This window comes from Mchenga conophoros, linkage group LG13, assembly GCF_057382185.1.
Source record: "Mchenga conophoros isolate Kocher_MC1m ecotype Shallow Benthic linkage group LG13, M_conophoros_male_GT1.1, whole genome shotgun sequence".
NCBI classification, from domain to species: Eukaryota; Metazoa; Chordata; class Actinopteri; order Cichliformes; family Cichlidae; genus Mchenga; species Mchenga conophoros.
In genome coordinates this window covers 16,886,279-17,116,992 of record NC_140538.1, presented here as the reverse complement: position 1 = coordinate 17,116,992, position 230,714 = coordinate 16,886,279, and the positions used below count along the sequence as shown (strand labels likewise).

The window sequence follows — 230,714 nt, the reverse complement described above, 5'->3', positions numbered from 1 at the left end:
AACCTTCCAACTGTGAGGCGACAGTGTGTTTGAGCACACCTTTGCTGCATGTAATGACAGCAGAACCAGATCCAAACTACAAATGTTCAAACGATTATTAAGCTTGATTTCCATCTACTCTATTAGTTTCTTACTGAACGACATAAATCTTTAATCCCACACATAATCTTTGCTCATTTGCTCTTCTAGCCTCCGACTTCACTCAACTCGGTTTCACTGACAGACTGCATATAATTCATCCTGTGCTGGCTGAGGCGATGTATTCTTTTCATGTACAGAGGAAGTGTAATATCCTGTTCCTGCATGAGCTCTAATACCACACTGAGGCAGAGTGGCCCCCGGCCTTTCAGGGGCCTGAATGCTCCTGAAAACTAAACTACAAGCCTTTTGAGACTGTGATATATGAGGTGGCTCTCTGTCTTAGAGCTTCAGTAAAAGTTGAGCCTAATGGGGTCCCTTTTTTTTTTAGAGCACGGGAGGGGATGGTTCTCATTTCAGTGGCAAATGTACCCTGCAGCGGAGGCTCACGCATTTTAATCGGAGTCATTGTTGTGAAACTCCGCTTTCAGTGAGAGCCACAGATTGTCTGCCAGTGTGCTCTGGGATCAGCGTCAGAGCTGTCTGTGTCACCAACTTGCAGTGAAGATGAAATTAAAGTAATGTAATACCAATAAGTAAGAAATCACACGGGATTTATCAAAACGCGTTCAAATTGTTTGCAAGTTTGTGAGCAGGAGACGACTCGGGCTTTCCGGGGAGGCTTTGTGCTTGTTTTAAAGATACATTTAAAAAAAAAAATCTTGGTTGTTTAGGAATCACCAACTTTAACAATGAAAAACCAGAAAGTCAAATGGAAAGGTGAGGATAGAAAAAAACGCAAAGGTACAATGTAAAATAGCCCACGGGGTGCCTCTGAGACCCTGAGCTTCTTTCTCGTTGTAGGACTGCAGGTAAATCTTCCTCCTGCATAAATCATGGGAGCACTCTGACGTATTATTTTGGTAAACTCTGTTTGGCAAGCAAAACACACGCACACACCTGCGAACAATCGGTGGGAGGTCCACCTGTAGGTCCCAGCAGCGGCGGAGGCAGGCTGGTGAGTCCTCCTTCTGCCACCGTCACCATAGCCGAGAGAAACCAGTCGGACGTCCTCTGCGCCTCCGGTTCACACATTGCAGGATTCAGACGCGCAACGGGAGGAATGCGAGGCAAAAATCGGTGTTTATTTGGACTTTTGGATGAGAGAACTTCCTTTTAACGCGTGCGTTTTGATTTCGAGAGTCTCCGGAGCCCATAAAAAGGCTTTAAAATGTCTCACCAGCAGCGACTTGTTCAGCTCTCAGCAGCTTCGCTGGCTGTAGTTTTCGGCACGGACGAGGAGAGTGTGCGCGCCGGCGGAGGGAAACTCGGCGGCACCGGTGCGAACGGTCAGGAGATTTTCGATGACTTTAAAGCGCAAAACTCGCGAAGTTTCTGGAATAAGAGACTGGTCAAGGCTATAGCTGAGGTGTACTTTCAGGGATGGATGGAAAACTTCGTGCTTTTCATTCAAGGCAACGCCAGCAACTTGGAGGTGCTGAGGGAAGCGTGGATGCGCAGGGCTTTGAGGTCACCGAAGGGATTTATCATTAAAGCTGTCGGTATGTGAGCGAAATGTCCACAAAACACACTTGAAAGAAGAAGCAGCAGAACGTGTGTATACGCCACTGTCCCGTTTGCAATGCAAATAAGGTGATAGGACTCATTCAGCGCAGTAAACAGCTTCTATTCATGTAATGGCACAAGGTGTTTTTTCTTTAAAGGGGCTCTTTATTGTAATCACACCACCAACAACACGTTTACCACCCTGAGACAGATGTGTGAAAGCTGTAAAGTGTGACTGACACAGAGCTGGCGCAGTGGAACTCCACAAGTTGTAGAAGTTGTAGCAGTAAAAGTGGAGTTTACATTATTTTAGGTTTATTATTGTAGGTAGGATCTCTAAAGAGACAACGTGTTGCCTGCTTCATCACTTTGATCTGTTCAGTTTGCTTGGAAGACTATGTTTCTAACTAGACCCCCACCCCACCCATCAAACCCCTCAAATGTCTGGTGTGTTTGGGAGAACTGCATCCCAAATCCGTCTGTTACTGACACAGTCATATGTTTACCCCAGCTTGTTAACAAACCTCCCTGTAATTGCTCCTAATTGCCCCCCTCTTCTCTGGCTGTGCTTTAAAGCAGCATATAGCGACACAGAAACAATGGAAATGGGGCAGAAACCTTTATGCAGCCTCCTATAGCATGATCTCACAGGCTGTAAATGTCTGACAGCACTGACCCCTGGAGAAAACGACAACCTTGTGTGGATTTTAGAGCTAATGACCTTATTCTTAACTGATACGTCCTTTTTTCCCTCCTTACTTTAATCTGTAGGTTTTTACAAATAAATGTGTGGGGACTAATACTTGACCACTTTTAAAATTACACAATTATGACATGAAAGTTAAAATCTCCAAAGGGTGTAGAAGGTGTTTTTCCAAATCTTGGCTGTTCGGGCAGTGTCCCAGTGTTGCAGCTGCCTTCCAACAGCTTCCCGGCTGCTTGCGGTACTGACGTTTCCCGGTCTGTCTCCAGAGTAGTGCCTTTTGTCTGGATGTGTGCCTTCTGCTGTCTTACCTGCTGACTTTGCGTCAGCTCTGCGAGACTGAGCAGTTCACAGACAAGCAAATGAAGGAATGTGAAGGGGAGGAAGAGACCACACAGAGGGAGACCCTGGGAGGGCGTGGACTGACTGAGAGAGGGAGAGGGTGGAGGCTGACATGCCATCCCACTGAGCAACCCCTCCTGGCCCTGACAAACAAACACCACATGGGCCAAAGGTGATGTTGCACCTATTGTTATGCACGGTCCAAAAGGTGTGCACGTTCATGCGTGAGCTCGTGTTCGAATGTGTTCTCCACAGCAGATGCAAACACGTCTGCGTGTGGAAATACCACCTCCTTCTCATCCTTAACAAATCCTTCTCCTCACACCGCAGAAATTTGTATGGAAATAAGCTCTGGCAGGTTGTCAGAGCCTGGTTTACAGTCTTCTCGCTGAGAGCTGGTCAGCAGTGAATCACTGAGCAACTGCCTGCCGACCGCAGCCGCTTTTCTGTTACCCAGGATTAATGTCCCTCCGTTTCATGGCCAGTGTGGGACTGTGGAAGTCAGACTCCTAGATTGATATCAGGCATGGACTTAAGGCCTTGACATTGTCCTGATATAAATATGTCAGCTCGAAAACACAAAATGTTATAAGTTATGGGCTACAGTGAATTTCAAATAGCCCTATTTCCTTTCTCAGGTCAGAGGAAGGTTCAGACTTTACTGCAGTGTGGAAGTTTTTTGTGTGTAAGGAACACCTAATTTAAGAGATGCTCAGCTGAAGCTAACCAGATGTAGGCAAAGTTAGTTAAGATTGTCTAAAAAGAGACAAAGAAAGAGAGACGCAGGTGACATAGATGGTCCTGCCTGGTTATCTGTGCTGATAGTCTCAGTGTAGAGAGATTGGCTTGTGGTCCCATCACACACTCACCCACTCCCACTGAGGTAAACAATCAGTGTGAGAAGTTGGTATGGAGTGTTATTAACGTGGGCAATGGACCCAGTGGAACTGAGGATCTCTGATTAAACTAACTCTTGTCTGCAGGGCATTCTCTCATCCAGTGTCCTTCTGCAGGATAATAGCACTGTGGGGTTAGAGGTGGGGATAGCTCAGTAGGTAGAGTGGTGGCCCCATGATCGGAAGGTCGGGGGTTCGACTCCACTGAACGGTTACCCTGAGGTACCCCTGAGCAAGGTACCGTCCCTACACACTGCTCCCTGGGCGCTGCACTGGTGGCTGCCCACTGCTTCACTGGGTGAATGGGTTAAATGCAGAGGAACTATTTCCCTATGGGGACTAACACGCACACTTATTTATACTGTAAAACCAGCTCACTTATGACTAGTGTGAGCATTTAGTTTACTGGAAATGCAGCGCAGTTACAGTACCTCAATTATCACCCATTTATGACATGTGCTATATTTACTACAATTTGTGTGGATAACATCTATTGAAATGGCCGCAGGTATTATGATGCTTAATATGTGGAGCTGGATAAAGCACCACAGCTGTAGTTTTTAAAGACTATTCCAGTAAAGGGTGATCTGGAACTACATCAAAATGGAGTTGTAATCAAGAGGGAAAAAAACAAGACTGTGGGATCTGGAGATTTTTTACACCACCTTAACAGCTTGTTTTTTGTTAAAGGGACGGTTTATTTTCAATCAGTGAGTTGCCTTAACAGAAAATGCCTGTTGTGGGTTAAACGTGCTTGAGCAAAGCATTCGATAATTAGCTCTATACCTTGACTGTGGAGCTAGAGTGGTTTATCTAGACTTGCATAAGATTAGATTAGATTAGATTAGATAGAACTTTATTAATCCCTCGGGTGGGTTCCTCTGGGAAATTCGATTTCCAAAAAAGCACAGCACCGACAGAAGTTACAGAGTTACAGAATAGTATATATATATATATATATATAATACACACACACACACACACACACACATATATATATATATACGTACAGAGACAATATAAATAAAATATACGAAGGGGATAAATAGAATAAATAGGAATAACAATAAAAATACAAGTGAATTGCACATTTCAAGTATTGAGTCTATTGCACCGTTGACTATTTACAAAAGTATTGCACAAAAGGTATTGCACAGTGAGGTGAAGAGGCACTACAGCTTAGTTGTTCCCCCCTCCTTTGTCCTCCTGTTTCCCCTCCCTCTCCCCTCCAGGGAGGAGTTAAACAGTCTGATGGCGTGTGCATAAAGACAAAGCCTAAAACAGTCCAGATGAAACAAACAAGCACATCAGTTTGTGGGTACTTTTAAGAATCTTTTCAAACTTCAGGATGAGCAGGCTTGCTTCTCCTTACTCTTTCTCCGTAATTAAAAGGAAGTCAGTGTCATGAAATTCTCAGTAAGAGGGTAAAAAAGTTTTTTTTACTCCCCCAAAAAGTACAACTCTTAATTTAATCCAATTGTAGCTTCTTATTGCTCATTAAAATGCTCAAAGCACGTTGTTGGCTTTGTTTAAATTTAATTCTTTAATTCTCAGCGGTAAACCACTCCAGCTGTCCCTTTGAAACCAGAGGCTCGGTAATGACTTTTAGCTGGTTCTGCATTATTTAGCGTGCCACTATTGTCCCCCGCAGCAGGATGAGCATGGAGACACAGGCTTAAACATTTATATGGAGTAAGCCACCGGTGTAATGAGGTGTTCTGTATCCTTTCTACTGTCAGTCTCTGCAAACCTTCTTTCCTTTGAACGCAGGCGTAAACAAGTCTTCTCACCTTTGTCGGTGAAATCGCTACTTTTCAGCACATCTGTGTCATTCTTTGAGCACTGTAAGGCATGACTAAGCTGCTCTTTTTAAGCCAAGTTTCTTTTTTTAAATGGTATGTTTCATTTAACTTGCCATACCATGAGGTGGTGATGCATTCCTGAAATGCTTCATTTACTCTTGAGATCATTTCCTGAGCTTGCAGCTATGCAAGTCTCATTTCTGCCCTTTACTTTTCACTTGAAAGTGTTGTATTTTCACACCAGGGGTTTCTCCTTTCATGGGGGTATTTTGTCAGAGTCTCAAAGCGCTCCGCTAATAGTCATAACTCTTCCAGATGTTAGCTTATTAACCATGACACCCCCTTGCCCGCCCCTAAATGGCCCACCCTGTCCTAACTAAGCAGCACAGGTCAAAGGTTACAGCCTTCTTGCTAACAAGGTACCTCGGGGTTATTTAGTTTCAGAGGGTTTTATAGAAAGAAACATACATTTAAACAGTATCCAGGTGTTCTTTGCTCACTGCGTTTCTGCTTACGTCTCAGTATTTTACTCACCGGGTTACAAATGTGCACTTGTAAATGGACATGTCAGGCCTGCATTGATCAATATTACTGGTAACATTATTGCTATTCATTCACTATATATATATACTATAACGGTCTACTTTTAGATAACAATTTCAACCTCTTATTTAAGTTTATTCTTTTTTTTTTTTAAATTAAAACTATTACTTTAAGCTTGCTATTTCAGTGTCAGGTGATCATTATTACTTCTATCCAGCTATTTAGTTTTTTATCCTTTCCTGCAACAGTGTCAATCATTGCCATAAGTTAACCATTAGTGTTGGCTAAAGCAAACTTCCTTTTGACCACCTATTGAAATTTGATCAGCTTATAACGAATAATCACATTTATCTTTGTTTTTCACACTCAGTTTTATGACAGTGGCCGTGGTTTCAAAGAGGTCCTAAGGTATGAATTTAAAACTATTTGTATACCAATCAGCTGTGTGAATGTTTTAACATCTGCCATAAATGTTGCTTTGTTGGTCAGAAAACATCTCATTGCACTGCCAAGATGAGAGATGAGGCATGTTGTAGATGCAGTTTGCAGGATCTGTAACAAGTGCTGAATTGGAGTGTTAAGAAAGGAAAATTCCATTAAATTCTAGTGTTAAACTGAATCTTTTTCCCTAAAATTGCAAAATAGGGCAACGGTTTAGGTAGTATTTGCATGTTTGAAGTGCCTTCTTGCCTCGTTCATATCTATAAATAACCAGTTTAAAGGGAAATTAATTAAATTGTAACTTGAAAGGAGTCTCTGTGATTTTTGTGCATATTATTTAAGTTTCAAATTGCTTTTCAAATTGCATTATTAGTGTAAGATGATTAGGATGCAGCCTTTTACAATCACTTTTACTGATTTTGCTTTTGGCGAGATATTTTTCTACATTTATCTACAACATTTTTTTTAGTTCCTGTGGCTGCAAAAATAGCTTAGCAAATAATTCAAAAACCTTGACCTGTATTCTCAGATGTGACCCTCCGTGTGTGTGTATGAAGGACTCTGCATGTGCATGCAGTCCTGCCACATCATTTGTTTGCCACATCCTTTCCCATTAAGCAGGAAGCTAACCCCGGTGCGAATCAGGCATGTCGGCCTCTGCATCGACCCAAACACTGGGCTCATCTGCAGCGGCTGAGTGGACCAATGCCAACAATAACAGTTAAGGAGTTTCCTCTTCATCCCTGAGCTTATGCACCCTGTCAGTAACAGCTTAGGTTTCCCTTGGTGGAGTTATCTTTATTCAGTCTCCGGTCAGACAAATGGGTCAGACTACATTGCATTAAACTCTGCATCACTATTAATGTTCAGTTTCCTGACAGGATGTTTTCTTTGCTTCATGTAGCAGTAATACATGCAAAGGTATGCTAACATTGGTTCAGTAATAGCAAGGTGCTGTGTTATTGAATTTCAAGAGTGGAAGATACTTCCAAGAAACTACGACAGAGCTGATGATTTTAAGGGCATTGTGGAGTGATGGATCACATGGTGGATAGCGGATGGGAGCTGTGCTCCAAACGCTGGGATAATAAACACTGGAATCTGCTGCACCTTCAGCTCAGTTTAAAGGAGAGGAAATGGGTTTCATCTGCAACCAATGACTACTATCACTCATGATTAATGTGTGGATCTGCTGAAAATATTCCTCGATGCTGGGTGTATATGTTTTTGTGGTGGGGTGTCAGTGGGGAAATGTCACATGTATGGAGTAGGAGTGAAAATACCCAGATCTTTCAGGAAGACAAGCTGGAGATTTAGGGCCTCCTGTCTTTGTCTGAGCTCCAAGCTTGGCAAAGTGTCAGAAAAATGCAAAGCAATATACTGTACAGGTCTTTAAAATGGGCCATTAAGAGTAAATGCTGAATATAGAGGAATCCTAAGAAAGAACCTTGGGGTACACCGTTTGTTAAACACACAAAAGACCTCATGTGGGACACTTCTTTTCACAGTGATAGTTGTATTCAAAATAGTTGCGAAACCATCCCCACACAGCTGGATCACAGTCTGAAAGTCTTGAAAACATCTGTGAATCAGTGACTGAATCAGTTGCTAGTTAAGTATCCGGAAACATCACAGCAGTGTCTTTGATTTTTTCCAGCAGAGGTCCAACATAAGGTAATGGCTGAGCTGGTGCTATGTTTGTCTTGATCCGAAGCCAGACTGATACACAAAGAGGATAGGATTTCCTTTCTGGATGCATGCCCTCGAATGCTGAACAAAAAATGTTAAATGATGTTATAAAATTTTGGAAATTGAACTGCCTCTTAGTTACATTACTACTTTAGGGTTAAACACGAGGTATTATTTAAACGTATCCTTATGCATTCCTCACTGAGTGCATTTACTTTGAGGCCAAACATCTGGCTAAACCGTGACTTTTTGTCTTATCTTGAAGAAATAAGCTCTTTCATTGAAATATATGCATATATTTATCTTTTTTATCAGTCTCAGAATTAAATTACAAAGCGATGCAATATTTTTTTCTTCCTTTTTGCACAAAGGCGTATTCAGTCAAGTGTTTTACATTTTCTTTAACAGCAGAAGCTTTTCAGACCCAATGATTTTTTTCAGTAGTATTGTTTTGTGTTAGTCCTTATGGGTAACCTAATAACCATCAGGCTTAACAGGTTCATACTGAATACCAGGAGCACCAAGAGAATCAGTTGGGTACTTGATGCTAATCTTTTAATATAAAGAAGTTAAAGCCTTTAAGGCTTTCGTGCCAAAAAATAGATCATAAATAAAAAACTAGAAAAAGTTGCATTAACTGCAAAAATGCCGGGTGAATGCCATGTAGCGGAAATATGTGCTGAAAACAGCTGAAAAAGCGTAATTATCTGCTGAAAAAAGAAAACTGTCTGCTGAAGATGGCTTTATTTGGAAGGGTACACTAAAGAGTGTCAAGAAAGCAAAGGCAGCACGAGCGGGGAAGACATGCAGTAACAGCCATAGGTAGGATTCGAACCTTGCTCATCTCAGTGAGGCAAACGGGCAGTCTTCCCAGAGAGAGACATAACGAGAGAAAAAACGGCTTCAATTCCAGGGTTTGAAATCTGAGAGAAGGACAGATTTCTGAAACAAACATAATTAATGGGAAAATGGTAAACTTAAAAAAAAAATTCTTTCACCATGAGCATCAGGAGTGTCTGAAGATATATTGGCACAAGACTCATGTGTCTGGAGTCCACGGTTTAGGAGATATGACCAGTTGAAATGTTAAAAAGCATAATATTTTAAAAAGTATAAATGTTATGAGCACCAAAGGATATAGCTGGCATAAGCAGAAATAGCAGAGCAGTTTAAGACTTGAGTGGTGAAAATAGCACCAAAACTGTGGCCATAGTTAAGCAGCAAAGAATAAAGAAACAAACTCAATAGGTTGAATGCCTTCAGCATTCACCCAATAAAATTTGCAACAAGATGCAGTATAGGTATTTTTCTTTTTAAGTAAAATGGCTCTGCTCTAGTTCTTCAACTCTGGTGGTGTCATTTGCACCAGCGAGTATGTTAGCTTATGTATAAATAATTGTAACCCTTCTTTTGAAATGGAAAAAAGTCCCCCTGAAAGTGCAACAATAATCTCTGGTATGCGTCTTTAACTGTGCATTTTCTGTAAAGAGGAAATATAATAGTTTTGCCTTGAACACTTCAGATGTGGGCTGGAACAAAGCCGAGATGAATAGTTTCTCAGGGTAATGGGACCAATTTGGCCAGAGACACTGCAGAGGACTAGTTTTTATACATTAAAGAACAAAGGAAAGGTACTGTGGCACAGAAATGGATCCGGCAGACTTGGAGGTAATGTTCAAGTTCATCAAAGCAGATGAGAACCAGAAACGTGGCGGTGTGGTCCACTTAGTCTGAAGAGGTATGAAGTGAAAGATTGAGAAAATAAATTGTCGGTAAAGCTGTGCTTTAACTCTGTCTGATGGCATTGGCATAAATTGAAATCATGCTACACTTAAGATGTTTTTGGTATAAAATACAGCCCTGTTTACCTGAGGTCTGCTGTTAAACACCTGGTCAGGTGTGTTTCCTATTTCACCAGGACGTGATGACGGGGTTCCTGCTCACTAGCTTAGTGCCAGGTCACTTTTATGAGCAGGATTGCTTTTCCAATTGTTCTTCTTGTGAATCGGACGGTAAAAGCATTATTTTATGCCATTACAGCTGCAGGGATTTGCAAGCAAGATTTGCGGTGACCCACTATAAACCACTAGATCTTTTGAGCTCGGTGAATGACAGTTTGAGAAGCTTAGTCACAGGCTCTTTGTGCTTACTTGCCAACATACATTAAATATCAAAGGCCCGCTTTGGCAAACTTTGTCTCGAGACTGTGGCTGTTACAGAAACGACACTTTTGCTGCTGTTTCTTCTTTTTCTTTGTTTTCGTATTGGACGTGGCAGGTCGCTGCCACAGTAAAGGTTTCTATGGTGATGTGGGACAACACAAACCCAGCCTGGGTTTTTCTTCGTTGCTCATGGTTTTAGCTCATGAATTTTCTTTAGTCGAGATGTTTTGACTTTTATCAGCTTTTATTCAGCTGTTTATTTTAAGATGTTGCAGTGCTTGTATGCCAATGAAGGGGCTAAATTGCCATTTTAATGTACCAACCCCCCCTCCCAAAGAAAACAAGCAAACACAGTCCATATTTGACCTTTTTTCTCCCACCTTGATTCCTCTCTTGCACTGCACTCTCTGATTCTGAACCATGAATAGGTCAGATTAAATATTTACCTAATGCAGCTAAATGTTTGGGCTAAAATGCAGGTTTTATTGGGAGGAATCAATCAATAAAGCTGTAAAATGCCCAGTGGCTCAGCATTTATAGCTTGATGTGTTAGACACAGGAAGCTCATGGATGGTAATTTTACGGCAAATTCTATAATAGATATTTATTTCATTGACGTTTTTGCTTAATGCTAGGCTTTTGGGGTGAAAGCGCAGTGTCGCCACACTGGGAGAGGTTTCATTGCTGGGATATTTGCTCTGTGATTGCTTTCTGAAGGGATCTTTTCACTCAGTTTATTGGGCCATTTAACTGCAACGCCCACGTCTGTGTTCTTATGTGAGTTAAAGACACAAACTCATAAAGCACTTTTAAAAAGTGCAGCACACACACATGTATAGGAAGGAAGGCAAGGGCGGGGTCACGGAGCCCTGCTTGTCCAAAATACCAAGGACAAAGGGACGGGTGGGAATTTAGCACATAAATTAGAAATCTGACAAAATGTTTGACATTGTGTCACCAAGGTTGACTGAATCTTGCATGTACAGTTAGCGGATTTACTGTAGCACATAGTTAAACTGACTTAGTGAGGAAGAGATAAGGAATGACTTTAGTCTGTTGGGGCAGGCTTTGAGATCTCGCTGAATGCCATGCTGTGTGTCTTTAATGAGGGAGAGAGAAGATTATCCTGTTTGCCTCCTGGAGCCTACAAGATTAGACGATAGCAGGATGAGATAAGACGGTGGGCGTCTTTGAGTAGTTTGTGTTCCTAGAGGGCTACTGAATGAGGGACTGTCTAAATCATACCTAAAATTTGAGTTAAATTTTACCTGCAGCAGTGCAAAGATGAAAGGTCAATAGTAGATTGCATACAACACAGCTCTGAATCAGGTGCTTCTCGGCTCAAGGACAGAAAACATTCAGGAAGCAAGGGACTCATGCACACTGAGCAGCCTTCAATGATCCAAACTATGGGGTCATTCATTAAAGGCTGTATATAAAAGATTCATGTAGTAACTGTTATGTAACTCATTGGTGTGAATTGGTCAATTTGACATTTTTGGCTTTTGAAATCTTGATTTTTGAGCCAAAAGTTACCATATTTAATTAAGAGGTTGGAGTGCTAAGTTAAGAGCTAATGCTTTCGAGCCTGGTTATAGGAAAACGGTAGTTGCGGTGCAACCAAAATGATTGCAAGTTCACTGCACACATTTACAGTCTTGTTGCCTTCGAAATGGTTGCATCCACAGGGGATAGGAATCAGGTGTGTGACCTCTCGTACTCAGTTGCCATCTTCAAAGTGACTTTGTGATAGCGATAGGACTGAGTTGGTCTGTTATCAGTTTGCAGTTGAGTCAACCTGGTAATTACACATGCTCTGTTGTGTCATGACAGAGTGATTGACTTTGATAAATCGCTAAAATCACAAATCTGTTGTCTTCTGTTCCATCTACATTCAAAGAAATTCACATTCATTACATACAATCAAAGTCCAACCAGAATCTCTGATGGAGAAATTCACAAATTCCTCCACAAACGTGCTCAGTAACCTTGCTTTCACGTAGGAATATAACCAGAGTACAGACAGTTAAGTCCAGTCCTCTAATGGGAAGAGATGCTTTGCAGATGAGTAGCACTCATCTGCACTAACTCAAATTGATTGCAATGTACTGGCCAGCTGTTTGTGATTGTTAAATAGATGTGGCAACTAATTGAAACAGAAAATTCAATTAGCAAGCTATAACTGTATGGCATATGATAGCATTGCGCAGAAACAGATAACAGTTTATTTACTATTTAAGTGGCAATGAAATTCAGACTAATTTTATTGTTTCAATTAAAGGTCAAATATATTTCTTTTACAAGGTTGTAAACACATTTAATTTCAGTGAAAATAATTGACATGCTAGGCTCTGAATACAGCTTTAAGTGGCCATTCAAGGGTTTACAGTTTTAGTGAATTTCAGGTTGTCTTATTTTATTTTTGTGTTTGAGGTTAAACAAAGACCCTATGAGCCAGCTCTGTGAGGCAGAGCTAAATATTATCAGTAGAAGTAGTACAGTAGAAAACAAAGCTAACGTGTTAATGTTAGCTAGCTGTTAGCTAGTTTAACTTACATGCTAACAACTACACATTAGCAGAAAACATAAAAATACCTGAGGGTGATTGGACTGCGGTTAGTTTTCGGGTATTTGGGCAAATAAAGACATGGACAAGCTAAAGTTTTAGTTAAAAAATTGTTGCTGTGACATTGTGTAACAAACCATCCGGTTGTTATTCAGACATTTGCTAAATGATGACACTAGAGAAAAATTCTCATGCACTTTTAGCCTCAAATGTCATGGCAATCCATACAAATATTTTTAAGATATTTCATATATTTATTGGTAGTCCAATAAACATTTCCATCACTACAACAGTGTGACTAATGGGCATACAGGATAATAACCAATATTTCACATTAATGCGCAGTCTGTTTATATTTACAGGAATCTTGTACTGTTCCAAGGCATAACTTAAAGCCAGTACATCACATGTTTTTTGTTATCGAGGGCTGGTGATGATCAGGAACGGAAGACTTTGCTAGAGTTTCACTTCTTGGCAAAATATCATTAAATATTAAAATGTCAGCTAAACGGTTGAAATGTTAAATGATATACAAGCTGTTGTGAGACTTTTTTTTTTAATTAATCGTTTTAATTTTTGCTCTGTGTTTCTGAAAATGTATGGGCTCTATTGTCTGTGCATACTTGTGATGTTTTCTTTCTGCATTGTGCAGAAACCAACATGTTTGATCATATTAGTGAGTTTCATAAAGTTAGGTGCTTCTAGTCTTTGAATATTGCTATTAATTTATGGCACGTCCACTGATTGAGAAGTCCATAAACAGAAGATTTTTGCCTTCTCTGCATTGAGTAAAGATATTTAGAGATACTTTGACAGTGGTGCAATTTATGGCAGGTCTGCAGCATGTGCTTTACGGTGTGGTGCAGTATTTTACTCCAAGAGACTTAAGGTAATGCAATCACGTATGAAATGAGACTCAAGAGGCTCTAAGGTCTGCTAACACCATGTGAGCCATGTGAATACATGTGGTATTGATTAGTGTCAGCAGCCAAAAGTATCTCAGTGGGGATCGAGGAGAGAAGGTCTCTGTCAGTCATTGCTGCAATATGAACAGTCGGCTTTAGATATTTTTCATTTTGTTCCCCAGGCAGCAGTTTATTCTCACATGGAAAACTTATGACACTGGAAGAATGTTTTTTAGGTCTGCAAGGGGCAGAAATCATAGTGTGGACTTTGTCGCTTTATTTTAATATTTGGGGTAATGCTGTTCATGAAACAAAAATCAGGCTCGTTATATAAAATCACAATGATCTTTTCATTTCAAGTTATTTTAATACAAACCAGCATGTGATTTAAGCATTGCACCCCTGAGAAAGAAACTCATGCTCCTATTCCTGTAGGAACAAGATGGAAAGGATAACTATAACATTGCTTAAACTGTTTTTCTTTCTGCATATTTATTGTGTATCTGCATGAACAATCGTGTGAAAAAAGAGCTTTCTCAGGACTGTAAACATTCGAATAAATACATATTTTTTTCTGTACGACTTTATCAGGCTTACATTTTTATGGATGAATTTTAGCATACTCTTCTTTCAATTCATCAATGTTTGCAGGCATTTGTTTATGCAAAGCTCTCTTAAGGTGTCAATCAAGTTGAGCTCCAGAGTTTAACTGGACTTTGACGGGACCATTGTGATTCTTTGTTTTGTTGTTGTTGTTGATTTCCTGCTGTGCTTGGGATCATTGTCCTACTAAACAATCAACAGCTCAACTGCTCCCCAGTTTCTGCCAGGTCAGCTTGAGCTGTCAGACATTACTTTGATATCCACAGGAGTTTATGTTACATCAGATTCTCAGGTCCTGTGGCTGCAAAACAAACCCAAATAATCACACCGCCACCTCCGCACATGACAACTGGTATTACGTGTTTGTGTTGATATGCTGTGTTTGGATTTTCACCAGATGTGATCTAGTTCATTATGGCCAAACATCTCCACTTTGGTCTAATCTGTTTAAATGTCTGTCTAAAGTCTTGTGGTTTGTTCAGATGCAACTTTACAAGCCTAAGTCATGCTGCCATGTTAATTTTTAGAAAGAAGAGGCTGGCAAACTTCACAAACACACACCTGAATGCTGCAGATTAGCAAACTTTGAGGGCATTCGTATAGGTGCTCCATCCATAAATCAAGTGCATTTGATTAGTAGCACCTGGCTGCTACTTACCCTTTTAATGTATATGAAAACAGTGAGGGTGTTTTTCACAGGCATCTCTGCAGGTATTTGAAAACTTTCATTTTCACAGAAAAAGAATTAGCTCAGATTAGCTCAATTTAATTCATTCCCCAAAAAAAATGTTTTTAAACTTGAAGGTTGCAGAGAGCTGCACAAACCAATATTCCACATTTTATACAAGCTGAGAGCAGATAACCCTTTTACAAGGTTATATCGACCTGCTACTCCTTCTGTTAACTGGCATTAACACAATGCTCGTCCCCGTTTTGATTCTCAAGCTGCTATTTTCCCTGTCTCGCCCTTATGACACAGGGTTCGGTTGCCATGGTGCCCAGCCGGGTATTCATGCTGTGTATGACAAAGGGTTTAATGTCGGTGGCCCGGTCTTGGATTACAGCAACACAGAGATCCGCTCCCCCTGGAGAGGAGGCGGTTACAACGCTGAACCTTTTCGACAGTCACGCCTGCTAATGTTAGACTCAATAAACACGGATCCTCAGCCGGCCCCATCCTTCCATTACAGCAATATTTCCCACATCTGAACTCCTACAGGTGTTTTTTGTCATGTCTTGCACCAGCATTTCAATGTAGTTGGAATTCATTGCATGTAACAAACCTATTGCATGAATATATTTGCATTTAGCCTCTTTAGAAGAACAAATCGTAATAGCATGGGTCCTACAGGATATCATGCATTAAACCAGGACACGATCGAAGAGGATAACAATCAATCCACTGAAATTACCTCTGTGCAAAGAGAAGATTAGTTTGTTGATTCCCTCTGATTAGGATGTTAATTATTTGCCTCCCACTCTAACCTTGCTGACATTTTCACTGTTGACTGTGTTTGTATGTGGTTTCTATGCAGACAGCCTGCCAGACATTCCTATAGGAAGTTAACGACAATGAGGAGCTAAGTCAGCAGCACTAATTTACTGCCAGGGAGACCGCTGTTGAGATATCCGCTCTGAGGTTTAGACAGCTTAATGTCTTGTCTCAGCTGGGGGAAGGCAGCTTTTATTTTCTTTTACAATCCCTCATAGGATCAGTTTTGCAAAGAAAGACCTCTGCCTGTGAACCTTACGAGCATTAAGTGAACCCCATGTGCTGATAATTGTTTTGTTACTTTTTTAGGTTCACATATTCCTTCCATTTTTTTTTAATTAACTGAAATGCAGGACCATTTGTAGTGATTAAAATATTATGTTAACAGTGCTTTTAGGCTACTTATTATTCATTTGTGTGGCTAAAAGCTGTTATGCAGGGTCTTTTTCCAACTTCTTTCCCTTTTTGTAAAAAGTTTAAGTCTTAACCCGATCTTAACCTTAGTTTTCATGTTTATACATGCAAAGAAGCCAGAATGTTTTAATTGTACCAATATGTAATTTCATATCACATATTTTAACACTGGATTACATTTATGGTCGTGTGGTAGATTGTACACACTGATTAAGTCATTTTTTCCCATATAAAATCTGTCAAAACATTCTGTGGTCGTAATGCAAGCGCTGAGATGATGAAAAATAAGTGATTTTGACTAATGACACGTTGCTCTTGAAAGAATAGTTTTTTTTGTAAACTTGCCTGCATCTGTCATCATGTGTGTGATACGTATGCGTGTTCTCATTCTTTACTATAGCAGATATTTGATTAGCTGTATATTTTCCCTGCCTCAGACAAAAGTGGTTCAAGTGTGAGGGTTGTAAATGTTTAGCTTACATCACGTGGTGAGCTTGGCAGTGCTATTGAATGAATGCCCCAGGGCTGATGAGGAAATCACTCACAGTCATACAAGTGTGACATTTATACACAAAACACTGTTGTCAACACAAGCAGTCTCCAAAAGTTCCAAGTGGTCACGTAGCTGAATTTAATTAGTTGTGTGTGTGTGTGTGTTTGTGTGTGTTAACTTTACACTCAAGTTTTCATGTTAGGACTCAAGTAGCATTTTTGATGGATTGCATTTTCTTTTTTCCTGTTTATCATCTTTTGCACTCCTTTCTCTGGTGTGGTGTAGATGATTAACTAAAACCAATTTTCCACTCCGATGGGTAAGGTTCTGTCCATGACTTTGTAAGTCTAATCATTCATCAGCAGTGGGTTTGAGACCCTTGGTCAGCTGGCTGGTTGTAAGCTGTATGCTGGGATAACATTGTTGTTAGCATGTCAACATTGTAGATCATATTGCAAGCATTTCTTTCCCCCCTTTTATGTTAGTTTGCAAGACATAAGTTATCCACTGCAGCAAAACCCACATTCTCCTCGTACTCATTACCACATCAAATCCACCCACCACTACTGTTAACCTAACATATATATATGTGAACTCTACTCTGTAATTAATACTCAGCACCCTCTAAAAGTAAACATTGCTGATATTATGCTATGTCTTCTGGTTTTGGCTGGCCTTTGCACCCTCTTTGGAGAAATCTTCTAGAAATTTTGCTGCTTTCCTTCCTGGAACCCAGATCGAGCTGCAAATGTCTGTCCCTATGATGTTACCTCACTTTGTAGGAAAAAGAAGATTGCGTGTCGTGACACTGGTACTAGTAACTGCCTCTTGTCTCTGAACACAGTAACACATTAACCAAATGAGAAACTTTCATGTAACCAGTCTCCATTCATTTCCCCTTCATTCAGTCCACTCTTATAAATATGCTGTTAAAGAGTCCCCTCAATATGATCCCAACCCTCTAATCCCTGCTTCTCCGTGTGTGAAAGTTCATGTTGGTCTAAAGTTTCCTAAAATGCCTGGTTAGCTTCAGGTTTTATGATTGAAAGCTTTGTGGCTTTTTAATAGGCTCCCACAGTTTGTTTGCACGATAAACGAAGGTCTGTAAAGTTGTGCAGATTGCTGGGATATTGTGATATGAAGTGCACATTTAAAGAATCAATTTCATACTATTTTTGCAGAGACAAATGTTTCCAAGACCCCTTTTCATAGTGTCTCTCAGGTTTAGTAACATGTTTGTCTAGGGGCAGCTCCTAGATGTGTAGGTCTCTATGGTATGGGGGCAGGATATCTGATCTGCCCAGCAGGCAGAGCTGTGGTCATTTCTGTGGGAGTAATGGAATTCTGTGGTCAGTCCCAGTACCCATGGAATTCCAAAAGCAGTCAGGCATGGTTCATATAACTCACATAAATAGACCACCTTGGTCATGATTTAGGAGGTGGTTGGGACAGGAATGTCAACTTCAGTACTTTGAGTTGTTTTCACTGGCAGCGCAAGTCAGAGAGAGACCCTCTGTCCCAGGTGTGTTTATATCTCCTGCAGCAGGCCCACCTGTTCCACCCAGTAATCTGCTGGTGTGTGTGTGTGTTTTTCAGGTGACCTGTCCCCAGTGCAGATGTCGCCTGTTCCTCAGTCCCAGTTCATTCCCCTGGCTGAGGTGTTGTGCTCAGTCATCTCAGACATGAACTCTTCCCAGATCACCGTCAGTCAAGACTCACTTGTCAACTACATGAGCAAAGCTCATCCAGGTAATCCATGAAATACTGCCACAGCTTACTTGAGAAATGAATAGTTAGGCAAGAACATTGGACCTCGTTGTCTAACAGTGCACACACAAATCTGTGCGTATAAAAATTTCATGCACAAATGAGCGATTTATCAGTATTTTTGTAGCGGAGTTTGTTTGTACTCTATGAAAAAATTAGAAGTGCCTCTGACCGTGTGTAGAAATAACGAAGACTTTAGAAAATGCTTAGAAAATGTTAAAACACACCTTTAAACTCAATAGCAATACTACTACTACCAATAATAATAACAACAATAATAATAATAATGATAATGTTGCCTTTTGGTCATTAGTTGCAGTTTTCCAAAAACACTGTGTTACAAAATGCACAGAATCCCAATTAAATAAAAAATAGAATTTAAAAAAATACTATTTCAAGAAAACAAAAATTAAAAAATTATTAAGTAAATGGAAAAATCAAGGGTTTAACTTTTAATCATATTTCAGTATTTTCTTATCTCATAATTAAATGATCTTGTATTTCATTAAAGGGATTATATCATTGCTAGATGTCAACACTTATAGTCTTAATTTTTTTACCAGCTGAGTAGAAAGGCACTATATAAGTGCCAGTCCTTGAGCCACAGTGAGTGTCTAAGGGGAAATTATATTAAGAACCTCTGTTACTTCAGCTGCAGCATTACTTTATTTAGTTTTTCTCAAGAACGAAATAGGTCAGTGCGCATGTTTCATAAATCTCATATACTAATATGGGAGCAGTATTTTCTTTTCTTTACAAGCAGTTAATTTTTTCATTTTATCGAGCATTTTATGACATATGCTGCTTTTGGACAGCGAGGCCTTCATTTGTTTGTACGCATGGTCAGTGGCACTACTAAATGTATTTGTATTTGTGAATTAAAAAATAATAATAAACCACTGATTTATGCGTGAAACGTTCACATGCACAATTAGTGCACAGATCTGCGGGTATGCACTATTGATCATCAAGGTACTTTGGCCAGAGCAAAGAAAGCCATAGAACTGTTTTCAGCATTTGTTCTGGGCTAAGCTAAATGGCTGCTGGCTGTAGCTTCATAGTTTTCAGTTATGCATTAGAGATTTGGAATTATAAGCATTTCATCTCTTTTGGCCTTAATCGCATTCCCTTTTTGTGTCTCAGGGATAACCATCCCCACTCAGGACATCCTCTATAACGCTTTAGGCAATCTGATCAAGGAACGCAAGATTTACCACACAGGCGAGGGCTACTTCATCGTCACTCCACAGACTTATTTCATCACCAACAACATGGTCAGAGAGAAGAACTGGTGGACTTCTTCTTCGGCAGATGACGCTCCTTTACCTCCTCCCGTTACTTACCTGCTAAGTAACGACATCTGCGTCGAGAGCACACAAACGCCCCCAGTCGCCCACTGCAAGTCCTGCAGCTGTTTTAGCCCCCTCCAAATCTCCACTAATGCCACGACTGCTCCAGCAACTGTCCCTCCCTCCACCGTCCCAGATCAGCATTCCGTGTCCGTGTCCATAAGCGAATGCACGGGGAAAAGCTTAAAGTGGCTGCGACCTTTAGATCACAAACCCACCGTGCAACATCAGTCCACCTCCACTGCAGCAGATTGTCAGGCAAGTGAGATCAGCAAGACTACAGCCACTACTAACGCCACCAGCCGCAAAGAAAAAGATAAACCAGGGAGGAGGTTTGGGCTCAGTTTGTTCCGGAGGAATGGAGGAAAAAAGGAGAAACCGAAGAAGGAGTATGCATCTTTTTCAGGCCAGTTCCCTCCAGAAGAGTGGCCTGTAAGAGACGAGGATGACCTGAACAACTTACCCCGTGATCTGGAGCATGCAATCATCAAACGCATCAACCCTGAGCTAACTGTGGACAATCTGACACGCCATACCGTCCTCATGAAGAAGCTGGAGGAGAGAAGGGAGAGAGGGATAGAAAAAGTGCTGGACAAGGGTGTTGATAAAGATGATAAGGGAGTTGACAAGGGAATGTCTACTGAGGTATTGGCATCTTCAAAACTGAGGCATCATCACTCATCCAAGGCAGGAGCAGGCAAAAGATCTGCTCAGAAAGCCTCTTGCAGCAAGAGGAGGAGCCACTCGTCCAAAGAGAAGCACAGGGAAAAGGAGAAGGACAAGGTTAAGAACAAAGCTTCCATATGTGCGGACAATTATCCAGAGGGGGAGGATTTGATCCCTACGCGGCTCAGAGTGGAAATCGCTGTTGATGAACCAGTTCAAGTGGAAGAATGTGGAACTGCTGAGGGAAAGTCTCTTTATAAGAAACGCATTGAAAACCCTTTCCAGGCACATCCGCTGAAAGAAGCCGAGAACAGAATTCCCGCTGCCAGAGAGCACAGAAGACGAGAGGTGAAAGAGCACAAGACTTCGGGATCAGGGAGGAAGGACCGAACGAGTCATCGCTCCAAATCTTGGGACCCACACCGAGCCAGACTGATGGCAGCAGATGGAGAGAATGAAGGGAAATTCACTACATCTGAAGAACAATACAACTGCAACCCTGAGAGGGACTTTAGTGCTGATCTTCTTTTCCAGTCGGACACGAAGCCCAGCAGAGAGCTGCCACTAAACTACAGCTCAGTCTACCCACAGAGCAGTACGCTTCGCATAGATGACAAGGTCAGACAGAGAGAGGACAGAGAGAGCAAACATTTTCAGGATGCCCCAGAATATGACAGTATGCCAGATCGCAGCCAAAATATAGTTGGAAGTCTTCCTAACATCCAGCAGTATTCCAGTGCTAATGCCTCTCTCTCCACCCATCCCTATGAGCTTGCCATAATAAACAATGCATATGATCCAAATCTGCCATGGCCCAAGCCCTCTTTACAGCGGAAACATTCCCTCAGACTCTCCAACCCACAAAAAGACAGCACACAGAGGCCTAATGAGCTCTCTGAAACTACAGAGACCCAGAACCTGCAAGAGATCAGACCTGTCACTGTCAATAACAGAGAGCAAAGAGCCATGAGCCTGGGAGAAAGGCTGGAACTGACATCTAACAGCACTGCCTTGGTAACAGACACTGATGGCTTTACAGAGGACGACTGCAGACTCTATCAGAGAGCAGCCGATCAGGAGGATGATGATGCCTGCAGCTCATTGTGCCTGAATGACGATGAGGTTACAGAGGATGCAAGTAAGTACACAGCAGGTGGTGCGGACTATCAGGGTCACCAGCTGGTTTACCAAAACCGCGACTCTAATCTGAAGTATCAGGGACCACACAGTCGCCATTTTAAATCCAACTTTCACCAGCCAGAAATCACCTTAATGCAGGGGTCAGCAGATCAAATTTCTCTGGCAGTCCAGAGGGAAGATACCCTCAGCCCGTCCAGACCTGAAGACACCAGCTGGAGACTCCATCGTCAACACCAGAAGATCAGATCACCAAGAACCGAAAGCAAATCCAGCCCAAAATGGGATGCAGCGATCCAGGGAGAAAGACAGCACAAAGATGACCTTGATTTGGACTGTTCAGAAGCATGTGAAGTTGGAGACAGTAGCATCTTTGACTACTGCCAGACTAGCGAGATCGAATCGGACACAGAGACTGTGAGGAAGTCGGCTGATGAAGGTGACGGTGAGTCTGCTCACTGGGCAGCTGAGGTGGAGAAGAAGGAGGAGGAAGAGAAGCATGTACCTCAGGCCCACAGGGCTGCTCTGAGCATGCCCGATGGAGCTAGAGGGCCAGACGTTAGGGAAGCTGTGGAAACGGGAGAGAATCAGAGCATCACAGGAGACAGCGGTATAGATTCTCCAAGGTGAGTCTCTCTCTTTAAATCGCTTTTTATAAATAAGATAATGAGGTGATACTGAATCTTAACAAATCCACTGATCCCAACCCAGATGCACGATCTCTTGTGGTCAGAGTTTTGACTACTTTTCACACCTCTGACTCATGTCTTTCCTATTGTGAGCCCACATCAGACTGCATCCTCCACATATTTCTGGAGGGGTTTTGGGCAGAATAAACACCATACTGAGGTTAGTTAACCTCTGGGTTACATGTCTGCGGTTGGCCATGCTCTCAAGTTGATGTTTTTTCTTATAAAGTAAATTGCAATAAAGCTGAACAAACACCTTGTGGCCACTTATAGCATCCAGTATTTGAACAGAAGGGAGTCATTTATGATAATTATGTATAATTGCTGTGCGGTACTTAAACACTCATGTTATAATCAAAGAGGAAGAAAGGAGTTCTTTTTTTCTTTTTTTTTGCCATTGAACTCGCCGTGCACCCTGGTGTGTAGGTAGAGGCAGGGAGTGCACGACCACGTCACATACGTTACTGAAGTGGTGTATTTTTCCTCCACAGGACCCGGGTCAGCTTGGCGTCTAGCAACACTGTCATTCTTGAAGGCCTCAAGAGAAGAGGCTTTTTGCAGAACCTGGAGAAACTGCATTCGAAGAGCAGTGCCATTCGAGCACAGAGCTCACTGCTGCAGCTGACTCCTGTCATGAACGTGTAGCAGGCTTGAACTTCACGTTGGACCTTCACAGGCCTCATCTGGAAGAGGCCTCAAACCTCGTAGTTATATACGACTGTTAGTAATATATCCGATATCACAGTTTTATGCATATCTTCACATAATGATAGCCATTGCTAAAGAGGCATGTGTACAGGTGTACAGTATATATTTTGTGTTTTTGTAAATAACTTTGTGATATGCCATGGTGCATGGTGTATTAGCAGCACTGTGTCATTTAAATGTACAGTTTTCCTTCTCTACAGCTCTAGTGTTGCCCTTTTTCTTTCTCATCATGTAGAAATTACTACAAATAAAACTATATATAAACCCACATTGTCTTGAAATGGACGTCTCCATATGAAACATTTTACCAACACAATATGAGTGCCTGCAAGAATTATTTTACGCTATGCTATCAGTGTAACTGGCCCAGGTTCATCCATTCGTTTCTTCTGCCTTTCCAACTCAGGATCGTGGGGCAGCTGGAGATGGGTGAAACTGGGCTGGTTGCCAGTCTGTGGCAGGACTAACACAAAAGGAGAGACAAGCATTCACACACACGTTCACACATACGGCCAATTAACAACTAATTAGCCTAACATGCTTGTCCCTCAAATGTGGGAGGAAGCTGGAGAGACCGACGGCATGCATGTAAACTTCATACAGAAATACCCTGGGATTCAAACCCTGGGATCTTCTTGCTGTCAGGCAACGGCACTGAACAGCTCTGCTTTTATTAAACTGGTAGATATTTCTTAAAACAGACAGATTCTAATGTATTTTATTTTTGTGAATAAATGAATTAAAAAATATGTTGTTGGGTTTTAAGAAGCAAGTAAATTTTGGGGGTTCACTATCTTGTCTAAGGATGGTTCAACCTGCAGGTTGGAGGAGCCGATGATCAAACCACCAATCTTCATAACAGCGGATAACCTACTCTTGCTCTTGAACCACAGCCACCCCAGTGCAAATATCCATGTGTCTGCATAACCTCAGTATTTCTGAGGGTTACGTGACAATGAGTCCTCAGCCTTGAACGTCTGCCTCAGCAGACTTAGGTCACCCTGCAGTTGAGAATGAATATAAACCAGTGTAGTGGTGAGCGTGGGAGACATTACGTGGATGTTTTTACAGAGGTCACAGGAAATTCCCAAAAGCTTTCTTTGTATAGCTTCAAAAGGGCTGTTCCTAGCCTTGAAGGCCAAACAAGTTTAGGTGAGGTTTCAGTTAAAAATGTTCAGCTGCAGGAAGGATAAAACTACTATTTAAACAGATGTTAAACTGAAGACCAGGACCTGCTTCACAGCCAGAATCTCCCTGTTCTTGAAGATGTTTCAAGGAGAAAGAGTGACACCATGTGGAGACACTGTGGAAATGCAACCGCAACCTTGTCTTGAGGTAAACATGCCAACACATTAACCCACATAACCCACCAGTTGTGTGTCAGCAATACGGCATCCATCTAGAAAATAATGGACTTTGTCATAAATCTCTGTACTCCATTGACTGAACACCACAAGGTAGTCAACAACCTTTATTTATCCATATATGTGCCACTCAGAAACTGGGAAGAGGTGTTACAGGATTTGCCCTTAAGAGAAGTCTATATGGATCTTTTACATGTTTTCTCTCTACAGTGAGGCCATTGACAAAAATGAAGGGGCAAAAAAAATAGACAATATGGTAGTAACAGTGTAAACACATGGTAATATACACAAAAGCAAAAAAAGCAAAAAAATAGGTATCAGTGACATCAAATTAAAATGTAGGGTAAAGTTAGTATGAATAAGAACAAAAGACTCCTGGAACCCCTAACTTTTTTTTCTCAACAGCTCGGCATACATTTCTACATAGCATGCAATAAGGCACCTATCTAACACAAGGAAGAAACCTATGCTACAGTGAAGCACAACTGTTATTGAAATAAAAAGAATATTGCTCACCAAAATGTTCACTCTGATAAAAACTGTATCTCTCTCATTCCCTTTCATATAGCCCAAGCCGTATCTAAAAAAATACATCAGTTTGTAAAAGATATTTTACACAGAACAGTAAATAGAACGCTATCCGTTGGACATTGGAAAATCTTGTAAAAGTGAGATTTTCTCATGTAGTCTTTTAGTATACACAATCTTTTTTCTCTCTCCATTTAGATCAAATTGTGATAGTTCGCAGATCAACATGAGTAAGAGTTACCTATATGCTATACACAGGTAATTGAATTAGTCTCCAAAGGATTAAAGTGTGATGTTGCATTTAATGTACATTTGGTGCTTGGGTACAGAGGAAACCGCACGGTAAATAATTAGGACACGGCTCATGTTGGAATATGCTACCCATTAGGTTTTTATTTTCTATTATGCATTTCTTTATGGCTAAACCGCAGGTCATAATAGACAGTGTGTCAGCCAGCCAGTATTGCTCTCTGTACAGTCTATGCAGCAACGCCAACTCATCATAGACATACAAAATAACAACCTTATAAATATACAGGATGGCTCAAGTCTGGTGGAGCCCAATGTCAAGAACAAGCTGCAACTGAACACCTGCAACAATTTGATCTCCAGCACTTTAAAAAAAAAAAAAAAAAAAAAAAAAATGGAGACAAAGTGGAGCTTACTATCAAAAATGTAATCTTTTGAAACATCACACTAGTCACCTATACATATATATAAAAGAAAATCAATATTATTTACATTGGATTTCTGATATTTGCTTCACATGGGTTGTGTGAGAGAAAACGAAAGAGCTATTTAAATCGAAACAGTTCTCGTTCACCAATTGTGTCGGTAACCTTGGATAAAGTTGCAGCTGAAAAGCTTATTTGCCCACCTGAAGGTGCATGACTGAAAAACCATCCAGTGGGCGAAACACATTTCCCCCCCCAACGCTCCCCCAGGTAACAAATTTATCATGTAGATCTTCAAATCACATTGTTTTCTTTAAAAGTGTTCGAAAAGAGGTCCTGGAGCATGTGAAGCATAATCACAAACAAGAATAGAGACTTCTTCAAGAATCTATTATTATACCCTCTTTAAACTGAGCACAAAGCCCCGGGTTCAGCTCTGAATTATAGGTTGCAGTCTTTCAGGCCAAGCCGCGTCCTTTTGAAGACTTGTGTGTTACTGTCCATCCATTCTCAGCTGCTCCACTTCAGCATCATGTGCTTACCTGACCTCTCCTGTCTATAGAAGCTGGGTCTGGCATTTCCTGTCATGTGGTAATATCAATGAAGAGAACATTGGTAGAACATAAATGAGGATAGGATAAGGGAGGGTTTCTTGGGAGCGGGGGGAGCCGCGTTGCATGGGACCACATGTGAGGGTGGGAAAAGGGTGCTCACTGGTCTACGTGGATCCTATGATGTCTGGAGAGGGAAGAAGAATGGTTAAAGCCTTTTCCACATTGGGAGCATCTGTATGGCTTTTCAACCGTCAGGATGCGCTGCTTTGGGAAGGTATTGTTGGGGAATCCCTTCCCTGTGGGGATGGTGGTGTACTGCTGCTGTTGTGCCTGCGGTGGTTGCGGCTGCTGCTGTTGTTGCTTGTTCTCCAAGTGAACTCTCTGATGCCTTGCAAGCGAGGAAGAGTGATTGAATCTTTTGCCACAGTGAGCACAGGTGTAGCTCTTTCCCTCAGAGTGGACTCTTTGGTGCCGCGACAAGGAAGAGGAATGATTGAAGCCCTTATCACAGTGGTGACACATGTAGGGCTTCTCTCCCTGCTGGTGCACTCTCTGCTTTGGGGGAGTGCCGTAGGTCATGGGTTTCCCAGGCTGAGGTGGAGAAAACACTGGATTCTGCAGGTGTGTCTTGTGATGGCGGGAGAGTGAAGAGGAGTGATTAAAGCCCTTGTTGCAGTGTCTGCAGGTGTAGGGCTTGCCTCCGGCATGGACTTGCTGGTGCTTCTTCAGATGACGTTTGCGGACAAAACTCTTCCTGCACATGTTGCATTTGTACGGTTTCTCGCCCGAGTGGATCCTCTGGTGCTCTCTCAGAGTGGCGGCTGCAGCAAAACACTTCCCGCACTGTGCGCATCGGTGGGGTTTGTCTCCAAGAACGACCGCAGCATGGGTCTTCTGGTGCTGCTTCAGGTTTGAAGATGTAGCAAAGCCTTTGCCACACTGCCCACAGGTATATGGCTTCTCACGTGCGTGCACCTCCTGGTGTTTTTTCAGATGCCTTCTGCGGACAAAGCTCTTCCGACACTGAGTGCACTTGTAGGGTTTGTCCTCTGAATGCATCTTCATGTGTTCCCTTAGGGTGATTGCAGCTGCAAAGCTCTTACCACACTCTGAGCATCTGTGGGGCTTGTCTGGCAAATGAATCATCTGATGAGACTTAAGGCTGAAGGCATCAATAACATCTTTGCCCATCATCTCAACTCCTGGAGAGACATAGGGCTTCTCTTTCATGTGAATTTTCATATGCTGCTTGAGACTGGCCTCTACAGCAAAGCTCTCACCACAGTGGACACAGATGTAAGGGTTGAGGTCCTTGTGGATCTCAAAGTGCTGGTGAAGATCAGCTATGCTGCCAAAAATTTCCCCGCACTCGTTGCACTGCAGGCCATGGGCTTCATGTATGATTACACCGTTTTCAGACTCAACTGTCAGCTCCCCGCCATGGTCAGACTCCACTTTTACCACATGTTCACTTTCCGTCTTAAGCAGCACCTCTCCCAGCAGAGCCTCGTTTCCCGTCGTCTTGATTTCAGCTCCAGTGAAACAGTGCATGTCACCATGTTCCACTTTAATGTAATCATGGTCTGTCTCGGCTACAATTGCATCCACACACGCTACAGCTCCGAGCTCTGTCCCCAGTCCCTGGATCTTTAAGTCTGAACCGTGGATTTCCAGCTCTAATCCACGCTTTTCTTCTGTCATAATCTCAGTTTCTGCTCCATAGTGAAGGTCGACATGGCTGTGGGCTATGACACACTCCGACCCAAGTGTGTCAAGGCCGGGTGTGTCACATTCAGTCTCTGACTCGGCCATGAGAACACACTCCAACCCCACGACCTCCGTTTTCTTGCCGGATGATGACCTACTAAAGAATCGGGGGGATAGACCTTTGTCTTGTGTTGTGCCGCGCTGTTGCTCTTGTTGTCAAGCAGACCTGTGAGAGTAGAAAATAAACAATTTATTTTAGATAACTGTTCACAGCCAAAGGCATTTGGTAAAGAAAAACTTTTGCTTGACTGTCACTTATAAATGTAATGACATTTTAAGTAGGAGTAAGTCTGGGTGACAGATCATGGCAAAGTTTACTAACTTTGGTAAAATTGTAGATTTGCTGAACTTGAAAACGGAGTCCTTAAAATGGTGGGTTTTCTGGAAACTTTTGGGCTTTCAGGGAGCACCAAAAGTTGGACTGAAAGACAAAATTAGAGCAATATTATTAATCAAAACATGAAGTTTGACCTCGATTACCTCGTTTTCATAATAACAACTGAAATCCAAAACAGTAACTGACACTAAAATTCAGTTAATCACACAGCACCAGCCCAGTTTCAGCCAATAGTCGAGTCATTTCTGAAAAAACAGGATAATTGAATAAACAGAATATCAGCACTCACTAATAAGTATACTCTAAGTATTAATTGTTGAGCAAGACGTGTACACTATGAGCAGACATCAGATCTATTATTTAACAAATAAAACAAGAGTAAAGTGAATAGTTCATCCATTTAATACAAGCACATGGCAATCACATGGGAAGTGTGAAAGTATGACCACTGTTCAGTTCTGTCCCTTTTACAAAAACGTGTTTTCTGTTACAGTTGCACAGTTTACATTGGATAAGTGGAAGAAAATTGATGGATCCATCATTGGGAGGATTTAAAGCCATACCAAAAAAAAAAAAGATTTAATACTGAATCAAACATACACAGCCTCTCCAAATTATAAGTTAAATAAGACAGTTTTCACACCAACAGTCAGGTTTAATCTAGTTAGACAAGGTAAGCAAAAGCAAATGTTGGTGAACATAATTTTGCCACCTAGTCTCCAGGTAAAGATCACTGTATGTCCAGGATATACAGTCATGACCTCCACAAACACAAAAAGCAGCACAAACAAACGATGGTGACTCGTTTGTTTAACAGATGATCGGCAAGACAAGAGGGGCCACAATTGGATTTAAGTGTATTTGTATATTGTACTATACAACCACTGGCCTAAGGTAATGGGTTTTAAAACGGCTCAATCTTTAGCATTATGCTCAGAAACTGTGCATGAATAAAGTGGTGGGGCAGGAGTATTATAATGTTTTCATTCCTGCACTCCTCATCTCACATAACCTGATAATTTCAAATACTACTAAGAAAGGTTTACCGACAATTTGCTAGCCAAGTTAGCGTAGACTTCCTCAGCTAACAAATGTTAAAACCCAACTGAACATCATAATCAGACTCGCAATTCTATCTTAATCCGCAAGCAAAAAACTTGGCTGGCCTACACTTGTCGCTTATCTGCGCAGTTCATTGTGAGTCATAACTGAATACATCTCGAAATAAGAACGGGACATCTAAACAGCAGGGTTTTGTTATTAAACATTTAACTGCTGGTTGCTAGCCTTCCAAATAAGCTACAAATAGCCAATATAGCCGCTAGTTAGCTGGCTACGGTCGATGGGAGACTGGTTAACGATAAAACAGCATTGTGTTAGCTGCTAATGTGTTCACGATTTAGCCAGCTAACTAGCTTCAAGGAAAACCTCACCAGAGTAATTGTAGTGAGAAGTCCATAAACAGCGAAATACTTACACCAAACCAGCACTGAATTTTGCGCTCAAGTGCAATTTATGACAACGACCGACGCGGAAATTCTCCTTGTGCGAGTATTAACAGGCCATCTTGTTGTGCCACACCAGCACTTCCAGGCTAGCCAAGATTACACACTCGCCTAAGATGGCTGCCGCTTGCTAATGGTAGCTGCACTAGCTTCCGCCATTCTAAACATTAAAATTAGAGCGATCTCGACAGCGCTATGCTCACAAAGATTAACCAAGAGTGCTCAGGAAACCACAGAGACAACCATAAATCATAGTTTGAGCGCTAGTAACGTTATCGCACAACACCAACGCCGACGACGAGTTGGTTAGCACGCTAAGCGCCACACCGTGATTTCCAGTCAGGAGTGGGCTAGCTGAAACAAAGATGGCTAACCATGAAAGCCCGAAACGGTGTGCGAAAAGCCCGGGAAAGGACGTCTTTTACGCAGACAAGAACTTCTCGAAACACAAATCCGCCGCCATATGCAGCTTGAAATGAATTATACGGACAAAAACAACCAAGAAAAGCCGTTTAATCGCTACTTGAAAGGACACGATGAGTCTTGGCTACAAACCCGAAGCACTCCTTCACTGCGGCAGCAGTCGACAAACCGCACGCACGACTCCAATGGCGGCCTTGCTGATGTTAGCAGCTATCCAGCCGAGACATTATTAGCGTGCTGGCTAGATAGCCACGATGCCAAGCTAACCCCCAGCTAATCCAGTCTGCTAACACAGTTAGAGCCTACACTCCAGTTTAGTTATATAGCCTGTAGATAGTAAAACACTGGAGCGGAAGCTTTACTAAACCGCCCATCCGACCATGTTTAAGTGTGGTTTCGCATGCAAAGACAAACTGCAAGCAAATAGAAAGAAATACAGACGAGTTGAGTCTGCAGCAATCGCAAACAGCAATCAAAAAATAGCCTGGATAGGAATCGAACCTGAAATAGTCTTTTATACCAGTGTGTTGCTGTGCTTGCCTGCTGTTCTAGCAGCACATAATGTCACAAGCAGTGCCAGCCCGGGCCTGTATTTTTCCATCTCAAAGTTCAGAACCCGAGGCGCACAAGACACACCGCTGACTAAAATAACGATAAAAACTACGATGATATATTAAGCTGAACACAAACGACCCTCTATGCCTCTCTGCCGTTGCTGCTATTGATGCCAGAGTATGCTGAATTTAAACGATATAACACATCATTAGGAATAAAGGATCACGGCTGTTTAAACGTGTAAATTCTTGCAGGCCCGCACCCACCTTTCTGTCCGCTTACTTTGTGACTGCTGAAAAGAGAATTTTAAAAAGAGAGAAGCGTTGCAAACTGTATGTAGTAAGCCTGGGTAGACTGCTCAGTATCTTCCTCCCTCTCTAGCTCTCTCTCTCTCTCTTTCTCTATGCCTGTGTGTGTAGCTGGCGCCACAGCTCATCTGGCGCCAACGTTGGACAACCGACGCACTTTAGCGAAAGCAACCATTGTCCTTTCAACGCAGCACGGAAACCACAATCACCCCCTACAGGCTGGGAGTCGACAATGCACCACAGACACAAGCCTGGAGATTTCCTTTACGGTTTTTAGTTTGCAGTGTTTATCCATAACAGTGGCTCTGACGTTATTTTACTGTATTGTAACAAAGTTGAATATGAGGTTTATATCAGTTCACCTGCTAATGTTCCCGTTTCTTCCACCCCCCAAAAAAGGCAAGCTATGACAATACAGATCAATAAAATAAAATATGATGTGAAAAAAAATACTCTAACATGGCAAAAAAAAAAAAAGTGCAATAAATCTAAATTCAAAAAAGTTTTTTTAAGCCTAAATAAATAATTGAATATATAAAGCTGTATTTGTGTGGTCCTCAAGCTCAGGGCCTTTACCATTGGCCAAGTATATTAGCTGTTCCTAGCACTGCACTCCTTTGGACAGATGCCGGAATCTGCTGCAGCCACTTTTCCAGTTTCCAGCTCCTTCCATAAAATCCACATCTGCTCCAGTTGTTCCTTCAGTTCCTGGTCCCTGCTTTGTAACCATATTATGTGGATAGTGTAGTGGCAGCTTTACAGTCTCTGGAACAACAGGTTGGAGACCAAATACTGGTCAGGGCATGTATCCAGTAAAGGTCCCCAGAGTAGATCCTCAATTATCCTAAATTCCCTCAGGGCACAAGCAAGGGACACATAACTAACAAGGTCAGAAGAACCACTGCAAACTACTAAGAAAAAGGCTACTGTTACACTGATAATATAGCACTGATTGAATGCTACTATGCCAGTCAGCCGACCAAAATGAGGGCAGGTGTTGGACTGAAAGCAAGAAAATGCAGATACATCTGTGTCTGGACGATATCTGCTCATAATACTCGGTCTACCAGTTAGGGCTGTAATAGCTTCTTTGTAGGTGATCATATTCACTCAAAAACATAATCAGGACATAATACAGGGGGAAGAGTGGGCAGCTATGAAGAGAAAGAAGAGTTTAAAGGCAGTTGGTCCAGATGACTTACCTGTGGAGGTACGGAGGTGTACATGAGAGAGGGTGGTGGACTTTGTAAACAGACTGTTTTGCACAGTATTGGAGAGTAAGAGGATGTCTGAGGAATGGAGAAGAACTGTGGTGGCACTAATTTTCAATACAGGTGATGTGTAGAGCTGTATACTAAATTACTAATAACTAAATGAGTAAATTATTATTACTTTCTTATGGGTTTTATTAACATTTCATTGTAATTTTTTGCAGCCAATCATTGCAACAGACACAAAGTAGCAAGACTTCAGGCAGATATTTGATGCATAAAGTGACAAAGAAAAAAAACGAATCTACAGAGATGAGTCAGAACAAAATCCTTTTCCCCATAAAAATGTCTGAAAATAATAATTAATTAGAAAATCAAAGATAAAATCAATCAAACAAACAAAAATGAAATGGAGAAGTTTAAAAGGTTAATATAATATAAACATCATCATCAGGTCAGCAAGGTTCTTTAAGTCATCTGTATATAATAGTCACCAATGACCCCCTTTGGACTTTTACATAGAAATGATTGTATGTATTCTGTCACTGATTACAACTGTTATTGCCAACATATTCCTAAACGATTATAATTCTTATTTGAATGTTCAACTTGCTGACTTCTACATTTACAAATATTTGCTTAAAACATACTGAATTAGTTTGTCACAGTGAAAAGATGATGGGTGGGGGAGTTGTTAGGCAAATTTAGCCTGAATATTAGCGCAAAATTCTGTAGGGAAAATATCAAAGCGAACACCTTCTTGCAAACTGTAGGAGATGTGAGACTACACTGTATACCTGTCACTCAAAAAATGCAGAAAGATGACAAAGGGTTAAAAAAAATCAAAATGGCTTTTTGTTTTTTTGTATGACACTAGTCTTTTTTTTTTTAATGGAAATCCATCGGCTTTGGGGGGAATTATCAACTACTGGCACAGCAGTCTAGATGCTTCTATTATATTTTCACAATGCACACATGTAGATTTGGTGTAGTAAAGAAGGAATCCCACAAGATGATGCTGTTTTCCCCTTCACATTGTTGATGAATGTTCTGTTAGTGAGAGTGGCATTAAGTATGGTTACATATAGAGGTCTATAAAACACAACCATAACAAATGAATTCTTCAACAGTCTAGCTAGTAATTCTGACACTTTTATATTTAGTTATTAAGTTCATCAGTAAGGAGTCCTTTTTTTATTTCCTTTTCTCTGTCTCACTTGTCTTTATTTCAGGCACCACCCATTCTTTGATTATTTAAAGTCCAACTAGGAATACTGGTTTTACAAAGAGAGCGTATTACATAGCAGACATTCTGTTACTCACAGCTTTTGTCACGCAGTTTCAGTGTAGCGATCAACTTCAGGAGCTCCTTGTAGATTCCTTGCGCTGCTTACTTTCAGTCAAGTCTTTTCTTTAGCTGCTCATCTCATCAGATTTCCTAAAAACTTCACACAGCCGCTGAACTTTAATCACCTGTGGATTGTTTTCTTTTCTAAATATATTTTTTATCTCCTGGTAAGAAAATGTCACACAGCGGGAGCCTGGATTTGGACAGATACACCAGCTTGGATAAATCTCGTCGACCCAACAGTCGCAGCCAAGCCAGGACCCTGGCCAGGAGCGGGGACGTCCTGTGCGACTTCTGCACAACAAAGAAGCAGAAAGCTGAGAAGTCCTGCTTGGTGTGCCTGGCATCCTACTGTGAGACTCACGTCCAGTCTCACTACAACTACCCTACCCTGATGAAGCACAAGCTGGTCAAAGCTACGGGTCAGATGAGAGAGAAGCTCTGCGCACAGCATGACAAGCTGCTGGAGGCTTTCTGTCGCACTGATGAGACATCTGTGTGCGTTTTGTGCATGATGGATGAACACAAACACCATGACATCGTCCCGGCTGGCACTGAGAGGACTGAGAAACAAGTAAGTGGCGAAAGCAACACTGTGAACACAGCAAATAAGTTATCGACAATCCACTAATGACTAGTGATGGCTTCTTTCTTGTCTTTGCTGCTATAGAAACAACTTAGTGTTACGCTGCACAAATCCCAACAAAGGATTGATCAGAGGGTTAAAAAGTGGCAAGACCTCCGACAGGCTGTCGAATCACTTAAAGTAAGTCAGAAAGTTGCCTCGTGCAAGTCACACTAATCTAACTATAACAATTAAAATATTCTTTTTAAAAGTAACCGTTTTTAACTCATGATGTGAAAAAATCTTCCTCTCCTTTGTATCTCACCAGCATTCTGCTCAAACAGTCTTAGAGGAAAACGAGCGCATATTCACTGAGCTTCTGCTTTCCATCGAGAGAAAGTATATTGAAGTCAAGGAAATGATCCGCACCCACGAAAGGACCACCGTGACCCAGGCCGAAACACTGCTGGATCGTTTAGAAGAGGAGATTACTCTGCTGAAGAAGAAGCACAATGACCTGGAGTTGCTTTCACACACTGATGATCACATACACTTCCTACAGGTGAGGCTGGCGACCCCAACCAAGATAACATATGGTGCGAAAGTCAGGGGTCTTTGGAGAAAAGAGTAAAAATATTCACTGTCTAGTATGTCTCATGTGTCTTCTTCTTCTTCTTCTTCTTTTTCCCGCCAGAGTTGGCAGTCCCTGTCAGGCCCCTCGGGATATGAAGATCTCAACAAAATCAGAGTCGCACCCTATTACTCCTTTGATGCTACCAAGAGAGCCATCTCTGCACTGAAATTACAAGTGGAAGAAGTCAGCAAAGTTGAAATGAGCAAAATCTCAGGAGCAGGTGAACAGACTTGCCTTTTTTCATCTCAGATAGCGCAGATGATATGTGCTTTTTTCTGTTGTTTCTTAATCTGCTGTTGTGTATGTGCATTTTTAATTTGCCTTCACAGTGAAGGAAGTCCACATCACAGAAGAAAATGAAGAAAGAAAGTCAAGAAGAGAATCCGTGCTGAGGGAGGAACCAAAGATAAGAGAAGAACCAAGAGCAAGAGAAGATTTCTTGAGATGTGAGTTACCGGATTCATTTTTGTAACCTTCCTTCAGCCTATCTGTAAATCTTCAGCACCAGCATTGCATTTACAGAAAATCCTACTTACATACTGTCATGGGAAGCACATTTTGTATTTCATCTAATGTTAAATAGCTCCAGTTACTGTTTCATGCATGGATATGCAGCTCTGTGTGTGAAATGACCGAAACTTGCAGTGGGAGGTATGCTGGTGGCAGAACTGGTTTGGTGAAACATAAGGAAGCAAAGTTACTTAAGTAAATACAGGTGTTCCTGCTTTGATGGCACCTATAAAAACCTTTGAATGAGCTGATTCATGGGAGCTAGAAACCTTTTTTAAAGGTATAATCACAATTGTTACCATACTCAGGCACATATCTCTCATTGATATATAACAAAAAACAGGGACAAAGGACAGTATATCAACATATGTTACATACCTGATGAACTGGTGTGAATAGTGCTATGTGTGTGTGTGTCACCGCTCATAGGTCTTTGAAACTGTGCTTTGACGTGGCAAGGAGGAGTAAGATGGAGTCCAGGGAAAAAAGCTGTTCCTCAGTCAGTTACTGTGATGATGTATTGTCCTGAACTATTCACAGGGAGTGTCAAGGGTGTGGTAGGACTTTGAATATACTGCTGGCCCTCTTTGTCAGATAGCTAGCATAGATGTTATCCAGGCTCAGAGAAGAGAAGAGTGTTCCAGTTCATCAAGTATTTTTTCTTTGCAGAATAGAGTTTTGGACTTGTTTTTCTGCTGTGTTCAGATGCTGGTCAGCTGATTCTGGATGTCAACACTGTTCACCCCAACCTTCACTTGTCTGAGGGTAACAGAGCTGCCACGATGAAGAATGAACCCAAGAACTACCCTGACCACCCTGACCGATTTGACCACTGGCAGCAGGTGAGGTTTCACATTAAACAGGATGAAAGAGAGAGTTGATCAAATTATTAGGGGAAAAAAGTAATTTCTATAGTTTGTGAAATCATGCCTTTTAAGCTTTCATTTCATCCTTTCTCTTCCAGGTGTTGTGCAGGGATAGTGTGATTGGGACTCGTTGCTACTGGGAGGTGGACTGGAAGGGAACAGAGATAGATGTGGCTGTTACCTACAGAGGAATCCGTCGTAAAGGGAATGCCAATGAATGCAGCTTTGGCTGGAATGACAAGTCCTGGAGTCTGTACTGCTCTGACTCCAAATTCTCTTTTGTGCACAACAACAAAAGCACAGACATCACAGCTCCGGTGTCTTCTCGTATTGGCGTGTACCTGGACCATGCAGCAGGAACACTGGCATTTTACAGTGTCTCTGATGGCATGCGTCTTTTGCACAAGATCCAGACCACATTTAAAGAGCCACTCTACCCTGCATTCAGTGTGTGGGGCTTTGGTACGAGTATAAGACTGTAAGATATTCTTCAGACTTACATTCTCCTTAAATCTGTGACATCTAGCACGTGGCGTTTGAGTCATTTTTGCTGGTTTTATCTTCTTTTATTTAACTTTTTCCTGATAAGTCTTTTTATGAGTGTTTTGGTTACAGGTTGCTCTTTTAAGGGAAATTAAGATATAACGGGTGCCATTAGTAAGTAGAAAAACATTAAATCATTGATCAGGATGCTTTCTCACGTTTTCTTTCTTTCTCTTTATTATGTTAATGTATTATATATTTACATCACTGACATGTTGCACATGTCTGTAAAATACATTTTTTTAAAATATTGCTACTGATTAATTTGTCATTTTCTGTAATCTTATTAAAAACACAATAAATAGAAAGTGACTCACATTACTGGGAATGACATTGCTGTAAGGGCTGATGTTAATCAGTCTATTAATACGTTATTCCTTCAACAACTTAGATTCAACAGTTTCTTTTCTTGTTCAAGTAAGTGACTAAAAAAATGTAATATCATAATACCATGTCATATTGACTGATACTGACTATTTTAAGTAATACTGGCCACTTATTAAACACTTTTGAATTTCATCAGCAATAACCAGGAATTGATGGGTCATCTAATCAGCTGATAACAAAGACATTTCAAAGCAGCCAAAATGGAATAAAGTTTCTACCCAGTTGATTTTTTTTTAAATGTATAATAACTTTAGTATAAATTAAGTCCTTCATGGTATGCTTGGTATAAAAATGTAGGTAAACATGTGACCTTCTATATGCTAAAACCAGGGGCTAAGTGGAGTTTTGTAGTTAAATCAGGTGTTGCAGTGCAATGTGGGGATGTGAATTACTTAAAAACAAGTCACATATGAATTTCTTTTGTGAGCTGCAGTAGATTTTTTCTTAATGTACAGGCTGTGATCAGCTGATCCGTGTTGCTACTGTGTTTTCTGTTTTACTTGATGTAACTTAACACATCATGTACTGATCCAACATCTGACTGAAGAACTCTGATTAAAAATAAATTTGGACATTAATGCAAGATTTAAATTTCCAGTTTATAAAACTGGAAAATTTTTCTTATTTTCAATTTATTCTGTATCTTAACTTTTTTTGATTTATTTTTTACAGCATTTCATTTTGTCATTTATTTTACTCTAATTTGTGTAAAATGCTTTTTGAGCACATGAAAGGTGCTTTATAAATAAGCATCACTTACCTACTTTTGAAAAAACGCTCTCATCTTCCTCTCCTGTCCTCTTTCTTACATTTTTCACTACCTCTGTGTTGCACACCGATGTTTTTTCTCACCCTGGGAAATAAAGCAACTGTACATTAGCTATTAGATACATTTTGTGATGCACTGCTTGAGTTGTGTGTGTGATGATGTTTGTTGAACTTTGAAATTACCTGCAAAAAAAAATTACTCCATTTATGGTTGGTCCTCTTCTGTAACGTGAGCTAGATATTGAATATGCTCACATTTGCACCTTGAAGCCATCAAAGGGATGAGAAAAAAACAATGTGCTGAAAGGTGTAGTAAATGGACTGTGGGGCGACATTATTTTCTTATTACTGAGAAAGCATCACTGGAGGTAGCAAAATCAAAAGAAACTCATTTGACAGCAATATGCATTAATGTGCCAATCAGATTTCATTGCTCGTTGAAGGTACCAGGCGTTGTTCTGAGTTGTTCATCCCCAGTTGAAGCCGTTTCCAGGATTTTTTACATGGAGCCCAAAGGGGAATCAAGAATATAGCAGGAAAACCAAAACAATTAATAAAAAAACAAATCAATCAGAAATAGAAAAGTGATGTCAAAAACATAATTTCAGGTTTATGAAAATTGAGGCCTATTACACATTTTTTGTGAAATTATTAGGAACTGCCCAAGAATTTAAATATAGTCATCTATTGGACATTGGCAAAATGGAAGAAAGTATTTTGATTTTTAACTCACTTAAAACATATAATCCTACCTTAAATAACTTAACAGTGAAAAGGTTGAACAATCAAAATATAATTAAAGTACCTTAAGTAAACATATTCAGACATTTTTATGTCTATATGTTTTTGAACATATTTCATCGATAGTGTTCTGTGGCTTGATCTACAATAATAAGTAGCTAAAGCTGTCAAATAAATACTATAGCGCATTCAAAATATAGTTGAATAAAAAAGTAACATAGTATGAGAATACTAAAAAATATATACAGACAAAAATAAATATTACAAATACATTAAACCTAAGTAAAGTATATGAGTAAATGTTACATTCCTGGTGGTCCTATCCATGCTCTCACATGTTGCTCATGTGTTGTACACCTCTGATTGAACCACTGGCTGTGATAAAGTTTGACCAGCCATCTATTCCACGTGGTCATATAAGTCTGGAAAGCTCCAGTGAATTATAAGAAAACAGATAAAACATTTAGGGCACTGGTTCTCTTACTCTTTGTCATAGACATTATAATGGTGCAGTTTTTTTGCAATCTAAACTATGATATCACATTATATGAATATATTACATGATTGCTGTTTTAGATGGAAAGATACGTGGAGACGGTGTAAAAAGGATTTGTCTGCTGTTTTTAACGGCGCTTTTTGGCCCTGATAAATTCCACGCGTCTGTCTTTTGTACTAATGAAGTTATAGGAACTGATGAGAAAAGAATGGGGGGAAAAGTTTTGCATAGTTTATTAAATATGCTGATTCGTAATTGATTTTTTCACAGAAGGACCCAGCGCAGATTATGTATAGCTGACAAATGAAAATATTAATTCGTTAAAGCTGCAGAGGGCAGCAGAAACAAGTTTTGTTTAAGGGGCTCGGTGTCTCACGCTCATTCACACATGTTGTATATAAACAGAGAGTTACACGGTGCTGACGTAAAGACGAAGACGCGTGTCTTTACAATGAGATAAGAAAGCACGGGAGAAAAACACACACATGCACACAAAAAAGAAGAAAATGCGAAAGCTTCCAGGTTGTTACCGTTAACAGCGAAGGAAACGTACAGGTTCCAAGTGTAGTAGGCCTACTCTCAGGGTCTCACGGTGAAAGGAACTGATTTAAAACAGTAATATTCAAATTACAACATTGTGTGGATGTAACTGCTATTTTATAATTTAAAACTTTGTCCAAATACGGTAGGACAAACTTGTCTTCTTGAGCTTCCTCCGCGCTATCCCGCCCACACGTGCGTAACCAAATGTGGGCGGAGTCAAACAGCTGGATACTCGTGGCGGCTGAGATACAGAAGGACTGGCTGCTGTGAAGCCAGCCTTCCCCCCACTCATTTCAACGCGAACACGGCTAACCGAGGTCCCATCTGCTCTGGAAAAATCTACATACCCAAGTAAAATTAAAGCTAAGTCGTGATAGTTTTTGGGGGGGTTGGGGGTGCCAGAGTTGTGGAGGACACGCCGGCGTACTCAAAGTTTTCATTTTCCTAAAAAGAAAAAAAACAATCTGCATTTGCTAGCTTACAAGGAGGCAGAAGGTGAGTTGTCACAGATTTACCTTTGATGCTTGTTGTTGCTAGCTAGAAACAGGAAGGTGGACAAAAAACCGTCGCATTTGAAATGTAAGCGGTTAATGTGTCCACCCCGAACACCCCCAAACTTATAAAATGTTGTTGAACATTTAAGAAAAGCAGAAAACTAAAGCTTCACGAAAGCAGGATTATGTAAGGTAATGCACCCTGCTGATCGATGTAAATTAAATTGCTGTGGTCACTAATAGCTTGTTCTTGATAGTTTACTTAATCATTTAATGATGATGAGTAGGTGAATGCTCCTAATCAACCTCACGGAACAACCCTATCGATCCTCTCATTCACTAGCTGAAAAGAGACATCTGTCCTGCCGCTGTCCCATCAACCGTCCTCCATCTTCAGGAAAATGAATCGGTGCACATGTCAGTCACACTCAGATAAATGTTAATCCTACTTGAGAAGACATTGCTCAGCTGGCTGGAGAGGAAAAAGAAGAAAGGTGCTGGAAGATGTCTCTGTGGATGATACTACCTGTTAGCCTCCCTGTCCTGACCATCACTGGGATATGGGTTGTGTAAGTATTGTCTGTTTTTTCCCCTTTCTTTCTTTTTTTTTTTGACATCAGAAAAGTTTAAAATCTATGTAAATGTTCTAAGGTTTGACATCTGGATCTATACCCTGTCCATAACTTTAAAAATGACAAAATACAAATTAAGAATTGGAATCATGTTGTAATAAAAATACTCTTCGATACTCCAGCCTCCTCTCCTGCCTACAGGAGTGCAGCACTACATATTTACCCTGAATTCCTGGGAGTCATGGCAATTGCTTGTGGATTAACTCTTTCCAGTAATGATCCGGGATTATCACCATTATCCTAAAAATCAGACATGCAGGTTTGCAGTAAATCTTAATTATCTGTAGTACAGTGTCTGAGCAGATGTGCTGGAGAGAAACCCTCCTGGTTATACTTGGGCTGACAGCTCTTCTCTCTGTTCTATTATTTTGTTGGGACAAGGAATGCAAACCCCAGTGGGGAGAGAGACAGATGGCCCAATTCTAAATTGTTGTAGTTCTGAATCAAGGCTATGTGCTGCATCACTGATAAGTTGCATGGAGACTAAACAGCCTAATCAAGCACCAAACTTGAGACCATATGGCAATTAATGTTGTGATGTGCGTGGCTACTCAACAGTCCAATCAGTAGTGTGTATCCAGGTGTAGCGGCTTAATGTTTCCATGCTGATTTGAGAACATGAAGGTGTAAACCAGTCTGTCTAGTTTGGGCATTTTTTTCTGAGCAGAAAGCTGATCTGAGTTCAGATGCTGAGAGCTGCAGATTGCCAGCCCCTTTACACCCATTTCCTTCCTGTTACCTTGACAAGGGCGCCTTGTTTCTAAGAGCAGTCAAGGGTCTTTTTCAGACTTGGGGAATGTCACAGAATGTGGCATGTTGCATAACTCCTGCTTCCCAGTGTGGATGACTGGGTAGGAGTAAGGTAAATACTGGAAAGGGGTGGGAAAGAACGTAAGCAAAATTTTCACTCAGTATCTGGCGCCCATGCCAAGTGTTTTCTGTATCAAGTTGGACCACCAAGAAGTCTTGGCTTCTGTTTCTCAACTTTTATCAGTCAGTCAGTGTATTTGCATATGTGTCTTTTATGTTATCCAGCAACCATGCTGTAGAAGCAATGGGAGTTTAACTAGTACTTGCCAAATTTATCTATAGTTTATTGGCTCACACATTTTTCTGAGGTTATTTTTGTAGAGCTTTTGGGACTTTTCATTGTTAAAAAAACACACAAATCCCCAACAAAAAAAGATTTTTCCATCGAAGTCTTTCTTTATGTAGGACTTGGTCCTAAATAAAAAACAGGGTCTGTTCCACTTAAACATTGCTTAAAGGCACATGCAATTACAGCCATTGCTGAGCTTTGATAGGGGTCTAATTATATAAACAAACCTATTATTACTTAGCCTCTGCTGAGCACATAAAGCGCTGGTTTAGTTCCAGCTACATCTAAATAAGTTCACTTTATTTAGAAGCTCCCCAGAGCTGCAGATGCTGTTCTAGCTTTAGAAGCTGGCCAGATGTATAAAATACACCCCCAAAATCAGGGAAAAATGTAACAACCTAAGCTTTCTTTTTCCTGCATTTTTTTTTCTAGATTTTTGATTTTTGTTTTTGTCTTGTTGGTACCATTTGTAGTGTTCAGCACATATGGAAAGGAAGCAGACAAAAATGAAAGGTGTGTGTTTGTTACTGTGTTTCTCGAAAGGCTTAAATGTCTATCACCGTCATTTACGCCTGAAGGTACACATTGGCACATTTTCCTTTAAGGCTTATCACACACTCAATAGATAAAAGGGAGGACATGGTGCACTTTTGTTTCTGTTCCTTTATCATAATCAAAAGCTGGAAGTCTTCTTTCACTCACAGTGATGGATTTCCTCAGTGCTAGAGCAGCGCTCTTTACACGGTGATTGATGTGTCTTTAACCCTTTGTGGTCTCTCCTGTTCTGTGTACCTGGAGTACACCTAAATGAGTCATTTGTTTGTTAGCTGAAATCTCGGCCTGCAATTTTGAAAAAAACGGTCGGACCTACATAGTTTTTGTGTGTTGTAGCTTGCTGACTTTCATCTACAGTGAGAGATCCATGGGAACAGTAAGATGCAACCAATGGAAAAAATCCCAGAGGGTTATTGCCCCCATCTAACCAGCCAGCCAAGTGTTGACAGCCTTTACAGCAGTCAAAACCAGCTGTGCATTTCACTAAGCAAATGCAGTGTTAAAAAGCTGGTAGCAGGATTAATTTCACACTTGAAAGTTAACTAAAAATAGATTCTCCGGGCGTTTCTTTTCTAACACCAGCTGGTGCCCTCAGATTATTTTTTAATGTTGTAGAAATTAATAGACACATTGTTTTAATAGTAATGATAGCTATGCTCAGACTAATATTTTTGCCTGTTATCTTGACCTTTTGGACAGTCACACCTATCTTGCGTGTGATCATTGGATAGGAGGTGCTAGCTGGCGATTTCCAAGACAAAGATGTAAACAGACATTGGTGACAGAACTGCCATGTATGATACTGGGTTTCACTCCGTGTCCAAGTTCTATATAGCTGTGCACACCCTGCATAAGAAAAAACTGTCCACCTGCTCAGGTTGGACAGCCCGTGTTTTCTGAATCTGATATTGTGTCGACACATGAAATTGTAGCAGATACTGTGTAGTGGAAATAATTTAATACCGCTATTTTTAACGTTATGAAATATGTCTTGCTTTTGATTTCTTGCTTGTGTCTTTGGGAAATATCTCTGTCCTGTAAAGACTGGCCTGTGAGTAGGATATTATCAGCCATGGAAACATTCCTGATTGGTGCTTAACCTCTTGCTGAACTAGGACTGCATGCAAAAATGAGGAAAGATACTCTGTCTGTATGACTCGGTCTTCCTGTGGTTTTCTGGCTGTTACAAATAGTGTTTTTACTGTTGCATGTGAATAACAAGGTTATATGTGATTGTTGCATGTCCTTCCTGAAATGCCCACATAGAAATGTGGCTAAAACAAGTAAAAATAAAGATGATGTGGGATATGTAAACACCTCAGAAACCTGAGTTTCCCATGATTTCTTTCTGCATGTGCATATTCGTCCTATCTGCATATGCAGTTGTGTAGGACTTGAGCAACAGAGCAGACACAGTTGAGCTGCACATGTTCGTGTTGAGGACTTAATCACAGGACTCACAGTTAAATAGCATTTTCTTCAGCCATTCAAAACCACACGCTGGACATCTGGCCCTTTAATGTGGCCTCTGTATCATTAGCTGAAAATGGTTTGTTATGTAGAAAAATTTCCCAGGCAGGGTCACAATGTCAGGTATAATAATGCAAGTGGTCATTGCAGCCTGATTGAAGATGTTCCAGTTATAGAGTTTATCTGTAGCCTGTGCAAAAGGGGATTTTTGTGGCCAGCACTGGTCTCAATATTTCAAAATCTTAATTAGAAGATAATATAAAGTAAACGGTTAGCACTGTTGCCTCACATGAAGAAGGTCCTGGGTTCAAAGCAAGCTTTCTTTTTGGAGTTTGCAGATTCTCTTTGGGTACTTCTGACACCTCCTCCAACTTCCTCATACAGTCCAGAGGCATGCAGGTAGTGGAGTTGGGTTAATTGGTGATTCTAAATTGCCCACATGTGTGAATGTCAGTTCAAACGATTGTCTGTCTGTGTTGCCCCACAACAGACAGGCGGTCTGGCCAGGGTCTACCCTGCTTCTCCTTTCACATCTCCTCCTGCATCCCTGAATTGATGACAAGCGGAAGAAAATGGATGGATCAATATATTTAACATTGGTGTTTGTGTTTAGTGCTGACATATACAGATATTATGTTACTTATGTTAGATTGTTGACCTCTGTATGGCCGCGGCTGGTCAGTATCCTCACCATAGTCATACCACTTTGACAAAAATGAGCCATCTGAGGTAAATGGAGGTTCTTTAATAGTGCTTTTCTACTCTACATAAGCACCCAAAGTGCTTTATACAGCAGTTTCAGATAAAGGGTAAGAAATGGTGAAAAGTCAGCTCAACTGTTCCTGAAAGTTAAACAGGTGCAGGATTTTGGGTCACCCTAAAAGTTCAATAAATGAAAAGACCTGAAATCATATGTAGGTCATTTTCAGTCATATAAAATCATCACTGTAAATAAGCGACCACATGAGAAATGCTACTGCAAAGACATGACAGATATGCAAAAGGGTTTTAGTGAGCTTAACAGTTGATGGCTACGTGGGTTTTACATAAATCTGTTCAGGATTCATGTTCACTGTGATATTACGTTTCCTTGCCTTTATGGCCTGCTCACCTCCTGACAGTCTAGCGTCACAGTAGTGTCAGGTTATTATGTTAGCTGTGGCTTTTGCATTGAACTCCCCTCTGCTTTTCACTTGAATTCAATGACCTAAAAAAACTTCCTATTCTGAGGCTGCATGTGAGAAGTATCTTTTTTTCCTACCACTACCACTCTAATGGCTTTTGCCGTATGAATGCTCATTGAGTCAGTTTAAATTTACAGTGTATGCTAAAAATATAAAATAACTGTTCCCTTTGATTTTGGATAATCATTTCCTTTTCCTTTTTAGCTATGCCATGGCCCTTTACAACCAGCATGTCTGCCCTGTGGAAAACTGGTATGTTGACATCTATTCTGTATTTTGCTGATCCCTACAGTCAGTCTTGACCTTTGTAACCTTCCTTGCACCTCTTTTGCAACAAGAGCCAGTGAGAATAATTTCCTGCTCAGTCGGCTGAAAAACGTTTGAGAGACTCATTAAAATCCACTCACAGTTCAGTTCAGTTCAATGTTATTTACTTAGCGACAAATCACAACAACAGTTACTGCAAGGCACTTTATATTGTAAAGTAAAGACCACTACAATAATACAGAGAAAACCCCAACAATCAGACAAACCCCCATGAGCAAGCACTTGATGACCGTGGGAAGAAAAAACTCCCTTTTAATAAGAAGAAGCCTCCAGCATAACCAGGCTCAGGGAGGGGCAGGCACCTGCTGCAACCGGATGTGGTTGAGGGGAGGGAGGTAGGAGAAAGACACACTGTAAAGCAGAGCCAGAGATGAATATTAATCTAGAAAATCAGCACAAATCTAAAGCTGTGATGCTGAAAAATTTGTCGTTGCTGTCAGATCGTGTGCTTTGCTGCTCTGGATGCTGGGCTCGTTTCGGACAAGCTGAGGTTAATCTCCACGAGCAGAGCTAGCATTTGATGACACAGTGGTTTTCTGCCTCTTTGACACACCAACCCTAAAAACAAAAGAAATCCTGGGTGTGATCGCACAAAATGGTGCTTAATATACAGTTACTGTACTGTGGTTTAACAACATACTGTATTATACAGCTTCTCATATATTTTTACTAGACCCAGTGAAAAAAAATCAGGAATATGTCTTTGCTTTGTTAGCTATTTTCCACTGTGTGTCCACAGCCTAATATAAACGCAATTTTTCTCAAATTTTTTAACATTTGCTTTTGCACTGCCACACATGTTTGGTGTTTGTTTGGTTGTTTTTTCTTTCAGGTTGTATAACCAGTCATGTGAGGAGGAGCTGTATTTGCAGAGCGGGCCATCCTTGTGCTGCACACTAGACAATGTACCTCTCATCAGGTCAGTGAGATGGAGTCGTACCTCATGTCCGTCTCTTCTCTGCCCCTTTGCTTCTGCTGAGTCAGAACAGGAACACTGTCCCATTGTTTTGCGTGACCCCTGTCGGCACATTGTTGATTTAAAAAGAAAAAAAGCGAGTGAGGAGAATGAGACGTTTCTTCTGTGTGTGTGTGTGTGTGTGTGTGTGTGTGTGTGTGTGTGTGTGTGTGTGTGTGTGTGCATTCTGAAAATAACTTGTGGCAGAAATATCCTGCCTGCCACCGTGGCAGTTTGGAGGCAAAACACGGGCCTACGTTCAGCCATGTAAACACACATACGCACACGGAGGAGTCGGCTTACAGTCCAGAGGAAATCAAGACACTCCTGCTTCTTTGTTTGGGTTTTTGGCCCTCTCAGCTTTCAACATCAAAGACATGTTGTACCACATAGCCACAGTGGCTTTCATTTAACAAAAAAACAAAGCATAAAAAAAAGGAAAACCAGAAAAGATAATATGCAACGATAATGACCCCACCACCACCACCACCACCACCTCTACAAATCAAGTGTGCAGCTACAGTTTAACACAGAAAATTAATCTTTAATATAGCAGCGCTGTTGTTGCTAAGCAGTCGAAGCAGGGAAGGTGGAAGAAGCATTTTTCTTAATCTGTGTTAAATACCGCGCTGTTGGGTAAAAATAAAACGGACCTTCGAACAAGCCATAGATGAAAAAATTGTTTAAAATGTATTCATGTCAGCTTTAGTCTAATGAATGGTGCGTTTTGATCCATGTAGTGAAGAATGTGTGTATGACTTGAGTCAGCTGAGAGGACTTTGGCTTCAATGGGAGTCTGGGCACAGACAGCCAGTGTTGACTGTCTCTGAGTTTTCCCTCCTACAAACATTTCCCATTCGTAGAATAAAAGCAGCAAGCAGTAGGTGAAAAGTCAAACACTTGACTTCAGGATGTGAGGAACAGCCATAGAGTACCTCTGGATGTGTTGATGGTTGGAGGTGTAGGCAGTGGTGCATTGTTTTGCGGTATTGCTCTGATGGTTTTCTTGTAATTGTTTCTTGCAGTAAATGTGGGACTCTTCCTCCTGAGAGCTGCTTCTTCAGCCTTATCTGCAGCACGGGCTCATTCATGGGTAAGGCATCATAAGGCATGGCTCAGGACACATTAGACTGGCTTATATTAACTGTGTAAACCAGCAAGCTAAAATTTCAAGACACACCTGCAGGGCAGCCAGGTCAACAAATGAATGTACATAAGCATATTTATTGAAGTAGACACATTGTATTTCCCATTGTAGAAATAGAAAAAGGAAGGGGCTTGTTTGCCTAACAATGGTAAGATCCCCGGTTTGATTCCTGGAGATGACACAAATCCCTTTGGGTTTGTTTCAGGAAGGGTGTAAAAGTCAGTCAGATTAAACATGTGAAGCTGCCCAATGTGGCGACCCCCCCCCTGTGAATAAGAGAGAAGCTGAAAGCAAAAATTAGCTGTAATACAGAACAAGTCCGAACACAGATGCAAAGAAAACTCTTGTGTCTGAAAGAAAGAATGAGCTCTCAATTGCTGGTCTGCATGTTTTCTGGGAGTCTCTACATGTGCTGCTGCCCTCCGTTCACTGGTGGCTTCGACTGGCCCGATCTTGATAATGTTTTCCAGCTGTGGTTAATTTTCTAGCTGTGTGTAAAAAGTTACTGTGCTTTGTTTTTATCCAAGCCTCTAGCAGCTATTTTTCTGTCTGACTGTGAGACTCTGGACATTGTAAGCTGTCTTTTTGAGATGCAAATTGTAGCTCTGGTCTTTGCTTGTGACAAGAATGGAGGAACTTTGCAGCATTGTATACTGTATGTGTACACAATGCTGAAAAAGGAGGCAGATGGTTGCATTTCAGGAGCTGCCCTTGTGTACTTACAGGCTTTTTCCAGGCTCTTAACAGACCCATTAGGTGGTGAATACACACCTGAGTACAACTGCTGCACACATAGTCAAAGAAGTATTTCTATTATCTGATAAAGAAAAGTATATTGTTTGCTTGAGTAAATTAGACCCCACTTTTGAAAATCTTTTGCAACCTGATTTTCCTTTAGAGGGAGGTTATATGCATAAAAAACCAGTGAGAATCTTTAAAATCGGTACATAATATTATTGGTGTCAGAGAAACACACCTTGGCTAAACACTGGCCTTTGATTTTTGTGTTTTATTTCACGGGTAAATTATGTGGCAGTGAGAAAATGTTGCAACCACTGTTGCTTCATCACGATGATGGATTTTATCTGGCTTAGTTAAGATGTAGCTCTGTAACTTTTGTTTGAAACATGCTTACCTAGAATGACTCTTTCATAATATGTATGCAGTATAAGTGTGAAATAATGGTGTGTGGTGGAGGTAATCCTCCACTACTTCCGCGCACAGTGACTGTTAAACAGCTTTCATCTAAATTTCTTAGTTCCTCTTCCTTGTGAATGAAGTTTCTCTTGCGCTCATTGTTAGTCACCCACCAAACCATCAGTGACAGCAACCAAAAGAAAAGATGTCTTAGAAAGTACATAGTGAGTAAAAGAAACAAATCCCTTTTCATTGTGAAAGGATAAAAGCTTGTATCTCTGTCTTTGTCATAAATGTGTTTTGAGATATTAGAGACGCACATTTTCCTCCCAGTTACATAAAATGTCAGCTAATATTTTGTTTTCATTAGAACACATAACTTGAGCTGAATCACTTAAGGAAGTGGGAAAATGAGCATGTCAACATGTTTCAGATTTTGATATTTGCTGTTTTCTTTGTTTTCCATGACCGTAAGATGATTATATTTCTAATTAAGAGAATTTAATATGACCGCTCAATAAGTAATTTCAGTGAAACACTCCACCTTCATCCATTAAAGTGTTTTTTGGAGAGCTAATGACAGTTGGGAATTGAAATTCTGCATAATTCCTTCATAATTTCCTCTGCATTTCTATTCTTTTTTTAAAAACAACATAAAAAATTGAGATTTAAGGACCCTCAACCTTGATGTTATTGTAAGTGATGTATCGCTGCTGCATTTGATTAAAAATTATCCATCACATCCTTTTAACTGAGTTCAGTTGCACTTTCACCCACTCGGGTGAATCTGTGAGGTTTGGAAGGTTTAATTTTCTAATTTTTGGCTGCATTTTTTCCCCCTTTGCAATCCCATCAGTCTGTATGTTAATACTGTTTATAAAGCTACCTCTTTTGTCTATACATAAGTATGTAAAGCTGATGTGGTATGTAGCTATACAACACTATTTTAAATATTGCGTGCTTAGCTAGTAGCTCATTGATTTATGTTTTACTTGGAAGGCTGTGTCTGCTATAGTTGGCTGCAGGTGTCACTTCCAAAAGGAGTAACATGAACTTGGAGAATTTTATATCGCCCTGTAATTGTTTTTTCTCCTTTTCAGTTCAGTTCCCACTTTTCTGCCAGTGTACACACAAAACATTTGAAAGACAATACATGCATTCTCTGTCTGCATACCTTCTGTGGGAGACGGTGAAATGTTGTGTTTGGGTTGAAATATAGCCCCTTGTATGGGTGGCAAGGTTTTTTCTACTGTGAGGTGCGAGTGCCGCTGGGTAATAAGCACTTTATTAATGCCCATCAGTTTTAGTGTTAACTCAGCCCTGCGTATGTGAATGCAAAGGCACGTGCAGGGCTATGTATGCATGAGAGATTGTCCACCTTGTTGCAAGTATACATGCAAGATAGAAGTAGTGTGTGAGTCAGTGTCTGTGGGAGCACTTTACTTCCTGCACTGGGTTTCCTGACTTCAGAGCAAACAGCATGAACTTGTAAAGGGCTGCTCTGTGGAAGGTAACAAAGTATTGGAACAGTGTTAGGTGCTGTTGCATGGCATCCTTGGGTAAAATAAGCTGTCACACTGCAGCTTGTTGTGACCTTCGAGTCCAGGTGGCGCTGATGCATGGGATATGAAGCCCTTACACTGGAGGAGGCCATGACTTTACTAAACATGCATCATCTGACAAGGATACCAAAAAAAATGCCCACACAAATGTGCCCAGAATAGAAGAAGAAACACTGATTTCCTATAGAGAGAAGCTGCTTGTCCTTGTCTTTAACCTTCAGGCGTAGCTTTCATCATTCCAGGATGACTGCACAATGCCAACAAGTTTAAACACGCTCATTTGTTATGATGAAACACACATTTAGTTGAAACAGAAAAGAATCCACCAGCAGCCAGTCTGCAGCAGGGTGAACGAGGCGCTTTAATCTAATGAAAAAGCTGCAGTCGACTTTCCTTTCCCTTCAGCAATACAGCATGTTCTCCATTATAAAAAGGAGCCAATGAGCAGACTGTTTCCGTGCCCGGAGACACAGTTGTTTGTTTTTCCGTGATTGTAACTGAAATCACTTTTGCCGAGTTGATTTGGGTACAGAAGGATGAAACAGAAGAAAGCTCGCACAAACACAGATACACACAAGTTAGAGCTAGTGAATATAAAAACATAAATAAATCATTAATTAGTTTTTTTAATAGCATTACATAACCATGTCTTGGTCTTGCTTGTACCAATGTTTGCCTTTAAGGTTTAAACAAATGTTTTTATTATCAGATTTAATAGCAACATTTCAGTGAGCTCATAGTAAACTTTGCAGATCAGATGGACTTAAAATTAATTCTCCCTCCAAACATCACATTAAAACAGAATGGTTAACATAACGGTGGGAACTTTGCACTATTGTTCTAACAGGAAATTATGCAAGACATAATTTCTCAACATGTGATGCTGAACTCTCTCTATAAATCATATACATACCTAAGCTGTGTGGATGTGTAACTATGAAAAGATCGGCAAAAAAAAAAAAGCTGAAGGCCTTTTTTAAAATCTTTTTTTTCCCGTTTGGGCAGAACATTAATAAAATGTAGTATAACTATAATCATGAGTGACTTGGCTGTTGCATTAGTGTATTATTTTGTGTTTTTTTTAATGAAAAACATTCTTTTAATATCATCTTTTTATCTTTGCAGCTTGCTGGTGACTCATTTTTCACCCTAGTGTTGCGGCAATTGTGGTGTGGTGACTTCCCCTCAGTAATTTATCCTCAGCATGAGCCAAACAACTATCATCTGGAAGCTTTGCTGTTGTTGTCAAAATCAGAAAATGATGTGAAATATGCATGGCTGATTTTTTAACAGCTGCGAAGAAAAAGTCGCTTTAAAACAAAAGATCAGGCCTGGAATCAATAATTTCTACTGCTTCATCCTGAGGTTGTGGCCGGGCTATAAAATGTGTCCGCTCACTGAGACGCTACTTAAAGCCAGACACGTCACGGCATAGACAAACCCTGGAGACAAAGCTTCAGAGAGGAAGGAAAAATCTATCAATGTAAAGACTCTACGTGGAAATGTTTTTCTTTTCTAGCCATGACCACAGTCTCCATTTGTATTCCCTTTTGGCAGACACAGACCTTCTGAAAAGCTGCCTCTTACACAGACACAGTGACAGAGTTAACGTAACACTTTAGTCCCTGGAACAATATATAAGCGTCAGGTCAAGACATGAGGGGCTCCTTGTCCTCACTAATTCTCCCACCCTCCACTTTTCACTCTCCCCATATGCCCCGCTTTCTCCAAGCCCAGTCAGCCTTCATCAGGCACCAGCCGTGAGGAGCCAACAAAGAGAACCCAAATGGGGGTCAGCTCCTCAGTGCTCCAACAATGCACCCAGTCAGAGCTTGTTAGCACATCGGCACTCATCTGTCCCATATACTGTACTTCTTTCCCCTTCACCTTTTAATCGTATGTAGGTTTGGATCGACCCCCCCACCAAGATATCCTTCTCACTTTCCCGCCATTTTCTGCTTCTCATAGTTTTGAGTCAGAGAAGCTGCTTAACATCTCTGATTTCCTGTAATATAGCTTTCAGGGAGTTCATGTATTTCTTGGCTAAGTGACGTGTGAGAGTGTTTGCGTTAAATTGAAGCCAGGCACTTTTTTATGATAGTCGTCCAAAAAAAGCCAGATGATGCCTTTTCTCCATTTCTTGCATGCAGTGACTTTCATCTCCCTTCTTTTAGTGATGGTGATTGTGCTGCTTCGCTACGCCCACGTCATTGAGAAGCATCAAAACTGTGTCCTGAACACGGCGAGTCTTTGCACGGGCTGGATCTGTGGTGCTGGACTCATCATGGTGGGCAACTTCCAGGTACGGTCTTCTAGTTTTTTTAACAATAAAACACAGAGAGGTCGCTGTAAATGCTGATGAAGACAAAGATTTATGGATACCCAAAGAAATTGTATTCAGCATGGGAAATAGTGAAATTAAACACACAGAGACTGAGGAAAAATGTGTATTTCTTGACTGGTTGGTGATTGGATGCTGGGTACAGTTTCTCACAAAGAGTCTGCTGCACCAAAAGCGTCCTTGTAATTACTTGGGTCGCTAATGTAGCTGCAATTATTTATAGTTCGAAGAAAAGTTGCCAACTTGTTCTCAAACACTCACCAGCTATTAGTCAAGCTATAGTCAAAAATGTGTTGCACCTTTTCATGTGAAAAGTGGGGTTAGTGTCACACTTTTCATAGCTTCATTACCGGTCTTAGAGTAGTTGGCAGATATATGAGGACAAGTCGGCATCTTCCAAGCAGGTTGCGGGCAATAGCAGACGCAATCTCAAGGAGTTTTTTTTTGGTGCAGCAGACTCTTTGCTGGGTGAAATTGGTCACAACCTCCAGCAACTACATGCCAGCTGGTTGTAAAAAAGCTTTGATGTTCAGATAAAATGATAAAATGTCCAAAATATCTCTGGTTCCTGTTTCATTAATATAATGAGTAATTTCTTTTTGCTAAATGGTGTGGCATGGCTTCATCTCTAGTAAATTCTTATACACAGCCAAGAAAATAATCTGCTGTATAATCTTTAACATGTCTTTGTTTAACCTGGCTCTTTTTAGGAGTCTTTCTCTTTGCTTCTTTCCATCAATCCTTTTATTTGAGATTAAACACACCTCAATGTTTGTAATGTTAACTTCTTCCTTCATCAGCACAATACTGTTCACAATAATCCTCTTTCTTTGGTCCTAAAACTTCAAGTGAAGAAACTCAACGTGAATTTCTTCTTCTGTTCTCTGGGAAAGAATTTCTTGAAGTTTAAATATTTAGAGCTCTGGCTGGATGCCTAGACAGTGTGTGTGTGTGTGTATGTGTATGTGTATTAGTACTACCTTTGCTGCGTGGACAGAACTCTGTTTAGACAGTAACATTGTTACGACCGCTTCAAAGAAAGCGTGCATAATGTCAACTGTTGAGTTTTTGGTTAAAAGTCAGCGTACGTGTCAGATTCAGGAAGTGGTCACGGTTAGGGTAAGAAAAGTAAGATCATTTAACGTCCTCTGAGGGGAGGTTATTTTGGTGTTTGACGCTGGGCTGGATATCACTGCAAAATCTTGTTACCATGCTTTAAAAAGGCCGAGATAGTTCATGGGAAAATAAAGAGGGAGAGACAGCCACGGAGAAGGCATTTGATGCTATATTCAGAGTGAAGAGAGGAGCAAAAGTTTTGAAAGAAAATTTGGGTTGTGTTGAAGTAAAGTGAAGTTTCTTAGAGTGTAATATTTCTACAGATGTGACTATTTGGTTAAATTAGATTGTTTGACATGTTAGAGTCTCGGCTCTTTTTACATACTCCTCTTACAAGAGTTGTGTATGTGCGTATTGGAGCAGATTTGCAGATGTGGCAGTTCATGCGAGGGTGTAGTAACGGCAACCTCACCTTCTTCCCGCTTTTCCTATGAGGCTCGAGCTCTGCCGAACAGGGAGGAATTTTACGAGAAGAGCCAGGGGGAAGTGAGTCATCAAGTCTGGCCATGCATGGAGAGGAGCTAGGCAGACAGGGTGTGTGTAACAGATGCCCCATCTATAACCAATCACGAGCCTGATCCCTGCAGCCCGCCTCACACAGTGCCCTCTCATGAAGTTCAGGACATTACACAAACTCGCATTTTTAGCATCGAAAACACGTGTACTCAGGATCCACTGGCAAATGCCACAAACAAGTTTGACTCAGAGAAGAGGGAGCAGAGCAGGACTCTGACAGTCAAAATCGAAACAGATCAAAGAAAGCGCAAGAAACACAACACATGGCAGCGTAATCAGCCGCATCAACTGCTTGAGCGCATAGTTGTGCGTTACATAAGCCTTTGGCAGTACAGCTGTGGTGTGGTGGAGCCACGGGGACTTTTCCCGTCAAGCGATCTGATGATCTGGGAAGAGAAGTACATGAATTGTTGACGGAGAAGCACATTACTGCCACACAGAGGTGCCTGAGTGTGACACAGCTGCATGGAAAGCAGCTGTCAGGAAAACAAAGAGAAAAGAAAAAGGAGTAGAAAAGTTCGTTGGACTGCTAATCTGGATGAAAAAGACTGATACCACCTACAGTCTGAAGGTATTTCCAATCTTATTTGGCTGGAAGATGTCACGCAAATCAGGAACATTGTCTGAAGTCGCACACCAGTTCCTCACTTAAAACACGATGGTGTTTCATTCTTCTCTGTTTTTTTCTAAAAGCTCTGGTTTTCAGGTGATGTCGAAAGGGCCGTTGTAATCGGTGGTGGTGCCACTTTCAGTTACAGATTTTCACAGCCATTGTGTATGTCCCGCACAACGGAGGCGAGTCGGTAAAGTCGGTATGTTTCAGTTCATCTCATTTAGTTCTGTTTCCAGAAAATGAAAATAGAGAAAAAAAACAAAGTTAGGCTTGTTCCCACAGAAACATCGTCACAGCGTTTATCTACCTCACAAAGTAGCAGTACCTGACTGCTACTTTGTGAAATATCACAGGTGCAGCTCAATAGTGTGCTGAATTTAGCTGCGGAAAACTCACTAATGAAGGCAGGAGCTCAGAGTGGTTTCAGATAAATATGTGTAGCTATAATAAGAGCTGTTGCTCTTAAGTGCCGCCCAGTCTTCTCTTTATTCTCATTTCCTTCCTTATGCTTTCCCTGTTTGATGTTACACTGCTTTTCACTGCCACACTTTGCTCACTTCAGTGTGCTCACAATCTGCTAATATTGCACCTATATATATTAGCGGCATACATTACCTGGCTGTGATTAGCAGTGATCAGTTGATAGCGTAAACAAACAGGTATTAGTGATTGAATCTGGCACTCCTGGCTGCACACACTCACTCACACACATGCACACAATCAATAGAGCTCACTGTGCAGTGTATGAATTGAGTCTGCAGCCAACAATCGATCGACCTGCCAAATGATAAAAAAACGTGCCGTCACAAAGTCAAAGTGATTTTCTCATTAAATAACATAAACCATTATTTCACTTCACAATACATTGGATCAGAATCTTTATCAATACTGATTTACTGATTAAACTTTTGCAGCTCTAGCGTGGAAAATAGATTAGTCAGAAGAAAATGAAGTTGTTGATGTGTGTCCAGAGGTGGAGGTGCCACACTAGAGTAGAAGAAATTGGATTTATTTTACTGTGTGAGAGCTTTACAGCAGATCTCAACTGTTCAAAACTTTTCTTATGCAAGTCTTACATTGCCACTTCAAGGATCAGCCTACTACACAAGAATGTTCAGCATGTACTGACCAGGCCAATGGACAAATGGCTTAGATACCAAACTTTGAGGCTGTTGCTGTAATGATCTTGGAAAATGATAACAAATAGCAGAATTTATACATCTGGCATTAACCATGAAACTATTGTTTTTTATCTGAGCAAATCAGTCAAGTCGTTTAATGTGTCCCTAGCTCAAGTTAATGTACCACAAGATCTCTTATCTACTCAGTTCAGTGTGTGTGTGTGTGTGTGTGTGTGTGTGTGTGTGTGTGTGTGTGTGTGGACCCTTCAGTGGGAGCTGTAGTCACATGCTCCTGAGCGGCTCTTTTGTGTATTGTTTCTTGTTGTTCTTGTGACCAGCAGGGAAAAGGAGGCATTCTGTCGTGTTTCTTGCTGCTGTTGCCTCCTGTACGCTTGCCTTTTGTGTTTCTTTTTTTTCTTTTCCCTTTTTACTTAAAGAATCGTAAGAAGCTTCGACCAGAGTTTTAAATACCTCTGAAACTGGGCGATGGGACCACTTCCTGAATTTGCCCACGTCACATTCACTAGATGTTTTTATTTTGTGTTACATCTTTGCGTCAACCCTTTAAATGGCTCCCTTACCTTCTCTTCCTGTTTTCTGTCCTTATATCACAGGTGGATAATGCTAAAATTCTCCACTATGTTGGAGCAGGCATTGCCTTTCCCACCAGTATGCTGTTTGTGTGCCTGCAGTCAGCGCTGACGTACCGACTGGCCAAAACCCAAGGGGAGTACAACTTGGCCCACCTCCGGCTCTGCATGACCCTGCTGGCCTTCGTAGCCTTGGTGCTCAGTATCCTTTCCAGTCTCTACAGATGGCTGCCCTGAAGCTTAAGGGACTAAGCATCCCCTTTGACCTCTTTTCATCAGATATTTTTATTTATTATTTCATGCAGTTAGTCCCTGGCACCTCTTTAGCAATGACATAAAGCAGCAAGAGTTTTTAACTCTATAATTGCGCGATACAGTGACCTTTTTACCAGATATTAATGTAGTGCATTAACGCCAGTCTCGTGTCTGCTTCAGACAGTTTTGGAAGCACGCAGCAGGAAATCTTGGCGCACTCCAGCATATTTCATAGTAGGAGGTGGAAGATTAAAGACCGACTTAAGTCCGATCCAATATCTCTGTCAGCTGATATCCATCTAGAGAAGTTACAGTGCATGTGGGAAAAACATATTAGCCTGACCTACAGTACAGATATACAGTAGCTGTAGCCTGGGCCTGTCTCTTCATGGGTAACATAATCAACATGTGAGCACTTGTAAAGCTCGCTAATTAACTCATTGTGTCTTGTTTACTTAACCTGGACAAAAACTGAGTGTTTAATCTGCATCGTGCAGGTGAGTGGGGCCGTGTCCACGACTGCTTCCTGTTGGGGCGTTTCAGCTTTAGGTCCTCGCATTGCTTTGCTGCTGTTTTCCTTAACCGTGTGTTTCAGGTGGTGTTTTTTTCTGTCAGGAGAGCTTCGTCCTGCAACACGCCTCGGCCATCTTCGAATGGGTGTTCTGCATCATCATCATGCTTTTTTATGGGACTTTTGCCTTCGAGTTTTCCGGCATGTCAGGAGATACAATGGTGGTGCTGGCGAGAGGAGGCTCCCTGGGACCTGCTGGGAGAGAACACAAGATGGATGCGCTGGGAGGGCCCGGTTTGCACTCACAACCACATCCACACCAACCTGAAAGCATGTCCATGCTGTAGCCTCCTGGCACACGTTGATGCCACACAGTTGCCTCATTTTATTCCTTTCCAACTCTAGTCTGAATTATTCATTTCCAGCCGTGTTCGTCTGAAGGTTTGAAATGAACCAGGCCAGCGCAGCAGCCGTTCAGAGCGGGCGTAGCTCTGCTGCAGTTTATACTTACGTCAAACTTTGTGTCTCCGAAGAACTTGTTTGCATTTTGCACATTGCACAGGCGTGCAAAACCAAATTTTCTCCCTGCTCATGGCTGTGCTCCGTGACCATCAGAGGAGCGTTTTGGGAATCAGATCATGGAGTTCTTATGAATCCGATGGCCTCGGATTCAGATGACTGCCGCGATGCGTTCAGAGTGTGTAAGAAGTGAAGGCTGCTGGACAGCCCAGCTGACAGTATTACAGTGGGAAGGTGTCACAGTGTTTCAATCCTGGAAACAGAACAGGGCGGCAGTTTGCATTTTTCATCACGTAAACCTCTGTTAAGCAATATTTTTGATGTTAAGTCACGTCTTTGTAATTAACACCCTACACTGTATAGATCTTCTTTTGTTTTTTACTTTTTTGGTTATTCATTCTGCATACTCATCTGCACATTACCTCCCTTCCAAAGCCACGTGTAAAGCTAAAATATTTCTGTGGAGCTGGTTGACCAAAGCTAATCAGAAATAATATTATCTGGTGGACATCAGAGTAGTTCTGAGCTCTGCTGTGCATCTCATGAGCTTGCATTTAGATACGAGTGTCATTTTGTTTAAAATGCTTATTGCAGCATTAAAGTTTGTGCCATATATGCAAGCCTAATATTGCTGTTAAAGTATCAGACCGCATGGACTTATTGTTTCCGGACTATTCGGGTGACGTTTCATATGTCTTTATTTAAACTGTGTTAAAAAATTCAGTGAGCTCTGAGTCACATAAATCTTCTAATTAAGACTGAAAAAATACACCCTTCCCCATTCTTCTTGGGATCCATAGACTAGATCAATGCTCAGCTCTTAAATAATGCTGGATTGAACTCCTTCTCTGTAAAAGAATATGAGGGAGAGGTGACACAGTGTCGAGAGGCCAAATATGTACCAGCTAATTCAATCCAGAGCACTGGCTTTATTGAGTTTAGTGACGGGGCATTACACGTGTCTTCAGGTCCTGTAGGCAGAGGTCTGCATCTTATTATTCCCACATGCAGGAGGAGGAGAACATGTTCTTATTGCTTTAGCTGTTTCCTTTTTTTGTGAAGCTGGAAACTTCGCACAGGTGGAGATGTTTCAGCACGTCAAGCTGGTGTGGTGGGATAAAGGGAAAAGGATTTGTATAATGTAAGACATGGTGGAGATGGACTGTCCTGCTTCAGTGTTAACGTGTTATTTTTCAGTATGTGCCAAATACAAGTCTGCCTATGGCATTGGTGCTAATACACAAATAGGCCTTACCTTGTTGTTTTCCCTTACTTCAGTTGTGATTACGGCAAAGCAATAAGAAGAGACATGAGGTAAATCGGTGACTCTGAGAGTGAGAGCAGGGACAGAAGGTTAGCAACACCAGCACGTGGAGAAATGCTCCATGCTTGCTAACATCTGTGCATAATTTTCTCAAGCTTTGAGGAGGCAGAGGCTTTACAACAGTAGTAATTTAATTAATTGGCCATCAGCACATCTGGCCACATGTCGAGCTGAGATGTTGTTTGTGTAATTTGTCTGCAAATTCACAGTATGTTACTGAAAGTAGTTATTCACTATCAGGCTGAATGTATCAGACTAACTGAACTAGAGTGATGGGGAAGCCTGCGCACGCTGCTCTGAGGACGGAGCTGAAAGCGACACCAGCTGCAACACTGAGCACTTGCTTCTCTCTGCTGGTCACACTGCTTATTGCATGTGTTAAGCTCACATGAGGGGTTTTTTTCTACTTGAAAAATTGTCAGTTTTTTCTGCCCACAGTCAGAATACTAAGACCAACTAATGTTTTTATCCTTTTATTTCATAAAGGTGGAGGCTCAACTCCAGCCTGAGCTTCTGCCTGCGACAGTATGAGGTTCCTCTGAGAAACCACATTAAACATTCAATACATTTGAAACGTTCACTAAAATAATGGTGCTAATCATTTCACATTTACTTAAAGTACTTAATCCGACGTCATGGTTTGAATATTCCCTATTTCTAGCTGACCACTACAAAAAAAAGAAACATTACATTTCTTTTAAATCTTCACATTCGCCATCATTCTCTTCATTTCATACCTCATTCTTCCTCATTTATGGATCTATCTGATCTCTACACTCAGGAAAACATTACCACACCAGCTGTGTTCTTTGATTCAAGGCCTTTGGCTTTCTGCCGTCTTTGTTTAAATTGCATTTTTGTCAATGGGATTCCTTGTGTACATTTGTTTCTTTGTGTAGTATAGGTGCAGCTGTAAGACTGGTGATTAGCCATGATGTAATAGATTATTTTTGCTAATCAAGACTCTGTTAAATGTGCGAGAAAACCGAGCTCACTCGTGCAATCGAGATCATTGGTGAGAGCCTTCTGACTAACAAGAACCCAACACTCCTCACAGCACCCCACTCTCAGTTACACAGCTCCCTGTGCCTTATGTGCTGTTTTGATCATGGAAACCAAAGAGGTCACAGTTGTAAATTCTATTTTGATGAAGAGTCATATGATTGTATCCATTTATGCCTTAATATTCAACAAATAAAAAAAAACAAAAAAACAAAAAACAGCAAACGTTGAATCCCAGTGGCTTCATTACACAACATGAGCACAAAGAACCAGACAGCGGTTCTCTAATCTTTTTTTTTTTATTGTTTAATTATTTACATTATCCAGTTTCATTGACAGAAGGTGACACTCATAGATAAGACATTAAACAGAGGAAAACTCCTATAACAAAACAGTGTCAGCTGTAGGTGAACTTACAGGTTTGGTACACTCGCCACCAAAACGTCCTGAAGCTCTACAGACTGTTTTTTGTTTCTCTCTTAAGACTTTCTTAATCCCATCAGAAGTGCTTCTCAAGGATCTAATTACATACTCTGTCATTAATAAATGCCAAAAAGCTGGGCCAAAATGAAATATTCTTAAAGGTACTTTTTAAAGAAGTGTGATATATGCTAGCGTGTGCTTCTAAAGTTGTAAAACACAGCAAATTTAAGACATCGGTGGTCCGCTAAATGCTAACGGATTCAGACTAAGATTCAGACTTCTAATTATTTGCTAAGTTGAGCCACATTTACAGCAGAAAGCCCGCAGGTACTAAAGGAAAAAAAAAGAAAGGCTGAAATAGCCGCAAGGCTATTTTACATTTTGACTTATAATTTATGCCTCCAGAGATCCGAACTTGACCTGTTATCTCACACAGTGGGAATGGTAGTAGTGCAAACAGCTTCCTGTGGCACGTTTACAACAGTTTTTTATAGTCATGACAATACGGTTTCTTAAGCCACGTTTTTGGTTGAGCAGTAGCTACACCTCTTACAATAATATGGCAGCCACTGAGGGAATACACATTTTGTAATAGCACCTTTTAAGAATAAAGCACTGAACTTGTGTAAGTATACTGCCCCCCCCCCCAACAGCTTTGAGGTAAAACACTGCTGCTAGTGATGTGGAGGTATTTATATTTTACTATTGTACTGTCCCTTTACTTTACTGACTTTGACTAGTGATTGTATGTGTATTTTTAAAGCACCGATACCTGGAGGTTATTTGGCCTCGGAAAGGACAGTGAAAAAAGATTAGTTACTGAGATGCCATCTGCAATGTCCCTCTCCTCACTGGGAGGATGTCCCTTCATATGTCTGCTGGCTACAACTGCTCACACGTATAACTACCTTCTCACATCTTGAAAGCTGACTTATCCCTCCCTAACTGTGGTTTCAGTTGTTTTGTTTTGTTTTTCTGTTAAAAAAGTGTTCAATCAGTTGCATTGGAGCTGGAAGTTGTAGTCCATGAAGAGGAGTCTTGTTCAGCATCCAGGTGGAGATCAGGACAGGCTGGTGGAGTATTTACAAGACAAGCTTTTTGGGCACTTCCCAAGAAAACTCCGGTCGGCCAAAGTGGCCGTAAGAGGCTGTCTGCTGGTAAATCGGCCTCTTCAGGTTCAGATCCCTAAGAAGAACACACAAGGGATGAGACATCGCTGGTGAGAAAGGACTGTGAAGATTTTGATCAAAACCATTTGAAGCCATAAATTCTTATACAGAGCAGAAAAAAACCATAAAGGTGAAACATGTTGTGCAATGAGCTGTAAGCACTGATTGTTTGCATGTCCTCTTGTGAGCTTGGAGTTTTTTGTTTGTATTTGGCGTACATGGGTGGCAAAGTTTGTCTGTGTGTCAGAATGGCTTGTACTGCACTTTGGACCAACCTCCAACATTTATCGATTACAGAACTCTTAAACACTTGAACCAAAATGAAGTCATTGGTTATGCGGCTCTTAACAATTAAAGATTTTGGTAAATCAATTAAAAGTAGTTGTTATTGTTGAGTACTTTAAATTGGGTACTTTAAGTGCTTTAAGTTACTTAAAGTTACTGTGCTTTAAGTTACTTTCTGTTATATATATACTGTTACAATGATGAATGTTCATATTAGTAAAACATCTCAAAACACAACTTTCTTCTTGTTTTGCTCTGTACTATATCAGTTAGAGTGGATGCTGTGTTCCTGTTGGAGGGGCAGCCAATCAAAAGAAAGAGGATGAACTAAAGGGCTGCACCAAAGCTTATTATCAAATAAATCATTATTTTTATATGTGAATCATGCAACGCTACATTAGTAGAGTAAAGATGGATAAAATAAACAAACAGCATAATAGATCCACTTTAAAATGAAATGCTCACCTATAACGCTGCATCTCAACAAGAACATTATAATAGAAAAGGGAAATCTAGGGCTAGGTTTAAATAGAGGGAAATTATCCTAAAAGGATCAGCTAAAAGTGGAAGAATCTAAATGTAAAAGGACAGCAAAAAGGATATCATATCTTTGAAGCCACCCGGCGGGTTATGTGTCCACCACGATTCCCTCTCCAATGGATAGTATTGAAAAAAAAGAAAAGAAAAGAGGAAGAATTTTCTGTATCTAACTATACTTCAACAATTTCAACTTTGATTTTTGGTGTGATTCTCTCTTAGTTTGCTTCTCTTTCCCCTCTTCCCCTGCCCCTCCCTGAGCCTGGTTCTGCTGGAGGTTTCTTCCTGTTGAAAGGGAGTTCTTCCTTCACCCTGTCGCCAAATGCTTGGTCATTGTTAGGGGTCTTTCTAATATTGTATGGTCTTTAACTTACAGAATAAAGGACCTTGAGGCAACTGTTGTTGTGAATTGGAGCTATATAAATAAAGTTGAACTGAAGTTTGAACTTAAATATTTACTTATATATTAAATTCATGTAAATGTTGCTGAACTGTACAATCAAAACTGCTCCCAACAATCATAGATGTTTACATCTGCGCTGTAACTGCAATAATTTAATCAACCGATTCGCACTACAACCTGGGTTTTCCTCTTATCTGTAGTTTATTTTATTTTATTTAATAACTGTACAGTACTCGTGTTTATAGTAACCATTGTCCTTGATGTAAATATGTAAAGAAAAAAAATTGTGTATGTTTCTGTTCTGTGTCCTGTGTACTGTTTGTTTGTATATGTGTCTTTCTGGCTGCTGTTACAACCAAATTTCCCCTTGTGGGACAATTAAAGGATTATTCTATTCTATTCTATTCTAAATTCATCAAGATATATGATGAATCTGATTTTTGATCAGTTATTTAATCCTCAAAATGCCAAAAATAGTTCCTAATTTTTTTTAACTCATATTTAGAAAGCAAGCAGAACATCTTCATGTTTGAGTAAATATTCATATTTAATCTTATGCAAACGTCATGTTTATGTGTTTTTACCTGACAATGACTCCTGGCCTGAGATCAAAGTTCTTGTTGACAATCTTGAGCAATTCTGACTCTGACTTCTGAGAGGACCCGTATGTGAACAAGGAGATGGAAAGAGGTTGGGCCACTCCGATCGCATAAGACACCTGGAACACACACAGAGATGTGGTTTGCATATTTGTACTGTACTCCAGTCATCTGTCATCTATGCACAGCTTTGGAGGGTTAAGCTGTAACTTCACCTGAACCAGAACTCTCCTGCACAGTTTGGCTTTAACCAGAGACTTGGCCACCCAGCGAGCAGCATAGGCAGCAGAGCGATCAACCTTTGAGAAATCTTTGCCAGAGAAAGCTCCGCCACCGTGAGCCCCCCAGCCACCGTATGTGTCTACAATAATCTTCCTTCCTGTTACACCAGCATCACCCTGTTTGCAAAAAAGGAAGAAGATGAGCAAAAACCAGTGATGACTTTCTAGTTTGCTTTATTATTTTTCCCCCAGTGTGTGATGATTACCTGTGGTCCTCCAATGACGAAGCGACCACTTGGCTGGAGATGGTAGACGGTTTTGCTGTCCAAATATTTTGCAGGGACCACGGATTTGATCACCTGACAGAAACAAGCCAGCATTAAAACCAAACATGTGACTTTATTTCCCACACGACACATTACACAGAGCCCAGTCAGGTGTGTTCATGAGGATCTACCATTTCCATTAGGACTCTCTGTTGTTCCTCCAGAGTGACGCCGTCATCGTGCTGGACAGAGATCACAATGGTGTGAACTCTCTTGGGGATCACAGCTCCATTCTTCTGGTCATAATGCACGGTCACCTGTGGGATTAACAAGAATTGGTACACTCACTGAAGCTGTAGTTAGCTGTTTTATGGTGCCTGTGACAACACAGCTTCAGACAGGTTATCAGATTTTCTAATGAAATATATCCAAGCTTGAAAGAAAAAGTTCCCAAACTGCTGTGGTGTTGTGTTTTGGGTAAGTAAAAAATGTGCACATGTTGCACGACCTCACCTGTGTTTTAGAGTCGGCACGCAGCCAGGGAACGATGCCATTGCGTCTAAGTTCAGACATCTTTTCATTGAGTTTGTGAGCTAAGACGATGGTGAGCGGCATGCACTCCTCCGTCTCGTCTGTGGCATAGCCGAACATCAGACCCTACAGAACGAGTCAGAAAATCAGTGAAGGCAAAACAAAGAAGTAAACAAGGAATATCAAAATACTGATATTCAGCATGCTCTTTTATCAGTAATATCTTCAGCACTTTCTATTATCATATGACACAAAATACATAAAATATAAGCTATGAAAAGAACAATAATGGCTAATGGTCATACAGGCATTTATAGAAGACAAAATAGAAGTAGATGTTGAAATGATAAAAACAAATATCAGGTAGATTATACCGTGTACGGTTATGGGACTTTATATATAATATAGTCAAATTACTCCATATTTCATTGATTAGTCTTAAGCATGGGATAATTTTTTTCAGCCAGAAGTCTCTTATAGAAATAATGATCCTGAGCCGTGAGTTTGTCTCTTACTGAGGTATAATGCAGAGAAAGCATCAATTTAATCTAAACATGTTATTTCTTTATCTTTTGCCCAAACTATTAAGGATGATGATGGTGTTACTGATTAAACTACACTGATTCACTCAAGTACTGCACTCATATACAATTGTATAATTTAATAATTTCCTTTCTCTGCTGCATTATACTTCTACTCCACGACATACTGGACATATTTTTTATCATGCTTCAGATTACTTAAAGACTGTGAGCAATTTCATGAAAAGGAAGTTTCGCCTCTACACATCAAAGTTTTATCCTCAAATTTGTGACCCTTTAAAGAGCCACAAACACTTGGCTGGGGACCCTATTTACTATACTACAATACATTTATTTGCAAAAGTAACATAAACACTTATCGAATCTAATAATGATATATCAGTCACGAAGCACATTTTTCTGCCTTACAATCAGCTTGTAACATTTAGGATTTTAAATATTGGACTAGATAAAACTACTTTTTCCACCTCTACTGAACTGATAAACCTGAACACACCAACACTATTGCACCAGATCTCGTCTGTATTCTCTACTGTTGAAGTAAAGAGTCAAACAAACTGTGCTCGGTCAGGGTCACTCACTTGTCAAGCCAAAGTGACCCAGTGACACTGCTGTGGCCCTACCTGGTCTCCAGCTCCAATGTCTTCTTCTTTCCGGTCAACATGGACCCCCTGAGCAATGTCTGGACTCTGCTGCTCCAGGGCCACCAGCACATTACATGTCTTGTAGTCGAAACCTTCAGAAGGGAAGTGAATTGGATTGAGATGGTTAAGAGGGAAACGCTAAATACAGAGAACAGAAATAATGTCTATTTTTTTGCTTTCTCACCTTTCTCCGAGTTGTCGTAGCCGATGTGCTTGATGGTGTCCCTCACCACCCTCTGATAGTCCACGACGGCCCGAGATGTGATCTCTCCGCAGAGCAACACCATGCCAGTCTTACACACCGTCTCTGCCAATGCAAACTTTAATTACAAAGCTGTTTTGCCATCACCAGCAAGTTGTCCACACTGAAATACAATAAACAGTATCAACACTGCATACGACATAAAATCCAGGTGAAATTCAGACCAGTGGGTTAGTTGGCTTATACTCTGCCTTCATCATGTGGTCCCTTTTTTTGCTAAGACAAACTGATTCATTAGATTGTGCCTCTTCTTGGTTTTGCCATTTTTTTTAACGGAAAAAGAGACAAATTCTGGCTCACCACAGGCCACTTTGGCATCGGGATCCTGCTTCAGATGTGCATCCAGGACAGCATCACTGATCTGGTCACAAATCTTGTCTGTGGACACATAACAGGTAAAAACATCAGATTCCGAAGATTTTTTACAAATGCATTGAAAAAAACGACATATTGCATTTTAAATTGCACGCTTAGCCTAACACTAATAATAGAAGATGTCAATTTTGTAATTTATATGAAAGTATGAAAGGTTACATCCTAATATTTCACATAGCAGTAGTTGAATGTTTTACTTTAGCATGGCAGCAGGGCAATGCCTCACTATACATCCCATTCATCTGTCTGTGTCGTCCTGCTGAAGCAATGCAGGAGACCGGTTACATCAGAAAGCCCATCAGCATCTGACTACTCTGCTGGTGAAACAGGTGCATCTTAGGAAAAGCCACTAAAATAGCCACTATCTGTGGGAACAGCCCAGACTTTGAGTTGTGTTATCAAATTCAAAAGTGTGTACTGCAATGTTCTGCCAAGGCCACCCAACTCTGTTACTGAACAAACAGTAGAAGTAAAACTTCAAACCTGTGAAGTTTATCATTAAAATTGGCTTCAGGAGTGCTACGTGCTTCCAAAATGAAATTATTTTTTTTTAAAAGAACCTCCTTAAATGATAAATACAGGGACACCATGATGTGTGACACATGGATCTACATCACTTGCTGTTTCAGTGGACAGTTTGAAAGGGATTTTGAATTCAGGCGCATTGGTATTACCTTTTGTATGCTTCATCCTCTCATAAGCACTTTGTCAGATTAGCATACTTTTACTTCAGAACTACATTAATATAGATCCAGATTAAAAGAGCAGTTTTACTTTTTAATTATTTTATTTATTTAATTTTTTAACAGTCGGCATTTATGTGATACTGCCCCTGTCTGTGAAGCTGCACAACTCTTACTCATTATCGATTTAGCACATGGGACTTTGAAAGGTTACATATTTGTGAAAGGATTACAAAACACATTGACGGGGCACCGTGGGGTTTAAAGGCAACATGGAGGACAGAGTTCTTTACTTGTACTACTACAAGTTAAGCAAGGTTTGTGTGGAACATCTGGGAGTCATTTTACTGAGTATTTGATATAATTTAACTAGATTAAAGTATAACATAGTCAAACTAATTTTACCACATTGTCACTTCTTATCTTATTGTGTACTTGAGACATTGTTCTTGAAGAGCATTTTGCGTGTCTTTAGATCTCTTCTTTTGCACACTAAATTAAACGTGTGTGTCTGCCCTCTTCTTGGACATTTTTTAAGCATGTAACTGTGCACCAGTCAGACACACATTTGCTTCCAGCTGCCTACAAGTGAGAGTGAAGGCCACTAAACACATGTTGCTGTGAATGGAATACCATCCATGCCTGGCGGGTAAACACGCAGCACTGTGGAGTTACTTTGGACATAGTGTCCAGCTTGCATCAAGTTTATTTATATGCATGCTATTTCTGCAAGATAACACTGCATTTTCAATGGAAGTGTTGAGCTTATAATTGAATGCATTAAAATTTAATGTCACTGTAGCAGAGGTGGCTAGACTTTGTAAAAAGACTCACCTGGATGTCCCTCTCCAACGGACTCTGAAGTGAACATGAAAGAACCTTCTTCCAGATGATCACTCATTTTTTCTGTGGGGTAAGGTTATTCAATTTCCAGTGCAGAGAAATCCTAAGGTGGCTTTATATTCCTACTGGCGTTCTTTACCAGAAAGATAAAAGAAAGGGAGGCCAACAGCCCTGCAGCCAAAGCGTAATCTGTCCTGCAAACTTCACATCTGTGTCCACATGGCCCAATATATATGGCTAAGGGGACACACATGCATTCTGTAACTCATTTACACACACACACACACACACACACACACACACACACACACACACACACACACACACACACACACACACACACGAATCCATGGGACAGTCCATTCCAGGGGGAGTGGATGATGGGAGGGAATTTCAGCTCAAACTGCTTGTTAACCCTTTGTAAACATTGTAATGTTCAATAGTGTGTTTTCAGTCTCCACCTGCTCTGACTGCTCTGCTTCAGGGCGGGACGTTTCCGTGTCCAAGCAGAAACATCTTTGAGAAGGAGTTCCCCTACCCCCCACAACACACAGGTGGGACAGCCAAGTTAGGGTAGCCTATGGACAGAGAGAGAAAGGTAGCTGCTGTTAGCAGGAAAATGATGCAATTACTTGTGTTTACATCATTCAAGTAAATCAGTTTACACTGCTGTGGTGAAAAGACACAAAAAATTACTAGAAAGGACTTATGAATAAGAGAAACTTTAAAAGTTACACAGTAAAACTAAATCAACAAATAAAATAGAAAAAAATCAATCTGTGGTTTCAAAAATATGGAAATAAATTAAAAACAGAACACTGTACTACATTTTAATGTTTCCTTTTACAGTGTAGTTCATTATTTGGTGTACTGACCAAAATGATTTTCTATTCATTCATTTGAATTTGATACGTTTTCCTGATTTTACATTTTATTAAACTGCAGCTGGAAATTGACCAACATTTCTTCGAATACACTTGAGCTGCTTATGAATTTTATACTTCTTTTTTATACTTCTTTATACTCTACTCGGTGCTATTAAACATTGTTACTGCTCAAATATTTTCAAGCTTACGATTCATTTCATCATGTAGACATTTGCCAGTAGTTTAATAACTACAAATACCAACCACAAAAATGTACCATATAAAGGCACATTTGATTTAAAGGGCACAAAACAGTCACCTTCATCATAAGTGTCCTATTTATAACATCTGATTTTAATTATTAGTGCAATTCAAATAGAAATCAAATTAAAGGGAAAATTAAGGTTAAAAAATACTGCCTCAAAACTCCACTCCACTACATGAGCAAACATACCTGTTTTTTTATGACTGTATTCTCTAATTGAAATCTCCAAGTCCCAATAAAGTCACAACTTTAAAGAAAAAACACTCTAAAAGCAAAAGACATTTTAAAAAGAATAAATACGTGAAATTTGTACTTTGGTTCAGATCTATATAATTAGTTTATTTCATTGCCAATAATTAGGTTTAGAGAAGACAGTCACCTGTTGCCTGAATGCACTTTTCCATCCAAGTCCCAGCCTGGGGCTCTTGTCTTTGTATACAACTGCAGAAAATATCAAACCCTGTCCGGAGAGAAGATCAAATAAATGAAGATCTGTCTCTTAGATACCTAATGACCTTCTCGTGATTCACCGTGTCTGTGTTTTTGCAAAATATTAGGAGCTATAAAGGGATGCTTAGGAAAAGATCCTCACTATCATATAAATACAAACACAATACATGCTTGAAGAAACATTAACATACAGAAAAATGGCTCTGACTCAGTTTCTTGTCCCATTAAATGCAACAAGAGTGCAGTGGGCCAATCCTTTTTCTCTACGTCTTTCCATCATCTGGCTCTAATTTCACTCAGTGTTGAGTTGGCCTTGAGAAATGAGATGAGAATTTTAACTAGCTTCCTGTAGTGAATAAAATACCACTCTTCCTGACAGCTTTGGGACTTTTAAAGCAGATTTGATGTATGTATTATGCATTGTGGAACTTATTGCTGAAAACAAGAGCTTTGCAATAATAATCGGCTTGATGAAATTAGTGAAAACAACTGATAATCAGGAATGCACACAAGAGAGGAATTTGGAATTTTTAGGAAATACAGGAGGGTAGGCGAAAATGAGAAACAGCTGTGTTGACTTACAAATAAATACCACTCACATAAGTAGCATGCTCACTGAACCTGAAATCTGCACAGCTATCTAGCTAAGATATCTGAACTATCTATTATATAGTTTATAGTTAAAATATTTAAAGGTAATATAAATTAGCATAGTGCAGCTAGAAAATTTTACAAAGGGGGCAAAGGAGGGACAAGAGGTCTTGGCAGGGTGGCACATATGTCTTCAGCGAAGTATGTGAAAATCCCCTATATGTAAATAGAGTCAACAAAATATCTACGAAACATTTATTGTATCGTTATCATAGAGAAAAATATAAATAGTAGATTAACATAATGGACAAAGAGTTAATAGCTTAAGATTGTTAGCTAAGATATTAAAAGCGATAAAAGTACTGTTTTTAACTGATGTACTGTTAAATATTAAGCCAAAGGTAAAAGCAAAAACAAGAAATATAAAAAACAAACAGTCAAACAACCTCCCACTCCCACCCCTGGCTAATTAGAGATATTTAGCTAAAAGTAATGTTGTAATATAAATGTAAAGGAAAAAAAAATTAGTAGTGATAACAATAATTAGATGAAACCATTATCAGGCAATCTGAAATTATTAAAATACTTGATAGCCAAAGAAAACAGCTAACAGTTAACAACGATATCGTAACTGTTAAGAAACAGCTAAAAATTTAGACATTTAGCTAAAATCATAGATAGTAAAAAAACAAAACAAAAACAAAACCCTTTGTTTATGGCTAAATCATTTGTTTTTCAACTCTAATTCATCATATAAGCTGAAAACCTTAAACAGTTGACAAATGCATCAATAGCTGATCTTAAATAGTTAATTTGAAATAGTAGGCACGTGTTAATTATATATACTTAGCTGAAAGCAACAGTTAAAATGTCACTAGCAATGCACAGTTAGCTAATATTTAGCTAAAAAATCGCCTAATATTCAAACATAAATTAGCTTAGTGCTAACTGAAACATTTTTCAATTGTAGAAATTAGCCAGAAATAATTTATCTACCTGTGTTGTTTTAGTAATAATTACATGAAAAACAATGAAACCTAATTTGACATTACAAATAAAAAATGGATAACCTAAATTCCTAGTTGAAAGAGTGAACTGTATACATGAAATGCAAAATAACAGCAATCAAACTATTTTTATGGATTGATCTAAAATACCTAATTTCCTTTGTACATTGCTATCTCAGATTTTAAAGCATGACTTAGCAAACATGTTGGGCAATAACAACATAGTAGGAGATTGTTAGTAGACACGCCTTATTTAGTCATGTCTCCTGCTGTAAAAAATAAAACCAGTCAGAACCTGGTTAGATTTAGAGTGTACTGAGTGTCCTACCACAGGGACACTGCGCTACCTTCAAAATCTAATAATAAGCTATCTAATAGGAGACAGAGGTCAGAGGGGATTTAACATAACAAAACGTGAACTACATCAAACCAGAGAAGATGTGAAAGTCCTGTTTGATGCCAAAGAAAGTGGAGAACCACTCTGGTGTCATAACTGATTAACCTCTGGATCATACACCCCTGTATGTTTTGGTCTAAAAATGCTCAACACAAGCGCATGTTGCTGTGTGTACATGTGAACTCACAAAAAGAGAGTATTTGTTAATGATTGACTGAGAAAAATGGGTCAAAAGAAGGACTTGACAGGCTCAGAAAAGTCAAAAATAGTGAGATATCTTGCAGAGGGATGCAGCAGTCTCAACATTGCAAAGCTTCTGAAGCGTGATCATCGAACAATCAAGCGTTTCATTCAAAATAGTCAACAGGGTCGCAAGAAGCGTGTGGAAAAACCAAGGCGCAAAATAACTGCCCATGAACTGAGAAAAGTCAAGCGTGCAGCTGCCAAGATGCCACTTGCCACCAGTTTGGCCATATTTCAGAGCTGCAACATCACTGGAGTGCCCAAAAGCACAAGGTGTGCAATACTCAGAGACATGGCCAAGGTAAGAAAGGCTGAAAGACGACCACCACTGAACAAGACACACAAGCTGAAACGTCAAGACTGGGCCAAGAAATATCTCAAGACTGGTTTTTCTAAGGTTTTATGGACTGATGAAATGAGAGTGAGTCTTGATGGGCCAGATGGATGGGCCCGTGGCTGGATTGGTAAAGGGCAGAGAGCTCCAGTCCGACTCAGACGCCAGCAAGGTGGAGGTGGAGTACTGGTTTGGGCTGGTATCATCAAAGATGAGCTTGTGGGGCCTTTTCGGGTTGAGGATGGAGTCAAGCTCAACTCCCAGTCCTACTGCCAGTTTCTGGAAGACACCTTCAAGCAGTGGTACAGGAAGAAGTCTGCATCCTTCAAGAAAAACATGATTTTCATGCAGGACAATGCTCCATCACACGCGTCCAAGTACTCCACAGCGTGGCTGGCAAGAAAGGGTATAAAAGAAGAAAAACTAATGACATGGCCTCCTTGTTCACCTGATCTGAACCCCATTGAGAACCTGTGGTCCATCATCAAATGTGAGATTTACAAGGAGGGAAAACAGTACACCTCTCTGAACAGTGTCTGGGAGGCTGTGGTTGCTGCTGCACGCAATGTTGATGGTGAACAGATCAAAACACTGACAGAATCCATGGATGGCAGGCTTTTGAGTGTCCTTGCAAAGAAAGGTGGCTATATTGGTCGCTGATTTGTTTTTGTTTTGTTTTTGAATGTCAGAAATGTATATTTGTGAATGTGGAGATGTTATATTGGTTTCACTGGTAAAAATAAATAATTGAAATGGGTATATATTTGTTTTTGTTAAGTTGCCCAATAATTATGCACAGTAATAGTCACCTGCACACACAGATATCCCCCTAAAATAGCTAAAACTAAAAACAAACTAAAAACTACTTCCAAAAACATTCAGCTTTGATATTACTGAGTTTTTTGGGTTCATTGAGAACATGGTTGTTGTTCAATAATAAAATTATTCCTCAAAAATACAACTTGCCTAATAATTCTACAATCCCTGTAGTGGGGACCACTCTGAGTTCTTAAACTGATTATCATATTAATTCAAGCTAATTAGAAATTATTAGTATAAGCTCCATTCATTGAAGATTATCGTTACTATTTTGTTTCTATAAAGAAACTCCATGTAGAGCTGTCTTATTTATTTTTCTTCTATTTAATTGATGTGGAAGAACATTTGGGTATACACTAAAATGTGCCATGTAACCATGAATTGTTTGATATCTTCTAATTAGTCATTGTGTGTTTGAAATTTACCGAAGACACACACACTAGATAGGGTCTAAAGTTCAAATCCTCTTGAACTTTCAGCTACTAAGAGCCTGTCGGAAAATGAAAAGCACAAAAGATAGTAGACTTATGAACTTTGTATTTCTACAAGGGAGCTTTCCAGTGTATTTAAACCTTCACATATTTTGAACATTAATTACCAAGTTCCATTTCTTTTTAATCGTCATTTAAGCTGCAATATTTCCCAATGTTGCCCCTCCAATCCGAAAGCACTTTGACAAGATCAAGCCACGTGACAGTGTAACCTCCTCCTGTTTGATTGGCTACCTGAAAGTGTGTCTTTTAAAGCCGGGTCATGGTTTCTGGGTCACCTCGGGGCTTGAGGGTCAGTCAGACTCAAACTTGACAGAACAAGATATGTTAAGCGAACCCCGAGGGCCTCAGAGGGAGTGGGTGTTAACACCTGTTTGTCTTTCCTCAGGTTCAAGGACATGCAGTTTACCTCTGCAGCTCACCTCTCCACAACCTGAGCTCATCTAGTCACCAACCAGTTTCATCTGGATGGCAGTGAGAGCAGGCAGGAAAAGTCGGATTTCTCCTGGCTTGGACTTTTATTGCACAGTTGAGAGATTGCAGAGGGTTTAGTGTGTGCCCTACAACTTGTTATATAAGCAGCAGCAGTCAGTAAACAGCAGATAATGCACACAGTTTGTCACCAGATTTAATTTACTATATGCTCAGATACATAGTGATTTCTTATCAAAAGTTTGTGGTTTTGCAGACTTTTACTACCTACTGGCTTGTTGTTTGTAGTCATCTGAATTATTGGCTTGAAAATCCTTTCATATCAAAAATATGATTATTACAATTTGCTCACAATTTTAACAAATAAAGAAAGCAAATCTATCTCCACCATCAAGGTACCAGGCACAGATTACAATTGCTATCATTCTCACTCTCCTTCTTTAACTACAGATTTAGCTCGCTGATTGGCTTCACGAGTGCAATAAGAACGTAACATGTCAACCAATGCAAATGAGCAACAACACCACACAGGAGGTGGGGCGCAGTTCTTCAGCTTTGATTGGCTGTCTGTCCCACACACTCCCAGCAGCACTGGTCCCACACAACAGTGTTCTACATTTGTTTATATGTTTGCATTTGTGTGTTAGTGTGACGGGAGCACCAGCAGGGAAACAAAGCCAAGACGTCACTTGAACCTCACAGATGAGTTTTACACAATGGTTAAAGCACATTAAATCATCACAAATGGATGAGTTTTTTCTAATATAAACGAAAACAAAAACAGGTCATCTGTTACGTTACCAAGTAAACGACCTATAATCATTTACAGCAACAAAAAGACGCCTCTGGGCAGATTAACCCAGCACATGGCTGAGCCAGAGGGAGTGCAGCAGCTGGGTTGGTGGAGAGTCACCCTGCCCTATCTGTACTCCAGCCCATTTGGGACTCTCAGCACATTCCTCTGTGAAGCTGACACCAATGAGTGAAATATTACCCTCAATACCACTCTAGCAATCCACTTTCCACATAGAAATCATGGAGCAAGGCATGATATTCGTTTGACTTGCCTCTGTGTAATTAAATCTTTCCTCAGTATCTTCTATCTTCAGTCCTTTGGCTTGTTGAAAAAGAGTACTACCACCAGTTTTTCTAACATTAATAGCAATGCCCTCAATATCAGGAAATATCCACCTGCAAAACCACTACATTAAAACGATTATTTATTTACTGGCCCACTCTATTTTACTGCATTATTAGGTAATAAAGTAGTAAACTGCAATGTCATTGTAATGGGAATGCTGATTTTAAGCATATATCAGTTGTTTTATTGCTACAGATAGGGACAAGCAGAAAAGGATACAAGGTTAGAAATAAACTAATGGGCAGCATTTAGCTTTTCAAGAAAAATTAGTTTACAAAAAAATAAGTCAAAATCAAGGTCAAATGTGAGAATTTGACTGATTTTGCATTTCAAATAGATTAAAATTTGTAATTTCATTAATCTGATTTAGGGAAAACAACAACCATTATGCTCATGATACTCAAATATATCTGACACTGAAACCAGACACCAACTCCTTAACCTGTAGTTTATCTGAGGTTAAATCTGGGCTTTCACAAAATTTCCAATTTAACAAAAATAAAACAGAAATGTCAGCAGATCATTGCACTCAACGGCAGACAGTTACACTTTGCATTAGTCCTTCACAACAAATCTAAAAAGTACAAAAAAAAAAAAAAGCTGAACAAAAAAAAATCATCAAATCAGTTCTCAAAGAGAGTGTTTTTCAATAAAAACGTTTAAGTAAAGTTAAAACATTTCTTTTTAACAATGTTTTTCTAACACCCAGAATGAATTAATGAAATTCGTTATATGTGGAACTGAGCAAAACCTGAATATCACAACTGCAGATGGCTCAACATGTCTAATAGACTAATGTGTGGTACACAGAGGCATGTTTAATCAATTCTTGACTTGGCTATAACTGGAAAACTGATTAAAATGTGGGATTGATGAATGAGCAAAACAATAATAAACAATGCTATTTGTATCATGGAAGTCAGCTACTGCAGACTTTGTAATGTCGTTAACCTCCTGCAGGTGTCAGTGTTGGTCTCAGCCGATCACAAGAGATGTCCAGTTACTTTCAGCTTGTTTTGCTGGCAAGTAATGAAGAATCACAGAAAAGTGCAACATCCATAAGCAACCTCTGAGTTCATGTCTAGTTTTATTTATTAATGTTAGCAGCTTAATTGTAATTAGAACAACATAACTCATTAAATAAATATCCAAAAATGCTGTTGCACCACCGAGTCTGCATTGCTGCTTGATAAGCTGTCTGTGCTGCACCATGCTGAACCTGGTACTGAGAATTCAGCTCATCGTAATCCCTGTTTAACAGCAGATTTTGAGGAATTCCTTGCATGTTTTCTTCATATGAGTAAGGATTTGACTGTGATTGGGCTGATCTGAGGGTTGAGAGATTACCAGGCTGCTTGAAAACATAAGATTTCTCCACATTTCTCCGTGCAGCACAGCCTGGTAAGAGTTACTTTACAGATTCTAGTTCAGTTAAGTGCTTATACATTATTAATGACACTATTTTATGTTGTTTAGTTTGGTGACATTCAGAGGGACTGTCCCATGAAAAGACTTTGAGATCATCTTGATTCCCAGCTTGCATGAGCGTGCGATAAAGACGGAAACATATCTGAAAGTTAATCTTTGTGCTTGCTTTCTGTGCAGGTCTTCATAGAGCCAGTTTAGGACCATGGTGACTGTTACCACTGTCCTGAAGGCAGTGAGTCTGTTTGTTGCAGAGGTCATAAGCTCCATTACAGACTGGTTCCAGACCAAACCAGTCTGGGCCGACCTAAAAATATTGGAGGACACAGAGCTGAAGACAACTGGAGGGGGTAAGTCAAAGAACAGTATTAAAATTATAACAACTTAGAGATCTGAACATTTGAAATGCAAATTGTATTTTTTATTTGTGGTGGGAAAAAGTATATATATATATGTGTGTGTGTGTGTGTGTGTGTGTGTGTGTGTGTGTGTGTGTGTGTGTGTGTGTGTGTGTGTGTGTGTGTGTGTGTGTATTAACACAGGAACTTGTCTGCAAGACTGATAAACGGAGAGAGTAATTAAATTATGTGAAAAATTGTAAATTTGTAAAATTATCCAACACCATTCAAACTTTCATTAACATTTAGAGGAGAGAAGATTTTTAAGACACATAAATATGGTTCATTTTAAGGATGTGAGTTCTCTTTCTTTAAGGGAAACTCAGTGGCATTTAGATTCAGAAATGCTCTGCTGTCTCTTTTAGTCCATGAGAGACACAAGGCCAAAACCCTGTGGGAGAAGACTGGAGCTGTAGTCATGGTCGTACGCCGACCCGGATGATTACTGTGCAGAGAGGTATGAAGTGAGATACCCATGTGTGTAAAAAGAACTGCTTATCTTTCACTCATGCTTTTGATTCTTTCTTTCCTTGTCCCTCTAGGAGGCTGCTGAGCTGTCCTCTCTGAACTCCCAGCTGCAGGACCTTGAAGTTCCCCTCATTGCGGTGGTGAAAGAAAACCTCGGCAAGGAGCTGGACTGCTTCAAGAAATACTTTTTGGGGAAAGTCTACGTGGATCAGAAGGTCTTATGTTGCTCCTCTATGCAATGTTTTGGGATATTCAAAGAAAAAAGGAAGGTTTCATAATTAAAGCCAATAAGCTTTATATTCACTCTCACAGAAAAACTTCTATGGCCCACAAGTGAGGTGGATGTGTCTCTCCATGTTTCTGCGCATCGGTGTGTGGAGGAACATCTGGAGGGCCTACAGGAGGGGCTTCTGGGGAAACCTAAGAGGTGAAGGACTAGTGCTGGGAGGAGTCTTTGTCATTGGGCCAGGAGATCAGGTAGAGCACAAGTGAAGTTTGAAAAAATACCTTATCGCAAGTGTATCTGGATATTTTCATTGGTTATGATTGATTATATTTCTTCTCCCAGGGTATTCTACTGGAGCACCGGGAGAAGGAATTTGGGGATAAAGTGAATATGCTGGCAGTGCTCAGAGCAGCCCGCAAAATGCGAGAAGACATGAAAGGATAGATGCCAGAATTATTATTAGCTTGTGTGATAGTGATAGATAACATGTTCCTAAAAGCATGTCCTCTAGCAAATAAGAATGAACAAGCTGAGATGTCATGCGATGTGGTTAAAATGTGACACTTTAAATGTGTAATGACTCAATGTCTGGTTATATGAGCTCGACTGTGTAATGATGTTTTGTGTGTTTTTAATGATGGGTTGTTTCTAAACTAATAAAGACAGAACAGCTCTGATCCCAAAGCGCACAAAACCAACACCTTAATCTGGGCCTAATATGATGAAAATTTAATGTAAACTGCATCCCTAGTAGTTAACAATAAAACGATACATCAGCGATGCTCATAGAGAGCCCGCACATTTACCTGTTTCTCAGTCTTGCTTTGACTTTTCTCAATTACGTCAAACGATATTAAATCTTGCTCGATTAGTTTCCCCTGCGCTTAGAATCGGTTAGTACGCCTGCGCAAAAGTCCGAAGACAAGCCGTTTAGTGAGAGGCGTTACTGGTGGCTAAATTGATTTTGGTAAGTGTGTATTTTTTGAAAAACTACTTCATTATCTTTGTCACGGTGACATTTTCGGAGCAAGCACGGATGCATTGGCAGGCACGGCTGGCTCAGGTTGCAGACTCGGTATTCATTTTAGATGCTAATTTACGGGAGACGGTTTATCTATGAGGCGGCGACGCTGTGATAAACCACAGTAACTTCTCTGGACTTTGACAGTATCTTTCACGCAGTTGCAATCGTCCAGATAATCACACCTTTTCATTTACAGTTTTGAAGTTTGGTCTGCCTGGGCAGTTGTCATCGTAAACAAACATCTTACACAATTACCAGTATCAAGGTCATTATTTGTATCGTGTGATCTGTGGGCGGCTGTTAGTTAGTTTTTGCCATCTCATCATCTGATTCACATGTATGCTAAATGTCAAAGGTAGAGGAACTATTAATGCGTTGACACATGGGTTTTTGAGACCTCTACATCATCAGTGTAATGGTTTTATTTTTCTTTTCTACGGTGGCCCTGAGAGGCCAAACGTACTGCAACTTAAAAAAACCCACCAGCAATAAGAATTTTTTTTTTTTTATTGAAAGAGTAGACAATACTAATGCCATACATCTACTCATAGCTGCTTTATACAAATCAGCTCATAATTACATTGAGTTATCAATTGTGATAATGAGTGACACGCTAGTTCTCCAGGTAAAAGTCACAGATTGAGCCACGAAAAGCTTATGAATACTTTAACACAAGTAAAAATAAAATAAAAAAGTTATTTTAATGTCGTAGCAGGTTACTTTTTTACTGTAGCTGTCAAATATTTTATTCAAACGTCTACTTTAGAAAAAGTATAAAGTTGCACGGTATTCTCATCGACATGCACTTGAGGTGTAAATGAGTTAAAGGACTCACTCTACAGCAAGATGACAGATGAAAGAAGTGAAAAGCAAAGCAAAAAAACGTTCAAATAAAGTGTAGATAAATCAACTAATTTACTTTATACCACAGGGTTTGTTGCGCTATCACCAGTGAAGCATTTTATTTTTTAGGAAACTTGTAATTTACTGGTCGTGCTCATTGTTTACATGTTTTGTGGAAGACTAGATTCTGATCAGCAGTCAGTGTTGACAGCTTTTTTTTTCTTTTTTTCACTTCTGGCTCTGCAGATGTAGAAAGTCAGACTCTTGTGTGCGTTGCACAGATGATTGGCTGCTGCGGTTATATTTTTTTGGTTCTTCATTTTCTGAGTAATAAGGAGTCAGAACTCAAATGCTTTTGGGTGATTGAGTTTTAAACCGGATGGGCTGAACCACAGGAGGGGACGCATTCACTCATTCTTTGGCAATGGAGACAAGTTAGTATTTTCTGATCTTACTTTAAAGTTGACTATATAGAAAAGCCAGATTTGACTCCCTCTGTGTAGCATGCTGTAAACTGGCAACAGTGTTTTGGTTTTCAGTGTAATTTCTGTCTTTATTGCTACACAGAAGAGAACTTAAGGGGCAAAAGTAGGAACTTGAAAAATAGTTACACAGTAGACTTTGTAAGGAAGATCAAACATTTTGTACGTTATGCTTTTGTTACATTTGATTGCACCGTCTGCAGTGTGAGCGTAACTGAAGCCTGGCGAACTTGTTTAACAGGTGGTAAAACCTGATAATTGGATCACAATGAAAGCAAAAGTTTGAAATTCTTTTCCTTTAAACTTGTCAAGTCGATCCTTGACTTTAGCTTTTGATAAAGGTGGATTATGCTGTTGTTTGTTTATGGCATTGCACTGCACTATGCTTTAACCTGCTTAGAAACGACTTGTGTTTCTGTCTTCCAGCGAAATCTTAAGAGTGTGTGTAGTCAGATCATCAGACTTTATCCACCATGCTGGCTCTGTCCAGATGTTCCACAGCTTTGAGCTGGAGGCTTGCCCTCCGCTGTTCTGCCCTCTCCGTGAGGGGCTCTAACCCAGGCAGCCAGCCCTCCACCACAGCCAGGCCTCAGTTTCTAAGGACCCAGGCTGCCCCGTTTCACCAAAGTAAAGCCAAAGCCAGTCCAGACCCAAACAAGATCCTTTCAGGCAAGGACACATTTGACTGCTCCCTACACAGTTAGCCAATCTCTGTCACAGCCCAGACTTCAGGTTTGTTCACCTGTGCATGGCGACTCTTTTTTTCTTTTTTTTTTTCTTTCTTCCCACTTACCGTACACTGGAATGACTCCAGGTTGAAATGTTACAAAAACAAACAAGTTAAACGAGTCATTTAATAATTCAATTAACGTCAGATTGGAGTCCCATACGCACAGTTTACCAACCCTTCGGCAGTTAATCGATAAACCAGTTCTCAGAAAATAAAATTACAAAAAAAACCTAAAACAAACCATATTTAAAGATTTTCAGTTCTGGGAAATGGTGATAGATTATGTTTTAAATAATTAAAACAATAAAATAAGTAGTTGCAGCCTGATGTTATGCTGCGATATTTTCTAAAAGACACTGTCAACAAAAAACAAACTCTGCGGTTAGCTGTGCTTTATCGAGAAGCACATTTGCTCTAGTCGAAATTTGCCTGCAGATCTTTGTGTGTGAGGAATTTAATCGCATGGGTGAGTTTTAGATAAGAGTACAGTGGCAAAAACAAACGCACACTCACAGACTACAGTCTGCACCAGATTCAAATAAAATGGGCATGCTGAGCCTTGTTGAGATGCAATCTCAGTTGAGATGTGATGTCTGCACTAGCACTGTGAAATATTGTTCTAATAAAGAACAGTTAATGTCCCTTATGCTTCTTCTTCTCAACATGCTTTTGCTTTTTTGTGTTGCAGTTTTGTCCTCTGCTTCTGGGCTGGAGGGCGAGCTCTTTGGAATGGGGATGTGGGCTGTGGGTCTGGGTGCCGTCGGAGCTGCGCTAACTGGGATCTTCCTGGCTAACACGGATCTGTGTCTTACTAAAGCTGCCAATGCAACGCTGCAGTACCTTGAAGATGCTGATCTGCACTCCACCACGGGTGGTAAGAAAGCGTTCTGATACGGTACAATATTGGAATGTACCAGACTAACAGCAGATGTAGTTAAGGCTATTAAAAGGAAATATAAAGTTACATAAGCACTAGAATCAGCCACATGTGGTTTCCTTTCCTCGTGCGCGTTTCGACACATTACACATGCAGCGAATGAGGTTTTGTGTAGTATGTAAAGTGAAGCCACTTTCTAGAATTTTCTGGCAGATTAAATCATTGTAAACTTTGGTCAAATTCCTATGCTGAGTATTTAATGAACATCGTGAAAGAGATGCACCATGTGACCGTGAACATTTTGTTGTTTTCTCTATCTTGCAAACTCTGTTAGATTCTTTTAACTGTGGCATTCGTAATCTTTGCGACTTGCGTTTAATCGCTAACGCGTGAGGTCAAAGATTTGATAAGAAATAGTTCAATGTGGGTTTGTCTGCAGATGAGAAAGTCATCAAAGCAAAGAGCCTGTGGGAGACGAATGGGGCTGTGGTCATGGCTGTAAGAAGACCTGGATGATTTTTGTGCAGAGAGGTGACGCCAAAAGTCTCTGTGAATGAACATTGTCTGTTTCCACTCAACTATAAGTGCATGTGATGAGATTGATTTTCTCTTTTTGGTATTTTTGTCTTGCTGCAGGAGGCCTCTGCGCTGTCCTCTCTGAAGCCCCAGCTGGAAGAGCTCGGGGTCCCTCTGGTTGCTGTTGTGAAAGAGGACATCGGCACAGAGATCCGGGACTTCAGACCGCACTTCGCTGGGGACATCTATATTGATGAACAGGTTAGCAGCTGTAGATAACAAGTGGGCATGCTCAGAAAAATTGTGAGAATAATCTGAGAGTTCCTGGCTGAACTGAAAAACCTCTAGCATAGATTTCCGGTTTAGGCTTCAGCAGGAAATCACCATCGTAGCTACCTCGTAACTGAAACCGTATGGTGTACTGAAATGCATGTCGAGTCCTCCTGTGCATTTCAGGTGACTTTTTTGAATTTAATATATGAAAGAATAATAATAACTGCCATATCATCCAAAAAAAGTAATCATAGCATCAATATAAACACTCACAAATGTCACATTGCTGCAGGGTGATTGCTGAAATGATCGGAATTTAAATGAAGGAATGTACAAAGAAATGGGAAAACTTGAAGGACAAATATGTTTACCCCCGAGGAAAAAAAACAAATCAAAAAACCAACTGACCACAACAAAGAGTTAAGACGCAGGAGTGGAAAAAGTCGTCGCATCTTTTTGTTTTTATTGGCCGACACCGCATATGAAACAGGACACGGTCACACTGGCACGCAATGAACCAGAAAAAGCTTAAACGCTGGCAACAACGTTGGCCACTCACTTCACTTACATTGTAGGTTCTGCAGAGATTCACTGCAAACGTCTAAATCAACATGCTCATAGTCGTTATGATCACTTGGTTATGTTTATTTGCCATGATGGTAACATGAGTACTGTTATCTGTCAGTTATTAATGCTGATAAATTGTTTGGCTTTTAAATATTTACACCCACAACAGCAGGGGAGGCCTGTTTGAAAGGAAGGTAATCGTTCATGTGAAAGGCTGAATTCATCGCCGCTGAACTCTTTGGAGTTTTTTTTCTCAGCGATATCTTTTTCATTCTCGGCACGAGTGCGTCTCTAATGGTATCCACCACACACATTATCCACGCACGATCTAATCTGTCGCGTTTCATTAGCTCGCTGCTATTAAGCTTTTCAAGCATATATCTCCTCTTTGTCTTTCTGACATTGCCTCTGCTGCTTAAAAAGCTCTTAAATGCCCTCCTCCTTCCTCCTAATGGTTTTTCTAATGGGAGCTCTGTGAATAAATTAATCCTGACCAGCATCTTGTCTTAACTGCAAGGGGCCGTTTTACCGAATGTCCTGACAGAACCACAGTTACAAGTACCCCTGTCTTTTGTATGATCTTTAATCTCAAATCAAGCAGCAGTGCAGGGATTGCTTGTTGACAGTAAGAGTGTTGGGTCATGAGAACGCAGTGATAAATCAGTTTTAGAGTAGCAGTCAAATAATGCTACTGTAATTGCTGTACGCTGTGTATAAATGAGGCGGACTGAAACTAAAATGTGCATTGCAGAAACGTTTTTATGGCCCGGTGCAGAGAAGGATGGGAGGCCTGGGGTTCATTCGCCTGGGAGTGTGGCAGAACTTCAGGCGAGCCTGGAGGTCTGGGTACCAGGGCAACATGAATGGAGAGGGGTTTGTCCTCGGAGGGGTGTTTGTCATCGGACCAGCAGAACAGGTAGCTTCCACAGATTTGGCTCAGTGATGCTTCACAAAATTCGTCTCTATTTTTAAGCACATGTTTTGTTTTTTGGCAGGGCATCCTCCTGGAACACCGCGAGAAGGAGTTTGGCGATAAGGTGGACACGGCCGATGTTCTAGAGGCCGTTAAAAAAATTGTACCAGTGAAATAATTTTCGTAGCACGCTTTTATTAGATCACAACTTGAATAGCAAATTGAATATTTTTAACCTCATGCAGAGTTTCAGTCAAAATCGAATATAATTATTATTTCAGTAACGTTCTGGTATTTATGAAGTCCGTGTTGTTTAATATCATAAGATGCCGCTGACTTTTGCACATGTAATTTGCTGTTGGTTATGAAAATCAAGCCACCTACAAGCTAGATTCTTGACACGGGTATGAAAATGTTAGGGAATTAAAGGCATCACTTCCTTTTAGGTGCAGCAGCCATTTATTTAAGGTCACTTGAAAATGAAATGTTGACTCTGTGTAAAAGCTTAATTTGCTTCTACTGGTCAAGCTCTCAAACACTCCTTTGACATAACAAGAGCGTGCGGTCTGTGTGTGATAATGACAACTTCACTCTAAACTCTTGGTCGAGGGGAGCAAGTTTGATGCCTAAACACACACACACACACTGCTGCTGTCGTCATGTTGAGGACTGTTTGTGGTGCAGGCGTTGCTCGCTTTTGTATGACTGTGCGTATGAGAGAGAATTTTATGCATCTGCACATTTGCATACCAGCTGCAGAACAGTGAATAAAGAAGACCTCATCCAATATCTGTGCTTTTCTTTTTCTTTAAATGTAATTTGTATATTGGTTAAAACTTGGTCTAATAAAACAACTTACACAGCTCTTATGAGAGTTTTCAGAGAACTTTAGTATTTTTTTGAGTTTTGAACATTTAAAACTTTATCCTTGAAAGCACAACAACAAAAACAAACCAAAAGAATTCCTCTGCATGAGTCTGGTTTTATTATGTTCTATCATTTCACCTTTAGACACAAAAAATACTCTTGTCAGGAACCTTGGTATTATTACATCAGTAAGGTCACCAGAACGGCTCTCTCCCTCTTGCAAGTATATCAAAGGTTAGAAAATTCTTATCTCAAACTTGCACCGAGAAACTGGTCCATGCTTTATTATTAAGCAGGTTATATTGTAATGGTCCATTTGCGGGACTCTCCATCAGTATGATGACTTCAACTGTTTCAAAATGCAACATCCAAGATCTCTACAGGTACATGAAAATCTAACCATATTACCCCATTGAAGTGATAGCAGGATGAACCCATGTAATTTGGCAGGTTATTTTAACCATGTCTACATGATGAAATGCACTGAGCGATCAAAGATTTACATTAAACAGCAGTTGAATGGTGTACTTAATAAAGTGGCCAGTGTGTATAAATTCGAGGCAAAGTCCTTTACATATAGGAGCTACCACAAGGACAATTTACACACACACACACTTGTGTATCTATAGCTCTCTATATGAAGCAGTAGTAATGCAGAGGAGCTTTTTACCACTAGGTAAGGCAAGCAACTGCTTGGGCCCCCAGGTCAGTGGGGTGGGACCCAGAGGGCTGCCAAACTTTAAGTTACAGCAGTGGCAAAGTCAGCAGGGACACAGGGAGAGACGTGATCACATTTACTTTGTTTTCTCTTATATTCATCAGTTAACTCATCTAACAGCAGCCTAATTCGTCCTGCTCTGCTGACTGTGACGTGACCATGTCATAGAGTGTGAAATTTCTTTGTTTGACGGTGTCAGATTAAAGTTGTGAATGTTCCAACCACCAAAATTCAGTGGTTTTTAAGTTAGGTTAAATGTTTACGCTCATATCTGAACTGTTCTAATGAAATATTCACTTATATGGTGATAATAACCCGTGTTAAATATTACTGCATGAAACAAGCATGCTTGGGCATTGATGTTACACATTTTATTCTATTGCTCAGATTAAAATACATCTCACGTCCAGGAAATATACATTTCAAAACAATACAAACAGAGGGAGAAAACACAATACTTATAAGTCTACATGTATGTGAGTTGTATGTATATAAAATAACCAAAACATTCATGGAGTGTAGCATGACATGACTTTTCCATGCATGCCTTCAGTATGTAAAGTTGTAAAACACTGAAAGAACTCTGTGATCTAAAATGTTACTGTCAATAAAATCAATGGCAAAAAAATGAATTCCAAACATAAAGTGTGTGTTGGACTTTCTTTACATTTTCAAACTTGTAGCTTTGTATTCAAGACAATGGATTTGGTGGAGAGGACCACTTGTGTTAAAATACACAAAAAACAAACTGTTTTTGCACAAGTATGGCAAAAGGTCCATTTGCTAAAGCTGAAACAAAAACTTTTAAAAAGCTACACACTTCCTCAGTCCTTTACCCGTTTCATCTTTGGCTGGCTCTACAGGTGTGACATGATACGGTGGTAAAACACAGTCACAAGCTGGGACGATGAAAGTTTCCAAACGTGTCTGAATGCCGACTCAAACCCCTCAGTTTTGTTCTTAAACGTTTGTGCACCAAAACGCGAGTAGAAAAGGAGAAAGATGGGAACAAAGCAACTTGGTTACGAGCAACGAAAGCTAGCAGACCACAAATGATTAAAAATTAGCAGACGCGAAGCCACGATTCAATCAGCATTATCCAGCATGATGAAGACTCACAATCATCAATGCACACTTGTAAAAGCTCCTTTAAAACAGCAACACAAATCCAGTTAACTCCTACAGCAGCACAGCAAACACATCACACAGTAGCTGCTGTCAGCATCGTAGCAAAAATGTCTTCAGTGGGCACTGCAAACATTTCTACATATAGACTATAGTAGTGATGCTAAGTGTGAAACACTGTCCTGCAGTGCATGTGATCCCACGTTGGTGTCCAATTCAAGCAGGGGACTCAAACAGAAGCCTTCTGTTCACATGGATGAGATGAAAGGGAGTGAAGTGTTCATATGAAAACCCAATTTCTCTCCAAAACAACAGAGCCAATAGTTAAAAAACAAAACAAAACAAAAAAAACCCCAAAACACTACGTCCACTTTCATTTAAGTTTCAAGTAGCAACACTCTCCTAACGTTTGGTGAATAAAGCTACTGACTGTTGGAATCGCACATTAACACAATCACTGTGCATTTGTATCTGTACAAAAAGTCCATTCACAAAAATGCAAATGCTGTGCGGTTACTACAGTCCCTTAACGCCCAACATCTGTCCACAACTACATCGAAGTGTCTTAATGGAGATGAATTTTGGTGATCTATACAATCTTACTGTGGTCACATTTTTAACCAACATACACAAAACATCACTTTATACTAACACTGAATCCGAGCTGGTAATTTGCAACAGTGATAAATCAAACTATAGGAACACTCCTTTAATCTGAGAACTGATTGGTCTTGAAGCAGGAGAAGCTCCTAGTCATTTGCAATAAGTTACACTATGTACCAAGAGAAGACATTGTTTCCAAGTGCATATGTGGGGCCATCTGATGCATTCACTAACAGAGGCATACATTTTAATTAAAATCTCTAAAATCCCTCAAAAATGTGCTTCGTAGCTTCTACATTATATGTGCTTTGTACATAAATATATCCAAGAAAAATATAATTATTTTTACACCACTAAGACACCATCACCACTATCTAACCACACTGGAGACACTGCGTTTGGAGAGCTTGGTCAACAATGTGAATGACTGTTGATCAAAGATGCTCAAACTCGGCCGAGCTGTCCACATTAACAAAGCAGCTACAAACACTGTGCACACACAGCTACCATGACCTATAACCAGGAGTTTACTATTTTGACCTATTACACAACATTTATTACTGTCCTTTGGTTCAACAGGACATCAGTGGCTCTCGCGCTTTTGACAATCTGGCTGTTTTGATGTCTCCCAGCCCACTTCAGGTCAGGTGCAAACACTAAAAAAAACCCTCCTCCAAACTGTGAGTTAGTATTCACATAACAGCAGCAATACATTTAAGATAATTTAAGATCCTTATCAACGATATCAACAGCATTTCTACTTCCTCATGGACACACAACACACTATCCTCTTTCCACCAGATGCCACTATTTAAAAGCGCCATCACCTTTAAAAAGAAAAAAAAAACCCAGGCTGCCACAGTACATACTTATGCTGATGAGAACCACAGTTTGTAGTGTTGACTGATATAGGATGAGCAATTTGCTATATAAAGATCTTTGCCACAGGTACTGAGCACCTTATTACTTTGACTAAGAATATGAAGGGCATAAGTACACTTAGAGGAGAGTAGACGAGGGTAAGAAGCTGCACTGGGTAACAACAGGCATGGTACAACAAAACAGGAACTTCAACAGGAGTCGGGCTATTTAGAGCGACTTAACATACAGTTTTCTTGGGGCAACTGAGTTGGTGGCCTCAAGCTTTAACAAAACTGTCAGTGCGAAATATATGACACTGGAATATACACTGGAAAAAGTGGGAGCACAAGGCAGAAAAGACTGTTACATTCAGAAGAAGTTACACACATGAGTCTTCATTTTAACTGAATCAGAAATGAACCTGAATGCAACGCAAGATATTGGCGGGTTGAGGACAAATCAGTAACTTCATGAATAGCCATCCAAAAGTTCAGCTGTGACCAGCGGAAGACAAAAAGCACACCACAAAACAATAAACTGTAAATAGATGGTGCTCTTCTCTCAAGAGAAAAGAAAAAGAGCCTTAACAAAAAAAAAAAACAACAACCCCTGCAAATATATTTTATTTCACCCTTCCAACTGAATCCAGAGCACTGTGTGTGTGTGTCTCAACATATGCATGGAAATGTGCTTGCTGCTCCTACAGGCCTTTGTTGAAGTAGACTGTGGTGATGTGAGGACTGGTCTTTCGTATCCTTTCTTGCAGATCTTCTTCCAGCCCGCTAACACTCATAGAGCTACAAAGAGATGGTCCAGCATCATTAAAAGGCAGCTAAGTTAAACAACTCTAGATATAGACTGAATGAGTGAAAGTGGCTACTGGTACCTTTTCTGAGGGAATAGGGCGCAGCACAGAGGAGTTGCAAACACCAGGCTGAAATCATGAGATGAAAACAGGAATGTTTCAGATGTTGTTGCAGGTACTTTCTAGGTGAAGTTAAAAATATCATTTGATAAAAGGATACTCTCACTGATAACAAGTCTACTTTACTCACCACAAACCGACTAGTCCCACCTGGACTGGAGCGTTAAGAATTGGGAACCGCTGCAGAGAAAACAGATAAAAATCAGGGACACATACATATCAGATGAGTTTGTCTGTACAGAGCGTCCACAGACACAAGCATTCAATGTATGTGCAACATGTGGAATGCGGTGCGACTCTTTAACCTCATAAAATAACAGCATGTCTGGTAAATCCACTCAGTAGAAACAAAACAGTACAGCAAACACGGATGCAATTCGCTTACCTTCATGAAAGCTCTCTTCTCCAGAGCATTCATTATGACAGGAGGAATGGCTGTGAACAGAACAACAAGTCAGGTGGGGGTTTCTGCTTCAATAGCAAAACAGGAAACTGTTAGTAAGGCTCAGAATGTGTGAGGTGAAGATACATTTTCTAATATATTTTTGGTGAGTGACGATCATAAAGTCAACATATATTCTCTTAACTTTGTGTTTGCTGTCTAGCGGCTCTTGAGATAAATATCTGGGTCATAGGCTGTTAAATGATGAACACTATACAGAACAGGCAGAAAAACGGGGAACCTAACCAGCCAGAAAACTCCATAAAGCAGAGAGGAGCTGCAGTTTCAGCTGATACTTCTTTGCAGATTGTCACTAATGCATGCAAGGTAATGACCAAGCAGAGAAAATGTCGACGTTACCCATTGCAGGCATCGCCATCCCAATCCTCGACACCACCACCTGCACGATGGCTTGTCTGGCAGCATTTGGAGACTCTCCTAACCGGTTTCCATTCTCATCAGTTACAGGGATACCGTACTTTAACTCCCTGATAGTGGGGGAAAACAAACATCATGTAAAGCTGTCATACCAGCTGTTAAAATATTAATCAGTGGCCTATTATAGTTAATACTTTAGTGACCTCACCTCTGCCTCATAAAGGGAATGTTGATACAGTTAGCAGCAGCAACAGCAGCAAAAGGGACAAACCGGCTGATGATTGGAGGGAGACGCTGCAAAGACAACAAAATTAAGCAATCAGGATCACATCTCAGAGCAGGTCATGTGTGTTTGTTTTATCTTCGGTTTACTTCATGTTTGTTGCACTTGAAACAAACGTATTACCGTAGCTAGAGACTTGAGTCCCAGTGCAGTGACTACGGCTCCAGTTGTTGCACTGACGTAGGCTGCACCGAGCTGGCTGCAAGAACAAAATTATCACAGGTCACACACTGAGAACCCACATCCCCTTTCAGCATTTTCATAAGTGAAATAGAGCCAATTATGCATCACCACATGAAGACAGCAGCTCAGAGTCTACAAATTAAGCTAAGGTGAATCAATGCAAAGTTTAAGTGGACCAAGAAATGTGTGAAGTCATGTATGAATATTTAAGAATGAACGAGAACATCCTCGCAAATAATTGCAAAACAGAACATTACAATATGTGTTTCACTGACTGCATGCTTGATCCATAAATATGCATTCGCATGTTGCTGTTCTTCATAAATGCATGCATTCAATGCATTTTTGCAGCGTCTGGAAGGGGCAATTTATTGCAAATATGCTGACCTGTTGTCAACAAGGAGCACGTAATCTAAGTCAGCATGAGATCACTGTGACACTGCCGAACATGCTTAACAGTGGAACGTAATACCGCTGTGAGGGAGAGGACAGCCGCTCCCACAGCCTCCTCACAGAGACTAGTTTAGACGTGGGACAGGAATGATCAAGAGAGGAAGGGAAATGAGAAGTCCTCCATACTTCACGGTGATGGGTGCGTCTCCACTGCGGTTGGTGTAGTTGACGACGGCGTTAAAGGACTGGTTAACCCACTGCCAAAACACCACTGCTGGAGTAGTCCTGCAAAAAACATGAAGGAACAGCGACAGTGTGTTTGAGGAAGTGAGATTTCACGCTGCGTGTTCGGTGCCGTTTGCGCTGTGGCAAAGAAGTGACACTACTTGAGAAAGTAGCCGCTAGCGACAAACACTTAAAAAAAAATAAAAAAAAAGAGGATGCAAGCAAAACTACTAAGTAACCTACAGATGCATTTAGTCATAACTGCATACAGATAACTTTGTGTGGACCCTCATTTCACACTAGTGTTCCCAGCAGATAACATCTTCATATAAAATCAATCAGCCCATAGTCAAGTTTGAATAAAATTCACATGCAAAAGATACAGATCATCTTGATAGGGTATGTGTCACAATTTTATTCATGTGATCTAAAAACCAAATGGTCCTTTAGCACAGTTTACAGGCCTCCAGAAATATATGCTGAATTTCAACTTTAACTTAAATCACCTAAAATATTCATATTGGTATTAAGAAACCCCCCCAAAGCACTCGCTCTCTTCTTTACTATACCAATTTTACTATATAAAGCTATAATATATAGACTTTAAAATGTCACCATATGGTGCCCTCAAGTGGTAGGATGCAAAAACAACATTGTGGTTGATGGTAGTGCACGATACATCCAACCTGAACCTGAGTAATAAACATAAACATAATATGACAAAAATGATAGACTTAATTGTTAAATATTAAATTAACAAAAACGTGAAAAAATACTTAAAATAAAATGTGAACTATTAACATAAAATTTAAAAATAAATCAGTTTTTAAAACTATAGCCAATAATCTATTATTTCGTTTCACCATCTATTTCTGTAATTACAAAGAGTATTAAAAGTCATCTCAGCTTTACTTTTTAATCATACTGTGTATACTTTTATTGCAGATCAAACTGTTTCTCCACACCCATAAACATAAACTACACTCTACACTACACTACTGACACTTTATTCACTTTTAGTCACTTGCAGTTATTTATTCACCTTCGGTCACTTTAATTTTAAAACTGTGTAATTTTAAAACTGTATATACTGTGTATTTATTATTTCACTCCTACTGCCTGTTCCTATTGTCCTTATCTTCAACGTATGCTGCTCGGTTGTTTGTTAATTGCCCCTTGGGGATAAATAAAGTCTTCTGATTCTGAACATGAATTGATCTCAGCTTATTAAATGGTCACAGCATAGCGAGTTATCAGTAGAATTAAGAGCAACATTTTTTATTCTTTAAGAGGATTTTCCCTCTGCACAGGGATTAACATTTCTATTTTTGCTGCTGTATTAAGGCTGACTTTTGGTCACACAGAAACTGTATCAAATTCAGCCTTTCATTTATTAAATATTAGATTTTTCCATTTCTAGATTCTCTTTAGGGAATCATTTTAGAAGCAGATTATAGTGAATTGTGTGTTTAAACCTGAGCTGTACCTGTAGAAGGTGAGCATGCAGCCTGTGATGGACATGTTCATTGGCACCTGAGCAGACATCCGGCCAATCACAAACATCTTCTCCCCTGTGTCGGGGTGGAAGGCAGAGTCATAGATGTATTTGGCTCTCCAGAGCTCATCCTCCGTCAGACCAGGCTTCACGATCCCAGCTCTGAAAAAGTCATAACAGTACAGCGCTACAGTACAGTTTTTGTTACATGTAAAAAAAAAAATTTTAAAAACCCGGAGAAAACAAGTCAGCATATAATCTCGTTCAAAGCTCATTCCTATCCATGCCTTACTCAGATCAGACATACTACCCCGCTTCCCAAAAGGTTGGGACATTGTTGTAATATGCAAATAAAAACAGAATGCAATGATTAGCAAATCTCATAAATCGATATTCTATTTACAAAAAACAACATCAACAAAAGACATGTCAAATATTTAAACTGAGAAAATATACAACTATAAGAAAACTATTAGCTCATTTTGAATTTGATGGAAGTAGTGGGTCTCGTAAAAGTTGGAGTAGGGGCAACAAAAACACTGGAGGAGTTAGTTCTCCAGCTGTTTGGTGTTGCTATTTTTAACAAATTAGGTTAATTGGTAGCATTTTAGCAACGTGATTGGGTATAAAAAGAGCACCTTAAAGTGATGGGGTTTCTCTGTATCTTTGCCTCACACAGTGCAATATATCTCCATCGCATAGAGTTGATCATGTTGATCCAAGAACTGGGATGTTTTTATCTTCCAGGAGTTGTGTACAGATCCTTGCAATATGGGGGCGTGCATCATCATGCTGCAACATGAGGGGATGGTTTTGGATGAATGGCACAACAATGGGCCTTAGGATCTCGTCGTCTGACCTCGATGAGGACGACGAGCATTTGGATGAACTTCCCTGAGACAGTTTCTGACAATTTGTGCAGAAATTCTTTGGTTATGCAAACCGATTGTTGCTGCAGCTGTCCGGGTGGCTGGTCTCACACGATCATGGAGGATAACATGCTGGATGTGAAGGTCCTGGGCTGGTGTGGTTACACATGGTCTGCGGTTGTGTGGCGGGTTGGATGTACTGCCAAACTCTTTGGCGACAGCTTATAGAATAGAATAGAATAGAATTCAACTTTATTGTCATTGCACATGCACAGGTACAGGGCAACGAAATGCAGTTTGCATCCATCCAGAAGTGCTTTAGTGATATAGATATATTACAATATATATTAGCAATAATATAGATATGTGAGTATATTACAGAAATGGGTCTATTATGGTATGTTATAATGTACACGGTATGAAGTATGTTGTGAATATTCTATAACTATAAGTATGTACAGGCTGTAGTGAGTACAAGCTATGTACAGGATATGAACAGGATATAAATATGAAAAACTATACAGAATATGAAATAAATAACTTTACAGAATCTGGGATATACAGCTATACAGAAATGGGAACTATGCAAGTTGTAAACAGTTGTAGGATTAAAGATTATCGAATGTACAGAATGATTATTTACACAGAGCTATACAGTAGTGCAGTTAAGATAAGTGAGGGTGTAGATAGTTTCTACAGAGGCTATATAAAGTGCTAGTGGTTGTGAGTGGTGGTTCACTCCATGTTATTATTGTGTTTGAGGGTACAGTTGTCCATTGTGGGTGTGTGTATGTTCAGTCCATGAGTTTAACGTGGGTCAGATGTCAGGAGGCAGAGTTCAGGAGTCTGACAGCTGTGGGGAAGAAGCTGTTCCGGTACCTGGTGGTCTTAGTCCGGAGGCTCCTGTGGCGCCTCCCAGAGGGCAGGAGGGTGAAGAGTCCATGTGATGGGTGACTGGGGTCTTTGATGATTTTCCCAGCCCTTTTCAGACACCGCTTCCTGTAGATATCTTTTATGGCAGGAAGTGGTGCTCCGGCGATGCGCTGGGCAGTTTTCACGACCCTCTGCAACGCCTTCCGGTCCGAGGCAGAGCAGTTCCCGTACCAGACTGTTATACAGTTGGTCAGGATGCTCTCGATGGTGCAGCGATAGAAGTTCACCAGGATGTCTGAGGACAGGTGGTTCTTCCTCAGAGTCCTCAAGAAGAAGAGGCGCTGGTGAGCCTTCTTGACCAGCTTGGAGCAGTTGGTTGTCCAGATGAGATCCTCGGAGATGTGAACTCCCAGGAACTTGAAGCTGCTCACACGCTCCACAGCCGTCCCCTTAATGTGGATGGGTGGATGTGGGTCAGCATTCCTCCTGTAGTCCACGATGAGCTCCTTGGTCTTCTCGGTGTTAAGCAGCAGGTTGTTTCTGTCGCACCACTCAGCCAGACGATCCACCTCCTCCCTGTAGGCGGCCTCATTGTTGTCACTGATGAGGCCAATCACCGTGGTGTCATCTGCAAACTTAATGATGGTGTTGGAACCATCAGCAGGTCTGCAGTCGTGGGTGAAGAGGGAGTAGAGGAAAGGGCTCATCACGCAGCCTTGTGGTACACCGGTGTTCATTGTGATGGTAGATGAGCAGCGGTTATCCAGCCGGACATGTTGGGGGCGGTTGGTCAGGAAGTCCAGTAACCATTTGCAGATGAGGGAACTGATACCCAGGTCTGTCAGTTTCCTGATGAGTTGTGAGGGGTGGATTGTATTGAATGCTGAACTGAAGTCTATAAACAGCATTCTGGCGTAGGTGTTGTTGTTGTCCAGGTGTGAGAGGACAGAGTGCATTGCAATGGAGACTGCATCCTCTGTGCTCCTGTTCCGGCGGTATGCGAATTGGTGGGGGTCCAGGGTGGGGGGGAGACAGGATTTGAAGTGTGCTAGGACCAGTTGCTCTAAGCACTTAGTGATGATGGGGGTGAGTGCTACTGGGCGGTAATCATTGAGGCAAGATGGGTTGGAGTTTTTGGGTATCGGGACGATGGAGGTGGATTTGAAGCAGGCCGGTACCACAGCGTGGGCCAAGGACAGATTGAATATGTCTGTGAGCACTCCTGCAAGCTCCCCAGAACACGCTCTGAGAACACGCCCGGGGATGCCATCGGGACCTGCAGCCTTGTGGACATTGATCCTGCTCAGCACCGCTCCTACATCGGTGGGGGAGAGAGTCAGAGGTTGGTGGTCTGGCGTCATGTCTGCTTTGGTTGTGGTTGTGGGGTTCCCTCGCTCAAAACGAGCATAAAAGTTGTTGAGCTCGTTGAGGAAGGAGACATCAGAGGATGCGGGGGAGGGTTTGGTGGTCCTGTAGTCTGTGATGGTCTGGAGTCCTTGCCACATGCGTCGGGGGTTGGAGTTGGAGAAGTGTTCTTCTACCTTCTTTTTGTAATGGTGTTTGGCTTTTTTGATGCCCTTCTTTAGATTAGCCCTGGCTGTACTGTAGGCGTGTGCATCTCCTGACCTAAAGGCAGTGTTACGGGCCTTCAGGAGGAGACGAACATCCCGGTTCATCCAAGGCTTCTGGTTGGGGTACATGGTGATCCGTTTCTGGGTGGTGACACTGTCTGTGGTTTTGGAGATGTAATCCAGTACAGATGAGGCGTACTGGTCCAGGTCTGTGTGGGTGAACATATTCCAGTCTGTGTTTTTAAATCTGTCCTGGAGCACTGCGTCTGTCCCCTCTGGCCACACTTTAATTGTCCTCACAGCAGGTTCCAAGATGGCAGAGAAATGAACATTAATTTCACAAACAGCTTTGGTAGACATTCTTGCAGTCGGCATGCCAATTGCACACTCCCTCAATATTTATGCTGTCTAATCAGCAGCTTGATATGCCACACCTGTTAGGTGGGATGAATTATCTCGGCAAAGGAAGAAGTGCTCATGAACACAGATTTATGAACAACATTTGAGGAATGGGTCTTTTGTGTATCTAGAAAATGTTTCAGATCTTTGAATTCAGCTCATGGAAAATGGGAGCAAAAACAAAAGTGTTGCATTTATATTTTTGTTCAATGTCTGAAATTGCCAGGTAGCACACCTGGAAATCACCATAAAGATACATATGGGTTTAAGAGCAACGCATGCTCCCATCCACATGACTTCTTTTAACCCTAACCCTTGCATATTTCAGCAAGGCAATGCAAAACCACACACTGCGTATACATACTTAACCTTTCACCAACTGAAAACAGCACGAGATGAAAAATATGACAAATATGACCCCAAAATGTAGAGCAGTTCAAATCCTACGTGAGCCAAGAATAGGACAGCATTCCTCCCCCAAAATCCATAACTAGTCTCCTCAGTTCCCAGAAGAGAGGACTCAACACAATGGTAAACATGGCCCTTTTACAATGTTTTTGAGACATTTTGCTGCCAGTAAATTCAAAATGAGCTAATAATTTTCTTAAAATTGTACACTTTCTCAGTTTAAACATTTGATATGTTTTCTATATCCTATTGTAATTAAAATATGGGTTTTTACACAGTGTCTTTTGGAATAAGGGTTATACATTCCTATTCCCTTCTTTATATCTTGACCTTCTCTACCTGTAGTTCTCCACAGTCACTCTGGCCTCCTCCAGAGTCTCAGAGGACAGCAGGACGTTCCTGGGGTCCGTGACCATGAAGAAGTGCTTGGCGCGGCCCGTGAACGTGCCTTGGTCCCATCTTGGCTCCTTGATGTTTATGTTGCGGGACACCTCTTCTGACATTCTGGCTTCTTCACTCAGAAATTTTGATTAGTGCTCAGGCACAAACGTAAAACACTGCAGAAAACATCAAGTCAGAAGAAAAAAAGAACCGTATGAGTTGGATTAACTAATGCATTTCTCACAGAAAAGACTTGTCAAAACATTTTATAGGCAAGAAAAATAAACCCCAAAAAACAACAAACATGCCCTGAATGTTATTTTAAAATTTTATGCATGCTCAAATATCACAAACAGAGATCAAAGTTTGAAACAACATAAGTATGGCGACCTGATTCCTAGCCCTACAAGTGTAATTATTGTAATGAAAAACGCTGGTGGCAGAGATAAGCGCTCATCCGCGTTTCACTAAAAGCTGTGCTGCATTCCAGAGATACATTGTGCTAACGAAACCCTCCACCTTTACTGTACAGGACACCACCCTGTACAATCTTTGTGGAAACAACCCTTCGGGGCATTCGAGTTTTACTGCATTCTTCATCACTCAGTGCTTTCTGAAGCCTAAATAACACTTTCTGTTTGCTGTATTACATTAAAACCACAATAAACTGTTGTTTTGTCCATTTGTGGGTTCCTTATAAGCAGCTCTTCGCTTTCAGTGCAGTCCAAATTAAAATGTGAGCTGTGTCTGTGAGTATAGGATAAAGTAAAATTAAGATGATGTTTTTATCCATTTAATGCCCACACCACACCAAAAAGCCCACAGTCACTTAAAGATCCAAGTTGGACTGTACAATTTCAAATAAAACAATACCTCACTTGTAATACAACTATTGACCTCTTTCAGATCCAACTCTTTATCTCTGTGCTGTTCACATTATGGCTTTTCACCACAGTGTTAACTGGATAACTTCATCCAGCACTTGGGCCATAATTGAGTAAGAAACTGGGGGGCACAGCAGTGTGGAGACCTTGGTTTTTGTTCTTTCTGGCATGAAGGTCACAACTACCAAATTGATTTAAAAACAAAAAAAAAACACCTTAAAGAGCGAGATAACACCTGATAGCGTGGATAAATAGATAACAGAGGAGTTGGCTATTGGTTTGCTCCTTCAAACTATGTGTAAAGTACACGAGCCTCCAATCGCCTCACTAGCGAGACAACCACATGAATGATGTTTGTCATACCGAAATAGCTGATTAAAGAAAACCGCAACAGACACAGTGGCAGATGGGTTTGGGGTTGTCACGACAGGTGCCCCAGTTCCTGTCACCAAGCTGGCTGCTAAATGGCTAGCGAACACGCTAGCAAGGTAGCCGACAGCAGCACTGCAAATCACGAACTGGAGAACAGAAATACCCACTGTTGTTAATAAAACGGAGTTAAATGTAAAAAACACCCCCCCCCCCCCCAAAAAAAAAAAAAAAAACAATCAAATGTTCGGACAGATGGGAGAACAAACAGATTTCTAATGTCATCAAAATACCTGCTAACTAACGTCCCCTAACCAGCTAGTTTACAAGCTAGCAAGCACATTAGCACCTCAGTTAGCGTTGTAAAGACAAATATGGAAATAGAGCGAGCGCTAATTTAATCAGATATGATCATTATTGATCAGTGATGTGAATTCAGCAATCACGGAAACATACCTGCTCTTAACTCCCTGGTTTTTGAAAATGTATGACCTCTCAATATCACAGCACCACCGGGAAGACATATGCTGCCTTCGCGTACTTATTGAAATATAGTAACATAGCATTTTGAAAAAAAGGATGGGTCGGTAAATAATTCGTGGAGCAAGTAACAATCAATAATGTTCTGTCTATGTTCTGTGTTACTCATATGAGGATTCATTACAGATGTCTACAGTGATAAAATAATGGGAATTAAAATGCGTGCCAGACGGTATGTGGACGGTCAAAGACTTCTTCGATTTGTTTGCTCAGTTGCAGTATGATGAATATCTATTCTATTCTATTGTTTTTTATTAAATACAACAGTAGAAAATGTAAAATATAGAATAAATCATTTAAATGTAGTCAAACTGTTCGCATGAAGCTGAGGGTTAAAACAAAAACGAGTTTCTAAGCTGCCCGTTAAGGCAGCGCCGTGCGACGAAACAGGAGGGGCGGTGTTTATGGTGAAAAACTCCTGGGCGTGGGAGGAAGATCACGCAGGATTGGCTAAAAGCTGGCGGGACAGGGGAGGAGTCCACTTCCCAGAAGTCCTTAGTTTATTAAGTGATGGGATTTCCGACTCTTTTTAGAGAACCGGCTCTTTCAGCTCGACTCACTAAAAAGACCCGGGTCTTTCGGCTCTTCAGGTTGTTTTGTTGCTTTAATTTATTTATTATTAACAATAATATAAAATTATGCACAAAAGGAATTACTAATGTAAAAAAAAGTGGTTTTATTTATATATGTTTATATATAAATATATGCAGTGGCACCTAAAGACAAAACATGTACAAATTCCAAAAATGGTAAATGGCCTGCATTTGTATAGCGCTTTTCTAGTCCATAGGACCCCAAAGCGCTTTACACTACACTAAATTCCAAAACACATTTCTAGCATTAACTGAACTTCCAAAACAGAGCTACCTAGATCACTTAAATTACACAATTGAAAGCATATGTGTATTGTTTGTGTATTTATACACAAGCACACATATATATTCAAATAATTAAAAAAAAAAAAAGTAAATTTACCTGTTACTACCACACACCAAATCCAGTCGTTGGTACTTGCTAGCTTGTGTAGCCACTGGGTAACAAAAGCTCAGCACTGCGCCTAGCATTCTTGAGCACTTCTGTTGTGTTTTGTACGTGTTTTGGGGTTTTTACGTTCTTCTGAGTTTTTACGTGCTTCTGAGTTTTTACGTGTTTTGGACTTTTTACATGTTTTGGACTTTTGATGATTTATGTATTCATTTTAGTAACGGTATAAACAGTGGAAGGTGGTGGATTATCCAGATGCTGGTCGATGTGAAAAAATAACTCAGTTGTTTGGTGGTGGCGGAGCTCAAACAGAGAGCAGCCAGTGGATGAGGGAAACCGAAGGCAGAAGAAGCAGACCCAAGGCGGCTGCGGTCAGAGCATCAGGTGAACTGAATTGCAGGTAAGAAGGTATGAACTGCAGTCTATCTGGGATCAGATATAAACCAAGTTTAGGTGTAGTTTATTTTCGTTGTGCTGACTTACAATCAGTTACAATAACTGGTACTGCTAGCTAGCATGACGGAGTTTCTATACAGCTGGGTGGGTGCTTTGATGTTACTGATACCATAGTGAACTTTATTTTATTCATAAGGTTAGTTAGTAGAATTGCCAACCGTCCAGTAAAAACGCAATCGTCTGGCATTCAGAGAAAATATTAGCGTTTGGTATTGAGCTGAAAAAGAACACAGTTTGTCCTGTACTTCAGCTAGAATGTTTGTTTATCGCCCACTTTGCGCCAGAGCGGGGAAACTGGGGGATGTCGAGCAGCACATTTAAGCTTGATCAGCTGTTGTTAGAATTTATTTGATATAAATTTCTAGTATCAGGTGATGTTTGCTGGAGCCCCAGCTGTAAAAGCTGCTGGTCATTATATCGGTTTGGATATCTGGTGAGAGGGAAACATGAAGATGAAACCAGGAGATGTCCTTACTGAATCATCAGAGGTGATGGACAAACAGATTTACCTTTTAGGTTGACATGATTGAGTTGAAGGGAAGTTATGAACTGTTTCTGAGAGACAAGTGACACCAGAATCTTTTTCTGTGTAGCTGACAGCTGGTAACTGTGCAGGGGCGGATCTAGCAAAGTTTTTGCCAGGTGGGGCATTAACAGGGAAAGGGGGGCACAAAGAAATACTTTTCTTTCCTATTTTCTTCTTTCAGCTGATCATTGATCAGTTTCAGGATTGAAGTAGCAGCAGGAGAGGGAGGGAGAGAAAGGCAGTCGCTCCATATAGGTTGTTAAGCTTAATGCTGGAATGCTTAACAAACATTCAGAGATGAACTTACACACTTGCTTTACTTCTCTCTGGGATAACTTTGTCTGAGATGAAATGCCGGTTTGGTAGGAATGCTCAACCAGACAACAGGTCTTGCACGCCACAGCGCTCTATCATGTGAGCACACTGCTCTGACGTGCTATGGTTATGAGCTGAGCCATGTTGCAAGTTTTGTGAGGTGCTTTTTTGATATTTAATGAATCGATTACACTTTTTATTTCTCTCCGATATCCGATCCAGTAATTTGCGCCAGTATCGGACTGATACGTAATATCGGATCGGTCCATCTCTAGTTTTAATCACACTCATTTTGTGATTCTGATGTCACAGCATGCGGCAATGCAAGCATTTTATTTATTTATTTAAAAACGGCACAAGCGGGAATTTCTTCTATACGGGTAATTTCAGCCTTCATGACTGTTCACAAGTGTTAATCAAAGCGCTAGTTTTAATTTAACTAGTTTTTACGCATCCACTGGGGTTTCTTTCACGGGTTGATGCGATCATTTTATTTAAAAATCGGGATTTCGGAATGTTAATCCAAGAGGGAGACAGAGGCTGCTAGTTTTTAATGCAATAGGTGGTCACAAATAACATTCAGCCCCTTTAGAAATAAATGCTGCAGTGATACTTCTAAAACCAGTCTCGCAAGCCCCATCCGTCTTTCAGCAGCTGGTTAATTTTTTGAATTTGTTCAGGAACGCAAAAGCCCACCGTGGGTATCATTTAATTGTTGGGATTCCTTAGGAAAAGGTAAAAGCCGACAGGTGTAAAAGCGGGGACCGACCTATTGTTTAAGGTGGCCGGCATCGGCTCTTTAACCCTAACCCTCGACAAGGTAAAAGCCCTGCAGATGTACCAGTCGAGCAGGGTATCGCCTATTTTCTGAAGTCTGAAGTCCAGACCTATCTTGGCAAATTACACCGGAGCTCAGCAACTGCATGCCCCACCCTCATTGTTTTAAACTTGCACAGCAAGGTGATGCCCTGCAGGTGTATCGCCCCCAGACTTATTGGCCCACCATCTATTGTTTTTGGAAGCCCCCCGGTCCTATATGAAGCGTTACTCAAAGAGTGAGACCCTCGCCATTTCGCGTCAGGACCAGCGCCGGTGCAGACCATTTTCTACCCACACAGAGCGTTTCTGACTGGCTGGCGTTGCTTAAGAGAAAAGCAACAATACAACGCGGTTCTCTGCTCCAAGACATCCGCGGTCCTTTCACACGGTAAGCATGTGTGTTATAGCCGGCGCTTCATAAATGTCTGTCTGTCAGCGCAGATTATTCAAACTGTTTTTAAAATGTGACTAATTTGTTGTCCAAAAAACATTTCCTCTAAATTTGCAAAGTTACTGATTTAAAAATATATATTTTCGAATTTTTAGCTGGATGTCAAACATATGATAGAGTCTTGAGCATATTTATATAGCAAAATTCACAGTGGTATAACCATAAAAGATGCCCAACTGGACACCAATGCACTCTAATGCAAGCCTTTAAACTGTATGCTGATAAGTGCATAAGTATACCTCAATAGCTGAAAAGAGTCTGTATCCATAATTTGCGGATCTGCGGATTTGTTTTTAATGTGGCACTTTTTTCACGAACTGCAGATGAGGAAATCCTCTTTATTTGAGAAAGTGTCCCTAAGCTATTGCTGCTCATACTTACTGAGTTCCCTAGCTACGTCTTTACTGTGTCAGTAAACTTTTTGAACAAGAAAGGTATCGTAGCTTTAAAGACACACCTTAATTGAAGCAAAGGCAAAAAATTGGAATAAATTTTATGTGGCTGTTCATATTAAATCCATCAAAGACTGAAAATTCAAAAAGCTGGAATGCATTTCCAATCAGCTTTTTTTTCTCTTTTTTTTTTTTTTTACAAGAAGTGTAGCTCATACACTGCAATAAATGTATTCTGCTACATCTGCTAATGAGAGAACATGTTTTTTCATCATAAAGACTGTGATAAGAAGCATCGTTAAAGTGTCACTTCAGTAATGCTGCTGAGAGAAACAAGTGTTGATTCATTTTTTTTAAATAGATGACTTAAAAGACTAAACTCTAATTTCAAAGGTTTATTTTAAGTTTAAAGAATATAACAGCTGGTAAGACAATGGGTTTTGCTTCTCGCTGTCCGTGTTATGTTGTAGTATCCATTATCATGTATGCTACTTTGCTCTGTGGACTGTAAAATGTTTCATTGTATTCATGAAATAAACCAGACTTTCAATGTCTGAATCTTTTACCATTTTTCTGCTTTTGTTCACCCAAAGTTGACAAAACCCACAGACATCTGGAGTTATCTCACTAAAATATGGAGCAATCTCAGTGTCTATAGATGCTTTTACCTTAAACACAATCAGCTGACTGATCCTCACTTTGTCCTCACTTTGGTCATTATGAATGTTGAAGGAGATTTGTTCCATAGACACCTTATACTAGTGTTTCCTACACTTAATCCAACAGTACTATGTTATATTTAAATCCAGATTCCTTTTATAGTGTGCAGTGAAATTTGTTAAACCATTGCTTAATGGGACCGAAGTACAAGTTGCTCTTTACTAACACAAACTACACTCATTGGCAGCAGCATAGGCACGCTTAAAATTTCTTCTGAAATTTTCGTTTTCTAGTTTAATTTATTATACTCAGTTTTCACTAGTCTTGCTGTATCAGCTCCCTGGTGTCTGTGTAATTTAAACAGCATCCCAAACAATTTATGATCATTAAAATAACAAGAAGGCTAATTTATAGATAGAAGTACACAGCTAAAGAAAGACTCTCATTTTTGTGTGGTGTGACCGTATATTTTTCTGTGATTTTATGCACAGCTGAAAGGTCTACAACGTACACCATCCTTATAATTCTCCAAAAGGTGGCAGCATTTCTACCTCCTGAAAGCTAAATACTTATGTTTCTTTAACAGGTTTCAAGGGGAGTCACAGTCAGTCATATTTAACAAGTTTTATTACCTATTCATTAGTCTGTTTATCCACTGGTTTTTAGTTTATAGAGAAACAGGTTGTATAATTGTGCTTTCTCATAAAATGAAATGCTTATTTAGTTCTGATTTTGTTCAACTTTATTTTTTATTATGATACAGAGAAAACAGATCTTCACATAGAAAGACCTGTCGATGGACATGGCAAATGGAGGCTGCAGGGGTAGGGGGAGAAGGAGGGAAGAAGGGGGTAGAAGGAGGTGCAGGATATGGGTGGGGTGGAGATGTGAAGAGGGAGAAGGAGGGAAGAAGGGGGTAGACAAAGGGTAGAGGGAGGTGCAGGAAGGATCCGGGTGGAGATGTGAATAGTAATGAAATGGAGAACCTCCTACACTTGTCCAGACTCAGCAGCCTCTTCCACTCTCATCTCACCAGAACGTTTCTTACTCCTGAAAAACCAGCTCCAGCAGCCTGTCTTCTTCTTTCCTTTCGCTTTTTCTTCTACTTTGCCGTTTATCTTTTCTACCTTTTCTTCTTTCTCTACACTTTCCTGGTCTTGTTTTGGTTTTTCCTCTTTCTTGCTTGACTTCCTCTTGAAAAAGCTGGATCCTTTTTTCTTTTGCTTTTCTTGCACCTGCAACTCATCGTTTTTCATCTCCTGTGTGTTATTTTCTTTGAGGTTTTCATTGTCTGCTTGAATCTTCTCAAAATCTTCCTGCAGTTTGTCAAATTTTTCATCCTCTTCTTTGCCCTTTTGTTCAAGCTCCTCTTGTTTCTGCTTTTTCTGATCCTCCTGGATTTCACTGTTTCTGCTTTGCAGTTCTTTGTGAATCCTCTCAAGCTCTTCATATTTTTGCAGGTGTTGGATCTTCTCCTGAAGCATTTCTGTGCTCCTGTCCTGGACTTCTTTATGCTTCTGCTCAAGCGCTGTATATTTGTCTTCTACCTTTTCCTTCTCTTCCTCAAATTCTTTATTTCTGTCCTCCAGTTTTTTCTTCTCTTGCTCAATTTCTTTATTTTTGTTCTCCAGTTTTGTCTTCTCTTCCTCCAATTCTTTATTTTTGTTCTCCAGTTTTGTCTTCTCTTCCTCCAATTCTTTATTTTTGTTCTCCAGTTTTGTCTTCTCTTCCTCCAATTCTTTATTTTTGTCTTCTAGTTTTGTCTTCTCTTCCTCCAATTCTTTGTTTTTGTTCTCCAGTTTTGTCTTCTCTTCCTCCAATTCTTTATTTTTGTTCTCCAGTTTTGTCTTCTCTTCCTCCAATTCTTTATTTTTGTTCTCCAGTTTTGTCTTCTCTTCCTCCATGTCTTTATTTTTGTCCTCCAAGAGTGCCTGCTTCTGTTCCAGGTCTTGACATTTCTCCTTCAAATTTTGGACTTCTGAATGTTTCTCCCTTAGAAATTGCTGGTACTCATTTTCTGCTTTAATTCTTGAGTACATGTCTGACAGCTTTTCCTTCAAGTCATCCAAGTCTAGCTGCTTCCCTTCTAGTATTTTGTTTTCTTCTTCTAGCTTTTCATTTCTTTTCTCCAGTTGCTTGTATTTGGACTCCATTTCTTCTCTAAGAGCTACAAGCCCATCCTTATGACATAAATTGCTCCTCTCTACCAGAAGACCGTTTAGGCGACTTCGCAGTTGGTACTCGCTCTCTCGTAGACGAAGGTTTTCCCTCCTGCAGTTCTCAAAAGCTTTTCTGAGACCATTGTATTCACCGGGGGGACCGTACTGCCCACCGCAGCGAGGAGGAGGTCCTCTGAAACGCGGTTGATAGATGTTTTGAGACATTGCAAAACAAACCAACGCAAGTAGACTGATGTTCTTCTTGTTTTTTGAAGACGAGTGGAAAATCTTTGCAAAGACGAATTCAAAACTTGTTTAAATATGTTCAGAAATGTGGCGATGTCAACGTCTAACCGGCGAAAACACACTAAAGAAAAATACCGAACACTGTGTTTACTTGTTGCCCGTTACTGTGGTTACTTCACTGTAACAAACATTAACACGTTCTATAAGCAAATTACGCTGAGACATGGCGTTCGGCTAACGTCTATCACGTGACATCAAATAGGATTTTAAAGAAAACACGGGTGTATTTTGCCATTTTCAATAAAGTTTTAATTTCTTATTCTTCAACATATTTAGGATCCTTCTTACCGAGTGTTTATATCGCGGGTGTAAGTTAGAAGGGTACGGAGCCCCTCTGATGACATGGTCCAAAAATAAGTAAATTGTGGCCACAAAATACTACTTGTGCCCACGAAATGGGAATAACGTGCGCACGAAATGCTAATTTGTAGCCACGAAACACTTGACAGATAACCGTGATCCTTCCCAGGCCCTTGCAGCAATAAAATCTATCCCAGCTCCATGTCGTACTTAACGTCTGTAAAGCAACTGGGCTCTCAATATCCTGTCTCTCCGTAATGGTTCCTTGCATTGTCAGGCTTTTCAAAATGCATTTGTAGCTCATTCCCAGCCTAAAATAAAACGCAATCATACGGTCTCTGTCCATGGTTTATAGGTTTAGCCTACTCTTATGCTTGTGTCTCTACGCAGCTGTCCAGGAATTGTATCAATATGATGTGCTCACGTTATCTAATTGCCACAAATGCGTAATTCGTTGCCACGTTATACTCAATTCGTGCCCACAAATTAGCATTTCGTGGGCACGTTATACTACTTCGAGGGCACGAAGTAGTATTTTATGGCCACAATTTATTTATTTTTTGGACCATGACATCAGAGGGGCTCCGTAGAAGGGAACCCCTTCTATAACAGGGAAAGTAGCAGGGCGTGATCACGGAAACAGAAGACGTAATACCCAGTTAAAATAGTCAATAAAAATAAATGAACTTTATTTACAACACTAAAACTGCCCTGATCAGGGGAGAGAAAACCCCCCATAAACCTCGGCATACTAAAAATATGATGATGCTCAGTCCATGAGCTAAGTCCCCAAAGTTCCCGATCAGGCTATGCCACACTTCCTGGCTGTGAAGAATATGCTTATTCCACCAGTGGGAGCCAGGCCGACCGCGTCCTTCTTCTTGTGGCTGCGCCTGCCGCCACGCTACTCCATGGCTCTCCAGCTGCCACACACGTCTTTCTGACCTGCCAGAGCCTCTTATTGGCCGCTGCCAACATGGGAGGCCCGATTGATTTCTGTCCCCTGTGCCCTCCAGGTGTATCTAATTGGGGAAGTAAGGGGGGCGGAGTCTGTCGGGGAGAAGTCCCAATAAATGGAATAAAAGCATGCAACACTAAAATACACTCAACATTAAAACGCAAAGCATGCAACCACTCGATAATAAAAATCCTTCTTCATAGGATGGCATTTACATAAGGTGTCCAAGGTCGATATTTCAGAGAAAAACATAAATGAATCTTTGTATTGGCAGTAATAGTGCAGCACCGAAAAATGGCCCCTTGTGTGTTTGTTTCTTCTTTTGTTGTGGCCAAAAGTGGCAGTACATGGACAGTAAATATATCACATTAAATGCTGGCATTCAGTTAAAAACCAGACATGAATGAAAAAGATACACAAAGATTAAATGCAGAAAATAATATATTTATGATGAATATACAAAATAATAATTCTCCGAGAGCAGAAACAGGTTGCAGCTCTGATTTCAAAGTTTTAAAATGATTTTTACACATTTCGGTTTTTGAAGCAGAACATCATTTTGACATGAAACCTGGAAACATATTAAGCGTTACTAAGTCTTCTGTATCCGTTCTGGCATTTTTAATGAACCAAACTGAATCCAAATTGGTTCGAAAGTCAACGACTTATGATGATATTTAATTGAATATAGGTATCTGCCTCCATATGGCGCTTCGCTGACGCGTTGTTACAGCGCACAGCAGCAACCAGTGGGGCATGCACGTGTTTATGTAGGCCTATCTGTGTTGTGTAGATATAATAATGTCAGATTAATAATGACAAACCAGAAATAAAGATAAATATCTTTTGTAAAAGATAAATGACAACTTCTGTTTTCTGAAAGCCCTGTTAACCACACTCCTCCACAGTCTCCTACAAAACTGCTTTTGAGCTGGAGACCCACATGGATGTGACTAAACTAGCCACCGGGTGGGGTTGTTTACCCATCTTAACGGCGTGGCAGGAGGATCAGCTGCTCCGTTTTCCCCCGCCTTCATCTCTCTCCAGCTCTACCCAAGTCCAGTAGCACATTAATAAGAAAGTTTACTCGAGGACACGCTGGAGAAGTCTTGAGTGAGTGTTACTTTACTGTTTGAGTAATCAGTGTACTTACTCATCTCCAGCCCCAGCGCTAGTGGCTGCACAGCTGCGGGTGGGGGCTTATGTAAAAGGATTACACCTCTTAAGACAATAATGGTCACCGGGAGAACAAATGAGGTGGCATTAACGCTCCGGAGGTGTCTCTTAATGCGTCAGTGAGGCGGACCAGCTCAGTGCGAGCGCAGCCAGCGCAACATGGACACGGCAGGTAATGCTAAAATTCTTTACTTTATTTTAGACTCAGCAAGTCGAAGATATGAACAGAATTAAAGTCCACTTATAATTATGCCTCCCTGCAAACTGTCGCTCATATAACTTACTGTCAAATTAGACCTGTTGGTTATATGCATGCTGGCTGAGTTGCTGTCCATGGTGCTGATTAATAGACGGCCACGGGAGTTCAGTGAGTGTTTCTTATCCTCACAGGTCAATACTGTGTCAGAATTAAAGGATTTCATTGTCTATTCTTCAGCTCTGAGGCCACATTACTCATCACAACATATTCTTTTCACAACAGGCCGTTTAATTAAACATGACCAGAGGGGAATCACCCTGCACTGCTGACTTCTCTGCAGACAGCGGGCACCGGGTACCCTGGTTTCGGAAGGTACAGAGGACACTGTTGGATCACGCCAACATCTTTGACTTATAAGACCAGGATTATATCTGAGTGTGAGAAAATCCCTCTCTTCAGTCATGGAGCTTTTCTTTTAGCCAACTTTTGTGTTTTGTGACTTAGCTGTGTGGCTTCAGCTGAAGTCAGAGGTTTTTTTTTCAACCTGGTTCCTATTTTTAAGCTTTATCTACTGAATGAAACTGATGTCACTTGAGATTAGAGATGCTACCAGCAGCTTTTTTACTTGCCTCCTCCAGTGGGGTTCAGTTTGGACAAGCAGGTGCTAAAGTGTCCATTTTACAAGTTATTTGTCCCTCACTGCCTTTCCCCAAACACTTGGCTCCATCTCTGCCATCCTAAACTAGGACTCCACATATCCTCCCGCCTGGATGACTGAGGGAAGAGTTTTTGGACACTTACCATGGCTGACTCCTTTCAAACTCCAGCCTGGAGGGAGATGACAAATGGAGGGGGGCACCCCCACTTTAAAAACGGAGGTCCGAATGGGGGTTCCCACAGCACCACACGCTACATGGTGAAGAAGCAGCGCCACAGACGCAGGTCCTCCTCACCCATGGGCAGGGTCATCCTCATCAATGCACCTGTTGATGGTGAGGTCTGGTCCCAGTAACAGTCTTCTGCTACCATGGCAACACAGCAACTGGCTGCAAAGGTGTATTCAGGACAATCAGTGACACAGATATTTGTTTAAAATTAATTCAGAGCAAGCTGATATACATATGTAAAATACTGTGGACAGAGTTAATCTTATGTGTTTTTAAGCTAAAAGGCAATGAGAACTGAGTTACTAAAAACTTTTTTAGTCAACCTCTTTTCTATTTTTAAGCAGAAATGCAAACAATTCAAGTATCTGAAATGTAAAATTTTGGTAGTCTTCTTCATTTTCAGTGATCAGAAACTGAATGTCCGCAGTAGGCTTTGCTCATTTAAGACGAGACCAAAAAGTTGTGTGAAGATGTGAATTTTGGCTTTGGATATTTCTGACATTTGAAAGACTGATCGGCCAATATTTAATTGAGACAACATCAGAGTGATCAACACAAATGTTAATTAATGGTTAGTTGTATTCACAGTAGGCGCCACCCAAGTTGTGCAAAAATTCTGTCAGTTAAATAAAGTTGCTTTCAATGATGAGCCTATATAAATGCATTTCATTTGTCAGTTAACTTCATAGGAGTCTGTCGACCTGTGACCTGAAAAAGTTCATAAGGATGAAGTTTTTCATTTAAGGTTGATACATATGTTTTAGGTTTAACAGTCAATAGGTTTGTTATCAGTAACTTTTAAATGTTAGAATGTTTATTGTTTGTCATTTATTGTCTGTTCTTTGTAAATGAGTTTTTTTCCCATCAGCTTTGAATTTTCAAATCATATTTTGTTGGAAGTGTCCCAATCCTGGGAATACTTGTGGGTCACACTGTGCATATTTATGGTGGACTCATGTTGGTGTTTTGTGTGTTTGCAGGAGGGGATGACAGTGAAGACATTCACACAGTGACAGTAGATAAGAGTCCAGATGGGCGTCTGGGTTTCAGTGTCCGCGGGGGCTCTGAACATGGACTCGGCATATTTGTCAGTAAGGTGCAGGACAACAGCCCTGCAGGTTAGGAAGAAATGTGTGTGTTCATCAGACTGTCTATGTAAATGGTCACGACAAGCTTTTTTTCCCAGTGTGCTTACACGTGGGAATGTTGTCTTCTGGTTTTTCATGCTGAATTCTGCCTGTGTCTGCAGCGGAGGCTGGGCTGACTGTGGGTGACAAGCTGGTGGAGGTGAACGGGGTCAGCCTGGAGAGCATCACCATGAGCAGTGCTGTGAAGGTCCTGACAGGAAACAACAGGCTGAGGATGGTGGTGAGACGGGTGGGCAAGATCCCCGGCATCCGCTACTCTAAGGAGAAGACCACATGGTGAGGCCAGTCCACTCAGCAGGGCTGGAAACTACCAAGATATCAAACATTTACTGATGAAATACTTATTGCTGAATATGTAAGAGACTACAGCTTTGGAACTACTATCACTGACCTTTGTGTGGCTCTTGTTTTGTCAAGTCTTGTCACTTGACTGTAGCTCACACTGGTTATCTTTCTTTTGGGATATACAGTATCTTGGTTTCATGTGGCATCAGTGGATTGATTACTGCTGTGACCTTTATGGCTACTTGATTATCTGATACTGACACACCTGAATTCAGTGGACAGAGAGAAAGCAGTTTATATGAGTGTTTTCATGTGTGCATATACAATGTCTCCTTTTGTGTGTGTTTATGTGTGTGCGTGCAGGGTGGATCTGATTCACCGGCGGATGGTAGTGGAGGAGAGCGGTCGTACCCCTTCAGAGGCCAGTTCGGACAGTGCTCTTCGCAGGATCGTACATCTCTTCACCACGTCAGATGATTATTGCTTGGGCTTCAACATCAGAGGAGGAAGAGAGTTTGGATTGGGGATCTATGTGTCTAAGTATGAATACAAACACTGTTTTTTTGTTTTTTCTGCATGAGATAAAAAAAAATTAATTAGTACCTGTTGTAAAATCATTTAGGCCTCAGGATGGTTATATTGGTGCACTTGGTGGAATCCAGGTTTACCCCACCTGGCTGCAAATAATAATATTAACCCCAATAATTAAAGATGATATCATAATCTCATTTGCAAAGTTTATCTGAGTCTTTGTGGTAGATCAAAGCAAAGAAGCTCACATTTAAATTCAATTAGTAGTTACATTTCTTTTTTTCATGTCTGGATTTTTTCATACTGCTCATCAGGTTGGACCCAGGTGGACTTGCAGAGCAGCATGGCATCAAAATGGGGGATCAGATCCTTGCAGCTAATGGGGTGAGCTTTGATGACATCACTCACAGCAATGCGGTGGAGGTCCTGAAGAGCCACACCCACGTCATGTTGACCATCAGGGTGAGCGAATGAAAAAAAAAGGAAAAAAAAATATGTTTAAAGCTGAGCTAATCAGTTTCAGGTTGTTGGGTTGGGTTTTTTTTCTTTTTACATTTTTATAATTAACAAATCAACAGGGTATGAGAGGACTGTCACAGCATGTGGACACATTTTTGTTCTTCCTTTTACAACCTGTGACTTAAATGTCTTGGCTCAGTTTCAGACAGCACACACAGAGCAAGTGACGAGAGTAGAGGATTTAACAGCCAAAAAGCTAAATATATTCCAAGGAGTGAGAGGAACACAAGACAAAGAGCTAACATGAGAGTATATATTGGGCTTATTTTCCTCTTTTGGACATAAACATACCTCCAGTTGAATGCTGAGGTGTACATGAGCAACATTTTGTCAAACCACCAAACTAAAAAAAAACTCAGTGTTGTCTGAAATGAGACTGAAGTTTGATTTCAGGAAGTTCTCTAATTGCAGTGGAGTGTTAATAATTTGCTTCAGTTTAAACTTAACAGCTGATTGGAGCCTTGAGTGCTGACACAATAATAAATGCTAGCGTGTAAACAACACCGGCTCTTCTCAATGAGCCTGCACTGCTGAGCAGACAGTTGGCTTACAGCCCTCAAATTTCTTATGTGTGCCTGAGTATGTGTGCTAGGCCGCAGCACTTAACCTGTGTCATTTCTGGATAAAGGCACCGCGTGTAGGTGCGTATGAATCGGTGTATGTGTGATGTGCGGCGTGCTCTCAGCTCGCTAGCATTGCTGCATGCTCATTTTACCCCCCTGATCTCAGGTTCCACGTGTGAAAAACAGCCAGGCACGACGTTCATTATTCAAAGGCAGGCGAGGATCAGGTTATAATCAACCGAAAGCCTTAATTTATGCCTTCCTCCTGTCCTGTCCTGTATGGATGGATCACACACATAGTAAAGCAAGGTTTTATTATTTAAGACCCTCACACCTGTGCTCTTAAAGGAAAAAATGAGTGCTGATGAGACAGTTCCTTAAAAAAAAGTTGAGAAGGCATTATACAGTATTATGTGCTTACGAGAGCCACGTGTTTTGTAATTCTGTGAACCACATAATATTTACCCTAACCTATACAGTAAATACAAGCACCTTAATATCCTTACAGCTTTACATTTGAAGTAAGGATTCATTTGAACTGGATATTAAAGCAATTACTAATCATTACTAGAGCAAATATAACATAACTAAACTAACATTAAGTACAATAAGATGCTGCACAGAGGTCAAAAGGTGGAAATTAAGCTGGTATGCATAACTGAAAATATCAAAGGCAGAACAACCTGTAAGCCCAGTGCTCGCTTTAATGTGTGGACAGCTTATTGATTGGTCCAAATATTCCAGTGATTCCAGGGATTGTCATTGCAAGTGGTGCTCAAAGGATAAAGACTTTCCTTTTGCCCTCTTCACCAAGTTCACATTTTGGTTTTGAGCGTCATGTCTTAAAGATTAGTGTATGGACTAGCTTGAAATTGAATTCAGGACTCATGTCAAATGATAATACTTCGGTTAGCCATTGTTTTATATCTGTGGTCGTAATCTTGTCAGATTAATCTGCAGAACTAAAATGATACCTTCTCATCACTCTCAGCTGTATGTGACATGCTAATGAGCACACAGTAACGTGTTTGTTGTGGTCCCAGCTGTTTTTTTTCTACCTCTAAGTTTTGAATTGTTAGTTATCTGCTTGAGTTTGAAGTTTTGGTTCTTATATTTGGCAGGCTGATTTTTGCACTCCTGTTTTAATTTCCTCATTACTCTCTAGTGAGTTTGATGCTTTATAATATTAATAAATCTCTGAGTTCTGTGTTTACTTTATTCCTCCTCTAGTGAAGAGTTTTAGTTTTTTCCCATGCTTCTTATTCTAACTTTAGATCATGTTTTAGTGCAAGTTTTTGCATCTCTGTGTTTAGTTTTAAAAAAAAAATCCAATTTTACTCATTTTGTTGCCGCTTATGTTTTGCTTTGAATTTTGCTCCTTTCTTTGCGATTTTCTGATGACTTTCACCCATGTTTTACTTCCCCCCTTTTCCTAATTCCCATCTCGCCCTAAGTGTATGGATACAGTAGATAGCCCCATCCTTCCCTTAAAGGCCGTGTCTCCACATCTGTACACCTTACATTCATGTGCTGACTGTTTTCCCTCTCTGAAGATTTTTTTTTGGAGGATTCAGGTCCTTTAATTGGATTCAGAAGACACTATTCCTTCTTTTAAGATCAGATTCAGATCCATATTCACCCCATTGCCAGTTCTTTGTGTATTTTCATACAACAAAAATTGCTGTTTCTCTCCAGCTACATACTGTGTAATATACCAAGCTTTAAATACAAACATAATAAATAAAAGCAATATAACTGTTGTCATGACTTGGTGCTGTCTAAATAAAACTGAATCGAACTGAACTTGCTGACGATCCTCATGTAAACACTGCTATTATCAACATGTTGCTGTAAACTCTTTTTTGCAGAGTGTGAATGTGGCTCACAAGTAACAAAAAACTACAGGAAAAAATCCAAATGAACAAATGCTGGCTCATTTTTAAATGTTGAAAAACCTCACTAACAGTCAATAAAGTCTAGAGAGTCTACTTCATAGTAATCATGCTGACTGTTTGCTGTTCTCGATGAACATTTTGTTTTTTTGATCTTCAACAGGAAGCTGGCAGATACCCCGCATACAAGGAGATGGTGGCAGAATACGGCTGGCTGGAAAAGTGTATGTTGACTGTTTTTACAGTCCCTGGACAATGTTTAACACAAGTTTTACAAGAGATAATGAACGGTGGCGTGAGAAGTACTGCCTTGACTAAACAAAATCAATGAAGATTTTATCTGGTTTTCAAAGCTACATGGTGGAGTCTCCTTGGAAACATTTAAAAATTAGTGGGATAGTGGCCTTGTGTAGCCTTCTTGAACAAGAAAGCTGTCATTCAGTTTCTTAATAGCACTCCAGTTCCTTGTTTTTTGCTTTGATACGAGCCCATCTCAACACAGCTAGGGATTAATTCAGTGTACTCAAAGGCAGCTCAGTCATCTGGAATGGAGCATGACTTGACATCTGTCGAGATGCCAAGATGCAGAGTCACTTTGGAGTTTCATTAGGAAAAAAGAAAAAAAGAAGTCCTGCTTTTTTTTCTGTCTATCAAAAGCTCACAGGATTATGGGGATATGAGAACAGACAGGTTTTCATTCAAAGAAAGCAGAAATAAGAAGGAAACAAATTAAGCTTTTATGGGAAAACTTTATCCACAGTCCAGTCTAGCATGTATATTTATGTTGCTGTAACATATGGCAGCTGTTACACACACTAATCCCTTATATTCTTTGGATTGTGTTCTATAGTAGCCAATGGAGGCCCTCCACCATCATCACAGGGTTCAGACTCCAACTCTTCTGCCTCGTCATTGTCCTCCACCACCCCTCTCAGTTCCCTCAGTGGTCTCTCACAGGTCCTCTTCCCTCCTGTCTTTGGCTCAGAGATGGTAGACATTGGCATCTGCACTGAGGACCACTCCCGACGTCCGAGCAGTACTGATCGAACTGCTGACTCCGCCATACAGACTGAACCCCAACCTCCAAACTACCAGGACCACCTGTTACCTAACGGGTCACACCCCGAAAGGCTCTCCACGACAGAAACAAGCCGGACTGTTGGTGCCACATTAGTGTTGAAGGACACGGTCATACGTGGGAAAGGAGAAGGGCCAAGGGAGATGGGAGGAGCTGGAGAAGGTGGACAGGGACGGGTGAAAACGCTGTCATCAGGGAAGCAGGAAGTTGAGAAACACTCACCAAAGACAGCAGCTCTGATGGCCCTGAGCAGACCGCGGAAGCCAATCAGTCGTTCCCAGAGTCACATCACAGAGTCAGGTGAGGTCTGCAGGCTCTTTGGGGTTGTTAAATGTGGGGAACTATGGATGCAAGGTAGTTCTCTATGTACATTATTATTAGCTGACAAGTTTTTTCCAGCCTATTTAGGACATATGGGGTGGCTGTAGCTCAGGTGGCAGAGCAGGTCAGCCACTAATCAGAAGGTCGGTGGTTCAATCCCAGGCTGCCTCCTGGCTGCATGCCAAATATCCTTGGGCAAGATACTAACCCCATGTTTGCCTACTGGTGGTGGTCAGAGGGCCCGGTGGCGCCTGTGTCCGGCAGCCTCGCCTCTGTCAGTGCGCCCCAGGGCAGCTGTGGCTACAATGTAGCTTGCTATCGCCAGTGTGTGAATGTGTGTGTGAATGGGTGAATGACTGAATGTAGTGTAAAGCGCTTTGGGGTCCTATGGACTAGAAAAGCGCTATACAAATGCAGGCCATTTACCATATTTTAGTCACAGTCTAGGTGTTTACAATTAAGGCAGTGTTTTCTGAGAAAACAACACAAACACAATACTTTTTAATTTATTAACTTTAGCAGCAGTGGTTAAACCGAGATGGTGGCATAAAAAATAAAGCTCTCAGTATTTTGGTAGTGAGCATACAACCAACACAGTTTATTCATGTGACGAAAATTTAAGCAGACAAGTGATGTTTTACGTCACTGGTTTTAATTATGGACTGTATTAGGTACATCTTGCTAGTATCGGGTTGGGCCCTCTTGATGCCTTCAGAACTGCTTTAATTCATCATGGCATAGTTTCAAGGTGCTGGACACATTACTCATAGATATATACTAGATATACTCAAAGATCAATAAAAGTTTCTGACATAGTTGATTATCCAGCCATCAGGAGATGGGTACACGGTGGTTATAGAGGAGTGGAGGTGGTCAGTAACAATACTCGGGTAAGTTGTGGCATTTAAACGATGCCCAGTCGATACTAATGCATGCAAAGAGTGCCAAGAAAATATCTCCCTTATAGCACTACAGCTCCACCAGCCTGACCATTGATACAAGGCAGATGAGGACCCAAACGCAAAACTCACAGAGACAAAAGCTGAACTCAAAACCTCTGCTTTATTGCAGGCTTCACAAAGAAACAGAACTAAACTGGGAAAACTAAACTGAGCACAGAGGGAACACAGAGAAAGGCACACAAGTTCAGGGAAGAGACATTGACAATGTGACACTGAACTGAGGGAGACGTGGACATAAATACACAGAGTGTTAACGAGGGTTAACCCCAGCTAAGAAATCAGTCTTTCCAGAATTGCGGCACTGTTATCAGATATTGAGCTGATGTTTGTGACAGTTCACTGCTTCTGGGCTCTTCCTATAGGACACGCATCAGTTAGACAACGCCTTAACCCTCCATCACTCCAGAAAGTAAACAAGAACATTCAGACTCTCCACGGCTGATTTAAGCTCCATACAGAATTTGTCTATGAGCACAAGGTTGCCACAGACTCATGATTAATCACTGCCCTTTACTCTCACTTGTTGTACCTCTGTGAGAAATGAATAAGACCAAGCATATGGAGAAATATCTATCCAAGCCTTGGTGGGGCTGTTGAGTTATTAGCCTTTCCTTTTCAATTTCTCCAGCTCACTCGTAGCTTCAGAACCTGGTGGGGGCTCGGGCAAAGCTTAGGTCTGATTGGACATTTGTTATTGTAAGCGGGAGCACTTCTCTGTAGTGCTTCTAATAGATGGGGGTGTGTTCAGGTTGGTGAGGCTGCAATTCATCAGTGATACACTGTTGCTTTCCACAGTGTCAGATTTACTGCAGTGAAAAGAGAAGCTGACTGGAAGAGAAATGAAAAGTCTGTGCTTATAAAGGAGAGTGCGTGTCAGCCACTGTTACCAGCTTACAGTTAAGCATTGAGCACAACAAGGCCTAATGAATGATGTTTTCAGCACCCAACACAGATATGCAGAATGTCCTACTCCTGCTGTGGCTCTGTCAATTTTCCTGTGTACAAGACATAACTGCAAAAAAAGATGACATGTAGTCTATAGTTTGTTTAGTGCACAAAGTACAGTATGTGTGTTAATTTAAAAAGAGATATTTGTCTGTTTTTCCCCCCCACCTTTAGAGGAGAGACAGAAGAAGAAAAGGCAACACAGGGAGAAAAGCTCAGAAGAGGGTAAAACTAGTCTGAAACGCTCCAAAACCTTTGTCAACCTCTTATTTAAGAAAGACCGCAAAGAGAGGAGTCGCTCCAAGTCGCCGTCTCGCCGTGCAAACAAAGGTGAGAGAGTCACAGGGTGTGGGTTTTTCTTTCACATAGTGCAGCCTGCAAAGTGAAATGTTGCTTCAGGTTTTGAACAAATTGTGGAACATGACTCAGAGGTCGTTAAATTGACTAATTATAATACACAGTGTCTCATTTTAAGGCCACACTTTTAATTATAATCAGGGCATAGCGTTCTCTGAAGGAGATAAGTGAGGACATTATATCCAGCAGAATGTGAGGGGAGGTTTCCCAACAGTCCAGTTGTAGATAAAGTCTTTAGGAGTGTGTGAGTTTCTTACTTGAAGCTAAGACTAGTGAGCTTGGATAGAGGGGCACTGGGTTGTTCTCAGGGTCGAAGGAGGTTGAGAACGCAAGTGAGGTGAGATGGAAAGCCTCTTTAAAAGAAGTCATTGTGGGTAGCGCTGGTTTGAAGGTGGCAGGTGAGAAAGCTCGGGTGGGTCTTTTCTTCAGCAGGGCAGCAAAATCATGAAGACATAGAGGAGAGAACAAGAATAGCTGGAGTAACCAAGAATGAGGCCTGTTTACCAATCTGAGATGGCACACAGTGGTGTGGTGTGCTGTGATAGAGACTCAGTATGGAGCTTCCCTTTTAATACCAGCTCCTGATAAGGTCAGTGAACTACAAGTGTGTTTTCTGAACAGCAGGACCCCACGCTCCGACCTGCCCAACCAATCCTACAACAAAGAGAGAGAGAGAAAATGACCCGAGGACAAAAACCCAGTGCTCTACCATGACAGAGCTATAATACAGAATTCAAATGTTAAAACAGCCTCGTGAGATGACAAGTTTGCAGTAATAAGTAAGATTTTGTAAATTTGCATTGCTTTCCCTGATTTATAGAGGTGTTCCATTATGTTTAGGGTTTTATTCATCTCTAATGTTGTAAAGTCCTGTAAGAGTGTAACATTCATGATGACAATATCCAGTTAATTGCATAAAAATAGGGTCTCGGCTGATGTGTTGTAGAAAACTTAGTTACAAACAGAAATACTATTCAGATGTGTTAGAAGCAAAAATGTAATGGTGAAGAGCATAAGTTAAGATGCCTTGATAAGCTTGATTTCTTAATTTAATATCTTAATTTAAAGTTAGTGTAAGTTCTCCTGATGGTAAAAAAAGCCTGCACAATTTATTTATAGATGTTGAGAAGTCAAACATCTAACTGGAAGAGTTTTAAATGCCATCAGGACAGTTTCTTCTTTGCACATCATTTCTTTTATCTACATTATTCTTTAGATAAGGAACGGGGACGCCCATTCCACCTCTTGACCTCCCCGAGGGAATCCCGAGCTGGCAGCCCACTGCCCCGACTCGAGGTCCTGCAGCACGTGGAGGACATGGCAAAGAAACTGCTCAGTCAGGATGAGGTGGCTGCTGTGATGAGACACTGTCGGCGAGTGAGTTTCTAAACTGAAATTACCATCGCCACCTCAGAGGCACGCTGCTGTGAGAGTGCAGTGAGTCATCGAGTGTTCTTTAGTCACAGATGTGTCGTGTAACAGCTGTGACAAAAGATGGATTTGGCCTGTCTTTATGATCGGGATCGAACATAAGCTGTCATTTGATTCATTCTCAGTCCACCTTAATCCTAAAATATTCAGCTCCTTGGCTAGCCCGTTGTCTGACCTCAGAGGGTATTGACAAGAGAGCTTAGAGAGACGGGACAAAACAAAAGGGAGGTCGAAGACAAGAAAGTTAGGACTTGCTGCAGAGGTATAAACATGTGCTCAGTTCATCACATAAAGTTTTTCTGCACGCTGAGCTTTTAGTCACAGCAAGTGCAGAGCTCTAAAAACTATACTTCCCATTATCTCTAATCTATAATATGTTTTATCACAAATTTGTCTCGTGCTGTAAATGTGTATCTTGAGATACTGGAGCCTCGGTGTGTGAAGCAAACTTTTCTTGGACAAGCTGAGATGTATCCAGAGGTGTAAAAACTTCTCGCAGAGATGACATTGTAAAACTAATTTTATAATCACACACTCAAAAAATGATTCTTCGCTCTCATAAAGATGAAGCAATAATTTTGAGCAAAATCATACTGAAATATTTAAAATCAAATGTTTATTGATTCAAATAATTGTCGATTAAGCAAAATATGCTTTATGTAAACTGAATGTACACTAATCAAGTACATTTCTGTCCTTCAATTTCCATTAAATTAATGTTTTTTAGTGCACTTATGTAACAAAATTACAAGCATGTTATACATGTACTCAAATTTACTTAAAGTCAGTTGTCTGGGTATAAATATTTTTTGAGCTCAGTCAGATCCTCAGTGTACATGTCCAGCTGGTTCTTTTTGTTTGCCTACTTTAATTTGTGCACCAATCAAATCCTTCCTACAGTTTCTGTCCGACTCTGTAATCGAGGACTTGGTGCGTCCTCTTCTGGCAATCTTGGACAGGCCAGAGAAACTGCTGCTTCTCAGGGAAATAAGGTGAGATACACAAGGCATAATACTGCTTTATGTGTTTACATGCTGTATGAACTACATGTCCGCTTTATATCCACTGCAGAATGCTGATACCAATGACTGAGTTGGGTCGCTTTGACAGCATGGTCATGCCTTTTGAGCTGGAAGCGTACGATATTCTCAAGAGTCGCTCATGTAAGCATAGGATGCACCTGACATCACTGCCCTGATATTTTATTGTTGTTGTTGTTTATTTATCCAGTTTTACAAGATTAAATTCTAAGCTGTGACAGAATAAAAAACAGAAAAGAATTTTTCAAGTGAGATTAAAAAAAATGAAATCTTTCTTTTTAGCGCGTTCCCCAGCTCTGCGTTCTCCTCGTAGTGGAACTCCTCGTCGTCACCTCATCACCCCAATCCCAGGTACATGGGCTGTATCTCTTGCTCTCGCACTCTCCTTATCTAGGCCTCGGTCCTTTCTTCAACCTTTCTCTCTATCTGCTTGATGGCTCCTGTAGGATTATAACTTATACAGAGGCTCAAACCTCTCTCTGTCTGTCTCTAGTTTTCTGCCACTTTATTCCTGCCTCATCTTATATTCATAGTCAAAGCCAAACACCTTCACACGCAGACCATATCCTGTCCCTGGCACACATTCCCCACCCTCATATAAAAAGGACACACACACACACACACACACACACACACACACACACACACACACACACACACACACACACACCCCGAACAGATCAGGTTTCCCGTGCTCGTGCTGAAGAGGGTTGTTTTACATCTCGGTGCATACAGAAAAGACAGAGACGTGCTGTGTGACACTTCAACAATGCAAAGATGCTTTGAGCATTTACTTCATTTAAAAGCAAGCGAGACACAATCAGTCCCATCTTCAGACTGATTGCAGCCGCCTCTGAGGTCATAGGCCCGGGTCAAAGGGTCAGTATTATGAAAACAGCAGATATCTGTCAAAACGTCTCTGAGCTGTCGTTGTTCTGTCTTCTGCCAGCATAGCTAAGTTTTAACATGGAAGTAGAAAGCACGGATGAAACTCACAGCACTGATTCTGCTCCATCATAAGCTTTATAATATGCACTGACTCAGTCACTCACTGTTTATATGTTTGTACAGACTACAAGGGTGGATTTTATCTGCAGCCGGTCCACGACAGACTGCATGAGCGCCGGTTGATCGAGGAGTTGGAGAGACTGCGTGTGACAGGTCAACGGTCTGGCCATCTCTCGCCATCCCGTGCCTTCACCCCTCTGCTGGATGTACCTGTGGACAACTATGTATCCTCTGTGCGCTCCCGTTCCCCAAGCCCCTTGCCCACTCACAGCTTCCTCCTCAAAGAATCCCCACACAGCACTAAACGTGGCCACCAACCCCATCGATCCCCAATCAGAAGAGAGAATGGGGCGTCGTGGTACGATGAGGTCTCCTTGTTGTCCGTGTCTGACCGAGGGGACGGGGCTTATGAACGAGGGCGGTCACCTGTGAGGAATGGCCATGGGAGAGTGAGGAGAGAGGGCAGTCCTGACAGTATATATGGCAGACAGAGCAGGCAAGAGGGCTACACGGAGGTCAGCGTACACGTTCCCTCACAGCGGAGAGGCAGAACCCCTCTGGCTGAGGTATTTGATCCCCAGAGGGAGAAGAGCCCGTCCAATGCCAGTGGGAGTACTCAGCAAGTGAATGGACACTCACAAGATGTTCAAAAAGTGAAAGGAAGACAAACTCTACCACCCAAGGAGTGTGAAATCGCCACTTTGACCATTTCCAAGGCCAAGCACTCACTGGGTAAATAAAAAACAGCACTTGTTGTGACTTTCATTTAACTTTAAACTGAAATTTCAGGATTTGCTTTAATGCCAGCTTCTAAAATCGTTTTTAATCTGTGACCGTATATGCGCTTGTAAGCACAATACAAACTGCTTAGTGACTCATCCTAAGCTGTCTCTTACATGACCAGTAGAGGTCAGGCCATCACTAACTGCTAAACTAAAATGCATTTATAAGAGTTCACACACAAAAAAAGACCAAACGACCAATCGATACAGTGTAAGACTAGTTACAAAACATGTGGTACTGCCAAACATGCCCTCAGTTTATTATTGTTCTTTTTCTGTGTGTTTACAGGTATTAGTATCTCTGGAGGTGTAGAGTCTAGAATCCAGCCCATGATAAAGGTTGAGAAAATCTTTCCAGGTGGAGCTGCATCTACAAATCAGGCTTTGAAGGTCAGCGTCTAGCATGAACACATATAATAATAATAATAATAATAATAATAATAATAATAATAATAATAATAATAATTGATTGGATTTATATAGCACTTGTCTGTAGCAGATTGTGAGAGAGATGTGCCAGCCCTCAGTCCTGAGGTTATGAGTTGTTGCTATGAAGTAATTGTGTCTATGACAGAGACGTGTGCAATGAGGAGTGGAGAGTAGATGAGAGCCATCTCAAGTGGCCCATCACTTTCATTATGAATGAGGTACATGGATGCTGGTCTGCTAATGTATTGGTAATATATTGCCTGTAAAGTAACTTAACAGTCTTCTTGGCCTGGTTCACTGAAACACATATGCTACACATGCGCTCATTCACTAAAGTTAATCACAGACTTATTGTTAAAGCTCAGTGGAATTAGAGATGCTTGGGAAGAAATGTTTGTGTGCAAAGTTGAAACATACTTATTCCAGCAGTAGGAGGCTGACATTATGTACTCGTGTTTGCTGACAAATTCGTATGTTTCCTAGCTGCAAGTTATCAGTTGAAAACTGCTATCTGAGTGTTATTCCTGATCAGTGTCAAACATGTGGGCAATCCCATATCTAACTAACTTTCCCTGGCCCTCTGTGTACAGATACCTACATTCACATTCATACAAACTCCACATCTCTGTAGGTGCATCTCAAGACATTTGAATATTGTGGAAAAAATTCAATATTTTCCATCAGTTTAATAAAAATGAACATTTAGGATATCCTGGACTTACTGTGCAATTAAACTCCGTTTTACTTTTGACAGTTATGGCTTACAGAAAAAAATAATAGAAAAAATATCTCAAAATAATACAAATGTTGATTTTTTTGAATTTCAAAGAGTATAAATACTGTGTATCTCTCAGGCTAGTTTAGTACATTGTGTCCACATGAAACTCATGGACAGCCTCCACAAAGAGGGTAAGCCACAGGTCATTGCTGAAAAGGCTGGTGGTTCACAGACAGCTGTATCAAAGCATATTGATGGAAAGTTGATTGGTAGATAAAGGAGCACAAGCGACAGGGGTGACTGCAGCCTTGAGAGGATTGTCAAGAAAAGTTGTTTCAAGAACTTTGGAGAGCTTCACAAGGCGTTGACTGAGGCTGTTTCCATCTTTCACTACGTCCAGAGCTGTAGTAGTCCTAATATCAAACCACTTCTGAACCACAGACAAAAGAAGTGCCTTAGCTCAGCTAAGTAGGAAAGAACTGGACTGTTGCTCAGTGGTCCAAAGTCCTCTTTCAAGTCTGGAGGAAGAGTGGAGGGATACAGAATCCAAGTCCAGTGTAAAGTTTCTGCAGGTTGTGATGATCTGAGGTGCCACCAGGTGTCATCTGCTGATGTTGGCAGTGGTTGGTCCCCTGTGTTTTAATCAAACTCCAAAGTCAACACCGCCATCTACCAAAACATTTTAGAGCTCTTCACGGTTCCACCGGCTGAAAAACTTTATGCAGACTTCCTTTTCCAGCAGGACATAGCATCTAGCCACAGGGTTACACGTTACATAATAGTTTTGATTTTAGTACTCAAGTAAGGTTTTCGACACATTACAGATGACTGAGGTGGTAAATGTTTGAGGATCACCAGTTATCCTAATGAGGAACATAATGCTCTGCATAAAATTTACTCAAAACCAAGCACTGATAGAAAAAAAAAAACAAGGAATCATTAAAGGTTTTCGCTCTAGGACTCAATAAAAGAATATACCAAATGTAATTCATCAAATATTTAAAGCGACGTTTCAGTCTGGTTAAAAGTAAGGGATTTAAGCAACATTGCATCCTAATGACACTATGATCTTTTCTTAGCCATCTCACCAGCATGACTAAAAACAGACAGGTTGTTGGCTATGAGGCTTAGACACAGATATATGGCTACTCCCTAGCACTCCTGTGCTATCTGTGGTCTCTTCCTCACACCTAACAACCAGGCATGTCAGCTGGCTCATATCAGCTCCACGGCTCAGTGTTATCTCCCGGTATTCTGCAGAGGGAAGTGAGATCAGGCGGGCTCAGTGTTAACACGCATCCTGTTTCCTTAGACCCACATGATAATCACACCAGTGAAGAATATTGTATTGTGTGTGTATTAGTCATGAGACACGTGCTGTCCTGTTCATTAGACGCTGCCATCTGCCTTCACCGGCAGGAACGTGGACGTAAGCGAGTCATGTCAACGTGACAGCTGAGTTAATACCTGCAAAATGACATTCCCAACAGCTGGACCTGCTGATTAGTGCTGCTTAGCAGAAGCAGGCATGTTTACATGCAATCCTAATGCAGTGATTCTCTAAACACAAGGCAAAAAGAAAATGTTTTTTTTAGTATTTTAGAGAAAGTTATCTCAAAATTTGAGCAGCCACGAACCACTGTCCCGAACTACAATTAGAGCATGAGTGGTGTTACATTTATGATAACCAACACTCTGAGCTATGCTTTTCTCAGCCCAATACATGAGCTATTTGGCCTCAGATCCTCCCATGCAAGCTGTAGTTATTATTACATGCCATGTTATTTGTTGGCTGGAAAATAGAGAACCTCGTAAATGCTCAGTATAAATGGCTGTAAAGAGGATGGGGCAGATTAGGTTGTGATCTATTTAATTCAGATAAATTACTTTTCAAAAATGAAAAAGCACTTTTTAATCTCCTCTTTGGTTAAATGGAGCTAAATCTTTTGATACTGTTTGCACGGAGGGCTATAGGGTTGTTGGTGAACACCGGACTCTCTGGAAAAAAGAATAAAAAAATCAGCAGCCCGGATCTAACCTCATCCATACAGGCCAAATAGGTTAGAGCTGTAACAGATGGAACAGGGTGGTAGAGAATGAAGGGAAAATAATCTATTTGTGTCTAATGACTCGAAAGGAAAAGGGAAAGGAAAAAAAAAGAAGGTACAACAATGGCCGTCGGCCTTGTGTGCTTCTGTGTTTCTAACCTTCGCTGAGATTGAGCACATTAGGCAGGTGCATCCTTGGCAAACGCTGATGACATCAGAGGAAGTTCCTCTCCTCGAGGCTGCAAAGATTTGCTACTCTCTGCTCGCATCCTGCAGGAAACAGCAAGCATAGTCCTAACTGTGCGGCTGTCTCAGTGTATATTCTTTTTCCAAAGACCTTGTGCTGAAGGGGAAACTTTATACGTGCACTAGTGACAGCTTTCAGTGTGAATGCATTAAAGAAGTGGGAGAGCTCCAACTCTCTTTGGCATAAATTACATTTCTTCACAGAGGGGCACAATCTCTGCAGTGTTATGGAAACTGTCTTTAATGTTGCTCTGAAAAAAAAAATAGACACAAAAAAGAGATACACAAATGGAGGAAAACATGCTTACAAAGGATACTCAATCTTTTTCTGTGGCTTTTCAATGTTCTTTTACCCTTTTGCATGTGTTTGAATCTGCAGGCAGGGTATGAGCTGTTGTCCGTAGATGGAGAGAGTCTGGAGGGAGTGACTCATCAGCACGCCGTGGATGTAATTCGGCGTGCATTCAGCAACAAGGCCAAAGAGCCGATGGTTTTTGTGGTCAAGGTCCCTAAGGTCTCTACCGACCCCAGCAGCCCCAACAGACTTGCTGACTAAACTCTGTGTGCCTCACAGCCAGGTTGCTGCTCGGGCATGAAGGACAACAAAACCTGCTGCTCCTCTGGGACTTAATAAATACAGGATTCACCCCAGAAGAAGAAATATGGGATAGGTAGCGCTCCGGTCACAGCGGAGACAATCAAAGGCAAAGTTATGACAAAATATACCATAAAGTATGTCTTGCATAAAGGTTGCAGCTGGTTTTGAAGACTAATACAGCTGCATATTTGTCAAGATAAAGGTCACTTTTGCTATAATGTAATGCGAGATGAAAACCAAATGTTGCAATTGTATGAATTTTATATGATTCTTAGTTTTTAGAAAAACTTTTACTAAATGCATATGTTGCACGTTTTCTAAAAGACGCTTTTGTGATAGGATCGTGTAATTCATGATCTTTGGTTAGAATAGTGCCACTATTCAACACGTGGCAACTTTGCCGTGACCTCTGAGCACTGTCTGATAGTGGAGCCAGTGGTCTGCACTTTTTACTTGAAGCATCTCAGCCCAGCAGCCCTGCAGGCATGCCAGAGGGCGATTACCTCAGCCAGCATTATGAGATTTATAGATTTATACTCAGATTAAATCCCTGTATTATGTCAAAACTGATAGTTTGGGTTTAGAGGATGTCTGGGGAGATTATTGCAAATTGCTGCTCAGTATTTTTTTTGTGTTGTATTTCTCTGGCAGAGGTGCCTGTATTCTGGAGCCATCCGCCACTTTAGAGGCTTAATTACACCATGCTGTGGATGGAGCTTATGGAGACATGTGGAAGAGTTGGAAAAACATGTCAATGAGAAATGCAGGTCCAGTGGCACAAATAAAAGTCGGGTTAAAGAAATATGGATGGGAGAAAGCAGTGTGCTTAGTGCCTTAATTCTATAGATGAGCAGTCAGAAAAACGCTGAGAAAATGTTACTCAAGCTTGATTTTAATAAGTGATAGAAAAGCTGAATTGTTTATATGCCTGCATGGAATTAAATTCTTAAGATGAAAGTGAGCATGTCTGTGCCTTTGAGTTACTCACTGGCTACTTTGTTAGATGAACTTGTTCACCTGCTCTTTAACGGACCTATCTAATCATCCAATCAGATGCCGGTGCATCCGTGTGTTTAAGCACATAAACGTGGTCAAGACGAACTGCTGAAGTTCAAACTGAGTGCGGCATGCCTGGTGGAGTATTTCAGAAACTGCTGATATATTCGAATTTTCTCGAGGAACTATCTCTAGGGCCTGACAAAGAGAAAACATACAGTGATCTGCAGTTTTCTGAGATGAAATTCTGAAAATGCCTTGTTCACGTCAAAGGTCAGAGGAGAAGGGCCAGCCTGCTTTGAGCTGATAGGAAGGCAACAGTAACTCATATAAAAAGCATTCAAAGATTGGAAAAACATTTCCTGAGTTGATGAATCTTTATTTGTGCTGTGACATTCGGGTGGTAGGGTCAGAATCAGGTGGATACAACATGACAGGACCCAACCTGTCTGGCATCAAGGACTCATGCTGGGGTGGTGTAATGGTGTGAGGATATTTTCTTGGCACACCTTGTCCTTGCTCTCGTCCTATAGTAGCTGGGATGGGCTCCAGCCCCCCTGCGATCCTGATAAGGATAAGCAGAAGAGAATGAATGGATAAATGGACTTTGGGCCACTTGCTGCTTTTTGATGTCACAAAGTTCCAATAATCTCAAACAGGTTTCTTGTACGTGAGTTCAACGTACTCAAATGGGCTCCACAGTCATCAAATCTCAATCCAGCTGACCACTTTGGGATGTGGTGCAATGGGAGATTTGTTTTATGAATGTGCAGCCGACATATCTACAGCAGCCTTGTGATGCATCATGCCAGTATTGAGAATTTTCTCTAGCACCACGAAGAATTAATACCGCTCTTAAGGCCAAAGGAGGTCCAGCCCAGTGCCTGCAAGTGTACCTAATAAAGTGTCAGATGAGTGTATTTTACACTGTAATGCAAAGTTGGTTCATTCAACCTAAAAATAAGCAAAAAAAATTTCAGAAGCAATTAAATCTGCAATCACTTCAAGATGTGACAACTTGTTCTTTAATTAAAAACAGTCATTTGTACAAGAAATGTACACATAAAAATATACATGGACAACTACATACTCTATGAATGAATGAAGACACACAGTAAGCAAATGTTTCAAAAAAAAAAAAAAAAAAAAAAGCACATAAAACGATGGGGGAAAAGCACCACAAAAAAAAAGTGTGTTACGTTGCTTTGGTCTAGTCACAGTGGCTACATTTGAAATAGATATTTTGTCTAAATAAAAGACAATGTCACTCAGTTATACTATTTAGTGTTTTACATATTTACACAGAAAAATGGTCATGCAACGATGAGGGAGAGGAAATGAGAATTCGATATGCACACAGTGCTTTGGAGTGAGGGAGTCTGCTTTCGAACACCTGTGCTTGCTGTTAATATGAACCTGTGGTGAGTAATAACAGTCTAGGCTTGGTTAACAACGTGAAAGTGGTTGGATAAACTACGCTTTTTCCGTTCAAAGTTACTTCCAATGGCTTTACTTTGCAATCACAATTTATGCACAGACCTTTAATGCTCCACAATACCTCCTCAGCCACAGTTATGTGGTTATGCAAAATATAGCCAAATATAGCCATGAGCATTCCTTCTCTCTGGCCATAACTTAATAACGAATCCCTCAAAAACGACTTGTGCAGTTCTAAACAAATGACGTGGGAAAACCTGAAGACGACAGCGTGAATGAGCGTGAGATTACGATGCAGACAGTCAAGTGAAAGATCAATCAAAACGGAGAGACAACAGACCAAAAAGTAGCCTAAAATAAGAGCTCCCCGCTGCTCTATCACCTGCAAGGTTTGGTCATTAGAAGGTTTTCCACACAGATTATATAATGTAAACATTAAATTTTCATGCATTACAGTATTAGGTGCACTCTTCCTTTGTCGCCACCTCCATTTGCAATTGATCCATCATTTGAAATATTGGTATGAGATATACATTAATCCACACACTTATACCAGTACTACAACAAAATATCTTCGGGTGCTATATATATATAAAAAATATACAACATCTCCTCCATTATATAGATTTTCATTTAACTATTAATCCTCGATATAGACTCTGCAAAATAAAAGCTCTCAGCAGCCCACTACCGCCATGCTCAGTCGTATGCACAGCCCTGCATAATACCGTGAGAAAACAGCAGCGCAACCCACAGTTTTTATATGTAACATGCTCCTCGCCGGTTTATATTTAGGCCCTCAAAAACTGACCTGCCTTGAGGACATTCAGTGCTGGAGCTACTGCATCTGCAAACTCTCACCTGACTGCTGCGTGAACCAGTTTCTTCTGAAATCTCATACAACAAAGACATGCAGACATGCCAGTCTCACTTCCTGTATAGCAGTCAGTGAAGAGTATAATCTAGTGGGCAGGAAAAACGGGAAGGGTAGGAAGACTTCATAACAGTTATTTGGCTTTGCTTTGCCAAGAGGTACATAAAGGGAACTAATGGGAGTGAAGGGAGATAAATGGAAACTCTGAATAAGAATGCAAACAGTTCAAACACTGGCTTAAATCTCTGTAATTCTGTAAATATGCTCTATTTTTAGTTTCCTGATACCAACCACAGAGGTGCCTTTCACTGTTATAAAAATAGCTGAGTAAGAAGCAAACAGAGAGAAGAAAAAAACAGAGAAAGAGGGGAATCGGCAGCATCCTGCAAATATCACTTATACTAAAACGTTTATGTGAGATCGGTGCATTGTCTAAAGAATTGACACGTGTGCAACAGTTGGTGGTCTTGAAAACTTGAGCAGAGTTCAAATAAAGCATTTCCTTTGAGCGTTTGGTTTGGCGTTCCCGGTAGGTTTTCGGAAACGGCTGAATAGGATGTTCACATGTAAGCAAGGAGGCGCACGTCAGTATTGGTTTGTTTGAATTGAAAACAGTTGAGTCCTGAACAAAAAGAGGGCAGGGAAGTTGTGCAAAATAACAGCGTGCTTCTCAGATGCTCTCGTTACTGCATTTCTCAGAAGTGACAATACATTCCTCATCAAATACGCACAAGCCAAAGAACAAAATATTGGTATTTTTTTTTAGACTTGGTAAAATGAACTTTGATGCTATCAACTCCATGAAATACAAACAGCAGTTAACAGTAATATTTGGGATTTGGAGGACTGGTGCAGCGGGGGTTTGCGTCGCCGATGAGCACGGTTCGGGCGGGTGATGACGTCGGCTTTAATAACCAGGTGATTGATTGGTCATCTCTCGTGGTGCATGAGTACGTGCACGCTGGTGTCTGGGTGTTTCACGTCGTGTGCTACCAACAAAGTTGTAACCAGATTTCTCTGTGTGTAGTAATGTTTTTTTGCTTTAAGGTTCCCATCGATTTTCAATACCCTGATTTGAACGTGGTCTGAGAAATAAAACACTTCTTTCCCTCCTCTCGCTCCCACAGATGGAAACAGGTCTTTGTGCTGGCTTTGTAGTGGAATAAAAACCCATTAAAAGCGTAGTGGGAGACACCTTAAAAGGATTTACTGGGAGTACATTTGTGTTAGCAGGAAGTGAGAATGCACCTTTTGGGAGAGCTCCCTTTTAACAGTGACAGGTGGTGAGTGCTTGCTCGATGATCCGGGCAAAGCCACGTTGAAGATAGTGCAGTATTTGGCCCAGAGTTGATTGTTTGGTTTACACCTTCAGAGTGTTGCCATGGTTTTTATTTGGACATATTGCTCGCAGCGCGTGTGTGTTTATATCTCTGTGGCAGTGATTTCCTCAAAGTGGATGTCATTGCTGCCGCTGCGCACTTCATAGTCCTCCATATCCCTGTTCTCCAGCTCCAGACTCAGCTCCCTCATCACTCTCTCCAGATCACGGTTGCGACGGTACATCTGGATGTAGTTCTGCTGCAGCTGTTTCTGGTAGTGGATTACCTGAGTTGATGGGAAAACAGCATTTGAGTTAAGTACATAGGTAAGGAGGATTAGCATAAGCTTTAAAATCTAGTTTGACACGTGTCACGCTGAAGGAAAAAGATTTAAAGTCAGTCGCCACGAAATGTTTACCTTCTCCTTTTCCTCCTGCCACACCCGCCTCTCTTCGTCGAAACGTGACAGCTGCTCCTCACCAGTCCTCCTCTCATACATGAGCTCAGCCTTCAGCCTATCAACCTGTTTCGATGTATCATGTTTAGTTCCTTTTCTTACAGAAATTTAAAGCAAAAAATTTGTAATGCTCGTCTCTACATGGGCCCATAAGCTACATAATAAATAAATGACAGCACAGAATGCAAAGTATTCCTATCAAAAGGCCACAAAACTGAGCTGACACAAAACCTCAATTGCATCAATTCACTTTCATCACATATGCTTGTAAAAGTTACCGAAAAACACATACCTGTTGCCTGAGTCCCAACACTGTTTCTGCATTCTGCCTCTGAGCCTTGGCTTCATCGCTCTCTCCACCCCAGACCAGATGAGTCTCCTCTCCGTTGCGGTACACAGAGGGACTGGGACCTCCCCTTCCTGCCACAGCTCTACCCTGTTGCAGCGTCAGACTCATGCATTGCCCCTTCATGGCTACATTTCCAGGCAGAGCAGGTCCGCTGTGACCGGTCAGAGCGTCACGTAGCCGGGCTGTCTCCTCTTCCAAACGGCTCACTTTCTCCCGGAGCAGCTCAGCTTCACTCTTGCGCCTCTGGAGTTCATTTTCGCAGACCTCCAGCTCCAGTGACCGCGTCCGCAGAGCAGTCTGGGCCTCCTGGGATCGAATCTGGCTGGCTTGCAGCTCAGAGCGAGCTTCTCTAAGCTGGGCCTTCAAGACCACAATGTCTCCTGCCTTCTGGCTGAGCTCCGACTGGATCTCCTTAAGCTGCTGCTTCAGGAGAGAGATCTCTCCTGACTTTTGACATACCTGGTGAACAACAGAAAGAAAGTGAGAGAGAGGCAAACCTCAATTTCTTCCAAGCTTACAAGTTCGTTTCAGGATTTTATGTTTTTATTAGTTGCTAAAAAGTAAGAGATGAACAGAAAATGAAAAGAGCAACTGACAAACAAAAATAGGATCACACAAATTCACAGCTGAGACATTTAATCACCGCGCTGCTTCTGACAGATTCATGACTGACTGTCTGGTATCTCGCTTTCACCTACCTCCCACTTTGTCTCCTCCAGACGTGGCCCTAGTTGGGTCTGCTCCCTCTGGATTGTGGCGCACCTCCTTTCCAGTGTCTCTCTGTCCTGCAGCAGAGAGGAGAAGTCCTCCTGTAGCTTCTTTTTCTCCTGCTGTAGCTGAAATACCTGACAACACACAAAGATGCACGTGATCATGCTTTCTTACAAAAACACAGATGTGCTAATCTAAAATAAGACATGCAAGTGTGGAGAGAGAAAACTACTAAAGCATAAGACAACATTAAAAATAACTGGAACAAAAACAAACACATTTGTGGCAGAGTTTGGGTTCACTGTGTAATGGATTAATCGAGCTTTCTAATTTAACGCTTACATTTCTTCATTTAATATTTTTAAATACTTGGCATACCTGTAATTGAAGCACCTGCTGTGCTCTCTGTGCCTTCTGAGAGGCCTGCTTCATCTTCGTGGCACAGCTCTGTCTCAGCTCCTCCATCTCTCTTTCACAGCGGCGCTGCTTCTCTTCATACACCTGTCACAGTAAAAGACGCAGCTGAGAGGTCAAACATCAGCTCCTCAGCGTATCAAGTTTATGATCGGTGTCTTGAGGCGACCGTGTCTCACCTGGCAGATGGCAGCTTCATTCTCGTCCAGATTTTCTCTGAGCTGCTGGAGCTCCAGGTCCCGTTCCCTCAGCTTCTCCTCGAGCTCCCGCACCACGGCCTCGTAACCCTCCACGGGGGGTGGAGAGTGGCCACAGGACCCACTGTCTGACAGGGGCTGCCCGCGCCCACTAAGTGACCCCGAGCCTGTGCTCTTGCTGGACGAGGAACGTCCACTGTCTGAGTTACTGTGACCGTGACTCCCGCCTCCACCAGAAGTATTTCGGCTGATGCCCGACACAGGCTCCAGCTGGCCTCCTGACCCAGAACCAGCACTGGAGCCCTCACTGGGAGCCAAACTGTAACCTGTGCTGCTGTGAGTAGGGAGGCTGGAGAGCGAGTTCCTCCCTGAATCTGACATGGAGCAGGACTGACTGCTCCGAGCATTGCGACCACCGGTGTAGGAGTTGCACTTCCCTTCAGAGTTGGAACTGCTGCTTCCACCATTCCCGCTTGTACCGCTGGCACTGCTGGATCCTCCATGGGGCAGCAGAAGGTTGAGGCTGGCCTCCGACAGAGTGCTGGCACCTGGCCGTGGCGAAAGATACTGTACGGAGTGCCGATTCTTGGGAACGACAGGCTTGAACGCTGTAGGACGGATCAGCACTTTCTCCATGTTCTGAAAGTGTAGATTATTAAAAAAAACCCAACTAGCATTAATGACTGTTGTGTTAATTAGTAATGACTGAGTAAAACTCATTAGTAAAGGCTGAGCGATGTGCTGGCAGGCCACCCCACAAGGCTCTGATTAGTTTGGTTTGGTTTAATTGATATTTAAAGGGTTCATTAAGCAATTTCCTTAATGATATTCCTATCGTATAAGATGGATAGACAGACGTAAGATGGAGAAGAGTGGAGGAGAGGAAAAAATCTGATTAAAGGGCACAGAAACAAAGGGCACAGACGAGAGCGAAGGGAGAGTCGTGACAAAGACTGAGAGCGTGAAAGCATCCTCTCCTCTGTAAGCATTTTCTTAATGATCTTTCTCAGAGTTCACTAAAGACGTCACTGGATGCGAGCGAGCTCTGACACTCATCATGATGTGTCTGCAAGGTGAGCAGCTGTCAAATGATCCATCTGAGCCTGTCAGGCCGGTTATTAAGCTTCCCTCCGGATCGATAGGAATAAATAGCCAATTAGACAGCTGAGGTAATCTGCTGTAAAACGTGTTCACGCAGGCAGCAGAGATAACAGATTAAAAAAAAGTCCTCAGTATGATATTTGATGTCCTGGTGGGTGATATTGAGATGTAATTTAAGAAGAAACTGACCTATAAATATCTTCAGATTAGAGGTCAGGGGCACTGACAGAGGTGCTGGGGTTTCAGTGTCATGCTGAAAGGCACTTTCCACTTTCTGCACCACCCTACAGCCCCAAAGGATGTGAGATATGCGAAACAGTACGGTATGGTAAACGATTAATACACGGTTTAAGATCTTTCAACTACATTTAATAGATTTCTTTAGCAGATGAAGCTGAAGATTGATATGGACTCAAAGGCATGGCCAATTGATTTGGACAGTTATTATACTTTTTTATTTTTTATTTCGTTTTGATTTTTTAAAAATTCTGTTTAGTTTCTTTTAGCCACAAGATTGGGTTTGCTAGTTTCAGTTTAGTTTTTATTAGTTTCAGTGTTAGTTTTAGACTTTTGTCAATATTATTGTATTTATTGCAAATGTCAGAGGCAAGAATATTTTTATTCTTGCATCCTCTTGTTAATATCAGCAAAATGAAATCAGAGTATTAAATCAGCATCATCTTCCCAGATTATCCCTGTACTTCTCCTCACCTTCTCCAGCTGTCCAGACACTGGGATGAGTTTGGGAGGAGGTCCACCAATGTTCCCATTTAGAGTCCTGTTGTCTTTTTGGTCCTCTGAGTCGCTGCAGGGGCTTGCAGCAGTCAGCACCAGGTTGTCGTTCCAGTCTCCAACCACCACCTCCTTGCTCACATACCCAAAGTTCCCATTAGTGCTGCCACCGACACCGCCTACTGTTCCAGCAACCGTTACACCCCCTCCTGTCCCAGCAGAGTTTCCAGGCCGTGGCTGCTTCTTTGTGGGAAGCGGTGGAGGCAGAACCTGGGCCTGAGGCTCTGTTCTGTTGCTGATAACCAGCAGCTGCTCCAGGGAGCTCCCACTGCGGAGGGTATTATCCTGGAGCCGGAAGCAGCTGGTAGCTGGCGTGGAGCGGCGTGGCTTGGTGTTGAATTCGCTGGCAGCCCTGCAGTGTCTCTCTTGGTACGTCCGGCCTGATATGAGACTACTCACTGACCCCATGGCTGTGTCAGAGGTGCAGTGCCCACAGGGGCCAGAGCAGGGACCTGAGGGGGAATGGGATGATAGAGGCCGGCACTGCTGGATGTCGAGGCCTGGATTCGGGTGGTCACTCACGGTCAGGGGTAGTGCCTGAACCAGAGCCATGGTAGCCCGACGGCGTCAGACGCACCACACACTCTGATAAGAGAGAAAACAGACACAAAATGTTACATTTATACTCCAGATGCAGCTATTACACAGGTTTTTTATTCAATGGTGTTTATCCTAGTGTTGTATTTTTATTTTATTCAAAAACACAACACTAGGCACGAGAAAAGATCACTGCAGAAAGCTGCACTGCGGTGGATCAGTCAAACTACATCAGCGTGGGCTGTAGCTGCAGAGCAAAAGTAGCAGTAGCCGTGTGGAAGGTAAAACACTAAAATGAGACTTGCCAAGAAGGACGCAAAGAAGGGTATCGGATGGGTTGGGCTTAACTCTGAACTGACGCTTCGCTCCACTAATGATAAAGTAAGTCAATCAATTTAACAAATCTAAACCAATCTATTTTATTTTAAAGCCCTGCAAGAGATCAAATTCTGTGGACATGCATTTCAGCTGATTTGACAGGTGTAAAAATTTGGAGCATGTAAGACGCTTTGGAAGGAAACACTTTCTCATGTAGCAGCTTTGGCTCCTGTGTCCACAGCTGTCTCACACATCATGGGTGGGAGGAGATAAAACTTAATGAAAAAAATCTTCATATTACAAATCACCTCTGAACTCTCTTCAATGTGTTGCCATTATTAACAAAACTTTAAATGCAGACATATGTTTTGGAAGAAATTGTGTTTCGTTCTTACAGTAGAGTTCCAGAGACTTGAAGAATCAATGGCCTGTATTAGTATAGCGCTTTACTAGTCCTTAAGGACCCCAAAGCGCTTTACACATCCAGTCATCCACACATTCACACACTGGTCATGGCAAGCTACATTGTAGCCACAGCCACCCTGGGGCGCACTGACAGAGGCGAGGCTGCCGGACACTGGCGCCACCGGGCCCTCTGACCACCACCAGTAGGCAACGGGTGAAGTGTCTTGCCCAAGGACACAACGACCGAGATTGTCCAAGCCAGGGCTCGAACCGGCAACCTTCCGATTAAAAGACGAACTCCCAACTCTTGAGCCACGATCGCCCCAATGAGCAATGAAGCAAACTTATTTTTTCTGATTCACTACACCCACTTTACAGCTGTTTGAAATATTTCAAACCCCCTCCCCCGTGACCTCCACAGTCACGGCTCATCCCTCATTAAACATACTGTATCTACTGCTAATTGCCAGTGTCATTAACGAGGCAGGAGGGGAAAAAAAAAAAAGAGGATGGATTTAGTAAAGGGTGAGGGGGGTGAGTCACAATCATCTCCAGCTCCAGCTGCTCTGTGATATTCCTGCGTGTCCTCGTCTGAACCTGCGAGCAGTCATCTGGGTATTATTCCTAAAGTGGTTTGAAATTTATTCACTTTACCGTTTTATGATGACAAGGCTCACACCCATCAAAGAACATCTTTGAAGGAAATGAATATTAGCTTCAGTCGGTTGCTGTACTATTTTTAGGCAGTGAAACATGGATAGATATTATTAACACAATAAATGGAAGCAGATTAAGTCTTCAATTTGCAGATAGCATTATCAGTATTGCCCAGAGGGGCATAGACGGGACTCGCATCCTAGCCTGCTGTGCCAATCTGAAACCCGTCTGGCCAAGTGGAATAATCCTTTGTGCCATGGCTGCACACGGTTATGTACATGTCCATTCTGAAAAATGGTGACAATAATCACCCCCTAAGAGAAGTCTATATTCTCGGAAATACAATAAATACAAACACCAGCTGTGGATTAAAATAAAAAGGAATGAGAACAGTTTTGGTTGGCTGTTCTAAAGCAAGTGTGTTAACTCATGTTTCAGATCTCACAAATTGAGCCAACAGTGCAAACTCTTGAACAGTGTCTCACTGAAGGCGTTCATGGTATTGGTATTATCAGAGACTACCTCGAGAATTTGGGAGTGGAGCGGATGGATGTCAACCCTATCGAACACTTGTGAGATTGGCTCGGGCATGCTGTTCATGGCAGAGTGAGAACAAAACCACACTGGCTCGCTTTTCTGTACAAATGTGGCAGCATTTAAGGGGAAGTAAACAGGTTTTCCAATAGTATAAGATTTATTGCCAAGAAGCAGTGTTACAACAAAGAAATTATCAACCAAACATAAACTTCCTTGCTTTTTATTCTAAGCTTACATACACCCGCTCGAGCAGTATACCAGCAGTGTTCATATATAATCAGCCGATTGTAGCCATTTGCCGGTATATCGGTATCAGCGTTCGTAACAGTCAAGTAAAGACGACACAGGAGAAACACGCATCAGCCATGTTAAGAGTGTTGATGGTGGATTGTTTGTCTGCCAGAGATTACCCTGAAACTTTTCCATGTTGTCAAAAGGTGTTTGGGACACAACAAACACCAGAACCAGCTGATCCGAGGAGAGTCAGCAGCATGTAAATGAGTTACACAACTTACTTTTTAAAATGCATGATCATCTTGTCTTAGTAAGGACATATACATAACTGTATATGAAAACTGTTTGGCAAATGTTTCTTTCATGTATCTTATTGAAAATACTGGCCAATATATCGGATATTGACTAGTGGTATTGGATTTTTAGATGATTGGCCCAAATGGGTGAGTGACATTGATTCCATCCATCACAGACCACTACTGGAGTGGGTTTTTTCTTACACTCAGTATTTCACTCTCCAACAAAAGTCGGTCATCAAACGACTCATTTTAATTTGGAAGAAAAGCGGTCTTTTAGCTGCTAACCATCTGCAATGACTACACAGCTGAATTAAGAAAAGCTAAACTATCTCCTCCACCCCTTTCTCGTCACATCTAGCTTCAAAAGGATGGCAATGGTGAAAATGCTCATCTCAAGGCTTAAAGATGGGACTCTACAAATTAAAGGTTTATATCATGGTGGCATGAAATTTTCAAGGGGTCACTAGAGGAACTGAGGTTTTTGGCACTTCAGTGTTGGCCTCATTTTGTGTGCTCGAGGTTGCCTCACACATGACACACAGCAGGAAACAGTCAAGCTCCGACATGTTTGTATTATTGAAAATACTGTGTGATTTAGATGAGAGAGCCTTACGGGCAGAGCGTGCAGCAACTCACACATCACACCCGCTCGCTAGTGGTGAATGCAACAGATATTAACTGTGCTATTTGAATACTGGTGCAATTGGACATCACATGGACTTTGTACTTGGAAGCTGGGAGGTTAACTGGGCATTTGCTGTTTCACATGCAGCTCTGTTGGGTAAGAAAAGCTGAAATATTTTTGATTGTTCGTGAAAGTATGTTGACATAATGGATTTTATTTGTCATTAATGATTGAATCCTGATCAAGCAATCAAGTTTACAATATCCTGCTTTGATTTTATCACTGAAAAAATACAACTCACTGGATAGGAGTTTGAGGAAAGCATATGTAACGGCTCAAACTATTCATTCGTGATCAGTAAGCAGGACGATTCGATTCCTGCCAGTTCACTCCATACTGACTAAACCGTCTGTGAGTACATGGCAGAGAGTGACGGGGAGTTAAAGAGACGAGACAGGCTTCGTGAGTACTCGTGAGTCAAGGAGATAAAGATATGCGTGGTATGTGATCATTTCCAATGCCAAAATAATCACGCCTCACACAACCTCCTTTCCCCTTTGATCCAGCCACCACTAACCCCCACCCTTCTCCTCTACACTCCCAGCCCTGACAAGGACCTCTCAGGCAGGGATAATAGAATTAACAAGCCTCTGCGACCGTCAACCGTGACCCCCTCCTCCTGAGGAATGGGGTGGGGGGCGGCTGGTCTGATTCTGCCCTCCCCTCCCACCCCTGTGACCTCCGAGGGCAGGGCTTTGTTCTGGCTACTCGGGCAACAAATCTCAAAAGCTAATTTCCCCCTCTGATGTTGCTCACTGGTTGGTTCTTAAAAGTTATTGAAGGCCTCCTCTCCTCCTTGGTTCTTCTGAGAAAGTGAAAATATTTTCATAATCCGCTCCATCCGCCCTCACTGCTTCCTCCACCTTCCTCATTACACGCATCCTCCTCTGCTGTCAGCAGCACAAGACAGGCAGAGAAAAAACAGCCATCACCACTAAATATAGAAAACATCTCAAGTGCCTGAAATCATTCTGATAGTCTTTCATGAGGCATTTGATTCAGTGTTCAAAAATAAACTCCAATAGTGTTACAGCTAGCTGTGATGGGGTCAACCCAGGGGCACTTTACACCACATCCTGACACTCTAAAACTATTAAATGATGCTGAACCGCTTAAAGGCAGCATTACTGCTTCTGACAGGAACTGGAAATACTTCAAGTGGATGTGAGAGTTTAGCGTCCACATGGTACCAACTGGCCCAGGATGAACAAGAGCAGGGCTGATAGAAGAAAGAAGTTCCCAGGTAGCTCTCTAACAAGATCCAGAAGTCAGTTCTGTGACGGGGAAATAATCCCGTTATGATAAGTCTGTTAATAATGCCAGTCCTTCCCAGGAGAGGAAACCCCATTATTGAGCAGCAGTAGATCGCCCCTTGCAATCCCACGCAACCTCAGAGCTGTTCCGGAGACTCTGCTGGGCTCAGGACAAACTCAGAAAAGTGAGAACACGAAGGAAGGAAAAGAAAGGGGATAAGGGGTAAACACACAAAGGAAGGCTAGCTGTGAGTGTTGCCTGGGGTTTTAGGGGATTTTCTAATATCAGGTTGCCCAAAAAGAGGAGCCAAACAGAAATGAGCTTCAGGGAGAACCGTGCATCCATAATCCTGTTTATCATTATTTTGCCAGTGCAGAGACACAGAGGTCTGAGCACCTTAACGTCTCAAATCAAATGTGAACCGAGACAACTTGTCTTTGCTGAACCACCTCCTGCTGACCGAGCAAAAATGCTGTTACTCATGTCGGCTTGCAGGAATTTTCCTTCAACCCAACAAGCCGAAGACGACAACGACATGCAGTGAAATCTGCACGGCAGGCCACAGCTGTGTTATGGCTGTGAAAACAAGTCATGCTGAAGCATCTTCGGTCCTGTAAAACCCGAGGGTTTATGAGTACATGCGGTCAAGCAGCAGAGTGTGGCATTCTGTTTAAACTCAAATGTAACTAGCAAAAAGTGCTTTCCTTTGTAATCCAGGACATGCAGCTTGATGACATTGTAAAAAAAACTAGCGTATGCCGTAATCATGATAAACGTATCCATTACTGACACACAGGGCTAAATTTGCTTAATTAATCCTTTAAAATTTGAAGATGTTTTGACAAAAGACACAAAAGTCCCTGTTTTAGACTAATTTCAATAGAGCAAAACAGCAAATGTTCACACTGGAGCAGGTAGAACAAGGAAATGCATAAACTGCAGGGTGCTTTCTGTTTATTTACACCTGCATTAGATCAGACCAATTAAAGCACATCCAGTATTCATTCTGCTTTTATCTCAGGTCTATTCTCCACCAAATATCTTCTTGTTTCTAAATATCTAAATATCTTCTACATTTCTGATATCTGTATGTCAGAAAAATGTAATTTATTGAACAGTTTCTGATGAATAAACTGAAAATAACACATTATTTTTGGCCCCAAATCTTCACTCAGCAGACGTCTCAGGCATGAGGATAAAAATGTGCATTTCATTTGAAAGTGGAAGTCAGAATTTCTGAGTTCTCAGTCTGCATTTTCAGCTGAAATGCCTCCTCAGAAAGTTGGAGGAGCCCCACCAACCCTGACTTCACAATCCAAGATGGTGGCATCGCACATAAACAGAAATAAAAACTTCCACTGTTTCCGCTTCCACTGTTGTGAGTTAAAGCTGGCTAAATAAGCCATACACAGAGCATTGACCAGGCTTTATGCATAAACCTGCTGCAGCGGTGTTTAAAGTGCATTGTTCCACCTCGTTAAGGAGCAAAACGATTTTTCCTTGCTTTTTCAAATTTACTACTGGAACAAGCTCAACTCATGAGCAACGTCACTCCTAGCTCCGACCTCCGAGGCAAGTGGAACACCCTCAAAACACCTGTTAGTGTGACTTGGCCACCCAGCCAGCAAAGTTTGCCCCTTTAATGATGCTGCAGACTTTTCCACCTGTGGTGACAATGCTGCATGGATTGTAAACATCGCTGTGTTTAATCATATAAGAATGTGTTGCAAGTGAATATTTATGTATTTCACATTGTTACCAAAGGTACTTATGTCTCCTCCCTTTTTCACAAGGAGTTTGCATGTTTGATTTGGCAGCATTTTACACTGATACCCTTCCTGATGCTACCTCAAAGGTGGATTTGTGTCCCCTATGAACTAGCAACCCTAACCCTAGCGCTTTCCAAGAAAATGTGTAAACCACTACAGTATGGAGCCATCTCTCTCCTGTCACTCTTTCTTTTCCATCCTCACCGTTTCATACCACTCCCTGCTCGCTGGTCTATGCAGCTAGATTTTCAACTGCCCATTCTTTAACTGCAGCACCACAGTGTGACTAACCAAAGGTAAAGCCAGTGTATAGATCAGAGCAACAAGTGGAAAGAATAAAAATCACCAGATCAGAGTCGGTGCTGCAAAAATATCAGTATGCAAGTGGTAATAAGAACCACACATTATGATGGGGTGGCCGCCGAGCTGTATATTTTTGATCAGTGGCACTCAAGTACTTCCCCAGCAGGACAGAGAGAGTGCATAACATGAAATTGAATGCTCGCAGCAGAAAAATGCCACTCTGGTATACAGATCCTGGGTGGCCTTGATTAATCTTGAGACAAGTGATCGCAGTGGATGGAAACAGAGAGAGAGACAGAGGTAGAGTGAAAATCAACAGGCTAGGTGAGTCACAATAATCCTCGATGGCTGCTAACAAAAGAGGATCCACAAGTACAGGCAAGGCAGCGACACACAAGCACACAATAAGGCAATCAGTTCAGCCCTAATCTGCTCACCTCTTTATTTGTCACGCATCTACTCACTGAAACGCCGCAATAAAACTTCAAACGGGCAAGAAATGGTATTATAATGAAGTAAGCCGACACCACTGTAAAATGAGACATGTCTTTTAAAGTTTTGCCAGAAGACCTGAGGTTATATTATTCCATCATTCCTGCACAATGACTGTCTGTCTGAGTGGGCGCTCACTGTCACCTACCCCCACATGACTAGGCTTTACAGTCTCAGTGTGTGTGTTTTGCTGAATGCATGCATACTTTCTTAGTCCTCATTAACTCATCACCTTAGAGCCAAATCTCTCTTCACTCAGGAGAGATATTGTCCTCTTTGTTTGACGCTAACTTTTTTCGTGTTGAGCTCTGACTTCATTTTTTCATTTTCTTTGTCAAAAAAACCCCAAACAAACAAAAAACTGGAGAAATACGTTTTCTAGCAAAGTGCAAGTCTGTGCAGGAGTAACTGGCAACAGGTTCTCCTTTGCTCCATTTTTTTCCTTTTGTGCTTTTACAACCAACTTGTTGCTGTTGCAGACCTTAGCCTCTCCCTCTGTTTGGAAGCGTTGCCATGGCATTTGAGGCCCACATTTTTCATGTGCATGGCGAAATGAGATAGAGTCAGGAAGCGTGGTGAAAAAAAGAAAGGAAGGGAAAGAGTGATAGAATAGGTGAATAGGTGAGTGAAGGAGTGTGTTTTGTGCATTTGTGACAGTTTGACAGCAGACAGGTTTAGTTCTTTAGCATCTCAAAGCATCTGGCCTCAATTTGAACTTGAGAGCGAGCTTACCGAAGCCCAGACTCTCTTGTTGTCCTATCACGCACAGGGACGCTCACACATACATATAGCTGCAGGGGCAAATCATAAAATTCTTGTGGGGGTTGAAACTACTGAAAATGGAAAATGGAAAGACATTTAAGTTGACATATAGCCACGAATAGACCTTGGGAAGATTATTTCTAAGTTCAGTTTGGAACACACTGCCTGTTAGGTTCCCCACAAACACCCACAGCTGACTTAAGAACTGAATCTTCTCATACATTTTGTCAAGATGCACCAGACAATACATGTGGTCACACACACACCAAGCTTCCACAGCCAGTATGTCACTAATAAATGGATTATACTTACTTACAGATGCACACGTGGACAGCTGCAAACAACATGGATGAGCAGTTAGAAGAATAGTTACATTACCATTACCAAGTCTAGTCTAGTTTTAGTGTGTATATGCACATGTTTTGTTTACTCAGCTACTCCTTTTATACACTTCAACCTTGATGGGTTTATGGCTGTGGTGGTGTACCACTGTTACACCAACACAGTGGATTTTTTGTTTTATCATACAATGATATACATGATGTGAAGAGAGTTTTACAAAAGTAGCGACTTAACTGTTTAGGAATTACAGACATTTTGATTCATAGTTCGCCATTTGGGCTCAAAAGTAACTGGACAATTGACTGACAAGCAGATTCACTGCCAAGTGAGAGCTGTTCCTTCATTATTCCACTGTAAGAAGAGGGTAAAAGGCATAAAAGATCTAGAGTGGATTGCAAGTACCTAACTTGCATTTGGTAGCTGTTCACTGGAAGTCTCAATTAGGCTCAGAGATGTCAATGAAAGTTAACAGTCCTTTATTAGGCTTAAAACTAAAATAAGCTTCAGAGAGACAGCAAAAAGTTCAAAAGTGATCAAGTCAGCAATCGAATGAACTGGCCCGGTGAAAAAGACTAACAGGTCTGAAAACCCAAAGAAGACAACTAATGTGCATGATCGCAGATTTATTTCCATGGTTCAGAAAAACTAAATCTAACCAAGTCAAAACCACTCTCTGGGAGGTAGTCCATAATCAAGAGATGCCCTCATGAATGAAAACACAGGGAGCTTACAGTAAGGAGCAAAGCACTAGTTAGACTTTGCCAGAAAACATTAAAAAAAAAAACCCTGTTCTGATCCAAAAAAAATTCTTTGGAAAGGTGAGACCAAGATGAAAGATAAAGGATAGATAGTTTAAAAAAAAGAAAAAGCATGGATAAGGAATCAAACAGCTCATGACAGATAATGCATACCACGTTATCTGTCGAACACGGCGGAGGTAATGTTATGTCATGGGCATGCATGCCTGCCAGTGGAGCCAGGTCATCAGCACTCATTGATGATCTCACATGCTGACAGAAATAGCAGCATGAGTATGAATATGAATTTAACATGGCATTAAATTTTAGGTCTGACATATTTAAATTTGTATTAGAAATGACAGAGAACTCAATACCCAGCCTTTAACAGTGCTTCAGTCAGCTGACGCTGGAGGAAACTGAGGTAGCAGTATGTGTAAAAAGGGGAAGATGGCTGACATTCCTGGTCTGCTCCAAATGTTGGATTTTCCAGGAGGTTTTCCAGCCACTGAAAGTTATCCAGCAGTGGTCAGCGGTCAGACCCACAGACACTGGAAATACCAAGAATGCCGGTGGTAGAGACACATGGATTAGTCTGGCCAGTGGACTACCGTTTGTCAGGATCAATGACCAGTTCAAACTAAACTATTTCACTTAATTTATGAAATCTTATCAGTGGAAAAGCATGTCATCTGGTCTTTAACAACATGGCTAATCCAAACTCTGTTTGAAGCCTCATTGTCCCAACAGTAGTGAGAAGAGCAAGTTTTCCCTCCTAAACTTCCCTTCCTTCCCCCCCTGCTGCTTTGGCTGTACGACAGTGGAGGGCCATTGTTTCAGTTTAACAAGAGGGTAGAAAGCAGAGAGAAAAGGCCTGTTATCTTACACTGAAAGCAACCACACTTTGGCACACAATGTGACCTATAATGCGACGCAGAACAAAGACGGGGTAGCGAGCGATATGACTTTCTCTTTACTGGCATCCTTCAATGAGGAAAAGTAGGACTCGATATCTGAAGTCTCAAATTTTTCTTATGTTTCTCAGAAAGTGTCACAGCTCGAGAGTGAAATCAGCAATCATAGCTGAAGCAGAAGATAACAAAGACAATGCCGCCCACACGCATACACAAAAAACACAGAGTGCTACTAAATACAGCCAGGCAAATGAGTTCCACAGCAGCTATTACATAAGCAACAACGCCTCACTTTAACTGTGCCAGCCTCACTGCATAAATTCTGACATGGCGAAGGAGCACATGTGCAGACGTATTCAGACATACTGTCCGTGCCGCTGCAAACTCGAGAAAGACAGAGTGGGGACAGGCTGGCTTGGAAAATACTCATTCAGCAAACTGAGCACAAGCCAGGCCGACTTCGAATCTCTTGCCGTCTCTCTGTCTTCCTGCATATCTGTCTGTCTCTTTCTGGATTCGTCCACCCTGCTCTTCAACTAGAGGCTTTACATAAACACCTGGCATGAGATGTAGCTAAATGGGATCATTGCAAAAGAATGGAGCCGAGCACAGAAAGTGTGAAAGGGGCTAGTAAAATTTTATGGAATCTGAATCCATCCTTATAATTCGGTCTTTTTGATGAACTTGGTGCCCCCACACCAAAGAGACTACCGCTGCTGAATGGGTACATGTATTTCAAAACGTAATTTGTCCTATTGCTTTAACAAAAACAGCATTTTGTTGCTCTGCTGGAGATGAAAAAGTAATAAATGACACATGGGAAAGAGCTGTAATTCTAAGGTATATAAATAACAGATTTTTCTCCAGGTACGATGCACTCATCATCACCTGAACCATGACAATGTAACCCCCTAAGGTTAGGAAGCCTAAGATGTAACACTACTGTAACCAAAAACACAAGTTCCTAAACTAATATGAGACAAGAACAATGACAGTTCAGCGTTTTAAAAGCATTCTGCTGTTGTTTTATTGACTTTGGAACATTTGCCGTTCTCAGTAAGTCATGTTAGTGCACGATTAGCACATAGATTGTAAATCACTACAGTTTGTTTCTTTGCATGGGCGAGTGCTGTCAAAAACCAGTATGAAAAGCAATAAAAACCTTTATCTGAGAAAGACTGAATAGTTTTGAATAACACTTTTTTTCTTAAGTGTATCTTGTTTTTTTTTAAGGCTACTGCCATTAAAAAGTCATTGTTGCACATGTTGGTTATATTCAGAGGTTATGTGCAGCCTACCATACATTTACCTTTAAATGCTTGCACAGCAAGTTGATACTGATAGCATATCCTCCACCAAGTAAACAGAAACAAGCTCATTTATTTCCTTTGGTGTGACAGCTGAAGTCAAACTGGCTAATGCTGTTGTAGGACCCCTTTATTTATATTAACCCTCTCGCACACGGGGCTTTGGTGTTATTTCGGCCGGTCATGTACCTCTCAGATGTTGATTGTTCCTAGCATTTATCCCTGTGTGGGTGCATCAATGGCCACGTGCACATTTATAGAGAGGTGTCAGGTTACGGTATAGTCTTTCAGAAACGGTTTGAAATTATGACATACCTACAGCATAGGCACGTCTGATGAGTAAAGAAACTGCAGCGAGCATTAAAAAGCTATTCGTTCTTATCGACCAGCAGGGGGCGACTACACTGAATTTGGAATGAAGTCTAGTTGTATAGAACCATGGTCCCCAACCTTTTTTGCGCCACGGACTGGTTTAATGTCAGACAATATGTCGCGGATAAATACAACAAAATAAAATGATACAACCAAGACAAAAACTGTGGTATTTTGTAAATATAATAATAAATGCGAATTTACTGTGTAATTGTGTAACTTTATTAGCAGCGCCCTCCTGAAATCCGCCAACAACATCAAGAGCAACATCCTCCTCTCTGGCCCTTAATGCTCTCTGGTTGCTATGGTAACGTGTAAATATTTCTACAACTACAACACGGGAAAAGACCCAGGGAAACCGAGTTAACGATAAAAACCCTGAAAGCCATAAATTTCACACCCGAGCCTCAACTCTTGTGGCCTGGTACCAAACAAGTCACGGACCGGTACCGGTACGTGGCCCAGGGGTTGGGCACCGCTGGTATAGAAGTCATGGAGAAAACGACCCTTTTGGCGCTCTTGACTGTGACCTCAGTAACACAGTTTAATGATGGCCTCAATCACTATTTTTAAGTTTTACTTAATACAATGTGAGATTTATTTTGTGAATTTGGTTTGATTCAGTCACAAAGAAGGATAAAGCAGGGTATCTTTTACAGTTTGACTGACTAGCATCTATCATGAGTGTCCCTTGGTTTTTCAGGTAGATCCACTGTCTTCTCATCACATCCAATTTCAAAATATGAAGATGGTGACTGTGAAGCAGTTGGGTGACATCATGGTGGCTATGGCTATCCTTTCTTTAGGGCAAATGACAAATGATCTAAAGTTTTTGCTGGCATTCTGTGTGAGAATGTGACTTTAACAAACTGGAACGTGATCTTAAATGAATCCAGCCCACCTAAGCTCAGCCTAAACAGAGAGAGGATAAAAGGTAAAAGACTTTCAAAAGACAAAGAGAGCCACAAAAGGTCTCAATACCTTTTTTTGAAGCTGCTTAACTACCTTTTAGTACTGTGCATACACACCCACAGCACACAGGAAGCATTAGTCAACACGGCTGCAACATGTGACACGTTACCTCATTTATTTTGTCCAGAGAAGATGAGGTAACCCTTCTTTTCCATCTCTGCCCCCATTCTCACTCCCCTTCACCTTACCGTTAACGTCACGTCAGCGTTTGTGCATTTATAGAGTAAAACGTCACTCCTGCGAACTCTGCCAAATCCCATTCTGGGTAATTACAGTCTTCTCCTAGCAAGCCCTCAAATGAAGCCTTAACATGATACAATCAAACACAGATACTACAAAGAGTTGAGTGAATGGACAGCACTGCGAGCTGTCTATAAACATATCTGCTGACGCACCATTCTCGGGCCAAAACAAACTTGATGAGAAACTACAATATGTGGCCCGAGGCACACGAGGAGTCTTGTAATTACACACATAGGGAAGACATGAGAGGAATAGCAGCGGGCTCTACCCCCAGTGCTTTGTCATCAAAAGAAACACAAAGATTCCCTTTGAGTCTTCTGGATGAAAACATGTTTTTTTGCAGGTCACACTTTTGAGATGTGGCCTAATTGTCTGCTTTGGTGCAAGTGTACATGCTGCCTCATGCTTTTCTTATCTTCACTGTGAGTGTGTGTTAAGACAGATTGAATAACACCCTCCTCCTTCTTCTCCTTCTTCCTCCAGGCCAACTGTCCAAAAAGGGGGGCAGCTTTTCTTAAGGCTGAAATTTCAAATCAATACTCCCAACAGTGTGTAATGAGTAGATTAGCCAGGGTCAGGATTAGAAAACCTGGGCTCAGACACCACAAAAAACCCTCATCATCCCACCTCAACAAATCCAGGCAACCAGTTTTGTTTGTCCCTGCACAAAAACTCTTCAGGGTCATTTAGACCAGCCACAAAAGTGACAACTTAAGAGCAGTAACTTCAAGCTTCTGAGTCTGTCAGCTGACTGAAGTTTGTGAATCATCATTTAACTATTCATTACTCAGTTTTTAGAAGTCACCAGCATTTTTTCTTTACTAAACTAGTTTCCATTCTAGTTGCAAAATCCTTGTTGCACGCGCCTCGCTGTCCATCTCCCTTGCGCCTTTCGTTAAATGTAACTCACCCTCATAAGGGGCTTCACACAGAGAGTCAAGGTGCTCATGAATACAAAGTTTATTCTCAGGCAAATTTGCATAAATTTAAACGAAGCCAAACGGCAATGGAAAGCAGGGTGAGGAGAGCCTGAGTTTGGAGAATCTGAGGCATATGCACTGACGTTTCTCATACAGACACATGTAAGAGCACACACACTCTCTCCTTCCCTCCATACTCACTCCAGTGAGAGCCCTGCATCGCTGCCTTCACTTGTCTCTCTTGGAAAAAAAAGTTTAAAAAAAAAAATCAGTCCGGTGCTCTGATGGCTCAGATTCTCCGCGTCTCCCCTTCCTTCTTCTGTCGACTATCTCTCCCCTACAGCATTCCAGCTTCCTGCCGTTGCCTCTGCGCCGCTCCCAGACTTCATATCCTGACACAAGGACTTTCAAATGGAAGCCCTTTTATTTTCCTGTCCCCTCACCACCTCCTTCTTGGTCTTCTCACTTCACTCCACTGTTTCTCTTCTCAGCTTTCCTTCCCTGCTGTCTGCCTTAGCACCGCCTCCCCCACCGCCTCCTCCTCCTCCTCATTCCTCCCTCCCCTCTCCCACTTTTGTCTGCCTCTAGTTCCCCTCTTTTAGCACACACACTACTCTCTTCTGACTCCCTTTTTCTCCTCCCCCTTCTCTTTTTAGCCTTAGAATCATCCCCCTCCTCTTTCACATTTACTCTCTGCATCAGCACAGTGCTGCATCGGATATGACATTTTGGGAAATCTTATCCACTTTTTGTGTTTAGTGGATTTGTGTTCGAGCACAATGGCCCCAGGCATCGGGGGAATACCCCTTTCAACACGGTTTGCAGCACCTATCCCCTTTGGCTAAATACTAGGCCTAGTTACACCCAATTAACAAACAACATCCACCACATGAAGAGCAGCAGTCGCTACAGAGGAAGAAAGAGGGCGAGTCATTTATCTCAGTATATTATATAACATCTTTCTGGCAGCGTGCACCTCATGTTCTCCAGTGCACATGAAAGTGAGTGTGGGTATTGTTCACCAGGTATTAGGAAGATGCCCAGGTCCAGTGGCTGCAAAACCAGCCCAGTTCATCACCCCTTCACTACTACACTGACAGCTGATAGAAGGTCTTTGAGCTGATATACTGTGTTTGGTTTTCTCCAGACATGGCGGTGGGTATTATGGCCAAACATCTACTTTGGTTTCAAGGTTGTTCCAGAAATCTTTTGGTTTGTTCAGATGCAACTTTACAAACCTGGCAACCCTTCCAAGCCAGTACTACTGTCATTACCTTTAACATTTAACATACCAACTGTAGAGTCAGAGATGCAAGTCTCTCCTTTCCTCATAAATTTACTTCAAGTTTTATGATATTAAGCTAAAGTGCTAATGTTATCAAAGCACTATCATTGTTAGCATCACTATTGCTAAGTCCAGCCTCATACAGCTGTTAAGTGGGTACAGGCAATTAATTGATCAGGACAGCTCAATTGTTGAGTAATTTTTTTTTTTTACAAATAAATTCATCATTTAATCAATAATTAAGTCACTGACTGTTTCAGCCCTAATTTACTTTCAGATCACACACTTGGCTCTTGTGTGGCACGCAGCACTTAGCACTCTTGGTTGGTTGTTGTGTGCTGCCGTGGTGGAAAACCAATAAGAGGACTGAATAATGGTGTGTGTGTGTGTGTGTCATCACTTTCTCTCTCCTTACTGGAACTCCCCCATTCCTCCCTCTGAGTCCCACGGTGGTAAAGTGAGAGAAGGGGGAAAAAAAGAAAGAGTTCACTTTTGCTCCCTGACTTGGCACTTTGCTACCACTAACACAGCCCACCTCTCTGGGCTTAAAATACAACACCAGAAAGCTTTTGAGTCTTTTATATGTGTGTGACACTGTGCGAGTGTGTGTGAGTCAGCAAGAGTTTCTATTTCAGCCTTTGAATAGGTAATAAAAATCCACAAAACCAGTGCATCAGCTCAGTTTGAGTCAGTGAAAAACAGGACTTGTGACGTATTAAAGAAAAGTGAGAGACTTTGTATCTAAAACTAATATAAATCATTTAAGTGGACATATTATGCTCATTTTCAACTCCATATTTCATTGTTGAACTCTACTAATGTAGTTTTCACAGTACAAAATGATACACAATATACTTTTTGCAGCCCCTGAGTTCATCCACTTTCTGAAACAAGCAGTTTGACTTTCTTTCCTTTCTTCTAATTGGCTGCCCTTCTCAAACAGAAACTTTGAACAGCACTTGGGAGGAGCAGCTGAGTGCCTGGGATATCTGCTGTCAGTGACATCATACAGGTCCAAGAGTAGAAAAAATGTTTGAAACTAAGTGTTTAGAGCAGTCTGAAACCAGAGCTTTTGGACCACAGGGATTACTTGAATACACTCTGGCCAATTTTACTGTGAACTTGTACCTTAAAACCCAGAAAACATTTCTAAAGATGCTGAAACTCTATAGAGATGAGGACAAAGTATGCTTTGGTTTATCACATTAAATCTCATTTTACCCAGCCAAATACAGTTCAGTGAAGCGTTAGCATTTACTAAACAGGTATCAACCAAAAAATGAAATGTTAAGTAGGACTTTGTATTCTGAAAACGACCTTCTAACACAGGTGGTGAGTTGTGTTTTGGGACAGATAATGAAGGAAGGAGACAGCTGGGCTGAGACAGGGAGGACTGGAGGACAAAAATGCAGCAGAGATAGCAGATCTGTAATGGATACAGTGGAAAGAAGAGAGGAAGACAGCTGCTGCTGCCTTGACAACATAGTATTATCACCCCAAATATCTTACAAGTGCTGCCGTTTACTGTTCTTTAGCTGATAGAAATGATAAGGGCTTAATGTCAAGATTGAGTGTTGTGTGACTGCTTTTGAAGAACAACAGACACAAAAAAGTGCATAATATTCTCTGCATTAGCTATATTAGGTGTGTAAAAAAAAAAAGTGAAGTCGAAGAAAATTGTGTTTTCTGAATGAGACAATTTGATTAGCAGCACCTTCGGTGCCTCATGTGAGGCACTCGACTACAGTATGGAACAACATGAGCTCAGCCGCAAATTTCTAACCTCTTGACCTCCTCATCTCTTCTTCTACTCCCTCTAACCCCTGTGTCACATTCTCCAACTGCTATCCTTCTCCAAATCTAGTCCCTAAACAGAAGCATCAAAGAGGCCAAGACCCCTATTTCCATAAATGTTCTTGCATCTGTGTGACAAAATGAGGACACTCTAATATGAGCCCACACATTGTCAGTCCACTGATCAGCATTGACGGCTCTCATGAAAAGAAAGAAGAAGAAAAAAAACAGAAGAGAGAAAGAACACAAAAGGGAGGGCAAGAAAGAACAAGAGTGGGTAGTAGGAGGAGTGGGGGATGCTTGAGTCAGCAAATACTGAAGGTCAGCGTTATCAGAGAAGGGTTTTGTCTGCAGAGGGTGTTTTATTTTTTGTTTTTTAGCGTGGTTCTTTACCTCAGTGTGTCACCCAGCGTCCTGCTCCTGGTGGTCTGGGGGAGAGAGGAAAATGGCAGAGTGCTTTCATCCCAGGACTTTGCTTCTTTCTGGGATTCTCTTCAGGTGGACCGTGACCTGAGGAAAAACAAAGAGTTAAGATGAACTAATCTGACCAGTTGTGTCCGTCAGGTACGAGTGAACTGAAACAGTAAGGGCCAAACATCTAAACTCTACAGTGTGGATTTGAATTTATCTAAAATGGTTAGCATAGGAAAACAAAAACACAGTCAGAAATAGCAAATGTGATGACCTCACAGTGACCACAGTCCAAACATGAAGCTGAAAATGCACTTTTTGATCAATAAAATCTACAATCCTTGATCTCTTCCTTTCTCCTTCTGTCTTTAAACAAGCCACTTTTGAGCTGCTTGCATAGTAACTTAAGTCTCACACGTATGACAGTAGATGTTTTTTCTGCAGATACACAAATATTTATCTTTATACATCACGCTTTTCTTGTGCAAGAGCTAAAAAAGAATCATGAAATTTGTACAAATTTTAAATTAAACTGTCATCTTGTACTGCGGCTCTTACAGCTGGAGTTTTGCACAAGTTTCCTAAAACTAAATGTGGTTCCAATCTTTGGAAGAGAAATGGAAAAATCCTCATTAAGGCTAAAAAAATGAAATGAAAAAGAGAAAGAAAACGTATCTATGAGCAGATAAAGAATATGTGTTTGCCCATAATATCAACACTGCTTCCTCCGAATACACTTGTGTGTAAATACCTTATCATAACTTCAAAGTGTAAATGTAGTTCCATTAGTACTACCACCCTCTGGTGTCCAATAATATTAACTATAGCATTTTTCTTGTGGTTTGCAGTACATGCACATGGGAGGATTTTATTTCCACCCCCACCAAAAAATGCTACTTTGCTGGGGTTTTTTATTTGTAATTTTCCTAATCTTTTGATTGCACCCTTTTTTCCTCTTTCTTCTTTTCCACTATCTTCACTGGAAGCCGATGAGGTAATCAGTCAGCTTGTTACAGTCTGAAGCGATATGATACGACTATTGATTTTGGCCCCCATGTCCCAGTGCACCAGGGGGTCAGTAATGCCACATCACCCGACCTCCAGGCCAGGATATAGAGCGGCTTTCAGGAATCACAGACCAGTGCTGACTGGGCACTGACAGCCAGTGCCACCAGCAGATAGACTGTAAAACCACAGACCATCACATTGACAGATTTTCCTAGAATTGCTGAGACCAGCCGGAGTTTGGTGTTTTTTCTTGTCAAACTTTAAACAACAAAAAGGACCGGAGCATCACACAGCTTACACATCAATCTAAACCATATATGTCACTTTTTTTTTAACATTTGTCCTTAATTGTTTGTGTAATTTTGTGTCCAACAAAACACAATCAGAAAAGAACAGCGATCATCATTGGCTTAAAAATGCAAATGCATTACGTTTCATATAAATCAATACGATCCATTTAATTCAATCAAAAGACCACATAAAACACAATTATTGACTAACTTGGTTCCCATATGGCTTCCATCCAGCTGAAGCCCAAATATCATCAGCATGGAACAACAATGAAACAAAACCGGGTGTCCATCTGTGTCTGTTAACAGGAAAGCTCACAAATTTAGAACCAGATTTGAATGAAATACAGAGGTCAGTAAGGCTTTAAGCCAAGGTATGACTGATTAAAGTGGCAATCAGGGTCTGGGATTTCTGCCATTAGATGATTATTGTGTTTCAGGCCTGATTTGATGGACACGTGATTTGTAGCCGCTAACACCACGAAACAAATAGTAAAGAAAACGTTGTGAGGGAGAAGGTGCGATAAACGGGGTGGGTCAAGGGCATCTAGCATGTTCTAACACGGAGGTGGGGTGGCAGGAGGGTCAAAGCCTTTCCACAGAGACACGGGGGAAGATTTGTTGAGATAACATGAGAGTGGTTAAATTTATTCACCCTCTTTAAGCTTCACAGATAAATGAAGAGTAGTGTCCCATAAGGCCAGCTCACAGCCAAATACAAGAATATTTTATTTTTTTAGAAACACTAATGTGCAAATACATCAATATACACACAGATTTATAGATCTAACCCTGGTCTGCCTGTCTTTTAATTGTCATAAAACCCACTGCAAGGCAATAAAACATGACCTGTGATGCTATAATGATCTCCGCAGTGGTTTAAAGGCTTCAACACACACATACACGCACAGGCATAAAATCTCGCTTCGATGCTCTCTGTCTAATCAGGCGACGAGATCTCACCCAGTATGATGGGCTGATGTAAACCCATGGGTGCAGATTAGATAGAGATTATTCATCCTTTAGATCACTGCTAGATAGATTACATCGCAATAGCAGCATATGTCCTCACTGCAGGGATGACACTGTATGTCAGGACAATGACACTGTGACTGAGGCTCCTGCACGGTGCTGCAGTATTAACTTCAGCTGAGGGTAGCGCTAAGGTCATGCAGCTTGTGTGTGCGCTTGGCTGCCTTAGGTTCACTTTGTAAATCAAAGCAATCCTTATGTTAGTAGTAGTTTTCGGTTACTGGAGAGATGCAGTATGGTGTGCTGTTGAGGGAGGAGCGAAGGAGGGTGAAGGCGAAAGTCGCTGCCGTCACCCAGAAGGCGTGGCTAAATTTGTGCCAAGGTGACTCTTGCACAATGAAGCAAGAGAGACAGAGAAGTGTTCAGTTCAGTCCATTAATACACGTACTGGATGTATCTAAGTGTATTAATGGGAGAAATTTGTCACTGTACACATCACTGTATAATACAATATCAGCAATTATTCTCTTGATTGGTTAATGTAAAAAAAAAAGTCAGGTAATCATGAAAAGTTGACCGTTATCAGATTCCCGCGTTAAATGGGAAATCTGAAAATTTTAAAAAGATGGAAAAAAAGAAGGAACTTATGGTGCATTTCACTGGAGGACAGAATTTTTAACTGGAACGCCCCCCCAAGCCAGACTTCCAAAATCAGACAGTCAGAGCAGCCCCACCAACCCTAAGACAATCCAAGATTGCTTCAGGGCATGTAAAAAGCAGTAAAACCATAAGACATGTAACCAGCTAAGTAAGTCAGGGTCTATCCACGAACGTGTGGCAATGGTGGTTTTAAGTGCTAAAAAAATAAACAAACAAACAAACAATACGCTTTGCACTAATATGATAATGATGCATGACTGACTCTATCTTGCTAAAGAGCAAAACAAATGCTGTTATTCCTTGTTTTTCTGACTTCACTACTGAAACACACACAACTCAGGAGTGACATCACTTCCACCTCAGTCATCCGACTTCTGAGGTAAATGGAAAGCAGCATTATACAGTGGGGCAAAAAAGTATTTAGTCAGCCACCGATTGTGCAAGTTCCCCCACTTAAAATGATGACAGAGGTCAGTAATTTGCACCAGAGGTACACTTCAACTGTGAGAGACAGAATGTGAAAAAAAAATCCATGAATCCACATGGTAGGATTTGTAAAGAATTTATTCGTAAATTAGGGTGGAAAATAAGTATTTGGTCACCTCAAACAAGGAAAATCTCTGGCTCTCACAGACCTGTAACGTCTTCTGTAAGAAGCTTTTCTGTCCCCCACTCGTTACCTGTATGAATGGCACCTGTTTGAACTCATCATCTGTATAAAAGACACCTGTCCACAGCCTCAAACAGTCAGACTCCAAACTCCGCCATGGCCAAGACCAAAGAGCTTTCGAAGGACACCAGGAAAAGTATTGTAGACCTGCACCAGACTGGGAAGAGTGAATCTACAATAGGCAAGCAGCTTGGTGTGAAAAAATCAACTGTGGGAGCAATCATCAGAAAATGGAAGACATACAAGACCACTGATAATCTCCCTCGATCTGAGGCTCCACGCAAGATCTCATCCCGTGGGGTCAAAATGATCATGAGAACGGTGAGCAAAGATCCCAGAACCACACGGGGGGACCTGGTGAATGACCTGCAGAGAGCTGGGACCAAAGTAACAAAGGTCACCATCAGTAACACACTACAACGGCAAGGAATCAAATCCCGCAGTGCCAGACGTGTTCCGCTGCTGAAGCCAGTGCATGTCCAGGCCCGTCTGAAGTTTGCCAGAGAGCACATGGATGATACAGCAGAGGATTGGGAGAATGTCATGTGGTCAGATGAAACCAAAGTAGAACTTTTTGGTATAAACTCAACTCGTCGTGTTTGGAGGAAGAAGAATACTGAGTTGCATCCCAAGAACACCATACCTACTGTGAAGCATGGGGGTGGAAACATCATGCTATGGGGCTGTTTTTCTGCCAAGGGGACAGGACGACTGATCCGTGTTAAGGACAGAATGAATGGGGCCATGTATCGTGAGATTTTGAGCCAAAACCTCCTTCCATCAGTGAGAACTTTGAAGATGAAACGAGGCTGGGTCTTCCAACATGACAATGATCCAAAACACACCGCCCGGGCAACAAAGGAGTGGCTCCGTAAGAAGCATTTGAAAGTCCTGCAGTGGTCTAGCCTCCACTTTTTTTTTTTCACATTCTGTCTCTCACAGTTGAAGTGTACCTCTGGTGCAAATTACTGACCTCTGTCATCATTTTAAGTGGGGGAACTTGCACAATCGGTGGCTGACTATATACTTTTTTTGCCCCACTGTAGGTGCTTTATACCTTTTTCCAAACATGCTGATTTGCATATCTCAGGTAATAACCGGTTGAATTCACAGCTACTCAGTGGCTCACCCGCCTCCTGCACAGTCTACTCAGAAACCATCCTCACCTAAACCAAGCATCAGCGTGACCAACTGTGTTCTGCTTGTGTGAAAGCATAACCTCAGACAAAGACCAGATTCTTATTCATTCTGGTGTGAACACAGCCTAGGAGAAAATAACCCAACTTCTCACCTGACTTGATAGCGCAGTAAATACTTTCCTGGTGAGTTTCAGTTGCTATTTTTATCCTGTTTCTTCTGCTTATCCAACTCTAGGTTGCAGGGTGGGTTGGAGCCTATGCAAGCTATCAGGTGAGAGGCAGGGTACAGACTGTACAGATCACCTATCTATTATAGACCTAACAGATATAACTCACATTCACACTAATTTACAATCACTGAGTAACCTAACAAACATGTCTTTACACTGTGCAGGAGAACATGCATGTTCAGTTTGCCCATACAGAAAGTCCTCAGCAGACTGATTACTTCATACCTAAGACCTTGTTGATGTGAAAAGTGCTAATCGCTACACCACCATGCTCCCCATTATATGTATCTATTTATTTTTTACAGCATAATAATAACAATTATGTTAATTATCCTCCCATTTAGAGCAAAATACACAGTAAATGAGGGTACAATTTAGGCTAGAATTAGCTTGTGATGAACAGTTTGCTAATCTATTAGCACTCAGTGTTCTCAGTTTCACAGTTACCTCACTGACGTTTCAAAATACCTTGACGGTGATGTCAAAAATACTGAACTCCCGGCTTTAAAATGGGAGTCAAGAAACCAGTGGGTGATATTCATCATGTCAGCATCCAACTTCTATGCCCAAAACTCACAAATATCACGCACATATATTAATGGAATAGGGGAAAAGCAACCAGCTATTTTGTTTAAACAAGCAGATTACACATCAGTTCAATAACACAAAGTGAATTTTATCAGTTTGAGCCACTGCTCATATCAACCACGCACACAGAAGGGTTTTAATCAAGATACACCACAGCAACTCTTTCCAAATAATACTCCCACTGTCTTTGTAAACTATTTCATCTTGGTTTGGACTGTTGTGAATCTGAGTTTAAAAAAAAAAAAAAAATCATCATCATTTCTATTATAAAAGCATTTTTAAAATTTCATCTTTGCACCATTTTCTGTAATTTTTAATTCATCAATATCCAGGAAAATAAATACTGGCTGATCATGAAAGTGAACAACTGCTGCTACTTAAGTGTCCCGAAACACCTGAAAACATGTAAGTTAAACTACTTCTGCATAATGTGAAAAATCGGGACAGGTGTCGAGCGTCTCGTAGCATCCATTGTCACATTGCTCATCCTCGGATATTGAGTAAGAATAGAATAGAATCAATGAGAATCGTAAAGCACTTCCCAGGAAAAGAGCAGTCGGGTAATGCAGTTTCTATGTATCTTTCTTTCTATTTTCTCTGTCATTAGCCATATTGTACTCGGTGTCTGGCACTCTGGCTGTTGCGGCTGCCGTTTTCCCAAGAAAGTGGAAAGCTGCTTTGTTGCCATAATATGCCCTGTGTGATGCTTGGCCCACTTTCCATCTTGCTTTCATTGTGTAAGCACACATACATAAAACATGATTTGCTGCTTCAATTTCTGACTTTTATTCAGCTGGGATTTGGTGGCAGACAACATCAGAGCCATGAAAAGCAGAGCGGAGCAGCGACGAAATGCAGCTCTCCCTCTGATCCTCTGAGTGAGGAAGAAAAGAGAGAGAGAGAGAGAAGGAGACAGAGAGCTGGCTACGATACAAAGAACAAGGTTTAATCACTGACCTCTAGACTTACAACTAAAGACAAATGGCCATGATTAATGAGGCCCATTCATCTTACAGGTTAAGAAAAAAAAAACCCAGCAGGGACTGTGTGTGCCCGTGATGCTCTCGAGCTTCAGTCCTGTTAGTTTGCACTTCACGTGTGAGTCCAAGGAGCTCAGATCAGGATCACTGCAGATCCAGCATTGTTCACTAGAGGGCAGCCTGCAATGATGTGAAATCTGGCAGCTGCAATGATGGCTGTTCAGTCCTGAGTGAAACTTGTTCGTAGCAACAAATAACAGAAGGAACAGATAATATAGTATAAAGTTATTTTAATATCTGCTGTGCAAAACTATTGCACTAGCTATTTAAATGATTATTTTAACCTTCATTCAGATTTATTCCTTTTCTATATTCAGTACACTATGTACACTGCTTTAAAAAAGTACATACGGCCACATTATTGAGACTTGTCACAAGGAGTTGCCACAGTTGGTAGCTCCACTTGGGAGACTTATGCAGGATTTCCTTCCTAATGCAACCCAAAGGGGAATTTGTTTTTCTGGCTGGAATTAATTCAGTTATTTTACTTTATTTGGCTACTTATTCAGATATTTTGGGTCTTTTCTAGTTCACTGATGGGTTTTGATTTCTGCTGTGAAATTCACATCTTAGCGTCTAAACTTAATGTAAACAGCCTGAAAGCATGGATCCATCCTGCTTTGTATGAATGGGTAGGGTGGTAGTGGTGCAATGGTGTAGGGCAGGGGTGGCAAACTCCAGGCCTCGAGAGCCAATGTCCTGCAGGTTTTAGATAACACCCTGGGTCAACACACCTGAATCAAATGATTAGTTAATTACCGGGCTTCTGGAGAACTTCAAGAAATGTTGGGGAGGTAATTTAGCAATTTAAATCAGCTGTGATGGATCAAGGACACATCTAAAACCTGCAGGACACCGGCTCTCGAGGCCTGGAGTTTGCCACCCCTGGTGTAGGGGATCTTTTCTTGGAACATCTTGGCCCCCTCAGAACCAGATGAACATTAGTTAAACACCACAGCCTACATGAATATGATTGCTGATCATGTTCAACCCTTTATGACCACCACATGTCCATCTTCTGATGGCTGCTCAAATGGCCTCCACTATCACCAGATCTCAAAGCAGTAGAGCACCTTTGGGATGTGTTGGAACAGGGGATTGATAGTCCGGATGTGCACATGACAAATCCGCAGCAGCTGTGTGACGCTATCATGTCTGTATGAACTGAAATCACTGAGGAATGTTTCTATCGTGTACCTAATAAAGTGGCCAGTAAGTGTATGACAAGACATCCAGTTTGGTTACCACGATAACCATGCACTCCTCTTTTTTGTGTAACCAAAAATATAAAATCTGTGAGTAGAAAAAAGAAACAAAAAACAAATTTACAATATTTGAATGAAAGTATTTAGTTATGTCAGAGGGGAGTGACCTCATCAGTACTCTCCACCGTAAAGTGAAAGGTCTAATTGATGTACTCCAACTCTTTGACCCCTATCTCCACTCCTATAATGTTTCTAAGGATCATAAGTCATCCTCCTCTGTGGCCAGATTAGATGAGATGACAAGAGGTTGGAGGGGATGGCCGCAGCAGCAGCAGCAGCGGTGGGTAAAGTTTATCTCTGTAACCGAGCTCAAGAGCAGCAGCTGATGTGTGGCCACAGCTGCACACAGTCAACCTCTTATGAAAATCTTGGCAGAACAAATGATGAGTTTGCATGTTTGACGACAGCTGATGACTAATGAGGGTCTTCTATGCAGAAACAATGCAACATGGGCAGGATGAGCAAAAGGTGACCACACAGAGGAAGATTAACAAATGAGAAACAATGACTGCAGGAAAAATTTTCCTTTTCCTTTTCACTGCTTAAATCACAGCCGGAGCTAAAGGCTTTGTCTTGCTTTGTCTGTTTCCAGCTCTATCAGCCCCACCACTGTTGTTGTAACAATTTGTCTGTCTGGAGGATATGGATCATCTCTCTTCATTCACACGCTTTTTCTCCTCTCTTATTATTTCCATCCTCCCTATCTTTAGCTTTTCTTACATTATTTCAAACACAATTTTCACACAGATTCAGTATGGGGGCTGCTGCTTCACACTGGTTATCTATCATGTTTAAGCGTCTTTTATTGACTGCACAATGAAAATGCATTATTAAGAAACAATAAAAGTTGTCATTTTTCTCAAATCAAGAGATTATTCTCTTGAAAACTTCTTCCAGTACGTGCTAGCGTACTTTGCAGGAGTGAAAGCACCTGATCACTCTTCCTGTAGACGCCTGCACATGTGCACGTAGTGAATGCTGGTTTTATGTGCGTTCGTGAATGTGTACCCTCTGTCACAGTAAGTGTGTTATTGGAGCGGGGTTAGCCGGGGGGAAGGAACAAAAGAAACAAACAAGGTCCTGTGCAACCCCAAGACTGTTGCATGAATCATCCATAAACGTGTACAGTAGCTGGCCTGTTCTCACAGCATTCAGCTCACCAGTAATAACTGACTTCCTATGCAACATGGCAGGTGCTCAAAATATATATTACTGACCAAATGTAATAAATATATTTATATATTTGCAACAGAGCTGCAGTATTTCAGATATATACTGCACTCCTGCATTCAATCAATTTAAATGAATGTGCATTTTTGCCTGTGTGTGTGTGTGTGTGTGTGTGTGTGTGTGTGTGTGTGTGTGTGTGTGTGTGTGTGTGTGTGTGTGTGCCTGCAGCAGCAATGACATCAGACTCAGACCACAGTTAGACTGGGTCAAGTGAACATGCTTCTCGCTCTGAAACACATGCATTTACCTGCACGTGCACCTATAGCTGTACGTACGAAGGAGAGCGTGAGAGGGAGGAAGTGAACACATATGCAAATGTGATCTGGGAACAAAAAGGAGCTTGAAGAGATGGTGTGATTAACTTATTCCCAAGATTAAGAAGTGAAGGCAGGAGGAAATGTCAGAGGAACACAAAAAAAGTCTGTGTGTGTGTTTTGAATCCTCTCAGAAGTGCAGCCTTTGTCGAAGAGCTGAGCTGAATAGTGTGCAGTTTTTGCCTATTTTCTGTCACACACCGGTTAACGAATATCTCCAGCACGTCAGTGCTTCACACACACACACACACACTCAGATCTGCTGGTGTGTAATTTTCCTTTACTTCAGTGGCAGGTCAGCGTACCCATGTTCTCGTGACAGCCTGTGTTTACATCCTCGGGGTATATACATAACTTATATATATAGTGCGTGTTTGTGCGTGGAGCTAATGGAGACTGACATGAGGGCTGACATGGACACTGAGCTGTGCTGCACTGGACCATGCGGTTTAACCCAACAGCAGGGATAAACTATAAATAGACTCTCTCATCCACCCCCAAAGCTCCCCTATTCCCCCTTTTTCTTCCTGTTTCCTCTTTTCCTTTTGCTTTATCTGCAGATCTTTATAACCGTCGCTGGTAATAAAGATTGTGTCTTCCATTTCCTTCTATTCCTGATGGTTGTCTCTCTCGCTATGTCTCTCCAACATCTCTCCCTGTTGTCCCTCCATTTTCAGTCTCCAGCTGCCTCCTGTCTTTATGCATTTTTCTCTTGAAGAAGAAAAAAAAAAGAACAGAGAAACAAAATACTGGAATAACAAAGAGGCCAACACCAATCGAATGGTCTCAGAAGAGAGGGAGAGAGTTTGGGGAGGGTGGGGAAAAGGGGGAGATATGCTAGTTAGGGGGGTGGGGGGTGGGTGGGAGAGATGGAGTTATGTAAGTGAAGCTAATCCCCTCCCAACCCTGCATAATAAATGAGACGGGATGACACTGGCCTCATTTCATCCGTTCATCCCTGCATCTGCCGCCACTAGCCTTCCAAACCGCTCCGTCTCCACCTTAATCTGTCTGTTTGATCTTTGACAGCAGTCTAGGGCTTCATTTTGAACTCCGCACACCAGCAAATCCTGCTATGTTGAAAGCTTGTATAATTGTATAAGCATCTTGTATAAATATCTTGTATAATAGCTCAACAGCAGTTATACAAGATATTTGAAGTTTTAATTGGGAAAATGCTCCCAGAAAAGAAAAATGGCATCCGTTCCTCCTCTTTTATTTTCCCCCCGATATCAAAGATAACATCAGATTTTTGAAAGCCTTCTTGCATAACACAAGCCAATGCGGGACAGCAAGAATAGAATAAAAAAAAAAAACCCATCAGATCCCCTGATGTTTTTGGAGCGCCAATGATAACATGTCAAAGATTATGATACAATCCTTTGAAGTGCTGTCCTCCGCAGCTTTCCCTTCTCAATTTAAACCCAGCAGTCTGACCCTGCCTCAATCCAGACATCCTAATCTGCAAAGGCATGCTTCACAAGGGTCAACATGACCATTTTAAACATGTTATTAATGCCGAGACACATATCAATATTACACCACATGACTCTGTAGCACAACAGCGTGTTGCTTCAGACTGTGTCAGACACAGAAACCTAATCCCGCCGACTGATTTACGATCTGCTGCTTTGAAGCTTAAGTTTCACATTTTGGTAATCGAGATCTGGGCATTTTGAAACCCGAGGTCCTCAAATTTAGGCAAGAGGGTCGAGTCGATCGTGCACTTCAGGGATACGTTAATTTTGGCTAAAGTAAAAAAGGCTTAAAATAAAAATGTCTAACCAAAAAAACCTGAATTTCTCTCCTGCTTAGAGCCTCTTAGTGCAACCAAGCACAAGAGACACCAAACAATTTATTAATCACAAGACAGCCACACCCTAAAACTGCCTGCATCATTCATTTTACTTAGAATGGGACTACCGTTTGCAAAATGAACACCATGCTGTATAGAGAAAGACCTGAAAGTCATAGGAATTTATAACCTAACATCTTTTGAACCTGTGCTCCAGACCTGGTGGCTACGTCTATCTTTTATATACAGACTGTGTTCATATGGACACGTTAACACATAGCATAGTTGCAAATGGCCACTAGCATAGCTAAAGAGTCTTAGTTGTAGTTCTAGTTTACACAAGCGGGCTATATCAAACAACCAGGCTTAATGAACAAAGGACGTGTAACTTTTCTTGAGTTAAATGTCTCTGGTTTAATAGTTCAGTGTTGAGCACATTTTAAGGCTAATTATCACACTGCTTAGCACATTTTATCACTGAAATGGCAACCGTTGTGAACATTTACACTCGTGTAAGGTGTTCTGCAATTTTCCACTAAAAGAGTCGTTTGCTGGGAATTTTCTCCACTCGAGGTGATCAATTCTCTTCTAAACACCTTGAAACAGAAAATAAGGCAGTAGATGACAGAAGATAAACCAGTGTATGGTTACATTTTTAGGGGGGTGCACGTCAGGTTATTGCATAGGTTATGGTGCAGGGTTTCAGGGGAGTTTGTGGTTACAGTGTACCTGTGACACAGAGACCCTGCACCCACCATTACTTATGAGCAGAGTCCGTTAGACCTGTAACTCCACCCAACACTGTCACAGCCACACATAATGGGGTACTTTTCTTCATCCCCACAGCAAGGTGAGCAAATCCATTACTACAGGTTCCCCAAAAACAAATGTAAGAACATATATTAAATTTTAAGTCATTTTCATTCATTCATACGTAGTCAACTTTTTATAAATTAAATTCTATTACCTCCTAAAATGAGTTTCTTTTTTTTCCTTTACAACAGCAGAATTTCATACATGCACATGAGAGTGCTGCATGAAATCACCACCGGCTAAACCCCATTTTAATGCAATCAGCTGGATCATTACTGATCTGTAGCACAGACTGTGTATATACAGATGTGGTGATGAAGAAATCTATATTTATTTTTATACAGTCTGTGATCAGTAGAGTATTTATAAGCTGTTTCTTAACGTTCAGTATTAGTACCAGGTAATTAACTCCTTTATGAGTACCAAGGCTGTTATTTTAAGCAGTTTTTGAACTTTGTTAAACTTTTTAAAAGTTTTAATATGAAAAAACAGAAGCCCCCACCATGTAGGAAGGAGGTCCTTGGCACCAACAATGCCCTTTAACTCCCCCTCCAGCTCTCCAATCCTCCTCCACAGACAGGACGCTCCACTGAACTTTGACCTACTTCTGTCTGCCATCAGTCTGGGCTTTGGAAGGAGGAGGAGGAGGTGGGGGCAGCAAGGCCTCAAACGCAGCGAGCTTCACGCTGATCAAGCCTGTTAATAATAATAATAATAATAATAATAATATGAATATCAAAGGTTTATTTGGACAATACATCTTTTGAAGGTCAAATCACAGAGTGAAGCTGGGGGACGCTTGAGGATGTGTGCATGTGAAATAAGCAAAGAAAAACTGAACTCATTGTTTAATACAGTTCCTCTAAATTTTAGCTGGGCACACACTCACGGACACATGCTGAGGGACTTGGTTTTACTTTTCCACCGATCAGCCACAAGACAAGCCCTGTCTTTCTTCGTTTTATCCTATCCGTGCCTTTCATTTCCAAGAAATCTCATCCACCAGATGGACACAATCCTCTGCAGGATAATGCCAAGCAGACAAAGACACCATGACAAAGAGGCAGACAGCACCTCCAGGATTCAGCTCTGTCAGTCTGAGCCCAAGACTCACTGAAAATAAGCAGAAACCAAGTAACAGCATCACTCCATAAACTGCAAGTAAGTTTGAAAATATGCCAAATGTTTCATAAGCGCAGGACAGCTTCCAGGCCAGCTGAGTCCTGGCAATCCACTTGTGACAGGACAGCTTCATAAACTGAGGGATGAAGTGTTGGCTCGGACGAGAGGGCGGTGGGAGTTATGTTATCAAGATTTGGGATGGGATCCCAGAGGTTCCCGGAAGAATTCTGGGAACATCGGGGCCTTACATGTGTGTATGAGAACGAAAGCGATTGAGGCACAGATGATGAGAGAGGCGACATCTGTCACCAATTAAAAAGGAGGGATTGATCCCAAGGTTACGCCAGAGAGATACAGTATGCAGCGATACTCTAGAGTCACGATGTAAACACTTTTCTCATGGTTAATAATTCCCAGCCCCCAGCCTCCTTCCCCTCTCCGCTTCCACAGACAAGCCAAACACAGTTTACCCAAGCTAGTCAGCTGATGCAGGAAAGGGGGAGGAGGGTGGGGCGCTGCATGGTACGCATTCTGCAGAGGGGTCATCTGGCAGATGCATCCTCTGGGCTGGCTTCACTCCGTCGAGCGCACAATGGGGAAGAACGCTGACCAAGAGGGTGGAGGAAATCTAATCTATAAATCCAGCACATGTCCAAACAACTGGGTGTCAGGAGATCTTTGCTTATGTTATTAGCTCAGGGGTGTCGCACTGTAAGTTGTAAGCTGGAAAACTCACTGATTCAATTCGACTGAGGTTTGGCAGGGCTAAGAACAAATATGCAGTGTTTTCCTATCTAAAACTCCACACCGGCAGGCGCTGATGAGCTTTTATACTGGATCAATAACTCATGCTTTGTTTCCCTTGCTGGCACAAATCAGGTTTCCAATAAAGACAAATCAACCAACAGCTTAATCAATGACTTTCACGCTTAAGTGGAAGCAGGCCTCTGTTAGTCACGTTAGGAACTATGCAACCAACAGGCAATTTCTTGCCTAGCTAAAAGGAAAAAGAGTCTCCTGAATGAGTTTTCTCATAAAAACAAAGACTGCTACCATTAAGAACTAATTGTTGCAGCTGCAGGTCGTCACCTCTTAAAATCTTTTATCAGCCACCAGGCAACGAGCCTCAATTCTGGACCTAATACTCGTGTCATCCATCAATCTTGCGTTTGTGTGTGTGTCTGCGTGCGTGTGTGTGGTCTGCTGTTTCAGCACTGGCCATTTCGGTCCTCATACATCACCCTCCCGACAGCAGTGAAGTGATGCTTAGTGACATATGATGCCACTTTACCTTCTCTTCAGAAAAAGAGAGAAAGAGCTGGAGAAAGGCCTTGCTGTTCCCAGATAGATGAAAACCATTTCCATGTGCAATGACGACACTTTCCTAACGGGACGGCCAACGGATTTGTGCACTGCGAAGGTTGAGCACGTAATAACAGATTTTTGTTGCTCCAGACAAAAATCACTCTGAGAAGCTTCTCTACGGGATCTTTGGGGTGCTGTGAACAAATGCATAAGTGTTGAGCAAACACAGTTTGATTGGCCTACTAATGGATGTTTGGAGCACTTGGCAGACTTCAGCACTGCTGGTTCTAATGTGATCTGTGCCAGAGCTCTGCTCACTAATGTCCATTATACCATGACTTACTCCACCCTGCATTGATTCCGGCTCTTCTTACAGACTGCGAGGGCTTTCAGAGCCCATCTCCGCCTGCCATCTCAGTTATCAGATTGCAATGGCAATTTAATTGAACTGCAATCTACTTACGCAAAGAAAAAAAAGGGGGGAAAAGAACACATTATGAGTATCCTTTGGCGCTGGAAAGGTTCTGTAAGAGTATGATAATTGACCTGCTGCATGCATGTTCATGGGCCATCTAATATATGCTTTTCTTTTGTAAAAAAAAAACAAAAACTCAAAGGAGGTAATGGCAAGCTGAGGCTATGGGCTGTTTGACAATGAGAGAGCAGTAGTGGTCCAGTAGTCTGTATGGCCACATGTGTCCCTGTGAGCTTTTACAGCGTCACATACAGAACTCCTGCACCATATTGCACTTCACCTTTCGCTGACATCCCAAATTTACCTGTAAATTTATATTGTGGGAATTTAATTAAATCGCGGGTTTCTGCTACCTATTTTAATTTTTTAGATCTCAATTATTTTTGCAGTAAAATAAATATTTTCTGCCTAAAAAATTAATAACTACACCCCATCGCTGATCCAGCCAATGGCTCATGGTGTTATTCGCACAATTAAGGCGCTTAATATGCAAAACTACCTGGTGGACTTGCTGAATACGTAAGGATGTGTCTCAAAAGTGTGTTTACGAGTGTAAAAAGGGTTTATAAGAGCGTGGGTTTTACACCTATTGTGTGGAACTTAACCCCCACGATAATCGAGGGAATACTGTAGCCATACCTTCAAACCTAATGGAGCCAAAGGTCGCTTTACTCATCCACTTCAGCTGAGAAAACAGTTGTCTTCTGTGTTTGTGAAGTGAGCTCTCCAACCTCCAAAAACTAATCTGGGTAATGTCATCAAGGTTATCTTGAACTAGTTTTAGACTTTGGTATCTACAAGAAAAAAGAGTTGCAAAGAGGCAAGGAGGAAGGAAGCTTTAGAGACATTTGATTTGTATTCTTTAACAAAAAGAAATATAATACTAAATCTCTGGAGTACCATTTACCCCCCATCTACCCTTGCCTCTCTCTGCAGATCTGACCTGATCTCCTGCAGCTTGATGGATAAGCCTGCTGCACGTATACATGACTTGATAAATGTGGGTTATTTCGAGTGTCACAGTCAGAAGAATCAAATCTGACTTGATTATGCAGACCAACTGCGCCTCCTGTGTACCCATTTCCTTCCTTCTTTTGCTTTCCTCTGACGAGATGCAGCAGTGCGAGATTCAAAGATTTGATTCATTTAGTAAAGAGCTTCATAAACCTAAAATACCACCTGGATTTCTTGTCAGCATTACAGGGTCAGAAAGTCAAAAGGCCCAGCTTTCATTTTTCTAATGGGTTCAAAAAAAGCTTTGAAAGTATGCAACAGAAAGGATTCGGAAAAAAATGACGAGGCCCTTCTCACAACAGTGTTTACAGGAAACACTCAGCACGCGATTTCTGATCCAGTGCCACTTGTTGATAAGAATTCTGCTTGCCCATTACAACATTTCACAGTGCACTGCTACTGCAAGAATCCTTTTATTTTACTAAAGCCATCAGCAACTCAAGATTTCATGAAATAAAATTAAACTTAACTGTGAAAAGCCTGATTTCCTTTAATATTTAACAAGGAAATGATATAGATTTGCTGTAGTCAAGCTTCTTACAACAACTTCACTTCAGTAGCAGCAGAAAAATGTAGTCATCATTATGTGAACCAGAACTACCTCAAATGATGACTTGTGATGTTGATTTTATTCTGCAAGTTAAATACTGAATGTCAAAGTTAAAATGAATGTGACTTTCTTTCATTTCTTTCTTAGTGTCTGAAATGTGTAAAGCAATGATACGTCTGCAGGAAGCTTAGAAGTGTCTATAATCAGCCTTTAACAGTATGGACATTACTAATACATACATTATTTTTAAATGCTAAACTCTGAAAGTTATCTGATGATCGATCACTGGAAATTACAATAGCAAACAGAGGAGGAATGATCTCATCCAGCATTCTCTTCTAAAAGACACAGGACTGCAAGCTGGGGAAAGGCTTTTTAAAACCTTTCACGTATAAATGTTTCATTTAAATATACTTCAGGAGTCTGCTGGCCTATGCTGAGCGATTCATATGTAGATCCATAATGAGTCTGTCTAAATAACTAACCTGATCAACAGTATAACACCTCAAGTGACTTTAAAAATGAAAACTCCATGAAGATGCTGTAAAGTAAAGTCATTAGCGGTGCTGCAACATTTATGGTCCTGAATGGGGATTTTTAAAAAAGGAAAAGAAAGGTCACTGCAAACCCAGGCAGCTACTAATTACAGTCTCACACACAAGGGCAGTCTTTGTGCGCACATGTGTGTGTGTGTGTGTGTGCGTGTGTCTGACTGACAGCTTGTCTCTCCCCTGTTGTGCTCCTGCTCATGTCCTGTTCTAATAGGCTGACAGCGAGGAACTGTGACGGAAATCTTAGTGACGCACTGCTAGAAAAATCACAGCTGAGGGGAAACTGAATCTTGGAACCAACATGCTCAACAAAAAAAAAAGAAGCATATTAAACACTGAACTACTCCATAAAAATCAAACAGAGCTTCTCTCTGACATGCAATTGAAGACATGAAATGGAGGCACAGGAAAAGACAAAATATCAGATGGAGAAAAGGTATCTGTTGAGCTCCTCTGAGTGCGTTTGACTCTGTCTGAGGAATTCAAGGCTCCTGTGGTGCTTCCACACAGAGAAGTTTACATGTTAGAAAGTTAGAAAGAAAGACACTTCCTGTTTTCTTTCAAATGTACTTGCAGTGTTTGTTAAATAAGAGCAGCGTGAGATAGTTTGAGCTGCACGAGGCGTTTGCAGTCTGCATTACATCTAAATAGATAACAGTGCTGACACACTGTTTGCACACTTTTTAATAACATCACCATCATTATCATCATCACCACTGCAGAGCGATAGTCTTCTGGATCAGATTGTGCTGTATTTATACACCAAATTAGCCTTAACAATAAAACCAACCTAATACTTAATAGGCATCGATCAGTATTTCTGACTGATCAGGGGCCATCGGGACCCCTGTGGTGTCTGGCACCTTCAGGTTTGGCAGGGCCTGTGTGTTAGATTAGATTAGATTAGATTAGATGAAACTTTATTAATCCCTCAGGTGGGTTCCTCTGGGAAATTCAGTACAAGGTTGTACATTCAGGGTTGTGGTGTGGCATCTTGTGGCTCAGTTATATTCTGGCTTTTTCACAGTTTATAAGGCTGGGGCTGTTTCTCGGGCTCACTGTTGTTGAACAAGGTATTTGTGAGGGATTCTGAGTCAACAACCACGTTTAGATTGGTAATGATTAATGAATGCCAGGAGCCAAACACTTCGCTTCACCTGCGAGTGGTTTTAATGTTGTGGGATAACGATGTTTGCTGCTTCACGAGGGATTCTCCTTTACATGTTATGTAAGTGTGTGTGTGTGTGTGAGCACGTTCATGTAAGTGTCACTTTCGGCTGAGATTATCTAATGGGCAAATTAAGCTGCCAACGCCGGAGCGACATTTTGAACAGTGGGTTGCGTCTTTAATGTTTCATCGTTCTCGAGTGCTGGCAGATGTGCATCAGCTGTGATTGCGCCTCCAGCTGTGATCTAGTTTTTTTCACACTTAATTGTTAATGTAATAAAAAAAGATGGGAGGTCGCGTTATTCGACCGCAGAGGCAGAAGGATTTTCATAACCTTGTTAAAAAGGGAAAACGGGAGGAGGAAAGGAGACAAGGAAAACAATTTGAGGACAAGATGCTGTAAAAACAACCATGACTTTGGTAATGTTATCACTTAGCTGCCTCACATTTCACCCCCTCAGGGTTTCACTTGCTGTGAAGGGGACATGTGATTTAAATGATCACAAGCATCCTCCCCTACCTGTCCCCCATCCACCTCTTTAGCTACTTCAATCCTAATGGCCTGACAGGTTGGTTATTACCTCCCACTGCTACCGAATCCCCCTCTCCCCCTTCTCTTTAGCTGTGTTATGTTGCAGTGACAGAGCAGTATGATATAGGTTCTCCCAAAGAGGGAGCATGATGCTTGAGCACATCATGGTGCTGTGATGCTACTAGTCTGTGCAGGAGAGGATGGAGTATGTGCGTGCCGAGCATTCACAAATTCACATTTGCAGCGTGCATGCATTCATTCATGCGTGGTTGTACTCGTGTTTGCATTCAGCTAAAGTCGTACAGCTGTGACAACAGGACACCCAACGCATCAATCATCTGTGAGGGTTCACCGCAGATGAGAAAGAGATGGAGAGAATCTCAGGCATGCTGCTTCTTCGGCATTTATATCTACTCCTGTGGGGATTATTTATGGTCCAATCAGACCCCGGGTGTTTCCAATTCAACTCAAACCCAATCCATAAATTAAAGTAGGCCTTGAGAGCATAAAGAAATGGCCATGAGAGCTCTCCCTCTCTCTTTGTCTGACCTTTCCTTTTCATCATTTTCACTTCATCCTCTCCCATCCACTTCTGTCTTTATAATACAAACAAAACTGGCTGCGCATTTTCAGAGAGGAAAACGGCCATAACAGGAAACGCGGTTTGCAGGAATAAGTGTGCATGTGTGCCATTTCCAAGGGGCAGCCCCCCTATTCACTGACACAGCGGGATGAAGATAACAGTAAAGCTTGTTCTCTTGTTTCTCTCTCTCTTTCTCTCTCTCTCTCTCACACACACACACACACACACACACACACACACACACACACACACACACACACACCAGCTCCTGAGGAAGAAAAACTGAGGAAACTCGTGTAAAGCAAATCACTGCATTCAAGTGGATTAACTGCACAAGTACTCAGATTAAACTATCAATAAATCAAATGATCATGCAGCTACACCGTAAGCCATACATACTCTAACCACGCAACTCAGCACAATCAAAGCACACTTTCACATAAATATCCACGCAGGTTTAAGCAAAATTCGTATTTTACGATAAAATTACAACTAAACTTCAACAACTACTTCTATTTCTATTTTTTCATGCGTGGACAAAGCATTTTGAGGGCGCTTGATAAAAGTCAAGAAGTCCTTAACCCTTCTGTTAAAATACAGCACAAAAACACAACACTCACTCAATCACTGTTGCACACTGCGTGATCTGCTCACCTTTAAAGATGTTATTTACAACCAACCCGTGCGGGGATATTTCCTTCAGCAGTGGGTATCTTGTGCGTCCCAAGCAGATGCAACTTTTTCAGAGAGCACCAACACGCCAGAAAAAAATCGACTCTGCTGTCCGTTCCCCGTAGTTACAGTCCGCTTCTTTTCCCAAAGCCGCGCAGTCCACGGCGGCTGTGATCTGCTGCTGATCCACGGCTGCTGCTCAGGTTGAAGGTGTTTGGTACTGTCACCGGCACAGCCCGATGTAGCGCTCTGCGAGGCGGGCTCACTCTGTGCTTCAGCGGGGGCTCGAGAAACGATCCACAACAGTCAAGGTTCAGGACAGGGACGGGGAAGGCAGGGGCTGTGAGAGGGGGGGCCGCGACATCCGATGAAGCCATTCCTTGACGCTCGTGCCTTTGCGCCAGTGGGGTTGATATACTGATATAAAAACCTCATTTAAAACTTGTAAACACTATCCACGTGCGAACTAGTTTTTTCAAGCTCAACGGAAGAAAAATCAACAGTTCAGAAAACTGCACATTTTTATTTTAGTGTTTGAAAGTAACTACTGAGCTTGTTGTTTTGCTAACTTGAATATTGTTCTAAATTATATAAATCACTTTAAAAGACATTCCTTAATAGAGTTTTATGTTTGTGTCTTATTATGCCATTGATTTGAGACAGAAAGTTTTCTTAGCAGTTTTTCCAACATGCAAATGTGCATGTAAAATTCTGCAAAGACCAAAAGACTGTGTACATTTTGTCTTTATTGGACAGTTAATTGTTATTTTAAATTCCCTGCTCTCTGTTAGTTGCACTGCTTAAGATGTCAGTGGTCTAATCAGCCACCAGTGCATGTAGGTATGCAGGTGATATCAAGACAAGTTCAAACCAAGCATTAGAATGGGGAAGAAGGTGATTTAAGGGAAGTGTGTGGGTATTTCAGAAACTGATGGTTTTCTGGGATATTTCTCATACATTTGTCTCCAGAGTTTATATATAATTGAATTGAGAAAATATTCAATGAGTGACAGCTGGAAGAAAATGCTTTGCTGAAATCAGAGGTCAGAGAATGACCAGACTGTTTCGAAGTGATTATAACCAAGGTATGTAGAAGAGCATCTTTCAACCCAAAACATGTACACTGAAGCAGATAGGCTACTGCAGCAGAAGACCACATCTGGTGCCACTTATGCCAGCTAAGAACAGGAAACTGAAGCTACAGTTAGCATGGGAACATCAAGATTTGACAACGGAAGATTGGGAAAAACATTGCTTGGTCTGATGAGAAAAGAACATACATCAGTATCTTCTTAACTTAGGCTCACAGTGGGCTTATGTGGAGCTGTGTGGAGGCAAGGCCCTGGACAAGGCTAACACAGAGAGAAACAGACAACTTCATATTTCCACCTCCACACATAGGTCCAATTTAGGGAAAAACAGTTAACCTAACATGCATGTCTTTGGACTGTGGTCAGAAAACCACTCAGGCACAGGGAGACCATACAACTCCACGCACAAAGGCCCCTGCCAAGAGGGCCAAGAGGTTGAAACCTGAAACCTTACTGTAAGGCAGTAACAAAAAAGTCAAAAAATAAACTTAAAGAATGGCTTTAACATTAAAACAGATTACAAACCCACTTGTAACCTCGTGTCCAAGTAACTGAGGTTATACTCTACAGTAATTTGCAAGTATTGTAACTATTCTCCTGTGATTTAAAGCGTGTTTAAAACTGTTTGGTGAGTTTTTTCTAAGATATACTTAGATAAATATGAAAATGTGCTTTATTTTGGAAAATCTTCCCATCTTCTTAGCATGTGACCATGCAGATATTGCTTCACAGTCTAAACAACTAATATTTACAGCATGTGATGGGCAATATATGAAACAAAAGAATATTAGCCATAAAAAGTCATCAACAGTTGAAATACTACCTCTGAGCCAGCTTGTCTGCACTGAGCCCCCCACTTACTTACTTCTGTCCCCTCTTATGTCCTGGGAACACAATATAGGGTCTCCTCTTCTCATCACAATAGACTTCCACCTGCTTAATTCATCAATGAAACCGGAGCTGCAGGAAAGCCTGTCCTAATTTCTTAGACGTCGACATATGGGTCGGTTTCCACCAGATCTTAAGATGCAGAAATCAGTGCCAGTCAAAAGGAGCAGCTGTCAAGGTGTAATGTTATGTGATATACTGCAGGTAGCAGGGTCAGTTTACTTTAGTAGGGACATCTGGTCCACAGCATTAAAGGTTAAAGAAAGCAAGCATAATCCATTTTCCCCACACACAGTTGTCAAGAAAATAAGGAGCCTCTTATAATCATTAATGTAACAACCCTGAAGTGTGACCCTGGCTCTCTTAAACCCTCATTTACAGCTGATTCACTTATGAACCTATAAAATGCATTAAAATATTTGGTTATATGAGGTTGTCTGTGATTTTTCTTTTTGTTTTTTTTTTGCTCCTTCCCTGAGTTGTTTTTTTTTTTTTTACTCGGTGTGATTAAATAACTCATTAAGGTGTGTGCATCTGCATCCATCCATCTGCAGGGCAGGATTATATTAAAGCGCCGCTAAAAGTGTTTGTACAGCAAAAACCAAGGACCTGCAAACCTGAAACTTCCACCAATACTCAGACCCTAAAACCATATGTTGCACTGTAATAAGCAACTTAATATTTTTGCAATAACTTGGGGGGGGAAAGCAGGAAAACTCCTTAGCAGGGAGTTAATATTAATATATTTATTATTTTAATCAATTTAATTCATCTGCATCATTGCTCCACTCTTTTCACCTTTAGAAATGTCAGTTCTTAGACCATTCACCACCCCAAAAATGATTGAGCACTATCTACAGACTTTTGCTTGTCTTAACTTGCTCAGTAGTTTTCTTTACGTCAGTTTATTTAAATGTTGCCAGCGATTCAGGACAAGCAGCAGAGCATTCATATTATGGACTAACTCACTATCACTTCGAGATATCAGCACATGCACTGGTGTGTGCTAAACATTGTCTTCACTGCAACCTATGAACATCAATAACCCCTTAAGTCTTTGTTTCACTGGAACCAAAACCAGCACAGGCTTCCTTTGCATACTGGAAATCACACGTTTTAGATGCTGTTAAGATGGGTCAGTAAAAGTGTGCAGTGACATCCAGTAATTAGTGCTGTATGCAAAACATTTGCTTGATCAAACTTAAGCAAAGTATTGGAAATATGTGAAATCAGATTTGCATCTGGTTTTGCACGTTTGGTGTCACTTATGAGAAGGTGTGAGGAAAAAAAACACATCTCTAAAATCACTACGTCACCTTTTCTATTGTAAATTGTGCCCGTGTCACATTTTCAGCATTCAGTGCTACCAAATTACCATGCTCTCATGGTTTACTTGGACCCCCAACCACTGCTGCTTGAGGCTGTAATTCTTCCCGATGTTTACTTCTCCACTCTAAAAGTGTGACCTGGAAAAATTCCTGGAACCTTAATGCCATGGTCCTAAATACCTTATACTACTCAGATGCCAAAATGAGGAACTGCACTCCAGTCATCATAACTTCTTTTAAACGAGGGATAACGAATACAAATCACAGGGAAATTATATTTTTGAAAAACTCAAGGTTAGAAGAGATATGAAATGTCACTGTATTTCTGTTAAACAGAGGTTTAACTTTTGGACTCTGAAGCACACTAAAAGTGTTTAAAAAAAACGGCACAGAAACAACATATTTATTCAGTATTGTGATGATGGTTTAGTGTGAGGATGGTTTAAAATCTGAGATTTTATCTGTATCTGGACTTGGCATGAATGGTTTTATTATTTATTTGTTTTGTTGTGATTGTGTATTTAAATCTTAGGTTACAGATCTACTTTAGGATTAATTTTCCTTACACGTTGATTGTTATCGACACATTTTCCATTTTTTATGGGATTTCTCATGATTGTATTTTGTCATTTATGCTATCGTGGTTAAAATGAACTTTACTGAATGAAAAAGTAAAGACAAGAGCCTTCAATTTGTAGTTTATGAAGAAAATCTTTAAAAATAAAGTTCTTTATTAGATTGCATCTTCAACAGCATCAACCTGTTTCTTTGACGTCCAGCCAGCTCTCCTGCCAGAAGACAAAGATATTGAGGACTCCCGTCACTGCTGAACTCCCGCTAACCTCTCTCCTCTGCGCACAACATACCAATTTATTTTCTGTTCCAATGCCAAGTACATAACCCCCACCTCTCCTGCTCATCTGTCTTCAGACTGTCAGGTACGTCTGTTTCTTTTCATCTGCTCAATACAACTTCTTACAACTGCCCACCATCATGTCAAACCTATACACATACCCTATTTACCACAACACTCCTTTTCTCAACCCCTTTTTTCCTTTAAATCATCGCCATGGTTCAGTTCAGCTTCAGGCTTCGGCAGTCTGCAATGCTAATATGATTTCTAGCTGAAATGAATCGTGCAAATGTGCTGTAGCCTCTCCTTTTCCCCAGTGGGTTCCCATTTAAGTCCACTTCATTTGACTGGAGTGGGTGGAGGGGTTTTTAAAATTGTATTTATTCTTTTTTCTTTTTTTGAACTGCGGAGGATTACAGTGGACATTTTTCTAGGCTTGATGTTTGTGGGTGGAGTATCTCTTATTTTTCCAGCATCCAAAAAGCCCTGTTAGTTTATTGTCTCTTGCAGTATGCAAAGACTATGTGTGAGTGTGAGTGCGAGTATGTGTGTGTGTCCTGCTGCAGCAGTGTGTTTCTGCAGATCTCTGTGTGCCCAAGAGTGTTTTCTAAAAAAAAGTCCTTGCCCTCGGCAGGCAGCGAGGTTTGTACATGACAAGACTGTTTATTTCATAATAACAGCGAGGAGGTTGCTGCCTGTGCAAAGACAGAAAGAAGTCCCGCTCGTGCTATTGTTCTCATGCTTTTGACAAAAACTGCTTTAAGCATGCTTGTAGGGAATCTGGTGGGTCCACCACATCCATGTTTGTGTCCAGACTGAAAGATACAGGCAGATTTGGCTCATATATTCATGTTTTCCAGATGATTGTTGACTGGTCAAGACTGAAGTGATCCACACCCTTACTGTGAAGAGCATCACATTTTGTTTTTCAAATTGAAATTAATGTTGCTGTGCTTGGTCTCCAGAGGATAAATCCTAATAGGTTTAAATGAAGCTCCACCAAAGGAGAACAGATGTTCTTGATTCTTTTTTTTTTTTTTTTAAGAATGGGCCTTTTGGGCGGTGGCTACACATAGTGTAAGGTCAATCACTTTCCACAGAGCACAGGCCTGTTATATCTGGCCCTCTGAAAAAGGAAAGGAGGGGGCACAAGCCAGTGTAAATTGACTGGTAATTACATTGCCCCTTTCTACTCAGATGAACACATAAAGTCTTTCTGCTAGAAGTCTTATTCACCTAATCCTACACACATGCATACACCGCTTTTATCAATGCCTAAGTGTGTTTTCATCCATACACACACTCACTCTCCAATGGATACATTGTGGGAAACTCAAGGTTCAGTAACTTTCCCAAGAATACTTCAGCTTGTGGACTGAAATGGATCAAACAACCAAGCTAGTGTGTTCCTTGTGCTGGCCCAAAGTCGAGATTTAAGGGGAGATTTGCATTGGAAGCTCCAAGTAAAATTTCTGCCCAGTCAATATGTGGATCCAAATAATTCCATACTGGACTGGTTGAGGCCTGGGTGGAGGTGAATGATCTGCTGTCACGACAAATGATCGGAACAGCTAAAAGGAGAAGAAAAAAAAGAAATAAAAAAACCCATAAAAAACATTGAACTTTCTGTGTAGGAAAAAGTCAAGAGTCAGTCTCAGTACTAATTAGAAAATGTTACATCCTAATGCACTAAAGTAAGATGGTAAACAGGATGAACTGTCACAGTTTCAATAACAGCATTAATGTAAAAACAGCCATGATAATCATACAGGAAAAATCTGAAAGCCCCATCGAATATCAACACATAGCATAAACCCAGAAAAGTAGCAGCCTGGTGGGGTTTTTGTGAGCAGAGAAAGCTGGAGTGGAGTTAGACTGAAACATGCTGCTGGCATGCCGTTTGACTTAAGCCAAAAGCATGACTGTAGACTCCAAAATCATGTCTTGTTAAGACTAACTGTATGCTTAAGTGGACATTAAGCACTTTTAAACAATGATTAACTGTATGTTTAGCTGCTAATGTTGCAGTGTGTAGAAATGTCACAAGAACATCAGATATTAATAGCTATATATGTGTGATTAATATGGCTACGGATTCAGTGATCAGTTTTGACTTGATGCAGGATTTGAACCTCACTCTCCCGGGTGAAATGGCTGCACTTAAGTGAGAGAATGGCCAACATCACCCAGCACAAGCTAGATTTTCTTAAGCCTAAAGACAGAGGAGGCAGTACACTTGAAATCCCTTCTTTCTAGTGATTGATGACAATATGCTGAAAATGATATTATGGATTTTTTGAGGTTTTTTGGGTGTCACAGGCAAGTAATCCACACAAACTCAAGTTTCTACACAAACTGCCAAAAATGTGTTTGCGTCTAATTGTTCTGCAGCTGTAGGTGTTCTGTAATATATGCTGTGTACATGCTGTGTGACTCAAGTATACATGTGCCTCCACAGCATCCTTATACTGTGAGAACAGGCACAGGGCTCCCAGAGGGGGGGCTCTGACAAACGACTCTACTGGCACAATTTAGCAAAACAGCTTCATAAAACAGATTAATGGAGAACTCCTCGCTGCCATGCCAAAGCAGAAATACTACACTGCGGGTCTTTGTTTCTACTGTGCTTTAGTCTGTCTGTAGTTGTCTGTGTGAAGCCTGGATCATATGACTCACATGCTCTGTCCCTTCAGGGTCTTCATCCACCACCAGACACCTGACCAAAGCTCGACCCTCAGCTGCAAGATGACTCAGAGATACGAAAGAGCTCCCAGCTAAAATTATTCCCATGAACCTGGGAACGTTCCTCACGTGCATTTCTGTTTGCTTCCATTTCAACATAAAGTGCCGTTTACTTGTCCAACCTTTGAGTTTAATGACTCATGAATAGTTTATGCCTCATTTGCCAAGTGGATGAATTTTAGCTGTTCAATAAACAATGAGGCTCAAAGTGCATCCAAGATGAATCTGCCAAACAAAAAGAGAGACAGCGTGGGAATTTGAATGATGCCATTATCTTTGTTTTTGGCCACTGAAGAATTCATCAAGACCTATGACATCTCTGTCACGTTCCCAATTAGACTCTCCTGCATGGCTGGCACTCTGCTGAGGTTTATTTACATATTTCTATAATGGTCAAATCAGGAGAGTGCAGTATAGCATGAAACACTCCCTCGAATTCCTGCTCTGGTCTGAGTCTGAAAGCTCATCCAATATTGAACTCTTTGTCTACAAGACGAATCAGTGTGGCTGGGAAGCAAAGAACTGGGGCAGAAGACAGCTTCATCTCTGTTTTGATACCGCTGTCTGTTCGGAGCCTCTCATCTCTTTGCTGTCAAGGTTGGTGTTGTAAACCAGTATGACAGCTCAGATTCTGTCTAATTCTATGAAATGCTGCAGTCAGGGTTTTGGCAGGACCAGCTCGCTCAGACCAGGCTCTGAAGATGATTATTTAATACCACTATTCTGCTATTCAGTACGCTCATTAGAAGCATGTCTGCGCAACAAAAAAATCCCACATTGATAATTTATTCACTCAGCAGCAACCACTTAGATGGTCCCTTTATTCACCATCCTGATGCACTTTCATGCATTTCAATTGCTGCCCCATAAGCTCATCCATCTCCCTCTGCACTGGCACTGAACTCTGACCTCAACAAACCCCCAGTGTATACAAATAAGATATAATTATCACAAATATACATTAAAAAAGTCCAGTCTCAAATTCCATCTGTTTTATAAATGGCTATTTCTGGAGTAGCTTGAATTTCTAAAGATCTGTTTTTCAGTTCAGTGGTGCATTTTTGTGGTCGACTAACCATAAATGATGTGAAATAATGCTGACGTTCAAGGGCAGCTATGGTACAGAGGGGTCTGGAAGTAGAGGAGAATCTTAGGGCTGGCTGTCATTGTTGTGCATAAGAATCAACACGACAATATTTGCTTTGTAAGCAGTAACATCTTTAGACTGAAGTGCGATGCAGGTTTGATTTAAGCAGTGGTTTAAATGCCACAATCTAAGACTGAGAGATGGTGCATGACTCGGACTGCAATAAAGTAGTGTTCTCCCAGAGAGTGCACAGCCTCACAGATCAATGAGCTAACTTTTTCATTTTTAATGTAATGCTCCATCAGAATTCTCCCCTTTTCTGCATCTCCTTGCGATGTGAACACACTGTAGACACTAATCACAGCGGAGCAGATTTCCACTCAGAAAGATTAAAGCTAACTACCTCCAGTAGCTAACACTTCTTCTCAGCCTCAACCTCTAAATTCAGGATTTTATTTTCCCCCACTGAGCCAAACATGGGATGCCAAGAGCAATCCTCCCTGGATTATTTAAACAGCCACTTCAAAGGGGAGCAATTATAATCCTGCATTATTGATATGGGAAAACCAGTGAGTAAATGTCATAGTAACTAGAAAAAGAAGTGCCACAGACACGTGAGAACATGCAGAGTGTGAGCAAAGGAGAAGTGCTTTTAGGTTTGAGGTTTAAATTCTTCGATAAGAGTTAATCAAATAGATATTTGAGTCTCACACAACATCTTCCTAATCTGAAATGCAAAATTTATTCTCCTTCCACACTTGCATACATGCATTTCATCTTCATAGATACATAAAACTGCATTATCTAAACTGCAGTCCATCGCTGAGGGAGATCCAGCCTTCTTTGTTCACACATCACATACATGGCAGACACATAGCCCTAACCTTCCTTATGGAGTCTTCATAAATGTCACCGGTGTCACGAGTACCCCAACATAAGCGTAGATGCATGCACCCACAATGACATCCATGAGTGCTTGCTGCAGAAATCAGCTCATGCACAATAACTGTAGTTAGTGTATAGTAGTGAAATGTTGTGCTCACACAGTAAGCGTTCTGACCCAGATTAGAGCATGCATACGTGTGTCTGTATTAGTAGTTAGTAGTAAGGCTGCGAGTGAATTAGGATGCACGTGTCCCAGAAAACAGAGTGCAGATGGTTATTTTAGTCAGGCGAAGGCTGCAGGCCACGCACTGTCATGTTGTGTAAATCCGGTGGCAGGAAAATGGTCTATCCCTCCAGGTTAATGATGAGATAGCTGCACATTTGGGGAAATGATGAATGAGAAGAGTGGTGAAGAAAACTAAAATTATGTAACGGTCAGCCGAGCAGTTGCGATTTTAGATCCTGCGAGCCTTGCAATAGGTTTCTGCTCATTGCCATCAGCACTTCATGAATAATTACATTTCTTGCCTCAGTGACCTTAGTGGATTCAAAGTTTACTGACCTTTAAAATGTCTGAGCAAGAACCAAAAGCATTTATCTTCAGACTTTTACAGGAAGAGTGCCTGTTCACAAAAGTGGATGTGTTGAAGGTTGATGATGCATTGATGGCGGGTGACTTATTGCTTCCTGCCACTAACCCGAGAACAGCTTCCAGCATGTTTCAAAGAGGGTCAAGGACTTTGCAGTAGAAACACTTTACTCTTAAATTATCTACACACCTTCACAAAATGTGCCTAGAAAAAACAAAACTTTGTCTCGTGACTATTTGTCCGTGCAAACAGATGTGTGTCTGGGTGAAAAACAGAATGTGGCGCCTTAGATTCAAACAGCAGCTGTGGAAATGTTTGTGTTGGCTGTGGTGATATAAACAGTGTGACAGTTCCCAGACACTCTGGAGATGTGGATGAACACACAGATATCCATCTTTAGTGTCATCCCATATGCTACAGTATGTCAGAATGGGAGCCATAAATGTTGTTGCAGGATCCTTGAACTCTGAGGAGCATCTTGTGAGTCATACACGGTTTCTTTGTCACTGTAGACAGAGCTGTGTGTTTGTGTGTGTTTGTGTGTGTCATTCCTACATTTCAGCTGGCACACCTATTCTTCATCAGTTCATTTACTTGCAGCATATAAGAATCAGCTCATTCCTTCACTCCCTGGCCAAACCTGCTAAAGGATTTAATGTCATGCCTGAATCTTTGATTTAGTGTTTTGTGTTTTTAGTCTATCGAGTTCTGTTTATTATTAAATATCTTCAGTTTGATTCTATCATGGTTCCTCGGTCGTTGACTCAGTGTTTTGAGTTTGTTATTCTTTGTCCTCAGTCAAGAGTTTTCTCATTTATAATTTCCAAGGCTCTTGTAATTATGTTTGGATTATGTGCTGGAGTTGTAGGTCTTTGCTTATTATTGAATCTTGGAGCTTTTGTTCATGTCTATTCTCAGTGAGCACTCTGCTTTGGATTATTGTAGTCTGCTACTTTTTCTTATTTTGCCAGCTCTTCGTGTCGTGTTCTTTGTCTTCGGCTTTGCATCCTTTTGTCTCATTGGTTTTCCTTTTGAGTTTGATGTTTTTTAAATTCTGGCCCCAGCGAAGTTTTGTTTTGTAATTTGTCCCTGTATGCTCCAGCAGCGAAGTTGCCTTTAAGTTTATGTTGTGTCAGGAGTCCTGCATATTGGGTCCTGCCTGCCACTCAGCGTATCGTAACAGATTCTTAATTTGCTTATTCTTTACATTATCACCGTTTCCTTCTCTGTCAATTCCCCCAATGTTTAGTTCTGTCTCAGGTTCCCTGTTAGCTATTGTGCATCATTTCCCGTTTCATTTTGGCACCATTTGCCTCTTGTGTATTTTTGGTTTCCACCCCTCATCTCATTTCCCTGATTTAGTTTAGATGTGTTAAGCTCCACAGCTGTGTCTCATTGCCCTTTAGCCCTTTGTGTTTCTGTGTATTAAAGCCTCTTTTTGCCTTAGTTCTTTGTTGCATCATATTGTAGTTTTGTGTTAGGTTCCCAGCCTTTTTAAGACTTTGTTTTTTCCCCCTGTAATTATCCTCATGTGCTCCTTGTTGGTTCTCAGCTTTCTTGTGGATACTTCACAGTGGGATTTTCATGGGCTTTGTGTTTTGGACTCTTTCATCGCTTATAATAAAAGTTTGTTCTTATTTGATATCTGCCTGAGAGTCTGCGTTTAGGTTTTCATTCACACACACACACACACAGCATTACCTGCACTTATCTACCTGCCTGCCCACTTCCCACCACTCTGCTACCTGGAAATGACTGACCTGTTCATGCCCCCCACCACTTGTAAATACAACACAAACAACTATGTATGAAAGACTAATTCCTGCACAAATTCCAAGTCTTCCTCATGCCAAACCCTAACCTCTCCAGTAGGTGTCCCATCCAGTTTCTGGAAGAGAGAAGCCAGCTGTTATCACGTACCTTCAAATTCAAATTCAAATTCAAATTTTATTTGTCACACACACACAACCATACACAGTATGACATGGGGGTGAAATGCTTGTAGCTGTACAATGCCCGACCATTAAATGACAGAAGAAACGTTTTACAATATTTACAATTTACAGGTTACCTGCACCGAATTTACAGGTTACAGGTACCTGCACCGAAATGAAGGTTATCTGTAAGTTCAATAGGGAAGATCTGTAATTACTCATCTGTTTGCTTTCCTGACTGTTCAGGCGGCTAGTCTGTTCTTTACATCACTCTCTCTTTCCTATCCTTTCAAACGCAATATTGACACCATTATTCTAGTCCAGCCATTTACTTTTGCAAGCCAATCAAAAATCTCTGTCATTCTGCCTTTCAGGTTCTTCTTCATGCTACCCACATCCTTCCCACCTCTGCCTCACTTTAGTCATCCACACCCCCAAGCCTCCATCTTTATCTTTCTCTTTATCTTCACTATCACCAGTATCTAGAGTCCAATCTAGATTTACTAGAGTCTATTTTCCAAAAGGCTTTTTAATTAAACAATATATTTCAAATCCTATTCAGTTCTTCCAAATGATATCTCCTTTTTGAACTCTTTCCCTGTTAAATCTGCACAAATTTAGTAAAATCTTTAGACTGAATTGACTTGGTTCTGCTTTCAAATCTGAATTAATCTTTTGGTTTGCGATTTTGCACAGCTTTTGATCAACAGAGTTCTATACAAGAGCTGAGATTGCTAATTCATGATTATCTGTGAATTTAATGTAAAAATGAATGATGGCAAATTATATCCCCACTGGGTTCTTGACTGACAGCAGAGGCTGGCATAGGCAGAGTCATATCTCTGGGGGAAACAGCTTTGATTCGAGTGACTGCTCTGTATCCTGTAGATATTGCAGTCAATACTGACCTCTTTGGCATGTCTCCATGTCTTGTGAAGCACATTCCATTCAGTCTGCTGAGCTGCTCGTCTTTGTGCTTCTGCTTTGAAAAAAGTTTGATGGAGAAAGTCACAACTCTCTCCGATAATACAATAAAACAACCTCTCTAAACATTTGTTGCAATTGCGACTGATACACTTGTCATTAAGTGTGTTCAAAAGGCAATAAGCAAATAGAGGATGACCCATCCGAATAACGAGAAACTTGAGCAATCGTGTAAAGTACTCCACCTGGAGTGCACTTATCTTGCAGGTCCAATATTTTTTTTTGGCACCAACAGCTATCGTTTTCTTGAAAGAAGGCAATTAGCAGGCGTGGCTCATATTCCTCCAGGGAACAATTTACCTCTGTCTCCTCTGAAATAATGTTGTTATTTTGACAAAAACGTCAAGGCAATGTGGTGTGCTCTACTGGTGAGTTTTGCCCACTTTCTCTGACCGGATGAATGACTAAGAGAGGCAGCTGATTGACTGACTACCATAACAGCGACCTGTGGGTAATTGCTCAATGGACTCTTACACAATTTTCAGTCCACCCCAGCAGTCTCGTGGGTGCTTGTTGTGCTGCACTTATGCCACTTTTGTAGTTAATGTGAGAGCTCATCATGTCATCTAGTTTTTAATTGTATTTTTTTAAAACCAGGGCGTTCCCCTGGAACCCCCCTTCTCGATGGACTTGGGCTCCTGAATCAGGAAGTTGACTTTCATTACTCACATCCATTATTCTCTCCGTGTGAGTGAATTGCAAGCTAGAAAACAGTAACACATTGCTGCGACGAGTTTTAAGGTTTAAGCGAGGTGAGGAGAGACATAGAGATAGCTTTTATGGAAGGAGGTAAGAGGTACATGGGTGAAGTAGGGAAGAAAAACAAGAGAATGGAGGGATGGCACAGGAGGAGAGGAAAAAGGGTACACTGCACTAATGTGGGGAGACAGGGCCAGTCAAGGGAGCATCTGTTTTTAGAGTCTATAAACCCTCCATCCACCCTCCCCTTTTCTAAACCCCCTCTGCTTTTTTTTAAGCAACATCTCTTTCCCAGAGCCTGTACTTTCTTTTTTTCCTCTCTGTTTGTGTCCACACCACACTGAGCTCTAAACAGCCCTCTTTTCACCATCAGAAAGCAAAGACCAGGAGCTTCTCTCATGGGAGTTGGATAACGGCGAGTGGAGACAGCGAGTCTGCCTTTGTATTTTGATATTTTAGGGTCAGTCCGGGCAATTCTATTCAATAACAGAAGGCTATAAAAATATTGAATTGTTATTAGAGTCAAGGCCTGAGAAATAATTCAAAGCATGTACACATTTATGTGTGTGAGCCGTTATTACATAAGTGTTTGCAAAGGAAAGAGTGGGGTGGGTTTGGATGCCGAAACAAAGACTGGAAAGAATTGAGGGGAGGTTTTATAGTCATCTGTCCTCATTCATTTCTCATTTTCATCCAATAGAAAGGAAATCTGGAAATAATTAAAGGCCGATCAGCCTCAATCACTGAATCTCATTCAATAAATCCGAGGATTATTTAATAGCTCTTGGAATCCAGCCACTTGCTCTTTGCTTTTCTCAAAAAAAATAAAGAAAGAAAGAAATCTCCCTTCATGTGGAGTTGCATGTTTCCTCTAATTCCATCAGAAAAGAAGAATTTGTTGAAAGCATGCTTGTCATGCTCCTCCCATGTCCTCCGCTGAACCCTGCAACTATTTTCCTCTGGTGAAGCCTCCAAATGGCTCCTCTGGATGACTACATCATTTCATCTTCATATCCTGCTTCGTATTTCACCCAAGGAGCACAAGAGAAGGACTGGGAAAGTACAAAAGAACATACTCGTGTTTTTACTGAAGCCTCAGGGTCAGCCATGGGCTCATAACAGACCTTAATCAGAGAGCAAGGAAAGAAGAGAATTCATAAAGGAAAAACAAAAAAAGGTTTCTATGGTGCTGTAAAACCCAGAAATGCACTAATATTAACCTTGTGGATGCTCTGACCTTCACTTTCAGAAAAACAGCAAACAGTAAAACATAGTAAGCACAAGTCTTGATTCAGAACTACTTGAACTGCTGGCACCTTCAGTTTCTCTGCTGTTGTGCACATTTCTCCAAATTCTTCTTCTTTTTTTTATGAGAGCAGCTTAATGTGAGACCTCCCCACAGATCTCGGTGATTAAAGTTGATGGCTTTTCGCTCCCTCATAAAAATCAATGGATCTCTAGTGAAGCACAGGGCTTGTTCCCATTAGCCAGTTGACTAACTGCATCGTCGGTTATTGAGCCAGGTATTGAGATGGTGACGAGACGGCTGCAACTGCTGCAATGCAGATCTCACAGGAACATGCAGTCACTGTAGCTTAAAGCGAAGGTAACAAGTGGATTCACCAATACTGGCTCTCAACCACACACACACACACAAAGTCATTAATTGTTCCCCGCTGACTGGGCACCTGGTACTGTTGTTTCTGATAATCAATCACCAGAGCAGTAACTCCCACCCAGATTTATTCATCATTTTAAGCTGCAGTTTTGTGTGGCTTTTGTCTGTGCGCTGCTGTGCTGCATGTGTGTATTTCTTTGTATGTGTGTGTGTGTGTGTGTGTGCGTGTGCGTGCGTGTGTCTAACTGGGTCAAACCCTTCCATTGCCTTTCAGACAGTCCACTGGGACATTAATGCAGGATTGAAGCACGATCCTCTAACTCAATTAAACATCTCTGTCTTATAGGACACACAAACACACACACGTGCGCCTAAACTAATGCTACCATCGCTCCAACTTATCCTGTTACATGCAGATGACTTGAAATAAATTTTCATGTTTTCATGGTAAATTTTTTTTATGTACGGTGATTTATGCATTTCCCAAATTAGAGGCAAGTCCAAACACTTGACTATGTCCTGATAACATAAGTTCTATAGGTAATTGTGTGTGTGCAGGTGAGTACACAGAGTCAGTGAGGGTTTTAAAACTGATATCTCTGCATCATCCTTCCTCTACTGTTTCTATTCTGGCGTCTGTGTGTGATGGTAAGGGATGCAAGACATGTGTTTTTGTCGATTTTTCTATGTAATTAAAATGTTTAAATGTTTATTTTTGACTTGTTAAAATCATCTCAAATCCATTTCAACTTATTTGTTCGTAATGTGGTACTTGACTGTATCACATTTCATTATTTTTTCGGTTTCTCAGTTTTAACAGCACCTGAATTTTACCAGCAAATGTTCAATGTTATATTTTAAATACACAATTCACAGACCTGCACTGACTGTATCACAAATACATTTTCATTTTAAAAATCTATCAGTTAAAGTCAACTTCAAACAGCAGAATTCAAAGTATATTTCTGCTCTATTAACAAACAGGATGACGCTGTAACACCCCTTCCTGCCACCAGATGTCCTCAGACTTCCATTAGGCGCCTCCCTGCCACACTCACCTGGTTCCAATTTCCCACTAACTCCCATGTACACAGTTATGTTTTCAGACCTCACTCCTTTGTTAGATAGTATTTGGATCCTATGTGCATTTTTGGATGCCTTTTACAACAGACCCTTTTAAAGTCTTTTCTGCATACTTGGTTCAGTCTGCAGTGGGTCTTACTTCACAGGAAGCAATGGTTTCTGTGTTTTTGACCCTGCCAGCCTGCCGACAAGACTGGTCTGCCACCTTTCCTGTTGAGTTACACCAGCAGTTAGTTGTACTCTGCTCCTCGTGCACTCTGTCCTTCCTTTCTTAAAGCACCGCGAGGATATGAATCTCATGTCATTATGCATTTGGAGTTAATATATGTTTTTCTGTATTTTTGAAAATATTTCACTCCCACACAGACTGTTTAACCAACATGCAGGTTTAAGTGTGGTAGGTGTATTCAAACACTGTGACAAGGGTTTATCAAGACTGTGCAATAGGAATTAAAAGGGTAAGTAGCAGCCAGGTGCTCATAATAGAAATCATTTGATTAATTAAACATCAAGAAAATGTGAGCACCTCTTAAAAAGCTGAAGCTTTGGCAGTTTGCCCATCTGGAGCATTCAGGTGTGAGTTGACACAACGCTACTATTCTTCCGGGAGTGAACGTTGCACCCTGAGATCAGACCGTGCAACACTCAGAGTCTTTAGAGGTCTCAGTCAGCATGTTAAACGTTAAAGTTTATGACAGTACAATTAAAAAACAAGCCTGAACAAGTGAGGCGGCACGGTGGTTAGCACTGTTGCCGCACAGCAAGAAGGTCCTGAGTTCAATTCCACCATCAGGCTGGGGTCTTTCGGTGTGGAGTTTGCGGCTTCCTCCCACCATCCGAAGACATGTCATTCACAGCTGATGGAGTCAAACCTGGCCAGCTCTAAGTTTTTGGATTTTTTACCAAGATTTTCTCTTAGCAGCTTCATATAAAGCTCTTAGGAAGAAATTAATAGTTTTGACTTTTTAGCACTCCTCCTAGTGGCAAAATGTGATCTTTGTGAATACAAGGGAATGTAAATGGGGTAAGGTGAGAGAGTGGCTTCAGTTTTGATTCAGGGTAAATAAGACTGAAACAGAAATTTGCTGAGTGGACAAAATGTCCTGTTAGAAACTTAAATAATGAAACAAAATTATTATTGTAGAAATGCATTGTGAAAAATATTTGTATAGCTTTTCTGTTTATCGGTTAAATGGTGCAATACATGTTCATTCTCAAGTTAGCATAAAAAAAATTTAGGCTGCTGCAAAGAATAAAAGTAAACGAATGAATATTTGTGATTTAATGTGACTATCAGACTACCCACTGACTATTAGGTCAGTGTGCTTGCTACCCACCATCAGCGTTATACAGAGAGACAGTGACTGTCAGGGGCAAAGATTGCTCCAGGGAAATAATTTGACAGTGTTTAGACAGCGCTGGCAACATGTGTCTTCCAATAAATGGCCGCACAATATGATGGAAAGAGGGAAGAAATGGTGTAAGTCAGCAGAAATGAGACCCACACGCACGCGCGTGAGCACGCAGACACACACTGCGTCTGATTTCTCCATCCACCCTAAATGAGAATGATACTGAAATACAGACAAGTGTTCTTGTCGCTGAAGCCTGAAATTGCCTTTTCCCTCCTGCTGTTGATTGTGTTTCACACTCAGTGAAACAAGAGCCAGGACCCCGACACAACTTCAGTGTCAATGTGTGTCTGTATCTAGTCTTACTCATTAGGGCTGCACTCACACTAGCGTGAAAGAGATTTTATATTCAGGCAGTAAGACTGTTTTTATGAATGGAGGGCGCCCACTGTTCAACAAGAGAGCGATCTGGTTAGTTAACCAGCCACCAGTCCAACTTGCCCCCTCTTAGCATGGTGTGGCTGTGCAACACTGCACATTCATTTGTCTACAACACTGCTTCCTTCTAAACAGCCTCGCCTCTTTTTTCTTAGTTTAGTTCACTAATTTTACTTAGTGGAGAAAACACAGAAAGTACATTTACTTACGTGGTGTCATTTTTAGCTCCTTGAGTATTTTTTCTGATTCACTATGTTTCAAAGGAAAACTGTAGTTTTAGCTGTAGTTCATTACAAATTCAAATTCATTGTTTGTTTGTTCTTTGGGTTTTTTTACAATATATTGTATAGTCATGCACAGAAAAAGTTGGGACGCTTTTATTTAAGCTTTAAAAAAAACAGAATACAATGATTTGCAAATCTCATATTTTAATTTACAATAGAACAAAAAAAGTCAACACAGAGGCAACAAAAGGCTGGAAAAGTAAGTGGTGCTAAAAAGAAACAGCTGGAAGAACATTTTGCAACTAGTTCGGTTAATTTTCCACAGGTCAGTAACATGATTGAGTATAAAAAGAGCATCTTGTGTTCTCTGTGTTCTGTTGTCAACAAAAGTATGATTTTAATTGATCAAATCATTGCATTCTGTTTTTATTTATATCTTACACAGCGTCCTAACTTTTTTGTATTACCTCATTGAGATGGTTATATAATAAACAAAGAGTCTGAGTACCTGTTTGAACCATTACGTTTTAATGTTATAAAATGTTCAATGTCATACCCTAGTCGTCACTTGTGGCCACACAAAAGCCCACATACATATCGTTTAAACTTTAGCTGCTGCCTTGCATAAGTAAAGAAAATTGCTTGTCTGCAGTAAAAACATCTAATTCCTAATGTGAAACGAACAGTAAACGTTTCAGGAGACAAAATTAGGACAGTAACACGTTGTGTTGATTCTTTACCGCTTCTGGGGAAGGTTAATTGTGTTTTTGCACAGGAAGGTTGGAGGGCATGGTCACCTTCAAAGCTGACAGGAGTTCTGCTTCACCTTGGTTCAGTGACACATTCATGAGTTTGGACGCTTGCACACATGAAGGATTGATGGCAGGTCAAGGTCAGTCTGTTATTCATTATGCCAGCCCTGTTTCATTCTGTCCAGCGGAGTTGCGTTGGTACGATGACAGCCTGGCACAATCGGAGGAAATCGCCTCAGACATAACTGCCACACTTCAGCAATAAAGTCGGGTTAAAACAAAGACTTTTACAACTTTCACTACATGCTGAACTAAACAAATAGAAAGAGGTGATACCTACAGTAGCATAAGTCTTTACAAACCAGTAAAATGAAAGGCGTCACCGATTGTTACATTTTCTTTAGAGATTTACAAGTACGAGGTGTGTCTTCTGCAAACAGAAACTACAATTAAACTTGTAAAGGTAGACAATATCAGAGTTTGTGCTAGCAGAGGTGTATGCTCTATAAGCAGGCTGTCAACGACCTCTAGTGGTAAACAGCGCTCGGTGCATTTGACATAAGACAGAGGAGAAAAACACTAGATGGCGCCACATGAGTGAGAATGAAACACCACATGGCGTGAGCCCAGCCCACAGTCCAAAGGCTGACATGGTTCATAGCTCTAAGCCACACACACACACACACACACACACACGCTGAAATCTCACTGATTACTGACCCAAGCATCATGACTACAGATCCATAAAATGTATCTCCAGTTTAAAACACGTGTTCACTCCTGCTGGTTGCACTTTACATATCAAATCAAAGACAGATAGCCTTAACTACATGTGCCGAGCTGGTTTACACTCTGTCAACAATTCCAAGTGTCAACAGAGTCCAAAAAGTCCAAAGGTCAAAGATTAGACATTTAGTTTCCGTTTGTCCAGGACATATCAGCTGCCTGTGTGTATGAATCCCCTCTTACATGAGCACAATCACACATAAACACCTGAGAGGAAGTCTCTGTGTTTGTTTGAATCTGAAACTGTTATAATGAAAACAAGATAAACAGCATCACGTGTTGCTCATATTACTCACTGAGTTTCAGGTGAAACTTGAGCGAGCTGCAATCAAAACATCTCTCTGCAGTGGAAATGTAGCTTAAGAAGACATTTCAACATATGTGTGTGTGTGTGTGTGTGTGTGTGTGTGTGTGGGTGTGTGTGTGTGTGTGTGTGTGTGTGTGTGTGTCAGAAGTCATTGTGATGTGTCACTAGGACACCTGGGCATGTCTTAGCACTCTCTCTGGTAGCAGCTGCAACTCAAATTTCAGTCTCATGTTACTTCCTTCATTCCCACTGCATGAACAGAGAACCCTGGGGGATCTTTTGATAAATTTGTTGTTAGAAAAAAGGAAAAAAAAAGCTGCCTTTGCATTGATTTTGTTGGCTGCTGTCAAGAAAAATCAGAAAATTGCACCGGCAGTGGTTTATTCAGCATACCTCCCATTACAACATAACCAATAGGCTTTAAAGGCCAGTTGGATATTTCAACCAATCATTTAATCTCCTATCAAGATCTCAAGGGGTATTCAGAGCAAAATAACCTCTCTGACTTTTGACAGGCACATGTCTTTCTGTTTCTGTCATGTGGAGGAAGCAGATAAAGAGCTGATTGATATGCCAGTGTTACGTGTGTGACAGCAGAGACGCGTGGCTTTTCTGGCGTCAAACCGGTCCGGGAGGAGGCAAGGGATCTGCTTGTTGGCCTGAACAAGCACAGTATCTGTTTGTTTTGGGGAAGAAAAGTGCAGTGTGTCACGCTTTTCCTTTTGTCAGTCTAATACACAGGCTTCCTATAATGGTGACATCCAAACAGCCTCTTCAGAGTGGAAACATTTTTATGAGGCTGGATATTTAGAGCATTATTTGCTATACAGTGGCTGGACAAAGAAACAACAGCATGCTCTGAGCGGCATCACAATGAAGAGACTTAACGTTTGGTTCGCTTTTCTTTAGCCATTTAATCTTGACTACTGTGAAGGAGTCAAAGATGACTCTGCGACAATCTCAGCAGCATAGTCTGTACTGTTTTAGTGTGTGTGTGTGTGTGTGTGTGTGTGTGTGTGTGTGTGTGTGTGTGTGTGTGTGTGTGTGAGGCTAGATTCTCTAAATTTATCCTGACCGTCAAAACTCTCATATCTCTGTCTGTGTGACTGATATTTTCAATATCACAGTCTGAGGCTTCAAATGGACAGTCGAGCAGGTATGAGGAGGATTGATGGGGAACCTTTAGACGAAAAACTTTAAAGTCACCTCAACCAAAGCTACTTTTAGCTTCTCCTATAGTCACAAGAGGTCACCATAGTGGGTAGCTCTGCATATTTTGCAGATTTCACACTGGATGCCCTTTCTGGCACAGCTTCAAACGCATTCGTGTCTCCTCCTGGGATGAAACCAGGGATTTTCTGATTGTTAGGGGAAAGTGTCAGCCACTATACTCATTATATTGTACTGTCATTACAAAACAGTGAGTAATAATCAGCAGACAGTCATGTAAAGCTATTTGTCCTTTCCTCACTTGGCTCAGTGACACACTTCTTCGAGAAAGACAAAGCAGGGCTGCTCGTGTCTAAAGCGACGAATAAACAGGAGAAAGGGGAGCAGAGATAGCAGAGCCACCGGAAACAAAAGAGAAGAACAAGAGGAGAGGGAATCATCAACCACACCTAGACAATTCATGCACCTCTCTACACATTCTGCTCTGAAGGTTACCTTGATATACTGAAAGATTGATGTCTGCAAGCTAAAATCTATTTTTTATCCTCATATGTCACTGAAATCCCTTTCATCTGTCTCTGCTTGGATGATATTTATCAAATATGTACAGCTTTGATTCACCAGAAAGGAGAAAGATCTGTGGAAATCATTTTCCCCTGAGAAGCAAATCGAGTCTATGAATAGAATCGTTGTTTTAATCTCAGATTAAGTCACCTGTCAGGTTATTTCTAGGGGAGTAAGTGCTTTACACAGAGCACAAACAGATGAGTGAGTATGAACAACAACACAGTTCAAATCTAACCAACAAGGGCCATGTCAGTCATAGTCTGTATGTCTACCATGCTGTTTGTTTTAATTATGTTGCTTATAAAGCGATTTCAGTGTTTCTGTCAGGTGTATAAAGAGAGGGAATGCAAAAGTATGCTGCAGCAAACTAGCAAAAGTAGCACAGACAGAGGGCAATAGAGAGGACTATACACATGCATATAGGACTGAGTGGATTAAGTCTGACCAAAGGATCTCCCCAAAATGTAACCTTACCAGGCAGTCGGACTTCACAGGCTTAAATAATTTTCATCATTCAAACATGGAAGAAGATCCATCCATCGTCTTCCAATTATCCTTATCAGATTCTCCGGGGAGGGGGGCGCTGGAGTTTATCCCAGCTTTCATAGGGTGTGATCCAAAACAAGCAATTGAGAGTAAACTATAAACAGAGTTCAAGTCATCTTTCAAGGTTTCTCGTGACATCATACATATGTTCCTTGCAATTTGTTCGTCATATTGGATGTGATAAACCCCCGTTTGCTACAGAAAAACTTGTTTTTTGTATATTTTCATGTTTCTCTGAAAATGCACAGATGATAATGACATTAAGGACATTTTTTTTTAAATGCAGGTTTAAGGCACTTCTGTGTTGGCTTGATAACCAACTTTTCTAGCTAGTACCAACATATTAACGTTCGCCCTGAGAGGCCAATCTGACTGCAACTTTAGAAAACACTAGCAATAAGAAAAACGCTGCAAAAGCACACAAAACACAACGGAAATAGGGGGGGGGGGAGAAACAAAACAGAGTAGGAAAAACGACAACGGAAATAGGAAAAACTAAAACAGAAAAAGGAAAAAAGTGTTTCTGGGGAGACAATAACTAGGCGGACCAGTTGCAGGAACCAAAATATGCTTAGAATTGCGCTGGGAGACACTTAAAAGAAGGGGAGGATCTATCGGTTTTGTGAGGAAAGAAAAGATGAGCGGTAAATGTGCTAGCCTAACTATTAGCCTAAAAATCCGTCACCAGTAGCATATGAATCATGATAAAACACGCCTACCATCTTGTAGGTTCCTGCAACTGGTCCGTCGGGTTATTGTCTCCCCAGAAACACTTCCCTTGTGTTTTTTTTCCTACTTCTGTTTTCGTTTTTCCTGTTTCCGTTGTGTTTTGTGTGCTTTTGCAGCGTTTTTCTTATTGCTGGTGTTTTCTTAAGTTGCAGTCCGTTTGGCCTCTCAGGGCCACCGTAGATAAGCCTCTCCTTCAAATATAGGCAACTTCACCCGTTGCCTACTGGTGGTGGTCAGAGGGCCCGGTGGCGCCAGTGTCCGGCAGCCTTGCCTCTGTCAGTGCGCCCCAGGGTGGCTGTGGCTACAATGTAGCTTGCCATCACCAGTGTGTGAATGTGTGTGTGAATGGGTGGATGACTGGATATGTAAAGCGCTTTGGGGTCCTTAGGGACTAGTAAAGCGCTATATAAATACAGGCCATTTACCATTTTACCGATAGATAGATAGATATACACACATTTGTTTATTTCAAAAGACAAGAATGGTGGCTTCTAAAGTGCCAAACATTGTAACATGCTGCTAACTGGACTAACTGAGAATTTTCTGTCATTATAACCATTATAATTTGTACTACTCTTTTCCAGTAAAGGTAACTTTTAGTTTACACGGCATGACATCAACCAAAACACTAATGTTTAGGCTTCAAAGTGTGTAGTCTAGAAAAGTAATGGCTTGCGCCCATCACACTGTCTATCAAAGCAGTCTTCTCTAGATGCTAGTAGAGAAGATAAAACCGAGAAAGGTATGATGAAATTACCACATTTTTTCCTGCTCCTTTTGGTGCAGCCCTTTATCCTAAATGTCTCCATGTGGGAGTCTTGATAATGTGTAAATTCCGTCAAACACAAAAAGCTGCACTAAGCCTGCACTTCTGTCGTTTAACATAAAACCGCTTTGTGATATCCACATTTCAGAGCGGGCCCTTTGAAATTAACCTGTAAATTTTACACTACTCATTCCAATGTGCCACTTGAGAGAACAGGCTCCTCCTGTTGACACTGATTATCCACGATAGCATTACGCAAGTAACACACTAACCATGACAGTTTGTTAATCACACATCAAGCTGTACACACTGCAGGTACCTGGCACTCTTACAAATCCTCCATGGGTGTGTTTGTGTGAGCGTACGACACGGCTGTCCTATTTATGGGCGTCTTGTTTTGCTGTTAGTTATGTGTTACAATAAATGCATTGTGTGAAAACTGGGTGTTGTCCTCTCAATCCCAGAAATGAAGGAAAAGGTCTTATGGATGATGGAGAAATCTGTTTGGGAGGGGAGGAGGGTAGTTCTGCACTGTGGCATTTCCGATTGAGTAAATTCAAAAGGTGCATCATGAATGTAAGGCCTGCAGCTCGTCAATACAAGCTCCAACATTGGACGTTGTCTTTTAATGCCTTTGCAGGACACAGGACGGACATTATGCAGTTGGTTTTGATCAACGGCACTCTCCTGCTGGCTCCGAACCAGTCCTCGGGTATCAACCTCACAGCAAAATTTTCCGTACCAGTCTGCGCTTGCTGCAGGAACTCAGGCCTGCTTCCAGTTACAAAGCAGATGCTTCACTGGCAATATTTGCAGGCTTACATAGTTCGCTCTCTCTCTCCTCTTACATATAAAAAAAAGCTTTGACAAGGATAGGATTTCTTTCATCTACCTTTGTATCTGCAAAATCAAAAATGAAGAAGTCTTTGAAGTAGAAAGTTTTATTCAAATTCATCATGACTGAAATGTGAAGGAACCCACTTCCCTTTTAATTCTTTGTGTTAGCTTAATAAAAGAATTGGATTTGCTGTGTGCACAAGCATGCAAACAGAGAACAAAACAATTACAGTGACAAAAAAAGCTTAACGATCCCTCATTAAGACATTAGGAATATTGTGAGGTTTATATATAATTTGGTGTATTTTCATTTCCCTTAGTAGGTTATAAATACTCACTTCTGTGGTGCTGGTACGGCTTCTGCATGCTTTTTGTTTGTCTACCGTGCTTCTATTTATTACATTTTGTGCAACACAGGCAAAGTGTGATCCTCCTTTTTGTTAGGCTTTTGTTTAACAAGTGGCACTTTGACACAAAACATCGACAGTAAATTCCAAAACATACAATGTACAAAATTACAAAATAAATATGCAGCTTCTTTGAGGGATAAAATAGGCGCACAAAACAACAAACTTGGCACTTTCGATTAATAGTAAAATGAGTTTTCTTTGTCCTTTACTTAAAGAGAAACAGTGTTGAAACAATTCATGCAGCAAGTGAGGGGAAAAAAGGTTATTACATGAAACGGAGGGAAGGGCACTCTGCGCACACATAAACACACACGCAGCTGCTTTCTGAAGAAGAAATGCTGCTCGGTAAGACACGGGAGCCAACAATTTCCTTTCCAGTTGTTGCTGCTGGGGCAGAGACTCTTATGCTGTAGCCCTTATCCAGCCTCGCTTCAGGCGCCACTGTCCACTAACGACAGAAAATTTGATTTCAGTGCTCATTAAAGAATATCTTTGCAGCCAGTTTTGCCATCTGACACTGGTTGAGAGATGGTATCCTCGGGAATGAAATTAAGTGGGCTTCAAACTGACCTGCGCTCATCACACCTACAAACGAGAGAGAAGGCAAAAAACATTCAGCGTTTCCACTGCAGCGAATAAAACTGCAAATCACATCAAACCCCTGTAGTTGTGTTCACCTGGTGTTGTGCTTTGAATCGAGGTCAAATGGTTTTAATGAAGGCTTTTAATGTGTGAAGTGTTCAACCTAAGCTGACTGGAAAGCCGAGCTCAAGCCACAGCTACGCTGGCGTCCTGACATCACAGCCGTGTTAGGTTCAATCCCACGTACGACTTTACATGTTCGTCACTCGTGTTTATCATGATGTTGTTTACACTCGAGTTATTTTTGCTTTTCTACTCTTGACGTACAGCAATTAAATGGAAAACCACACCCCATGCCCGCGGGTATGAGAAAAATAATTAGAAACCTGAGAGTGTTACATAATGTAAATGTCCAGGGAGACTTCTCACTCAGTTTCTCCATCCTCGTCATAAGTAGACTGTTTAATTAATACTGTGCTCAGGCATGGGAGCTGAAGATGCAGCAAGAGAAGATGGATTAGGAAAATAAAAAGGACTAAGAGTGAGACTGAGCAACATAATGGCCAAATCAGCCTAAACATTAATCATTGATGCAAGAGAAATTTGTTTTAATTTCCTGCATGGCTGGGTTATTCCCATAAATGAATTATTCTGTCAGAGTGTAATTTGTTCGAGATAAGACAATGCAGCTGTGAATGAGTTTACAGCATATGTTTTCAATCGGAAATCTGTGAGTTTACATTCCTGCACAAATTATTAATAACCAAGCTGATCTAATTGATACGCTGTTAGAGCATACAGGTGGGTAGAAACTGTGTGTCCACTACTGTGCAAAAGTCCTGAGCCAGACCTCATTTCTTTAAACTTTGCTAGGGAAATGGGTGCAGCGGTTTATTGAAACATTCAAAAATCCATGAAAATGAAGTATATAGGGCAAAAACAGAGTTTGCACAATGAGTGAGCTTGAAGGTCAATATTTGGTGTTACCACCATGATTCTCAGACAAGCCTGAACTATCTTAGCCAAACTTTCCTGTAATTTTCTTAAGTTGTCTTCAAGAATAGTTTTCCAGGTCTTTGGAAAAAAATTCAAACCTTTTTGTTGGATTTTGGGTCAAAATCTGATGGCACTTTTCTGCCTTCATAACTTGCCAACACCAGGGTTGAAATGCAACCCCAAGCCATGACATAGCCTCCACTCCACGGTGTTTTACAGATGGCTGTAGACACTGCCTCTGTTCTGACCTCCTCTATACATATTGACAATGATCTGAACCAAAGATTTTAAATCTGTTGGTACTGATTTCCAGTCCAGATCTTGCGTACTTTGGTATACCTCAGCCTCACTGTGCCCCTTCCTGGCACACATTGCACACCAAGCTTTTGGCTAATAGCTCTTTGGGAATTACCTTGCTGGTGTAAAATTACTATTTACACCTGTCAGCTGTGTGTTTTGGCATTTTTCATAGATTCAAGTAAAGAAATGGAGACAAATGTGTTTTTACTAAGTTATCTGTTATGTGTAGACAACAGTGACCTATAAATGATAAAGAGACACCAAATTCAAGGGACGAACCAAACATAAAAGCATTCCTTTGAAAATGTATAAGGACTGGACTGAAAGAGTGAAAAAAGCAGCCAATGCCCAAAGAAAAACTTTGAAGACCTTCATAACTATTCCTCAAAAACCACTTATAAACAATTACAACAAAGTCTGGCTCCTTGAAAACAAAATATAAAGAATGAGGGGTGTTTATCTCTCTGGTCCATAGCCTTAAGTACCTGTTTGGCTAACAGCCTGTGTAGAAGATGTATCAGTGCAATATAAAGACGATTAACCTTGGAACGCTCTTGGCGAACTCTGTTTCCCGCAGTCTGTCATTCTGTGTGACGGTCTCATGCAGGGTGTCACTCAGCGGTGGATTCAGGCTCAGTCAGTGTTTTTCTCCTGACCCACTGTGTCAGAGAAGGTCCAGCAGACACAGCTGAGGTCTGCACAGTTGCAACTCATCACACTGACAAGGGGGGGAAAGAAAAAAAAACTTCCTCTGGCTGGCTGGTTGCAGAGTTAATAACAATGACTTTAAAATTACTAGCATTTAAAGTGCACTAAAATAATTATAATACTGTCACATATTATCTTGGGATGTCCATCAGTACTTGGTGAAATAATCACTATTTAATACATTTTCATCTAAGGGTTTAATAAGTTTAATCCCTCATGAATTTTGCATGTAATGTGGACTCTAATGGCTACTTGAAGGAATTAGTAGATATTAATTAAACTGGAGTATTAAAGGCTAACACACTGCTTCATGTTTTAACCATTTATGATGCATTAACAGCATCACCTGGATTATCAACAAATTAACACAAATAAAATTTTCTGCAATTTAAACAATACATATAAATGATTAATATGATAATTATCTACTAAAAGTGGTGCATTACGTGTTTAGTAATTATATAAATCAGTAAATAAAGAAATACTTAGTTAAGCAGGGTTAATATTAAATAATGATTAGTTCACCAATTGATGGCTGGTGTAAATGTTATGTGCCATCCAGTCCTATATTACTGTAAAATATTGTGTTGGTTATTGCAATTAGTTAAAAGCAAAAACATTGCGCACCACGTTCCCTCCCCTCTCTCCCTTCATGTTTTTAAAAATGCATAGGCCATCTGTGCTCAAACGAACTCTGGCTAGCTGCCCTCCGGTCTGAATCGACTCTTCACATGTATTCATATTCCAGTGTGGCTCAATTTGACTTGTTGGTGGAGCCTGTGCATCCCGCTTTGTGCTCTGTGGATCAGAGGGCTCAGACATGACACTCAGATCAGACTGGGGACTGACTGCACTTGTTCTTATGGGCAGTTTTGAGGTGAGGTAGATTGCTCTTTTTTGTTGTTTCATGCTCGGCCCCTTCACTGGAATTTATCTTCTCATTTGTCGCGCATTGGGAAATTGGGGAATTCAGTTTGACAAGCAGTTCAAAAATAGGAATGTCTCATTTCTGACCCTTTCACTGCTTTAGACCACAACAATAATGAGTCACGTGACAGGCACCAGCTAAGAACACTTAGCAGTACGCCCATTATAGGGGAAGCTACATCTGTCTACACAGAGCTCTCATCCGGCCTGGGCAGCAGCTGAGTGTGTTTCCTCTTCTCTAAGATCTTGTTGAGCTCCTCAGCAAAGGAATAACCAGGTGGTGACATATTTTCAGAGTCGCTCTGTCTCAGGAGCACATAGCTGTTCCCATGTATCCTCCTCAGGACACTAGGCAGTGTTGCCGACAGCCCGTTGGAAAAGTCACACCCCGGCGAGGTAAGTTGAGGTGTGGGGGGGAGAGGCGGTGCTGGGGGAGGAGGTTCATTACTGGGTGAAGTGTGACCCTCGCCAGGGACAATCTGTAGTAAGCCTCCGTCCTGGATGTTGCCGTTATGCATATTTGAACCTCCGTTACAAATGCCGTTGCCATTACAGTGACTCGAGATGGTCTTCAGCTCCATGGTGGTGGAGTTTCTGTGCTGTTTCCTGTTCCTGTGGTGCTTCTTACCACTCTGGTGGGCCGCAGCCGCAGCCCGTATTGAGTACTTTCCTCTTTGGCCTACTCGCAAACAGAAGCCCACATAGATAAGAACCACTGTGAGAACCACGCACAGGCCTCCGAGGATAGTGATGAGGGAGAGGTAGATGGCCTTCATGTTCCTGGGGGAAAGCAGATCTGAGTGTGGGAGAAGAGGGCTCAGCAGTGGTGGCTTGCCCCTCTCTGTCTGGGGATGCTCACTGGGGCCTCTGACGGTGGTAGAGCTATGAGTTGGATCAACAGGCGGTAGAGGGTGCAGGTCCAACTGGATGGTGACATTGTAGGTAACTATTGCAACCTTTACACTGTTTTCAACGCCGTAGCAGGTGTACAAGCCACTTTGGTCCTGCCGGGCATTGATGATCAGCAGGCCATCTGTGCCGGTTCTAAAACCAGAGTTGAGGTCGTACCCCTGCACCTGTCTGCCGTCCAGCATCCAGAGGGGCGTCGCCAGATTGGAGCTGAGCTCGCACTGCAGCAGCACGTCATCACCGACCCGCACCGAGCGGTTCCGGTGAACAACATCTGAAAAACACAAGCAAGCCCACATGTGCTGAAACACAGATTTCATAAGAAAACCCACAAATCAGCCACAGACACGTTTTATATATATGTTCATTGTTTTACATCTACTGCATTTATCAAAGGCCATCCAAAGTTATTGAGGCATGAACTCCAATTACAAATCTTTTAATTCCTGCCCTCACATTACCTTACAATGAGCGAGGGAGTGAGGGGGGTAGAAGAAGCTACACTTTATCAGATTGAAATTGAGGAGTGAGAGAAGGACTTCGCCTGCCTTGAATATCAAACAGATTTCTCTCCAGAGATGGCAAAAATGTGATTAAAGAAGGGAGGAGAGGATTTTGCCAACACAGTGCGCATAATCAACTTTCAAAGAGGCCTTCATGCCATCTGATGACAACTATGCATCTTTCGAGTCCTTCCATGCGTTCTCTATTTTTAATCTCCCTTTTAAGCGTTACGTTTTTTTTTTCCGGTTTTTTTTGGAACAGCAGCACTGAGGAGCAGATGAGATTTCTGCGTACCGCCTTGCGTGTTCTCACATCCCTTGGTGCCATGCTGGATATCCTGGATTAATGTGGATCTGTGAAGAGAGATAAATCATAACAATAGGTACATCAGTACAAGGAATAAACAGGCACCTTAACATAAGAATGTCAGCTATTTATTGCTTCGATATCTGCTTTCTAGAGAGGAAGCGTATCTTTCCTGAATAATCAGGACACCTAAAGTACACAGGCTATGCTATGTTTACAATCACAACCATCTGCTGTCTGCCAGCACTGAATTACACAACAGCGTGACAGTGTGACAGGGCACGCTGATACTTTAACTTTACTCAAATCAAACGTACAAAAGGGCACTTTAATCACCTGATCTAACCACACACACAACCTTTCAAACTGACCTGTCTGCTTGCATCATGACGTCCACACACTCTGCTCCGTTCCAGGCACAGTGCGGGTCCCTGGCAAAGATGCAATCATAGCAGGAAGTGTATCTACCACAGCTAGAGAGTGGCAGCTGAACCACGCCTGATGGAGAGCCCACGTACACACTCCACTGAGGGAGAAACAAGAGTCATATATTGTATAGGACACATAGGACACAGATGACTTTGTTTAAAGCAGAAATTGGATCTAATAAATGTGGCTGTCTGTGCATCGGTCACTACCTGTTTGTCAGATATCAGTAGATTGTTAACAGGCTGTGGCTCTTCAAACAGCTGAAGCTCCTCAATAATGTGCAGCTGACCTTTGATGTCTACAGCTTTGTGTAACCAGCCTTCATCTGGGTGACACAAAGGGGAATCATTAGAAATAAAGCACTATACATAACACAAAACACACTGTAATACAAGCTGAATGAAACGTGCATGCCTATCAGACACTGGGTTATAGGTTGAATTATTATTTATCCATTGATTAATATGTATTTCACCATTTGGTATTGCAAACACTGAAGATTGTTCTTTCCTTTTACATACATTAATAAGTGCTAGACTACGGGTAAATAAAATCATTTTGGACAAAAATATTTGGTCACACAGGCTCTTAATCTTTGAATTCAAGTGTTTTGAGTCCCATTGCTGCAGGTATTAAAAATTAAGCAGCTAGCCATGCAGTCTGTCTTTACAATCAGTGTGTGAAATGTATTTACCCCTAGATATTCCATGATCAGCTATAAGTAGTTATTACAAAGTGGAGTAATTTAGAAACCAAAGCAACTCAGCGAAGAAATGGAAGACCATGTAAAGCTACAGAGCTGGTTCGCTCAGTGTGGCCATGCACAGCTGGTGACAGTTGTCAGTGCTCTGCTGAATCAAGAGCATCAGCATTCAAAACATCTTCTGGCATTAACATCAGCATAAAAATTATGTGCTGTAATACGGTTTTTAATGTCTAAAAGGCTAAAAAAAAATAAAAATGAACAGATAAAATTAATTTGCTGTAGTGTGCTAGCATTGTGCTAGGGAGAGGCAGGAGAAGGACTTTTGACCACGTCAGAATGTTTCGCAAACTGAAACAATGTAGTTACATGCAAGTAGAATTGCAACATCAAGTTGGCAGTGGACCAGGATGACACAAGACTGTGTTCAAGAATCACTGCTCAACCTTAAAGCCGCTGAGTACAGATCTAAGTGCTTTTTTTTTTTCCTTCCACTCAAATGTTGCTTATATTTCCCATATGAGCTGCTTGCTCAGTGCTTGAAAAGCCACTGACAGGATGACTTGTTATTTTTGCTTGTTTCTTGTGAAACAAATGAAAAGCTGGTTGAACAAGAACTACAGGAAGTCTAAAATTATATGTAGGTGGACTGGTTCCAGTGACAGCAGGGGTCTTGAACCTCCCTGTAAGCCACAAGGACCTCATCACCTCTGGAACAAGGAAAGCTTTGTGTTTTCAGTTTTTACACCAAGCTAAGCTTAAGTTATCACACATTTAGAAACAACAACAATTCAGAAAAAACAATTATTAACTGGCTGCAGTTAATACCTGATCTGAATTTATACACACCTGTGCCCATGTACAATACATGGTAAGTTTTTCCATCTAATCCCTGGGCCGTGTGCACACCCATGTGTGTGTAGTCTGTGGTCCTCCTAAACAAAAGGGGGCGTCGGTCCTTAGGCTCGACCTGCTTGGACATCAGAGGATGCCTCCTGACAAAATTCAGAACATCATCAGGCAGGGAAGTGGAGAAGTTCATGTTCCTGGCCCTCAGAGCATCAGTTATACACTGCAGGAAAATAAGAGACAGACAAAGAGCACAACAAGAGAAGAGATGATGAGCAAGTAGGAAGGCATGATGTGGGCTGTAGGGAACAGCGGTATTTTTGACTTATTTGTAATAGAGGCCAACACTGGAAGGCAGAGAGGGTGTCAGAGAGCTTAGCGATGGTTTAGTGGGAAAATCGGGATCAAGACGAAAATGTGAGAATGTGAAACACTGTGTCTGGGGAAAATTTGACTTTTTTACTTTGACTACAATGAGCCTGCATGGGTTCAGCAGCTGGCTTGTGCTGACATGCGGGTGAATCAGCTTCCTCTGTACCTGACTAAGGGAACGACTTTCCTCCTCTCTTTGTTCCTTTCAAATCATTTCAGCCAACTCTTCTAAGAGGCTTTCACGCTCCCAAGTTAAAACGCTTGACCGTTTCTCCTTCCCATTTAATAGCAAAGTTAAAATTAAGTCCCACAAAGTGTTGAAGTGACACTGCAGTGGATGATGTCTGCTCCTGCTAACGATGACACGGCCCTGGCTGCTGCACTAAGCCATTGTCACCCAAGCTGCGAGCTTCAGTTAATCGCCATGGAAATGGTTTTCAGTGACATAAGCTGGTTGTGTTTTGAGCTTCATCCTTGAGGCCGCCACTCATTTTCTCAATTATTTTCCCTTCATCTATTCCTGTCCTCTCTTTATGAATCTTCGCTTTGCATCGGTTTCATCTGCTCTCTCTTAGGGAGACGTTATTTGTGTGCTGCATAGTATGTTTAAGGGATTCATTGGCCAGTGTGTGCATTTACCGTTCCAGGTCGCGGGTCAGGGATCTTTCCAGTGTATTCCTTCCACTTAGAACCAGAGTCCTGGTTCTCCATGTAAGGTCCTTGAAAGGCTTCTTGGACTTCAGACAGAGTGAACCGACACACTGCAGACGCCTTCACGTTTTTCCTAAAGACATCAACTCACACAATGAGAAAGACCAGAGCGCGAGCCGCGAACAATAACAGCAGTAAACCCAGGGTTTCCATAGTGACAGCAGTAGAAGTACAGTAGATCAGTGAGTCACCTCGATGAAATGATAGAAAAAGATAAATGGGATGAAAGCGTGGGGCAGGGAGGGAGGGGGAGACGAACGCTGAAAGAGATGGTATGAAGCTGATTAAAAGTTATATCTGTCTGGGACGAATAAAAGAGAAGGAGGAGAGAAGTAAGTGGTTTTAGAGAAGTGTAGTCGGACCTGAGGTAAGAGAAAGGAGAGCCGGTGAGGAGCAGTATCCCAACCATGTGCAGTATTACAAATAGATTTAGTGTCACTTGTTAAATTTTGAGTACAACTCTTCCCTTAAACTGCTGTTAAACTTCTGCAATCAGCTTCTTTTCACACCGCCTGGATAAAGAAATTCCTTCTGTCTTTCATCCTGTCCCTTCACGTCGTCTTTGATTGTCTCAGCGCATCGATTGCTGCCTTTCATCTCCATCTCACTCATTTGCATTTGCATCCTCAAAGACCCTGTCGATCAGCCATCTTGGCAACATACAAATTCGCACTCACCACTCAGGGCCAAAGATGCCGTAGAAAAGCATGTCCTGCGGCGTTTGGCCAGGCAGAGCGAACACGCTGCGCAGCATGTTGAAGTGGAAATCATACTCGGGAAGAGAACAAGTCAACCGAGTCTTGAGGAAGGACGTCCACCGTTTCTGGAGAGTTAAATGGCCTCCGCGGTCTTCCTGTAGGATGACAGGTGAGGAGGAAGGAGAAAAACAAGAGGGTGGAGGAGGGAGAACGGGGGAGGGGGGGGGGGGGGTTGATGTGAGATAAAAGAAAAATAGACTGAACACCACTCAAGGTGGCACACGAAAGGATATGAAGCTCCTGATGAGCACAACAGATGGTAAGGGAAAGCAATAACGATATATTCAATAAGGTTGTAGCTTCCCATAGGTAAGACTAATTTACAGATTTGTGTGTATGCGTGTGTGTTTATCCTCAGCAGGTTGAAAGCACTCACAGTGGAGTGAGCTTCTAATTGGATGTGACAGCCACGCGTACACAGAGACATCTCAACACCCATTCATTATATAAAAAGCTTCACTCGAGGCTGCGGGTCTTTTGGAAAATCCAAAAAATGGCACCATTTGGCTTTTTGATTTTAACCTTAAAATGTATTCAGCCTGGGGCAAATTGCTAGCATCACACATGTAGCCACAAGGCACTGCTATTAGGATGAATACTTTGCCCTGCTTTCAAGGAGAGAACTTGCGAGCTGACTCAATTTTAAGGCGCCAAAGGAGAAAACAAGGTTAGAACAGTACAGCTGGCTCATGTCATTCTTGATACTTTATCAGGCAGCAGGAAATCTAAAACTTTATCGATACAGGCAGCAGACGATGCTAAATAGTCTTACCTGTAGCCATCCACCCGTCTCACTATGACTTACACTGCCTCTCTAACCAATTCATCAGCTACACAGTCTGCTCTTCTAATTACACTGAGGCCTTGTTCCAAATGTATTCTTTATCCAGCCCCTCATCTATTACAGCCCTCTCTTCTATCATAAGCTAAACCTTCACTCAAGTTGGCCTGACGCAATCTTTCACTCCCACATGAAAAATATCTCACGCATCTCTTTCAATCTGCACTCACCTTACAAACCCGAGCAACTCGTGCCACCCGGCTGTGGCTGTAGGTTGGTGTCTGTTGCTGGCTTATTTCAGTGAAGAAGAAATAGATCTTGTCGTCATCGCCAGTACTGCTGCCCACACTCTCCCTCACGAGAACCGAACCCACAAAGTCTGCCTCTGCAACGGGGGAAAAAGGAGATGCACTTATTGTAAATGTGACAAAAGTCTTTTGAACATTACACAACACTGAACACAACTCTGTTCTCAACTCCACCACGACGCCATGTTGTAGGCTCTGCTACTCTAGTCTCTTGGTGATTACTTCTTCTGGAGGCCACCCTAAACAACCTGTTGCTATGGATCCCTTGGCTTCGGCTCCCCACTTCCCCTGTGTGTCCAACCAGGTTATAACTACCCATTGATTCCCATTGATTATTGAAAGGAATAAGCACCATAAGACACTGCCTTACATCTGCCCTGATCGATAAGACACTATGTAACAGCTGTAATCCTGTCCTGGTCTCTGACCTGCATCTGGGATTATCTTGGTCCTGGCAGTTTTCACCTATGAACTCCAAACAATGTCAGAATAATCAAGTCAGGATATTGAACCAACATTGTTCTCATAGATATGCAGCACACAACAAGGAGACTGTATGAACTCTGCTATCACTACTGAAAACTAGTTAGGTAGGGCATGCAGGGGCCGGGACCAACAACACCCACACAACATACCTGCCCTACCTTCTCACATGGGCACAATTACAGCAAGTGAACAGCACATGGACTTTCTACTAGGAAGCTGGCAGGTTAAAATACCTTTTAATGTCAGATTAATTGAGTGTGGCATTTGTATTGAAGCAGGCAGCTCTGTGCAAGGAAATATCTAGAAAAGTTCCGGGCTGCAGTGCATGTGTGAGATCAGCTTAAAACCTTAAAGTCTTGCTAATTACTCTGTGCGGCTAATGTAGTGTCAAGTTAAATGCTAACAGGCACACAATGCCAACTAGTACTTATATAGTGCTTTTCTACTTTAACTATCATACATGCATAATCTGATAGACAAATCAGGGATAAACTGGAGTACGGTATCTTGTCCAAGACCACTGCAATGTTGAGCATCTGTCACAAAGTATTTTAATAAGAATTTTAATAAATTATCATAATGATTAATCCTGACAGGGACATGAAGGCTAACTTCATGATGATTGCTGAGATATTTGAACCCGAACCAAAGTGTTCGATTTACAAACTTGGACTACAAACCTCAATCAGTAGCAGTCGTAACGTTAACCATTACATAACCAATCCACTGAAGCCGAAGGAGTATGTGAGTCACCAAGGATATTCCAGCAGAGAAGGTCACGTGGAGGTTTAACATGACGTTAGCTGGCTGTTTGCTCAGACCCCTGTCCACTTGCACCATCCTGCCACCCAAACGCACTAAAGGAGCTTTTATCCTGCAATGAACTCACCATTCAGCCAGCGTGTGGGAGCATCTTCTGTCTTCAGCGTGGGAGACGGAGAGTTTCGGCGGATATCTGGAAAGCTCCTAAACTCATACTGGGAAGCTGTGTATATCTGCTGGTCTGGAAGAAAAAAAACCAGTTTACCAGCTTATACAGCTGTTTATTGGAACTCAAGAAGAGACTGGTTTATTTTAACTGCCTTACCTATAATGAGGGCAGTGTAACCTGTTGTGGGGCCATAGGGGCATTTGTCTCTGCCTTCTTCAGGCTGAGATGAAATCACAAATCTCTCCACGTCCTGTATAGGAACAAAGATTTGAATATGGAAACTCCATGCACAAAGGTATCTTTTAATCACAGAAAACTTACAAACAAAACACTGGAAAATAACAGAAAGCACACGCTTTCTTTTTTAGTAAAGGTCACGGCTATAAAGCAAAAAATGCAATTTCTAAATATGCTGTATTTTCACTGCTGTAAAAAAAATGCATATATGTACATACTATGTATGCACAGAGGGGTCTGTAGGCATTAGTACCACACGTGTAGAGATGAGTTGAGTTGAACCTCTGGAGAAGGCGGATGTGATTAAAACACTCGGTCTGAAAGAAGAAGATGGAAAAAAACATATTGCAAAGAGCGAGCTAATATCAACACATAAAATAGACCCATATCCAAAAAAAACAAAACAATAAAGGGCTGAGGGTGGAAGAACGAGTGCTGTAAATGCCTACCTTATTGTCTTTTCCCTTGAGCCGGCACTGATGTTTTTGCTCCGGGGAGGCCTCCCAGTCAATCTATAACACACCAGATAACATACAGTAAGACAGAGATCCCCAAAAACGGATGGCTTTATATCACAAACCTACATAAACCCCTTTGGACTGTGCCACAGACATGACAGCAGATAAACTCTGATAACGTTACTTTTGCTTCGTCAGTGCATGCATTAAGAATGTTATCATCATCATCTGAATTTGTTGTGTACTTAGACAGCTGCGAGTTTGTTTGTTTTTTAACAATGAAAGTAAATTCTTACAGCAAGACAGAGGAGTGGCACGCACATGACTGCAGCCACTCCTTACAGCACAGGATAATTAGCAAACCAGTTTAATGCCAGGTTGTCACAAGCTAGAAAACAAAGTAGCATGGCAGCTAAAACATCAAAGAACTCCAAAGCACACTTTTGCTTGAATGAAATTTCAAGTGCCTTTTTTCTCATAACATGGTTGTGTTTAACTTGAAGAAAAAAACTTTTGAAACAACATACAAGCCCTCATCGAGGAGTCTTTTTCACTGGTGTTCCACCAGTAGGAACTTTCCACTTGTGGTTTCACACCAATGGCAAAATTCCATCTGAGGTGATAGTGGAATATTCCACCAGGGCCGCATAAAGGCCACAACATTCATCAATTTTATACATCAAAAACAACACACAATAGCATAGATCACAGACAATATAACACCTCAAACAAGGTTTATAAAACAGCAGTAAAGGTGAGTCATTTAAGCCAGGGTATTTAGTACCCTGTACACTGTAAAATATGGATTTTCTTGTTCAGCTAATTACACTATACCTCTGAAGTTAACAATAAATTTTAGGGATTGGCTCATTTTTTACAGCAGACACCCTTCCCAACGCAACCTTCCCATTTATCCAGGTTTGATACCTGCAGTGAGAGCACACTATTTTATGACTCCCACACACAAGGCTTAGTTTGTGTTTCTTCTTAGCTGCAAAGAGGGAACCTTTCACATGTTAACAAGCATGCTAACTCTTACACTGTCAAAATAAATGAACCTTCCAAAGACATTTATGTTGCTATAATTTTCTATAAATATGTAAGAAATGAATAAATAAACTGAAGAGGACACTGCTGAAAGTCAGCTGAAACATTATGTTTTGCACTGGTGTAGAGGTTGGCATAAAACTTCCCGAATTCGCCTCAGAAGCAAAATTCCCACCTTTCACAACTGGGACTAAACATAAAGACAGGTTTATGCAGGGTGTCACAACCCCTGCTAGATAAATATGGTCCAAATAGGAGTCGAAAATTACACGGAAAAGGTTTCATGTTGAGTCTGTTTACTCAACAAGAATTTATGTGTTTTGTGAAGGTATAACACACGGCGCTGAAGCTTGAATTTTACTGTTGACCTCACAGGAGTATTAGTAACAAGTAGCTGAAGAGGACGAGTCAAGTTTCCTGAACACTTTCAAAGTAAAGTCAACACCAGTGCAGAAAAATCTATTAAATCATGTTGCCTTGATATTTTGACTTTTTTCAATTTTTTTCCATAGCGTACCAGTCAGTCACCTCTTTGTGTGGAAAGAGCAATTCCAAAGTTGTAATGTAGATGAGTTCCTATGAAGGAAGTCCAAGTAGTGTCTAGCCACGGGCAATTACTACTGCCTGTGCATATTCGCATATTCGTGCTCCGCTAACCAACCCTGCAAATGTCCAACAGTGATGAATGAGGTTTTACATTTAATGAAATGATTAACAGTAAACTCCTTTTTAGATGCGCAAAAGACATATGGAGCAGGGTTTTCAGTTCTTACTGAAGACAGTCAACACTAATTACCTTATTCTAGAGCACACAGTGCTGAAAGTCGACACAAACTGAAGGCAATATTTAAGAGTGCTGATTTTAACTCTAGTGGTCCTGGTGGGGTAATGCTAAGAATATTTGATTGAATACAGGTCTCGGAGTTATGTTCGAAATTTCACAGAGGGTAGGAGATACGCTCGCTGCAGCTTCCCTGTCAGAAATACAAAACAGACTATGATGAAAATTTGATGCCTTCTTTATGAACAACAGCCACCGTACCTGTGTGAAAGCGTATGTGCTTCCTACTGCTTTTAAATATTTCAAGACTGCTTAACATATGAACAAAATTGCATTATTTTGTGAAAGCAGCAAAGCAACGGGGTGCTCCATAGCTGAGCATGTAAAATTCTGAATAGCCATTTAACAAAGCTGTAGATATATTTTTTCACAGATGAATTAACTTCAGTCGTTAATGGTGCAAAAAATGGGGTTAGCAGAACGAAAATTACAAATTTGATGTTGATAATAAAAGGAAAATGTCTTACAGTCACCAACCCTACAGTTATATTAGCCCATGATATTAATTAGCATCTGAATTTGCTTCTTTGTCCAAAAAAGACCATTTGTTCGGGCTGTAATAGCAATTTATGTCTAACGAAAGATCCCAGAGTTGAGATTGATATTCACAATTTTGCATTTGGAACAGTTTTAAAGTCTGTGAGTGTAAAAAGCAGCGCAGAAATGATCTATAAGTTATGCTAATTACTGCATGAATTAGGAAACTATTTCTGTGTCAACATACACTAGTGGTATCGCCATAAATTCTGGATCTATTTAAAGTGAGATGATCCAGCAGCTGATTCTTCACCGTTTTCTATTTAATGTATTAATTTATGCAGCAAGATAGTCCTGTGAGTTATTGTGTTAAAAATAATACAAGTACACACACACACAGACACACACATACAGAACCAAAACTAGTGACAGAGGAATGTTTTTGCCTCAGACTGAAATATTGTTGCCTCAAAAGGTTCCTGCGATGTTGAATGCAAATGAGGCTGTGGCAGAGGTAAGGATGTGGCAGCTGAGGCACACAACATGCAGCAAGATGGAAAACAAACAAACAAACTCACAGTGAGAGCAGAGCTGGCTGAGATGTCAGAGGCATTGAGAGCGAATACGGCCCCACGGGCCCCGACGTACAGACGCTCACTGTCAGCCTCCAGCAACATGGTGCTGTAGTTGACTGCAGACGACTGGAAATGCCTGCAGCCTCGGAGACCTAGGAGAGTAGAGGAGAGAGGACGTTAATGATTGTGGCCTTCTGTAACTCCTTAACACTACTTTTTTTTTTTTTCTAAATGTATAACGGCTCCTAATGACCTTAAAAACTCTTTAGAGACATTAATTGGTCAAACATACTCTTTATTATATGAACAGCAGTTTGGCACAAAGAATATGGATTTGGAATGGATTTGCCATCCATTGGAGGACTGGTAGGTTTAACCACCTTTTTTTCTGGGTGATATCAACCATAACCGTGTATGTATGCCTACATATTAATAATAATGGATTGGATTTATATAGCACTTTTCAAGGCACCCAAAGCGCTTTACAATGCCACTATTCATTCACTCTCACATTCACACACTGGTGGAGGCAAGCTACGGTTGTAGCCACAGCTGCCCTGGGGCAGACTGACAGAAGCGAGGCTGCCATATCGCGCCATCGGCCCCTCTGGCCAACACCAGTAGGCGGTAGGGTAAAGTGTCTTGCACAAGGACACAACGACCAGGACAGAGAGCCCGGGGATCGAACCGGCGACCTTCCGGTTACAGATACGCTTCCCAACCCCCTGAGCCACGGTCGCCCCACCTGGGTATCTCAGCATGAACACCATCCGTCTCTATGGGAACAACTGTAGGTACAGGCATCTTCTGTGCACGGTTACCTATCCTGAAATTCCCAGCAATGGGCAAAATTGTCTGCTGAAGTATTTTCAGAACCAATTACTGTAATTTGTATGTCAAAATCAAGCAATTTCGAGTGCCATTTGGATGTTTAGGTGATAAATTGAAGCAAAAATAATGAATGAAGCCACACTGTCCCTGAAAGCCTTTAGAAAGTTGTGGCCATCACAGCGGGACATATTAAAAGCTGTAGAGTGATAGCGTTTTCAATCAAACCTGACTGAGGTAAAAGGTGAAACAGAATTTTATCTTCTTTGATGGATTTCTTTGCTGTGGGATTTTTCAAACACTGGGGCAAAGTGGTAAGAAGACCTTCTTCTTTGATTTTTGAGAGAGTTCTTTGAAAAACGTTGATTTTTTTTTTTAAAGTGAGGTAGAGACAACTGTTAAATTTCAATCTGCTGGTGTCGTGGCTGAAAAAAAAAAAACTTCTTTGCAATCAGAATCGGCTTTATTAGCCAGGAATGTGCACAAATACAAGGAATTGGGCTACATGTTCTTCTTTGCCTTCTTCACAGACAGTACCAACATGTACAGCATAGTCCAGACTGCAAAGATGTTGGAATAAATTATGGAATAATTGAAGGATGGATAACTTGTTGCTATAGATACAGTATATAGATTTAAACTTGACAGTATATTGGTATATACAACCAACAAGACATGCATCAGGCTTTGGTTGTGTAGCAGGTATGGTGAATGTTTAAGCAGAGACAATATGCGAGTGATCTAGTGATCTAATGATCGAGTGATAGCCTGTGGAAAGAAATTCGTTTTGTGGTATATATCTTAGAGCTAGAGCTGGGCGATATGAGATTTTTTCATATCACGATATGTTTTTTTCATTTCAGGCGATAACGATATCTATCACGATATAAGCCAAATAACTATTTGTAAGATTTAAATGTGCCGTTGCTCACAAGTAAAATGTGAAATAATCAGCAGCTTGTTTTGATTTAAATATTTATTTCCCATAATAAGTTCAACAGGGTAGATGTACTTAAGGAACATGAGACTTTTTCAGATAAATAAAGGCAAATATTGCAAACTACACAAAAGGCAGCCGCTAAAGTGTTTAAGTTTCAAAATAGAACAAACGAAACAGACTAAATTGTCAATTCCACTTAGAAACAAAATATTAATTCTAAAAATAAATCTTAGTTTGTTTTACAGAAGAACAGACAAAACTGACTAACTTTTTTCAATATCAAATAAACTGAGAACTAAAAGGAAATTCTCAATCTCTCCTTGTTGTATAGCTGAGCTTTTCAAACAGTTTTAACAGTTACTTTAGTCTGACAAAAGCCGAATGACGAATTAGCGCTTCCAGTCAGAGACTGAGGCTACGTCCACACGTACACGGGTATTTTTGAAAACGGAGATTTTCCGTTTTCGTTTTAAAAAATAATCCCGTCCACACATAAAGGCAGAAATGAAGGAAAACGCTGCTATGAACATGCCAAAGCAGCAGGTGGCGCTAGATTCCTAACCGTGTAGAAATGTTGGCCAATCAGAAGTCTAGAAGCCTCGGTGGGAAAAAGTAAACAAAGCTGGGGCATAGAAGCAGAACAGAGTCGTATGTGTGGAGGGACAGTAACTGTGTGTATATGTAAGCATTTAAACACTGCAGAGAGTAGAATTAACAGTAACAGTATTGTAGAAATTCATTTCACCGAAACAATAACGTGGCGCACAGTGTGACGCATGCACCAGTTTATTGTATTTCCAGACTTGCTTTCGGCACAATTTACAGTGCACGCTACTCTGTTTTTGTCAGACTTGAAATAGCCGAAATACCTTCACACTACGGAACTTCTATGGCTCTTCCGTTCGACAATCTCTCCGGCATTGGAACCATCATCTGTTTTCTCTTCGGTCACGCTCGGTTGATTTTTCTAGTCGGCACACTCATTTCCTCCATTACCCGCTGGCTCCATTACCCGCTGGCTGCTTTCCAAACAAACACACGTGCGGCTTGGCACTTGTGCTGTACGTAACAAGTCACGCGACGTGACGCTGCGGCTGTGATTGGTTCGGCTCTGCGCTACTGAATTTGGATCGGCTGACCTTTTTTTTTTTTTTTTTTTTTTTTTTTTTAAGAGAACAAGAGTGGCGAGGTCTATCGCGATAGCTTAATTTCTCTATCGAGTAAAAGTTATATCGCGATACATATCGTTATCGTTCTATCGCCCAGCTCTACTTAGAGCTAGTGATCGTTAACTCTTTATCTATTCGGGAAGTTTTATGCCAAGCTGTGACTAAGAAAAACCACTAGAGCACACACAAACAGAATGACACTTAAAATAGCCGTGAACAGAAAACAAATTTTAAGAAAATACATCAAATACTTTCACTTTAATACCATGAATACTTCATAAGTCTTGCGGCAAACCAATGGATCAACAGACTACACAATCCTATCACCAGGTCTGCTAAAACAAATACCCCCAAAAATCTGGTGGTTCCAGTATTATCAATGTAAGAATTCGCAGGTTTTCTTGCACTCGTTGAATACTAAATTGTATCTTTACTCTGAGGTAGAAAAGGGTTTAAGGTGACGGTTGTGACTTTCATACACACAAACAGATGAGCTGTGATAGTCACCGCGTTACACTCAAATGATTTGTTAAACACTTTCCATCCTCAGGTTAAGCCCAGTTGTCCCAGATTTTATTTTGGTGTCATTAACCCTTTAAGACCTACCATAGAACCAAGTCCGCCAGAGCTTATATTATATTTTTACATGCTGTGGAGCCATTTTTGGGAGCATTTCAAGTTGCTATACATCAATACAACCATTATAGCCCAAACTTTAATAATATGTCTGCATTAGGTGCATAGTAATTACATAAATTGCAAAAAAGTGCAATAAACTACAAAAAAATTGAAAATCGTTTTTGTTTTTTTAACATATATTTCTAGTTAGAGAAATTTAAGAGGCTCATCCCTCAAAACTGTAAATACAAAAAAGTTGCACAAACTAGTTTCCCACCACAGGAAATTTATTTTGAGTGTCTTCATAGTTTTATTTTTGAAATACACCAATTTTTATACACTGCAGGAAAAACGAAAATAAATATTATAGTGCAAATTTGCAAAATAACAGCATATGCATCACAATAAACTATTTCCAGCAGTGCAATATGAGTCCTAAGCATCCCAGAAACGACACAGAAAGTCATAAACTCAAACATAACTTTTTAAAACACAAGTATAGGCTCATAAGGCCCCGATCGTAAAAAAAACTACATTTCCGCAAAATGACGTCACTTCCGGTTTCGGGCAGGTCATGCGGTCATGTGATAGTTCGCGCTGATGGACGTAGGAAGTGTTACAAACAGCTGATCGGATCGGCGAAGCGTGTTTCTGGAATATCATGTTTTTGTTGCTGCAAGTGATTTTTATGCAGTTTTTGCAAAGCTATATGTGGAAGGAAACTGTGACCTAGGACAAGCTGATGGCATAAGATGTAAGTACAACTCCTCCGGTTTCATATGCAAAAAAAATTATTGCGCTAGCTTACGTGGTTGCAGAGCTACCGGGATTTAAAAATAGTTACGCAAAATGGAGCGTGCCCGCTCCGATCGGCTGTAAAGGGTTAAAAGCATGAAGTTGAAAATTAGTCTTTCCTAAAGCAAAACAGATTTTTCTTGTCTGTTTTTCAGTCGTTGATGTTTTCTGATCAATTTTAAAGCATGAATGTTAGACAAATTATGATTACACATGGTCACAGTTTTCATAAACTACCACACAGACTTGTTCATGAAATACTTGAGGTATTCTTTTAATTTATTTGTTTGTTTGTTTATAAATGGGACCTCACTTTCTGAAGTATTTAAAGGAACAGTTCACCAGTTAGTTAGATCTTGACGAGGAGACATTTTGCTCACGCTGCTGCATGGTGCAGTTGATCAGTAGTCTAACACCACTGTGAGTACCCTTGCACATGCCTACACTTCTTGGAAACAAAGAGCCCAAGTACATGACTACCATTGTGATGCACCTTTTTTATTTAACATCTAATTAAGATATCTGACGTGCCTGTGCAGGTTTTACAATCAGCACAATAATTAAGCCATATAAATGTAGAAGTGAGCCGCTTTTTATGACTGCTATTGACTACGAGAGACAAATTTTAAATTGCCAGACTTCCTGGATCCTCAGCCAATTCACTTTCCCCTGAAGATTGCATGGTTAGCTCAAAGTAAGCCGTCATTAAGATTCCTATCAGCTGCTGCGAAACACAATCCACTCTGCTCACTTCAGCAGCAGCAAAAGTCAGATGCCATCCCAAGCTGGTGATCAGGCGCCTGCTTTTCTCTCCTATTCTCAGCAGGAGGAGAAAGGTTATCATCCGTACGGTCTTTTCAGAGTAACAACCTTTCCTATGTGATACTAGTACCTCATTGTGACTAAATACAATGAGTTATTGCAGAGACAGTGCCTACGTTTCAAGCGTGTAATCCAGGCATTAGGGCACACAATGAACTGTGTGTGTAAGCTTGTGCGACAGGCGTGCCAGGTAACTGGAAACAGAGCAGCAGAGGGAGGGTTTATCTGGGATTTATTACAATGAAATAACATCCCGAGTCACAGGTTAGCCTCGGCTTACAAGATCGGGTGAGAACAGGCACATTTGAGTTAGTCTACAGGGAAAGAAAAGGTGCGAACTCAGATACTGTTATTCACTCAGCAAACACTTGGAGGGATCTCAGCTGATTGTACAGCACGTTGTGTTCAGGGACGCCAGCATACTCTATGAACATCAAGGCGCTGGACTGTGACGTGGCAACGGAATTGCATACAAACTTACACCGAGTCTCAGGCGTGTTTATGGCTGAGAGAAGGCAAATAAAATGTGTGCAACATTCCTAAATACGAGCGTCTAAGAGGAGGCAAATTCCCGAAATACCCAACAGGTTAACTCAGTGGGTGTAATAAAAGTGCATTTACATGTACTGCCAATTTATTAGTGTTTTCTGCACCATGGCCCTTCACTGTGGTGCCAGCTTTTAATCTTTCAGCTGCTCCAAACTGTCTGAGTGCCGAAAGACATCAAATTAATTATCTTTAAACACACCTGAATGATTTAACCTTGCTTAAGAGAAAAAAGGGAACGTTTAAGCCCAAGCATGAGAGACTGGGAGTCACTGTAGATGTATGTGTAACTTCTCTTGCCCCTTTTGGTTTCTGTAGCTTTGACTTTAGGTTGCCAGGGAACACAGCGATTAAAAGGATTAGAGGTAAGTTTGCATATCGAAGGCTTCCCATCAGTAGGAGGGACGCCGAAGAAAAAAAAAAAAAAAAAAGAGGTGGAGGCAATATAAAGAAATGGAAAAAGAGGGCAGTGAACCAGAAAAAGTACAAACTAATGAAGAAAAATCAGGCAAAAGAGCTTAAGTGTAAAGGCAGAGCGATGAGGAGAGGTGGGGGAAGAGGATAGAAGTGTGAGGCGGTGAGCTGTGTGGGAGGACCTGTGGGCTTGAGTGAGCTCAAACCGATGATTAAACTGATGATGAAAGTGAGATATAAACGTATCAAGAATTGTAAAAAGATGGGCATGGGATGAGTGTAAGCAGGTGACGTGCTTTGTGAAGTACAACTGTTTAGAAAAAGAAGAAGAGTGATACTGCTTTATGAGTATTTCTAGCAGAAGGAAATGTGGGCGCCATTCAAAGTGGAAACGTGAGAAAATTTCTTGCACACATCTGTGCGTCGACAAATAAAGTCCGGGATCAGACGGCACTGCACGCTTTGCCATACGTGAACTAAAGGAAAAAATGCTCTATACCGTCAACTTGTGCAATACCACAACAGTTGTCATGGTTACGGTGCTTCTCAACTACCTATGGCGGTGTCGGGCGCCCTGGATGCTCCGCAGGGAGCCCAACGTACACCGTACACTCATCTGCTTCTGTCTCTGCAGCACCTCAGGCTACATGCCATCACTCATGAGGTAAGTAAATAATAATCACAGCCGGATAAAATAAATCCTCATGGTTAACAGAAGAAGCAGGTGTTAGAGGAAAGTGAGGGTATATTAAACTCTGTGTGCACACATTGAGGTATAGAGGAGCGAGTGGAGAGAAACAGAAAAGCATTGCTTCGGGAGATAATGAGGGATAAAATGCTATGAAAGAGAAGAAAGAAAACTAGATGGAGAAAGGGGCAGAGAAAGAAAAAGGGACAAGTGAGGAGTTTTTTTGTAAAAGTCTACTTTTAGAAAACAATCAGCAGCTTTCTAATAAAAAAAGATGACTGATGACTGCACGTAAAGAGCGAAATAAATACGGAGTTATGAGTCATCTTCAGCTATTTATCTACAGTTCAAACGTTTGTGCAATGCTTGGAAATCCAAGGATTTCTGCAGCAATTAGTCATTAAAATGTGGTCTGATTTACATCTCAGTCAGTGGTACATTTTCACATCTTTACAACGGGTGATCAGTTCAGGATGAATAACAAAAGTGAACCCCTGTGCCAAGGCAATATCTATGGAAGCTCGTTTCTGCCACTAAATAAAAACAAAAAAACCTAGTATCCATAAATCGAAATTTCGAGTTATGTTCTCTAAATTTCGAGTTAGCTCTGCCAATCAAAAATCTACATGAATGAAGTCGCTTTCTTGTTACCCGGAAGCATTTGGCGCAGAGGAACGCGCACTCAAAAACGGATCCCAACAAATTGGCGCTTTCGCGAGTACGTTTGCTGATAGTAACGCCATGTGATTCAGCTAAAAACACAGGGATTTCATCATTTGTGAAGCCACGCTGAAAACACTCAGCAATCTGTGCATTCACGACTGGATGTAATACCAGTAGCTTAGCTGTAGCATTTGTAGCTGAGGACTTCAGCTTCCGGGTAACAAGGAAATGACATCATTCACGTAGATTACTGATTGGCAGTGCTTACTCGAAATTTTGAGTTACTTTTCTCAAAATTTTGAGTTAAGAAATCGAAATTTCGAGTTAATATGCCGAAATTTAGAGAAAGTAACTCGAAATTTCGAGAAAATAACTTGAAATTTTGAGTTATGGATCCTTTTTTTTTTTTGTAGTGGCGGAAACAGGCTTCCATAAATATCACCCATTGGTTTAGGAATTCCTAGTCAAAGCCTTGAGATGAGCATTCGAGCCATTTTTGGAGATTAGATAAGTGATAAGCTGGGGGTGAATCTGACAATATGGTAGCAACTTGTTACTTTAAATGGAAACACGTGTGTTCACAGTGAGACAAAAATATATATTTATATTATAATTCCATTATTATATCATTCCTGCCTGCATGACTCCTCTATCATACACAGAGCAGTAGTTACACCCTTTTTCTTAAACTTTGTAATAGATTGTATTATTTAATTTAGTTCAGTCTGTTACTGTTCTTATTGTCTTAGAGCAACTGTAAACACATCTTCCTTAGGGATTAATAAAGCATTTTGATTCTGATCAAACTTTTTTTCAACCAGATAGTTAAAGCCCTTAAACACCTTTACTATTAAGACTGGATATTTTATATATCCAGCCTATGCTGGGTTGTTGAAAACACTTTTCCTATTAATAAGGGCACACAAAGTTTGATTTCTGACTAAATCTGCACTTATTAAGAAAAACTGGTAGCTTTAAACAACATTTTTTACAGGACAGTTAAAGGAGCATTAGAGAGATTAGCAGTTTCTTAAAAGCTTACTTCTTCATTTCTAAAAACTGGTCCACAATAACACAAACTGTCTATAAATGAAGAAACTCCAGGAGTGTTGCTACACTCCCTGGGAGTGGGCGTCTTGCAAAGATTACACCAAGAACACAATGTACATTTCTGAAAGAGGTAAAAACAAAACAAAAAAAAAGGGCAGAAATCTTTACTTGCTACTTTCTTTGTTTATGTGTCAATAACGCTGTGCAGGAACGCTTAAAAAAAAAAAAAAACGCTTAAAGATTTCAAAAGACAACCGGGATAAATGTTGCTTCGCAATATTTCTGAGATAATGATGAGGGAAAAAAAAGTTGCACATAAACCAGGAAAAAAGAAATGCACTGCACACCAGAACCAATACCTCATCACTATGTCACAGTTTGGGGTTCCCTTGCCATTTCAGAAGCTGGACGCTTTGCTATAATTTATGGGACAACGAATTCAAAACTAAATCAAGCGATTTCTTAGGCCTGAGGTGATGCTACAAGGAGATGACCCAAAATCTGTAAGTACAACAACAACAGAATGCTTTAAAACACAGAAAAGTCATGTGTTATAATGGCAAAGTCAGAGCCCTGCCCTCAACCCCATTTAGACCTGAACAGGGCTGGTCAATTACGACATCCCAGAATTCTCCTGAAGGCTGTCCAAGTCTCAGCAGCTGGTTGAAACAGGCGCCACACGTTACAAAGTTCAAAAGTTCAATTTTCCAACCTGTACTCTGCATGATTATTGAATTTGTTAAAAAAAAAAAAACAGCTTCTAACAGTTCACTAATGAATGTTGGAATAAACTTCGGTACTGATGATTTTAAAGCAAGGTGCAACACGTGTTCGTGTCTGTCCTTACCGCTGTTTAGCACAGTGACACGTGGAGTCACATCCAGGTCCAGGGGTGTCCTGAACAGGTAGCCGGTTGCCACGGCACACAAGCAGCCCAGCAACAGCAGCAGCTGCACCACAGAGGACACACCTCGCTGCATCTCCACCGAGCACCTCACGGGACAAACACTCTCCGTTCAGGATGTATATGTATATACAGGCATTCACACTGGCATATTCACCCTGTGACTCACATACACCCCTGCACACAAATACACACGCACAAAACAGCACACCGACGCACTCGGACGAAAACAGGCAGCCTCTTGTTCGCCACGCTGAAGGAACCTGAAAAAAAAGAGAAAGAAAGGAAACACACAAAACGAACAGCGTCAGTGGTCTGTGATTAAAAATGTGACACCTTTAAAAAGTCAGAGAAGTTGAGAAAGAAGAAAAGCCGGTAAAGTTAAACAGCAGAGTTCAAACACATTAGATGAGCTGATGTGGAAGGATTTCACAAGGATGACGACAGAGATATGAAAGAGATACAAAGTGGATTTGCTCAGTAAAATATTGGAGGCTTTCGCAGATCAATGCTGCCCTGCGAGACCGGTCTGGCTTTACATGTTGCAAAGAGTGCGATGTGTGAGAGCAGCAGCTGTTGGATACAAACATAGGGCTGAAAATATCATTAACCAAACAACGACTGTCAAACAAGAGCTACGTGCCGATATAACGAGCAAACACTTGCGACGTGAAGCAATCCAGATCGATGAGGTGTGAAGCCAGTTCAAAACAGCAGACATACCTGACAGGAGTCAAATGCATGAGTGGAAAGATTGTGAAATATGATCATTTCAAAGATATGTATGTGTGTGTTGTGATATGAATGCCAATGTTGTTCCGCCAGACCCTCTTACAGAGGGGGAAAGGAGTGACGGTGAGCAGAGGAGAAGGAGGTGGTGTATATGTGTGTGTCTATACCAAGCGCCAGTGCACACACAGGCACTGAGAAAACACTGACAGACGCTCATTACTAGCATTATCCAATTTCATGGTAATGCCATTCTTTCACTTATACCCTTTCTCCGCTTCTCATTAAAAAAGAATCACACGAATAAAACCTTTTGAACTGCTTTCCTGATTCCAAATGTAAACAGTCACACTCTTTAGCGCTTTCTTTTCAATCAAAACCTGCCTCCAGTGCTGCAAACAGGTGACTCTCCAGGGAGCCTGCTTGTTCCTTACATTATGAGCATAGGCATGCACAACACAAATCTATTTACACACACATACAAGGCTGCGGCAAGAAACGGGCAGAAAGGTGAAGCCATTAGCACGAGAAACCGTGTGTGTGCTCTCACAGAAAGTACCAGCAGTCCCTCAAGGCTGACACCATGACAACAGCTGGCTTCGGTGTTGCATAACATTAGAGATGAACACAGCAGCATGCAGGTGCGGACAAAAGAGAAACTACACGAAATGCAAGGCTAACAGTAGGTACACCTACACGCACACAGACAGGTAATTAGACTTTGTGTAATTAGGCTTAAACTCTGTCTCTACAAGCTGCTTTGCAACCCACCTCCACCCCAGCTCCCCCATTTTCATGTAGTCATGTGAAAAACAAAGTTTGCACAGGTCCTTATGCCATCCTGTGAAAAATGACTGCTTTCATAGTTATTAAGGGGGCAAGTAGCAGCCAGGTGCTGCAAATCAAATGCACTTGACCTTTTTAACATTAGCAAGTGTGATCACAAAAACAGAAATTTTGGCAGTTTGCTGGTCTAAAGCATTCAGGTGGATGCAGACTTCTCAGCAAATTCCCCCCTAGATCAGAACTCAGGGGAAAAAACCTAAACCCCAAGAGCAACGTGTGAGACTCTGCCCGCCTCATTTAGCATTTTAAGGTTAAGACAGTCCAATTATAAACAGACTGAACAAGTATGACTTGTTGGGAAGGGCTACCAGAAGAAGGCCTCTTCTTTCTAAAATGAACATAGCAGCATGACTTAGGTTTGCAAAGTTGCATCTGAGCAAACCACAAGACGTCTGGAACAATGTCCAAACACGGCATAGCAGCATAAACACCTCAGCTGTCAAGCACGGTGGTGGTGTGATGATGATTTGGGCTTGTTTTGCAGCCTTTGGTCAGTGTCAGAATTGAACTTGTCCTGCACAGAGTCCTGTGATTCTATAGAATAATCTTGCCAAGGCATTCCCAGAAAAAAGCAATACCACCAAATATAAATGAGTATAACTGAAAATACTCTCTCTTTTTTTTTTTTTTACTAAATAGGGCCTGAGTGAACTTATATATACACACCATACACAACATACATTACAGTCATATAACACACATACAAATAAAGAAAAGTAATTGTCTATAATAACACAGTAGAAAGTTAACAAAAGCACAGACACTTTAAATAATGGGGAAACAGATAATACACAACTCGGCACTTGTTTAATGCACTTCTGAGTCAGGATTGTTTCTGAAACACAATCTGTGTTGGGAAAGCTGCCAAAAGGTTTTGTAGCCACAAGTTTGACCAGCATGTAGAAGGTGCAGCAATAAATAAACATGAAAAATGTTCTGGAATATGTTCTCATATGTGGGGGATATATTGCTCACGCTTGTTTCTTTAATCATTCTAAATGCAGTACTTTGTCAGACCACTCATTTTGATTGTTGTCATTCCATTCAATGGCACTGTAATCACTTCCATAGATATGAACATCCAGTGGGAGCCCTTCTGGAAGCTCTATGATAGTCCAGCAGATGTGTTATCATTCACTGTAATTGGTGATAAATATAAAGGAACCCTGTTGCTATAGGAGATTTCTGGCAATCATATGAAAAAGTGCATGTAGGCACATGTAGTATATAGTAAACCAAACATATTTTTCCCTAACCTAACCAAGATGTTTTAGTGCCTCTCAGACTTGCACAATGATGAACTCAAGACTCATGACTAAAAACCATGTGACTTACACAACTAAAACTCATAATGACGAGCATTCAATGGTGCATAACATTCAAACATAAATCAAACTGTTACAAATATTGCTAGATTATATTTGATTGATGAAAACTGCTTTTTTTTTTTTAAGTTGGCTGCATTAAAAAAAGATTCCTAAATGTGAAAACTCCTAAACTCCCTCAACGTGATAGAAAAGAAGAAACAAAGTCCTTTATGCTTCATTCTTTTGACAAAAAAAAAAATCGATTAAATCTTCAAAAGCAACAGATTTCAAAGTATTTCTGCTGAACTTGAGTGAATGGCCAGTGGAAAAGAACTATAAATGGGAAAATCTATATAAATAATATAAACCATGTTTTATTATTTCCTGGAGTTAATCCATTTGAGATATACGACACTTCCACCAACCTTAAAGTTCTTATAGGGTTTCACAGCTCTATCTTGCTCCCTTAATGCCAATTTTACTTTGGCAAGAGCTGATTATTTCTGTTGCGTCCCCTCTGAGCATGTGCTAGCCCTCGTGGGAACTGTCAAACACTGAAGGTGCGTCAACTTGGCTTCCACTTTTGTCTGAGCTCCTTCTAAAAGGTGGTGAAGGAGGTGCGCCGAGGGGATCGTAATAAGTCATTCATCTGACTCATGCACACAAAATCCCTCAAATGGGCTGTCATGGTGCAAATCCTTTCAATCAGTCAGCCACAGCGGTCCTGATGTGGTCTAATAATCTTCAGAGGAGCAGGGGTTTGTTCACGCAGAAATGAAACCGTAAGGTGACAGTAAGATAAAGAAAATATGAAAGAGAGGAGAGGAAGCAGTCAGGAAGGAGGTAAAATACTGTCAGAAAGTTCAGCAGTGCAGAGAAAAATCCCATAATTGTCACATTCCCAATTCTCTGTCATCTAAAATCAATTATTCCTGATTTACTCCGAGTACCTCAGACCCCATGAATGCAGGAGCTTTCAGCTGTTAATTGGCCACAGAGCACACCATCAAAACTTTGAGGAAACGCTGAAAGAATGAAATGAGAATGAAATGCTGAAAACGAAATGAGCCGAATCCAGGGGAAATCACAGAGGCTCTACCGCTCACGACCTTCCTAATCTGCCTTCCTCCTGATCTCGCTGCCGGCTTTCTGTCCCATGACATCCATTCACGGAAATGGATTTTATCAGCCAACTGAGGCGTCCATAAACCTGCTTGAAAAGAAAATAGTGGAGCTCCGTGGCGACAGCTCCATCAACAGACAACACTGGTCCCAAAGGACTCCAAACTCTCTGTTGTTGAGTTGGATGTGTGTGCGAGTGGTGAAAAGATTATAGTCAAAGCCACTGAGCTCTGCTTCAACTGGCAGTCAGACTGCTTTAAAACAGTCTTGTTTCACAGAGTGACAAAAGGACGCCAGCTGAACTGAACTCCATTTGTTCAGAGGACTGTAGTATTTACACTTTGTACAATCGGGGTACAATGAGCCCTTTAAACCCACCTTTAACACACTGGAGTCATTCTGACAGAAGCAATGCTTTGTATTATTAAGATTTTGTTTGCCATCATTGATAATCCTGCAGCTTGTTTGTGCTATTTGTCAGAATCTTTCAACTCAGCAGCAGCCTTGCAATTAATTTTAATCTAGTATTTAGGGGGGGAAATATCCAGATTTGCATCAGAAAGCTTCAACAATCTTTCTGCCAGCAACCTTTTCTATCGCTGAGCACTTAAATTTGATGAGGAGACACCCTAAAAAAATAGGATGCATATAGGCATGCAAGTAAAAAGGCAAAACAAGACTTAAAAACACCATAATTCTGTACAAAACACGCAAAATCCTTGATGCAGAAAGAACCAGGAGGCTAATCTGTTAATTTTCATTAATAAAGGGTGGTGACTTCATTCTGGGCTTCCTGTTTTCACACAGCTTTATCAAGTTTGTCCCTTTGGACTGAGCTAAACCTCAATAACAGCAAAATATTGAGTTAGGCCGCTTCTGAAGGCATTACAGAAAACATGGTAAGAAATTACTAAAAATCAACATTTTAATAATGCAGGAACAAACAAACAAACAAACAAAAAACGGCTTACCAATCCTTTGAGTTAAACAAGAAATGACCATCGAGGACACTATCTGCATAACAATACCTAACAACACCTTTCTTTGCACAGGTCTTCCAACAGTTTTCTTCCTCTTACCTCTCAAGTCATGATTTATTTTTTTTATTTTTTATTTTTATTTTTAAATAGACAGGTAGATAAGCGGGTCCACCGGATCCACACAGATTTAAATGCAGGCCTAATGATGATTAGATCACCATGGCTGGACAGGAGATGGCCACCTTTATCAGATCAATCAACCTCTTCCAGCTCCTTAAGTTATAACACAGTATGCTCTCAATTAAGGCTCAATTTTAACACAGAAATGAACCGAAATGATTTATTTTTAATGTAAATGAGAAAAAGAAAGAAGAAAAATAGACAGGTAAGTATTCTTAAACATGCAGGAAATATAATGTAGGAAATCTGTATAACAATAACTGAAAGGAGTAATTTGTTTAAAGAGAATCACGCTGTAGACACTCTTACTATAGCACCGCCGTTGACACTAAAGAGATATAAAGGTATTATCACGGGAGCCTAAATCATATATTTGGTAGGTATCTCGTATCCCTGCAGAGATCGGGTAGTGTGTCGGCTGTCTTACCTGTATTCGTGCGCAGAAAAAGATATGTATGTTTCTTCGAGCTTCAGATAATCCAAGTGGACTTTACACTCCTGCCTGTGCACTCTCGCAAACACCCGCTGAAAGACACGCAGCACTGACAGAGGCGCAGACTCGCAGCTCGTCCACTCAGCTGCCGTCACAGGTGGCACGCCCTCCCGCAACGCTTACTTATTTTTTTATTTACGTTGAATCAAGAGATATCTTTGGCTTTTTATCACCGGTTATACTGCTGTTATACTTCTTCACTATCCCATCAAACACCTCCACTTGGAGTTGCGGTGCAGAGGTAAAGTGGAGGTTAAAAAGGTGGGCAACAAAAAGCAACAGAGTTCATTTAAAGTTGTGCCGTGGCTCCACACTGACACCTAGCGGACATGGATAAAATTACACAGAGCTGAGCTGACAAGTTTTACAAGTTTACTTTTATAAGCAGATTTTTAAAAAAGAATCTGGGACTTTTACAAGTGTTGGTGTTAATTGATGTGCACAGTAAATAAAATTAATATAAAATTTAAGTTATTTTGTTAGATATTTGTATTTTTGGTATTTTCTGACAAAGAGAAAAAGATTATGTTAAGCTATTTATTTAGCATTTAATGCTGTTTTAATCAGTATACAGTTAACTCCCTTAAATGCTTTTAAAATAGTCCGAGGGAAAACCAATTCAACAATATCTATTAATCTCTATTTTGAATACATCGTATGAGAAAATAGAGATTATATCTCACTTTATGAGTAGATTTTGTCATGCTTACAAGTACGAAAGATAAAGTTTCTTCAGTAGCTCATCTCTAAGATGTAGACACGCACTCTCACTCTCTCTCTCTCTCTCTCTCTCTCTCTCACACACACACACACACACACACACACACACACACACACACACACACACACTCACACACACACACAGCCTGTCGACCTTCAGTTTGTTCATGAGAGACTGCAGCAGTCCCGCTCCCTGCAGCACATTTTCTCCTGTTTTCCCGACTGTCTGGAGAAAAACAAACCACTCTCTGTAATACAAAATGATGCCGTTCAGCTTTACACAGACTCTACCACTGTCTGTTACATTAGTCTTATAATGATAATCCTGGTTGTAATAAGGTAAGGTCACAAATTACTAAGGTTGTCCTTAGTTTCAATACTAATGCAAAACAAAAATAATAAAAAAAATTAATAAATAAACAAATAAAAGAAAAAAACTACAAAAAACCCCATAAAAGTTCATTAAAAATAATATTTTACTGATAAAAAATAAAAGCTTTAAGAGTTTAATAAAACTACAAAAAAAAATGTAAATGTTCTGACGAGACTTTCATTCATATGTTGAGACGCAGATAGTTGATTAAGCCATCGGCTTATTGAAGCACCAGGAGATTGCAGGTGTGCCTCAACCAGGCAGGATGGGTCTTGGATGGTGACCCACACCCAAGGTTTGGTCCAAAGCTCCCAAGAAGAAGAGAAAAGATCTGGTGACCTCTGAGGTGATGCAGGTGGAAGAGGACTCATAAAAAATCAAGGCTGTTGGCCAGCATCAAGGGAGATGGACAGCCTGGGAAGTGATACTCAACAGAACGACCATGTGGGCCTTTCTGTTGAGGCTGCCGGTATAGACAGCAACACATCCAGGTTCTGCATAAGCTGGCGGAAATACTGGAGGTAAAAGGCTGGAGGGAAATAGCAACAGTGCAGTAACATCCCAGAGGCAGATCCATTTCATCAGGAAGGAGGATCAGGCCCACGTCAGCTCACAGTAGACAGTCCCTAGTGTTCCCGGGAGGCGAAAGCTGATCTTGGGAGTGGATCTCAACCGTGCTCTCAGGTTCCCAGAGAAAATCGCCTCTGGGAACCTTCTCTGACCAAGACGGTCATCACTTATCCTTCCTTTAAATCGAGCTTTTAACATTCCTAGAAAAAGTTGGTTGCAGAGGTTATACCAGAGCAGCACCTCTGGGATCCCAGGGCCAGCTACAGGGCGTAGAAAGGAGACATCTCAACTGCTGCTCCACCACCCTGAGATGTTTCAGGGTTAAAGAAGCGAAACATCAGCAGGTAGTCCGACCTGTGCTCTAATAATGACTGCAGAACTAGGAGGAACACTGACCCTAATTGAATCCCATCAACTTTTAGTGAGGAGGATGGACCTGGTTAGGTAGAAGAAACGCAGTGCTGCATACATTAACATATAATCTAAGAAGAAAGATGCAAAACCACTGATTAGTTCAACTGAAAAGTGATTAGGTTAAGGTGACTGATTACCTCATTCAAGAATCAAATGAAATAAATTAAAAAAACAGAAAAGGGCAGGGTGGATCCATGCTGTATAAGTGCCAAAGTCTGACCATCTGAATGTTTCAGCAGAAATTGAGAATCATCAGACCAGGCAACGTTTTTCCAATCAGGACATTGGAAAAATGTTCAAAGGAGTGGCACCCTGTGTGGTCTTCTGCTGCTCTAGCCCAAGCCCTCTTTTACATATCTTGGTTGTAAGGAGTGGTTGTTTCAGTCACTTGCCTTCCCATCAGCTTGAAGCAGTTTGGCCTTTCTCTGACATCTGACATCAACAAGGCCTTTTCACCCAGATAACTGCTGCTGTGGATATTTTCTCTTTTTCTAACCACTCTGTAAAACCCTAAAGATGGTTGAGTGGGAAAATCCCAGCAGATCAGCCCATCTGTCCCCCATCAAGTGCGCCACATATAAAGTGATATATAAAAAACCCCTACCTTGGGGTAGGGACAGGCTTAGGGCGTCGGGGGGTTCCCCGGAGGCATCTTCCTTGGGGGGCTCAACCCGGGGTAGCGGTCATGTCCGGTTAGGGGCTCTGTTGGCTCTCAGGTGACTGTTTCCTCGCGGCTGACGGACGTGGGTTACTGACCTGGTAGCCTGGCTGCCCCTGGGTGGGTCCGGGATGGGCGTGAGGTTCTGGGGGCGCTCCGTCTCTGGGCTGGGACCCGGACCGGGCCTCGGGGGCTTGGGTCCTGGTTGGTGTGTTGCCGGGGTTGTGGGCGGGTGGGTGCATGGGGGCCCAGCCCTGGAGCAGGGTGCCGCCGGTGCGTCGAGCCACCTGGGGGGCTCTTCAACTGGTGGGGGAGATTGTCACATCTTGCAGGAGCTTTCCTCTCCTCAGGAGCTCCCTCTGCAGGAGGGGGAGATACAGGAGAGGTGGCGGAAGATCTCAGCCTGGGTGTTTATTGTCTTATGTAGTCTGGAAGATGAGTGGATGGTGGGGTGGGTGCAGTTTTCTCTGTGGTGGGGTTGGGTGGACTGTCCCGGGCTCTGTGGGGCCGGGCGGCGCTGCTGCACTGGGCCCCGGTCTGGATGGGCCTGGGCCCCCTTTCCCTGGCGGGTCGCGGAGTATGGGGGTGCCTACTGGGGTCAGCGGGGGAGCTGGCCCCAGGGAGGGGTCACTTGCCCCTCCCTTCCTTCCCTCAAAAAACAAGCGCGTCCATGCTCACAGGTGTACACACGGGTGATCACACCCACAAACTACACCCTTTTTGGCTCCTACCTCAAAGCACACTGTGTTCTGTTGATCTTATGTGCTGCACAATAATGTTTAACATTTAGTATTTACTGTCATATTCCCATATATCATTGTGATGTTGTTTATTCTATTACTCTTGTTCTCTTCTGCTTGCTTTCTTTTTTCTTTCTCAGCAGGTGATCCAG

The 230,714-nt window shown here is 41.2% G+C and overlaps 11 protein-coding genes and 1 pseudogene across 21 annotated transcripts; 6 read left to right on the top strand and 6 right to left on the bottom strand.

Moving 5' to 3' along the window:
* Window positions 1-1,127: 1,127 nt before the first annotated feature.
* Window positions 1,128-23,281, top strand: stox1 (storkhead box 1). Its single transcript, XM_085243226.1, has 4 exons — window positions 1,128-1,640; window positions 18,292-18,444; window positions 19,606-22,240; window positions 22,795-23,281. The coding sequence occupies exons 1-4, from the start codon at window positions 1,310-1,312 to the stop codon at window positions 22,946-22,948; spliced, it is 3,273 nt and encodes a 1,090-aa protein (XP_085099352.1). The 5' UTR covers window positions 1,128-1,309; the 3' UTR covers window positions 22,949-23,281.
* Window positions 23,282-24,466: 1,185 nt separating this feature from the next.
* LOC146561070 (uncharacterized) lies at window positions 24,467-31,175 on the bottom strand. 4 transcript variants are annotated; one of them, XM_085296809.1, is made up of 4 exons: window positions 30,296-30,521; window positions 28,422-28,480; window positions 28,221-28,319; window positions 24,467-28,064 (listed from the first exon to the last, which is right to left on the bottom strand). In XM_085296809.1, the coding sequence occupies exon 4, from the start codon at window positions 27,941-27,943 to the stop codon at window positions 26,288-26,290; it is 1,656 nt and encodes a 551-aa protein (XP_085152935.1). In that variant the 5' UTR covers window positions 27,944-28,064; window positions 28,221-28,319; window positions 28,422-28,480; window positions 30,296-30,521; the 3' UTR covers window positions 24,467-26,287. The 4 variants fall into 4 exon arrangements, with proteins under 4 accessions (XP_085152935.1, XP_085152932.1, XP_085152934.1 ...); XM_085296806.1 differs by lacking the exons at window positions 28,422-28,480; window positions 30,296-30,521 and adding an exon at window positions 30,985-31,175; XM_085296808.1 differs by lacking the exon at window positions 28,422-28,480.
* Window positions 31,176-32,173: 998 nt separating this feature from the next.
* ftr14l (finTRIM family, member 14-like) lies at window positions 32,174-38,067 on the top strand. Its single transcript, XM_085296810.1, has 8 exons — window positions 32,174-32,236; window positions 33,758-34,159; window positions 34,256-34,351; window positions 34,479-34,712; window positions 34,845-35,004; window positions 35,114-35,230; window positions 36,000-36,136; window positions 36,259-38,067. Exons 1-8 carry the CDS (start codon window positions 32,183-32,185, stop codon window positions 36,640-36,642), a joined length of 1,584 nt encoding a protein of 527 aa, XP_085152936.1. The 5' UTR covers window positions 32,174-32,182; the 3' UTR covers window positions 36,643-38,067.
* Window positions 38,068-39,780: 1,713 nt separating this feature from the next.
* On the top strand, window positions 39,781-60,881 carry LOC146561068 (transmembrane protein 150A). 2 transcript variants are annotated; one of them, XM_085296814.1, is made up of 8 exons: window positions 39,781-39,989; window positions 40,476-40,701; window positions 45,277-45,324; window positions 46,232-46,318; window positions 47,380-47,447; window positions 52,375-52,502; window positions 56,522-56,699; window positions 57,348-60,881. In XM_085296814.1, exons 2-8 carry the CDS (start codon window positions 40,637-40,639, stop codon window positions 57,608-57,610), a joined length of 837 nt encoding a protein of 278 aa, XP_085152940.1. In that variant the 5' UTR covers window positions 39,781-39,989; window positions 40,476-40,636; the 3' UTR covers window positions 57,611-60,881. The 2 variants fall into 2 exon arrangements, with proteins under 2 accessions (XP_085152940.1, XP_085152939.1); XM_085296813.1 differs by having other exon boundaries at window positions 39,781-40,133.
* mat1a (methionine adenosyltransferase 1A) lies at window positions 60,389-68,107 on the bottom strand. Its single transcript, XM_085296811.1, has 10 exons — window positions 67,883-68,107; window positions 66,291-66,368; window positions 65,913-66,035; window positions 65,708-65,820; window positions 64,525-64,668; window positions 64,203-64,328; window positions 64,012-64,104; window positions 63,740-63,922; window positions 63,510-63,643; window positions 60,389-61,716 (listed from the first exon to the last, which is right to left on the bottom strand). The coding sequence occupies exons 1-10, from the start codon at window positions 67,947-67,949 to the stop codon at window positions 61,614-61,616; spliced, it is 1,164 nt and encodes a 387-aa protein (XP_085152937.1). The 5' UTR covers window positions 67,950-68,107; the 3' UTR covers window positions 60,389-61,613.
* An 8,078-nt stretch (window positions 68,108-76,185) lies between these two features.
* Window positions 76,186-78,249, top strand: LOC146561066 (peroxiredoxin-like 2A; annotated as a pseudogene). The gene is made up of 6 exons (XR_014894830.1): window positions 76,186-76,328; window positions 76,533-76,702; window positions 77,116-77,207; window positions 77,293-77,433; window positions 77,531-77,695; window positions 77,787-78,249. The product of XR_014894830.1 is annotated as a peroxiredoxin-like 2A (transcript).
* Window positions 78,250-78,334: 85 nt separating this feature from the next.
* Window positions 78,335-85,899, top strand: LOC146561065 (peroxiredoxin-like 2A). Of its 4 annotated transcripts, none has more exons than XM_085296803.1 (7): window positions 78,345-78,411; window positions 80,220-80,462; window positions 81,212-81,397; window positions 81,840-81,931; window positions 82,037-82,177; window positions 83,508-83,672; window positions 83,752-85,899. In XM_085296803.1, the coding sequence occupies exons 2-7, from the start codon at window positions 80,267-80,269 to the stop codon at window positions 83,845-83,847; spliced, it is 876 nt and encodes a 291-aa protein (XP_085152929.1). In that variant the 5' UTR covers window positions 78,345-78,411; window positions 80,220-80,266; the 3' UTR covers window positions 83,848-85,899. The 4 variants fall into 4 exon arrangements, with proteins under 4 accessions (XP_085152931.1, XP_085152929.1, XP_085152928.1 ...); XM_085296802.1 differs by lacking the exon at window positions 78,345-78,411 and adding an exon at window positions 79,558-79,745; XM_085296805.1 differs by lacking the exon at window positions 80,220-80,462 and having other exon boundaries at window positions 78,335-78,411.
* On the bottom strand, window positions 85,604-98,508 carry sfxn3 (sideroflexin 3). 2 transcript variants are annotated; one of them, XM_085296800.1, is made up of 11 exons: window positions 98,378-98,508; window positions 96,627-96,844; window positions 92,159-92,329; window positions 90,634-90,732; window positions 89,995-90,070; window positions 89,797-89,882; window positions 89,571-89,698; window positions 89,154-89,203; window positions 88,899-88,948; window positions 88,730-88,777; window positions 85,604-88,640 (listed from the first exon to the last, which is right to left on the bottom strand). In XM_085296800.1, exons 2-11 carry the CDS (start codon window positions 96,788-96,790, stop codon window positions 88,544-88,546), a joined length of 969 nt encoding a protein of 322 aa, XP_085152926.1. In that variant the 5' UTR covers window positions 96,791-96,844; window positions 98,378-98,508; the 3' UTR covers window positions 85,604-88,543. The 2 variants fall into 2 exon arrangements, with proteins under 2 accessions (XP_085152926.1, XP_085152927.1); XM_085296801.1 differs by lacking the exon at window positions 98,378-98,508 and adding an exon at window positions 97,916-98,068.
* A 5,099-nt stretch (window positions 98,509-103,607) lies between these two features.
* Window positions 103,608-105,608, bottom strand: LOC146561063 (uncharacterized). The gene has a single exon (XM_085243225.1). The coding sequence runs from the start codon at window positions 105,446-105,448 to the stop codon at window positions 104,054-104,056; it is 1,395 nt and encodes a 464-aa protein (XP_085099351.1). The 5' UTR covers window positions 105,449-105,608; the 3' UTR covers window positions 103,608-104,053.
* Window positions 105,609-108,298: 2,690 nt separating this feature from the next.
* Window positions 108,299-126,876, top strand: pdzd7a (PDZ domain containing 7a). The gene is made up of 17 exons (XM_085243224.1): window positions 108,299-108,330; window positions 108,445-108,534; window positions 108,909-109,154; window positions 110,030-110,167; window positions 110,299-110,473; window positions 110,846-111,022; window positions 111,328-111,475; window positions 114,151-114,211; window positions 114,838-115,365; window positions 117,468-117,623; window positions 118,867-119,027; window positions 119,982-120,073; window positions 120,153-120,244; window positions 120,404-120,472; window positions 121,193-121,861; window positions 122,201-122,301; window positions 125,732-126,876. Exons 3-17 carry the CDS (start codon window positions 108,965-108,967, stop codon window positions 125,906-125,908), a joined length of 2,934 nt encoding a protein of 977 aa, XP_085099350.1. The 5' UTR covers window positions 108,299-108,330; window positions 108,445-108,534; window positions 108,909-108,964; the 3' UTR covers window positions 125,909-126,876.
* Window positions 126,877-127,937: 1,061 nt separating this feature from the next.
* On the bottom strand, window positions 127,938-172,426 carry lzts2a (leucine zipper, putative tumor suppressor 2a). The gene is made up of 9 exons (XM_085296797.1): window positions 172,115-172,426; window positions 152,129-152,245; window positions 134,517-135,182; window positions 132,687-133,343; window positions 132,472-132,594; window positions 132,081-132,227; window positions 131,326-131,841; window positions 130,995-131,099; window positions 127,938-130,862 (listed from the first exon to the last, which is right to left on the bottom strand). Exons 3-9 carry the CDS (start codon window positions 135,147-135,149, stop codon window positions 130,680-130,682), a joined length of 2,364 nt encoding a protein of 787 aa, XP_085152923.1. The 5' UTR covers window positions 135,150-135,182; window positions 152,129-152,245; window positions 172,115-172,426; the 3' UTR covers window positions 127,938-130,679.
* Window positions 172,427-196,476: 24,050 nt separating this feature from the next.
* On the bottom strand, window positions 196,477-227,308 carry LOC146561060 (semaphorin-4G-like). 2 transcript variants are annotated; one of them, XM_085296796.1, is made up of 16 exons: window positions 227,022-227,308; window positions 221,374-221,693; window positions 211,997-212,145; window positions 209,045-209,107; window positions 208,814-208,912; window positions 208,515-208,608; window positions 208,317-208,430; window positions 206,864-207,018; window positions 205,772-205,947; window positions 205,023-205,167; window positions 204,012-204,234; window positions 202,669-202,784; window positions 202,402-202,556; window positions 202,019-202,077; window positions 199,162-201,494; window positions 196,477-197,383 (listed from the first exon to the last, which is right to left on the bottom strand). In XM_085296796.1, the coding sequence occupies exons 2-15, from the start codon at window positions 221,504-221,506 to the stop codon at window positions 200,497-200,499; spliced, it is 2,679 nt and encodes an 892-aa protein (XP_085152922.1). In that variant the 5' UTR covers window positions 221,507-221,693; window positions 227,022-227,308; the 3' UTR covers window positions 196,477-197,383; window positions 199,162-200,496. The 2 variants fall into 2 exon arrangements, with proteins under 2 accessions (XP_085152922.1, XP_085152921.1); XM_085296795.1 differs by having other exon boundaries at window positions 199,219-201,494.
* Window positions 227,309-230,714: the final 3,406 nt, after the last annotated feature.

Bases quoted from the DNA above. Each gene is read 5' to 3' on its own strand.
- LOC146561063 (XM_085243225.1), bottom strand. From the start codon at position 105,448: ATGTCTCAAAACATCTATCAACCGCGTTTCAGAGGACCTCCTCCTCGC.
- stox1 (XM_085243226.1), top strand. From the start codon at position 1,310: ATGTCTCACCAGCAGCGACTTGTTCAGCTCTCAGCAGCTTCGCTGGCT. The intron at 1,641-18,291 runs GTATGTGAGCGA...TGTGTTTTTCAG, and splicing joins ATTTATCATTAAAGCTGTCG to GTGACCTGTCCCCAGTGCAG. The intron at 18,445-19,605 runs GTAATCCATGAA...TTTGTGTCTCAG, and splicing joins CATGAGCAAAGCTCATCCAG to GGATAACCATCCCCACTCAG.
- LOC146561060 (XM_085296796.1), bottom strand. From the start codon at position 221,506: ATGCAGCGAGGTGTGTCCTCTGTGGTGCAGCTGCTGCTGTTGCTGGGC. The intron at 212,146-221,373 runs GTAAGGACAGAC...CTACTCTCCTAG, and splicing joins TGTCACTGTGCTAAACAGCG to GTCTCCGAGGCTGCAGGCAT. The intron at 208,913-209,044 runs GTAGGCATTTAC...TTCTTCTTTCAG, and splicing joins TCAAGGGAAAAGACAATAAG to ACCGAGTGTTTTAATCACAT.
- sfxn3 (XM_085296800.1), bottom strand. From the start codon at position 96,790: ATGTCAGAAGAGGTGTCCCGCAACATAAACATCAAGGAGCCAAGATGG. The intron at 90,071-90,633 runs GTATGGAGGACT...TTGTTCTTGCAG, and splicing joins GACGCACCCATCACCGTGAA to CCAGCTCGGTGCAGCCTACG. The intron at 88,949-89,153 runs GTAAGCGAATTG...TTTTCTCTGCAG, and splicing joins AGAAGAGAGCTTTCATGAAG to CGGTTCCCAATTCTTAACGC.
- LOC146561068 (XM_085296814.1), top strand. From the start codon at position 40,637: ATGTCTCTGTGGATGATACTACCTGTTAGCCTCCCTGTCCTGACCATC. The intron at 45,325-46,231 runs GTATGTTGACAT...TTTTTCTTTCAG, and splicing joins GTCTGCCCTGTGGAAAACTG to GTTGTATAACCAGTCATGTG. The intron at 52,503-56,521 runs GTACGGTCTTCT...CTTATATCACAG, and splicing joins TCATGGTGGGCAACTTCCAG to GTGGATAATGCTAAAATTCT.
- mat1a (XM_085296811.1), bottom strand. From the start codon at position 67,949: ATGAGTGATCATCTGGAAGAAGGTTCTTTCATGTTCACTTCAGAGTCC. The intron at 66,036-66,290 runs GTGAGCCAGAAT...TTGCATTGGCAG, and splicing joins CGATGCCAAAGTGGCCTGTG to AGACGGTGTGTAAGACTGGC. The intron at 64,329-64,524 runs GTGAGGTCGTGC...TTAATCCCACAG, and splicing joins GTGCCGACTCTAAAACACAG to GTGACCGTGCATTATGACCA.
- LOC146561070 (XM_085296806.1), bottom strand. From the start codon at position 27,943: ATGGCCGAGTCAGAGACTGAATGTGACACACCCGGCCTTGACACACTT.
- lzts2a (XM_085296797.1), bottom strand. From the start codon at position 135,149: ATGGCTCTGGTTCAGGCACTACCCCTGACCGTGAGTGACCACCCGAAT. The intron at 131,842-132,080 runs GTAGGTGAAAGC...GTTGTTCACCAG, and splicing joins TGGAGGAGACAAAGTGGGAG to GTATGTCAAAAGTCAGGAGA. The intron at 130,863-130,994 runs GTAAACATTTCG...CCATCAACTCAG, and splicing joins GGCAGGAGGAAAAGGAGAAG to GTAATCCACTACCAGAAACA.
- ftr14l (XM_085296810.1), top strand. From the start codon at position 32,183: ATGAAGAGAAAGAAGAGTTTAAAGGCAGTTGGTCCAGATGACTTACCT. The intron at 34,352-34,478 runs GTAAGTCAGAAA...GTATCTCACCAG, and splicing joins AGGCTGTCGAATCACTTAAA to CATTCTGCTCAAACAGTCTT. The intron at 34,713-34,844 runs GTGAGGCTGGCG...TTTTCCCGCCAG, and splicing joins ATCACATACACTTCCTACAG to AGTTGGCAGTCCCTGTCAGG.
- pdzd7a (XM_085243224.1), top strand. From the start codon at position 108,965: ATGGCTGACTCCTTTCAAACTCCAGCCTGGAGGGAGATGACAAATGGA. The intron at 110,474-110,845 runs GTGAGGCCAGTC...GTGTGCGTGCAG, and splicing joins TCTAAGGAGAAGACCACATG to GGTGGATCTGATTCACCGGC. The intron at 117,624-118,866 runs GTGAGAGAGTCA...ATTATTCTTTAG, and splicing joins GTCTCGCCGTGCAAACAAAG to ATAAGGAACGGGGACGCCCA.